Source organism: Schistocerca serialis, chromosome 5, assembly GCF_023864345.2.
Source record: "Schistocerca serialis cubense isolate TAMUIC-IGC-003099 chromosome 5, iqSchSeri2.2, whole genome shotgun sequence".
Classification (NCBI taxonomy): Eukaryota; Metazoa; Arthropoda; class Insecta; order Orthoptera; family Acrididae; genus Schistocerca; species Schistocerca serialis.
Window position 1 is genome coordinate 663,564,172 of NC_064642.1, and position 249,492 is coordinate 663,813,663.

The following is a 249,492-nucleotide window of genomic DNA, read 5'->3' on the forward strand; positions in this document are numbered from 1 at the left end:
TGCGACGGAGGGTGGATGCATGTGAGGACATTTTGAACATTTCCTGTAACAAAGTGTTTGAAGTCACGCTGGTACGTTCTGTTGCTGTGTGTTTGCATTCCATGATTAATGAGATTTGAAGAGAAGTACCAAAATGAGCTCTAACATGGAAAGTAAACGTTTCCCAACACATGTCCACATAACATATTTTCTTTCTTTGTGTATGAGGAATGTTTCCTGAAAGTTTGGCCTTACCTTTTTGAATCACCCTGTATAGTGGCGTATACTTAGTTTTAACCTATATATTTAACCTAACCTGGGAGAGTACCACAATCATGACGTGGATACCTATGGCTACAGGTTAGTATATGTGCTGTTAATACATGGTGCATGCGAATGTCTTTTCTTCTAGAGGTTTTCGCCGATATTTTTTGGAATCCCCTGCATACTGCTGACCATGCAAATGCAGGCTACCTTTTTGCGCGCGATACTACTAAGCACGAAACATGCAACGTATGCGACTGTTCCCCCTTTGTTAGCGGCAGATTGTCTTCCTTCTTTGCGAACATATTTGTTGGTTTTGTTACCTGGAATTCTAAATGCAGGTTCATCATTTTAATTCTGGGATGGCCACTCTGAAACACACAAGACATACAATCATAACACATGATAGACAATGCAAAACAATAAAAATCTCTCTATTATGAAATTACATATTCCGTGAACTTATTTCCGTGCTTGAGCACACAACTTTACCTTCCCACTTTTCGAACCATATTGTTCTTCAGTTGTTTGTTTCCTCCGTGGGCTGTACACGTCCTTTTCCATGATATTCGTTGTTACAAGTAAGGATTTTCTCCAGGTGACCGTCGTATTGTATTTTTTTATTTTATCATATTTTCTATGTTTGTGAACTGAGTACAGGGTGACATGAACACCAGCAGTAAATGGTGTAACTGGAGTGGGATTCGTTATGAATAGGAAGGTAGGGCAGAGAGTATGTTAAGTAAACAGTTCAGTGATAGGGTTGTTCTTATCAGAATCAACAGCAAACCAACACAGGCACCGAAAGTTCCGGTGTGTATGCCGACTTCGGAAGCTGAAGATGAAAAGATAGAGAAAGAGAATAGTGAAGGGACAATACAGTAAGTTAAGGGAGACGAAAATCTAGTAATCATGGGGGACTGTAATGCAGATGCAGGGGAAGGAGCAGAAGAAACGTTTACAGGAGAATATGGGCTTGGGGCAAGGTAAGGAATAACATGAGGAGGAGGTAGACTTCGAAATGGATGGGTGGGGAAGATATCAGGTAGATTACGTCATGGTCAGATAGGGATTCCGACATCAGATACTGGATTTCAGGCTTACCCAGGAGCAGATATAGACTCAGATCACAATGTAGAAGTGATGAAGAGTAGACTGAAGTTTAAGAGACTAGGTATGAAGTGGGATACGGAAGTACTGAGGAATGACCATGTAAGAGGTCCGAGCAGATGTAATACAGATGTAATTTTATGTAAGAGGTCCGAGCAGATGTAATTTCGATGTATTGCTCATGCGCTGCCTGCGATATGCAAGGTATAAGAGAATCGCTGACCAGAGAGCAGTGTTGACTTTACGAACTGTGTAGCAGTAGCAGTAAGTTGTTGCCAGTGTGTGTGTGTGTGTCTGCTCTGGTCTGGTCTGGTGTATCATGTTGGCTGGGCCGTTCGCGGTGCAGCGATGCCGGAGCCTGAGTATTATTGTATAAGGTAAAAAAAGCAGCCTCGCACATATCTAGTAATATTATGTAAACTCCCATGTATATCTTTTAAAAATGTCCTAATAATAACAAGCATTCATTTCAATTTAAAGAATTTAATATTTTTTTTAATGCATGATCATTCCGATTGTTGCAAAAGAAAAATCGTTTGCTTCCTTTCATAAATAACAAATGTATAGGCCAGCATTGCACAGAGCTGTGCCGGAAAAGAGCTATTGTAAGAGCAGATAGTTGCCGTCTTTATCGAGGTGAGAATTTTTGCTTTTTATTCAGAATGATCTTACAGGGCCATGACGGAGCACTGCTGTCGTCCAAATTTTACCAGGTTACTGAATTTATTTTTTATTACGAGGTTTAGGAATTTTTTCTGTTTCGAGCTTATATTAAATGAGAAAAGAATTTTGTGGGTACATTAAATGGGAACCACTTTTGTTCTGAGGTGACACTAAAATTAGAATCATTAACCAAATAATATATAAAATTATATATTTTTGTGGGGAGGTGACAACGAAATACACTTAAAGTCCTCTGAGGGTATAGATACGGCAATAAGGAATAGCTCAGTAGGCAGTTCAGTTGAAGAGGAACAAAAAACTTAGGTACAAAGAAGGTAACAGCAAAAGTACCATGGGTAACAGAAGAAATACTTCAGTTGATCGACGAAACAAGGACGTACAAAAATGTTCAGGGAAATCCAGGAATCACTGAGGAATGAAATAAATACGAAGTACAAGGAAGCTACGGCAAATGCCTGTATGAAAAATTTGATGGAATCGAAAATGAAGTGATAATTGGAAAGATTGACTCAGCATAAAGAAAAGTCAAAACAACCTTCGGAGACGTTAAATGCAAGGATGGTAACATTAAGAGTGCAACGGCAGTTCCACTGTAAAATACAGAGGAGAGAGCGGATAAGCGGAAAGAACACATTGATAGCCTCTATGAGCGGGAAGATTTGTTTGATTTGACAGAAAAAGAAACAGGAGTTGGTTTGGAATGGGTAGGGGAACCAGTATTATAATCAGAATTTGAGGGGGCTTTGGGGAACGTAAGATCAAATAAGGCAAAAGGCATAGATAACATTTCATCAGAAGTTCTAAATTCATTGTGGGGAGTGGCAAAAAACAACTACTCAAGTTGTTGTGTAGAATCTATGAGTCTGGTGATACACCATCTGACTCTGGGGAAAAATATCATCCATACGATTCCAAAGACTGCAAGAGCTGACAAATGCGAGAATTATCACACAGTCAGCTTAATAGCTCACGTATCCAAATTGCTGGTAGGAATAATATACAGAAGAATGGAAAAGAAAATTGAGGTTGTGTTAGATGACAATCTGTTTGGCTTTAGGAAAGGTAAAGGCTCCAGAGGGACTATTCTGACGTTGTGGTTGATAATGGAAGCAAGACTAAACAGAAATCTAGACCCGTTCATACGATTTGGTGACCTGGAAAAAGCGTTCGACAGTCTAGAATGGTGCAGGATGTTCGAAATTCTGGGAAAAACTGGAATAAGACGGGTAATTCTGCAATATGTACAAGAGCCAAGAGGGAATAATAAGAGTGGACGACCAAGAACGAAGTTCTCGGATAGAAAAGGGTGTAAGACAGGGATGCACTCTTTGGACCCTGCTGTTCAATCTGTACATCGAAGAAGCAATGATGGAAATAAAAGAAAGCTTCAGAGTGGAATTAAAATTCAAGATGAAAGGATGTCAGTGATATAATTCGCTGACGATATTGCTTCTCACTGAAAGCGAAGAAGAATTACATGCTTCGCTGAATGGAGAGAACAGTCTAATGAGAACAAAGTATGAATCGACAGTAAATCGAAGAAAGACGAAAGTAATGAAAGTAGCAGAAATGAGAACAGTGAGAAAATTAACATCAGGATTGATGTTCACGAAGTAGATGAAATTAAGGAATTCTGCTACCTAGGTAGCAAAATAACTAATGACAGACGGAGGAAGGAAGACATCGAAAGCAGACTTTCACTGGCTAAAAGGGCATTCCTGGCCAAGAGAAGTCTACTAATATCAAACATAGGCGTTAATTTGAGGAAGAAATTTCTGAGAATGTTCGTTTGGAGCACATCATTATATGGTAGTGAAAGATGGATTGTGGGAAAACCGGAAAAGCAGAGAATCGAAGAATTTGAGATGTGGTGCTTCAGAAGAACGTTGAAACTTAGGTGTACTGATAAGATAAGGAATGAGGAGGTTCTGCTCGAATCGGAGAGGAAATATGTGGAATGTACCGACATGGAGAAGGGCCAGGATGATAGGACATCTGTGAAGACATTAGGGAATGACTTGCATGGTACAAGAGGGTGCTGTAGAGGGCAAAAACTGTAGAGGAAGACAGAGATTAGTATACAACAAATAAATGAGGACGTAGTTCGCAAGTGCTACTCTGAGATGAAGAGGTTGGCACAGGAGAGGAATTCGTGGCGGGCCACATCAGAGTAGCCAGAAGACTGATGACTATTAAAAAAGAAAACTCGAATGTAATGAAGACACAATGGAGGACTTCACTGTGAAGGGGCATGTGTGATGTCTGCTGATGTTTCCCTTTCCTAACAGTAATACGTCTTGCTGTATTGAATCTCAGTGTAGTTACAGGGTAGAAGAGCGGAGCAGAGTCCAGGGTGAGCGTTAACACGAGGTTGGAGGCCAGGTTAGTGTCCGGGGAACAGGTCACCCGGAACCACTGTGTAGACGAGGGCCTGGGGCTGCTTCGCCACGGACCTTCAAGTGGGCCGGTGGTGAGGATTAAGGTTTCCTCGAACTGACGGCGTCTCAGCTGGCGTGTTCTACCCCCCCCCCCCCCCCCCCCCCCCCGCCGCACTTCCGCGTGGCTGAAATGTTTTCTGTAGAGCGCCTCCAGATAGCTATTGACAAAGTGGAGGGGGGGGGGCATTTTCGGGTTAGTAAGTGATAAAAGAATGGGTCTCTGAGTGCCTTGGCAAGATAAGATCACTTCGTAATGTGGGAAGAGCAAAACTTCACCGTTAGGACAAACTTCGAAGCCTACCGACGCCTCGCTGGGTCAGATATTTAAATCACAGTCCACATGGAGTATAGTAGGGAAATTAAAAATGGGTTGCGACTTGTCTGAGTTCACGAATTGTGGGAACGGTGACTTACCCTTCCTTGACGTCCCAAAGAAGGTCAGAGTATTTTGCACTACGAGCGCAGAATTTTTGCGGCGAGATTTGCCACTAGCAGAATTTCAGATGTCCATTTAGATCGGCATATCGGAAATTTTGGCCAGAAAGGTAGAGTGCAAATGTTTCGAGAGAGAAGAGGATAAAGTTGTCTGGAGATGTAAAATTTTCCGTCACTGACCAGCTCGTAAACTATATTACCCTACTTCCAGTGATTACTGACTATTCTCAACTTTTAAATCGAGTAAGATGCCCCATAGTTCATCCTCGCGCGTTTCTTGCCTGTTTGCAGCATCAGAACCGTCGGATTTCCTATGTCCGTCACGCACTTCTTCTGTCTGGATTTTATCATCAGTCTCAGTTCAAGCATTCAAACTCATCTCCGCTTCATGTGGCTCGAACCATTACCTTCCTCTTGTAAATCTAACGTTGCATATTTTATCTTTCCTGCATGGAGGCATACATCAAAATTTTGTTGCACCCTCCCCCAAAATGTTACACCTTAAGTATTGATAATACATCTATTTATCTTCGAAGGCCGAACATCTTCCCATTCGTCATAATCTCTGCAACATCCTTCAGAACATTATGCATTCCCTTCTATCCTTTCATCGCCTCCTTTCCTCAGACCTTCTGACGAAACAGGCCGCTTGCTCTCTTCTTCTTTGCTTAATTCCTCCTCCTCAGTTTCCATTACTGTCTGACCTCGTTTCCTAGTGTTACTCTCCCTACGATACTGAGTAAAACTTCTAACTTTTTAATATTCTTGTCTCGTCTAGAAATATACCAGTACATATGTCTGCTTCAGGTACATCACCACTCTGCAAAGTTTCAAAAAGTTGAGGCCTGCAATTGTCTTCACTTCCAGCTTACGTATAACTAGAAAATTAGCACTGTGTGTGATTGACACGTGATGTCAGCACTGACATGTTCCTTAACTTCCACCCATTTACCATGTAGTACACATTGTACTCTGATTCCATGCGCTCTAAACGCTGGCCACCTCTTTTCTTTGTCGCACGCTTCATATGCTTCTTTGTCAAGTGCTAGACTCAGTTGGTTGAGTCCTGAATACACGACACTGTTCGTCATCCGCGTCACATCACTTGCGGGTAAGTCATGTACTCTATTCGGCTGTCGAACTTGGCCGCATCTTCTACCAGATTCCTTTTCAGTGCATCGAAATTTATGAATAACACTCTGGAAGTTGGATGCCATCAAACACTAAGATCAGATCTTCGGCCACTAGTTAATAATCGCTAGCATTTGTGTCTTTGTCATTGTGTCGCTGATTTCCTCTCACACCTGAAGAGTTCCTGCACCCTGTCTTCATTGGCCATCGCATCCTCTGCGATGCCGTCTGTCATCTGTTCGATTCGATGGCGTCCATGATTCATGAGGATTGTTTGTATGCCACTTATATCCTTTCTTGGAGGGTGGATGCCTTGCTCGCCAGTTTGCGTTAGGTGGTATATGTTGTACCTGCCCGTGGTGGATTTGAACAATGCGTACCAGTTCACTAACTTCTGCTTTACAATCATATCCAAGTTCACCTAATAAATGTAAGAACCCATTGATATCATTTATTTCTCAACCTGAAAGCGTAAAATCCTTCTGTATTCTGTCAGGCAACTTTATATGGTACGCTTACATTAATTCTTTTTGCTGAATTCGTGCATCCAAGAATAGGTTTCGTGTCATCATCTGTTTATGGTACTGAATCGGGTTGCAAAACTGTGATTCAGCATGAGGCTCATTCATTACAGTTCAGAATCTATTCTGCCTAGGCTCTTGTAAAAATGCCTGTTTGAATTCGTCATGACTTCGGTAACGAGCCACAGTTACTCTCATCGTGGCTGCTGCTTCTTCCCAGAAATCAGCATATATGAAATATGTTTTGTACCCTGTAGATCGTGACCTCTGAAGTCTGTCTTGGAACTGTTCGATCCAAATCTTTGGATGCAAACAATTCGACTGGTCTGGGAAAAGTGAGACCTCTGTACAAGATTTTTCCGTATTAAACCCTTCTCGATTTTGTGGTATTCTGTGGCTGTACGTTCGCAGGGAATTGTCCTGTATCGCCATGTATACGGCATAGTCTGTCAGTTACCCTACGTAATCTTTCATCTGAAATGATAATTAAATCAAGATTCTAATCTGTCGACAATGGTTGATATAAATCAACGGGGACAGTTGAATATGTGGGCCTCGACCGGGGCTCGAACCCGGACATGTCCGAAAGAACAGATACCGTCTTCATATAGTTAAGGCTAACCTGACATTGACCTTCTTCTTGTGTGCTGGATGCTCATATGTGCTTTGCCCGAACTGTTACGGGACTCGGTAAGCCTGTCTGCCGCGAGTAATGAGTGTAATGGACAGGGACTCTACGAATGTAGTGTGTGGAAATTAAATTGGGAGTGTGGGTCTCACGGGGAACGTGCAGTGGATAAATCCCTGCAGTCACACTATCCTCTGTGCCCTCGGCGGCTCAGATGGATAGAGCGTCTGCCATGTAAGCAGGAGATCCCGGGTTCGAGTCCCAGTTGAAGCACACATTTCCAACTGTCTCCGCTGATGTATATCAACGCCTGTCGACAGCTTAGGGTGTGCATTTAATTATCATTTCATTCTAAGTGAGCTGCATGTTCACCGATGGTATCTGCTCTTTCGGACATGTACGAAAGAACAGATACCATCTTCATATAATTCTTCATCTTCCTTTCGCTTATGTTCTTCGCTCATAATTATACTATAACCTGAACCAATGCCTCGTTCCCTTTCCTTGAGTAATTTTACTAATGCTTCTTGGTTGCGATAGTTGATGGACACTTGAACTTACCTCAGTAGGAATAACGCCCTTAATTCTTCTTGATCTATCAAGTTCATTGATGTACTATTATCAAAATATATAAAGACAACTGGTCGATATACTTCTTCCCCGGTTAACGTAGCCCAACTATTCCTGCTTCCATGTATATGTCCTTGCGCAATTCATCTACCGTGCTCTTCACCTCTTGATACGAAACGCCTAGCTTATTGTCGTAACTACTCATTTGTTCATGAGTCATCTGAGTCGTTTTGTCCCTAGGCTTTCTGACATCGTCTTTGTTCTTCTTGTCTGTTTATTCAATCTTTTCATCTCATACTTTTACATGATCCACTAGCCGTTCTTCTATCTTCCCGAAAACTTAACTACTTTCTCTGAACAGCTCTTCCGTTTTTTTGTTGCACGCCCCGTTCTTCCCTTCTTGCTTATTGATCAACGTTAATTTTGCGAAATTTTCTTCCGTGTTTTTGAAACGCTCTTCCGTCTTTTTGTACTGCGCTCCCTACCTTATTGTGCTGCCTGGTATGCTGTTTCTTATTTTGCAACGCCATGTCAACCAGAAAGGATAGGAGATCAAAGGGTTGCAGTGATGGAGAATTTGCCGTACGATCCGTAACACACTGTGCAACCTCCTTGTATCCAGCAGCGATTGAGGTCTTCGTAGCCTGTGATACAGTCACTCGTCTTCGGACTGTTCCCTACTAACTGGCATTTTGTTTGATGCACTATTATTACTACTGCTGTTTGCCAATTATTGTTTTTACTTTCTCTAACTTCGGTAAGCCCCGTAGTTCATTCACTATCGGCAGTTAATGATAGGCTTGCTACTTCCCTTCCAGTTTCGCTCATCTTTCTCGAAGAACGTGCACGAGTACGGGTTAACCTCAGCATACCTGAACAGCGACGCCAGTAAAAACCTTCCCCTCTAATACAAAATTCCTAACGTACACACACCACGAAACACAACTGAAACCTACCGATACCACATACACGCAAAATCGTTCCTTCAAAAGTATAACAACGAGATTCTGCCCTCCGATCGAGTTTACTTACCTGCCCTATTGTTGCTGTAATGGGGGGGGGGGGGGGGGGGGGGTTCAAATTAGCGAAGCGCAAGAAGCTTTGAAAATTGTAACTCCTCTATCATGTCGTGAAGACCCGTCGATTGTCGAGCGACTCAGTCATTCAGTGTTGGATGCGGTATGGAGGGCGATGGGATCAGAAAACCATATCGGCAGTCGTTGTAGACGTTTAGACCCTCGAGCCACCACCTTTCAATCATGTAGCTCCCCGGCTGGCATCACGAGGGAGCTTGCACCAAGGTCCAGTCCTCCCACCAAGGAAAAATCCCTGGCCCAATTGGGAATCGAAATGTTGTCCCCTGCATGAGGGTCTGTCACCTGAATTATTCGCATACGCAGGCGAACTTAAGTCTACCTTTTGCTGAAGTTCTTTATTATTGTGGTGTTCACGTACACTTTTCCAGTCAAGAATGTACTGAATGGAGAACTTCCGATGATCGTGGTAAGCCCGGCCCACGCCAAAAAATATTCTGTCTCTAAGTTACTGTGCGAGATGGCGCACTGGCGAGCACACTGGACTCGCATCCAGGAGGACGACGATTCAAAACCCACGTCCGGCCATCCTGATTTAGGTTTTCCGTGATTTCCCTAAATCGCTTGAGGCAAATGCCGAGATGATTCCTTTCAAAAAGCACGGCCGAATTCCTTCCCTGTCCTCCCTTATCCGATGGTACTGTGTTCGGCCCCCTCGTCTCATACTGGGTGTTTAGGAAAGCTGCTTTCTCGGATCGATAGACAACAATTCAAACAAATAGTATTATTAGATTTTTATTACAGTAAGATAAGTGACAATATTTAATTTTGCGTATTCACAAAGGTGTGTCGTAAGCAAATGGCGACCTGCAAATAATCAATGTCCTGCGGTATATATAATTCAAATGCAAGCAATACAATATACACTCCTGGAAATGGAAAAAAGAACACACTGACACCGGTGTGTCAGACCCACCATACTTGCTCCGGACACTGCGAGAGGGCTGTACAAGCAATGATCACACGCACGGCACAGCGGACACACCGGGAACCGCGGTGTTGGCCGTCGAATGGCGCTAGCTGCGCAGCATTTGTGCACCGCCGCCGTCAGTGTCAGCCAGTTTGTCGTGGCATACGGAGCTCCATCGCAGCCTTTAACACTGGTAGCATGCCGCGACAGCGTGGACGTGAACCGTATGTGCAGTTGACGGACTTTGAGCGAGGGCATATAGTGGACATGCGGGAGGCCGGGTGGACGTACCGCCGAATTGCTCAACACGTGGGGCGTGAGGTCTCCACAGCACATCGATGTTGTCGCCAGTGGTCGGCGGAAGGTGCACGTGCCCGTCGACCTGGGACCGGACCGCAGCGACGCACGGATGCACGCCAAGACCGTAGGATCCTACGCAGTGCCGTAGGGGACCGCACCGCCACTTCCCAGCAAATTAGGGACACTGTTGCTCCTGGGGTATCGGCGAGGACCATTCGCAACCGTCTCCATGAAGCTGGGCTACGGTCCCGCACACCGTTAGGCCGTCTTCCGCTCACGCCCCAACATCGTGCAGCCCGCCTCCAGTGGTGTCGCGACAAGCGTGAATGGAGGGACGAATGGAGACGTGTCGACTTCAGCGATGAGAGTCGCTTCTGCCTTGGTGCCAATGATGGTCGTATGCGTGTTTGGCGGCGTGCAGGTGAGCGCCACAATCAGGACTGCATACGACCGAGGCACACAGGGCCAACACCCGGCATCATGGTGTGGGGAGCGATCTGCTACACTGGCCGTACACCACTGGTGATCGTCGAGGGGACACTGAATAGTGCACGGTACATCCAAACCGTCATCGAACCCATCGTTCTACCATTCCTAGACCGGCAAGGGAACTTGCTGTTCCAACAGGACAATGCACGTCCGCATGTATCCCGTGCCACCCAACGTGCTCTAGAAGGTGTAAGTCAACTACCCTGGCCAGCAAGATCTCCGGATCTGTCCCCCATTGAGCATGTTTGGGACTGGATGAAGCGTCGTCTCACGCGGTCTGCACGTCCAGCACGAACGCTGGTCCAACTGAGGCGCCAGGTGGAAATGGCATGGCAAGCCGTTCCACAGGACTACATCCAGCATCTCTACGATGGGAGAATAGCAGCCTGCATTGTTGCGAAAGGTGGATATACACTGTACTAGTGCCGACATTGTGCATGCTCTGTTGCCTGTGTCTATGTGCCTGAGGTTCTGTCAGTGTGATCATGTGATGTATCTGACCCCAGGAATGTGTCAATAAAGTTTCCCCTTCCTGGGACAATGAATTCACGGTGTTCTTATTTCAATTTCCAGGAGTGTACACTACTGGCCATTAAAATTGCTATACCAGGAAAAATGCAGATGATAAACTTGTATTTATTGGGCAAATATATTATACTAGAACCGACATGTGATTACATTTTGACGCAATTTGGGTGAATAGATCCTGAGAAATCAGTACCCAGAACAACCACCTCTGGCCGTAATAACGCCCTTGATACGCCTGGGCATTGAGTCAAACAGAGCTTGGATCGCGTGTACATGTACAGCTGCCCGTGCAGCTTCAACACGATACCCCAGTTCATCAAAAGTACTGACTGGCGTATTGTGACGAGCCAGTTGCTGGGCCACCATTGACCAGACTTTTCAATTGGTGAGAGATGTGGAGGCAGCAGTCGAACGTTTTCTGTAACCATAAAGGCCCGTACAGGACCTGCAACATGCGGTCGTGATTTATGCTGCTGAAATGTAGGGTTTCGTCACTGCGAACAAGAGGTGACAGAGACGTGCAACCAGTGGCACCCCATACGACCACGCCGGGTAATACTCCAGTATGGCGATGACGAATATACGCTTCCAGTGTGCGTTCACCGCGATGTCGCCAAACACGGATGCGACCACCATGATAATGTAAACAGAAACTGGATTGCCATTCGTGCACCCAGGTTTGTCGTTGAGTACACCATCACACGCGCTCCTGTTTGTGATGCGGCGTCAAGGGTAACCGCAGCCATGGTCTCCGAGCTGATACTCCTGCTGTTCCAAACGTCGTCGAACTGCTCGTGCAGATGGTTGTAGTCTTGTAAACGTCCCCATCTGTTGACTCAGGGATCGAGACATGGCTGCACGATCCGTTACAGCCATGCGGATAAGATGCTTGTCATTTCGACTGCTAGCAATACGAGGCCGTTGGGATCCAGTACGGCGTTCCGTATTAGCCTCCTGAATCCACCGATTCCATATTCTGCTAACAGTCGTTCATTGGATCTCGACCAAGGCGAGCAGCAATGTCGCGATACGATAAACCGCAGTCGCGATAGGCTACAATCCGACCTTTATCAAAGTCGGAAACATGATGGTACGCATTTCTCCTCCTTACACGAGGCATAACAACAACGTTTCACCAGGCAACGCCTGTCAACTGCTGTTTGTGTATGAAAAATCAGTTGGAAACTTTCCTCATGTTAGTACGTTGTAGGTGTCGCCACCGGCGCCAACTTTGTGTGAATGCTCTGAAAAGCTAATCATTTGCATTTCAGAGCATCTTCTTCCTGTCGGTTAAATTGCGCGTCTGTAGCATGTCATCTTCGTGGTGTAGCAATTTTAATGGCCAGTTGTGTAGTTCATGTCACTGCTGTAGCGTTCTTAGGACAGCTCGTCTTCAACTCGGGCTGCGGTTACGTGGCGTGACGTTTGTATTCTCTTCGTGTAGAGGCCGTTGTCGTCTTGGTGTCGTCCTAGAGACGTGTCTGTCAGCATCCTAGTGGCTGACGTCGTCTCACAGCCCTCTCTGTTTCTCCGTTCTTGATCGTCGTGCCGGCGCTTGACGCTACGCCAGAACAGATGGGACCGATGAACTCACTGTTTGATCCCATACGCCTGATCAACCAACCGACTAATGTAACTGAATTAAAGTAAGAGTGCGTAATTACAGCAGTAAAATGGTTCAAATGGCTCTGAGCACTGTGGGACTCAACATCTGAGGTCATAAGTTCCCTAGAACTTCGAACTGCTTAAACCTAACTAACCCAAGGACATCACACACATCCATGCCCGAGGCAGGATTCGAACCTGCGACCGTAGCCGTTGCGCGGTCCCAGACTGAAGCGCCTAAAACCTCTCGGCCACAACTTATAGCAGCAGTTGAGTGGCAGTACATCATTTGCAAAACGTCACCCAAGTATTGTTCTTCCAGTTCCTAAGACAATGGGTAATAGTCCTATTTCGATGTGCATAACAGGTTTCCAGGGCACTACTTTTCAACTAATACATTCAGCTGAGACACTTGATTCCCATCTTGCTAACTAAAGTTTGTAGTAGGAAGCTTCCTAACACATAAATGTAACAGGTACAAGAAATTAATAACATAATCATGAAGCAGACGAAAGTAAACGTCTTAGGATGTGAACAAATTGCGGTTCTAGGTTTGCACTACAGTTTCATAAGTGGATATGTAAATCCTACATGAATAGGTGACACTTAATCAGTAGTTTTCTTAAGTTACTGCTCAAGATTCGACATTACACAATATTTCCCAGTTGTAAAATGAAGATCTGGCGCGATCTTAAACGTTTGTGGAGAGTATACACCTAGTGTACAGTTTCGATTTTTTAGAAAATTGTAGAAAGCACACAATCCTTTGGTCGCTTATCAAAATCTCAGACCTACCAGGTAATCCTCAACCTGTATTACCTCATCTGCTGCAATAACAATGTGAAATAAGACGTACTTGTGATAACACATTCGAGACAAATTGTTAATGACCATTACATAAAAAACTGCACTCCTTACGTACCAACTATCTTATGCAAAAGCACAGCACACAACCCCATCAGTCACCATTATGAGAAACTATGGTCCACTAATTCAGCACCGCTCTAAGTGCCTCTGGTAGCAAAACTCACGACAAGTTAATCATTCCCATAAATCTAAGAAGGTAAATTGCGAAAATACGTCTAGAGTTTAAGTCTCATCATACTGCCTTGTATACTTGCACAAGAACAAGTGTTTAGGATAACGCACAGGTTTCAAATTTTTTTAAATAATTTAACAATGTTCTACAAATCAGTTACAATAATTTTTAATGAACTGTCCTCAAAAACGTAAAAGCAGAAAAAATTGAAGTTAAAAACCGTGAACAGCATTTCTTGGTTAATCAGCAGAAAATAAGGACCGCTGGAAACATTATTTCAGTGCTTTTTTGGATGTGGGATTTTCAGATCGTCAGGTGAACCTTCATAAGCCATAAAATAACCATGTCATTTGGAAGCCTCAGTTGTGTAGCATCTCTTACCAAACCAGTCAAAAAAGTCATGAAGGAACAAAATATTAATTTATATGCACAGAGGACACACAGCCAAAACTCTAGAAACCAATACATATTATAAAAATGGAAGTAGGTTTGTGTGTGTGTGTGTGTGTGTGTGTGTGTGTGTGTGTGTGTGTATTTCAAATCTCTTCCTAAGCCACTGCAGCGATTTCAACCGAACAGGGTACACATATCCCATACTGCCAGTCAAAATCGCTGTGGGGTAAGAAAAACGTACCTATCATTTTTAAGAAGATATAACGCCATAAAAAATGAAATTCGCGAAAAAAACTGCTTCATGCATAACGTTTGTATGCATTACTTCTGTGCTACTAACTGTACTCGCAATAAATTTCAGTATGTGCCGCTAAATGCATCTACAAAAATATACATGCTATGACATACAGTTCAGGAGACAAGAGCTCATAAACACAGAGATGCTTGGAAAACTGCCGGGTTACGCACCAAGTTTAAATATATTACTTCTTAGCTATTGATTCTGATCCAATCATTCGGGAGGACGACGGTTCAATCCCGTGTCCGGTCATCTTGATTTAGGTTTTCCGTGATTTCCCTAAATCGCTCCAGGAAAATGCCGGGATATTTCCTTTGAAAGGGCCGGGCCGACTTCTGTCCCCGCCCTACCTTAATCCGATGAGACCGATGACCTCGCTGTCTGGTCTCCTCCCCAAAACAACTCTCTATTCCTATCATATTTCGCTGCCAGTATCCTAATACACCACTGAATGTATCTACACAAATATATTATAGCATGACACATAATTCAAGGTATATGATGTCATAAACACAGAGATACTTGAAAAAATCGCGCATCATGGATGAAGTTCTAATACGTTTATTCTTTACTGCTAAGTCATTCCTACCGAAGGAAATCGTTGAAACTTGGCAGCGCTTTTCACAACTAATTGCGCTCACAGTATCGAAGGTGTCAGGGGCAATGTTACTTATATACCGTATTTATACAACAGTCCGACAGAGAAATATGCAACTTTAAGGGTGTTTCCAAACGCACATGGAAATAAAATTTTTTAAGTATTTCGCCACAAAAACAGTTAACTTTTTGGTTTCGTTTCTAATAAGAAGGGTAAAATTAATATCTGGTCAATACTGGGTTTGTAGGTTAGTGTTAAAGTATAAGTGTTTACAACAATAAAACCACAGAACTTATTCTGATCCTCTTCATAAAATTTCTCTTAAAGAAAGGTAGTGAGTCCTTGATCAGGTTATGCTTACAATGTGTCTCAGTGTGGCAGGAGCCCACACACTGTATGACCGAGCGAAGTGGCACAGCAGTTAGCACGCTGGACTCGAATTCGGTAGGACGACGGTTCCAACCCTCGTCCAGCCATCCTAATTTAGAGTTTTCGTCAACTCCTTCAGTCGCTCCACACAAATTCGGGGATAGTTCCTTCGAAAGGGCACGGCCGATTTTGTTTCTAAATCTTCGCTTGTGCTCTATGTCTTGTGGCCTCGATGTCGACCGGACGTTAAACCCTAATCTCCCTTCCTTCTTCCTTTCACACTGCATGTACACGAAATGTCATACTGGCGGCAAAATACCACGTGGATGGCATGGTGGGGCAGGAGGGAGACACAAAAACATAACGGGCGCTTGTCTTGTTTCTCAAGGAGGGCGCCACTCCCTGCAGCGTGAAGCAAGCACTGCGTGAGGGAAAGAGAACAGAGCCTAACCGCCGCAAGTTGCAAGAGAGAGACAGGAGTGTAGATAAAGGAGGAAAGGGGCAGTGAAACGGTGTTGCTAGAGAAGGGGAGGGACAACAGGCAGGTGAGGCCTAGCGTAGAGGCACGTAGAAGGAAAGGGGGGGAGGCGGCTGGAAAGGTTTCCCAGCGCCGGCAGCGCGCTACCTTGATGGAACGGTTTGTTTTTAAATACACAGCTAATCGCTTGTACTAACTGCATCACGTTGAATCTACGTTTATATTTATACTGTGCAAACTAACGTGATGTGCATGGCCGAGAGTACGTCCCATGTGCGAGTTACTAGCCTTCTTCCGGTCACATTCACGTAAGGGGCACGGTTAGAGTGATTGTCTGAATGCCTCTGTGCAGCCGAATCTTATCCTCACGATCCCTACTTGAACGATACGTAAGGGGTTGTAATATATTCCTAGAGGAATCACTTACGGGCGGTTCTTAATAGCCTTTCACAGCATGGTTTACGTCTATATTCAAGAGTCTTCCAGTTCAGTTCCTTCAGTATCTCTCTGACGCTCTCTCGCAGATTAAACAAACCTGTGACCATTCGTGCTGCCGTTCTCTTTATTTGTTCCATATCCCCTGTTAGTCCTACTTGGTGCGGATTCCACACATTTGAGCAATATTCTAGATCCGGAGTGATTTGTAAGCAGTCTCCTTTCTAGAATGATTGTACTTCCCCAGTATTCTACCAATAAACCTATGACAACCACGTACTTTACCCAAGACTGAACGCAAGCGATCACTCCATTTAATATCCCTACAAAGTGATACATCCAGGTACTTGTCTGAGTTGGCCGATTCCGACAGTGACTCATTGATGTTATAGTCATAGAAAACTGCGTTTTTTCGTTTCGTGAAGTGCAAAATTTTACATTTCTGAACATTTATAGCAAGTTGCCAATGTCTGCAACACCGTCCGGGGTGGCCGTGCAGTTCTAGGCGCTACAGTCTGGAACCGGGCGACCGCTACGGTTGCAGGTTCGAATCCTGCCTCGGGCATGGATGTGTGTGATGTCCTTAGGTTAGTTAGGTTTAATTAGTTCTAAGTTCTAGGCGACTGATGACCTCAGAAGTTGCACAGTGCTCAGAGCCATTTGTCTGCAACACGTTTAAATGTTACCAAGATCTGACTGAATATTCATGCAGCTTCTTTCAGATGGCAGCTACTTAATTATAAATGCTACTTCTTTATAAATGCACCCATTGCAAAAAGTCTGCTTTTACTATCACACCCGACATTACTTCTACATCTGACGACGACTCTCCATCGAAGATAACATGCTGTGTTCTCCCCACCAACAAATCCTCAGTACAGCCACAATTTTCACTTGATACACCATATTAAGCGTAGATTCAGCACTGAGTCAAAAGCTTTTCGTAAATCAAGAAATGTTGCATCTACCTGGTTGACCTATTCCAAAGCTTTCAGTGTGCAATGCGAGAGAAGTGCGAGTTGGGTTTCACATGCTACATGTTTTCGAAATATATGCATTTAGGAGGTCATTTTTTTCAAGGTGTATGTAGGTTTTTATGTTGGTGACGCCACGTAGCGCTCTATATGAAAATCACTGGCTATGCTGTGTGCAGTCTGTAGCTGGTTTGCATTGTTGGAATTTGCTATTGTAGTGTTGGGCAGTTGGCTGTTAACAGCGCGTAGCGTTGCGCAGTTGGAGGTGAGCCACCAGCAATGGTGGATGTGGGGAGAGAAATGGCAGAGTTTTCAGAGCGGATGATCTGGACGTGTGTCCATCAGAGACAGTAAATTTGTAAGACAGGATGCCATGAACTACTATATATATTATGACTTTTGAACACTATTAAGGTAAATACATTGTTGATTCTCTATCAAAATCTTTCCTTTACTAACTATGCCTATCAATGGTTAGTGCCTTTAGTAATTTGAATCTTTTATTTAGCTGACATTAGTGGTGCTCGCTGTATTGCAGTAGTTCGAGTAACGAAGATTTTTGTGAGGTAAGTGATTTGTGAAAGGTATAGGTTAATGTTAGTCAGGGCCATTCATTGTAGGGGTTATTGAAAGTCAGATTGCGTTGCGCTAAAAATATTGTGTGTCAGTTTAGTGTTGATCAGAATAGGTAGAGAGCGAAATGTCTGAGTACGTTCAGTTCTGCTCAGCTGTTTGAAAATCAGATAATGTAAGACGTTTATAAGCACAGTAATTCAATTATTTTTCAAAGGGGACGTTTCAAAGGTACCTCACGATGTTTGAGCTCAGAATATGTTCTAAGATTCTACAACAAATCGATGTCAAGGGTACTGGACTGTAGTTTTGTGGATCACGTCTATTACCCTTCTTGCAGACTGGTGTGGCCTGTGCCTTTTTCCAAGACCTGGGCACCGAAACTAATACTTATTTTGTTCAAATGGAATGAGAATTAAATTGGGCCATATCTCCCAGGTTTTCTTTTGTAAAGGAACATTTGTAAACAGAGTTATTATTTCAGATTTCGCTTTGCTACTCTTAATTTCAGTTTCTGTCTCATTCGCTACGGACTAGACTCTAACTTTGGTGCCACTAACAGCCTTTACATGCGACCAGAATTTCTCTGGGTTCTGTGAAAGATCACTTAACAGTATTCTTCTGCGGTAGCCACTGAAGACTTCACGCATTTCTCTGTTGACAAATTAACGCTTTTCTTTCAGCATCTTTCTACCTATACCCTGCATGGGGGCTTAATTATTATTAATTAAAATACTTTTTAAATTTTTAGTAGCTATCTGTCCGATTACGCAAGTCTCGTAAACGATTGGCCCTGACTAGTATTATTACGCAATCTGACTGCATGGAACAACAACAAAGAATGAAATGAAAATTTCCTGTTAACACAATTAATCCCCAGCAACTATAAAACCTACGAAACCAAAGCACAAGTGTAATTGTTCTGTGTGTGGGAGTGTGACTCAACGTACACATCTGGCACGGTTCTTCTTCAACAAGACAAGAAATTTTAAACATCATTTATACTAAAGTAATTAAAAAATAGAAATACTGTAATTGCGTAAGGAAAGCAGAATTACACTCTAATACAAGAACACAAGCCAGATGCTTTGTTGACTGAACCTGTAATAACGCATTATTCAGGACACTGAAATAATGAGAGAGAAAAGAATTTTTTTTTTTAACCTTCGTTTATATTGATGAAAGGCACTCTAAACATTACAATCTCTCCACACCGACTCGCTACTACCACATCTCAACAAGAACCTTTCAGTATCACATCTCAGCAAGCACTCCCTGCTACGAGTTCTTAACAAGCACTCACTACTACGAGTCCTCGACAGGCACTACCAGTGGAGGCGGCTGAATAATACTCTTTCGTGCAATCTCTGGCGCTGTGGCTCAGTGTAGCCACCTTTCATATGCCCTTCCTCCACGGGCCAGACTTTGATGGTATTTTTCCCAGCATTGGTGGTGAAAATACCACCAAATTCGTCCACAAAAATACAGACAAAAATAAAAGATAATATTAATACCCAAATATCACATAATTAGTTAAAATTTTGGCTTTGCACTGAACTTTCAATAACCTAATATATAAAATACAGTAAGCAATACAACTTCTTTTCATACATGTGACTTTACATAATAGTTTACACAATACACAAAAAATCAGTTTATACAAATGTTCACATAAAATGCTTTCAATGATTAGTTCCAGCAGTAGCACCCAACAGGTGACATCTTTTCAGTAGAAGCAGTCCAACAGTGGCACCCAGCATTGTTGAATAGGTGCAGACACCAACAAGTGACATTATTTCAGTAGAAGCAATCCATCAGTGGCACCCAGTAATGTTGAGTAGGTACACACAGCAACAAGTGACATTATTTCAGTAGAAGCAGTTCATCAGTGGCACCCAGTAATGTTGAGCAGGTACACACAGCAACAAGTCACATTTCTCAGCAGAAGCAGTTCCATTAGTGGCACCCAGCAATGTTGAACAGGTGCAGACACCAACATGTGATTTCATTTCAGTAGAAGCAGTCCATCAGTGACACCCAGTAATGTTGAGTAGGTACAGACAGCAAGAAGTGACATCATTTCAGTAGAAGCAGTTCCATTAGTGGCACCCAGCAATGTTGAACAGGTGCCGACACCAACAAGTGACATTATGTCAGTAGAAGCAGTTCATCAGTGGCACCCAGTAATGTTGAGCAGGTACACACAGCAACAAGTCACATTTCTCAGCAGAAGTAGTTCCATTAGTGGCACCCAGCAATGTTGAACAGGTGCAGACACCAACAAGTGACATCATTTCAGTAGAGGCAGTCCATCAGTGGCACCCAGTAATGTGGAGCAAGTGCAGACACCAACAAGTGACATTATTTCAGTAGAAGCAGTCCGTCAGTGGCACCCAGCATTGTTGAACAGGTGCAGACACCAACAAGTGACTTCATTTCAGTAGAAGCAGTTCCATCAGTTGCACCCAGCAATGTTGAACAGGTGCAGACAGCAACAAGTGACATTATTTCAGTAGAAGCAGTTCATCATTGGCACCCAGCAATGTTGAACAGGTGTAGACACCAACAAGTGACTTCATTTCAGTAGAAGCAGTCCATCAGTTGCACCTAGCAATGATGAGCAGGTCCAGAGAGCAGTCCATGATATTCACTATCACTGATCACACTGTTCATCAGAGTTTATAAGCAGAAATTAAACATGTCCTAGTGGCACCAATCATGTAGAAAAAGTACAAATAACAGTCCATAATATTCGCTATCACTGATCACACTGCTCATCAGAGTTTATAAGCAGAAATTAAACATGTCCTAGTGGCACCAATCATGTAGAAAAAGTACAAGTAACAGTCCATAATATTTGCTATCACTGATCACACAGTTCATCAGCAGAAATTAAACATTTCTAAGTGGCACCCATTATGTTGAAAAGTGCAAGTAACAGTCCATAATATTCACTATCACTAATCACACAGTTCATCAGCAGAAATTAATCATTTCTAAGTGGCACCCATTATGTTGAAAAAGTGCAGGTAACAGTCCATAACATTCACCATCACTAATCAGACAGTTCAGGCATGAACAATAGTTTGAATGCACATACAAATGCTTTTACACACTAAACATATAAATTCTAATAAACACACAAATGATATCAGATAATCGTCATATTAACTATTACAAATACTCAAATATCAGTAAACCTATAATATTTATGAGTGTCAGTGCAAGCCACTACAAACAAATAAAATAATATTTAGGAGATAGGTGGGTAGGATTAGGAAAGGAAAACACACAAAACACACTCACTCATCTTTCATCCACATTAAGTACTACTGTGTAAGTGAATAGTGTTAACTGTGTAAATGCAATTCTGTCAAAATTTGATGTTCATCATGTGTATCAAGTAGTAGTGGCAGCAATGTATAACAGTCAATAATAGTTAAGTCAACGTCAGAGTCATCATGTCAAGACCAATGTTTGCCAAGCCAGATCAAATGTACTGTTGCTGAACAACTGTCAGTGTGCCAAGATATGCAAATACTTCCTCTCTTCAAAAAAAGTATGTACTGCTTATTGATTTAACAAAGTGTGTGAAGACAATCTTCCTTCCACTTTAGTGTTCTAGTCTGCTATCTTCATCCTCCTTGTTCCATATAGACCAACAAAAAAAAAAATGCACTTCACTTACTTTACCTCTTATCCACCAAAACTCCAATAATCATCAGCATCACATAATCTCAATACTTCAATAATACCTCTTATGTCGATACATATAAATCTTATCATCAATATCATTTACCTTACCTCTTGTCCACAAAAACTCCAATAATCATCAACTTCACATAATCTCTATAATACCTCAATAATACCTCTTCAATACGTCGATACATATAAACCATATTACCAATATCATTTCACTTCCATGACAACTCTTTTCTCTAGTCAGTCTCCTCGAACAAGTACAGATAAAATCCTAATGCAAACCTCATCATTCCATACAATCCGAAGACACATTGTCAACACACAACCTCTGTGTAATCCATCTGACCCAAATCTTCTACTCATTATGAATTATAAACAAAAGAAATGCATACATGACCTCTAACAGACTTAGTTCGAATAACTCTCAGTAATTAAGTACGATTACGGAGTGTGAATGATCATAATATTTCACAGTGTGTACACCACTTCAAGAATTATGGCAAACAGAAGCAAACATGTGGAGTATTTCTTGTGTCAAGTGTCACTTCCTATTTCAATTGCTCACGAAAAATGCAGTGTAAAAAGTGTCAATGGTCCAACCCTAGTGTTGGTATGTCATGTCGTTAGCTTCCTTCCTATTAGCATAAATTTCTACAGCTTTCATAAAACCTCCAGCTCATGTGAGTTCTATGAAGTTTCTTGTACTAATGTCGTTTATGTCGAATTATAGCAGTTCATTTTCTTATCTTAAAAATATAAGGTACTGAGCGTAAGCAAAACATGCAATCGCGAGTAAATATACCAGTAGAGAACAGAATGTCAACAAGTGGATGCAGCACAATTCTTACAACGAGGCTCTGCCAAGCGAACAATCTATAATTAATACCATAGTGTGACCTAAACTCTATGTTCGTACACTGTACATCAGCATTTCTATACACCAAATTAAAGAGTAGTTGTGACGACAAACAGAAATGTATAAATATGCAATCCATACGCATAGCAGTAAACATATATCTTATGTAATAAACAGGTCATTAGCATCATATCAGCATAAGCAAATAAATGTTCATTAGTCATCTTAATAAGTAAACATGAAGGCGCAAGCAGATAAATCACAAAGTATAACTTACATACCTAACCACATCAGCACAATTAATCAGGTGACAATTATAATTTAAATAAATAAGCACAGCAGGCACATAATTAAAAAAATATGACATCAGTGAAAAAGCAGTGCAGCCAAGCGATGCATAATATACACAAGTTATAACCCAGTTCATTAATAATCATTGTCAAAATCAGTTAACGTACGCAAGCACGTCGCTTCACAAGTAAATTCAGAAAACATGAAATTAGCACAAAGTATGAATCAGGTAATCGCGAGCAGCAAATTACGTCTAAAGTACGTACCTAAGTGGAAATATGTTACCTGAAAAATGAACTCCATTAATAGTTACCTTTTTTAGTTTATTAGTTTCTTCTTCGAAATTACATTCTTCCTGAAAATTTCTCGATAGCAAGTCGTCTTAACGTCGGACACGCACAGAATTTACCTGAAGTTCTTAAATATTTTATAGAACCGTATCCTGAAAAATACTGAATGTTAATAACATAATTCATCAAGTCACTATAGCTTTCTACTGAATTTAATCGGAGAAATTAAACTGTGTATTTGTTTACCGCTGTCAGTGCATTCGCAATGAGCGCTCGATCAGCTGTAGGCGCGTGACGTAGGAAGTAATTGTTTGCGGTCAACGACTGCCTTGTGCGGCTCGCAGACTTGACTGTTGCTTTGAGTATGTGCCGCCGCCAAAACACAGCGCGGTATCCTTGTACTCTCTGCGTGTTTACATGTAGCTGTTGGTTTCTCGAAAGTATGTCATTCCACAAAAATTTTAACGTTTGATATATGATGTATTCCCTTAGAGCGTCGTGATTTAAGAGTTTCTACTTCAACAGTGTTATCATGTATAATTTTGCGAATTCTATATGGACCGTTATAAAGCAGAAAAAATTTGCGACACAAGCCTTTTCCTTTGTGAGACAAACGATGAGACTTAATTAACACTTTTTGACCAACTGAAAAAGTTTTTAAACGACCAGGACGTTTTGCTGATTTCTCTCTTCTAGCAGCCGCAGATGCAATATTTTGCAGAGCCATGTTCACAACTTCAGAATGCCGCAGTTTCCGTGAAGGCGGAAAAGGAACGATTTCAGATATGCGATTTGTCGGTGCTTTGTTTTTTTAATATCAGTATATGCGGTAAAGAAGTTGAGTCATTAGAAAGTTCATTCAGAATGTTTTGAAAAATATGAAGATACTGATCCCACGTTCTGTGATTCTGATGACAATAAAGACGACACAATTTATTGATTTCCTTCATCCATCTCTCTGAAGCGTTAGATTGAGGGTGAAAAAGTGAAATGAAAACTGGTTTAGTTTTACGACGCCGTAGAGTACGAAGCCAAATTTTAGAACGAAACTGTGATCCATTATCTGATATAACCTTATCAACATGACCAACTTCTTTAAGAAAATGTTTGATGAAAGCGTTAGATACTGAGCGAGCTGTTGCTTTGCATAACGGTGTAAAACACACATATTTTGATGTCAACTCCACTGCTACGAAAATGTACGCAAAACCATTAGTAGAACGAACCACTGGACCGAAAAAATCGACTGCAGCCATCTCCTTTAATTTCGCTGGAATGATAGGAAACAACGGTGCTCTGTGAGAAATTGTTGGCGGCTTAGCCTTTTGACATAATTTGCATTTGGCCAGAACAGATCGAATACGTTTTTCCATATTACTGAAGTAGCAATTTTCCCGTAATTTATGAAAGTATTTTCTGGGACCAAAGTGTGCATAACTGAAATGCGTATGCCAAATCAGCTTATTAACCCACTCATCAGGAATACAAACTAACCAAACAGAGTTGTCGACCGATTTTCGTTTAAAAAGAATGTCATTGCGAACTAAATAATGCTGTCTAATCGCTACGCTTTCCTTTCTCCTCCACTTCTCCCTAATGTCCTTCCAGATTGGATCCTTATTTTGCTCCTTAGCGATGTCCTGGAGCGAAGACGAAATAAAGTTCTCAAACGCAACATCTTGAATATACATCAAACAATAATTGTTTTCCTTGCAGTCCTCTTCAGCACTTTGTTTCAAACCCATAGGTGCACGTGATAAAGCATCAGCAACAATATTTGAAGAACCCTGTATGTAAACAATACTAAAGTCAAATACCTGTAGGTACAACGCCCATCGTGACAATCTGCCATGAGTTAATTTTGTCGACATAAGAAATTCCAGAGCTCGATGATCGATGTAAACCTTAGTATGTCTGCCAAACAAAAATGTGCGAAATTTTGTGAAAGCCCAAACAAGCGCCAAAGCTTCAAGTTCCGTTATCGAATAATTCTTTTCTGATTTAGAGAGAACACGACTTCCAAATGCAATAGTTTTCTGGACTACAACGCCGTCTTCTTCTATCTCTTGAAATAAATGTGCACCTAGGCCTATCTATGATGAGTCCGTCGCCAAACAAAAATCTTTAGATAAATCCGGATGTGAAAGAAGTGGAGCAGCAACTAAGGCATCACGAAGTTTTTCAAATTCTGACTGAGCTTCCTCATCCCAACACCAATTAGAATTCTTTCCAGATAGTTCACATAAACGAGGTGTGGCCAAATTGTCTAATCTAACAAAGCGTCTAAGAAAATTACAGACACCAAGGAAACTACGAACATCACGTTTTGTGGTAGGAACAGCATAATTACGAATAGCGTCTAGTTTTTCTGGATCGGGAAGGATACCTTCTGTAGAAATGATGTGACCGAGAAATTTCACCTGAGAACGACCAAATTCAGATTTTTCCAAGTTCTCTGTAATGCTAACTCTTGCAAAAATACGTAATAATGAATCCAAAATTTTGCTGTGCTCACTCCAACAATGTTTAGCAATAAGAATATCGGCAACATATGAAGTAATATTGTTACGAAGATAAACAGGTAAAATTTCGTTTAAGCTACAAATGAATGCTGCAGAAAATATAGTAAGTCCAAACGGTAAATTCCAAAGTCACTTTTGGGTAAAACAGTCATATCCGGTTATTGTTTACTTACTCACTAGATAGATTGATAGTTGAAGAGTTGTATTGACAGATGCAAAGAATAGTAAAAGAGTAGGCAGCGGTGTAGAAAACTAAAAGGGAAATAGCACCACTACAGCTCAGGGCCCTATGCTCGCTACGGCACATATTCACTTAGAGTAGTGAATCCCCTGAGGACTTTAATAGCCGCACATAATTTCCAGTTTGTGTCTTAGTGGCCAATTCGGTGGGAGTGCGTACATAAATTGATCTAACCATAAACATGGATGTATGTCATTCTTAGAATTGTGGAAGATCTTAAATTTCCGAACAGTCAAAAAGTGTTTATAGTCAAAGTTTTCGCCTCGTGGCGACAAAGACCTACCGCGTCTGTTCCAGTCCGAATGTCCATTATTGTCAAGTTCACGCGTCTGGCGCTGTCTTGTTTCATCTCGTAAATGAAACAAATTATTTTCTTCAAACCCCTCTGCTAAACTAAGACTTGTCAATTTATCTGAGATCTCCTCAACTCTTTCCGATGAGTCACTTAATTGTTCTTTCTGTTTATTTACGTCTTCCGTAAGTGTCGCGACTCGGGTTTCAGTATTGACACATTTGGTAGTTAGCTGTTCATATTGTTGTGTTATGTTATTTAATCTGTCATTTGATACGGACTCCTCGATTCTCTCAAGTATTTCTTCCTTATCGTGTGCACATTGTAAATTGAACTCTGAAAATTTCTGTACTATCACGCGATCTTTTTCTTCCTGTTCCCTGCCCTGATCCTCTTGTCTGATTTCTGTTGAAATTAAGCTATTATTGTGAGCCTTCAAAATTGATTGTACTTCTTCTCTGATAAATGTGATTTGAGACTTTCTCGGCGTATTCCATTCGTGAAATCTTCTCGGGTGATCAGCCGAGTAAAGGCGTCGTCTTCTCGCAACGTTTCGAAGGGTTTCGTACCCATCATCTTCGCTTGAAGATGATGGGTACGAAACCCTTCGAAACGTTGCGAGAAGACGACGCCTTTACTCGGCTGATCACCCGAGAAGATTTCACGAATTCTTCTCTGATTTCTTTCTTTAATTCATCTTTCATATTTTTGAAACATGTCCCTATTCGTGAGTCTAACCGTGTTTCCAAAGTTCCCATCTCTGTTTTAAATTCAGATCGTAAAGTTCCCATCTCTGTTTTAATTGTTCCCATCTCTGTTTTAAATTCAGATCCTAACCGAGTTTCCATTGTTGCCATCCGTGTTTCCATTGTTACCATATCAGTTTTTAATTCAGATAGTAACTGTGATCCCAGTGAGTCTAACCGTGATCCCAAATTTAATATATTTAATATTGCACTCATCAACTGCTCTGTAGCAACTAGTTCAAAATTCCTTTCGCCCCTAACATTTCCCACAAAACCAGCTTCCTTCGTCATAGCTGTAAGGCCATTTGTGTTCGATACTATTACAGAATCTTCTGTCGTTAATCTCGTATTCTGTAAATTTTCTGATTGAGAAAAATTTTGAAATGGTTCCGGACTATTTTCCCGACTTATTAAATTGTTTTTCACTTCATTATTCATAACACTGTTCTTCTGTATTGGCGAGTTCGCCATGTCAACAATTTCGTTATTCTGACTATACATCATTTTTGCCTGTTTCATTGATCGCGTAATCCTTTACAAAACATAATAAATTCGTCACAATACGAAAATTACAGAGAATATAACACGTTATCACCAACAATACCATTCACACGAAATGTTTCCTTCAAACACGATTAACGAAAAATTGAAATAATTGCACTAAATTGTCAAACCTGTAGACAAGACAACAATTTTAAATTTTGAAAAAAATACCATTAGAAGAATGACAATTACCAAATCTACACATGCAATATAGACTACAATTACTAAACTACAAATTACTACAACAATACTACTGTCTACTATTTTTTACAATCAGAAGAATTCCAAGGGACGATCCGAAGCAGCGGTCGCCACGTGCATGGGGGCTTAATTATTATTAATGAAAATACTTTTTAAATTTTTAGTAGCTATCTGTCCGATTACGCAAGTCTCGTAAACGGTTGGCCCTGACTAGTATTATTATGCAATCTGACTGCATGGAACGACAACAAAGAATGAAATGAAAATTTCCTGTTAACACAATTAATCCCCAGCAACTATAAAACCTACGAAACCAAAGCACAAGTGTAATTGTTCTGTGTGTGGGAGTGTGACTCAACGTACACATCTGGCACGGTTCTTCTTCAACAAGACAAGAAATTTTAAACATCATTTATACTAAAGTAATTAAAAAATAGAAATACTGTAATTGCGTAAGGAAAGCAGAATTACACTGTAATACAAGAACACAAGCCAGATGCTTTGTTGACTGAACCTGTAATAACGCATTATTCAGGACACTGAAATAATGAGAGAGAAAAGAATTTTTTTTTTTTAACCTTCGTTTATATTGATGAAAGGCACTCTAAACATTACAATCTCTCCACACCGACTCGCTACTACCACATCTCAACAAGAACCTTTCAGTATCACATCTCAGCAAGCACTCCCTGCTACGAGTTCTTAACAAGCACTCACTACTACGAGTCCTCGACAGGCACTGCCAGTGGAGGCGGCTGAATAATACTCTTTGGCGCAATCTCTGGCGCTGTGGCTCAGTGTAGCCACCTTTCAACCCCTATGCTTTGTTTAAGACCTGTTATGCAGTAATTTCTGTCTCTTTAGAAGGAATGTTCTCCTAGGTATATATCTATCCAGTGAGTGGTCAACTATTCTTTTAAACTTGAACCATGGCTCGTCTACATGCCTCTGCCCTGCGCTGAAAGTTTCAAGTTCCTCATTGAGGCACAATTTTTTATCTAGTTTACTGAACATGTATATCTTCCTGCTTGTATTAGTTGTCCTTTTTGCTTTGGTAATCATTGTAGCCACAACAGCGTCGCTGTCACTGATCCCAGTTTCGATGTGGAAATTGTCAAAAAGGTTAGTGCTTGTTGCCATTAGATCAAAAATATTTCCATCACGAGTGGAGTTCTTAGCTACCTGTTCTAGGTAGTTTTCAGGGTAGGCATTTAGTAACTTTTAACAGGATGTCTTATCATGCCGACCACTAACATAACAGTAATTTCCCCATTTCATTGTTGGGTGATTAAAGCCTGCACCGATTATTGCAGTATGATTGGGGAACTTACGTACAAGTGGACTCAAGTTTCTCTAAGGTTTTCAGTTGTATCAGGAGATGAGTCTGGTGGGCGGTAGAAGGATCCAATAATGATCTCATGCCCACCCCTGATACTGAGTCCCATCCCAAACAATCTCACATGCAGCTTCAGTTTCTACCTTGGTGGATTTGAGTTTATTATCTATTGCGACAAATACACCATCTGCATTTTCCATTTGCCTATTCCTTCGATGTACACTTAAACTTTCCCCTAAAATCTCACTGCTGTCAATTTAAGGTTTCAACCAGCTTTCTATACTTAGTACTATGTGAACATCACTGCTTTCTATGAGCGCTTGGTTGCGAATGCTTCGGCAGCTTACCATTAGGATTTAATACTCTCACGTGTTGGAGGCATTTCTTTCGATCTTACACTGATTCTTCTACGTTTCCTACAGCTATCGTTGTCTGGATTGGATGGTGAATCGCATAACATAAAAAATCATTGTACGCACCCCACAAACAGTCAGGAACCATAGTAGCAGCCTCTGGTGGTTAGTACACATGTGACCTATTTAGGGAAAACCTACAGTTCTCAACTCAATGGCGCAAGTCCAAGAACTCGCAGCTTAGATTATCACAGAACTTTCGAAATCTCTGGTCGAGTCCTTCCACTCGACACACACTCAATGGCCACGGTCAGTTCTGGGAACAGTGCTACAAATTGCGAGCTTCGCTGAAACTCGCGCAAGACTAGTCTTCTCAGCAATCTCTGCCAGTCGCTAGAATGACCCAGTATGACCTCGGAGCCCAGACGACAGGCGTCATTGGTTCCAGCGCGTGCCAAAATCTGCAGTTGGTAGCATCCTGTTCTCTCAACGGCTGCTGGAATAGCCTCTTCAACACACTGAATATACACTGAGTACATCTGGTGTCCTTTCCAGTCCTTGCTGCCATTTTTCTAAGGGACGATCATTCGCCGTATGTTTGAACTGCCGATGATTAATAGACCCCAACCGTTTTCTGTTTGCCTGTTCCTGACTTCGGACGAAACAGGTTTCCCCATAACAGGTGAAGTGAATCCCACTGGCTCATTTTCAGTTTCAGTGAAAGACAGCACCTCAAATGTGTTCGTTAGGGGTCGATACAACAACCTGAGAGCTCCCTGTGCAGGACTCCTAGATCTACCATTGACACGCCACTCGCAGTCAAGTGGACGGGTAACGAAAGATCGTTTACTTTCTGCAGAGGAGACAGGATCCTCAGGAGAGGATAGCCCGTTTAAAGGGAGAATTATGTTGCTATTTAACAGAAAATCACATACCAACGGTTGTAAGACAAGGGCAGAGGATACGAGGTGCGGCTAGAAAAAAACCGGACTGAAGCTGGAAAAAAAAAAAATTTACAGTTATTTACAATTTCATGTTATCTCCTTCAATGTACTCTCCTCTCGGTCTCTACACCGCTCCATACGAATTTTCCACTGTTCATAGCAATGCTGCAGATCATTTTCGGTAAGTCCATACATTACTTCCGTCGCTTTTTCTTTCACTGCTTCAACAGTCTCAAATCTAGTTCCTTTCAAAGCTGACTTGACTTTAGGGAAAAGAAAAAAGTCACAGGGGGCCAAATCAGGTGAGTAGGGTGGATGATCTAAGATGGGAATGTTGTGTTTTGCCAAAAAACGTCTTCACTGACAACGCACTGTGAGCTGGGGAATTGTCTTGGTGAAGGATCCATGACTTTTTTCTCCACAAATCGTTCCGTTTTCTCCGTACTCGCTCACGTAGGGTAGCCAGGATGCTAATGTAGTAATGCTGATTCATTGTTTGTCCCTCTGGTACCCAATCAATGTGCACAATCCCTTTGATGTCAAAAAAAACAATGATCATTGCCTTGAATTTCGATTTTGACATTCGTGCTTTTTTTTGTCGTGGAGAACCAGGAGTTTTCCAATGCATCGATTTTGTAAGAAGGTGGGATCACTTTCAATGTTTTCCAGGATGTCAGAACAAATCATTCTTCGGCGTTCCTTCTGTTCAATTGTGAGACACTTTGGAACCATTTTTGAACACACTTTGTTCATGTTGAAACTTTCATGAAGAATCTGCCTAACACTTTCCTTGTCAACTCCTGTTAACTCAGACGCTGCTCTGATTGTTAAACGGCGATCTTGTCGAACAAGTTTACCGATTTTTTCAATGTTTGCGTCAGTTTTTGCTGACAATGGTCTGCCAGTGCGAGTGTCATCACTGGTGTCTTCGCGGCCATCTTTAAATCGTTTAAACCACTTAAACACTTGTGTTCGCGATAAACAATCATCGCCGTACACTTGTTGTACCATTACAAACGTTTCACTTGCAGATTTTCCTAGTTTGAAACAACATTTGATGTTAACACGCTGCTCTTTCTGTACACTCAACATTTCCCGACGCACAGACAAAACGTCAACTACTTAAAACAGAGGCCACGGGCAGACTGAGTGCAGGAGGCAGATGAAACTCGAGCACTAGGCGGAGCGAGAGTCACGTGACAGGCCACGCGACTTTCAGCCTTATTGCATTCGTTTTATTGTTTCACCAGTACTAGTCCGGTTTTTTTCTAGCCACACCTCGTAGACAGGCACCAATTCTGTGGATGAATTAAAAGAGTGTTAACGGTTATGCAACAAAAGACCGAACACTGACGTCAGCTTGTACATGTGCACTCGGAAACTGGAGTGATGTAGTACAGCAGAATTTCGTCTATGCAATAGTGCAAAGAGTACCGACTCAGACTGATAAACAAAGGCTACACAATTTGAGATTGGAGTGATGTCCTAGAGTGGTTTTGTGTGTAATCTCAGCAAATACTAAATTCAGAAAACGTTGGCAACCGTTTAGGGAATTTATAATTGCTTTCATTGAAACACAGCAGAGACGCTCCAGGATAAGAGATATTTTGATACAAAAAAAAAAAAAAAAAAAAAAGGAAGCGAAAAAAACAGAGGCGTCAAGGAGCTATGCAGCTTAGTTTTTAGTTGACAATTACACTGGTTAAGGCAGATGAGCAGGAAATGAGTGCTCAATATTTTTACCGACAATAGGACAACAGAATATTGTAAAGAGGTGCAGAGGATACACATGCAAAATTTTTTAACTATTATTAACGAGACTTTGGAAGGAAAAACACAGAAAATAGTGCCTCTACACCGGGGGCAAACGTAGCTCCTCGGCAGAGCAGGGCACCGTTTGTTACAAAGAATAAATTACGAAGTGCAGGTATAACGGACCAATAAAAAACAAAAAAGTGAACAGGGTACCGCAAGGAGAGGCTAGAAATTGTTGACTTGGCACCTGCCGGTGTGGCCGAGCGGTTCTAGGCGCTTCAGTCTGGAACCGCGCGACCGCTACGGTCGCAGGATCGAATCCTGCCACGGGCATGGATGTGTGTGATGTCCTTAGGTTAGTTAGGTTTAAGTAGTTCTAAGTTCTAGGGGATTGATGACCTCAGATGTTAAGTCCCATAGTGCTCAGAGCCATTTGAACCATTTTTGTTGACTTGGCAACAAAACAAACCGCTCAACAAAGCAGAACTGTAGAAAGTAGCATTGAAGGCAAAGTTAGGTAGCAAGGTAAACGTGGTGCTTTATTCAAAAGAAACACCAAACTTGTCAAAGAAAAATCCTTGTCAGCAAAAGAGATATGGTACGACATTCCAACCCAAGTCTAAAGCCTCTGGTATCTTGCTTGTGCGTGGTTTGCCGCAAGAAGATAGTTGTAGCATGCTACGTGTTTGCATCATGCTGCCAGCTGTCTACAACAAGCGTTCGAATGTGGCAGAGGATGCATCTTAAAATGATTCCAAACGCACATTCTTGCCTGATCTAGAAACTCACAGCATTCTAAAATAAAACATGCTGGATTGTAGCTTTTGACCTCATGGGGCGGCTGTGCAAATTTGACAACTAACATCAGTCAGCCAGCTTCACATTGTCGGAATCATTAACCGTTATACTAGTGTTTTTACCTCTCTTATAGGTTACATAGTCACTTTTAGCCGTGTTGGTGGAAGCATGTTTCTTAGCTAATGCAGTGATCTATCCAAACATACTTTTCTCCATACGTTCATAGCTGCCTGTTGCTTTGGAAGCTCGGCATTCGACTCTGATGTGGTGCTTGTAGCAGTCACCACAACCTGGCATTTTTACACCACATAGGGAACTCAGACGCGTAGTGCGACCACTTCTACACCAACATATTCTCAGTTTACCTCCTACATCATTCTGTATTGTGTATGGAACCGGAGACCTAGAAACGACAGAGAGGCCTCGTCCCGCCGTTGTTCGCAGTGGTTCACAACCCCACAACAGGTACAGCAGTCCGCCCACCCCACCGCCGCCCCACACCGAACCCAGAGTTATTGTGCGGTTCGGCCCCCGGGAACGACGAGTGTAATCCCAAATGTTTGTGTGGTAGAGTAATTATGGTGTACGCGTACGTGGAGACTATTTGCGCAGCAATCGCCGACACGGTGTAATTGAGGCGGAATAAGGGGAACCAGCCCGCATTCGCCGAGACAGATGGAAAACTGCCTTAAAAACCATCCACAGGCTGGCCGGCACACCGGACCTCGACACTAATCCGCCGGGCGGATTTGTGCCGGGGACCGCACGCCTTCCCGTTCGGGAAGCAGTACTTTAAACCGCGAGGGCTTTCCTACATTATTACTCTTCATAATATTCCGCTTAAGCTTACCTAGCTCTTTCATTATTAACCATCTTCATAATACTCACATAATTTACGGTTAACGTTGACTGAGCTTTGCGGATAAAAGCCACAAGTCTTGAAATCTTTACTCAACAACTTATAAGACGTACAGCAGATCAGTTCTCCTTCGTAATTCAGTGCACTCATATTATGCCACTTAATACACTTCCCAAATGGACTAAACCAACTACCACTGACGAAATGCTAAAGATATGAACAGAGATGGAATGCAAAATGGGGAGAGAGGAAATACAGGGAGACGCAGAAAGAAGGACATGGAGAAGCTGTCCAACGTTTTAGCTTAGCTGCCCCAAATTGGAAGTATTTTTGTACGCCCATAGCATACTTAACATCAACTACAACCGCTGAGGGACTAAAACGATGGTCGGTGGTACTTAGTCCACACATTTAAGTAATACAGAATTCATGATTCTTTATTCTAATAAATGTAGATCGAACTACTTTGGCATATTATAAATGACATCTCACTAATAATTTTATAGGTAAGTAGTTCCAAATTACAGAATTAGTGTGTCATTTGATTTTGAATTTGAAAAACTAATATATTAGTATCACGATCGATTGAAGTGGTGACAATTATCAGCATATAACTGCGTAAGCTTCCGCGGCCAGGGTCAGTCGACATAAAAGTTTTCTGGGTTTGGTACCACGTCATAATGTAAAAACTACTGCTGCTATAGAAAAGCCAACGTTTCGGCCACGATTACAGCGGCATTCTTCTGGGTCTGATTTTCTACAGCAGCCGTAGTTTTTACATTATGACGCGGTACCAAACCAAGAAAACATTTATGTCGAATTATCAGCATGTTCTCAAGGTATATAGTCAGATTTCGGTTCTATTTTTACTGTTTGTGGGCTTTACTCTTGAAAATAGGTGTTCACAAACATATCAACTTTCATATTATGAGATATGTTGCACAGGACTGTGCAGCAAAGAATATTTGTCGCTGGGCGTGCATGGTTTGCAAAACTCAACAAAGCCACATGATCACATTTTTGTTTTTGTTCGAAGCTAGACTGCCACTAAACTCAACAAAGCCACTTGTAAGTAGGCTGTTTATGTTTTCTCTATGTAAGTAGGCTGTTTAGGTTTTTTATTGGTAACGCCACCTCTGTATGACAATCACTGGCTGTGCTGTGTGCAGTCTGTGGCTGCTTTGCATTGTTGTAATACTCGCCATTGTAGTGTTAGGCAGCTGGCTGTGAACAGCGCGTAGCGTTGCGCAGTTGGAGGTGAGCCGCCAGCAGTGGTGGATGTGGGGAGAGAGATGGCGGAGGTTTGCAATTTGTCATGAACTGATATATATATTATGACTTGTGATGATATTAAGGTAAATACATTGTTTGTTCTCTATTAATATCTTTCATTTGCTAACTATCCCTATCAGTAGTTAGTGCCTTCAGTAGTTTGAATCTTTTATTTAGCTGGCAGTAGTGGCGCTTGCTGTATTGCAGTAGCTTGAGCAGCGAAGATTTTTGTGAGGTAAGTGATTTGTGAAAGGTATAGTTTAATGTTAGTGAGGGCCATTCTTTTGTAGAGAATTCTGAAAGTCAGATTGCGTTGCGCTAAAAATATTGTGTGTCAGGTTAAGCACAGTCCTATATAAATTGTTCAAAGGGGACGTTTCATATGTCGACCCTTAGCCTAGGATACCTCACTGGAATCTTCTGATTTTTTCTTGTAGTTTGTGTATTTAGTGTAGCTTTTGTTTATTGCTAGCGCGTAATTGTAGAGAGAATCCCCTTTGTAGTTGTAGCCTTTCATTGTTGTACAGTAAAACAGTTGTGGCATGCATATAGATTTGCACCAAGTATTTCGCAGCTACGCTTGCATTTAACTAGATATTATTTTCAGTGCTATGTTAATGTGTTCTCCTATTTTTGCACTTCAAATTGTGCTTTTCTGTGTTATCGTGTGAAATATTGTGACAATTATGGCGTGTGAAAAACGTAACACTAGGCTCCAAAGTAAATTGAGAAATGATAGTGACGACGAGCGTAGCTTGCCAGCAGCACTGTGTAATGAATTAACAGACGTTCAAAGTAGTAATTTGGTAACCGTGCATAGCGAAATGGAGCGGGCGGTAAATAATGGTGTAGACAGTGAAACACGTAGTGAACAGAGAAGCATTATCGATCGATCGGTCGGCAACAGCTCGCCTCAGGAATCCGAAATGACAGGACACAATTTCGCAAATACTGTAGATTCAGGTTTTGGGTTATCACAGTTTTCTCAAATAAGTCAAGACGCATTTTCTGCTTGTCAAAATGTGAATGTTGCCGGTGCAAATGCACTGCCGAAAAGCGTAGAGAAACAGATTCCAGACACTAATACATTATTATTGCAATTAATGCAACAAATGGAACAAAATCAGAGACAAACACAGCAAAAGCTTCAAAAGTTAGACACAATGGAACAAAATCAGAGACAAACACAGCAAAAGCTTCAAAAGTTAGACACAATGGAACAAAATCTTAAAAAGTTAGACTCATTGGAGCAAACTCTTGAACGAACACGTGAGGATTTAACTGCTGAGTTACATCACATTGAATCGAAATGTCAAAAAGTCTGTAATGACGTAAAAACACAAATTTGTGAGCATTTCCAACCTATTTTTTCGCGTCATGAAAATGCACTACAGAATCATGAAGCAGCCATAAAAGAACTGCAAACTATTGTTCATGAAAATCACAACACCTTGCAAGCTAAAATTGACTCAGTTGCATCTACCGATTCGGTTACGCAACTTGCAAAAACTCAGGATATCTTAAAAGACACAGTAGATTCGATTTCAACACAAATGGACACTCTGAAACTTGGTTCAGAAAAACACACTGAGGAAATGTGTTCATTATCAGCGAAAGTAGTTGAACTTTCGGATCAGCTAAATAATTTATCTACGAAGGTAGATGATAATCTGAATGACGCAAAACCGGTACTCTTTAATGACACAGAACAGAATGAACAAATAAGAAAATTCAAACAAAATCAGAATCAAATTAATACACAACACCAAAGAGAAATCCGGGAAGTACAAGATCAGCTGTCACAGATAATACAAGAATTACGTATTTCAGAGGACACTCGCGCTCCAACACGGGAAGAGGGACTTAGAAACACGGAAAAGCCGCAAAATAATAACACAGGGCATTTCGGAAATTATGAAAGAAATTGGCAATGTGCACCGAATTTTGAGATGGAACGGCCGACACGACCTAACAATGACCGATATGCGACTCGCCGACATGATGATTTTGACTATAAGCTATTCATTACTACACGTAAATTCAAAACATTTAAGAATTCTGGCAACGACATTCATCCACAAGCATGGCTCCATCAATTCTCTCATTGTTTTCCTCCCAACTGGTCATTGGAGCACAGATTAGAATTTATGTGTGGCTACTTAGAGAATGAACCAGCTGTAAGAATGCGATCGGTAATTCACGATTGCCACAGTGAAGGAGAATTTTACCATGCCTTCCTCTCAGCATATTGGTCTCAAGCCACACAAGACCGCGTAAAACATGGCATCATAATGATGAAACATTTCGAACAATCTGAATTCTCCAGTCTTGTGAAATATTTTGAAGACATGTTGCACAAGAATCAGTACCTGTCAAATCCATACAGCCCCTCAGAACTCATCCGCATTTGCTTAATCAAATTACCTGAACATTTACGACATATTATTTTGGCAGGACGTTGCAAAGACGACATTGAAGCTTTTCAGGGTCTGTTACAAGAATTGGAAATTGACACTGACAATCGGGGAACGCGGAAACAGGAGCACAACAATTACAGGTCACATCTGCCACAATTCCACGATGAAAGAAATAATAACTGGACACGACAAGGCTATTCTCACAACACATATCGTGACCAAAACAGACACCACCCGTATGACAACCTTTGGCAGAGTAGTAATAACTACAGGGAAAGATCACCTCTCCGTGGTAATGACTATCACAGAGACAATAAGAGAAGCAGACAATATGGGAACCAAAATAAATACTATCAAGGGAGACAGAATAACTTTAGACGCAACGGACCAGCGCGCAGTTACGATTCAGGGAGAAATTCTCCACCATGTGACCGACAAGAAAGAAACTATGGAATCTACCGACATGACGACAGACGATATGATCGTAACGACAGACCTGAATTGCATCAGAATTGGCGGGATTCAAACAGAGCAGGGCCCTCTCGTCACGGTGAATTTGTAGAAGTTAGGTCTCCAAATCCCAATAACGGCGCGCGCCAACAAAGAGACAGACAATGACTAGCACAGCAGGCAGCTGCGTGCGGCCGCTGGCTCAGGGAAAAATAACAAAGACGCTAGCCTTGAGAAAAGATTTAGCATTCTTTACCGATGTAAACAACATGATAATTGCTTTGAAGTTGAAAGTCTGCGTACTAGGAAGAGTAAAAGATTGTACCACATTTCACATGTAAAACCGATTATTGAAAGATAATCTGCTTTTTAACTTAGTCTTTGTCATAAAATTTTTCGCTTCACATTACTAATATGCTTTGTCAGACTTAGAATCTGTTAACATACAACAATGTTTGAAGTTAAATATCCAATCAAGAACCAAGAGAACTTATTTAAACAGAAATGACGAATGCATTGTTATAGTGAACAGACGTCACAGTGTTATTGTGTGTGTACATTCTTGCTTGTTAGTTGTACGATTACGTAACGACTATAAGGCTCACATACTTAGAACATTTACCAGTACTGCTAATGAGATTTTAATGCAACATTTTGGTTACCTGAAAATACATTCTGTATTTAAAGTGCTTTCTGAGAGATACCAGATGACACAGAGGTTAGTTTATGTGACAGCTACACGATTTTTATCACGACGCTACTAATGAGTGACAAGTTACAATGTTGCTTTTGCGGTGTATCTGTTTTATATCCGCACAGTTTTTCTGAATTCTTCTGGAAAGCAAAACATGTTTTAGTTGTAAGCTACAATGTGAGGGCCTTTTTCTTAGCACAACAATACCTTACAGTATAGTATTTTCTTGATCACACTAATGTACATAATAATTATGATATCTATACACAAAGCATTTCACTTTCGTTTCTGATGGGGTAAGTACATTGACTTCTGCAGAACTTAGCTTTCGGAGGACGATAATTACGACACTTCCACAGAATTATCTTACAGCAAGACGCACATTTAGCGCTACAGGACACGCATTTGAGTGATTAATTTTGTACTTAAAACATTTATTTTTTAAGATATTTGAAGTACAATGATACGAAGTTTTTCCATGATACATTTCATTCCATTGCTGTAATCTGTAACACCTGAGGGTACAATTACATTAATCATCAGGGGGGTACACGCTTACTTTGTGTACCATGTGTGTGGCAACCACAAGGAACCCTAGCTAATATGGTATTTGCTTATACAACTTTACACATCGGTACCATATTTCTCTAACACACAAATTACACAGCTATCTGATCATTTAACTGAGAGATAAACATTTTTTTTTCTACATCAGTGACACATGTTTACGCAATACACAGTTGGGTAACTTCACACTTATGAAACGTCCCCTTTGAACAATTTATATAGGACTGTGCTTAACCTGACACACAATATTTTTAGCGCAACGCAATCTGACTTTCAGAATTCTCTACAAAAGAATGGCCCTCACTAACATTAAACTATACCTTTCACAAATCACTTACCTCACAAAAATCTTCGCTGCTCAAGCTACTGCAATACAGCAAGCGCCACTACTGCCAGCTAAATAAAAGATTCAAACTACTGAAGGCACTAACTACTGATAGGGATAGTTAGCAAATGAAAGATATTAATAGAGAACAAACAATGTATTTACCTTAATATCATCACAAGTCATAATATATATATCAGTTCATGACAAATTGCAAACCTCCGCCATCTCTCTCCCCACATCCACCACTGCTGGCGGCTCACCTCCAACTGCGCAACGCTACGCGCTGTTCACAGCCAGCTGCCTAACACTACAATGGCGAGTATTACAACAATGCAAAGCAGCCACAGACTGCACACAGCACAGCCAGTGATTGTCATACAGAGGTGGCGTTACCAATAAAAAACCTAAACAGCCTACTTACATAGAGAAAACATAAACAGCCTACTTACACACTTGATCACATTTTTGTTTTTGTTCGAAGCTAGACTGCCACTGTATGCAGTCCACCTGAAAAACCTTCTGACAACGTTTCTATATCACTGTTGCACAAATACAAAAAGATTTCATTATTTTTTCGAAATTCCGGGATTTAATTTTCAATTTCTTGCGTCAGATCGCGAAGTACGGCTCCGAATTTCATACCGTCCTTAGGATTATGCTTCAGTTTATAATAAGATTACGTAAACAGAATTTTATGGGTATTTCTTTACTGATCCTGTGATAGATGTTAACATCTTGGGCCGCATTGATGCTTGCTTTTGACCGCAGGTGGCTCGCCAGCCGCAGCTTGGACACTACTGGTCTAATCCTTTCGTTTCACAGTCAGACAGGTGAAACAGCATTCGAGCAGTTTTGGCGTCAGCAGTTGGTAATTGCTAATAGCAACTGAAAGGGCCTCTGCAGGGTTAGAGCTGCATAATCCCATGTGCAGTCTGATGCAAACAACTGCGACTGAAAAACTCTATGATTTGTAGTTTGTCTTTCAAAACCGAGACGTGTAAATTACATCTGTATCTAGCTTTAAGACCAAAGCACACTCTCATCAAGGTTCAAAGAAGTCAGAGCGCCAGTGATTTCAGAAATCTAACATATTCGGTATTGGAGGCACGGGGTGTTACAGAGCCCTTAAAATATTCACGTCCCTGGAGCAAGGTGCAAGAACCTAGTTTCATCAGGCGGCTTATAGGAAAGAAGATATAAAATAGAAAGACTCACGACAGAAAAGCAAAATAGAAGAAGATGGTGTGAACTGCTAGGAATCGCTGTATGTCCCAATCACATTTTGCTGGCTGCAAATTCCTGGAGGTTAACGAAAATCTACTCACAATTCATACAGATATGTGGTAATGCATTCTACAAATGAATTCAAAATATTTCCCTTACATTACAACAAGAACAGAGCATTAGAAGTAGGAGGGGGTCATCTCGCCACTACGTATTAAAAAATATACACCCTTATACGTCTCACATTTTACTGAAGTAAGTGTTGTGTCTAGACAAGACAGCCTAGACACAATGTGAGGAAGCCGAAAGGCACGCGCTAAGCCAAAGCAGGGTGCGTGAGGTCTGAAACAGGATACGTAATGAATGCTATAAAGAAAAGTACGTAGCTTCTGGAATACTTAACTTTAATCCATCCTTTTGGTACATCTGGAGTTTGTGGCGATACAAGTGAGACTCTTTATATACATGCAATGTTACTAATGGCGCCTTGCTAGGTCGTAGCCATTGACTTAGCTGAAGCCTATTCTAACTATTGGCTCGGCTAATGAGTAATGCTTCGTCCATGTAGTCGCTAGCAAAGTCGTCCGTACAACTGGGGCGTGTGCTAGTCAGTATCTCGAAACTTTGCCGTAGGTACGTGAGTAGTGGATTGCGGTGTGAGACTTGTTCGAAGTATTTTCACTGGGGGGAATGCAGTGGGGAAGCCTGTGGGCATTCTGGTGAGATCCTCTCCTGGAACTGCAGGTTATGTAGCAAGAGTAAGTTGATAGAGGAGCAGGAGCGTAAGATCTGTGCCCTTCAGGTGCAGTTGAAAAACGCACAGGAGGAGCTAGATAGGATGAGGAGGGAGAAGGGGGTTGGGGAATGGGAGCTGGCTGTTGGCAAGAGATCTGCTAGGAGAAGGAGATTTTCAGATAGTTTTACTATTGGTGTTTGTAATAGATTTGACCAACTGTCAGAGTCTAGTGGAGAGGAATCTCTAGTAGCTGTAGATGTAGGAAGTATGCAGCAGACCTCAGCAGTTACGGTGGCTAGGACAGTTGCAAAGTCTAAGAGAAAGAAGAAGGTTCTGCTGTTAGGTAGTTCTCATGGTAGAGGTGTAGGCCAGCAGTTGCAGGAAGTTTTGGGGAGTGAGTACCAGGTCACCAGCATTGTGAAGCCTAATGCAGGATTGGCTCAGGTGACTTTGAACATAGGGGTGTTATGTAGGGATTTTACTAAAGAGGATCAGGTAGTGATTGTGGGTGGGGCTGGTAATAGTATTGATAGGGATGGGGAGTATGACATAGATGGTGACCTGGAAAAGATAGCCACTCAGACTGGCAACACGAATGTGCATTTTGTGGAACTGTTTCAGCGTCACGATCGGCCTCATCTTAATACAGCCGTCAGGCGTAATAACATGAGACTTGGGGGTGCGCTGATGACAGAAGGCATGAGTCACATTTCAGTGGTGTCGGTGGAGTCTATCAGTAGGACGGGTTTCACCAGACATGGCCTGCACCTCAACAGGTATGGGAAGGGGAGGTTGGCAAAACTTATAGGTGACAGCATAGGTGGGGGTGGTGGGATCACTCATGGGAAAATTCCGGTAGTTGTGGGTGTTAGAGCTGTACCTTTTTTAGATTGAAGTCAGCTGATAGGTATTCCTGCTTAAGGGAAGTCTCTCTAACAAAGAAACCACTTTCTACAAAGCTTGGGTATCCGATTAATGAGGGAATTAGTATATTTCATCAAAATATACAAGGTATTAGAGATAAAGTTAGTGAACTGCTTATAGATGTTGACTCTGAAATTATTGGTATATCTGAACACTTCTTAAATAAGGAGATAATTCAGAGGCTTCCTTTACCAGGATACAGGTTGGCTGGCAGCTTTTCTAGGAGCTCTTTGCGGTGTGGGGGAGTAGCCATGTATGTGAAAAACGGTATCCCATTTGAGTCAATTGATGTTTCAAAGTACTGCACTGAAAAGGTGTTTGAATGTTGTGCAGGTGTGGTTAAATTTAGTGGAGCTAAACTTCTTACTGTTGTTATTTATAGATCCCCAGACTCCGATTTCACAACATTTTTGCTAAAGCTAGAGGAGGTTCTTGGTTCACTTTATAGGAAATACAAAAAGTTAGTTATATGTGGAGACTTCAATATTAATTGTATAAGTGATTGTGCAAGGAAAAGGATGCTGGTAGACCTCCTTAATTCATATAATCTTATGCAAACCGTATTCTTTCCAACGAGAGTGCAAGGGAACAGTAGAACAACCATAGACAATATTTTTGTTCATTCGTCATTATTAGAACGGCATTCTGTTAGCAAAAAGGTGAATGGCCTTTCAGATCATGATGCACAAATTTTAAGTCTACAAGATTTTTGTGCTGCAACACATGTTAAATATAGTTACCAACTTTTTAGGAAAGCTGATCCAGTTGCTGTACAGACTTTTGTAAACCTTATCAAGGAACAAGAGTGGCAAGATGTTTATAGTGCTGATACAGTAGACGATAAATATAATGCTTTCCTCAAGACTTTTCTCGTGCTCTTTGAAAGTTGCTTTCCGTTAGAACGTTCAAAACAGGGTACTAGCACAAACAGGCAGCCTGGGTGGCTGACTAAAGGGATAAGAATATCTTGTAGAACAAAGTGGCAATTATATCAAAACGTTAGAAACAGTCAAAATCTAAATGCAGCAGCCCATTACAAACAGTATTGTAAGGTGCTTAAAAAAGTTATTAGGAAGGCAAAAAGTATGTGGTATGCAGATAGAATAGCTAAGTCTCAGGATAAAGTTAAAACCATATGGTCAGTCGTAAAGGAAGTGGCTGGTCTGCAGAGACAGGTCGAGAATATAGAATCAGTGCGTAGTGGGGATGTCCGTGTTACTGATAAGTCACATATATGTACAGTATTTAATAATCACTTTCTGAATATAGCAGGTGAACTAAATAGAAACCTAGTCCCAACAGGGAATCATATAGCGCTCTTAGAGAAAAGTGTTCCGAGACTGTTACCTGAAATGCTCCTCCATGATACTGACAAGAGGGAGATTGAGTTAATAATTAAATCACTAAAGACCAAGAACTCTCATGGATATGACGGGGTATCTAGCAGAATACTGAAGTATTGTTCCACGTATGTTAGCTCAGTACTTAGCCATATCTGTAACTTTTCCTTTAGGAGTGGTCGGTTTCCTGACCGAGTAAAGTACTCGGTAGTGAAGCCACTTTATAAAAAGGGAGACAGGGATAATGTTGACAATAATAGACCTATTTCTATGCCATCGGTGTTTGCTAAAGTTATCGAGAGGGTTGTATATACAAGGTTACTGCAGCATTTAAATTCACATAATTTGCTGTCAAATGTACAGTTTGGTTTTAGAAATGGCTTAACAACTGAAAATGCTATAGTCTCTTTTCTCTGTGAGATTTTGGATGGATTAAATAAAAGGTTGCGAACGTTAGGTGTTTTCTTTGATTTAACGAAGGCTTTTGACTGTGTTGACCACAAAATATTACTGCAGAAGTTGGAACATTATGGAGTAAGGGGAGTAGCTTACAATTGGTTCGCCTCCTACTTTAAGAACAGAAAGCAAAAGGTAATCCTCCGCAATATTGAGAGTGGTAATGATGTTCATTCCCAATGGGGCACTGTTAAATGGGGCGTTCCCCAAGGGTCGGTGCTGGGGCCACTGCTGTTTCTTATTTATGTAAATGATATGCCTTCTAGTATTACAGGTGATTCAAAAATATTTCTGTTTGCTGATGACACCACCTTGGTAGTGAAGGATCTTGTGTGTAATATTGAAACATTATCAAATAATGTAGTTCATGATATAAGTTCATGGCTTGTGGAAAATAATCTGATGCTAAATCACAGTAAGACTCAGTTTTTACAGTTTCTAACCCACAATTCAACAAGAACTGACATTTTAATCAGACAGAATGGGCATGTTATAAGCGAGTCGGAACAGTTCAAGTTCCTAGGCGTACGGATAGATAGTAAGCTGTTGTGGAAAGCCCATGTTCAGGATCTTGTTCAGAAACTAAATGCCGCTTTATTTACCATTAGAACAGTATCTGAAATAAGTGACATTTCAACACGAAAAGTAGTATACTTCGCATATTTTCATACGCTTATGTCATATGGTATTATTTTTTGGGGTAATTCTTCTGATTCAAAAAGGGTATTTTTGGCTCAAAAACGGGCTGTTCGAGCTATGTATGGTGTAAGTTCGAAAACCTCTTGTCGACCCCTATTCAATAGTCTGGGAATTTTGACATTGCCCTCACAGTATGTATTTTCTTTAATGTCGTTTGTTGTTAGCAATATTAGCTTATTCCCAAGAGTTAGCAGCTTTCACTCAGTTAATACTAGGCAGAAATCAAATCTGCATGTGGAATGCACTTCCTTGACTCTTGTGCAGAAAGGGGTGCAGTATTCTGCTGCATCCATTTTCAATAAGCTACCACAAGAACTCAAAAATCTTAGCAGTAGCCCAAACACTTTTAAGTCTAAACTGAAGAGTTTCCTCATGGCTCACTCCTTCTATTCTGTCGAGGAGCTCCTGGAAGAGCTAAAAAATTAAGCAAATTCCAGTGTTACATTCTTGATTTTCTTTATTTAAACTAACGACTTGTCGCCTGAATATGTTTCTTATATTTCATTTTATCTGTTTCTACAATCGTGTTATAATTTCATGTATTGACTCGTTCCATGACCATGGAGACTTCTCCTAAATGTGGTCCCACGGAACAATAAATAAATAAATAAAATAAAAAAACCTGCCTTGTGGTGGCGCTCGGTCTGCGATCACACAGTGGTGACACGCGGGTCCGACATGTACTAATGGACCGCGGCCGATTTAAAACTACCACCTAGCAAGTGTGGTGTCTGGCGGTGACACCACAGTAAGAATATCGGAATTCAACTTAAAGGTAGTAGTTCAAAAGCAACAAAGTTGAAAACGGGATACGAAACCTGTTACAGTACATGATACATACAACATTACTCTGAGGGAATGTTATTTTGTAGTTTAACTTACCAAAACTGACTTGCTGTTAACCTCAAAATATTCGCCTACAAGGTCATTTAATAAGTAACACATAGTAAACACGTACCCATTGTAGACTAAAATTATGTGACAGTCTCTATTCATGTTCTCAGTTACTTGCTGGTTCTAGGCGCTTCAGTCTGGAACCGCGCGACCGCTACGGTCCCAGGTTCGAATCCTGCCTCGGGCATGGATGTGTGTGATGTCCTTAGGTTAGTTAGATTTAAATGGTTCTAAGTTCTAGGGGACTGATGACCCCAGATGTTAAGTCCCATAGTGCTCAGAGCCATTTGAACCATTTGAACTTGCTGGATGTGTTCCAATATCTTTCTCTTGGGCTTTTACCCTCTACAGCTCCCTCTATTGCTATAGAAGTTCTTCACTGGTGTCTTAACAGATGTCGTATCATCCTTTCCCGTCTTCATGCCAGTTTTTGTATACGTTCCTTTCCTCGCCGATTATGCAGAGAATCTCCTCATTCCTCACCGTATCAGTTCATCTAATTTTCAACATTCTTCTGTAGCACTACATCTACAAGGGTTCGATTTCTTCTGTTCTGGTTTTCCCGCAGCCCATGTCTCACTATCATACAATGCTGTGCTCCCAATGTACATTATCGGAAATTTCTTCCTCATATTAAAACCCTTGTCTCATACTAGTTGAATTCTCTTTGTTAGCAATGCCCTTTTTGCCACTGCTAGTCTGACGCAGCCGTGATCTAGCGGTAGCGTCCTTGATTACTAGTCAAAAAGTCATCAGTCCCGGGTTCGAATGTAAAATATTGCACAAAAATTATCAGCAATTTCGGCAGAGCATTTCTGTCATAAGAAGTCCAACATTCAGTCAACGGCCTTCTCAGAAGAGGGCGGAGGAGCAGGCAAGGGTTCAGGACAATGTCTTGCTCTTCGGTCAGGAAACTGACCCTAAAGGCGAAAGAATGAGCAATTATCAACGGCATAAGGATAAAGAAGGCAATGGAGAGAACTAAATTAAGGACACATAACGTGTACCCAAAGGACATGTGGCCTTTAAAAAAGTATCATGATGATTTCTCAGTTGGCAGAAGATTCCACAATAACGCCCATTCGGATTTCCAGGAGGGGACCGCCAAAGGAAAGGTGACCATGAGAAAAAGACTGACTGAGCGCCCGAGGATAACGTTCTACCTGTCTGGGCGTGGAATGTCAGAAGTCTGAACGTGGTAGGGGAGCTATAAAATCTGGAAATGGAAGTTCAACGGCTCAGTCTAGATACACTAGGGATCAGTGAAGTGAAATAGAAAGAAGACAATAATTACTGTTCAGATGAGTATAGGTTAATATCGTCTCCAGAAGAAAATAGTTTAACAGGGCTACGATTCCTTATGAATAGAATGGTAGTGGAGAGAGTGTTACAGTCAACAGTTTAGTAATAGGGTTGTTCTTATCAGAATCGACAGCACACCAACACCGACAGCAATAGTTCAGGTATACATGCCGACATCGCAAGCTGAAGACGAAAAAATAAAGTATATTAGGATACTGAAAGGGTAATAAAGTACGTAAAGGGAATCTAATACGGAAATCTAATAGGTATGGGGAAATGGAATTCGGTTGTAGTGGAAGGAGTAGAAGAAAGCGTTAAGGGAGATTGTGGGCTTGGTAGTAGAAACGAGGGAGGATAAATACTAATTGAGTTCTGCAATAAATATCAGTTAGTAGTATTGAATACTCCGTTCAAGAATATTTCGAATCGCCAGGAAGATATGGGAAGATTTCAGTCAGATTACATTATTGTCAGGTAGAGATTCAGAATCAGATATTAGCTTCTACGTCATACGGAGGAGCAGATATAGATTCAGATCACAATATAGTAATGATAAAGATTAGGCTGAAGTTTAAGAGGCTAGTGAGGAAGAATCAGTGCCCAAAGAAGTGGAATACGGAAGTGCTAAGGAACGGAGACACGTTGAAGCTCTCTGAGGCTACAGATACGCAACAATGAATAGCTCAGTAGGCAGTCCAGCTGAAGAGAACTAGGCATATCTGAAGATGGAAATCACAAAACTTGGAACGAAAACCGAAGGTACAAGGAAGACAACTGCAAAGAAACCATAGATCACAGACGAAATACTTCAGCTGATCGATGAAAGAAGGAAGTACTAAAACGGTCAGCGAAATTCAGGAATACAGAAGTACAGGTCACATAGGGACGAAAGAAATAGGAAGTACAGGGAAGCTAAAACGAAACGGTTGCATGAAAAACGTGAAGAATTTGAAAAGAAATTATTGTCGGAAGATCTGACTAAGCATACAGAAATATCAAAATAATCTTCTATGGAATTAAAAGCTAGGGCGGTACTATAAAGAGTTAAAGGGTAATTCCACTGTTAAATGCACAGCAAGGGCAGATAGGCGGAAAGAGCACACTGAAGGTCTCTACGATGGGGAAGATTTGTCTGATGACGTGATAGAAGAAGAAACACGAGTCGACAGGGAAGAAGTAGGGCATCCCGTATTAGAATCTGAATTTAATGGAGCATTGGAAGACTTGAGATCAAATAAGGTAGAAGGCATAGAAGTCATTCCACCAGAATTTCTGAAATCATTAGGGGAAGTGGCAACAAAACCACTATTGACGTTGGAGTGTAGAATGTATGAGTCTGGCGTTATATCTTCAGACTTCCGGGAAAACGTAATCCACACAATTCCGAAGATACCAAGAACCGACAAGTGCGAGAATTACCGTACAATCAGCGTAACAGTTCATGCACTCACATTGCTGACAAGAATAATAAACAGAAGAATACAAAAGAAAATTGAGGATATGTTCGACGACGATCAGTAAGGCTTCAGGAAAGGCGAAAACTGAAGTAAAGGTAGTAAAATAGTAATTAAATCAAGACCCTAAGCTGTCGACAGGCGTTGATATACATCAACGGGGACAGTTGAAAGTGTGTGCCCCGACCGGGACTCGAAACAGGGATCTCCTGCTTACTATATGAAGATGGTATCTGTTCTTTCGGACACCTTCATATGGTTAACGCTAACCGGCCAATGACCTTATTCATCTGTGCTAGATGCCCACGCATAGCCCGAACTCTTACCGAACTCGGTGAGATTGTCTGCCGCGAGTAATGAGTGTAATGGGCAGGGGCACTACGAATGTAGTGTGTGGACATTAAGTTGGGAATGTGGGCCTCACGGGGAGCCTACAAGAGATAAATCCCTGAACTCGCACTATTCTCTGTGCCCCCAGTGACTCAGATGGGTAGAGCGTCTGCCTTGTAAGCAGGAGATCCCGGGTTCGAGTCTCAGTTGGGGCACACATTTTTCAACTGTCCCCATTGATGTATATCAACGCCTGTCGACGGCTTAGGGTCTTGATTTAATTATCATTTAGTTCTAAGAGAGCTACATGGTCACCGATGGTACCATCTTTATATCATGTAATAGAGGTAGTTCTAACGTTGCGCTTGGTAATGGGAGCAAGCCTGAAGAAAAATCAAGACACATTCATAGGATTTGTCGATCTGGAAAAGAGTTCAACAGTGTGAAACAGTGCAAGACGTTCGAATTTCTGAGAAAAATACGGGTAGCTATAGAAAAATGCGGATAATACATAATATGTACACGAATCAAGAGCGAACAGTGAGATGGTAAAAGGAAAAAAAACCTGCTCGTATTAAAATGGGTGTAAGACGGGGGTGTAAACTTTCACCCCCTACCGTTGTACCTAAACATCGAAGAAGCAATGAGGGAAGTAAAAGAAAGATTCAAGAGGGACATTAGAATTAAGGATGAAATATTATCAATACAGGATTTGCCGATGATATCGCTGTCCTCGGTGAAAGTGGAGAAGGATTACTCGATGTGTTGAATGGAATGAACAGTATAATGAGTGAAGAGTGTGGTCTGAGAGTAAATCGAAGAAAGACGAAAATAATGACAAGTAGCAGAAATGAGATCAACGAGAAACTTATCATTACAAAGATTCTTTTTCCTGGGCAGTAAAATAAGTTATGACGGACGGAGTAAGGAGGAGATAAAAAGCAGACTGGCAGTGGTGAAAAAGCCATTTCTGACTAAGAGAAGTCTGCTAGTATTTAACATAGGACTCAAGTTGAGTAAGAAATTTGTAAGAATGTCCGTTTGGAGCTCAGTATTGTATGGTAATGAGACGCAGACTGCTGGAAAATCAGAACAGAAGAGAACCGAAGCCTTTGAGATGTGGTGCTACAGAAGAAAGTAGAAAATTAGGCACACTGAATGAACTGAGGAGGCTCTCCGTAGAATCGGCGTGGAAAGGGCATACGTAATACACTGACAAGAAGAAGGGACGGTAGGTTATCTTGAAAGATATCAGGGGATAACTTTGATTGTATTAGAAGGAGCTGTAGAGGATAAAAACGGTAGAGGAAGAGAGAGATTGGAATACATGCAGCAAATAATTGATGAGGTAGGGTGCAATTGCTACTCTGAATGAAAAGTTTGGGACAAGAGAGGAATTCGTGGCGGGCCGCATCAAACTAGTCAGAATACTGATGACAAAAACAAAATGAGGTCTGCTTTTTATGTCCTCCTTTCTTCGTCTGTCATGGGTTATTTGGTTGCTGCTCTCATTCCTGCTACCGGTACTTTTCATTACTTTCGTCTTTCTTCGATTTACTCTCAGCCCATATTCTCTATTAGACCATGAAATCTTCCCGTCTCCTCTGTATCTCTTTTGTCACGCAATAACTGTCTCCTCTATATCTCTTTTGTTACGCAACTTTCCCTTCTACAAAAACCTTTGAAACCTACCCTTAGGATTTCTATCTCTTGCTTAATAATAACAAATGAATTCTTCCCTTTGAAATTTATTCTCTTTCTCAATCTTCGCATACAAATTTAATTGCTGCTTATTAAAAGTGATTTTCTTATTATTTCGACGAAATATAGAATGTGTCGTCCCCGTGGCCATCAGTCGTTACCTGCAATAACCCAAAACTCTTCCTTACCTTTTTTACTGTTACTGGATCGCCATCTGACTGCTACATGGAACTGCGACATGAATATACTCACTCTGACTTACTATACTCTATTAACTGCTGGTGAGATGTCATGATAAATTGCTGTATTTATTACCAAAGCTGACGTTATTCTTTAATTAATTTGACTGAAATTACGAAATTCATAGTTACACTTTTTCTTGACAACAATAAATTTTTTGCAAAGTCTTAGGTTGATGGTTTTTGGGATGGATTATAATCAGTAATGCAACATTGCTGACCAAAATTAATTACATTCTGTAAACGTTTCTTCAAATATTTACTGCTGGTAATGAAATGATTTTACAAACGTTCAAATTGAACATCCTTTTTACAATAATCTTACAACTAGCAATGCGCAAACATACCTTCACTAGTCTTGAGTTTCGCAAAGAAAATAATTCAATAATATTAGTTCCTCTTATGATAATAGTTAGCTGATGTCTCTGTACATCCACTTATAATCTCTTATAAATCATAGCTGGTGGCTGGCAGACACACTGCTCCGCTCAACCTCTCACTTCAGACCTGCTACGAACTCACTTTACATCTCGCTTACTACTGACTTCCTACGAACGCTAAAGTGCGGTCTCTCCTGCCAACAGTGCTTTCTGGTGCAGAAAATACCTGCTAGCATTACATAATGTATCAGTACGCGGTCCTTCCCACTCTTTTCTTAAAATGTATCCATACGCGGTCTCTCCCGCCCTTTTTAAAATTATATCAATTTGCGGTCTCTCTTGCCTACAATACTTTGGTGCAGACATTCCCTGCTACCACTATTATTTCCAACATGACAAATATCAAGTATTCCTACTTAATCCTATTAATAAAATATAAATACCTTTCATTAATTGTGGCTTGACAATATACAATAGGAATATACACGTCTTACAACCATCCACTCCATTCAAGACCCGTAATGGTTCTTGATGTTCATTAAGGACAGCAATGTAAGCAGCGAATCATACCATTGATATCCTTTCACCCTGAATTTTAATTCCATTCTTGAACTTTTCTTTCATTTCCCACACTGCTTCTTCGACTTACTGACTAAACAGCAAAGACTACACCTGTACTTCCCCAAATTACAACAGAAAGGAAAAATAGGAAATTCTAGTTTAACCGTTTACAATTATTCTCTCTGAATATGGAAGTTCAAGGTATTTAGCTAATCATGATGGTGTATCGTGTAGTTGTGTGGCGCAGCACACGGCTGGTGAAGGTACAGTAGGTGGCGGAATTGCGTGCAGAGAACGGCGGCCAATGTAGGCGGCCAACCACCATACTCACACAATGCCCGCACGGCAGCGGCACGGGCTGTGAGCGCAGCTGATTGCGCTCCATCACCAGGAGAGGGACCTCAGGATTTCAGGCACACATGGAGCTAACAGTTATGCCTACGGGTGGGCGATACGAGCTGTCCAGCGGCTGCTGCACCCTGGTGAGGTGCAGTTTGTCGGCCTCAGGGCTGCAGGTAGTGGCTGGATGAGCGGCCAAAGTGGAGCCCTACCACTGGATAATATAACGGGAGATAGACCGCGGGTGGCAACGCAGGTCGATGACGCCTTTTGGGCGTTAGCAGTAGCAAATGAGCTGTGCCTAACGTGGGCAGCGCATCCGTGAGTTGGGGGAGGCCGTGGGCGTGGCACGAACGCATCTCATGTTGCTGCACGCCTCGTGCGTGCGGATAGTTTTGCAATGGTGCGGCACTCCGCACGGTCACAGTCAACTGCGGCAAGTGCCCCTGTAGGCTGGCGCGCAGTGTGCAAGCGTCGGTGCAGCGCGCTACTCTCTGTGGTGACTTGGACCCATGGCGGTGGAGCCAAAGAGGCGCAGGCAGGTCATCTGTCCGGGACAGTGTTGGAATGTGTCAGTGCAGCTCTCACCTGACAGCAGAGTCGATGCGCTACAGAACCCAGGCTAGGCTTGCAGCAGTGACAAGAGACATCTGACTGGCCCCGCCGTGTATGAACGTGAACCAAAAGAAATTTTGCGGTCACCTCTCAGACTGAACAGTGGGTTGCATCATGCTTATGAGGCCAACAAGCGCAGCATGCTGAGTGGGAATCGTTTTCCCGGATGGCAAGGGCTGTCGAAAAAAATGGGTTTTATCCAGATTGAGAGTATACACAGAGAAGTTGCCCTTTGGGCAAAAGTTAGAAGGTGACTGCCAGTCTAGTACGTGGGCCTAAATACAACAATGGGAACTGGGAGAGGAAGTGGTTCACGTTCATGGCTCGTCCCGATGAGCACAGACAGAGGTGGATGGCTGTAGCTTGTCTGCTCTGCATGACAGCTGGTTTTCAAGAGCGTTTGCTCTGTCCGAAAGCTGGATAAGAATAGAGAGAGGGGCTGTGTTCTGCTCCTCAGAAGCTTCCAGCTGTCACAGATGTGATGCGCTTCTCGTGTTCGCTAGTGGCTGAAGCGATGAAGCAGATTTGCCAGTAAATTCAGAATCGGGCTGAAGGAGTGTCTAGTAAGCAGCTTTAACTGCTTGAAACTGCCTAAGTTTTGAAGGGTAGGCAGCCTGGGTCACATAGGTATTGCTGAATTGCACTGGAAGACTCGATCCTTTGTAATAATTTTTCTACTCCCACCTCCAAATACTCCTTAACTGGCTGGTCACTCTGTACGTCCATACATGATTTGAGACTTTACGTTTCCCTTTAAAGAACCGATAAAATATTCTACTGATACTAAAAAGAGGACAAATTCAATAGTCAACCTATTACCGTATTTGTTGGACTGCGAGCAAAAATACATGTACTCAAGATTGAGTAAGGTAGCATAATGCACGGAGAAAGGGTATAAACTAGTGTTGTGTTAGTTGGTTAACATCGATGATTACAAGCAATGTGTGTTGGGTGTGGAAGTTAAAAAAAAACTGTGTAGGTTGTAACTCAATCACAGCCCCATGTAGTCTCTACTGTTCAACAGAAGCTATATTAATCATAAAGGTGATAAATATTTAGTACTACTGGATGATGTGGATATATTGATGATTTAAATAATTAAAACAGTACCAGGCTTTCTAAAAACAATTATGATGAATGAAATTAACTGAATACATTATCTTCGTGTCACTACTGTTGGAGAAATTATGATGATGTAGTCTGTTGTGAATAATGTAAATATCTGAAGAATGTAAAAAGTGTATATGAGAGAAATGTAAATTTTAACTCGTACTCTGTGGCTGTGTATTGTTATTTGACTGACTTTATTGGGTATGTGTGAGAAAATGTAGAAACATTAAATGTGATATTACTTTGTGAGAATGAATGTATGAAAAAGTGAAAAAAGGAACTTCTAGGGGTCAGTGTGTCACCCTTATAGTGGTGGGAGTCACCTGCATGTGTTCTGCGTATGTGGTGGTGACTGTACTTGCAAGGCACACTGTCATTTTAACGTAAAATAATTACTGGAATAGAATCATAGCCAGCGAGGAGGCCGTACTCTTTTATGTTACCGATCAATTCTCGGTACGATACTCCGAATTGTTGTCCTGTGAGCAAGGCTGGCAATCTCGACTTCTACCAGCTGCATGTAAAAATTGAGACTGGCCTCAGAAACCAAGTGACAGGGGTCATTGGTGTTGACATGAACCACAACTTGAAGTGCATAGAGCTGTACAGAGGATTAACTCCTGCATTCAGCAACCAACATCACATCACTGCTTCAAAAGAGTGTTACACACAGGGAACAGTTTTCCGGAAGAAGGATGGCCTTGCTCAAACTAACCAGCAGGAGCCAATCCAAGTACCACTAGAGGCCACAGCTGGATGTGCCTATTCCCTTGCGCATGACATGAGGTCGAAAGTAGGCCAAGTAATATCCTACCGCCGAGTGGTATTTAGAGCAGCGTTTAGGCCAGGGCAGACCAGATCCTTTCGCTCCAGGTGAGTTTCCTAGGCCAGGCACTGATTCCTCGAGGACGCTATTATCGTGGATCTCACTGAAGAACCGCTTTTACGGTGCCACTGTGGTTCACATCTGACACTGCAAAACCGGAAGCTGCCAGTTGAGGCTGTAGGAATGTTTGTGGCCTCCCAGTCGAAGAAGAGGGAGCTGTATTATCTTGGTAGACTTGTGGACTTATTAAATTATTCCTGTTTAACTTTCAGATGACTGCACGCCAAACACTGAAATGATTCCCCCTACAGGGACTGACCATGTTAAAGCGCGTGTTTAGTGAACTTAGTTACAATCCAACAGGCATTCATCCATTGGGAGTATTATTGTTCTGTTTTAAGACGGTTCTTATTTTATGTTTTGTTTCAAACCACATCAAATCAGATGTACTGTTTAATATTTGATAAAGAAACTTGTTCAGTCATTGTTATTGGGGTATTTTTTGTGGCGCCATTGCTGGATATATCAGACAGCACCCCGCGCCATCGATCCTCCACATCTCAGTTGAAGCTTCCTGGGAGACATTCTGAGTGCACATTTTATTTCTCTGCAGCCCTGGGCGATATTTACCTCAAAGCGCCTTTAAAACAAAGGCGTGTCGTTTTGTGCACTCACAGACTGCTTGGGCGAGGCCAGACAGCCAGTCCCCACACTTAACTCTTCGCCTCGAGTAACGGGATCGTCTTGCAATCCATGTGTGGTTCCCTCACGTCGGGTCCGCGCAACACGGCAGCAGAACTCGTCGGAGCAACGAGTAACACCTGATGCACCCCACGTGATATGCGAATTTTTCCACCGCCGTTACCTCGTGAGGCAGAAGCCACCTGATGATGTCTGACCAAAGCCATTCACATACGAAACGTCGCCTTAGAAAAATTAATGAATTACTGTGCCGATAAACCTCTTACATTATTTGATTTTCAAACAGCTGAGCAAAACAGAACGTACTGAGACATTACTATACTTATTCTGATCAACACTAAACTGACACACAATATTTTTAGCGGAACGTAATCCGACTCAAAAATCCGTACAAAAGAATGACCCTGACTAACATTAACCTATACGTTTCACAAATCACTTACCTCACAAAAATCATCGTTACTCGAACTACTGCAATACAGCGAGCGCCACTACTGCCAGCTAAATAAAAGATTCAAACTACTGAAGGCAATAACTACTGATAGGCATAGTTAGCAAATGAAAGATTTTGATAGAGCAAAACAATGTATTTACCTCAATAATGTTCAAAAGTGATAATATTTATATCAGTCCACGATATCCAATATTACAAATTTACTCTTTCTGATGGACACACGTCCAGATCGTCCGCTCTCAAAATTCCATCTCTCTCCCCACATCCACCACTGCTGGCGGCTCACCTCCACCTGGGCAACGCTACGCGCTGTTAACAGCCAACAGCCCAACACTACAATAGCGAATATTACAACAATGCCACCCAGCCACAGACTGCACACAGTACAGCCAGTGATTTTCATACAGTGCGCTACGTGGCCTTACCAATATAAAAACCTAAACAGCCTACTTACATAGCCCCCATGCTCCTCACAAAATATTTTACAAATTGTTTTGGGCAGTGGCCAATACGGATTTGAAAAAATTTTTCATAAACATAATTACAATAACAAAGAAATCAAATGCTCACACTTATTGATACAATGTTGGTCAAAAGCTAAAATTTTCTCACAGTCCATAAAGACAGTCCAGATCATTCATCATAATAGTAATTACAGTTTTATTTCACAAAGTCTCATTAGTAAAAGAAATTGTACACAGAAGTAGTGGCTTTCCATGCAGTCTCGAAGACGTAGTGTTGTCCTTCCAACGGAAAAACAGTGCTGACTCTTGACATGCAGACAGGTAATAGGCCACAACAGAGCAAATCCACAGCAGAGTCAGTCGAAGTTTTGAAGAATATTGGTAGGTTGGTCATCACAAAGCAGACCCACTGTAGTCCTGGTAGAGATTATGGTATTGGTGGACCACCAGAGGTGCAGAGCCATTGCAGTCCTTGTAGAAATAATGGTATTGGTGGGCCATCAAAGGTGCAGACCCACTTCAGTCCTTGTAGAGACGGCCAGCTGCCATCTGTTGCGACTGTGCAGGTGCACAATCACCATCGAAGAGTCTTGTACTATATAGCAAGTAGACTAACCACCACTTGTACACTCACAAAGTTTTTGGAATTGTCCTTAGAACCAGCAATGCTGTTAACCAGTCCCTTGCTGAATTATCAACACACGTGCAAGCACTAACAGTCCCAACTTCTCACACACTGTGCATATATTATGACAAACAGAAACGTGTGCACTGAAATGAATGCTTACAAGTTACTTAATTTGCTCAACTGGTGTCTATTACAATTTTATAACATGAGAATATAATTACAAAGATACAGAAAACATCATTACAACCATAATAATACAGATAACATTTGTATTAATACAGGCTTTACAAAAGAATAGTAATAAACATATACATCAGTGTTACAGGATTTATGACATAAGTAAATATATAAAATAATGAGAATAGTTTTCGAACCATTAATTTCACATATGAGCATTGAAATAGAACAGAATAAATAATGTCTAAACATCTCTACAAAGTAAATAACGTATTATTAGAAAAACTCTACAACGTGACTCTTATTAGCTAAACACATAAAGACAGGAAAAACACAAATACACAAGGGTACACAAACACATAGAGGGATAACACAAAAGCAAAGGACAGGGTTCGTTTTCAGTGTAACATTTGGTACTGCAGTACTTTGCAAACAAAACTTTTTTTTTTCTTGGAGATCTCCGTTCGTTCATCATTATTCCCAAAAAGTCCTATCTATACCTGCTTTCTGTACTTTTTTCGTATAACTTCTCAATGCATTTCTTCCAATTCATCGCAACTCATTCTCTTATATAGTCTACCCCCTCTTAAGCTAACTGAAATCTACTGAGCTCAGATGCATAAACTAAGGGACGAGGCAATGCAGCAACACATAACATATTAACACAAACATCAATGACAAAAAATTCAAATTGGCAAAGCAAGCAGCAGCACATCTAAATTAGGAAAGCAAATGCAATATTACAACTAATATAAGGCAATGAGCAGCAACAAGAAAAATAAATCAGTAGTAAAACTGGCTAAACAGAGTAATACAAAGTGAAATTTAGTAGCACTATGCCTGGCAAACAGCAGCAGCAAATGCAATAACTTATATATAAACATGACAAAGCTCAAGCAGAAAAAATATTACACTAAAGATGGCCATGACTAATACCTACGTCACATTGTAACACTAGGGTGATGCATCACTATAACTTACTCTAGCACACAAGTTACCAAGTCAGTGACAAAAATTATGTATGCTATTCCTGTGAAGTGGAAATGTCTTTTTGTGCTCCCTCGTTTTCTTGGAAGTAGATCATAAAATTATTATTTACTGGATCTGTAGGCATAAAATATCTATATTAGTACATCTATTAAATTTTACTTTAACCAATGCAGCAGTGTAGCTAGAAACTAGATATTAAATGAAATGAGCAAATATATACAAACAATGTGTGAAACGTCATTCACTAGGCAAATAGCGTCTCCAAAGGCAGTAAAAAATTTCTCAACTAGAAAGACAATAGTTGTAAAAATGTTTCTCATCATTTCATTAGGCAGTTTAGTAAATTTCATAAATTGAGAGCTCCTCAGTGTAATCACGTTTTCAAGTTTGCGCGTGTCGTATTTGCGATGCTTTCTACAAAGAAATGTCAATAGCGAGGAGAATGGCCTCTTTTTTTCTCTACCTGTGCCTCTGAAAGGCACACACCAATGGCTTTTTTCCAGGTGACTGTCGTGCAACTGGGTGCTTACAGTGACCTACCTTCCTTACCGAAATATTTACGACATCAGTTTCCGCTACAGTGACAGTTTGATACAAATAAAACTTCACAGGTCGAAATATTTGCATTACAAATCTGTAGAAACCAAATCCTATAAATATAACAGTGTCCAAAAAATTTTCGCCGGCATTGTGATACATTCACTCATTTACACACATTTCATAACTCTTAAAGTACGATTCTTGGTTTCGAACATCCTCTTTCACAAGTCAGAGCCCCTAACCACTACTTATTTTTCCTCACCTTGTTACATATATACATATTCGTCGACACTTCTTCAATATTTCATCATAATAAATATGTGGCATAGTCAAATTCTTCATATAGCATCAGCTTATTGATCATAAACATACCTCAACAGGATAACACACATTGTCATCGTAATAATAACATCATAAAAACTCAGCCAAATTTCAAAAACGTCGTTGCTTTCTGCAATAATTTCAAACCCTAAAAATATTCTCTGCTCATTTCAATAGTGTCATCTACGTCAAACGTACTTTAAAAATCGTGATCCCATACCAAATATATCATTCAAAGCTCTCATAGTATCACAATGGTTCCGAAAAAAATATGAACAGTTCACAAAGTACAGACGAAATACAATTTCATAAGTGTGAAGTTATCCAACTGTGTAATTGCTTAAACATGTGTCATTGACATAGTAAAATAAATGTTTGCCTCTCTAAGTTAAATGATCAGATAGCTGTGTAATTTATGTGTTAGAGAAATATGGTACCGATGTGTAAAGTTGTATAAGCAAATACCATATTAGCTAGGGCTCCTTGTGCTTGCCAAACACATGGTACACCAAGTAGGCCTGTACCCCCCTGAGGATTAATGTAATTATACCCTCAGGTGTTACAGATTACAGCAATGAAATGAAATGTATCACAGAAAACATTCTTTGTAATTCAAAAATCCTTAAAAATAAATGGTTTAAGTACTAAATTAATCACTCAAATGCGTCTCCTGTAGCGCTAAATGTGCGGCTTGCTGTAAGATAATTGTGTGGAAGTGTCGTAGTTATCGTCCTCTGTAAGCAAAGTTCTGCTGAAGTCAATGTACTTACTTCATCATAAACAAAAGTGAAATGCTTTGTGTATAGATATCGTAGTTATTACGTACCTTACAGTGATCAAGAAAGTACTATAATGTATTGTTGTGCTAGGGAAAAGGCTGTCTCATTGTAGCTATACCACAAAAGTTACTACTAAAACATGTTTTACTTTCCAGAATAATACAGAAAAACTGTGCAGATATAAAACAGATACACCGCAAAAGCAACAATGTAAATTGTGTCACACATTAGTAGTGTCGTGATATAGTCATGTAGTTGTCAAGTAAACTAACCACTGTGTCATCTGGTATCTCTCAGAAAGCACTTTAAATCCATAATGCATTTTCAAGTAAACCAAAATGTTGCAGTAAAATCTCATTAGGAGTACTGTTATATGTACGAAGTATGTAAGCCTGATAGTCGTTACATAATAGTGCAACTAACAAGCAAGAATGTACAAATAATAACACTGTATTGTCTGTTCACTATAACAATGCATTCTTAATTTCTGTTTAAATAAGTTCTCTTGGTTCTTGACTGGATATTTAACTTCAAACATTGTTGCATGTTAACAGTTTCTAAGTATGACAAAGCATACTAGAAATGTGAAGTAAAAAGTTTTATGGCAAAGACAAAGTTAAAAAGCAGATTATCTTTCAATAAACGGTTTTATATGTGAAATGTGGTGTAAACCCTTACTCTTCCTAATACGCAGAGTTTCAACCTCTACGCAATTATCATGTGGTATACGTCAGATTCTGTAAGGTCTATTGTAAACTAGAAAGAATTTGTGACTCAAGTGTTTCTTCTTATGTGACAATGAATGAACTTTAATGAGAACTTTCTGACCAATATATAATTTCTTTGCATTTGCTTTACCGTGTAGTTTTCTCCTTTTGTCTGCTGCAGATTTTATATTTTTCATAGCCAAATCAATTATGTCTTTGCGTCGAAGTTTATGTGTCTTCGGGAAAGGTACAAGCTCTCTGATTCTGTTTGGTGGTTCTTCATTCTTCAGTACAAGAGTAGGTGGTAAAGCAGTGGAGTCATGAGGCATTTCATTCAGCACATTTTGAAATAAGTGTAAATATCTGTCCCAATGCTGATGCTTTCTGTGACAATAAAGTCTGCAAAGCTTATTGATTTCTTTCATAATCCGTTCGGAGGGGTTACAATGTGGTGAGTACAATGAAATAAAAACAGGTTTGATTTTATGATTCCGAAGCATGCGTGACCAAACAGCAGATTTGAATTGCAGTCCGTTATCTGAAATGACTTTAGCAACGTGGCCAACTTCACGTAGGAAATTTTTAACAAAGACGTTGTATACAGACCGTCCAGAAGCTTTACATAACAGAGTGAAAGAAACAAATTTTGAAGTAAGTTCAACAGCGACTAGAACGTACGAAAATCCATTCGATGTTCTGACAAGGGGTCCCAAGAGATCAACAGCAGCAAATTCTTTTAATTTAGAAGGAATGATAGGAAACAATGGAGCACGATGTGCGGTAGTAGATGGTTTCGCCTCTTGACGAAGTTTACAAATAGACAAGACTCTTCAAATACTCTTTTCCATATTGTTAATATAACCAGTCCTTCGGAGAATATGATAACATTTTCGTGGACCAAAATGTGCGTAGCTGAAATGAATGTACCAAATGAGCTTATTAACAAAATCGTCTGGAATGCAAAGTAGCCATAGCTTGTCATCAACAGTGCAGCGTTTGAAGAGTGTGTTGTTCCTAACTAGATAATAATGCCGAATCTGAGTGTGAGTCTTTTCATGTCATTTACTTTTGATGTCTTTCTAAATCGGATATTTATCTTATTCATGAGCAATGTCCTTTAAAGATGTGGTGATGAAGTTTTCAAAGGCGACTTTCTGAATGTAAAGAATACTGAAATTTTTCTCGAGGTTGCCTTCTGTGTTACTTTTCTCAAGCCCAGCCGGTGCTCGTGACAGTGCGTCCGCAACAATGTTCTCCTTTCCGGGAATGTAGACTATTGTGAAATGGAATTCTTGCAGAAACAATGCCCAACGTTTTAACCTGTCATGATTTAATTTTGAAGACATAAGAAATTGTAATGCAAGATGATCACTGTATACTTTTACGTGCTTACCAGAAAGAAGGAAACGGAATTTGTTAAATGCCCAAACGATAGCTAAAGCTTCTAATTCAGTAACGGAATAATTTTTTTCAGATTTTGATAACAGTCGGCTAGAAAAAGCAATGGTTTTCTGAACAGTAGTGTAATTTTCTGTGGCTTCTTGAAATAAGAGCTAGTATCGCCGCGTTAAGTAGCGATTCTTTCAAAGAATTGAATTCCAACTGTGCTTGTTGTCCGTCCCAGTTCCAAATAGTATTTTTTCCAGTGAGAGAACAAAGTTTTGGTGTAACTAGCATTTGCATATTCAGAAAACGACGGTAAATATTTACGAGCCCTAGAAAACTGCGGACTTGTTTTTTTATGGATGGAACTGGAATGGCTCTTATTGCTTCTAACTTTTCAGGATCCGGCTGAATGCATTCAGAAGAAATAATACGTCCAAAAATTCACCTTTGTCCTTAGCGAATTCAGACTTTTCCAAATCAACTGTAATTCCAGATTCTGCAAAAATATGTAACACGCTGTTGAGGATGCGATTATGTTGTTACCATGAGGCTTCTGCTATCAGAATATCGTCCACATATAAGGTGGTGTGACGTTTTAAGAACTCAGGTAGTATGGAATGTAGCCCGCGAATGAATGCTGCCGAAGAAATGTTCAAACCAAAAGGAAGTTTCCGAAATTGATAACAAACGCCGAAACAAAGGAAAGCTGTGTATTTTCTGTATTCTGGATGAAGTTTGAGGCGATAAAAGCTGGATCTGAGATCAATAGAAGACAACACTTTTACACCATTAAAATTTTGAAGAAGTTCTTCCAACGTTTGCAGCCTGTCTGTTTCAGGAATGATGATAGTATTGATTTGTCTCGAATCTAAGACAAGCCTGATCGATCCATTTTTCTTCTCAACAACATGTAATGGATTGTTGTATGAGCTAACTGCATACTCAATAATGCCCTCGTCAAGCATAGATTGTATTTCTGTTCTAACAGGGTCCCTATAATGTTCTGGAATTACATATGGTCTAACACAAAATTTAGTACGCTCACGAACACGAAATTGGTATTGAAATCCCTTGATTGTCTCTGTTTTGTGACTTAAAACTGTGGAATGTGTTTGTAAAATCTCAAAAAGGTCCTGCCTATCAGTGTCATTAGAATTCTCAATTGTCTGAATTTTATTCTGAATTAACTCATTAGTATCAAATGCGCCGTCGATATCATCCCTGTCAGTACTTGCAGGGTGATTGGTAGTGTCAAGTTCCGTCGAAAATTTCGACCTGTTGTCTAACAGGAGGTAAAGCCGATTAATTTCTTCGTCATGGTTTGAAAGCCAATCTTCAAATTTCAAAGCTATTGACTTACCTTCTTTCTCTAAACTTATTTCAGCATCGTGAAAGTTTAAGATTGCTTTGTATTCATTAAAAAAGTCTACTCCCAATATAATTTCCGTCGACAATAATGGAACAGTAAGAATGTTCATAGAGAAGCTGTGGCTTTGACAAAAGAACTCTAAGTTGGTTTGTTGGCGTACATCTACGCTTTTTCCAAAGATTGCACCTTGTAACTTAATCTTACGTAACGGATGTGTGGGGCAATCGTTCGATTTGTTGCATCTGCGAAAGGCTGTTTCACTAATTATGAAATGCGACTGCCAGAGTCAAGTGCTACCATAAATTTTACGTCATTTACTGTAATGAGAATCACAGGATATGCAATGTTGTTATGTTTTACGTCGTGTTCCTGGAGTAAGATGTCCCTAATGTCTTCCATTTTTACGTAATTACTAACTACGGCACCTGCGCTGTCAGTTTCATAAGTACGTTTTGTGGCTGCCAGCGGTATGAGTCATTGCCTTTTGTCTCTTTGTTGGTGCGCGTCGTTATTGGGATTTGGAGGCTTAACTTCTACAAATACAACTTGTCGAGATGGCCCTGCCCTGTCTGAATCCCGCCGGTTCTGATGCAATTCACGTCTGTCGTTACGATCATATCGTCCGTCGTCATGTCGGTAATTTCTGCAATTAATTTCTTGTCGGTCACGTGGTGGAGAACTTCTCCCTGAGTCGTAACTGCGTGGTGGACCGTTGCGTCTGAAGTTATTCTGTCTCCCTTGATAATAATTGTTTTGATTCCCATATTGACTGTTTCTGTGGTTATCTCTGTCATATTCATTACTACGGAAATGCGATCGTTCTCTGTAACTATTTTTACTCTAGCAGTGGTTGTCATATGGGTGGTGTCTGTTTTGGTCACGATTTACGTTGTAAGAAAAGCCTTGTCGTGTCCAGTTATTATTTCTGTCATCGCGGAATTGTGACGGATGTGGCCTGTAATTGTTGTGCTCCTGTTTTCGAGTTCCGCGATTGTCAGTGTCAATTGCCAATTTTTGTAACAGTCCCTGAAAAGCTTCAATGTCGTCTTTGCAACGTCTTGCCAAAACAATATGTCGTAAATGTTCAGGTAATTTGATTAAGCAAATGCGGATGTGTTCTGAGGGGCTGTATGGGTTTCACAGGTACTGATTCTTGAGCAACATGTCTTCAAAATATTTCACAAGACTGGAAAATTAAGATGGTTGGAATGTTTCATCATTATGATGCTATGTTTTACTCGGTCTTGTGTAGCTTGAGACCAATATGCTGAGAGGAAGGCATGAGAAAATCCTCCTTCACTGTGGCAATCGTGAATGACCGATCGCATTCTTACAGCTGGTTCATTCTGTAAATAGCCACACATAAATTCTAATCTGTGCCCTAATGACCAGTTGGGAGGAAAACCATGAGAGAATTGATGAAGCCACGCTTGTGGATGAATGTCGTTTCCGGAATTCTTAAATGTTTTGAATTTACGTGTAGTAATAAACAGCTTATAGTCAAGATCATCATGTCGGCGATTCGCATATCGGTCATTGTTACTTCGTTTCGGCGGATCCATGTCAAATTTCGGTGTATCTTGCCGATTTCTTTCATAATTTCCGAAGTGTCCCGTGTTATTATTTTGTGGCTGTTCCGTGTTTCTATGTCCCTCTTTCCGTATTGGAGCACGAGTGTACTCTGAAATACGTAATTCTTGTATTACCTGTGTCAACTGATCTTGTACTTCCCGGATCTCTCTTTGTTGTTGCGTATTAATTTGATGCTAATTTTGTTTGAATTTCCTAATTTGTTCGCACTCTTCTGTGTCATTTAAGACTACCAGTTTTGTGTCATTCAGATTATTATCTACCTCCGTAGATAAATTATTTAAGTGATCTGAAAGTTCGAGTACTTTCTCTGATAATGAACTAATTTACTCCATGTGTTTTTCTGAACCAATTTTCAGAGTATCTACTGGGTCCTTTAAGTTTTCCTGAGATTTTGCAAGTTGCGTTACCGAATCGGTAGATGCAACTGAGTCAATTTTAACCCGCAAGGTCTCATGATTTTCATGAGAAGTAGTTTGCAGTTCTTTTAATGGCTGCTTCGTGATTCTGTAATGCATTTTCATGCCACGAAAATATAGGTTGAAAATGCTCACAAATTTGTGATTTTACGTCATTACAGACTTTTTTACATTTCGATTCAATGTTATGTAACTCAGGAGCTAAATCTTCACGTGTTTGTTCAAGCGTGGTGTCTAACTTTTGAAGATTTTGTTCCACTGTGTCTAACTTTTGAAGCTTTTGCTGTGTTTGTCTCTGATTTTGTTCCATTGTGTCTAACTTTTGAAGCTTTTGATGTGTTTGTCTCTGAATTTGTTCCATTGTGTCTAACTTTTGAAGATTATGTCCCATTTGTTTCTGATTTTGTTCAAGCGTTGTGTCAAACTTTTGAGCCTTTGTCCCATTTGTTGCATTAACTGTAATAACAATGCACTGGTGTCCGAAACATGTTGCTCAGTGCTATTGGACAGTGCATTTGAACCGGCAGTATTCGCATTCTGAAAAGCAGAAAATGTGTCTTGACTTATTTGAGAAAACGGTGAAACGCAAAACCTGAATCTACAGTATTTGCGAGGTTGTGTCTTGTCACTTGGGATTCCTGAGGCGAGCTGTTGCCGACCGATCGATCGACAATGCTTCCCTGTTCACTGATTGTTTCACTGTCTACACCATTATTTGCAGCCCACTCCATTTCCCTATGCACAGTTGCCAAATTACTACTTTGAACATTAGTTAATTCATTACATGGTCGCGCTGACGCACTGCTTTCATCTTCACTGTCATTTCTCAGTTAACTTCGGACCCTACTATTACGTTTTTCACACGCCATTATTGTCACAATATTTCACACGATAACACAGAAAAGCACAATTTGAAGAGCAAAATAAGAAAACACATTAATATAGGAACACTGCAAGCGCAGCTGCGAAATACTTGGTGCAAATCTACATGCATGCCACAACTGTTTTACTGTACAACAATGAAAAACTACAACTACAAAGCAAATTCTCTATATAACTACGCGATAGCAATAAACAATAGCTACACTAATTACACAAACTACAAGAAAAAATCAGAAGATTAGAGTGAGGTATCCTCGGCTAAGGGTCGACATATGAAACGTCCCCTGTGCTTAAACTGACACACAGTACTTTTAGCATACGCAATCTGACTTTCAATAATCCCTACAAAAGAATGGCCCTTACTAACATTAACGTATACGTTTCACAAATCACTTACCTCACAAAAATCTTCGTTACTCAAACTACTTCAATACAGCGAGCGCCACTACTGCCAGCTAAATAAAAGATTCAAACTACTGAAGGCACTAACTACTGATAGGCACAGTTAGCAAATGAATGATTTTGATAGAGAACAAACAATGTATTTACCTCAATAGTGTTCAAAAGTGATTGTATATATATCAGTCCATGGAACCTAATATTACAAATTTACTTTTTCTGATGGACACACGTCCAGATCGTCCGCTCTCAAAATTCCATCTCTCTCACCACATCCACCACTGCTGGCGGCTCACCTCCAACTGCGCAACGCTACGCGCTGTTAACAGCCAACAGCCCAACACTACAACAGCGAATAATACGACAATGCCACCGAGCCACAGACTGCACACAGCACAGCCAGTGATTTTCATACAGTGCGCTACGTGGCGTTACCAATATAAAAACCTGAACAGCCTACTTACACATATTGCAGTCTCATTTCACGTGAGCGAGACCTCGACACCTGGTCACACTTGTGAAATGTGGGTGCGAATATATCTGACGCTCATTAGTTAATTAATTGTTCATCCCAGCTTCTGGCATCTTTCTGACTGTATCCAGGCCTCCATGACTGCTATTTAAACTGGGGGCACCTGAATTGGGTGCAGCCACGGTAGCCTGATAGCAGAAGACCACATTGCCACCTCTCTATCAGTGATCGGACTGCATATTTCGCTGATATTTCCAAAGCTGCATAGGTGATTTCTGCCCACCTTAGTTTATGGTCTCTCTTTACGACCTTATCATTATAAAAGGGCAAACCTCAACCTTCCTTGTTTCTCCCGAAAGAAAGGGTAAAGGCTGTGCAGTCTAGTCAGGGGCTTCTTTATGGCCCCATAGTGACTCAGACAAGGTTTGCAGTCAGTCATATGAAACCATGTGAAACGATTGCCCTCATGTGCAATCTGTAATCCTTGAGTTACTAGTAGAGCTATTCCCATCCCCATCCCACCATCAACACGGAAGAAAAACTGTGCGGATCGTGGATAGAAAAAACAATGAACACACCCCTATTCGACTGTATAGTTGTATTCAATTACGACCCAATTTCAATTAAAGTGAAGGCCGAAACCTGCGTCGTAATTAAATAAATAAAAATACACCAAACGGTGGTGTGTTCCTTTAAAAATTATTGTCTGACTGTTGTCCAGCAACATCAAAAACTGTTTGATGACTTCTTTGTCTTCATGGTGGGCAAAACATATCTGGTTAGAGGTAGACAACCCAGATTTTCGGGCCTGTTTTATTTTGACTATCCCGTAAATGCTAAATATACACTTTGGTGGTTAAATGTCGTCAGATTTATGCTTATATGATTCCAGTTTCATACCTCGTCATAACAAAAAGACGTTCTCAGCACAGTAGTTCACAAACCTCGGGAATATCTGACCAAGCGAGCTTCGGAGTGAAGCACTTGCACACAGTTTTGCGGGAAAACGGTTACGACCACCGTCATGATAAGCACGCCATAAAATCGAGCGGGGCTAGGCCATGACTTTCGGAGGCAGACGGGAAACCTGTGGCAAAACCCGTAACACACCCGCGAAAATTGGTGGAATATCTCTTGTCTAGTTAAGGAGGGACATTGATGAAAAACACACACTATTTCAAAAATGCACCAAATCCACAGTTTTGGAGATACGGCAATGAAATTTTGTACCACGCTTTACATGAAAGTAACACATGTACATATAAAATCCTTTGATTATATATATTCAACTTTTTTTAATGAAATTTGAAGTTTTATTTCCAAAACATTATGTATGTTCCCTTTTCTCAGAAAGTATTCAAGAGATTTCTACAAAACTTTGCTTCATCGCTTTATATGTTGTAAGCTTCTCTCATGAGATTTTTGGAATAGGTCAAATAGGAGAATTTTCATAGTTTTTTATTTATAATTCCCCAAGTACAATGTTAAATTCATGCAAAATTCCAAGCACTATCCCCATATCTCAGCTTGCAATCAGAATTTCAAAATTTCCTCTTGAAAAAACGTTTATTGGGTTTACAGAAATCTGTGTACAAAATTTCATAATTCTAACATTCAAAGAATCTGAGGAAAAGGTACATAAACTTTCAAAAATAAACTTTTTAGGAAATGCTATTTGAAGTGCAACCTAACTTTTCCCTTATGTCACTTCATCAGAAGGCACCACATTTGTACTCTGGGTCGTCTTTTCCTTCACGGCTTCTCCTCTGGTTTCTTGTTGTCTGTCTTCTTTCCTTTACCAGGTCTTCAAATGACTTTTCAGCTACAGAGACGCGCTGTAAATCTATTTTTGTCAGGATCTCTTGAGTAAAATTTCGTATCTTGAAGTCCTTTCTTTCTAATACCTTCATCCTCCCGACGTTTCCATCATTAAATACAATAACTGCATCATAAGTTACAATTCTGACAACTGTAGCAGATGCAAATGTGCATTTAGGGCATCGTTTCCATATGAGTGAATTTAGAGATTCATTTGGATATTGGGTTTTGCCATGAACACTTTTTGAGAAGTGCAGGATCGCCCAAAGATGATCTATAAAACCAAAGAATATGTATCACCGCCTTTTAGATGCATCCCGCATACGTTTGATTGAAAATAATACACAGAGCTGGTATTGAAGTGCTGCTTCAAAAGGAGTGCGTGGCAGGGAGGCCACGTCACACTTTTAATTAACTTTCAGACACTTCGAACGCGATTTCAACATTGAAACTTTGAGAAATTATTGTCCATGAGTTGTACTAAAAAATAAATCCAAAATTGATATTTTTGGTCAATTTCATCAACGTCCCCCCTAGCAATACCTGTAACACACCCGCGAAAATTGGTGGAATGCCTCTTGCCTAAGACGAAAATGTAGCTGCTAACAGTTAAGGATCATCAGATGTCTACCGCATCGCGTACTGGTTCGGAAAAATGCACCTATGTCAGCCAAATGGACGATAAGAGGAAGATACATGGAACATATGCGTCACACAGATGAATAATGACCTAGTTCAACTGTGGCGGAACACTGTCTCTCAAATGGACATAGCGTGATTTAAATTCATCAGTTTATTTGAAACAGGTCAAAATATTGTGGGACTGTGTTTTAAAAGAATCCATAGAGATCGGCTACATGATGAATTGGTAACTGAAAGCTTCCAGCTATGTGATGGCTAAGGTCCCACCTTGAGAGTGCTCAAAACACTACCACAATCAGTGGGGAGATCCAACAGAACAGCTTAGATGTGCCTCCTTAGCATCAATGGATTCCCGACCTTTACGGTGGCAGCAATCACGGTATTCTGACCGTTACTGCTTTCTTCCGGAAACCTCACAGACACGTGGCGCTGCCACAAGCCACAAACAAAATGCCGCGAATTCGTACAAAAATTAAATATAAGCATTGTAACCCGATTTCTACTATCTTTATGAATGTTTGCTATCATCGACCTATTTCAGATCTACGTATTCTCCGTAGTTACTAGGCCACCGCATTAATGGCGCGAACCGCTGGTCAAGAGCCCATTACAAAGGAAGCTGCTTTAAAATTTAGCATCATAATACAAAATGATGCTTGCAAAGAAATATCTTCATTGGCCTACGTAAATACCACCATTTAAAACTCGAAAGCAGGTCCTCTGAGGTACAAGGCTGGTTGTCAGCACTAATACAAAGGCGGTTGCAGCTACCAATAATCATTATTTTGTTCCGCCAAAATAATAGTAATTACATAGATATCTGACACTTCACTAGCCAGATCAACCCTAAATAATACATCGCGAGTACTATCCACAATGATGTAACTCCTTTGCAACTTGTCACACATACCAGCCATATCTCAGTTACAGCACATTTCTTCAGCTCGATCCGGCTATTAGTAATGCCGGAACATGGCTGCTTTCCGGAGACAACGGTCCCTCATTCAAACCGCTGGTCTCCCATTGGCTGAAAGCCAACCTACGTTCTTTACTCTCGTCCGACTCAATCTTTGTACAGGCCCCTGAGAAAAACTCTGTGTTTAGCTTTCTCATGCTGTGCCTTGGCAAGTCTACTGCTTTCTAACTACCTTAGGGTTATTTCTTCACCAACCTAGATCCCGTTATATTCTCGTACCACGCCCTCATACGCTCTGGGTTAGGCCTAGAAAGTGTGACAGACACAGGTACTTATCGAAATAAAGCACAGTGGTGAGATTTCCATGTCCATTAGCGACGTTTATGATTGCCGGAGGAAAAACAGTTTTTTCGTGTCATAGATTATGGTAAAAGCAATCTAATTTGCCTTCTAATACCAACTGCGTATCGAAAAGAGTCGTGTAGAGTACTCTAATTTGCTTTCTGATATCATTTGAACCTCAGCAATAGTTGTGAAGCGTACTAGCAGTACCGCTTCAAATGTCCTTGACATGCATTTGTTGTAAAAAGGTGGAACATACTCGGAGCTCAAACGCGGTGTATCTTGAACAGAATGACCACACTTACTCCCACCAGTATTGATTCCGAAAATATCGATTATGAGAAATTCAATTTCCACTTTTCTCATATGATGTACTGAAAGCCGTGGATTAGTAGATGCTGTATTTCTCGATTTTCGAACACCATTTCACTCAATACCGTATCAATGCTTATAATCAAAAGTATGATCATAAGGAGTGTCAAATGAAATTTGTGACTGACTGGATTAAGGACTTTTCGGTAGGTAAGACGAAACAAGATGACGACTCACCGCTAGATATAGAAGAAACTTCAAGTGTGCCCCAGGGAAGTGTGCTGGGAACCTTGCTGTTCATGTTGTATATTATCGCCCCCTGCAGACTATTTTGCGTATGATGCCGATGTCTATAAAGTAGTACTGTCTTGGAAAAAACCTGAATATGTATAGAGCCACGGTCAGATTTCTGAGTGCTGCAAAGATTGTCAAATTGCTTTAAATGATCAGAAATATAAAATAGTGCACTTTAGAAAACGAAAAAAACGTGGTATACTATGGCTGTAACACAAGGAATCACGGCTGGAATTTGTAGCTCTTTCTAGGGATATGAACTGGAACGATCAAATAGGCCCAGTTGTGGATGAAGCGTATGAACAGATTGTGGTACAGTGGTAGAATTCTGCTTAATTCAATCGGTCTACAAACGAGACAGCGTAAAACAAACTGTACGAGCTATTCCAGAATACTGTTCAAGTCTGTCGGATACGTGCAAAATGAGATTAACAGGGGACGTTGAACGAATACTAACTAGGGCAGCACGATCGGTCTCATGTTTAAAAGAAGGTGCCATTTCTCACTTTTGATCTAATAATGTTATTAGTTCACAACTAGTTTCAGCTTTCTGGGCGCTGTCGTTTCAATACGTATGGCATAGTTTTTTATTTCAGAATCACAAAACCGCTTCAGAATGCCCTAGATGACTGCCTCTAATTGTGAAATTATAAAACTACTACAGCAAACGTGGGAAATGACACCTTTTATCATAAAGCGATTGCTGAACGAAGAAAAAGATAGTTCACCTGTTCGTTTGATACATAGGAAATCGTCATAAAAACGCTAAAGAAGTGAAATGATAGACGCTTGATTATAGAAGTAAACTGCCCCGTGAATTGTACTTAGAAAGTTTCTAAACACATTTTAAGTGATGGATGTACAACTGCACAATAAGCCCGCACGTATCGGTCCCTTAGGAACACTAATTAAAGCGCACGCTGAAACATTTAAACAATCTGACTTCCCGCGTTCCATATATGAAACAGACGGGAAAATCCTTAATAAAGGGCACAGGAGACATATCCACTGCAATGCACTTCACAGCTGTTTGCAGAGTATCAATGTAGATGTAGATGTAAAGATTGTCAAAAGCTCTGGGCTGGTCAAATATGGATTTTAGCTGTCGAAAATGACAAATGATGATCTGTAGTGATCGGTGAATGTATCATGTCCTCTGTCTGACAACTACATTAGTAACTGATCTGAGACCATCGACTTTTAAAAACGCATTTAGTTTCTTTCACCACTCATGAATGTACTGCAACAAGTAAATAAGCCACGTTTTAGGTTTTGAGTACGATCTACACCTAGCCAATACATACTTTACCTGCCGCCTGTTCATCATGTACAGCCATTTACTAAACAGCTAACGTGCAGCTGAAAACACAAAATCTCTGTGGAAACATGAAGAATGACATCGTTACCGATTCGACGCAGTGTATGACAGAATTTGGTTTTAACTGACCCGCTGACACAGACTTTCCTGTAATCCCTTTTCAGCGAAGTTCGTTACCGAGGTTTTGTTAAGCACAGGCACAGAATATAAATGAACTGCTCTGAAAGTAAAATGAGGGAATTTGACGTGCAAAAATTCCTAAGGCAAGCGGCGGAGTGATTGCTGGTGCTTCCCGCTGCATCCATCGCTCAATTTCGTTCGGCGGAACACTGGCGCAGTTGCAATAGCGATAGCCTGCGACAACTTATAAATTGTTAATGAAGTGTAGCATTAATGAAAAAAATTCTATACAACTGCAATTCGTGACAAGTTAGATGATATATGTGTAAAAAATACATGTGTAAGTAAATCGACATCAAATTAAATTGGTTTGACATACGTATTTTCAAATGTTTCTTTGTTCCATTCAGTTACTGTTATATTCTTAATCAATGGTATTTTAGTGGCAGAAAATGACGCGAGTGTACTTCCGGTAGTACAATAAGACAGACACATCACGGAAATGTAATTTAATCAGGAACAGTACGCTACTGACACTATAAAGGAAACACGGTTTCATAACCGACTAGTGAATCCGGGAATTTTTGGCAATTGCTAAATATGTATGGGAATTCTATGAACGTCGCAATCTACTCCCCCCCCCCCCCCCCGTCTCTCTCTGTCCGTCTCCCCCACCCGCTCCGTTTGTCCATCTCCTCCTCTTCCCCCTTCTCACACCCCTCCTTGTTCATCTCCTCCTCCTCTCCTCTCAGTGCCCACTTCCTCTCCACCAACCTCTTTCAATCTCCTTCTCACACCTCTCCATCTCCTTCTTTCAAGGATTTTTAAAGATTTTTGCTAATAATGGTTCTCGTTTATGTATTACATATATACCAAACATATTTTGAAAAAATTCATATCCTGCGTCTTTCCGGACCTTTGTTAGAGTAACGTACAAGAATCTGAAGTTAATCTCTCAAGAACTTTTCGAGATTCTTGGTAAGAACGTTAATCTACAACTTGTCTTTAAATAGCAGTATACGTGGGTTGCGTAAACAGTAGTTCTACTTCATGCTAGAACTCACTGACAGACGTTCTCCGTATTACATGCCCTCAATATAATCGCTCGGGATCTCGATCAGCTTCACTCACACAGACGGAAGGCGTCATATACCGTCAGCGCGTCCATCTCTGTCGATGTCAAGCAAGGATCGTCCTATCGCAAAGATGATGTCTCCTCTTGTGTTTTAGCACCTGCCACGAAGGAGTTTCTCAATTTTGGCGAAAAGGTTGTAATCGAACCGACTCGTCCCGGGTGAATACAGTGAATGTTCGTGTATTTCTTACACCCAAGCACACAGGAGTTCCTTTACGGGGCTCGACACGTGGCTTGGTGCATTGTCAGGAAGGATGATGCGATGCAGTGCCAGAAGCTGTCGTCACTTTCCTCTCAGTGAGGGAAAAAGCTGATGTCCCAATTAATTACAGTAATGAGCTACAGTATCCGTCTGTCCCTACGCAAGAAAGCACTCCAGGATTAACCCTAGGATATCGTAAGCCAGGGTAACCATCACTGTACTACTAATTGGTACACGGCGTTCTGTGGGCGAGGAATGCCACGGAGTTTCCGTTCGTTGGATTTCCGCTTTAATCGTGGTACATGCAATCGAGCACAGTTTTTCATTCGTCTATAGTGACGATCCTAGCAAGGAAGTCTTTCTCCTTCCAGTGGTAGCAACAGATAAATTTCTCTGCAAGTGCATAAGCTGCCACTGTTGTACCTCGGTCACTCCATGTGGTACCCAACGTGCTGCAATTTTGAGGACCAAATGATATTGTGCAAAATGTCGAGCACCTTCCTGAGGCACACGTGCAAAGGTTCTGTTTAATACAGAGAATTGTAATTCTGGTATATTTTGGATTAATGTTTTGGAAGTCACGCAGAAAAGTAAGGCCTCAATAGCATCTGGGTATTAGAGGCCAAAATCCCACTCGAAGAGGTTAACTGCGAGGAGGAATCGAGTTGTATCTTGTGATGGAGTAAGATGTGTTTAGCCCGTGTTATGTGTCGGCAATAATTTTCTTATATTATTTGTCATTTATGAAGAGATATTTTGTAAATTCATTCAGAAGACTTCAAAAGTTTAACATACATTTCAATAATACATTGAATTTAGTTTTTCATATGCAGCACTATAGTACAAAATCAATAGATAAGAGTGATGTACAAGGATATAAAAATGAATAATTGCCACTACCTTCGTGCACCATAAACAAGAAAGGATTACCAGCTGGCAGGTTTTTGACTACGTTGATGATGAGTTACAGTGCATTTTAGCCCATTTTATGCTGATGTATAATGAAAACAGTCTAAAAGATTCTTTATTTTCAGGTAATAAACTGAACTAGGGTGATGACACTACATGTTTATTTGCAGTTGGTCACAATATTTTTCTTTGTTCCAGGTATTCGGAACATAAGAGATAAATGAATGATTGAAGAGGTTTTTGAGACGATAATGTGTCTTATAATGATAATGCTATGAATATTCTGATGTGATTATTGAGGTTATGGCAATTATACCATGGGGTTGAAATCATTATGTTTATGAAGATATTATGAATTATTTTGGAGGAGTTTTGAGTAAGTGAATGTAATGGTAGGGATTTTGTACGGACTTGTGATTCTTACCCGAGGCAGAATTCGAACCTACGACCGTAGCGGTCGCTGAGTTCCAGACTGAAGAACCTAGAACCACTCGGCAACAGCGGCCGGCCCGTTTTATTTTACCCAAGAGGATATCATCATCATTTGCCATACAGTAGAGCTGCATGTCCTCGGGAAATGTGGCTGTAGTTTCCCCTTGATTTCAGCTGTTCAGAGTGAGGGCACGGAAATACCATTTTGGTTGATGTCACAAAGCCAGATCAGTCAGTCATCGAGACTCTCACCCCTGCAACTGCTAAAATGTTTTCTACCGTCGTTCAGGTAGTACAGGATTGTCTGACCATTCAACAGATATGCCTGCATTGTTATTGGACTTATGGCACCGCTGAAACACGGAAGTCACCAAACAAATGGCAAGGTCCAAAATTCATGAGGATCATTGGAGCTCACTGTTGTATGGTTGTATGTTTATTATAGCGTTGCTGATTTATTCTGTATAGTCATTTTACTATTAAGTAAAATTTATTGTGTTTCTTGATGTTTGACTACCGACACATGTGCCTTTACTCCACATTCTTGTATTTACTCCCGCAGAATACACAGCCACTGGAGCACTCCGAACTCTTCCTTGGACCACAAACACTTAAGGTAATATTATCCCAAGGTATCCCGTATAACGGTCACTGAATGAATGTTTCCGATTCTTCAGGACGTGTCAGCATTGTACACAACAATTCCCACTATGGAATATATTTACACGGGAGGCAGACCTGGAATTCCGAGACAACTGAAAAACAGGCTGCACAAAGTTAGTTAACTGACACTGCAGAACAGACAGAGCATTAAGGGCATTGCCGCGGTCGCCAGCGTAAGCAGTGTAGTGTAGAAGTTAGTGTCCTAGGCTTCCAAACTGTAGGTCGCCAGTTCAAACTCAATGACCAGCTATTTTTTATTATTTAGTACTTATCATTTCTGGGAGGTTATTGAAATATCTTACATTTGTGATTTATCTGCACTATGGAATATTCGATGTTTTTATAAATACTAGCATTCTGCTATAGTTAATCTCTGTATAAATTGCTGCACTCTCCTTCCAGGATATCAGCTATGTTCTGGCTGCACGTTGGAAAGCGTTCCAAGTGCAGGATGTTTCACAAGAAGTGACCTCTCGATTATGCCCCGTAAATTAGGGCTTATTTCAATAGTGGTACAAGTCCATTACCTCCACTTTTCTGCCTATAATGCTTATGAAATTAATGAGCCAAACAAACAGAAAGTGAGGTTCATCTCTATCAAGAAGCCATATGCTTGAGTATTTCTGGTGCCTCAACAGCAGATTTTTCAGCGCTCATTTAACTTTAGGACTCTGTATCTCAAAATGAACAAAAATGGACTTGTGTCTCTATTGAAATAGGACCTTCAAATGTGCGATGGGATTAATGACGGATGATCTTCGTGGCCAAATCATTTGCTCGAAATGTCCAAACTTGTCTTCAAACCGGTAGCGAACAATTGTTGGCCCGATCCCATTGAATTATTGTTTGGGAATATAAAGTCCGTGAACGGCTCCATTGGTCTCCAAGTAGACGAATATTTTCGTTTACAGTCAATGATCTGTTCACTTGGTCAGAGGGCCCAGTCCATTCCGTGTAACCACAATCCACATCATGGTGGAGCCAAAACCAGACTACAAAGTGCTTTGTTGCCAAACTGGGTCCCTTAGCTTCATGGGGTCTGCACCATCAGGTCTTACCAACTGAAGTTGGGACTCATCTGACAAGGCCACCGTTATTCAGTCGTTTTGTATCCAACCGATATGGTTAAGGGCCCAGAGGAAGCTCTGCAGGCGATGTCGTGCTGTTCACAAAACATTCGCTCCGGACATCTGCTGCCTTAACCCAGTAATGTCAAATTTTTCCCCACTCAACCAACAGATACGTTCTTCGTACATTCCACATTGATTTCTGAGGTTATTTCGCGATGTGTTTTTTGTCTGCCAGCATTGACTACTCTACACAAACGCCGCTGTTTCCGGTCGTTAAATGAAGGCTGTAGCCACTGCATTGTCGAGGCCATAAATGTGGTATTCTCGACACATTCTTGACGTTGTGGAGCTCGGATTATTGAATTTCCTAACACCTTCCTAAATGGAACGTCTCATGCGTCTAGCTCCAACTATCCTTCAGCGTTCAAAGTCTGTTAATTCCCATTGTACGACAAATAATCACCAAAAAACTTTTCTCATGATTCTACTGGGTGCAAATGACAGCTCCGCAAATGCACCGCCCTTATATACTTGATGTATGCGATACTACCGCCATCTGTGCATGTGGATATCACTATCCCATGGCTTCTCACCTCAACATATTACATTCAAAAATAATGGAACTGAGATAACTCCTCCATAGCGCCAGAGGCGTTATATCATTCATGTAATAAAGGTAGCAGCATTCAGTATCTGCTCAAGGTCTTTAATGGGATACTTCCAAGAGAGATGCTCTTTCTCCCCTAGTCCTAATAATGGAAAATAGTCGACTTCATGGACTGTTTACTCACCTTGAGCCACAACAAATTATTCATTTACAATAGTTATGTGTCAGAAATGAATGCGTTACGTTTAGTTATCTTTGGTGGTTACTCTGTTCTCTGAAAGCAACCTGCTGATCTTACTGACTGGCTTATTGGCAGTAGGAATTGTATTACATTCCTCGTCTTTTGCAAGATCGTTTGTGTCATGAGCATATACAAAATATTTAATGTCATTTGTCATGGTGAGCGACTGACCATTGATACCTGTCAAGAAAAAGTAACGGACCTAGAGCAGAACCCTGTGGTACCCTCAGTCTAAATGCCCCTCAGTCAGATTAAAAACCTTTCCCTGTTTGATGCGACTGAGGACAACCTTCTTCTGCCTGCTTTCTAGATACAGAGTGGTCCATTTTGGGTTTTTTCTAAATGTTTACATAATGTTGTAACTTATGCAGAGGCATTACAAGAGCCACAGAGTCAAGTGTCTGAGTTAAATCGTAGTAAATACCTACTATCGTCAACTTATCGCTTGGCTATTACAGTGCTACACAAACAAAAGAATATACTGAGGTGACAAAAGCCATGGGCTACCTCCTAATTTCGTGTCGGATCTCCGTTTGCCTGGCATAGTGAAGAAACTCAGAGTGGCACGGACTCAACAAGTCGTTGGAAGTCCCCTGCAGAAATACTGAGCCATGCTGCCTCTATAGTTGTGCAAAACTGCGGAAGTGTTGTAGTGCAGCATTTCGTGCACGAAGTGACTTATCGATAACGTACCACTAATGTTCGATGGGATTCATGTAAGGCGATCTAGATCGCCGAATCATTCTCTCAAATTTTCCTGAACGTTCTTCAAAGAAACCGCGAACGCCTGTGTCATCCTTAAAAATTCCATCTATGAATGGCAGCAAATGGTCTCCTGGTAGTCGAACATAACAGTTTCCAGTCAATGTTGTGTTCACTTGGACAAGCGGACCAGTCCATTCCGTGTGAACACAGTGCACACCATTATGAAACCACCACCAACTTGCGCAGTGCCTTGTTGATAACCTGGGGGGCTGCGCCACACTAGAACCCCACCATCAGCCCTTAACAAATGAATTAGTATTCATCTGATGAGGCCGTGGTTTTCCATTCGTCTAAGGTCCAACCGACATGGTCACGAGCCCAGGAGATGCAGTGCAGGCGATATCGTGCTAATAGCAAAGGCACTCGAGTCGATCTTCTGCAGCCATAACCCATTAACGCCAGATTTCGCCGCACTATCCTAACGTATACGTCCGGCGTTCGTCCCAAATTGATTTCTGTGGTTTTTTCACGCAGTGTTGCTTGTCTGTTAGCACTGACTACTCTACGCAAACGCTCCTGCTGTCGATCGTTTTGTGATGGCCGTCACCCACTGCGATGATATCCGTGTTGAGAGGTAATGCCAGAAATGTGTTAATCTCGGCACTGTCTTGACACTCGCGTATCAAATTATCTAACGAATAATTCCTATTGTGCGTCCGCAATCGCGCCGGAAACCATTTTACATGAATCACCTGACTACTACGACAACTCCGGGAATGCACTACCCTTTAATACTTTGTGTATGCGATACTAACGCTATCTGTATATGCGCACATTGCTATCCCGCGACTTTTGTCAACCCAGTATAATATAGGGTACAGGAATAATAGAACAGTGTAAGAGAATCAAACAATCCTTCGGATGTCAGAGTCAGAAACAGTATATTTGATTGATGCAGCGAAGATTGCAGCATTCAGCTTCTGCACAAGGTCTTGAAAGGCATACTTCCGTCAAAGATTCCCATTTTCTCTTAGGGTTATGAATTTAAAATAGCAGACTTTATGGACTGTTTAACGTCTTTGGAACGGAAAAAAGCTGTTTTCCAATAGTTCTCTGTCAGAAATGTATACATTACATTTTGTTATTCTTGATAGTTGATCTGTTCTCCAAAAGCAACGTACTGATCTTACTGACTGGCTCACTAGTTTCAGAAGCTGCATTACGTAGCAGGTCATTTGAAGAACAGTTGAGTTATGCGCAAACAGAAAACATTTAATGCCATTTGCCTTGTTTACTCGCCGGCCTGTGTGGCCGAGCGGTTCTAGGCGCTTCAGTCTGGAACCGCGCGACCGCTACGGTCGCAGGTTCGAATCCTGCCTCGGGCATCGATGTGTGTGATGTCCTTAGGTTAGTTAGGTTGAAGTAGTTCTAAGTTCTAGGGGACTGATAGGGATAACCTCGGATGTTAAGTCCCATAGTGCTCAGAGTCATTTGAAGCATTTTTTTCTTGTTTAATCGCAGATCATTAATACCTGTCAAGAAAGGTACCCGACAGAGAACAGAACTCTGTGGTACCCTCACCTTCAAACCTTTCCTTCTTTGTTAACACTGGAGGATGACTTTCTTCTTCCTATTTTCTACGCGTATATACAGAGTGAACCATTTTGAGCTTTTCCCAAAACATCACATGGTACACATGATGAAACGCTTTAGTATCATTACAGAAAATACCCGCAGTCGTCAGCTTATTGCTGAGTCCTGATATCATGATAGAGAATCACAAACAAAAGAATAAATAGCATTTATTGGCGAACATAGAAAAGGATATTCAGCTCTAAAATATTATGAGTGAAAAGTTACTGAAAGGCGTGCCTCGTTAGCGCCGGGTTTCTTTTTACGCTTGCTGATTATTCTACAGAACCTTCTACTAATTTCCGCAGTTTTCGTGCCTGATCCGGTGCATTGTGTGGCCCGCAGCCATGTCCCCATTAGCACTAGTTGGCTGCGTCTCCTGGCGGCTGGCTTACACACACAGGCCGTGGGAGCCGGCGTCATTGTCGCGCGACTATCCGCCCACACGGCACGGCGGGGGGGAGGGGGAGGCGGGAAACGCTGCCAGCCAAGCCACCAGCCACTCGGTGACAACAAGCCATTAGCGGCGCCTTTTGACGCTCGCGGCAGCCACTCGAAGGCTACGGCCACCGAGGGCGGCGGACCATTGCTTTCAGTCTGCGCGTTATTGTGGCCGCCATGGGGGGTTACGGGTCTTGAAATCGCTGTCGGTAGGTGAAGTCACTGCAAGACTCAAAACGGTCATGCACCTGATATCTGATACGAAATGAGTCACAGTTTTTAATGATAGTGAAGTAAGTAACAGTTACAATATACACCGTGATTCACGAAGATATAAAAATATTTTAATATGTTATTCTACAAGTAAAACTTAAGAAAAAGGTTCATATAGACATAGGTCCGCAAATGTGCAGTTACGGAGTTACGGTTAATAAAAGATTTTCCCTGAAATTTAGCTACTTCGGTAATATGAAGTCATCCTAAGACTATACGAGGTTGAAGTGAAGCAGGATTTCCATTTTTTCCGTTGTTATTGATTTGGTAAATCTAATAAAACATGTCGTGGACGTGTATCTGCAGGAGTTTTCCAGAATATCCAGAGAAGCAAAAAAGTAATTTTGTATACTGTTTATTTATTTTTATTATACTGTGCTTTTCCTCATTACAGAGGCTTATCTCCAACATAATAATTTACTCGGAAATTACTTCACAAAGAATCAACGTTCTTAGACTATATTTTCAAAATATTCCTCCAGGTGTTTCGATCTTGTGTGTCTTCTTCCTCTGCGCCCATTCTCCTCACTGTGTGCTGTACATTTTGGAGCCAGGTGGTCATAGGTCGTCCTCTTCTTCTTCTCCCCTCCGGTTCCCATTCCAGTATCAACTTTGGTATTCTGGCTTCCTCTATTCGTCGTACATGCCCGTACCACTGTAATTTCTTCCTATCCATTAAGTTATGTATTCTTTCTTTTATTTCCATTCTCCTTATTATTTCGGTGTTCCTTATCTTCTCTTTCCTGGAGGGTCTTGCCGATCTTCTCCAGAAGTCCATCTCGAGAGCTTGTAATTTTTTAATGTGCTTCAGATTAATTGTCCAGGTCTCCGTTCCATACAGAACCCACTCCCTAATGTAGATTTGTATATTAATTTTTTAGTTATGCTCATTGCATTCCTGCTCCATAAGACTGAGTTAAGCATCCCAGTGACATTCCGTCCGTTACTAAATCTTTTATTGATTTCTGACTCTGCTTTTCCCTCGATTTCCAAAATGGATCCCAAATGACAGAAAGTGTTTATCATTTTGATTTTCTTTCCTTCGCTGTATAGCTCTTCTGAATTAGTCAAGTATTCAGTTTTTTGGCAATTAATCTTCAAACCCCTAATTTTGTATGCTACTGCTAGTTGATTGCACATATAGTTAGCATTCTCCCCATCTTGTAATACGACTACTTGATCATCAGCGAACAATAAATGATGTAGATAAACTCCTTCTCTTATTTCTAATCCCATAGTATTACATTTACGAGACCATGTTCTGAGGCTAATATCTATATAGGTTTTAAATAATGATGATGACATGGGACAGCCTAGTAAAAGGCCTTTGCTTGTTCTAAATTTCTGTGAAAGTTTATTACCAACTTTCACTTGGCGAATGTTATCTTTATACATCTGTTGTATTATTTTAATCAAGGAAGGGTTTATGTTTGCCTTATGTAGTGCTCTCCAAAGTAATTTTCTTGGAACAGTATGATACACTTTTTCTAGATCTATGAAAATAAATCCTTTATTTTTTGATTTTTCCCAGTGTTTCTCCAAAATCTGTTATAATGTGAAAATATGGTCTATGCATGATCTCCCAGCCGTGAAACCACATGGTTCTTCTTGGGTTCTAAAATTTTTTTCCAGTTTTTTTTTTAATTACTTTCACAAAAATTCTCAGTAATATGTTTGTAACACAAATTCGCCGCTAGTCTGAACAAATTTTGCAATCCCCTTTCTTAAATATGGCAATCAAAAATTTTACGAAATTATTTCTTTGCTTCTCTGGATGTTCTGGAAAGCTACTGCAGATATACGTCTGGGATACGTTTTATTAGATTTACCAGATCAATAACAACAAAAGAAACGGAAATCCTGCTTTACTTTAACGTCGTACTGTTTTGTGACGGCTTCATATTAGCGAAGTTGCTAAATTTCAGGCAAAATCTTTTATTATCCGTAACTCCTTAACTAAACATTTGTGGACCTATGTTTACATTAAATTTTTTCTGTAGTTTTACTTGTAGAATAACATATTAAAATATTTGCATAGCTTCGTGACTCAACCTGCATGAAGAACAGACAACACACATGTATGCAATTAAGGCGAGACGGCCAGTGATCTCTTCACAGTAGACCCACGCCAGGCGCGAACTCTTACGGGCCTGGGATAAATGCTGCGAGTAATGAGGATAATATGCATTACATTAGTAGTTGGCTAGACGGTTGGTTTGGGGATGGGGACCAAATAGCAAGGTCGTCGGTCCCATCGGATTGGGGAAGGGGACCAAATTGCGAGGTCATCGGTCGCATCGGATTAGGGAAGGATGGGGAAGGAAACAAGCAGTGCCGTTTCAAAGGAACGTCCTCCCGAATGCGAGTCCAGTGTGTCGACCACTTCTCCACCGCGCTCAGTACATTACTAGTGTTTGGATAAGATGAGCATATGGTTCTGACAGGAGGCGTTACAGGGTAGTTCCTGCAGTTGCAGCGACCACTGTGTCCAGATAGCTTAGTCGTCAGCCGGCACGGTAGCTCAGTGTGTTCGTTCAGGGGGCTGCTCACCCTCTGTAATAAAAATACTGAGTAAAGGAATCAACGATCAACTTCAACGGATGTCTTATGACGTCCGCCCAGACCAAACGCAACTAACAATGCCGAACAAAACGAAAAGAAAAGTGGTCAGAGCGTCTGCCTACTAAGCAGGTGAATGAAATTCGAATCCTGGTCCGGTATAAATTTTCAACTTTCTCCATTGACTTAAATCAATACCAGCTTGCAGCCAGTGTTTGTGATTCCTTTGTGTCTTAACTGCTATTACCTAGATGTTATGCAGAAATGTAAACTATTACTAACAAGGAGAGGCCGCCAATTGTGAAATTCAGATTCGAATCAACCTGCGCATAATAAAAACTCATGGCCAGAGGTGTAATGTGGCAAAGCACCAAGATGCACTTCTGAGCCGTTGTCGAGAAAATCGACAGTTAAAAGAAACCGTTGCTGTGAAATACTCTCTACGATTAATGATTCTCTACAGCGTCGTGGCGCAGCGGCAAGCGCTCGGGTTCGTAATCCGATGGTCGCCGGATCGAATCTCGGGCCACGTAACTTTTTTACTATTTTTTTTTTTTTTTGTAATTCAGATGTATACACACACACACAGATATATATATATATATATATATATATATATGAAGTCGTTGACGGTCTTGTCTCACAGTGGGACAAATGTATTAACAGTTACGGCGATTACATTGGAAATAATGAACAGCTTACTTACTTATCCCCACCTGTCTCGTTTTCATCTAACATTTGTAAATAGATACTCGAAATTATAATCAGTTTATTTTCCGACTTTTGTAGGCGATTGTCGTACGTCAGTACGTGTGTAAGTGAATGGCAGTCGCAGTCATTGTCTACTATTATGCTGCGGAGGTAAGGGCTAGCTGCAGGATTTGTTTGCAGGGGTCTAACTGACGCGAAAATTGTGCCTGCGTTGTTTCTTTTGTTGTTATGCTTTTCAAGAAAAGACTCGTTTAATGGAACTCTGCGTGCTATTCTAACCTGTGCTACGTCTCTACACCTCTGAATAACTCGGGAGGACGACGGTTCAATCCCGCGTCCGGCCATCCTGATTTAGGTTTTCCGTGATTTCCCTAAATCATTCCAGGCAAATGCCGGGATGGTTCCTCTGAAAGGGCACGGCCGACTTCCTTCACTATCCTTCCCTAATCCGATGAGACCGATGACCACGCTGTCTGGTCTCCTTCCCCAAGCAACCAACCAACCAACCTCTGAATAACTACTGCAACGCTGCCGAACTTGCTTACCATACTCATTCCCAGTTCTCCCTCTACGGTTTTTACCCTCGACACTTCCCTCTGTTAAAATCAACTGATCCCTTCTTTTAGTTTCCTTGTATCATAAATGTTGCCATTTCGATTTAGTACCTCCTTGATAGTTACTAGATCTACCTGTCTAATCTTCAGCATAGTTATTTACTACCACACATCAAAAGCTTCTGTTCCCTTCTTGTCTGAACCACTTATCGTCAACGCTTCATTTCCGTACAGGCTACATTCCACACAAATTCATTATAGAAGACTTCCTGCCACTTAACTTCATATTAGATGTTAATTCATGTTTAATAGAAATTCTTTTCTTAGTGTTTTCACTCTGCTTTCTATGTCCTATCTATTTCGGCCTTAGTCAGTATTTTAATACCCAAATAGGAAAATTAATCAACAGTTTTTACTATCTTAATACCTAATGTAATTACCCAATTATAACGTCATTTAATTTGACTCAATTTCATTACCCTTGCTTCACTTTTCTTGTTGTTCATCTCATAACCTTTTAACACACTGTCAATTCCACTGAGGTGTTCTTCCAATGTCTTTGCCGTCGCTGTCAGATACAAAGTGTCATTGACTAACCAATTTTTTGTTTCTTCTTTCTGAAGTATAATTCATTTTCAAATTTATCCTAGGTTTCCTTTACTGTCTGCTAAATGTACAGATTGAATAATATCGGGAATGGGCTATAATCCAGTTTCACTCCCTTCTCAACTACTCCTTGCCTGTTATACCATTAGACTAATTTAAACGCAGTTTAGTTCCTGTGTATGTTGCCTTTTATCGCTGCTACCTTCGAAATGTGAAAGATAGTAATCACGTCAACATTCTCTAACGCTGTTCTAAGTCTACAAGTGCATCATTTGTTTAAGCTATATTCAGAGAGAAGTTCTGTGATCAGTATTGTCTCCCATGTTTTTACATTTCTCTGGACACAAAATGCTCTTAACTGAGCTTGATTTCTACCATTTTCCTCATTCTTCAGTAAATAATTCGTGTTAGTATTTTACAACCATGACTTATAAATCCGCTAGTTCAGAAATATTCATACACGGAGGTACCTGTTCTCTGTGTCGATAGAATTGTTATATTCTTATTGATGTGTCGGGGTGTTCAGCTTGTCTCTAATATCTTGCACAGGAGGTGGAACATTTGTTTAAAAGAAAAGTATCCCAAGGACATCAGCAATTCAGCGCGAAATTAGTCTACTAAAGGGGCCTGTCAAATTCTCCTCGCAGAAGCATTTCTCCCAACCCTCATTAATCTACTTTATCTTCCATTTGGATAATATCCGATAACAATGTGTGTGTGTGTGTGTGTGTGTGTGTGTGTGTGTGTGTGTGTACAGAGAGCTGACAAAAGGCATGGGATAGCTACAAGCGCATAAACAGATGGCGGCAGTATCGCGTACACAAGGTATAAAAGGACAGTGCATTCACAGAGCTACCATTTGTACTCAGGGGAATCATGTAAATAAGTTTCCGACGAGATTATGACCCATGACGGGAACTAAGAGACTTTGAACGCGGAATGATTGCCTGAGCTAGACGCATGGGACATTCGATTTCGGCAATCGTTGAAGAATTCAATATTCAGAGATCCAAAGTGTCAACAATGTGCTGAGAATACCAAATGTCACGCATTACCACTCATCACGGACAACGCAGTGGCCTAGGGCCTTCACTTAAAGACCGATAACAGCGCCGTTTGCATAGAGTTGTTACTGTTAACATACAAGCAACATTATTTGAAATAACTGTAGAAATCAATGTAGGACATACGACGTACGTATTCATTTGTATAATGCAACGACTTATGTCGTCAATGAGCTATGGCAGCGGACAATCGACGTAAGTGTCTTTGCTAACAGTACGACATAGAGAGCCTGTATAGGGAGAGAGTGGCCAACCGGACGATACGGCGGCCACTTTTCTGCCAAACTGCGGGCGGGACTTTAGAATGGCCAGTAGTGGAGTAGTGGAGCACACACTCACCGAATCAAAAGCACAAGACAATATGGCGAAATCATTCGTCAAATGCCTTTCTTTACAGCTATAATATACTCATAGTAGCCTACTGCGTACAGCATAGGAAAATTTGATACAGTGATTGTAAAAATTATTCGTTACTTGCATTTATCTCCTTTAAAGTTCGTTTACTAGACATATTGCAATGAAAGTGATGTAAATAAAAAAATATATAGTGTATAGCATTTGTTTTGTATCGGAAGTGCATAAAGCTAAAGATTTAACGTACCTGTATTACGTCAGATGAATGAAAGTCGTAAGCAGTTGTTTACTTGTGACACGCAAAAAGTGTGAGACGTATTAGTACATCTTGTCACGTCTTCAAACTTTTTGCATGTCACAAGTAAACAACTGCTTACGACTTTCTTTCATAAATACACTCCTGGAAATTGAAATAAGAAAACCGTGAATTCATTGTCCCAGGAAGGGGAAACTTTATTGACACATTCCTGGGGTCAGATACATCACATGATCACACTGACAGAACCACAGGCACATAGACACAGGCAACAGAGCATGCACAATGTCGGCACTAGTACAGTGTATATCCACCTTTCGCACCAATGCAGGCTGCTATTCTCCCATGGAGACGATCGTAGAGATGCTGGATGTAGTCCTGTGGAACGGCTTGCCATGCCATTTCCACCTGGCGCCTCAGTTGGACCAGCGTTCGTGCTGGACGTGCAGACCGCGTGAGACGACGCTTCATCCAGTCCCAAGCATGCTCAATGGGGGACAGATACGGAGATCTTGCTGGCCAGGGTAGTTGACTTACACCTTCTAGAGCACGTTGGGTGGCACGGGATACATGCGGACGTGCATTGTCCTGTTGGAACAGCAAGTTCCCTTGCCGGTCTAGGAATGGTAGAACGATGGGTTCGATGACGGTTTGGATGTACCGTGCACTATTCAGTGTCCCCTCGAAGATCACCAGTGGTGTACGGCCAGTGTAGGAGATCGCTCCCCACACCATGATGCCGGGTGTTGGCCCTGTGTGCCTCGGTCGTATGCAGTCCTGATTGTGGCGCTCACCTGCACGGCGCCAAACACGCATACGACCATCATTGGCACCTAGGCAGAAGCGACTCTCATCGCTGAAGACGACACGTCTCCATTCGTCCCTCCATTCACGCCTGTCGCGACACCACTGGAGGCGGGCTGCACGATGTTGGGGCGTGAGCGGAAGACGGCCTAACGGTGTGCGGGACCGTAGCCCAGCTTCATGGAGACGGTTGCGAATGGTCCTCGCCGATACCCCAGGAGCAACAGTGTCCCTAATTTGCTGGGAAGTGGCGGTGCGGTCCCCTACGGCACTGCGTAGGATCCTACGGTCTTGGCGTGCATCCGTGCGTCGCTGCGGTCCGGTCCCAGGTCGACGGGCACGTGCACCTTCCGCCGACCACTGGCGGAAACATCGATGTACTGTGGAGACCTCACGCCCCACGTGTTGAGCAATTCGGCGGTACGTCCACCCGGCCTCCCGCATGCCCACTATACGCCCTCGCTCAAAGTCCGTCAACTGCACATACGGTTCACGTCCACGCTGTCGCGGCATGCTACCAGTGTTAAAGACTGCGATGGAGCTCCGTATGCCACGGCAAACTGGCTGACACTGACGGCGGCGGTGCACAAATGCTGCGCAGCTAGCGCCATTCGACGGCCAACACCGCGGTTCCTGGTGTGTCCGCTGTGCCGTGCGTGTGATCATTGCTTGTACAGCCCTCTCGCAGTGTCCGGAGCAAGTATGGTCGGTCTGACACACCGGTGTCAATGTGTTCTTTTTTCCATTTCCAGGCGTGTATATAATACCCCTCGTAGATAACAAACGAAAAAGATTACAAAAATCAGGTAATGTTAAATGCAGACTAGTGTAATAACGACCAAATATAACAAGAAAACTACCGTATCCCTTCTACCCTACAGTAAGAAGGCCTATTAAACACTGTCTTCAAGAATACCTACAATTATTTACTACGAATAATGTTTCAGCAACCACGACAACTGCGGAAAACGTGCATACAACTAGCCTGCGTCAACAGTCAGGCAATAATACTGAAACCAAAATAATGCCTAGTGTTCTGATTCGGAACGAAATAAAGTTTGACGCTATAAAGTCGAATGAGCATGACACAAAAATTACAGGAACTTTCCGTTTCCAGCGAGGACTGTCAGATATTGGCTTCAGAAAAGCTTGTGATGCTACCAGTACGCACTAACTGTTAAAGAAATTAGAGCTTAAAAATGCAGTAAATTGTAACAGGCCTACCTGTTTTGCGTGACTAAAAATATTTTAAAAAACTGACACCTTAAAATCAGAGTTCTCTGAGCAAAGTGGAGAACCAAACATTTTTATAGGCGTAACAAAAGAAATATTTCCGATAATTTATATCATTAAGAAAGTTGTACCTGGACTTTATTACAGGAGTTACTCACTCCTTCCTGATTGGGCATTTCGAACTGCAACAAGAAGTTCCATTATTTCAATTCGTATTTAAGATCGCAAACGCCAATTAAGTAGTAAAAACGACATACGACTAAATCGAACATGCATGCACAACGCATAACAAGTCTCTCAATAATTCAAATACCTTTTAATCGTTTCCAAAAGTCCTCTGAACTTCAACTCAAAAGCACGGCGATCATAGGAAGCGCGAGAGACGTTTGGCGGAAAAATGGTGCCCAAGCTAATCAGCCAATCACTGGCAACTTCACCTATGGCCACTCTCTCTGTATACAAGCTTCCTAGTACGACAAAGCCTGCAGCGCCTCTCTGGGCGCGTGACTATATTGGTTAGACTCAGTACGACTGGAAAACCGTGGACTGGTGAAATGAGTCCCTACCTCAGTTGGCGAGAATGGACAGGTACGATCTGATGGTAGCCTCCGAGTGTGCCAAGGAACCAAGTTGTCGAAGAGTCATTGTGCAAGCCGGTGGTGGCTCTATAATGGTGAGAGCTGTGTTGACATGGAATGGAATGGGTCCTTTGGTCCAAATGAACGATCATTGACGGGAAATGGTTATGTTGGCTACTTGGAAACCATTTACAGTCATCAGTAACTTCACATTCCGAAACAGCGATGGAATTTTTAGGGGTGACAATGCGCCTTGTCATATAGCCGCAATTTTTCGCGATTTGTTTGAAGACCTTTGTGGACAACTCGAGAGAATTATTTGGCCACCCAGATCGTTCATATGAATCCCATCGAAGGTCTATGGGATAAAATCGAGAGGCCAGTTAGAGGACAAAATTTTGAACTGGCAACGCATTCGCACTTATGGCCGACTATAGAGGCAACCTGGCTCAATATTTCTGTAGGGGACTTGTTGAGTCCATGCCACGTCGAGTTGCTGTACTAAGCCTGGCTAAGGGAGGTCCGACACCATATTGCGAGGTATCCCATTACTTTTCTTTTGCCTTACTGTATTTGCTACTACTCATAATTGATCTAGAGCAAGGCTCCTGAAGACACTGAGCATCGTGAAGTTTGTTAATCACAGGTATTGCGGAGCTGACAGGGCGCTTCTGGTCCATTTCTACAAGACCTACTAAGTTCAAGATAAGTGATGATATCCACCATGAGGGGATTACGCTGGACACATTTGTCTGTTGGTCGAGCGTCATCTACAGCTGCTTTGGTAAGCCAAGACAACAGCTATACGGCTACAGCTCCTATTAGTGACTCAGGATTACCGTATCGATACTGTTCCAAACCGCAGGCAAACCACGCCGTATATCGTTTTGCCAATTTTCAGAAATCGTGCAAACGATGACGTTGAGGCAGTTGGCGTGAAACAAATACCAACACTGACGTAAGGTTAGAACCGTCTGCCACCTTCCCTTAAGAGGCCCAGCCAGAGACGTTATTAGTGAGCATGTCTTTAATTAAAGACACTTTAAATCACTGCATTTACAAAAATGTCTAAGCGGGTCCCTCTTGATTGCTCTGTGATTCTGCCTCATCGTTTCCTCAATATTCATTCACCAAACGAATTTACTCCCTGTGATACAGAATTGCATGCAATTTTGAAGTCACTTGAGCGGGCAGAACGTAACCTTGCTGACAAGTTCTTAGTATGTTAAGAATTCCTATGTGTCCTTGAAACTATGCATCAAATGTATTCACAGACAAATTTGTTCAGAATATGCAGCATTTCTTTCCCCACACGCAAAGGCTGGGGAAGATGGTAACATGACTTCTGGTAGTGACGGTCACGAGAACGTGCGGTTGCAAGAAGAATGGGCTCTGGGCATCCACTTGGCACTACCGAGGGGGAAGATTATCGCGTTCGGTGCTTCGCTGTGCTGCATCGTCCCGCAACTGCATCAGAATTTTGGAAGCAGTTGGCACCACAGTGACACAACTGACAGTTACAAATCTCGGTTACTTGAAGCATAGCTCTGAGACAGATGATTTATTGCCTTGCATTCCAGTGACTCCAGATCATAGCCATTTGCGTCTTCAGTAGTCTCAAGCGAGATTTCTTTGGAGGGCAGGGTGTTTTTTCTGACGAAAGCTGATTCTCGGTGCCAGCTATGGCCGTGTGTTGGGTAGAGGAAGGCTAGCGGACGGCCTCCAACCAACCTCTTTGACTGCTATACACACTGGACCTGCACCTAGACTCATGGTATAGGGAGCGATTTCGTAAGACAGCGGGAGCGATCTCGTGGTTGTCTCACACACTCTGACAACAAATTGGTACGTCAGTCGGATGATTCAACGTATTGCGTTCCCATTCATAAACAGCATTACAGAATGCGTTTCCCAAACGATCATCCTCGCCCTCATGCTGCTGTTGTAACCCAACATGCTCTATAGACTGTCGACATGCTGTCTTGGCCTGCTCGATCACCACTTCTGTCTCCAATCGAGCACATATGGGACATCCGTGGACGCCACGCCCAGCATTATCAGCAACCATCATTAACCGCCGCTGTATTTCTTTTTTTAATTTGCGCAAAGATCCTCTGTGACCAAACGGCTGAGGCCATCGGTTCCTAGGCTTACACACCACTTAATCTGACTTAAACTACCTTACGCTAAGGACAACACACACACCCATGCCCCGAGGGAAGCCTCGAACCTCTGAGGGGGCAGCCGCACGAACCGCGGCTAAGCGGCCAAGACCGCTCGGTTACCCCGCGCGGCCCGCCCCTGTATCGAACGACCAAGTCCAACTGGCATGGAACACCTCCTCGAAAACTGACATCCGGTACCTGCATGGCGCAATGAATGCTCACATTAACCTGTGATCTTGCAACATTAATCACTTGTTTAGACAAATGTATTCCGTAGTTTCGCTATTCTAAATACAAATTTTAATTTGCGGTTTTTTTCTCTCAGTCGATGTTTCCGTTCGTATTTCAATAAAATACTTTATCACTGACAAAGTAAAATATTTTACAGTCTTATCCATTGCGTATGAAACGGTAGCTGAATGTCAATGAAAATGGGAGTGAATGATTATAGAGTGATTGTTACATTGAGTGATAACGTATTTCAGGCTTTTGTAATTTTAACTCTTTCAAACACATTGCTTTCCGACTGTTTCTGACAGGTCGCTAGTTTAGCGCAATAATTCCACGAACATGCACACGTAAGACTTTAAGCCTGAAGTGTTTAACTGTATCTACATTTCCCAAACAAACAGTATGTCATTGACATATTGTGGTGTCACCGCCAGACACCACACTTGCTAGGTGGTAGCCTTTAAATCGGCCGCGGTCCATTAGTATACGTCGGACCCGCGTGTCTCCACTATCAGTGATTGCAGACCGAGCGCCGCCACACGGCAGATCTAGAGAGACTTCCTAGCACTCACCCCAGTTGTACAACCGACTTTGCTAGCGATGGTTCACTGACAAAATACGCTCTCATTTGCCGAGACGATAGCTAGAATGGCCTTCAGCTACGTAATTTGCTACGACCTAGCAAGGCGCCATGTTCAGTTACTATTGATATTGTGAATAATGTACAGTCAAGAGCGACGCTCATCATTTGTGGATTAAAGTTAAGTATTCCACCAGCTACGTCCGTTTTTCTAAATTCTAATTTCCTTGACCTGTTCCAGACCTCACGCCAGCCTACGTGAGCTAAAACGCGTGCCTTTCGGCTTCCTCTAATAACACGGTGTTGGCTTTCCTGCCAACCCACAACACATATTATTTCCTAGCTGTAGAGCTCAATTAGAACAATGGTTTCTGAAACTCAGTGACCTTGAATAGTCGGGTATGTCACCGATTCCTGCGACTACTAGTGTGAAACGTTGTAGTAACTGTCAGTGACTTCCTCAACTGTAAGATCGTCCCATCTTACTTAAATCAGGAGCTGTGGAACTGACGACTATTATGTAATACAATTGCTGTACGTTCGAAGTAGTTACAATTTACTATCTATCTGCAAAAACATCGGTTCTGTTGCTGCCTCCCCCCCCCCCCCCCCAACCATGAACCATGGCAGCTGATACCATGTTAGACAAGTACGAGAGGAGAGACCGGACTAACATGTGCTTTCTGAAGACGAGCAGGACTCGTTTCAATAATTTAAGTTAGTTAATCACGCTCTGTGAGATTAACCACAATGGAAATGCTACTGATAATTCTAGAAAGAACAGCAACCGTTATATACCACGTGGACATCAACCCTACATAATCATTCAATGTCGATAACATGTCGATGTATATAACACAGAGAAGCTGAAATAATCCATATATAAGTCTATAGAAACGTTCAGGGACGATCACACCCCTTGAATAAAAATGCTTGAGCTGAAAACAGCCCGAAATATGAATATACGATAAGGAATACTCTGGAAGATATCGTAAGATAAGAGAACAAAATACATTAGTATTCTACGGTTCGGATTATGGAGTGTTAGATGTCATAATCGTGTTAATATGTCATATACTCTAAAATAAAAATTGCGTACGTCAGTGGTAAATTGACTGGGAACCAGTGAAGTGTGGTTGCAGTAAGGAGTTTTGTGGTCGGGTAAGCGTAGGATTACCAATATAATCCCGGAGCAAGAAACTATGAATGCGACTGGATTACTAGTAGCAGCATAATAAATTGATCACAATGTACAAATTGGAAATAACTCTACTATGTGCCAAATTATCAGAAGTATGTCCACTAGATCTGAAACAAACAGAAATAGTGGCTTTTCACTGTAAGGGACAACAAAATTTAACTGTGACAGGGCGTTTGAATAGAAGGAAAGAAAAAGAGGGGAAATATTATAAGAAAGTGGCCTGATACAAAGAATTTTCCACAGAGCATAAATTAAACATTTTAAACTCTTCAAATAACAATCATGATACCAGAAAATTTCAGAAAGGTTATATAATGGCACCGCAGATATTCAGAAACGAGGAGGTAAGCGAAAATTTACAGAACCAAATATCAACTCCAAAATTTATTAGTCACCAAATACAGGGAACAGCTTAATAAATTGCAGGAAAGTAGGTAATAATTGGGTGAGACCGAGACCTGTTGAAACAAACTGAGTTTTCAGAGAGTTTCGAAGGGAGCATTAGTCATGACTGCCTGAAATAAGAGAAAGACATACAACTGTAGACGAACGGCATCAAAAGAACAACAAGGGAATTATACAGCCCATTAGTTATTTTTGCTTACACTTGAAATATTAAATGTAGTGGTTTATAGGGGAAAATAAACAAATCCACCAAATCAAACAAGTAAAAGTAATCATAGACGTCTAAAGTCAGATGAATGAAGAACGTAATATGGCAAATCAAGAAAAACTAGGGGAGAAACAGAAAGCTCTTGCAGCAAGCACGGCTCTAGGACATCGCCTGTAGGAAAATTAAAAAAAATGTCTGGAGGCAGGGGAAACAGCCGTATGACCAACGACAGCTGAGATGGCAAAACAGCAGGGGAAACAGCCGTACGACCAGCGAGAGCTGAGATGGTAAAAAAGTACAAGTAATGAAGAAAAAGCTCAAGGGTGAAAGGAATATAAGAACAACATAAGGAATATGAAATTTAATGACGTTGTTATGAGTAGCGAGGAGGACTTGAATAAAAATAACATTGGGCACCTGAACTGAATGAAGGAATTAACAGAATTATTCTTGGGAGAAGAAACAATTACAATACTGTCAATCTAAGTTGTATTGCATATGAGGCAGGCGAAATACTCTCAGACTTAGAGGAGAATAATCCCAACACCATGTAACCATATGCTGCCGGTATACGGATTGATTAGTTTAAGGAGACATGCTTTCAAAAAACTGACGCATATTATACAAAGAAGAATGAAGCGACCTGGAGAAGTTATGAGAATAGGATCAGTATAGGTTTTGGAGAAATGTAGCGACGTAGGACATAAAAGTGCCCCTACAGTTTATTTTAGAAGATTTGTCGAAGAAAGACAAACCTGCGTTTATGACATTCGTAGATTCAGATAAAGCTTACAAAAACATAGAGTGGGATACACTCTTTGAATTTGCTAAGATATGAAATAAATGGTGCAAAACATTAACTAGAATCTGTAGATAATTAATTGCAGTAACAAAAAAAAAATGTTCAAATGTGTGTGAAATCTTATGGGACTTAACTGCTAAGGTCATCATTCCCTAAGCTTACACACTACTTAACCTAAATTATCCTAAGGACAAACACACACAGCCATGCTCGAGGGACGACTCGAGCCTCCGCCGGGACGAGCCGCACAGTCCATGACTGCACCGCCTCAGACCGCTCGGCTAATCCCGCGCGGCAATTGCAGTAACAAAAGCCAAAGACTAGAAACGGCGGTAGATATTTAGAATCCTATACCCTTCATTAGTCAGTCTATAAATAGAGTAAGCAACAGTGGGGAACAAGTAATTTTGTCAAGAAGTTAAACCAGAAGAAAATAAACTAAATTTTGTTGACTTCCTTATAATGTTATCCGAATGGAAATTGCGTGGAATATATCATTAGATAAACCAAAAAAATGATATAATAAGGAGTATGTGGTGTAGTTGAATTAAGTGATTTAGTGCTTAGGGAATTGCGTAAGAAAATTACAAGCCTAAAGTGACAGATAAGTTTTGCAATTTGTGTAGCCAAACGACTATCGATGACATAAGTAGAAAAGATATAAGATGCTGACGGCAAACAACAAGAAAAATTAATTACGAAAATTAGACATGTTACCATCGATAATAAAATAATGTATTACGAAATGATTTCTTAAAGTATTTGTCTTCGGGGTACATTTATATGGAGGTGCGACGTGAACATGCGTGAAGAGAAATGACTCTTTTGAAATGTCATGCTGAAGCACAGTATCGAAGAATACATATAGCTGATGAAGATGGACTGGAGTTAACTAAGGTAAAAAGTGATTACAAAAAAATGCTAGATGAAATAGGACACATGCTTAGGCATCAGAGATAAGTTAATTTAGTAATTGGGAGAAGTGTGCTTTAAAATAGTTTTGAGCAGGTGGAAGAGAATGTATATTGTAATAGTTAGGCAGCGAAGGCTTGTACGGGGTGGATTAGAGTGGACAGCTGTGTGAAACACACTTCAGACTAAACCACAATAACAAAAAGTTAGGAATACCGTGTGTGTCGGAAGCGTACGCATTACCATCATCTTTCAGCTGCATTAAATATGTTCATGAAGTGATTTATGGTTTCCGTGTGCTAATTATACACAAGCCCGTATAATTGAGGTAAATTAGATTAATCTACTATGTCAACAATAGTCCTGTCATCATCAGTAATGGCTGTTGTCAAACAGAAATGATACACTTGAACATTATCCGAGTTCATGAAATACTGCAGCGTGGAATAACTCTCCCACCTCATCACAAACCGCTACCAATTTTTAGTTAATAATCGAGTCAGTTGTCGATTATTCTCATTCTCGTCAGTTTTAATTCACATCAGCAAACACTGTTTTTGGATTCACCATGGTTGCAACATAAACTCCAATGTTCCTATTGTATCAATTCCCTTTATCGTTCTTTCTTTTCCTTTATTACCCACTGTAAGTCACTGCGGCTACGCAATAATTTAGCGGACCTACTCCTTCTCCGCCCGTGCGTAAGTTCACGGTTCAACGGAAACTTGGCGTCGTCATATTCTCTTGCGGTATCATTTTAACTACATACTTAATTTCACTGCAAACCTCATTAATCAAATTTGTTCTCACTGCTGATACCCAACGTGTTGGCGGCGTCAGTAGAGCTTTACTCCCCTCATTAACTTCCCTCATCAGATGGAGTACGACTCCGCTGAAGGGTACCCTGTATGATCACATGTCACAGAGCACAGAAAATTTCCCTATTCTCGAACCCCATCAACAGTGCCTTTTAATGAGCGGGTGAACACGTCTGAGCCCGATTAATGCTGCTACCCTTTGTTCAGCTGCATCTACTCGGTGTCCGTAACTAAAATTCCAGTTCCAAAACGCTACATGACGAGAACCCTTACTCAAAATGTCGTGAAATTGGCAGTGCATATTATTAACATAGGGGTAAACGTCATGGAAAAAATTTACGAAAATTTGTCCAGTAGATGATGGTGTAAGCGTCAGAATATGCGCCACCAACAGACTCGCTGTTAACGCCTGTTCCTCAGTATGTGTCTGAGACGTCCAACATGACTAATTTTCTCATAATGTGTCTAATATTGTATTTTAAATACGACAGTATGCCATGTTAGGCACTGTATAACATTAAAACACTAGATAATGGCACTTTAAAGCCGAAATCATGATCGTGTGGATGTAATACTGCAAATAAAGAAACGTCTAATGGCGGTACTGACTTTAAAGTCGAACATGACTGTCTGCATCGAGAACGGTGGGCTGCTGGTAATTCTCTTTTGCAAGAACGGTGACTGTGCGCCAGTAGTCCTGCAGACGTTTCTGACACTCGAGGGTACGAAAAAAGGCACTGGCCCGATGTCTGCTGCGAGTCTGGAGAAAAATATTAGAAAATTCGAGAAGACAGGTGCTTTTGAATTGTAGTTTGAGAGAGGAAGGAAAGCAGTTCATCCAACGTCTGTCGAGGATTTGTCCGCAGCATTTCAGCAGGGGTCGAACGGTTTTGTGCAGACTTGCAGTGTATAGGGACCGACCGACCGTTGGACATGCCCCGCGAGCACGGTGCATACAATCCTACGAAACATCCTGCATTGCTATCCATACAAAATCACCCATGTTCAGGAGATGCTTCTTGTTGACATGCCAGCAAGACAAATGTTCTTCCTCGCGTGGAAGTGGACAATGAATGCTGTGGAACATCCTGTGAACAGGCAAAGTTCATTTCCATCTCCACTTCAGTACGCCGAAATACAGAATAAGGACAATAGAAAATCCGCACGCACATAAACTGGTACCGCTTCGTTCTGCAAAGGTGAAGTGTGGTGCGGGTTGACGGCAACGTTTATCGGGGGGCCGTATTTTTTCAAGGAGATGAGCCCAGCGGGTCATGTTACCTGTACCGTCACTGGTAAGCTCTATGGCAGACTTTTGGACACCAACGTCATTCCAGCCCTTCAACAGCGTGGATGTGTGGGTAGGATCATTTTTGTTCAAGATGGTGCCCCTCCGCACAGCACACAGTTAGTTAGTATCATGGCTGCTGCAGAGCCTTTTCGGAAATGCTAGAATTATCATCCGTCATTTCCATACAGCCTGACCATCTAGATCTCCTGATCTTAGTCCGTGTCGCTTCTTGCTATGGAGTTATGTGAAACATCTGTTCAGTGTTCCAGTTACGAACGCAGCTGAACTGAAGGCACACACTGCGCGACGCATTCTAAACGTGACTCCCCAAACACTCTGATCTGTTGTGGAACAAGCTGTTCCTTGATTTCCACCTCAGGCAGAAAACGCTGCACAGCATATTGACCATGTCTTGTTCCAGTCTTACGACAGTTGGAAATCGATGTAATTTCGGTTTTTATGCAGTTTTGCCCTCAGTAAAATTAAAAATCGAATTTCCCCATTCGATGAGGTATGACGCTGCCGTGGTCGATGATCTTGCCTAGCTAACAGTGTCATAACTGTGCAGTCGTGTACACTGAACAGCAATGTGCAACTCAAACCATAGCAGTCGTATTGCGATCCATCTATCGGTTTTAGCCGACCCCACTTAGGCTACATTAAGACGCTTACAGCGCCATCTACTGGTAAAGTTTTCGTTATACTTTTTTGTTCCATGACGTTTCCCTGTGTGTCAGTAATACGTTGTTCAAATTTGGCGTCATTCTGAGCAGTCGTTACCTATCTATAGTGTTTTGAAACTGGAACTTTTATTATGCCCTGTATTACCAACCGAAGTGGATTACAAGCGAAAAGACTACTCGCAACCACGCAAAAGATATTCACAAAGCTTACTATAGCCCTACTCTAACAGGTATTTCTATTGATTCACAACAGGACGTGGCCCCAGGAAGGGTTCTGACGGTGATGTAAAATGTCGTCCACGATATCAGGCTTTGTTACTAAAAACTGGAAGCACTGAACGAAAATACATTGCCGAGCGCCGAAGTATTATGGACTGTTCATGTACAGAACAGCTGTCCAATCCAAGCAAGAAGACCATTCGATTTGTACGGAAAGTGATGGAGGGAAGATTAGTGTTTAACTTACTGTCAGCGACGAAGTCTTTATTCCCAGTGCAAGTAAGATCCAACAGGATAAAGAGAGAAACATGTCGTTTCCTCAACAATGTTCACGTTTTATTGCCTATTGAGCTCCGTGGCTGTTGATGATGTTATTTTAATAACTACAGCAACCAGCCAATTCCTTTTTGACATTTTATTTAGGCTAGTGTGCCTTACGGGCTTTCGCCTACCTTCAGAAACCGTAATTAAAGTGAGTCCACAGTCCCAAATCGACAGAAAATTGGATGCTGTAGCTGCCCTCTGCGAAATAACAATTTTATTTATCTACTACACTTCGCGACTTTTATATTGCAGATATATTGCTTTATAGTGAACGTATTTTCTGCTCGTCCGCAGCACGTGGTCTCGCGGTAGCGTTCTCGCTTCCCGAAAACGGTGTCCCGTGTTCGAATCCCTGCGGGGTCAGGGAATTTCACCCGCCTCGAGATGACTGTGTCTTGTTGTATCGTCTTCATCATAATCATTCATCCCCCATTATGGTTGGAAGAAGGCAATGGCAAACTACCTCCACTGGGACCTTGCCTAGCAGGGCGGTGCGGGTCTCCCGCATCGTCCCCTACGCTCTGTTGCGGAGTGTGGGACCTCATTATCATTAATTTCTGCTCTGTTTGTCGATGTTGTAAGTATGTGCTGACAGAAAACTCAAATATCTAGTACGCTTGCCAGAGATGGGTGAAAGCCCGAAACGCGTATTAGTTTAAATTTGAGTACATAACGAAGTGACTGGTTGCTGGTCGTTTGCCTTTCTAAATAATCGTGCATCCGTAATTTTCTGTAGCCCTGCAAGTGCCTATGGGTATAATTTGTGTGGTGAAAGACACCAGAACCTAAGTGATCCTGAAAAAGTCTTTCAAAAGCCAATATCGCACGAAGTATATTTTTATTCAAGACGACCGGTTTCAAATGTCTTAGCTGTCATTTTCAGGTTTTAAACACTTTTTTTGGTTGTAAAACACTTCCGTTTTCCAGTGACCTCATACACAAAATGTCAAGTGGATAAAACTCAAAACATAATAAATGTCTGTCATCGCTAAAATATTTATATTTGGTGAGTTTAATCTACCTGACATCTTGTGCATGAGCTCAGCGTAAAATGAACATGTTTTACTATAAAAAAGTTTGAAGACCTGAAGATGACAGCTAAGACTGGTGAAATCGACCATCTTGGATAAAAAATATTTTGTGTGATCTTGGATTTTTAATGATTTTAACAGATAAATAGATCGCCCTTCAGTATTCTCCTAATGGGAAAATTCAATCTGTATGATACTGTTCACATTTCATGCTCTCTTGCGAAAGGCCATTCCTTGCAAGGTAATATCCCAAACCATTGAAATATGTGGTGATTAATCAGTAAACATAATGATGAAACCACACTGTAGTAAGTACATCTTGTAAGATCTAGTCACATTTTTCTCTCTCATGCTGGTTCTGAGTCCACTGGTTCAGATACATACTCGTGTCCAAAATATCGTGACCACCGTCCAACGTGACACTGGATACCGTCTGGCAGCGTATTGTTCACCTGACGTGATAAGTAAAATTTGGAAGCGGGGTAGAGACGGATGAGGAATAATTCTATTGGCGATGTGGGCAGTACGTGAGGAAACTCACTGAGGTAAGCAACTTTAACAAGAGGAAGATAGTTATGCCCGCCTCTGGAAGCGATCATCTCGGAAACAGAGTGGCGGGTCTTTGTGTGCTACTGTTGCGGGCATCTGCGTTTGAAGAACGGCGGGACTACGAGCAGACGACAAGGTTTTCGACGTCCGTACCTCATTACAGAACGTGTAGTTCAGAGACTTGCCTGCCATGTAAACGGCGGAAGTCGGAAATCTGTTGCAGATCTGACGACACAGTGCAAGCCTGTATGGCACAGCGTTCAACGCACCTTGCCGAAGATGGAGCTCCGCAACAGACGTGTTCCTCTGCTGACATAACGACATCAACAATTACGATTAGTACTGGGTACTGATTCATCGAAATTGGACTATGGAACAATGAAAACCTGTCTAACGGTCTAATGAATTATACATCTGGTTAACCGCGTCTTCTGCGATGGCGAGACATCTTCCAGCTGAAAACTATCTGTGTCACAAGGACGGAGTCACACTACTCTGTTTCGAGATGCGTGATAGTGAACGCACGTTGACGTTCTGTCCGAAACGTCCGTTTCATATAAACCCGGTGAAACACATTTGGAAAGCTATATAGCGCCACTTCGGCGCTCAAAGGCCATCGCCTCCTAATTTACTGGATTTGCTTGACCTGTGGATTTATATCGCGTTATACATGCCTCCAGAAACCTACCAAGGACTTTTCGGATCTATACCCCGTCGAATTGCTGTTGTATCGCATTTCAACGACGACCCACTATTACTAAGCCGGTGGTCGCAATGTTTTGGCTCGTCAGTGTGTGTGTGTGTGTGTGTGTGTGTGTGTGTGTGTGTGTGGGCGCGCGCGCGCGTGCGTGTATATGTGAACATTTTCTCGATTCATCTATTTGTAATTTTTGAGACTGTCGGGTAACACAAGAAAAAAGTCATTTCGTAACAAAAGGCTCTTAGCATTATTTATTTATTTATTTTGGATTGTAACAGCTGCAATAGACGTGAAATGTAAGGAAAAGCTGTGGAGAGTAATAAGTGCGATGCTGAAACAATGTGAACCAAAATAGGAAATATCACTTTCCTTAACACTCATTTGAAAACAAGGTCATTTTTGGACGTGATTATAAGTTCAAACATCAATATAATTTTACCAACGCATGCGGTCAGTAACTCCTGTTCATACCTAAATGATAATGACTTTCCCTCTAGCACATAAGGAGAAACAAATCCACTGTGGGAGCTCAGTATGTATGGGGAGTAAGCATGGCGGGTTGGACACATGCCCCAGTGTTGTCACCGATCAGGTAAAATAAATGAAACTCCGTCGAATGAACTCAGCCACAGAAGAAGGACTCGTACCAAACACTCAGAAGTTGGAGCGGCGAGTGTAATTAAGACAGACATCCATCAGTGAAACGAGAATAATATGTCACTGTCATACGTCTTACATAGTAAAACACTGCTATATTTGCTGTGCGAACACTTCCGCAAGTTCCGTGCTATAAAGCCGGTATGGCGAGATGCTGATGGAGCCTGTGCAGTGGTAAGAGAGTTTCCAACATGTAGACTGTCATGCATTAAAGCCGACTTACAGCGAGGGCGTGAAACGCTCAGAGCCCCCTCGTCACGAACGCGTGTTTACGCTCAGGAGGACTTAATTCACGCCATGTGACGCAGCTCCTTTGCGCATCATAACGCACTGCACGGGCAAAATTAAATTTACCCGGAAATTTCCCACACCCCGGTCCCCCTACCCACTACATACAACCCTACACCGCTTTTCCCCTTAGAGTCTTGAAGTAATCTCGACACAGTTCTGTCACGAATGTAAAAGACGGTCAAGAGGAGTAACGTTGGGAAATTCTAAATTAAAAACTAATTACAACTTATATGTTAAGCAATTCACCGCTTTCATAGATGTACCAGTTTTCCTAGTGATTTCTACAAAGAAAGTTATGCTACACTGAACCTTCTCACCAAGAACAAATGATATTTCAATTTATGCGTCTTTCATGAGGCCGTTTGGCTTCTTTCACTAATGCAAGAGTCGGTTCCTCGTCCGAATTGTTTCATTATACGTTTTCGGGCAGCAGCCAAGCAGAGTAACTTACGTCTCAGTCCTAGTGTCTGTGTACATAATTCTTCTTCTTGATTTTCTATAAATGTTTCTGCAGCACCAGCAATCAATTTGTCTCATTTCGTCTCTGCTCATTCGCCCTCACCGCAGTCTCCCCCCCCCCCCCCTCCACCCCTACTCCGCTAATTGAATCTTTACTCACCGCATTGCAATAGAGGATGTTTCCGTGATAATGGATGATGATAATTGTAGGGAAGATGAAGAAGAGCTGGAGCATAAGTTTCGGATAAGCGATCTTCATACGGAAACGATAATTAGGTAACTACCAAACCAAATTTCTTGAGGTACATTCCGGCGGTGGAACGAGAAAATACGAACTGTTCTTTGTACTTCATAATAAAATTATTTATGACACACGTACTTCTTAACTCTCCCCGATATCTGCACACGTTAGCATACTCATTCTGGTATTCAGGGATACTCGCCTGCCCAGGGATCAAGTCAGTGGATCGTATCTTTGATATCCTGTCACCCTGAATTTTAATGCCACTCCTGAACCTTTCTTTTATTTCCATCATCGCTTCTTCGATGAACAAACTGAGCTTGTACATTACATATATTGCCCGTCTCCTAGTACAGCTTACTCATATTTTTCTCAGCATTTCCAACCTCTTGCTCCATTTTACATTGTCGAACGCTTTTTCCAGGTTGACAAATTCTAAGAATGTCTATTCATTTTTCTTCAATGTTGCTCTCATTATCAACCGCAACATCAGAACTTCCCCCCTGGTGCCTTTACCTTTCCTAAAGCCAAACACATTGTCATCTAACACATCCTTAACTTTCTTTTTGCAAGGCCGTTGGCAGAATGAGGATGGCTCCTTATGCAGGAAGTCTTCGGCCGCCAACGCTTATTATTAATAAAAAATATAAGCAGTGGCACGTTTAGAAATGGGGCCTGAAGACGTTAACCCTAGACCACTTGTGCGAACTTCACAGAAACAAAGGCCTTCGAAGTACTCTTTCCACCTGCCCGATCTCTTATCTGGAACTTCCATTTCACTGTTACTGTTACAAGGCCGGAGTGGCCGAGCGGTTCTAGGCGCTTCATTCTGGAACCGCGTGACCGCTACGGTCGCAGGTTCGAATCCTGTCTCGGGCATGGATGTGTATCATGTCCTTAGGTTAGTTAGGTTTAAGTAGTTCAAAGTTCTAGGGGTCTGATGACCTGAGAAGTTAAGTCCCATAGTGCTCAGAGCCACGTTTTTTGTTAGTGTTACCACCCTTGCTTTTAATTTCACCGAAGACTGTTTTGACCTTCCTGTATGCTCAGTCAGTCCTTCCAACCATAAATTCTTTTTCGATTTCTTTCACATCTTTCATGCAGCCATTTCGTCTTAATTTGCTTGCACTTCTTATTTATTTTATTCCTCAGCTACTTGTACTTTTGTATTTCTGAATTTCCCTGAACTTTTTATACTTCCTTCCTTCATTGATCAACTGAGGTATTTCTTCTGTTAGCACGGTTTCTTCGCAGTTTCCTTCTTTGTACCTATGTTTTTCTTTACAACTTCCGTGACTGTCCTTTTTTGAGATGTCCATTCCTCTTCACTGTACTGCCTACTTACTGCTGCATCTATAGCCTTAGATAACGTCAAGCGTATCTCGTCATTCCTCAGTACTTCCGTATTGATTCTTCCTGACTAATCTCTTAAACTTCAGCCTACGCGTCATCAGCGCTATATTGTGATCGAGTCTATGTCTGATCCTGGGGACGCCTTACAGTCCAGTATCTGATTTCGGAATCTCTGTCTGACCATGATGTAATCTAATTGAAATCTTCCAGTATCACTCGGCTTTTTCCAAGTATACCTCCTCCTCTACCAATTCTTGTATTTGCATTTCCTAGTTGAAATTTATTACAGAACACAGTCTTTCTCCTCTCGCATGTCTTGTTCCAAGCCCATCTTCTCTTGTATGCTACATCTGTATTCCATTTCCCCATGACTATTAGATTTTCATCTCTTTTTACTTACTATGTCACCATTTTAATATCCTCATATACTTCCTTTATTTCTTCATCTTCAGCTTGCGACGTTGGCACGAATACCTGAACTATCGTTGTCAGTATTGTTTTGCTGTCGGTTCTTATAAGAACAACCCTATCACTGAACTGTTCCCGGTAACACACTCTCTGCCCTACCTTTCTACTGATAACGAATTCTACCCTTGCCATACAACTTTCTGCTGCTCTTGACGTTACCATATACTCATCTGACCAGAAATCCATGCCAGAAATCTATATCCACAAATATCTACATCTACATGGATTCTCTGCAAATCAGAAATAAGTGCCTGGCAGAGGATTAATCGAACCATCTTCACAACAATCTCTATTCTTTCAGTCTCGTACAGCGCCCGGAGGAAGCGAACAGCTACATGTTTTGGTGCGAACACTGATTTTACTTATTTTATATTGTCGGTCGTTTCTCCCTATGTAGGTCGGTGTCAACAAAATATTTTTGCGTACGGAGGAGAAAGTTGGTGATCGAGATTTCGTGAGAAGTTTCGGCCGCAAAGGAAAATGCCTTTTTTTAAAATTATGTCCACCCCAAACATGTAACATTTCAATAAAACTCTCTCCCCTCATTCGCGATAATACAAAAATGCTGCCCTTCTTCGAACTTTGTCGATGTACCGTCTCGTAAGGATCCCACACCGCGCAGCAGTATTCTGAAAGAGTAGAGATAAGCGTAGTGTAGACAGTCTCTTCAGTAGATCTGTTACATTGTCTAAATGTCCTTCCAAAAAACGCAGTGTCGGTTAGCCTTCCCCACAACATTTTCTATATGCTCCTTACAATTTGAGCTCTTCGTAATTGTAATTACGTGGTCTAGGGGTAGCGTCTTTGGTTCATAGTAATAGCGAATACCCTGTTCAAGAATCACAAGAGGAGGAGCTATACTTGGAAAAGGCCGGGAGATACGGGAAGATTTCAATTAGATTACATCATGGTCAGACAGAGATTCCGAAATCAGATACTGGATTGTAAGGCGTACCCAGGAGGAGATATAGACTCAGATCACAATATAGTAGTAATGAAGAGTAGGCTGAAGTTCAAGACATTAGTCAGGAAGAATCAATATGCAAAGAAGTGGGATACAGAAGTACTAAGGAATGACGAGATACGTTTGAACTTCTCTAACGCTATAGATACAGCAATAAGGAATAGCGCAGTAGGCAGTACAGTTGAAGAGGAATGGGCATCTCTAAAAAGGGCCGTCACAGAAGTTGGGAAGGAAAACATAGGTACAAAGAAGGTAGCTGCGATAAAACCATGGGTAACAGAAGAAATACCTCAGTTGATCGATGAAAGGAGGAAGTACAAACATGTTCCGGGAAAATCAGGAATACAGAAATACAAGTCGCTGAGGAATGAAATAAATAGGAAGTGCAGGGAAGCTAAGACGAAATGGCTGCAGAAAAAATGTGAAGACATCGAAAAAGATATGATTGTCGGAAGGACAGACTCAGCATACAGGAAAGTCAAAACAACCTTTGGTGACGTTAAAAACATCGGTGGTAACATTAAGAGTGCAACGGGAATTCCACTGTTAAATGCAGAGGAGAGAGCAGATAGGTGGAAAGAATACATTGAAAGCCACTATGAGGGTGAAGATTTGTCTGATGTGATAGAAGAAGAAACAGGAGTCGATTTAGAAGAGATAGGGGATCCAGTATTAGAAACGGAATTTAAAAGAGCTTAGGAGGACTTACGGTCAAATAAGGCAGAAAGGATAGATAACAATCCATCAGAATTTCTAAAATCATTGGTGGAAGTGGCAACAAAACGACTATTCACGTTGGTGTGTAGAATTTATGAGTCTGGCGACATACCATCTGACTTTCGGAAAAGCATCATCCACACAATTCCGAAGACGGCAAGAGCTGACAAGTGCGAGAATTATCGCACAATCAGCTCAACCGCTCATACATCGAAGCTGCTTACAAGAATAATATACAGAAGAATGGAAAAGAAAATTGAGAATGCGCTAGGTGGCGATCAGTTTGGCTTTAGGAAAAGTAAAGGGACGAGAGAGGCAATTCTGACGTTACGGCTAATAATGGAAGCAAGGCTAAAGAAAAATCAAGACACTTTCATAGGATTTGTCGACCTGGAAAAAGCGTTCGACAATATAAAATGGTGCAAGCTGTTAGAGATTCTGAAAAAAGTGGGGGTAAGCTATAGGAAGAGACGGGTCATATACAATATGTACAACAACCAAGAGGGAATAATAAGAGTGGACGATCAAGAACGAAGTGCTCGTATTAAGAATGGTGTAAGACAAGGCTGTAGCCTTTCGCCCCTACTCTTCCATCTGTACATCGAGGAAGCAATGATAGAAATAAGAGAAAGGTTCAGGAGTGGAATTAAATTACAAGGTGAATGGATATCAATGATACGATTCGCTGATGACATTGCTATCCTGAGTGAAAGTGAAGAAGAAGTAAATGATCTGCTGAACGGAATGAACAGTCTAATGAGTACACAGTATGGTTTGAGAGTAAATCGGAGAAAGACGAAGGTAATGAGAAGAAGTAGAAATGAGAGCAGCGAGAATCTTAACGTCAGGATTGATGGTCACGAAGTCAATGAAGTTAAGGAATTCTGCTACCTAAGCAGTAAAATAACCAATGACGGACGGAGCAAGGAGGACATCAAAAGCAGACTCGCTAAGGCAAAAGAGGCATTTCTGGCCAAGAGAAGTCTGCTAATATCAAATATCGGCCTTAATTTGAGGAGGGAATTTCTGAGGAAATACGTCTGGAGTACAGCATTGTGTGGTAGTGAAACATGGACTGTGGGAAAACCGGAACAGAAGAGAATCAAAGCATTTGAGATGTGGTGCTATAGACGAATGTTGAAAATTAGGTGGACTGATAAGGTAAGGAATGAGGAGGTTCTACGCAGAATCGTAGAGGAAAGGAATATGTGGAAAACACTGATAAGGAGAAGGGACAGGATGACAGGACATCTGCTAAGACATGAGGGAACGACTTCCATGGTACTAGAGGGAGCTGTAGAGGGCAAAAACTGTAGAGGAAGACAGAGATTGGAATACGTCATGCAAATAATTGAGGACGTAGGTTGCAAGTGCTACTCTGAGATGAAGAGGTTAGCACAGGAAAGGAATTCGTGGCGGGCCGCATCAAACCAGTCAGTAGACTGATGACCAAAAAAAGTTGTAATTCCTAAGTATTTAGTTGAATTTTTGGTCTCTATATTTGACTGACTTACCACGTAACCAAAGTTTACCGGATTCCATTTAGCACTCATCTGGATGGCCTCAGACTTTTCGTTGTATAGAGTAAATTATCAATTTTCGCGTCGTATGGTTTTGCAATTTCTTTTTAACTTTTGATGACTTTACTTGTCGATAAACGACGGACAGAAAGCGATAAACAGCAAACAACCTAAGACAGCGGCTCAGATTGTCTCCTATATCGTTTATGTCGATGAGGAACAGCAAAGGGCCTATAATACTATCTTGGTGAACAGCTGTTTTACTCGATGAATTTCCGTCAATTACTACGAACGACCTATCTGACAGGAAATCACCAATCAGGTCACGTAACTGAGACGATATTCCATAAGCCGCTTGTGTGGTAAGTGTCAAACGCCTTCTGGAAATCCAGAAATACGGAATCAGTTTGAAATCCCTTGTCAATAGCACTCAACTCTTCGTGTGAGTGAAGAGCTAGTTGTGTTTCAGAAGAACGATGATTTCTATATCCGTGTTCACTGTGTGTCAATAGAGCGTTTACTTCGAGATTATAAAGTTAGAACAAAATATATGTTCCAAAATCCTGCTACATATCGACGTTCATGACGTGGGCCTGTAATTTAATGGACTACTCCTACTACCTTTTTTGAATAATGGTGTGACCTGTGCAACTTTCCAGTCTTTGGGTACGGATCTTTCATCGAGCGAACGGTTGCATACAATCGTTAAGTATATAGCTATTGTAGCATGATACTCCGAAAGGAACCTAACTGATATACAGTCTGGTCCAGAAGACTTGCTTTCATTAAGTGCTATAAGTTGCTTCACTACTCCGAGGAAATCTACTTCAGCGTTACTCATGTTGGCAGCTGTTCTTGATTCGAATTCTGAAATGTTTACTTCGTCTTTTTTGCTGCAGGAATTTCGAAAGACTGTGTTTAGTAACTTAGCTTTGACAGCGCTATCGTCGATACTGTTTCCATTGTTATCGCGCACAGAAGGCATTCATCGTGACTTGCCGCTAGCATTCTTCACATACGACCAGAATCTCCTAGGATTTTCTGCCAGGCTTCGAAAAAAAAACTGTTGTGGAAACTATTATAAGCATCTCGCATTGAAGTCCGCGCTTAATTTCGAGTTTCTGTAAATGATCGCCTATCTTGGTGATTTTGCATCTGTTCAAATTTGGCCTGTTTCTTTCGTTGTTTCTGCAACAGAATTCTGACCCTTTTTGTGTACCAAGGAGGGTCAGCCCCATCGTTTGTTAACTTATTTGCTATGAATCTCTCAATTGCTGCCGATACTATTTCTTTGAATTTAAGCCTCATCTGCTTTACACTTACAATATTAATTTGGAAGGAGGGGAGATTGTCTCTGTGAAAGGCGTAAAGCGAATTTTTATCTGCTTTTTTGAATGGGTGTATTTTTCGTTTATTTTTGGAGGATTTGAGGGTTACAACATTCAATCTCGCTACGATAGTCCTTGTCTTCTTTCCATTTCACTTCATTGACCCCTACTACATCTCGACTTAGACTTTGCATTTCCCTTTTGAAATTTATAGCTTCCATACCACGCTCAAGCCTTAGAAATTCCACGCTCTGACTAGTAGAACGTTATTCTTTGGTTGGTTATTCGATGTTTTTCTCATGGTCACCTCTTCTTGGGCAGTCCCCTCCCGGAGATCCGAATGGGGGACTATCCCGGAATCTTTTGCGAATGGAGAGATCAACATGACACCGTCTCAATTAAAGGCCACATGCCCTGTGGATAAACATTATGTGTCTTTAATGCAGTGGCCGGCCTGTGTGGCCGAGCAGTTCTAGGCGCTTCAGTCTGGAGCCGCGCCACCGCTACGGTCGCAGGTTCGAATCCTGCCTCGGGCATGGATGTGTGTGATGTTCTTAGGTTAGTTAGGTTTAAGTAGTTCTACGTCTAGGGGACTGATGACCTCAGATGTTAAGTCCCATAGTGCTCAGAACCTAAGGGAAAGACGCTTTCCCCTTTTTTTAAAATTTTTATCTATTTTTTATTTGGTTTTGTGTTTCGGTTTGTTAGGGCCACACTCAGCTACGGGTAGGAGGAGACGAGATGGGCAACGGTCGAACTCCGTGGCCTGGCCCTTTCCCGTGCCGTGCTGCATCCTCAATCTACGCGTATTAGTTTTACTTATTTACTTATCATGTTTTTTTCTGCACATAGATACAGAGGTGAACGAGTTACAAACTAGTTCACCCAACCGGAACACTGGAAATCCCGCAAGGTGATACGGGATGGCAGGCAGGGCGAATCCAAGGTGAAGCGCGTCATGTTTCATTCCGAATGGGAGGACACCTGTCACGCCGGGAACACGCCAACTTGGTGGAGGCGTGGTAAGAACGCTATTAAGATAATAGGCAAATTATGAGCAATAACGTAAACTGCGCGCAACCACTACATGTGCAGTCTGCAAATGTTGCCACAAAACAAGGCGCGAGTGATGAGCACCTTCAAATAGATATGTCGAAGTCCAGCCCCTTATACAGAGAACCACCCTCCGACTTTGTTGTAGGAAATTTCTCCACAGCTGGATAAAGAAAGGACTCGGGTTCAGTAACATGCGACGGCAACCGTAGAAAACACGTGACTATTTGTCGGCCCAACAACCAGACATCCGCAGCGGCTACGCAGTTGGAAAGGTAATGCTCATCGTCGAGATTACGACAGATGGCTCAGAGACGATAATCCGTCAGTCCTATAACACGGAGCCGCTAATTAGTTGGATACTTCCAAGTCGATCTGAAATGCTCCGGAAAGATGCTATGATGAATATGCCGCCAAATCGCAATCCACCGCAACAATGGGAACTTCTGTTCTACTACGCTACAGGCGACACCACGCAAGAAAAGAACGCCCATAGACCTCCTTCGCCCGCAGCAGGCGCTGTCGTGGAAGTTCGGCACCAGGATACACTATTTGATCAAAAGTATCCGGTCACCCCCAAAAATCACCCCCAAAAACACACGTTCTTCGTATTAAGTGCATTGTGCTACGACCTACTGCCAGGTACTCCATATGAGCGACCTCAGAGTCATTAGACATCGTGAGAGAGCAGGGTGCGGCGCTCCGCGGAACTCACTGACTTCGAACGTGGTCGGTGATTGCGTGTCACTTGTGTCATACGATCATACGACTGTATGCGAGATTTCCGCACTCCTAACATTTCCTAGGTCCATTATTTCTGAGGTGATAGTGAAGTGGAAAAGTGAAGGGACACGTACAGCACACAAGAGTACAGGTCGATCCCGTCTGTTGACGGACAAAAAAAATGATTCAAATTGCTCTGAGCACTATGGAACTTAGCATCTGAGGTCACCAGTCCCCTACAACTTAGAACTACTTAAACCTAACTAACCTAAGGACATCACACACATCCATGCCTGAGGCAGGATTCGAACCTGCGACCGTAGCAGCCGCGCGGTTCCAGACTGCAGCGCCTAGAACCGCACGGCCACACCGGCCGGCTGTTGACTGTCAGAGGCCGCCGACAGTTAAAGAGGGTCGTAATGTGTAATAGGCAGACATCTATCATCACCTGGAATTCCAAACTGCATCAGGATCCACTGCAAATACTATGACAGTTAGGCAGGAGGTGAGAAAAATTGGATTTCATGGTCGAGCGGCTGCTCATAAGCCACACATCACGCCTGGAGATGCTAAACGACGCCTCGTTTGCCGTAAGGAGCGCAAACATTGGACGATTGAACAGTGGAAAAACATTTGGAGTGACGAATCAAGGTACACAATGTGGCGATCTGATGGCTGGGTGTGGGTATGACGAATGCTAGGTAAACGTCATCTGCCAGCGAGTGTAGTGCCAGCAGTAAAATTCAGGGGCCGGCCGTTGGTGGCCGAGCGGTTCTAGGCGCTTCAGTTTGGAACCGCGTGACCGCTACGGTCGCAGGTTCGAATCCTGCCTCAGGCATGAATGTGTGTGATGCCCTTAGGTTAGTTAGGTTTAAGTAGTTCTAAGTTCTAGGAGACTGATGACCTCAGATGTTAAGTCCCATAGTGCTCAGAGCCATTTGAACCATTTTTTCTTTTTTTTTTTTTTTGTTTTTTGAAAATTCTGAGGTGGTGGTGTTTTGGTGTGGTCGTGATTTCATGGAGGGAGCTTACACTCATTGTTGTTTTGCGTGGCAGTACGACAGCACAGGGCTACACTGATGTTTTAAGCACCTTCTTGCTTCCCACTGTTGAAGAACAATCCTGGGATGGCGATTGCTTCTTTCAACGCATTCGAATACCTGTTCATAATGCACGTCCTGTGGCGCAGTGGTTACTCGGCAGCCAGCCGGAGTGGCCGTGCGGTTCTATGCGCTACAGTCTGGAACCGAGCGACCGCTACGTCGCAGGTTCGAATCCTGCCTCGGACATGGATGTGTGTGATGTCCTTAGGTTAGTTAGGTTTAATTTGTTCAAAGTTCTAGGCGACTGATGACCTCAGAAGTTAAGTCGCATAGTGCTCAGAGCCACTTGAACCAATTTTTTGCTACTCGGCAATAACATTGCTGTAATGGACTGGCCTGCAGAGAGTCCTGATCTGAATCCTATAGAACACCTTTGAGATGTTTTGGAACGCCAACTTCGTGCCAGGCCTCACCGACCAACAATGATACCTCTCCTTAGTACAGCAATACGTGAAGAATGGGCTGCCATTCCGCAGGAAACCTTCCAGCACCTGACTGAACGTATCTCTGCGAGGGTGGAAGCTTTCATCAAGGCTAAGGATGAGCCAACACGATATTGAATTCCACCATTACCGATGGAGGGTGCCACAAAGTTGTAAGTCATTTTCAGCCGTGTGTCCGAATACTTTTCTTCACATAATGTAATTTAGTTCCACAATGAAGACCGCGACGTCTGCAAACGCGAGCCTAGTGCCACCAACCGGGACCGGAGCAGAGAGGGACAATGTCACAAGCACGGAACGTAAATTACGCGCAACAGAGGCGTCGACACTGCGTCACTGTTTGCGCTTCGTAGTCTTGTAAAATGCTGCAGCACGATAGCGGACGTTTGTAAGACCAAGCCCTCTTGCACGCGGCGGGCCGGTGATTGTGTCACAGCGTACTTTGACGATGGACACAGTCGTCAGAAAATATTTGAATGCCGCTTGTATACAACGTCCTATCGTTATCGGCAGCGGTAGAATATGTTCAATAAGAACAATTCTGGATGCTAGATAGGCATTCACGTAGGCAACTCGCTGCAAAAAATAGAGGCGGCTCAGGGAACTGTGACTCGTCATTATGCGGTGTAATTCTCAAAACATGACGAAAGCTGACCGCCGTTGTACGGCCCACTGACGACGTAATGGTGATCCCAAGATAGCAGGGATATTGCATACAGGGCAAGGGCGATAGATCTTCCGGGGGGGAGATGGGGGTTAGCCCGCGAGGGATAGACAACGAACATTCATCACATTTTCAACCGCTCTCCAGTAAGCACCTCAAATGGCAGTTGGAACACGCGAATAGTTCTAACGTCTAATACACATGACCACGCCGACGTAACCGTTAGCGTGTCGGAAAAGGAGCCGCTGTTCACTCGCTTTCGAAACGCGCTCACACGCAGCGTCATTGACCATTTTAAAGTAAACGGTGTTGCTGAGTATCGAGAGATGGGTACCTTGAAGTTCCGATGGCGGAATACTCGCATCCTCACGGAGGAAACCTACATCATCTGAGGCTTCTGATCGTGTAAATTCCGGGCAAAAGTTGAAACGTCCAGTTCCTGAACGTATTTGCCATGATCTCAGTGCGATAAGCCCGCTCGCAGGCTAACTGACAGTGTAATGAAACACGAGCTCTCACGCTCCGCAGGCAGAGGTACGCCACGTCCACTCCCGTTGGCCTCTAAAGCCAGACTGCTCCTAGCCACACTGCACCTGTTCCTTATTGGTTCTTTTACATATTATTAATTAGCCGTCTTCGCCTGTAGCTCCACATCTGAAACGCTTCTATTCTTTTCCAGTTTTCTCACAGTGCATGTTTCACTACCATACAGTGCAGTGCTCGAGAAGTATATTCTCAGAAACTTCTTCCTCAAATTTAGGTCCATGTTTGATTCTAATTGACTTCTCTTGTCCTCCTCGCTCCCTCCGTCACGGGTTATTTTGCTGCCTTGTTGCCTTAACTCTATCTACTTCGTAATCACCAATACTGAAGTTAAGTTTCTCACTGTTCACATTTCTGCTACTTCTCATTACTTTCGTCTTTCGTTGATTTACTCTCAGTCTGTACTCTGTGCTGATTAGTTTCTACATTTCATTCAGCAGATCCTGTAATTATTCACCACTTTCGCTGAAGATAACAATGTCATAAGCGAATCTTATCATTTTTATCTTTTGACCTTGAATTTCAATTCCACTCTTGAATCTTTCCTCTACTTTCATCATTGTCCTTCGATGTATACACTAAATAGCCGGGACGAAAGACTATATCCTTATGTTCCACCCTTTTTAATCCGAGCGATTCCTTCTTGGCCCTCCACTCTTTTTGTTCCATCATAGCTCTTGTACATATTGCGTAATATCCGTCTTTGCCTATTGCTTACACCTGTTTCTCTCAGAATTTCAAGTATCTTGCACCATTTTACATTGTCGAATGCTTTTTCCACATCGACACACCCTATGGACGTGTTCTGATTTTTCTTCAGTCTTCCTTCCATTATCAAGCGTAACTTCTGAACTGTCTCTCTGGTGCTTTTACCTGTCCTGAAGTCAATCTGATCATTATCTGACAAATCCTCAATTTTCTTTTGCTCACGCACTAACAAGTGCCAAAACCAGAATAACACGCCGACCCAGTGATGGCACAGGATAAGCTCTGGAAAAAAGAAGGATATGTTCGTATATGTTGTCATTGCAGGTTGGGTGTTTTGTACACTGCACACTCACATTGTCCATTCTAAAGTTTGTAAGACCTCAAAAGTTGTAGGGTAGAGTCGAACAGTCATTGTGAAATAATGTAGAAAACCGTCACAGGTTCAGCAGACATGATTTTCGTATACAGGCAAGCAGATGTAAATTCTAGGGAAGCTGATGGGATGTATCCGGCCAAGTAATCACCTAGCAGACATCCGACGCTCACCATGTTTTCAGCCTTTTATAGGTTAAGAGAAAAAGGGAACCTTGTACTACCACATAAGAACAGAGGAGCACTATGAATTACACACACCCGCACCTACTTCCGTTTTCGAAGGAGCAGGTCTGTCGCTATACGTATCTTTAGTCATAAAACGTTTTGTCTCTGAAGAATCCCAAGCCTTGTCAGTTGAAACAAGCCATTACGATTAATAAGATTTTCCGTGAAACGTATCTACACCGATTACTTAATAATTGAATTCCACAAGCATCGCCGGCCGATGTGGCCGAGCGGTTCTAGGTGCTTCAGTCTGGAACACCACGGCCGCTACGGTCGCAGGTAAGAATCCTGTCTCGGGAATGGACGTGTGAGATGTCCTTAGGTTAGTTAAGTTTAAGTAACTCTAAGTTCTAGGGGACTGATGACCTCAGATGTTAAGTCTCATAGCACTCAGGGCCATTTCAACCATTTGAACCAGAAGGATCCTATCGAGGCCACGGTTACCGTGGCAGAATAATCCGTGTGTTCGAGTATGGATAACTTACTGGGCTGCGAAACACGAGTGTGGTGATCACGTTCAACGCATCTTTCACGAGCTGTGCGGTTGTCTGACTGAGGTACGCTCTGCTACACTGACAGGGTGTCCTGCATATTCCAGTCCTCCGAAAGCCCAGATCGTCCTTTGCCGAAACGAGAAGAGCACAAGTCTTTGTAGGCGGGCGGAAGATTACGTTGACATAATGTTTCCTTAAGATTCTGCCCAATTTCGACGAAATATTGGCGTCGTACGAGAGGAGCCTCCGGGACATAAACCACTCATTGTCCTCTTGATCTTGTTGATGGTCACGTTTCTTCTACCTTAAAACTGTGCAGATCTGCCGTGGAGAACATCCATTATCTTTGAACCCATATTGTAAGCGTTCATGCTTCTTTGCAAGCCAGTCTTCCTCAGACATAACATGTTCCCGGTGCACCAACTTCAGGGAACAATATGACTGGAAGACCAAGAACGAAGTGCTCGGATTATAAAAGGAATGTAGTCTTTCGTCTTTCCTGTTCAAGCTATACATCGAACAAGCAATGACGGAAATAAAAGAAATTTCAAAGTGGGATTAAAATTGAAGTTGAAAGGATATCAATAATACGGTATGCTGGTCACATTGATACCCTCAGTGAAACTGAAGAAGAATTATAGGATCTGTTGAATGGAGCGAAGAGTCTCATGATTACGGAATGGACTGAGAGTAAACTAGAGAAAGACAAAGGAATAAGCCGTAGCAGAAATAAGAATAGTAAGAAAGTTAAAGTCAAAATTCTTGATCACTAATTTGATAAAGTGAACGAGTTCTGCTACCTTGGAAGTAATATTATCCACGGCGGACGAAGCAAGGAGGACATAAAAAGTAGACTAGCACAGGCAAGAGAAATCTGGTGGTATCAAATATATTCCTTAAACTGCGAAAGAAATTTTTGAAAATGTATATATGGATGATAGCACTGTCTAGTAGTGAATCGCCGGCCGTTGTGGCCAAGCGGTTCTAGGCACGTCAGTCCGGAACCGCGCTGTTGCTACGGTCGCAGGTTCGAATTCTGCCTCGGGCGTGGATGTGTGTGCTGTCCATAGGTTAGTTAGGTTTAATTAGTTCTAAATCTAGGGGACTGATGGCCTCAGATGTTAAGTCCCATAGTGCTCAGAGCCATTTAAACCATTTTTTAGTAGTGGATCATGCACAATAGGAAAACCAGAACATAAGAGAGCCGACGAAGAATGGTGAAGATTGGGTAGACTGATAAAACAAAGGATCGGGAGGTTCTCCCAGAATCAGCAATGAAAGAAACATATGGAAACCAATTACAAGGAGAAATGATTGGACAAGTGTTACATCAGGGAATATCCTCCATGATACCAGGAGGAGCGGTAGAGGATATAACTGTAGAGGAAGACATGGATTGGAATATGTGCAGCAAACAACTGACGATGTAAGTTGCAAGAGCTGCTCTGAGATGAAACGTTTGTTACAGGAAATGATTTCGTGGCCGTCCGCATCAAACAAGTCGTAAGACTGACGAGTAAATATATATAAGTGCAAGCTAATACCGCAGCCAAGCTACCCCACTTTGACATGCTTCCTCCACTGACAAGGCGTCGGGTTGCAGGTAGAACTTCAGGGTGAAACCAAAGTATTTATGGTCAAAGATAAGCGTAAGTATTTATACGAATCCACACGTCTCTGCTGTATTAATTTTCTTGTAATGTTATTAGTCTCTTTTCCAAACATTTACTTGTCTGGTGATGAAAATTTAGCTGCGAAACGGATGGAGATGTCTTTAATAAATTCCAAGGAAATGGTCTGTGAAAATAGTCAATGAAAGTAGTTTTCCAAAATATTTACATTATACATATCACACATGAACTCAAAGTGTTTAATGGAGACATGCTTGCATATGTGCATATAGGGGACGACAGACGTTGGGTGTACTGAATTTAAACAAACTTCTGCAAAAAAGGAATCAAGAGCTCAGATGGTATTCGGACTGCATTCAAAATAATGAGGAGGAAGAATTTCTTGTATAGAAGAGCTATACACGGAAACTAACTTGATGACAGTATTACGTACACAGATGAGGAAGTAGCTGAGCATGAGCCGACCTCGGGGAAGATCTATTTGGGTTTCAAATAAATGGTAGAAAAACTGACTGGTTTTGGAAAATAAAAAGAAGAGTCGAATTTACGGTTTTGGCACTTCTAGCTTTCAAGAAAGTGTGACGGGAACACATTATATGAAATTATAGAGATAGCAGGGATACAACACAGGGAGCGAAAAGTTATCTACAGCTTGTACAAAAAGGAGTCAAATGGGAAAGAGTATTTGAGAGGGGAGTTATTGTGTATCCATATGTACAATAAGGAAGCAGTAAACTAGAAACAGTAGAATTTTTGAAAGGGAACTGAGGGAGAGCGACGGAAAAAAGTGAGTCTCCCCGATCACAGTCTAAGTCTGTCAGAGTCGGTAAAGACTTGGAAGGTAAGCTGAGCGGAATTAATAGGGTGTTGAGAAGAGTTTGTAACATGAATACCAGCAGAAGTAAAACGGGAGGAACAGGGTGTAGTCGAATTACCTGAAGCGATTATGAGGGAGGTAAATTAGGAAATTACACTAAAAATAGTAGGTTAGCTTTGCTGTTGTCAACTGAAGTACATTACGAATGCCGATGCAGAGACGGTCAAAATGTAGACTGGCAAGAGGCAAAAAATCAATTTCAGAATGTGAGATATTTGTTAACAACGAATAAATATTTAAGATTTAGGGAATGTTTCTTGAAGGTATTTGTCTTGTTTGAAGCATTGTACAGACGTTAAACGTCGACTATAAATGCGTTAGACAGGAATAGCTTTGGAAACACAGTTCTAGACAATGATGCTGAAGATTAGATGGGTACATCGAACAGTTACTGACCAGACACTCAATCGATTCAAGGTGTAAGGAAATTGTGTGGCACAACTTGGCTAAAAAATGCGATTCATCGGATGTTCACATGTTTGAAGTATCGAAGTATCTTCAGTCTGGCAATGGAGGGAAATGCAGGGAGTAAACGATATGAAGGAAAACCAAGGCTGGACAACAGGAGGAAGGTACAAACGGATACACTTGTATGTGCTGTCGTTGTACGAAGATGAAGACGGTTGTACATGATAGACTAGCGTGGACACTCGTCAAACCTGTCTTCGAACTGAGAACCACAGTAACAAAATAGTGAAAGAAACATGAAAACAGGTCGAGCGGGAAGTTGATAATAGTCGTGAGCGTAACGTACTACGCTGTTTCACTGATTATTAACTATTTCGACATTTCCGGATCGTCACTGCAAAATACCGCTTGTAGCTTTTACTTTGGCCGTATTGATACTATATGTCAGATTACTCTGTTACTGTTTAAAGAGAAACCGTCATGCTCCCAATAAAACATAATTTGTTATTTTGTTCTTATTCCACGACATGTTGTGAAATATCTGCAAGAATTCGCTGCCAGCCACCAGTAATTTGCTTTATGTACGTTTCCAAAAGGGGTGTCACTCAGATAATCTGTTTTAAATCAAAAATAACATTTTTACCTGGTAACCGTTGTCGTCTGATCGTCATGAGTATTAAGGGCTATGTTTTTCTTGATAATGTTATGTCGCTTCCCACAGCAGACCCATGTATAATTTTCCTTATATTTTTCTTATTAAAAGCACACATGCGTTAGTACTTCGGTATAAAAGAAGAAATACGTCACCTACTCAACGACCCACGTCAAAACAGCAATGATGCGCCATTCTTCAAGCAAGCGGCAGCTTAACGCATGCGCAGTTGGCACGATTGCTGACAATTGCTCTAATCGTCCAGCCTGCAGACCACTGCAGCGGAGCGGCCCAGTCTCAGTCGCGAGGAACCCAGCGATAGGTCGCTGAGAATGACCTCCGTCTAATACTGAGAAATTATGCGAGCAGCAGCATCACACGTCGTAAGAAGCATATAATTCACACATTTGTCAATATGTTCAATATGAGGTGTTCGTCAAAGTTTCTTCCCAATTACTTCTTTCTTCACTGTCGAAACTACTGGCATCTGTAACTATTTTTGTAGCTCAAAGTTATCAACGAAGTAATAAGTAATAAAACCTTTTTCGATCTTTACAGGTTGCAGTCTGAAATGATGGCAGTTATCCGTAATAAGATGGTACGGCGGGCAGCAGCAACAACTCGGCACATCCCGGTGATCTTGGTGATTATGATTTCCCTACAGAATGCCGCTGCACAGGGTGAGCTAACGATTAAACTTTTCACAGAACTAGAGGATATTAGTATACTGTCACATACCATAGATCCTTCATCCTATCAGCAGCGATTTTTGACCTAGGGCTAGGTGCTAAGTGTTCCGGACAAAACTGTCTCTTCGCATACTTAACACCAGTTTTTGCTGAAAATCTGACTGTATGAAGATGACTGAATTTCAAATGCTTCAGCTACAGCCGTTAAGAGCTTTCAAGGAAAAGCTCTTCTACACGAGATAATTTATTACATATTTTTATTGGTTATGTTCATAATATCGAGAGACCACCTGTATTCCATTGAATTTTCAGAGCAATAACAGTGGATTCATTTCATTCCAATTGAGAGTTGTATCTGTGCGAAGTATGTTTACTGTAGTGCCATTTAAAATTCTGAATCAAAGCTGGTTTTCAATTTACTGCATTACCGTGAATTCCAAATGTGATGTGACAGTCCTTAGTTACGGCCTTCCATCGTTATTTAATCTATCGGATACCTATAATAATATGTGCTTCAGGCCATCAGCCAAAGCGTGTATAGAAACCTGATCGATAGAGGCGCATAAGCAGAGGATATAGTATGCAGAATCTAGCATCTGACGGCAACAAACTGAAATCTCTTACATATTTATAATTGATTGATTTGCAAGAAGTACACCTTCAATACGAATGTTGAAGAAAGTCGAAATTTTTAAAAAGTAGAAGGCACATGTTCAGATCTTCCATTAAAAGCGCTAACAGGAACCCCGAAAATGGAATTACATTTCTTAGTTTTGCCATTTAAATTGCCTATTATGTAGTTGGGAAAAATGCGTTGATTCACCGTTACAACTACGCTTGAATCGTTTTGTTATCTGTCTTTCAAGGGACGATGGAAAACAAAGCGACTACACATGTGCATCTATGGATGAATGGTTCAATACCGTCTTCCCCAAACGCTGTTTATATATTCCGGTAGTCAATTTGTTAGAAAGGAAATCGTTGACGATATTAACCCCATAGAAGCTTGACCTCTTGTGCAACTTTTTCTGAAGCTACCTCATCAGACAAAAGATAGAACTTAAGACATTCCGTGCCTGCAGCTCAGTTAATAATGCTCCCTTTGTGTTGGGACTTATCTCTGAAACAGAGTACAATATCAAAAGTAGAAGTTAGTAATACATTAGAATGTTCAAATGATAAACTGATACTGTTCCATGAACCTACATATATATACTGTGTTTAATGAGCACCACAAACCTGTCGATATCGTTTCGCAAAATCCACCAGCAAACAAATATATTGTTACCTACTGTCCCAACAGGTACAGTCTTCGAGCTGAAGAGATACTAGTAATTAGAACCCAATCGTTCTTCATAGGAACTATGATGAAGGAAGTAGTTTCGGTACTACTCTGAGGTACCGTGGCAGGTCTAATACGGTTCACGACAGCATTTTTCGCGTTGAGTCAAAAGAAATTTTTCGCTGAAATCACACAATCATATTTTAATATTTTCCTTGATCTAAAGTGGGGAAAGCTGCAGTTAAGACATGTGAAGTGTAAATCTTCAGTTATCTGCAGGCTACCTCGTGCCATCATGCAGACAAAGGGCTGATTGCTAGTATGTGTTACGTAGTATAAGGATTTGCTAACGAAGGAAGGAAGTGAATTTCTTACCCGTAGAAGGGGTGTTTACCTGACATGGTTTTCCTATTAGAAATTATGTGAAGTCCTCTCTTATAATCATAATAAAGTCATCGTTAAATGTGTATGGAGAATTACGCCCTTCCCGTCTCCTGTGTCCAGGATGTATACATTTCGACACGTAGTGTAACTAGCATTGGAGTTTCACCTCTCTCGTTGTCAGCAATAATCTAACTCCTAAAGTTCACCCGATTTTATGAGCTTATTCATTTAATATTATTTTCTTGACAGCACAGATAGACAATCTTACTGGAGTATTATTAACGAACTGCTGCTACAGTATTTCCCCGTAGGCGATTGATAAAATTCCCGAACTATGGGGTATGAACATCCACAACATTCGGTTCAGTCACTTGTCCACTGAGCCACTAAGTAACTTGTGTAGTTAAAACGGACTCTCACCACGATCGTAAAATGTCAGTATTAATCAGGTGCTGTAATGACTGTTTCGCTTATTAATGCGCTCAACATCAAGTTATCAGTTCCCTCGCAAATTCTTCATACATCTGGTTAACATATACTGCCGGGAAAAAAATTGTACAACTGGAGAGAGGACATTGATTTTGATCTGATGACGGCATATGCCACCACAGGATAGTAGTTGTACCGGTAATGGTTTCAACATCGTCCGCCAGTAGCATACTTGTTTAGCTACCAGAGCGCCATCCATCCCGGTACGTCCCGAAAGCTGAGTGATGCCGGCACGGTAGCTCAACGTGTTCGGTGAGAGGGCTGCGTGCTCTTTGTAATAAAAAAACTGAGTCAAGGAATCAACGATCAGCTTGAACGGATGTCTTGTGACGTCCGCCCAGACCAAACGCAACGAACTATATCGAAAAAACAACGTGGTCAGCGTGAGGGATTGATATCCTTGGGCCCCGGGTTCGATTCCCGGCTGGGTCGGCTATTTTCTCCGCTCAGGCTCTAAGTGATGTGTTGTCTTCATCGTCATTTCATCCTCATCTGGCGCGCAGGTCGCTCATGTGGCGTCGAATGCAATAAGACTTGCACCAAGGCGGCCGGACCTGCCCGGCAAGGGGCCTCTAGGCCAACGACACCAAACGCACATTTCCATTTTCCATCTATCCCTTAATAGAGAATGCTCACACTACGGTGCAAACGCGTGAAGCAAGGAGGCAGCCATGCCAGGGAGACACTTTAGTGCTTCCTACAGTCATATGCGCGAGTTTGTAAGGGCTCAAATTGTACCCTTCCGAGTGGGGGGCCACTCAAGCTGAACGTGCTGCATCAGCTGTGCAACGATGCTGGTATCACTGGTTACGTGAGCATTGTAACACCGTAGAGGAGGTTCTAGACGTCCACACAGCACAGACGCCCAAGAGCATCGTCTTATTGTAAGGCCAGCAGTAGCACATCGTACAGCTACCGCAGCACAGATAAGCGAGCTTGTCAAGCCAGACGTGTCAACACGGTTGCTGCGGGCACTCACACCTCTAGTCCAGCTTCTACTCACGCCACAGGATCGACGTACACAGCTGAACTGGTGCCGTGAGAGGATACATTGGGAGATGGAATGCCGCGATGCACTCTTCAGCAAAGAAAGCAGATTCTGCCTCCATGCCAGTGATGGTCGTTTGCGAGTACGACGTACACACGGTGGGCGCTGTCTCGTAGACTGCATTCGTCAAAGACACACTGGCCGCACCCCACGCCTCAATGATCTTGGGTGCAATAAGCTGCAACAACGCTATAACAATGTTTCACCATTGGTATTTCTAGTATGTATCGGCATTGTTAGACCCGTGCATTTGCTGTCCTTGCGGCAGTAAGGTGATTTATTGTTCCAAAAGGGTATTAGGCACCCACACACTGCCCATGAAACTCAACTTGCTCTACAAGAGGTGCATCAGCTTCCCAGGCAAGAACCATCTCCGGTTTTGTCACCAATCGAACATCTTTGGCGTATGATGGGATGAGAAGTGATTCGTACGACTTTACTAACAAGTCTTACAGAACAACATGAACAGTTCGAGCAGGCGTGGATTAACGTACACCGGGGCAGTATTCGCCATCTGTATGATTGACCGGATGCCGGAGTCAGCAACAGCATGGCCGTCCATGGAGGCTACACCACACATGCTAATATGGAAATTTCAGTACAGGTCGATATCTGGCACCTCCGAACCACTAGTGTAATTGAACTGTACAAGTAACCATTTCATACACTCAAGATTCATTGTTGCAGCCATAAATCTTGACATGATTGGAAATCCTTAAGATGTGTACAAATTTTATTTCCGTTAGTGTATATGAAATTCAGAGACATTGAAGCTGAATAAGATCACATTTGGTTTCTCCCGCTCATTCTGATATTAGCACACAGTGTCCATCCGAAGTCCACAAAACTGTAATTTATTGACGTAGCTTGTTTCTTAGGGCGTACTGCCAGACTGGAAAAGACACGAATCAGCAAATTCGGAAATCTTCTTTTAGCTGGTCTTTTACTAATTGGATGTACCAAACATCATCTGTATACGCTGATGTTTTCTGCCTGACAGTCTAGGAAGAAATATGACACAACACAAAATGTTAAAACACGTGCTACATTCATCTCAAGGCAACGTAAAATTAAAGGAAGATCTTCTAACACACTGTATTCGCCTCCTTCATCATTATATAAAATACAGACAGTTATATTGAGGTGAACTGTAATCGAAACGTTGCTAACACAAAAACCTGCATTGATCCATAACTGAGGGAGAAGACGTGCGTCAGTGTACTCTATTCCCAAAACTCATGTAACGGGCTGGAACGGCGTTCGCCGTGACCTTACGCCCTCCTTGATGATCGCAGTTTGTTATCCATCACGCCCTGCAAGGCATCGCTCCGTAATCGCATTTCGGATAGCAGCTTGGATCCCAGTCGTTAGGGTACGTTACCACTTATCAGGGGTACTGAACACCTGTCCGGGGATACAGCAGAAAATCAGAGCTTTCCCTTATCTCTATGGCTAAACGAGGGCGTCCTTGACATTCTGGACTGCAAGACGCTGAGTAAATTGTCACACGTCAGGATCTCAGCCATTATTTACGTCTCATCTCCCTAGGACTCAGAATCGCACAGATTTCAGCATGAAATACATTAAGCTGACTGGAGAGACGGGTCCTGAAAATAACGTCAGGCAACATGGTGGCAAAGCCAACAGTGGTCCCTGGTTTGGATTCATCTGTAAATACTACGTTAAAATATAGGTGATCAATTAAGTTTTGAATATGTTTATTATAAAAAATAATGTTGAGTGAACAGTTTATAGCATACTGTCAAGTATAAAATTATCCTAGTTTTCATGAAGAGAACGAGTAATACTTGGCTCCAACCTTGACACTTTATAAACACAAGGTGCACCTATATACCCAAAATTCTCTTTTGTTTGTATATCGGTTTTGTCGCTCATGAGCCATTGTGTAAAGTCGGTCAAAGACGTTAACTGGTTATGTTGGTGGCCGAGCGGTTCTAGGCCATACAGTCTGGAGCCGCGCGACCGCTACGGCTGCAGGTTCGAATCCTGCTTCGGGCATGGATGTGTGTGATTTCCTTAGGTTAGTTAGGTTTAAGTAGTTCTAAGTTCTAGGGGACTGATGACCTCAGAAGTTAGGTCCCATAGTGCTCAGAGCCACTTGGTTTTGTTGCCTGAATGTTTGTTTGACCACAAGGAGCGTTCTTGGATCAACCAATAGCTGTTCAGCTACCAATGCGCATACTTCTTGATGTCAAATACTTCAAGATCTGTTATTTTTAATCTCCAAACATGTGGCTTCCAAGAGAATTTCTTGTAAGTTAAGAGACCCAGACACCTCATTGAGTCCTTAAAATGTACAACAACACATTTTCAGAAGACAGATGAATTAAAACGGGAGTATTCGTTATTAAAAACAATGAGGTCAAATTTTCCAAGGGCGAAATTAAAATCTGTTCCTGCTTACCATCCCTTATCTTCGTAAGTGTCAGTTGTAATTGGGGAGAGTATGACGTGGGACTAGATGGAAATGTAGAAGTCGTTAACAAATAAGAAGGAGTGCACAGGTCACCTCATCTCGGGAATATAATATTGATAGCAGTTGTAAATAAAGCAGTATCCTGTAAGATACCGCTAACTTCAATAAATTTATCTGGAAGAGTATTTGAAGCCTGTATTGACAGAATGTTCAGCAAGAACATGTGTAACTATCAGATGATACTTTTTCTCCACGTAGTATCGTATTTAGGGTCAGTATGGAAAAATATGAATCTCACTTGCAGATGCACAGTGTAAGAACATCTCAAGTATGACCACCTCCAGTAAGGTTACGTTATCAAAAGTGAAATTTTAGGCTCTGAACCAAGACAATTGACGCATGGTGATATTTCTAAACCACTCTAGCGTCTTTCCTACGCAGCTGCAAAGAGCAGCATTTATCGTAGCGAGCCGTAACTATAGCCCAGAAGCGGTGTATGAACAGTAGCTAACTCTATGTTCAGTTCCCACGTTCTGGATGATGGATTACAGTCCTTGTCGTTACTCGAACTGACATTAGTTCTGCCTAGCTCTCTGTCTTCTCGACTGGCCTAGTCTCGCTATCCGAACAGCTTCTAGAGTATTTGCATTTGCTCTACGCTGCAATCTTCGCAGCGCTGTGCGTACTTCCGTTGTTAAGCAACGACTCTTACCGTTCTAGCAAGGGACAGGCCATATCCTATGATGGTCTGAAGACATTGGTGTAGACGTACAAGCGGCAGAGCTTCTCTAGGAGGCCATCGTAGCAATCGACAAACAGGTTATATATGTTTAAGTTTTCCTTGCTGAGCACCTGTTTGGAAGGTTTACTTCATGACTCTGTTCTGTCTACGAGGCTGACAGAAAGTGAGGTGTGGTCATTCGAGTAGTGCTCGTCTACCCTTAGCCATAGAGCAGAGTCTGTGAGAGTAGAAGGACGGTCTGTTGCGATCAGTGCCTGTTGCGGTACAAAAATATTTCTCCATCGAGTTGTGGCTCCACAAGTTTCCCAAACTGATTAATTTCAATCACTCAAACGTCGGTCGGATTAATATATAGCTACATAACGTATTATGAGCGCTGAAAGCTTCTGAAGAATGAAGGGTGAGGGAAATCGGTTCAGATGCTTGAAGTCCCCTCCTGTCAAGTGGTTGCTGTTTCGTGAAATAAATGAACACATTGTAACTTGAATATCCCGTCGAGTGGACACTACTTTCTCAAAACTGAATAATTATTGGAACAGGTATCCCACGCTGTCGGAGATATGAAACCGTCTTTTTCAAAAGTCACTGTGTAGACCAAAAACGTACCGTTTCAGAGTCTCTCTCTTTCAGTGCGATATCACATTTTAATACCAGTCCACTGGCGTTTTACAGATGGTAATGGAAAGGCAAGCTTCTGTTAGACGCCGATAGCGCTCGCAAGATATATGGCAGAAACAATGATGAGCACTCACTGTGCCACATCTCCAGCAGCTGTGGACTACGTGTGGCCGAGCGGTTCTAGGCGCTTCAGTCCGGAACCGCGCTGCTGTTACGGTCGCAGGTTCGAAACCTGCCTCGGACATGGATATGTGTGATGTCCTTAGGTTGGTTAGGTTTAAGTAGTTCTAAGTTTTAGGGGACTGATGACCTCAGATGTTAAGTCTCATAGTGCTTAGAGCCATTTGAACCATTTTGTGGACTATGAGCGCTCTCTGCTGCCGCAATATAGGACGGCCGGCGACAGCGCTTGGAGCCACTTCACTGTGGGACGCTATATCCTTGATGCTACCGTATAAGCTGGGCTCTGTTTCTTCTGCGTTATTTGTAACATGTCTTCGTGTAAGTGGACAAATATAAGTTACGTAAATCTTCTGTCTACAGCGTTAACATGTTCAGTTACCATTCTGCTCCTGTCCATGTTTTCTACGACGATAGTTGCCCACCTTTCCTTTTCATTTTGTACTATGTTGTACTCAACATGCAGTACGGTCTAACTTTTTGTATATAGAATGGAGATACCGCGTAAATGAGGTCGTAGCCCCTTTCAACAATCAGGAAAGCGTTTGACATCACTGTGGCCATTTAGTCTAACAATTCCTTACATTTTTAGGATCACATTTAGGAAGGCTGCCGTGATGCATGCTGTTGTTCGGCTGGGTATTTACATGCTATCCTTTGGCACACTCCGTCCACTAAGAGAGTATTCTTAAAAGGTAATTAGCTTCTTTCGCCTTACATGAGTACCAGTGCCACAAGAGTTCACCCAGTCCCTGATTACAGGCCGAGCCTTGTACAAACTGAGATGCTGCTGGCTTCCCATTAATAGTTACACAGGCATTCACACCATGAGGCACGATGCACACCATGAGATTCAGTGATTTTTTTGTGGGGTGGGGGGGGGGGGGGGTTTGTGCCATCAACGAGATACGGGCTGAAGCATGTCTAGAGCTAACAGTTGCAGAGGTCTGTCGGCTCTCACCAGATCCAGCTCGGGGACCGTAGTTTCACCAAAGCGGTAACCAGTCAACAAAGACGGAACTTTCTGAGGTGGTCTCCATCTGGCACGACGTAGGAGGGACGTGCGGCTTGTCGAATGCAATGGACGCGGCCATCATTAGGCGATCATGTTGAAATATATGCTAGTGAAATGAAGATGAATGTACAGGTACATCCTTCAGTGGGGACCAGAATGCTTTTGATCATCTGTTGCTTAGTGTTTTACCTTTTTAAAGATTTTTTAAAGGGATTATCCATTACTGGATACGGCATTATCTAAATGGGCATCTATGAACATGCCTGTCCTGTATTTCATAATTTATTGGTCCATTTTGAATCAACATGGTTTATTTATTACGATATTTGGCATCCATATGATTTAGTATCTAGTAGTTCAGTATTTTTTTTTAATGTGAATTTTCTCGTCCTTCGTCAACACAGCTGTCACACGGATGATGTGACATAGTCCTGTAAGCAAATTCGTAGCGTATCATATGTCTATATCTATACGTCACAAATCCCCTTATGGTGCGTGGTGGAGAGTACTTCTGGTAGCACTACGCTCTGCTACCTTCCGTGTTGGAATCACAATTGGTGAGAAACAAGATCGACTGCATGAGCTACAGTTCTTTTGTCTTTCCTGTCAAGGTCAGTTGGTGGGGTGAAAGTAGTATGTTGTCACGTATGGTCTCAGATTTTCAATAATAAATCGCTACATGATACACAACGCAACACCAACAGCCAACTGAATGCTGTCTGCAAGGAAGACCTGAAAGCAGGCGTGAATTTCTCGGATACTCAGCAAACTCGAGTTTAATTCATGAAACGACGGCAGAAAATTGCATCGAATCCTTTTCGAAAGTGAAACATGATATCAACTTTGGACGTATTGTCTACTGCGCTTCGAAGTTCATGGAGCAACAGAGCGAAATGAGTTTTACAAAACTCAGTTTACAGAACTAATTACAGTTGAATTCCGTACATTCGTTACATATTCTGTGTCTGTGTAGAATGGACACAGTAACGGTACATTTAAATTTCAGATAATTGTCATATGCGTGATTCCAACTCTAATTTGAGAAATGTTGCTCTAACGAGGCCGCAGAGTCCAGAAAAGGGAATTTTCTCGTGTTACAGTATTTTATGATAACGCTCACAAAGTTTTACAGCTCAGTCTGCTTACAGATATCTACAGAACCATCTGCATTCCATCAGAAAGGAACACATTTCAGAGACGGTTCTCATAATAATGGCCGTTGTTTAATACTGGAGAGAGGGTCAAGTTAAATAATTTTTGGTGACGCGTTTGTGTAAGGATTCGTTTGGAATATCATTCAGTGGGACAGAGAAAGTTATCGTTTACTACTTATTTCAACCTTGGAGATCATAGAAAGACATAATATGTAGTATTAAATGAATATAACAACAGGTATATGCACTTGGCTCCGATGATTCCTTCTTTGTTTGAATCAGAAATATTTAAGCCGCAAATGAAATATAAGTGAAACATCTGTCGTAAAGAGGCAGCAGTTAAATCAAATTTAAGCACTATTCTCCAGTGAATCAGTTTATCTAGATATTGTCTACAGGAAAACATTCTAATATGAATTAAAAAACGAACACCTTCCAGTAAACGTAAGGTTTGCCATCTTTATATAGTTTGAAACAACTATATGATACGGTACGTTCAAAAGTGGTCTATCGTGTACCTTAATCTAATAAGTAAATATCTATTGAATATACACTCTAAGACAAACAAAAAAGACGCAAACAAAAGAATTATCCGACTAGGACGGCAATCGGTAAATATGATGTTCATGTACACACAAACAAATTTTTACAATTTCAGAAAAATTAGATTATTTATTCAAGGCAAGGAGCTTCACTAACTGAGCATGACAATAACGCGTTTCTCCAGCTATGGCGCTTAAGCAAGCCGTTATTGGGCTTGGCACTGACTTACAGAGTTTTTGCATATGCTCCTGAGGGATATCGTGTAAATTCTGTCCAACTGTTGCGTTAGATCGTAAAAATCCCGAGTTACTTCGGAGGGTCTTGTCCGTAATGCTCAAAAGGTCTCATTTCTGGAGGTATCGGGGAACCTTGCTTGCCAAGTTAGGGCTTGGCATGCACGATGACAAGCAGTAGAAACTGTCGTAATGTAAAGCCGAACACCGTCTTGCTGAAATGTAAGTCTAGGATGGCTTTCCATGGAGAGTAAACTGTCGTGGACGTACCGCTGTCCTGTGAGGCAGCCGCCGTTGACAATTAAAGTGGTTCTACTATGAAAGCAAATGATACCCCAAACCATCATTCCTAGGTGTCGGGCCACATGCTGTGCGACAGGCAGGTTGGTATGCAGATACGTCTTTGGCGTAGATTCTCAATGCCTGTAGTGAATTTGTCTTCACTGATCAGTCCCGCCTCGAGGTGAGCCCGAAGGCCAGCGACGACGAGTCTGGAGCCGCCCCAGATAGCGACGGTATACCAACCTGGATATTGCCTGCCATGTGGCCCGACAACCAGGGGTAATGGATAGTTTCGACATTTCTTTTCACATCAGGACCACGTTGTTTATCATCCGCTGTAGCACAGTGGTACAGCAACGATGTTCTGAGCTCTGTTTTGTTGCCCTATGTGGCATATGTCATCGGCTTAGATTTGAGAGAGCTAATGTCTGTCCCCACATGACTTGAGTTCCTTTTGCTTGTCTTCCTGCTTAGTAAATCCTGCTTAGGACAGTAAAGTCGCCGAGTTTCTTCCCAACTGAGAACGTTTGGAGCTTAATGGGCTGGGCCTTCCAACCAGCTTGGGATTTTAACGGTCTGTTGCACCAACTGCACATATTTTGGTGCGATATCCCTCAGAATGACATCCAAGAATTCCATCGATAAATGCCAAGCCAAATAAGTGCTTGCATATGGACCAGAGGTGGACCAACTTGCTACTGACTTACTCAATTTGTGAAGTTCCTTTTCTTAAAGAAATCATTCAAGTTTTCTGAAATTATAATCATTTGTGTGTCTGAACATATACGTCACATCAACCGACTGCGTTCCATTCCTATAATTCCTTCGTGGTGCATCGCTTTCATATTCTCTTTTTCTTTTTTTTCGTAGAGCAAATTATAGTTGTTAATAACATACGTTAAACTTGAAATGTACGTTTTCCTACTAGCTCTGAATCTGGGAGTCTTCATCTGCTGAGAGCAGATGGTATTTCTGTTTTATATTCTATCTCTCCGGATGTGGAACTAATACATTTTACAGTCCAATATATTTTCTAGTTCATATTTATCGAGAATTCTCCGCCCAGGGAATCGACGCACTTATCTATAAGAGAGCACAATTCTCCCCTTTGGTAGTTTGCAGGAGTCTAGAGCAAATTATATAGTCGAATGTTGTGGGAGCTCATAGGAAGACAGAAACTCTGACCAAAGTACCAGCATGGGCCAGGAGAAATCACTCGGATGAAATTGAACATGCCTCATTCACACTCGAAGCCTTCTATATAATTTGATGGACGTGAAAACGACAAACTCTGTTCCCTTAAATTTTGGAAAGTTGATCGAAATTGTAAAGCACTAATCATCTTGAGGTTGAAGCTCTTTTGTCTGAGTTTGCTATAACAATAACATATGTTTTCTGGTGGAGCCCGCCTTTAGCAAAAGACAATATTGTTTTTTGCTCCAGACATGTTCCACTGCAGTTGCAGCATCATCAGTGAGTTTTTTATTTTATTGCTGCTAACATAAGGAATGTTCTTTACTGTTTATATACATGAAAATATTAGTTCGCAAATCGTAGTTACAGACTTTTGAAGAGCACACAAAATTGTGTATTCACACCTTCTCGCCACATGGTGTGGTTTTCCTGCAGTATTACGTTTCTATAGTGTCTGTTTTCTTTACAGTTTGTCATCTGCAACTGCATACAACATAATGTAGACAAAATATTTATCCTTTTGCCTACATTAAGTTGGATATAGTTGCAGGTGATACCAATACTTCTTCCTATTTTGGTCATTCTGTTATTGATGGTTCTACATAACTGGTCGGCAGTTGATAACCGACCAACTCGTCCGCCTTCTCAGGGCCAGGCTGTAAAATTTGGGTGGTGCCGTTGTTGACCTCATGACCCCGTAAGCATTTCTGCATCTTTTATGGTCAAAATTTAATTATCCACTACAAATAATTTTAATTGTCCTGTACTACATTCATTTATTGTTCTTTTTGCTCTGACTGCGGGCTCTGATTCACGTATGTCAGCGTTTGATACAAATTTTTGGAATTGCGGTGAAAATGTTAGACGAAGATAAAGGTGCCGATGCAAGTGATGAAAGTGAGTCTTCTTATATTAGTGAAGATGAAACTGCTCTGTGTTGCCGTGCCAGCAAGAGAAAGACAAACCCATACTGTACCTACTGCAGTAGTCCAGTCTGCCAAACTTGTCTTTCACAGATGTGTGAAGCGTGTGGAGAGAAGAACTTGGTTGAATATTAAGCACTGGCGGAAAACTGTGTAACAGTGCATATGTTACGTTCATTGTATTCCATCCATTTTTCACACACTGTGTTCCTCTTGTAGCAATATAAATTTTTGTAGCAGGGTAAATTTTTATCTTTCATTTCACATCACTGTTATAAGGGTCACATAAATTTTTTTTTACTGTTGCAACTTATTTTGAGTTACTTTCCGACTAAAATGATGTTTCGCTTTCTAATATATGCAAAAATGATGTCCATGAATAAATATTTGTGATGTAAGTAAGATAAATTAACTGTCTTAAATAAAGCGAGGACGCGTCCCTTTTGATCCCCCAACACTGCTTATGATACGGGGGAATCACCGCTCCGTTTGAGAGTCATTTCGAGAACGGTACATAATAGCACAATAGAGAGTAGGGTATTCCCCGAGAAATATTGCCTGTCAGGGTCAATTTTGTGCGGTGTTGCAGACGGGTCGAAGCCAGCCAGCATCCTGATTAACATCGAGCAGCCACTGACCGCAGGCCTCGGCTACGAGATCACGTGCCGCGCTGTGGACGGGGAGACACCGCCAGACATCTTCTGGTGGCTCGGTGATCGGAAGCTGCACAACAGTATAGAGCGCACACTGGTACGTGCTGCTTTGTTTTCCATAGTAACGCAACCCGCACAAAATAACTGTCGCACCCTCTAATGCCGTATGTTGCCAAGTCGTACGACATGCGGGATACGCCATAACTGTCGCTAAGTATCTGAGAAGTCACATCTAACACAAGTAATGTTTTGGAGCTGGAGCTAGTAACAGTTTATTATCATACACTAATTTCTACCACTACAAGCGACGTCATCCTGTTGGTGTGCGAGATCCACTGTCCGTTACAATATCTACCACGTCAGATATCGAAGATTGCCTCGGTGGTTTATTGGGTGCCATACCACAAGACTGAAACTTCGGGTGTCAGTCATCAACCAGTCGATGGATTTTTCCTTGACGTATACACTGACGGGACGAAAGTCATTGGGATATTTCTAAATATCGTGTCGGACCTACTTTTGCCCGCACTTAACAAGTCCTTGAAAATCCACTGTAGGAATAATGATATACGCTGCATCTACAGTCATCCAATATTGTGCACGAACTAAACTTTAGATTATGCCGCATATATGGTCGACTGGATTCATGTTGGGTGCTCTGAGTTGCTGAATCATTCGTCCGGATTGGCCAGATCGTCCTTCAAACCTATCACGAGCAAATTTGTCCGGTGACGTGGTAATCTGTCATCCATATCAACTCCTCCGTAGTTTTTTTATTTATTTACACGTCAGGTTCCGTAGAACCAAATTGAGGAGCAAGGCCATGGAACATGTCAGTACACGTAATTACAACTTACAAGTAATAACAGACAAAAATAAAATGTTTATGAACCCGAAAAATGTCAATCCATAAATAAATTTTTCAAGAAATTTTTCAAGAAACTCTTCGACAGAATATTAGTTACCCATGAGGAAACTCTTCAGTTTCGATTTGAAAGGGCGTCGATTACTGCTAAAATTTGAATTCGAGCGGTAGCTTATTGAAAATGGATGCAGCAGTATACTGCACACCTTTCTGCACCAGAGTTAAGCAGGTCTGATATCTGCCGGGTATTAACTGATTGAGAGCTGCTTATTCTTGGGAATAGGCTAATATTTTAACAACAAATGACAGTAAGGAATATATATACATCGGGAGGCCAATGTCAAAATACCCAGACTCGTGGACAGGGATCGACAATAGGTTCGTGAACTTACACCACTTAATGCCCGAACAGCCAATTTCTGAATCAAAAATATCCTTTTAGAATGGGAAGAGTTACCCCAAAATGTAGTACCATACGACATAAGCGAATGAAAATAAGCAAAGTAGAAAATTTTTCCTGTCACTCACTTCAGATACCATTCGAATAGTAAAAAATGGCAGCATCTAAGTCTTTGAACAAGATCCTGAACGTGGGCTTTTCATGACAGTTTACTATCTATCTGAGCACCCAGAAATTCGAACTGTTCAATTTCACTAATCACATGGCCATTCTGTGAAATTAAAACGTCAGGTTTTGTTGAACTGTCAGTCAGAAACTGTAAAAACTTATTCTTGCTGTGATTTAGCGTTGGTTTGGTTTCTACAAGCCATTAACTTAAGTCATGATTTCAAATGGCTCTGAGCACTATGGGAATTAACATCTGTGGTCATCAGCCCCCTATAAGCTAGAACTACTTAAACCTAACTAACCTAAGGACATCACACACATCCATGCCCGAGGCAGGATTCGAACCTGCGACCATAGCGGTCACGCGGTTCGAAACTGAAGCGCCTAGAACCGCATGGCCACACCGGCCTTAGGTCATGTACTACACTATTTGCAACCATGCCATTATTGAACACATTATCCTTTAGTACCAAGCTAGAGTCATCAGCAAACGTGAGAGTTACCTGTAATACTAGAGGGTATATCATTTATATAAATAAGGAACAAGAGTGGCCCTAACACTGATCCCTGGGGCACTCCTCACTTGACTGTACCCCACTCAGGCCCGACATCACAGCAATTCTCAACAATGTGAATAATGACCTTGTGAGTTACTCCCCATATTCCATAATGGTCCAGCTTCTGGAGCAATATTTTGTGATCAACACAATCAAAAGCCTTATTTAAATCAAAATATATGCCATGTGTTTGAAACCTTTTGTTTAACCCATCCAGTACCTCACAGAGGAAACAGAAAATAGCATTTTCAGTCGTTAAACGACTTCTAAAGCCGAACTGTACATTTGACAGCAAATCGTGTGATACAAAATGATCAATTAACCTTATATACACATTCTTTTCAATAAGTTTAGCAAACACTGATGGCACAGAAACAGGTCTAAAATTGTCTACATTATCCTTTTCTCCCTTTTCATAAAGCGGTCTTACTACTGAGTAGTTTAATCGTTCAGGAAACTGACCATTCCTAAAGGAAAAATTACAAATATGGCTAAGTACGGGACAAACATGTGTAGCACAGTACTTAACTATTCTGCTGGGCACTCCATCATATCCATGAGAGTCCTTAGTCTTCAGTGATTCAATTACTGACCTAATCTCCCCCTTGTCTGTATCACAGAGGAGTATTTCAGACATCAATCTTGGAAAGGCATTTGCCAAGAAAGTTGTACAATTCCCTATAGAAACTATATTTTTATTTAATTCACCAGCAACGTTCAGAAAATAATTGTTAAATACTGTACATATATCTGATTTATTAGTAACAGAAATATTTTTACCGTGAACTGACTTTATACCGTCTACTTTGTGCTGCTGATCAGACACTTCCTTCTCAACTGACCATATAGGTTTAATTTTATCCTGTGAATTAGCTGTTTTATTTGCATACCACATACTCTTTGTCTTCCTAATAACATTTTTAAGCACCTTACAGTACGGTTTGTCATGGGCTGCTGTAGCTTGATTGTGACTACTTCTAACATTTTCATATAATTCCCACTTTGTTCTACAAGATATCCTTATCCCACTAGTCAGCCACTCAGGCTGCCAACAAATGGTAGTACCCCGTTTCGAACGTTCTAATGCAAAGCAACTCGCAAAGAGCATGAGAAACATGTTAATTAAGCAATATATTTATCATCTATGTTATCGAAACTATAAAAATCCTGCCATTCTTGTTCCTTTGCAAGGTTTAAAAAAGTCTCTTTTGCTGTGGGATTAATTTTCCCACATAGTTTGTAATTATATGTGACATTTGTTTGACTACAAAAGCATTTTAGTGTTGAAATTTGTGCCGCAGGTTCTGAAAGGCCTTTCACCCTTTTACTAACAGAATGCCCATCTAGCAATGAAGAATGAATAAAAATATTTTCTCTGGCTGTGCTACGGTTCCCTTGCACCCTAGTTGGAAAAAACACTGTCTGCATCAGATCATATGAATTTATATGGTCTACCAACATCCCTTTTCTTGCTCCATCACATACAAAATTTATATTGAAGTCACCACATATAACTAATTTCTGGTACTTCCTACAAAGTGAATCAAGAATCCTCTCTAGCTTGATCAGATATGCTATGAAGTCAAAGTAAGAGGACCTATAACCAACAGCAATTAGAAGTTTAGTTTCACCCTAATTCAACTGCCCCTGCACAACATTCAAATATCCGCTCAGTGCAGTGCCATGATGCGTCTATGGACTCAAATGGAATACCATTTTTTTAAGTAGATAGCCACACCCCACCCCGCAAGGAACTCCTTGAAAAACAGCCAGCTAATATGTATCCTGGTTAAGGAAGCCTCTGAATTTTCAAATTATTTGAGTGGTGCTCCGATATACCAATAACTTCAGAGTCAACATCTATAAGCAGTTCACTAACTTCATCTCTAATACCTCTTATATTTTGATGAAATAAGCTAATTCTTTCACTACTTGGAAACATGACGTCCTCTGAAGGTGAGCCCTTAGTTAGAGGGACTTCCTTTAAGCAGGTATATCTATCAGCAGACTTCAATCTAAAGAATCTAACACCAACTACTACAGGAGATTTTCCATGAGTAATCCCACCACCACCCACTACACTGTCACCTATAGGCTTTGCCAGCCTCCCCTTCCCATACTTACTGCAGTGCAGGCCATGCCTGGTAAAACTCGATCTACTGATAGACCGAACTGGCACCACTGAAATGTGACACATGGCCTCTGCCATCAGCGCCCTCTCCAGTCCACGCTTTGGTCTCGAATAACCGAACATAGCCGTTTCCAGTCAATGATCGGTTCAGTTGGACCAGAGGACCATTCCGTGCAAGCACAGCCCAGACCATTATGGAGCTAGTACAGTGCCTTTTTGAGAACTTTTGGCTTCGTGGGTAGGTCAGCTACACACTCGAACCCTACCATCTGCTCTTACCAACTGAAATCGGGATTCATCTGACGAGACCAAGGATTAATAGTCGTGTATGGTCCAACCGATATGGTCACGAGGCCAGGACAGGAGCTGCACGTGATGTCGTGGTGCTAGCGAAGGCACTCGCATCGGACGTCTGCTGCAATAGACCCTTAACGCAAAATTTTCCCGGACTGTCCTAACGGATACAACAAGGGCTTCAACACAATAAATAAATGACGCTTACGTCTGTTGGGCCACATTTTAATGCTCCGACAATCTCTGTTTTCAGTTTAACAACCCTATTTCGCTGCCATACCGTCCAGAGCTGTAGACGTTTGCTACTCGACTCAGGATGTCTTTCTCAATTCCATGAGTCTGATACCGATTAGCTTATTTTTTTGTCACATTTTTTTCTTTTTTACGTTTTACATGCATCATTAAATTCAACCAGTACAGCTACAATGTTTCCACCAAAAATTTTGAAGCGTGTCCGTGTTTCCCCTTCTGATGCTCTTAAGCACAATTACATTTTCCTGAAGCTGACCTCTTTACTAAATAGGCACCCCTATCGATTGAACTGTGCAGGGGTTTCTTCACATTTTCCCGTGAGTGCTATATTATCTATGAGCTCTGTCATCGATACTTCATCTACTCTCAAATTCCATTCACTTCCCTCGCTCCATCTTCGACATAACCGGTAACCAGGTAAAAGCTACAGCTCGATCATTCACTGATCCTACAATTGTAGCGGGGCTATGTCGTGTTTACTAATCTCACTTGGTTCATAGAGGGACTGTTGGTAAATAATATGTCTCCCTTCGTACTTGTTGGGGGTTTGTAAGAGTCTAAAGGGTTCAATACTTTTTTACTATTTTCACTTCCGTTACGAAGAGCTATGCTTGTACATAACTTTTACTTTATACGAATCAGACATGATCTGCGATTTTCATCCAAAAATGCAATAAAAGATTTTTTTCCCCGCATCCTGGACGTCTCCTACTACTCAGAAACAATTTGGGACTATTATTTTTCCTCACTTTTACTTTGAATTAAAGCTTTCCCTAGAAATGGACAACATACTTAACGAGGCCATTACAATATGTATGCGTTTGCACTATGGATGGGAAAAACCGATCACTTAAGAACGATACCAGTATATTAGTGCTGAGTACTTTTCGGTATTTTTTGGTCGTGATTGTAACAAGTGGTTTCATTTTTTACTAATGACCAAGTAACAAAACTGAAATATTCGTCAGCCATAGCCGCAGTGATAAAATTTTTCGTTTCTAAATAAACCTTTTTTAAAAAAGGAATAACTTTTATTCCCGAAACTTGCATTGGTTTAAAATATTGCTTTATTACAGAAAATCGGAAAAACAATCAGTGCTATTTTAATAACATTGCCGACAGTAATGAACAACAAACACATGGCATTGCTGAGACAATAATGTGCGTGTTACGATATGGCCTGGCTTAAGTTACGCGAGTACATTTTTCCGAAGTGACGCACCAATGAAGTACAATGCTTCAGTTACTTTAAAATATTAGAAATTTGTATGCCTCTACTATGAAATAACAAAAGAGGGAGAAAATTACGGTAACAGTTATAAATTAAAAATTTAATAACAGTTCATTTACAGCATACAATAAAAATATAACGTAGCTGATTTGCTGCCTGTGTCTACGTAACATGCCTTTCTTTGCCTGTAGCCCCTGAAAGGCGACAAATTAACACAAAGAAAAAGCATTTTTAAACATCAGTTTTCACCCTTTAGCACTGACTATTCGTAATGCCTAAATCATGGTATGATCCATGATTACAACATGTTTTTGAACAGAGTTTTAAAAAATTTGAGTTCGTAGAGAATACTGGCGATTTTTTTTAGTATTCAATCACTTATCAAGAAAAGCAGCGGTGGACGGACCAAGTTTTCTTTTATTACCCTGTTTAATTGAGTATTTTGATTCTTTGTATCTTTAAATGAGAGAGTCAAAATTTTTCAGTCTTTGTTCGATTTCTACGTTTATTACAGGAAGTAACAGGAATAAAAAACTGAAAATCGGTTATTTCAGTAGCCGTTATAATGAGCGGTTTAAATAGTAAAGTTTAACTGACGTTCAAATAAAACGGTGTAACCAGAAACTGGTTGATTGAGCGATAAACGCTGTAACTACTTTGCACCAGGTGTTGTTGTTTTAGGCCAGGTAAACACAAATATTACTTCTTCCTAAGCAGTGAACTTTCCTTTTTTTCCCTTTTTTTTAACAGGGCGTCATGCCACTAATAAGTGACCAAGTGACTATGTACGCGATAATTTTTGATTAGCAGTTTCTTGGTTCGTAGAATCATCTCCTATTCGCAGAGAGCACAAGAAAATGTAGTTCATTCGGGATTTTTGTACTGTATTTTCTTCTTGTTGTGGTTTTCAGCTAGAAGACGTCCTGGATGTAGCATTTCATGCTGTCATACCCTGTGAAAGTCTATTAATCTTTGTAAAATATCCTACTTACACCAGTCTTACTGTAAATAATCCAATTTCCAATCTCGAAATATAATTAATGATCCTTTTCACCATGTTATTGACGTAGAAGCACATCAATTCGCCAAGCGAACTACACACAGTGCAATGTGTGTCCAGATATGGCAGTGGCGGTCCTCGTAGCGGCGTGGAGAAATACAGTTCACCATGTGTTGTAGGCTTGTCCGCGGACCTGGCGTCTCCCTATCACTCAGGTGTGCTGTCGATCTGGAGCCTTTATCATGAATAAAAGAGACGAGCAGAGCGTAGAACTGGAATTTGTATTTACAAGCAATGGACAAGATATTGATCATTCTGTTCATGAATCCGAATGATACCTAGACAACATTGATGTAATTCTTCATTCGCTTCATTCTTAAATGTTTTCCCACATTTTTATGTACGGATCAGTGCAGAAATAAATGTCTTTTAAATAGAACTCGATTCAAACTTATGTTAATCCAAAACAAAACCAATCTGATATGCATATATCGAAATTTAACCCTAGAGCAAAGGCAAGGAATAGATATCTCCTGGAGCGTCTGCAACAAGTTCTTACCTCCGCTCAGTAAATATCTTTACACTAATTCTGAATTACTATGAATGTTCTTTTTACACTAATATTTATAATAGTACAGCAACCCCCCATGAACCACGGACCTTGCCGTTGGTGGGGCGACTCGCCTGCCTCAGGGGATACAGATAGCCGTACCGCAGGTGAAACCAAAACGGAGAGGTATTTGTTGAGAGGCCAAACAAACGTGTGGTTCCTGTAGAGGGGCAGTAGCCTTTTCAGTAGTAGCACGGGCAACAGTCTGGACGATGGACCGATCTGGCCTTGTAACACTAACCAAAATGGCCTAGCTGTGCTGATACTCAAACGGCTGAAATCCAAGGGAAACTACAGCTGTAATTTTTCACAAGGGCATGCAGCTTTACTGTACGGTTAAATGATGATCGCGTCCTCTTGGGTAAAATATTCCAGAGGTAAAATGGTGCCCCATTCGGATCTCCGGGCGGGGACTACTCAGGAGGACGTCGTTATGAAGAGAAATGAAACTGGGTTTCTACGTATCGGAGCGTGGAATGTCAGATCCCTTAAAGGGCAGGTAGGATAGAAAACTTGAAAAGGGAAATGGATAGATTAAAGTTAGATACAGTGGGAATTAGTGAAGTTAGGTGGCAGGACGAACAAGGCTTCTAGTCAGGTGAATACAGGGTTGTAAATATTAAATCAAATAGGGGTAATGCAGGAATAGGTCTAATAACGAATAAAAAATAGGAGTTTGGGTAAGCCACTGCAAACAGCATAGTGAACGCATTATTTTGGCCAAGATCGACACGAAGCCCACGTCTATCACAGTAGTACAAGTTTATATGCCAACTAGCAACTAGCTCCGCAGATGACGAAGAGATTGATGAAATGTATGATGAGGTAAAAGAAATTATTCAGATAGTGAAGGGAGACGAAAATTTAATAGTCGTCGGTGACTGGAATTCGATAGTAGGAAAAGGAAGAGAAGGAAACATAGTAAGTGAATATCGAATGGGGGTAAGAAATGAAAGAGGAAGTGGACTGGTAGAATTTTGCACAGAGCATAACTTCATCTAGCTAACATTTGGTTCAAGAATCACGAAAGAGGGTTGTATACATGGAAGATGCCTGGAGAAACTGGAAGGTTTCAGATAGATTATACAATGGTAAGAGAGAGATTTAGGAACGGTTTTAAACTGTAAGACATTTCCAGGAGTAGATGTGCACTCTGACTACAATTTATTGGTTATGAACTGTAGATTAAAACTGAACAAAACTGCAAAAAGGTGGGGAATTAAGGAGATGGGACCTGGATAAACTGACAGAACCAGAGGTTGTAGAGAGTTTCAGGGACAGCATTATGGATCGATTGACAGGAATGGGGCAATGAAATACAGTAGAAGAAGAATGGGTACCTTTGAGAGATGAAAGGGTGAATGCATCAGAGGATCAAGTAGCTAAAAAGACGAGAGCTGGTAGAAATCCTTGGGTAACAGAAGATATATTAAATTTAATTGATGAAAGGAGAAAATATAAAAATGCAGTAAACGAAGTAGGCAAAAAGAGAAACAGATGTCTAAAAAATGAAATGAACAGGAAATGCCAAATGGCTAAGCGGGGATGGCTAGAGAACAAACGTAAGGATTTAGAGGCATATCTCACTAGCGGTAAGATAGGTACTGGCTACAGGAAAAGTAAAGAGGCCTTTGGAGAAAAAAGAACCTCTTGTATGAAAATCTAGAGCTCAGATGGAAACCCAATTCTAAGCAAAGAATGGAAAGCAGATAGGTGGAAGGAGTATATAGAGGGTATATACAAGGGCAATGTACATGAGGACAATATTATGGGACTGGAAGAAGATGTAGATGAAGATAAAATGAGAGATATGATACTGAGTGAGGAGTTTGACAGAGCACTCGAAGACCTAAGTCGAATCAAGGCCCCTGGAGTGGACAACATTCCGATAGAACTACTGACAGCCTTGGGAGAGCAATCCGTGACAAAAATCTACCATTTGGTGAGCAAGATATATGAGACAGGTGAAATACCCTCACGCTTCGAGAAGAATATAGTAACTAAAATCCTAAAGAAAGTATGTGTTGATAGATGTGAAAATTACAGAACTATCAGTTTAATAAGTCCCGGCTGCGTAATAGTAACGCGAATTCATTACAGACGAATGGAAAACCTGGTTGAAGCTCACCTCGAGGAAGATCAGTTTGGATTCCGTGGTAATGTTGGAACACGGGAGGCAATACTGACCCTACGAATTATCTGGGAAGACAGATTAAGGAAGGGCAAACCTAGGTTTCTAGCATTTGTAGACTAAGAGAAAGCTTTTGATAATGTTGACTGGAATACTCTCTTTCAAATTCTGAAGGTGGCAGGGGTAAAATACAGCGAGCGAAAGGCTATTTACAATTTTTACAGAAACCAGATGGCATTATAAGAGTCGAGGGGCGTGAGAGGGAAGCAGTGATTCGAAAGGGAGTGAGACAGGGTTGTAGCCTATCCCTGATGTTATTCAATCTGTATATTGAGCAAGCAGTAAAGGAAACAAAAGAAAAATTTTGAGTAGGAATTAAAATCCATGAAGAAGAAGTATAAACTTTGAGGTTCATCGATGACATTGCAATTCTCTCAGCGACAGCAAGCAGCAAGGGACTTGGAAGAGCAGTTGAACGGAATGGACATTGTCTTGAATGGAGGATATACGAAGAAAATCAATAAAAGCGAAACGAATATCATGGAATGTAGTTGAATTAAATCATGTGATGCTGAGGGAATTAGATTAGGGAATGAGACACTTAAAGTAGTAAATGAGTTTTGCTATTTGGGGAGCAAAATAACTGATGATGGTCGAAGTAGAGAGGATATAAAACGTAGACTAGCAATGGCAAGGGAAGCGTTTCTGAAGAACAAAAATTTGTTAAGATCCAGTATAGATATAAGTGTCAGGATGTCTTTTCTCAAAGTATTTGTATGTAGTGTATCCATGTTGTTGTTGTGTTCTTCAGCCCAGAGGCTGGTTTGATGCGGCTCTCTATGCTACTCTATCCTGTGCAAGATTCTTCATCTCCCAGTACCTACTGCAACCTACATCCTTCTGAATTTGTTTAGTGTATTCATATCTTGGTCTCCCCCTACTATTTTTACCCTCCACGCTGCCCTCCAATACTAAATTGCCCTACCAACCGATCCCTTCTTCTAGTCAAGTTGTGCAACAAATTTCTCTTCTCTCCAATTCTGTTCAATACTTCCTTGTTAGTTATATGATCTACCCATCTAATCTTCAGCATTATTCTGTAGCACCACGTTTAAAAAACTTCTATTCTCTTCTTGTCTAAACTATTAATCGTCCACGTTTCACTTCCATACATGGCTACACTCCACACAAATCCTTTCAGAAACTACTTCCCGACACTTAAATCTGTACTTGATCTTAACAAATGTCTCTTCTTCAGAAATGCTTACCTTGCCATTGCCAGTCTACATTTTATATCCTCTCTACTTCGACCATCATCAGTTATTTTGTTCCCCAAAAGGCAAAACTCATTTACTACTTTAAGCGTCTCATTTCCCAATCTAATTCCTGCAGCATTACCCCATTTAATTAGACTACATTCCATTATTCTCGTTTTGCTTTTGTTGATGTTTATGTTATAGCCTCCTTTCAGGACAATGTCCATTCCGTTCAGCTGCTCTTCCAAGTTCTTTTCTGTCTCTGACAGAATTACAATGTCATCGGCGAACCTCAAAGTTTTGATTTCTTTCCCATGGATTTTAATTCCTGCTCCAAATTTTTCTTTTGTTTCCTTTATTGCTTGCTCAATATACAGATTGAATAACATCGGGGAGAGGCTACAACTCTGTCTCACTCCCTTCCCAACCACTGCTTCCTTTTCATGTCCCTCGACTCTTATAACTGCCATCAGGTTTCTGTACAAATTGTAAATAGCCTTTCACTCCCTGTATTTTACCCCTGCCACCTTCAGAATTTGAAAGAGATTATTCCAGTCAACATTGTCAAAAGCTTTCTCTAAGTCTACAAATGCTAGGAACGTAGGTTTGCCTTTCCTTAATCTTTTTTCTAAGATAAGTCGTAGGGTCAGTATTGCTTCCCGTGTTCCAACATTTCTACGGAATCCAAACTGATCTTTCGCGAGGTCGGCTTCGACCAGTTTTTCCATTCGTCTGTAAAGAATTCGTGCTAGTATTTTGCAGAAGTGGCTTATTAAACTGATAGTTAGGTAATTTTCACATCTATCAACACCTGCTTTCTTTGGGATTTGAATTATTATATTCTTCTTGAAGTCCGAGGGTATTTCACCTGTCTCATACATTTTGCTCACCAGATGGTAGAGTTTTGTTAGACCTGGCTCTCCCAAGGCTGTCAGTAGTTGTAATGGAATGTTGTCTACTCCCGGGCCCTTGTTTCGACTTTCGACTTTCAGTAGCATCATACCTCCTATTTCATCTTCATCTACATTCTCTTCCATTTCTATAATATTGTCCTCAAGAACATCGCACTTGTATAGACCCAATATATACTCCTGCTATCTTTCTGCTTTCCCTTCTTTGCTTAGAATTGGGTTTCCATGTGAGCTCTTGATATTCATGCAAGTGGTTCTCTTTTCTCCGAACGTCTCTTTAATTTTCCTGTAGGCAGTATCTATCTTACCCCTAGTGATATGTGCCTCTACATCCTTACATGTATGGATGTCAAATATGGACTATAAATAGTTTGGACAAGAAGAGAATAGAAGCTCTCGAAATGTGGTGCTGCAGAAGATTGCTGAAGATTTGGTGGGTAGATGTCATGACTAATGACGAGGCAGTAAATAGAATTGGGGAGAGGAGAGATTTGTGACACAGCTTGTCTAGACCAAGAGATGAATACGCTAAGCAGATTCAGAAGTATGTAGGCTGCAGTAGGTACTGGGAGATGAAGAAGCTTGCACAGGATAGAATAGCACGAAGAGCTGCATCGAACCAGTCTCGGGACTGAAGACCACAAGAACAACAACATCAACAATTGTACAGCTTGGCGTCAAAAGTGGATAATAAAGGGGATAATATATTTGATTTCTACTGCTTTATACTTTTAGGGGATTCCTTTTACTGATGTTAAATACTGACCTCTCTCTAGAACTTTTCTCTCGCACACTTCAACCCACTATATAGCTAATTATTTCTTGATGTTTCGGGACGTATCTTATTAACCCATACCTTCATTTAGCCAAGTTGGTCAATAAATTCCATTTACTGCCAATTAGAAGCAGTAAATCTATATTAATTACTTGACCTACCTATTTAAACTTTAGTTCATTTTCTGTAGAATCACAGTTGAAAAGCTAATATTATCTCTCACTAGGCACCGCTGACCACTTCCATGTAATGCTATACTCTAGTTACTTTCAGAATGAAACTATTGCTGACGATAAAATTTATAGTACATATTAACCAGGTTCTCTTTTCCAGAGTCATTTTCTTTACTTGTTTAGGTCAGTCACGTGTTTTGTTGAATAAATCGATACCCTCACCTGCTGTATCACATGCGTAAGTTATTGACATCCGTGCCTATGTAAAACAGCACAGAGCTCTTGTATAATCTCATCTGAATGTGATTATGAGCGTCAAAATCGCCACGCTATAAGAATTTTGTGTCATTAACATCGACCTTTCTTCCATAAATGGATTCAGAAAAACATGATTACCCTATACAATTACATTTCACGTCAGCATCATTCCCGTATCTCCTTCTCCCGTTGGGCAGAATTGCTGATTTATGTTCCTGTGCACAGACGGAGGCGATGAGCGAGCGCAGGCGAATAACGGTTAGAATGTTTTGCGTAATTACAATCTGTAGTAAACAGTTACTCCTATATGCTCATAAGTCTAAATTTAAAGAAGCAACTAAAATATTTCTAAACATACAAATTTTAGTTGCGATTGTGTGCTCCCTTACAGACATTAAGTTTACAACTTTATAACTTATTGCCTTAATGACAGTGTAATTTTAATCTGATTTAGATGATTTTGCCAGAGAGCTTGAAGAGAGATTATTCTATGTCAGGGCGTGTTAGGGGGTGCAAAACGAAACATTAATATAAACAGTAAAGTGAAAATGTAATCCGTATACAGTGAGCTTATTATCTCACTATATTTCGTGATTGCTGTGCGTACTGCCATAAGGCTACAATAAAAAGAATTAAAAAAAAATGTTCATTCAAAACTCTCAAACTGGTCAACGACTTTTGTTTGTTTTTAATTCTTTGAATTTAAGCAGAACCGGCTAATGTAACCTGAAAATGACTTAGCTCAAATTTAGGAACCTAAGACAAAGATTTTTTTATCTTCAATATTTCCTAAAAAATTGCATTTGGTGGTTTCTGTTTCAACAAACCTTTTTTCTGCCGAAGGTAACTGAAGATGGGAACGAGACTGTATCAATACTGTTGCTGACGCCGTCACCGGATGACAATGGGCAAACCCTCAAGTGTCAAGCCAAGGGCGCACGTGGTGTGCAGGAGAAATCAGTGGAACTTCTTGTCCATTGTAAGTAACACATCCACCGTTTCCAATTTTTCTATCACTGACATTACTTTTATATTAAAAAACTAGCATCAGGCACGCTTATACGGTTTTCGTCATGAAATCGTGTTTGCCCCTGTTGAGGTGCCCGTACCGTCTAAGGCGTGTTTTACGTTACGTGTTCCTGATATCTTTCACTTTCATAGCTTCTCTTACTTGTTCATTTCCATAATAACCAGCCTTACAATCAAAAGGATATCGTTTGGCAAACGGACTCCATTAGGAAGAATTTTTAAGAAACACCGTTCATAGTACAATAGGAACAAAATAAAACAAAAATGGATGGGCTAGAAATACGATCGGGCACCACAGTTGTAATGCGTGAACGCTTCAATCACTAGTGTAGCAAATTATTATACTTTTACGTGACATTATTGGGATTTAACAGCGATTTTTCAGTTAAGTAAACACCGGCCGGAGTGGGCGTGCGGTCCTGGGCGCTACAGTCTGGAGCCGAGTGACCGCTACGGTCGCAGGTTCGAATCCTACCTCGGGCATTGATGTGTGTGATGTCCTTAGGTTAGTTAGATTTAATTACTTCTACGTTCTAGGCGACTGATGGCTTCAGAAGTTAAGGCGCAGAGTGCTCAGAACCATTTGAGCCAAGTTATGTAATGTTAGTAACAAACATTTCTTTAAAAATGGGTTTATGATCAAGACTGTTTCAATAATTTTATGAAAGTATTGTCCCAAAACCGCAAGAGAAAACAAATGAACTTTGTGCATGTAAGTTCGTCAACTTCCACGGACGTGCCAATTTGAATAAAACCAGTTTGCGTATTGGGATGTGTCATTATAAAACAACAAGACAAATAAAACGCCGAAGTTTCGATCGCCTTTGGAGCGGTCGTCTTCAGGTGAACCAACTTCTGGATTCGATGTAGGTTTCCCCTATATACTGTTTATTACAGTTGTCAGGTAGTTACTTACGCTATATTCTGAGATGCCATTGGAGAGTTTGAGGTAAACATTGCTACGGAGGGTTGGCTGTATGGTAAGCTATTGCTTGTGCTATCCGTAGCTGGTAACGAGAGGAAGTGTTTTCCTGCAACGAGACATCGTTGATGCAAGACATTTCTCTTCACTCCGTGCGGGGTCAGTGTTGTAGGTGTATGGTGACAGAGCTACGGTTACTAAAGATGATCAGGTAGTGAGTATGGAAAGGGCTGGTTACAGCCTTGGGAGGTGCTGAGACTAGATTTATTCTCAGACCACTAAGTTGAGAAGGATTTCATGACTACCGGGAAGATACAAATTTCGGTTTTTCGAGGTTTTTTCTTTTCCTTTTTTTTTTTAATGCGGCCCCAACGAATTCCTATTCTGTGCCAACCTCTTCGTCTCAGAGAAGCACTTGCAACCTAAGTCCTCAATTATTTGCTGAATGTATTCCAGCGTCTTTGTGTCTCTGCAGTGTACAGTTTTTGCCCTCTACAGCTCCCTCTAGTACCATGGAAGTTATTCCGCGATGTCTTAACAGATGTCCTACCATTCTATCGTTTCATCTTGTCAGTGTTTTCCATATTGTCCTTTCCTCGTCGATTCTTCGGAGATCCTCCTCATTCCTTAGCTTATCAGACAATTTAATTTTCAACATTCCTCTGTAACACCACGTCTCACAATCTTTTATTCTCTTCTTTTCCCTTTTTCCCGTACTCCATGTTTACTACTATATTTCGTTATGCTCGTACATTCCCAGAAAATTCTTCCTCAAATTAAGGGCTAAGTTTGATAGAAGTAGAGCTTTATTGGTCAGGAATGCCCTTTTTTCCAGTGCTAGCTGGGTTAGTTTGGAGCTCCAACGTTAGGCGCGTTATGGGGTCCCTTAGCGACATGGCTGAGAAGAAGGGTAAGAAATCCAGTGTGCACTCCGTGTGCATACCGGCTGGAGTCATTCCAGATGTGGAAAGGGTCCTCCTGGATGCCATGAAGAGCACAGGGTGCAGGCAGTTGCAGGTGGTTGCTCACGTCGGTACCAATGATGTGTGTCACTTTGGATCAGAAGAGATTCTCTCTGGATTCAAGCGGCTAACAGAAGTGGTAAAGGCTGCCTGTCTTGCTTGCAAGATGAAGGCAGAGATGACCATTTGCACCATAGTCGACAGGACCGATTGCGGAACTCTGGTAGAGAACCGAGTGGAGGGTCTGAATCAGAGGCTCAGAAGGTTCTGCGACCGTGTAGGCTGCAGATTCCTCGACTTGCGCCAAAGGGTGGTTGGGTTTCGGGTTCCGCTGAATACGTCAGGTGTACACTATACGCAGGAGGTGGCTACACGGGTAAAAGTAGCTGTGTTTCTTGGACGAGGCGGTTTTTTAGGTTAGAGGGTCTCGGGAAAACACAAGAAGATCTTCAGCCACAAAGGGTACAAGCTGAATACAGGAAGAACGTAGATAGGGGAACCATCGGTATAACAGTTGAAAACTGTCGTAGCTGTGTTGGGAAAGTACCAGAGCTCCTAGTGCTAATAGAAAGCAGTGATGTTCTAATCGTTATAAGCACTAAAAGCTGGCTAAAGCTGGATATAAGCTCAGCCGAAATTTTTGCGAAGAACCTAACGGTGTTCCGAAAGGATAGGTTAAACACGGTTGGCGGTGGCGTGTTTGTTGCTGTTAGAAGTAGTTTAACTTGTCACGAAATTGAAGTAGATACTTCCTGTGACTTAGTATGGGCAGCCATCATTGTTGGCAACCGGAATAAAATAATAATTGGAACCTTTTACCGACCTCCAAATTCAGATGATAAAGTTGCGGAAAGATTCAAAGAAAACTTGAGTTTGATTTAAAACACGTACCCGACTCATACAATAATAATTGGTGGTGACTTTAATTTACCCTCGATGTGTTGGTGAAAATACATGTTTAATTTCGGAGGTACGCATATAATATCATCCGAAATTGTGCTAAACGCATTCTCTGATAATTATTTCGAGCAGTTAGTTCATGAGCCCACGCGAATAGTAAACTGTTGTGAAAACACACTTGACCTCTTCGCAACAAATAATCCTGAGTAAATAACGAGCAACAAAACCGATTCAGGAATTAGTGAACACAGCGTTGTCGTAGCGAGACTGAATATTGTAATCCCCAAATCCTCGAAAAATGAGCGAGAAATATACCTATTCAAAAAAATACCTATTGTAAAATTTCACTTGACTGCTTCCTAATAGACAATCTCCACTCATTCCAAATTAATAATATAAGTGTAGACCAGATGTGGCTTGGATTCAAAGAAATAGTATCGGCAGCAATTGAGTGATTTGTACCAAATAAGTTAACAAACGGCGGAGCTGGTCCTCCATGGTACACAAAACGGGTTAGAACACTGTTGCAGAAACAAACATGCCATATTTAAAAAGACTCAAAATCCCAAAGATTGGCGATCTTTTACAGAAGCTCGAAATTTAGCACGGACTTCAATGCGAGATGCCTAAAACAGTTTCCACAATGAAACTTTGTCTCGAAACCTGGCAGAAAATCGAAAGAGGTTCTGGTCGTATGTGAAGTACGTTAGCGGCAATAAACAATCAATGCCTTCTTTCCGCGTTAGCAATTTAGGTAATATCAAAGACAGTGCTGCCAAAGCAGAGTTACTAAACACAGCCTTCCGAAATGTCTTCACAAAAAAAGACGAAGTAAATATTCCTGAGAACAGCTGCCATTGTGAGTAAGTAGAGGTAAATTTCCTCGGAGTACTGAAGCAACTTAAATCACTTAATAACAGCACATTTATTCACATGAAGTGTTGAGTGCTATTGACAAGGGATATCAGATCGATTCCGTATTTCTGGATTTCCGTAAGGCTTTTGGTACTGTACCACACAAGCGGCCCGTAGTGAACTTACGTGCTTATGGAATATCGTCTCAGTTATGTGACTCGATTTGTGATTTCCTGTCAGAGATGTCACAGTCCGTAGTAATTGACGGAAAGTCATCGTGTACAACAGAAGTGATTTCTGGCGTTCCCCAAGGTAGTGTTATATGCCCTATATAAACGATTTTGGAGACAATCTCAGCAGCCGTCTTCGGTTGTTTGCAGATTACGCTGTCGTTTATCGACTAATAAAGTCATCAGAAGATCAAAACAAACTGCAAAACGGTTTAGAGAATAGTGCGAAAAGTGGCAATTGACCCTAAAGAATGAAACGTTTGAGATCATCCTCATGAGTGCTAAAAGGAACTCGTTAAACTTCGGTTACACGATAAATCAGTCTAATCTAAAAGCCGTAAATTCAACTAAATACCTAGGTATTAGAATTACGAACAACTTAAATGGGAAGGAACACATAGAAAATGTTGTGGGGAAGACAAACCAAAGACTGCGTTTTATTGGCAGGACACTTAGAAAATGTAATAGACCTACTAAGGAGACTTCCTACACTACGCTTGTCCGTCCTCTTTTAGAACACTGCTGCGCGGTATGGGATCCTTATCAGATAGGATTGACGGAGTACATCGAAAGAGTTCAAAGAAGGTTGTATTATCGCGAAATATGGCAGAGAGTGTCAGAGATATGATACAGGATTTGAGCTAGAAATCATTAAAAGAAAGGCGTTTTCGTTGCTATGGAATCTTCTCACGAAATTCCAATCACCAACTTTCTCCTCCGAATGTGAAAATATTTTGTTGACACGGACCTACATATTGAGGAACGATTACCACGATAAAAGAAGGGAAATCAGAGCTCGTTCGGAAAGATATAGGTGTTCATTCTTTCCGCGAACTATACGAGATTGGAATAATAGAGAATTGTGAAGTTGGTTCGATGAACCCTCTGCCAGGCACTTGAATGTGATTTCCAGAGTATCCATGTAGTAGTAGTAGTAGATTTCACTGCCCAGGTATCGGAATTCCTTAACTTCATCTACTTCATTACACCAATTCTGATTTTAAGTTGCGCGCTATTCTCATTTAATCTTCTTCTCGTTACTTTAGTCTTTCTTCGATTTACTCTCAATCTACATTCTATATTTATTAGACATTCGGCAGATACTGTAATTCCTCTTCACTTTCTCTGAGAACAGGACGTCATCAGTGAATCTTATCATTTATATCCTTTCACCATGGACTTTAATCCTGTACGTGGACCTTTCTTTTATTTCCTTTATTGGTTCTTAGATGTATAGTTTGAACAGTGGGGATGAAAGACTACATCCCTGTATTACACGCGTTTAAATCCGAGCACTTCGTTCCTCGTCCTCCACTCTTATTGTTCCCTTCGGCTCCAGTACATATTGTATATTACCGGTCTTTCCCTAAGTTTACCCCTATTTTGTCAGTATTTCGAATATCTTGCGCCAGTTGTTGCTGTCGAACGCTTTTTTCTGGTCGAAAAATCCAGTAAACGTATTCTGGTTGTTCTTCAGTCTTCCGCCCATTATCAACCGTACCGTCAGAACTGCCTCTATGATGCCTTTACTTTTCCTCAAGTCAGACTGATGATTCTCAGTTTCTTTTCCATTCTTCTGTCTGTTATTCTTGTCAGTAACTTGGATGCATGAGCAGCTAAACTAATTGTGCAATAATTCTCGCACTTGTCGGCCCTTGCAGTCTTCGGAATTGTGTGGTTGATGTATTTCCAAAATGGAGATGGTGTATCGCGAGACTCATACATTCTACACACCAACGTGAATAGTTGTCTTGTTGCCACTTCCACCCAGTGATTATAGTACTCTCAATTGAAATTTGATAGGGGACGTTATTAAAGATGAGAAGTGGCTGTACGGTGCGTAGATTTGGGCTTACTGAAATGCTACGTAGTGTTGTGAGGTGCAGAAGAAATATGCCTTGAGGATGCAGTCAGTTAGGGAGTCTCCCTGCTTGAGGAAAACTCCGCCAATGTTGGTGCAGATCAGAATGCAAAGTAAGTATTTTCCTTAAAAGCTTGTAAGGAAGTAAATAAACGGTTACTGGACCTTGCCTCTGACATTATTTCTTTGTCACAGCATTGTTTATTTGTCGAAGAACTACGACGATTTTCTTTGGTTTCTTGTAGATGGGAGATGTGGTAGTTTATGCAAGTGTAATGTTCCGCACAAAAGAGCTGGCTTATGAATACACTGTTAAGAGTAAATGTTCGTAATTCTGTCCAGACTTGATGCTGTGCTAGGCACGGTTCTTAAAAAAGGCGAGAAGTTAACTTTAATTGAAGTTTTCAGTAGCTAAAAGATCGTTGGTTACACTTAGAAAGAGGTGTACAGAACGAATATAAAATAAAGACAGAGGATAGAGACACAGAAGAGCGGTGCTTAGCAGACAAACAACCAACATTGCAAGAAAGAAGAAGTTTTCAATAAAAACTTTCTAATGAAGAAAAAGGGGAGTGTTAATGGAAATGTGTCAGTATTTCAACCTGAAATAGACAGTGTATTTCCTACTGTATTTGACGGGACCAGCAGCACAGTCACAAACGTTTTCGACAGAATATTCTCTAGTTGATAGGCACAGTATAAGATAGATTTTTAATGACGTTTTGGATCTCTATCCGCGAACAGAAATACTGAAAGGAAAGAAGACAGGTCATGTGAGTTGGAATTTTCTCCTGGTGTAATAATTCTTGGTAGTCTCCTCGGGTCTGCTCCCGGATCGTAAAATCACAATGACTCAATAACTGTCAATAGATCTGAAGTGATGAGTGTTTCCTTCCGAGTACCAAGATTAGGGCACTACTCTGAGTCGCCAAAGAAGATTTGAGGCTTAAGAAACTTGGAGTTCATAAAATTCGGTGTGAATGTGACAAAGCTTACATCAGCCGGTAGATTCGCACAGTTCAAGGCAGGAGGGCAGAACGTCACCATCACACGAGTGAAGAATCGGCGACTGCGGAGTACCTTACGGTTTTGGAACGGTGTTCACAGAAAGGTGATTGAAATTAGATTGGAAGACGATCAGAACAATGGAGACATGAGTTTATCTTATAATAGGACCAAGAACTCGGTACTATCGCGCCTTCAAAATAACGTTCTTTGGTGCAACCTGCGTTAGTGTTTGAGAATGATCTTTGAGTGACGCATATCGTTGGCGCCAGTGCAGCGTCAGAAACCCACTCTTGGGGAGAGCACCAGATGTTGGTGGAGCATGCACTCTGTGCGAAATGGGTACTTATGTAAGACGACATTTCGCTACCTTGTAACACTGTGGACAAAGACAGTCCTACCACACTGTCTTGGGGTACTCTGGAAGTTACATTTAGATACGTCGATTTGGTTCCAGTAAGAGCGACGTGTTCAGTTCTGTCTGCAAGGAAATCTCCAGTCCAGTCGACAATCTGGTCCGATACTCGGTATGCTCGAAATGTTTTCATTAAACGGCAGCGCGGGACGGTATAAACTGTCTTCCTGGCGTCAAGGAACACGGCACCATGCTGAGATCCGTTGCCTACGTCGCTACGGATCGCAAGGAAGAACAGAGCGAGCTCAACTTCGCAAAATCTCTGTTTGTGGAATACATGTTGATATTTGCAGGAGAGATTTTTCATCCTCCTAAAACGACTAAGTTCTTGAGTACAAAACAAGTTCCATAATTTTACAACAGATAGGCGTGAACCATATAGGTCTGCCATTATGTGCCCCTGTCCTACAACTCTTCTTTGTAACGAGAATGACCTGCGCTTTCTTGCAGTCGCTAGCTACCCTTTGTTGCTCCAGCGATCTACGAGAAACTGCTGATAGGAGGGGGAGTTCATTCACGTAAACTTTGTAGATTCTTGTAATTCTTCATGCTTTCCTGGCGATCTGTTGACATCTTGGATATTCAAGATGTTGTAGAATCTTATCTCATCTGGTCTTGATGGCTTTTCACTACTAAGTGATTGCAGTTGCTTTTCTGTTCCACCGAGCGAGGTGGCGCAGTGGTCAGCACGCTGGACTCGCATTCGGGAGGACGACGGTTCAATCCCGCCTCCGGCCATCCTGATTTAGGTTTTCCGTGATTTCCCTAAATCGCTTCACGCAAATGCCGGGATGGTTACTTTGAAAGGGCACGGCCGATTTCCTTCCTCATCCTTCCCTCACCAGAGCTTGCGCTCCGTCTGTAATGACTTCGTTGTCGATGGGACGTTAAAGACTAATCTCCTCCTCCTTTTCTGTTCCACGATCAGTTATCGCAATATATACCATTTCAACGGCCATACGGTTACGAAAAGGAGGGAACCAGTTATGATTTTCCACGGTGGAATGAGGTATTTCGGCTTTCTCTGTGTTACTTTCCGATTCGGTGTCAGTGTGGTCAAAGTGAATGAAAAGTGGATTTTGAACTGCTTACTGATTTTATGTACGTCCAAAACCTCTTAGGGGTATCAGTCATGTCGGTGGACTAAATTTTAGTACAAAAGTCATTGAACGCTGCTCTTACCCCACTTTACGCTTCGTTCAGCTTTGTCAGCTGAGTTTGTCTGCACTTCAGTGTGTGATGAAACTCTATTGGTTTGCTTATCATTATTCTGAGACGGGGTCTGTCCCATTCATTAAAACCTTGTTCGGAACATATTTGTCTAACCATACTGAATGACGCTACTCATTTTTTTTAAATTTATGCTCAACATCCTTATCCTCAGCACTGAGTTCTTGATGCTGATTACCTAGATATCAGGCAATTCGCATCCCTTCACTGTTCCTAAGCAAAAATAATTTCTTATCTTTTTAACGTTACTTGTAATACCTGTAGTTATAGCTGCTATCACAGCCTTATAATCACTGATACTTCCCCTTTGTTAACTATTAAGCTCATGCCTTCCTGTTGCTAGGAGATCTAGGACGTTACCTTCTAGAAATGTTTCTCTAATTATCTGCTCGAAGTAATTTTCGGAAATGCCATCCAGAATAATGTGAGACGAATCCCAGTCTCTTGCACCAGTTCTGATTGCATGATTCTCCCATTCTATACCAGGCAAGTTGAAGACTGCCTATATCGATCAGGAAAATTACCAACGATATTCTGCACGTTCTCTCTGAAGTACTCTACCACTACAGCTCCAGACCTTGGCGGTCTATAAAAAGCTTCCTATTGCCATTTTGATCGACCTTTGATGCTTATCTTCACCCATAATAATTCAAATTCTGGATCCGAGATAACCCCGCTGGATATTATCGCGTTCTTTACTACATTAAATAAGCCGTCATAACTGACGATAAACACATCTGCACGATGTTCTGAACTTAGGATTTCTTTGCTGTCCATTTCCGGTTTCTATAACTTTCTCTTCTATAAATTTCTCTTCCTGATACTACCTGGACATTGTGACCTACAATAATCGATGCTAATTCTTGTACCTTTCCTGTTGCCAACCTGCTAGGACAAGCATTCGATGAGAACACCGTGGTTGACGTAACTACCATTTCGGCCGGGGGTTTCTGTATGATGGGTTCCTGTAGCTTAAAAGACCAACATGCATACGCCACATGGAGTCCAGTAAACTAGTAGCTGCTTCCTGCACGTGGTGAACACCTGATCCACTAAGGGAAACGATTCAAATCTTCACCCTACACCTGAAGGTGATAAATTCGCAGTCGATATCGTCAAAGAGTAGTCTCAGCCTCTTCTTTAGAGGTCCTGGTTTAGACCTTCTACTCTGCCCGAAACAAGAAGACAGCGATCGACCGTACAAATAGTTAACTTAGCCTGCACTCCACCTGTGGTGCGAGTTGCCATCACCAGATCCGGCATTCGCCGAAAGGAGCCGAGAACGGCCACAGAACTCAAGCAGCAGGCGTCAGTAATTCCGACGTGTGTCACTATCCCCAGTCAGCTGTACGCACTGCTCTCGACAGCCGCCAGCGGAGTTCATTCACTTCATGGAAGAGACTCTTGCGAACATATCGAGTGCACACAGGCATTCTCCCCAACCCAGCGTGCTATATCCATGACGTGCCCCATCACCCACCTAATACTGCAGCTCCAAATGACTGCACATGTCCGGTCTGAGCATGAAAGTCAGACGCCAGACCCACAGAAGAGGCATCCTGTGATGGCTGAGAAATGTTATGAACGCAGGATAACACCTCGTACCTGTTACTAAGGCCTAAGGAGCCAGCAGTGCAATCTGTTCCCTCTTTCGCCTTCCACCCTGTGACACGCAAACCCACCTCTGTCTACCATTCACTGTTGAGTGAGCACGGAATGGTCAGATATTGTGTATCGGAAGACAAAGCGACAACCAAGTCACCAGGGGATACCATCGCACCAAAGGTGTTGCAGATCTCGTCGCTGGTACCCCGAAGCCGCTTCAGCTTTGATCAGCATCCAGAAACCTGTTGACTATGGCCAATACAGCTTTCAGCTGTTTACAGACATCAGCCAATTCCCCTCGTGAACGCCGGAACAAGCACCGTCTCAAACTTTATTGTACTGTGTAAAAAAACTGAATAACATGTCAGAAGAATGCAAGAAGCATATGTCCCCAGAATATCTAAATATGACTTATGTACTTTCTCAAGTACTTTCTGTTTCCAGATCCCCCGATTGTCGCTCTGTATATGGATCGTCCTCCGCGTCCCGACGGCATACGCGAATGGGACAACATCACTTTGAAGTGTTATACACAGTCAAATCCGCCCACGTGGAGTGTGAAATGGATGTTACAGGTCAGTATGCAACTGAAACATTTTGATTTATTCATGACATTCAGTAGTTCTGGACTATGCTAACCAGGAACGTATGCCATATCTATATCTTTAACAAATTTGTACAGAAACCAGATGGCAGTTATAAGAGTCGGGGGACATGAAAGGGAAGTATCAGCTTTTGTTGATGATCATCTTATATCCTCCTTTCTAGACAATGTCCATTCCGTTCAACTGCTCTTCCAAGTCCTGCGCTGTTTCTGACAGAATTACAATGTCATCGGCGAACCTCAAAGTTTTTATTTCTTCTCCATGGATTTTAATACCCACTCATTGCCACCTTCAGAATTTGAAAGAGAGTATTCCAGTCAACATTGTAAAAAGCTTTCTCTAAGTCTACAAATGCTAGAAACGTAGGTTTGCCTTTTCTTACTCTAGTTTCTAAGATAAGTCGTAGTGTCAGTATTGCCTCACGTGTTCCAATATTTCTACGGAGTCCAAACTGATCTTTCCCGAGGTCGGCTTCTACCAGTTTTTACATTCGTCTGTAAAGAATCCGCCTTAGTATTTTGCAGCTGTGACTTATTAAACTGATAGTTCGGTAATTTTCACATCTGTCAACACCTGCTTTCTTTGGGATTGGAATTATTATATTCTTCTTGAAGTCCGAGGGTATTTCGCCTGTCTCATACATTTTGCTCACCAGATGGTAGAGTTATGTCAAGACTGGCTCTCCCAAGGCCGTCAGTAGCTATTTGGGGAGCAAAATAACTGATGATGGTCGAAGTAGAGAGGATATAAAATGTAGACTGGCAATGACAAGGAAGGCGTTTCTGAAGAAGAGAAAATTGTTAACATCGAGTATAGATTTAAGTGTCAGGAAGTCATTTCTGAAAGTATTCGTATGGAGTGGAGCCCTGTATGGAAGTGAAACGTGGACGATATACAGTTTAGCCCAGAAGATAATAGAGGGTTTCGAAATTTGGTGCTACAGAAGAATGCTGAAGATTAATGGGTAGATCACATAACTAATGAGAACGTATTGAATATAATTGGGGAGAAGAGGAGTTTGTGGCACAACTTGACTAGAAGAAGGGATCGGTTGGTAGGACATGTTCTGAGGCATCAAGGGATCACCAATTTAGTGTTGGAGGGTAGCGTGGAGGGTAAAAATCGTAGAGGGAGACCAAGAGATGAATACACTAAGCAGATTCAGAAGGCTGTAGGTTGCAGTAGGTACTGGGAGATGAAGAAGCTTGCACAGGATAGAGTAGCATGGAGAGCTGCATCAAACCAGTCTCAGGACTGAAGACCACAACAACAACAAATAAAAACGCAACTAACGATACATACATGACTTCGACGCTTGTGTACATCACAGAAAAAAATGATTACAAGTAGTAAAACGACTCCAAAGAGTTCATTCTTATATGCGTTTTGATTATTTTAAGATTGTGGCTATTTGTATTGTATTGTCATTTACTCGCCAGTTGTGGTGGTCATGTGCAACATACTCATGTCAGACAGATAACAATTTACGGTTCGATGCGCAGAGTATATTTACATAGAGAGAGAAACATTAAAGAAGATATAAATGGGGGGTGGAACATCACACATTAAACGAATCCATCTTTACTAGTGTTCATAGTACCATTGTAGACAAAACGCCTCATAATATGAACCATTTGATAAAAGCAGCCAAAAGTCAATCCGTGACTGGACTTGAGAGGGAGGAAACAAACTGTTGATATCCGATTCTCGCTCTGTAACTGCCTGTGCCACTTGTACCGGGCTTGCTTATTGGCTGTCAGTGGGCTTGCTGCCAACTTAAAATCTGAACTGATCTCAACGGCATGACTGCGAAATTTAATGTTAATTTTTTTGTATCACTCCCAGTTGTAATACTAAAAACTACGAGGGTTGCCCATAAAGTAATGCACCGCATTATTTCTTCAACGATTCTTCATTGAACATAACAAAAGTTACACAGGTGTAAGAATGGTGTTTTATCTACAAATCGTATATTTCAACGTGATCTCCATCCCCTTCTTCGGACAGCGCGAAAGAAGGGCGTATATGAATTGTCGTGAAATACACTACTAGCCATTAAAATTGCTACACCACGAAGATGATGTGTTACAGACACGAACTTTAACCGACAGGAAGAAGATGCTGTGATATGCAAATGATTAGCTTTACAGAGGATTCACCCAAGGTTGGCGCCGGTGCCGACACCTACAGCGTGCTGACATTTCTCATACACAAAGAGCAGTTGACCGGCGTTGCCTGGTGAAACGTTGTTGTGATGCCTAGTGTAAGGAGGAGAAATGCGTACCATCACGTTTCCGACTTTGATAAAGGTCGGATTGCAGTCTATCGCGATTGCGGTTTATCTTATCGCGAAATTGTTGCTCGCGTTGGTCGAGATACAACGACTGTTAGCAGAATATGGAATCGGTGGCTTCAGGAGGGTAATATGTAACGCCGTGCTGGATCCCAACGGCATCGTATCACTAGCAGTCGAGCCGACAGGCATCTTATCCGTATGGCTGTAACGGGTCGTGCCGCCACGTCTCGATCCCTGAGTCAACAGACGGGGACGTTTGCAAGACAACAACCATCTACACGAACAGTTCGACGACGTTTGCAACAGCGTTGACTATCACCTCGGAGACCAGGGTTGCGGTTGCCCTTGACGCTGCATCACAGACAGGAGCACCTGCGATGGTGTACTCAACGACGATCCTGGGATCACGAATGGCAAAATGTCATTTTTTCAGATGAATCCAGGTTCTGTTTACAGCATCATGATGGTCACATCCGTGTTTAGCGACATCGCGGTGAACGCACATTGGAAGTGTGTATTCGTCATCGCCATACTTGCTTATCACCCGGCGTGATGGTATGGGGTGCCATTGGTTACACGTCTCGGTCACCTCTTGCTCGCATTGACGGCACTTTCAACAGTGGACGTTACATTTCAGATGTGTAACGACCCGTGGCTCTACCCTTCATTCGATCCCTGCGAAACCCTACATTCAGCAGGATAATGCACGACCACATGTTGCAGGTCCTGTACGGGCCTTTCTGCATAGAGAAAATGTTCTACTGCTGCCCTGGCCAGCACATTCTCCAGATCTCTCACCAATTGAAAACGTCTGGTCAATGGTGGCTGAGCAACTGGCTCGTCACAATACGCTAGGCACTACTCTTGATGAACTGTGGTATCGAGTTGCAGTTGCATGGGCAACTGTACCTGTACACGCCATTCAAGCTCTGTTTGACTCAATGCCCAGGAGTATCAAGGCCGTTATTACAGCCAGAGTTTGTTGTTCTGTGTACTGATTTCTCATTATCTATGCACCCGAACTGTGTGAAAATGTAATCACAAGTCAGTTATAGTATAGTACATTTGTCCAATGAATACACGTTTGACATCTGCATTTCTTCTTGGTGTAGCAATTTTAATGGCCAGTAGTGTAGCTTCTCATTGTCGTCGAAATGTGTTCTACGTATGCCATCGTTTAATACCCCAAACAAGTGGAAGTCCGAGGGGGTCTAGGTCAGGGCTGTAGGATGGATGGGGTAACACTGTCCAAATCTGTTTTGTGATGTGTTCAGCAGTCGTCAGTTGCAACAAAACATCTCCTGGGTTGCTGTGGCGCCGAAGTCAACGGAAGTGCGTCTTTAGTTTTCTTAATGTGTTGACATATGCTTCTGAATTAATGGTACCACCTCTTGGCATCACATAAATGATGATCGCGCCTTCACAGTCCCAGAAAGCGTTGATCATGATCTTACCGGCGGAAGCAGTTGCTTTGAATTATTTCTTCTGTGATGAGTGGGAATGGCGTCATTCCATTGACTGTCGTTTTGTTTCGGGGTCAAAATGGTGAACTCAGGTTTCATGACCTGTCACAATCCGGGACAAGAAAGCCTTCGAAACGTTGCAACAAATCAAGACAAATGTTTTTTCTTTGCGATTTTTGATCCATCGTTAGACACTGTGGGACCGGTCTTGCACACCCTTTAGAATATCCCATAGTGTGAATAATTGCATCCACATTTTCTTTGCTGATTGACAGAAGAAGCACGAACTCCTGAGTTGTAATGCGTCTGGTCTCACGAATGACATCAGCTCACTGGAACTTGTCAAGTATGACAGCCGTGGATGGTCTCCCCGAACGCTGCAAATCGTGGACCTCCGTCGAACCGCCTTCTGGCGACCTCACCCACCGTGCCAATCGACTAACTATACCTCTGTCGACAGCAGATGCTCTGTGCAAGCGTTTATAAATATTCTCCATTGTTTCTTTCTCTTCAGTGAGAAAGTCAATGACGGCACGTTGCTTGTAACGTACATCACCTACAGACGCCATTTTGAAACCGTCCTGCAGCTACGCTATCTGTCGGAAGTGACGGAAACTTGGCGCGTCTGACACAGGAGGCTTCAAAGAATACATACGTAACGTTTCGCATTCGTAGCATTGTTTTCGGCCGAGAAAAAAATGCTGTGCATTACTTTCTGGGCAACCTTCATATATACGCGAACATAATAAGTAACTACACTGCGTAACGCAATTACAGGATCACTTTTCCGGAATCCTATAATTGTCTCCTATTACGCCGCAGAAGTTTGAAATTTGGCTTGTAGGTGCCTACAAAGTCCCTATGTAATGGTGCAAAGGCCGTCATCCTCGGGCACGCGACACTTCAGACTGCAAGGTGTCGACACATGCAAATACAAGACAGGTCACTGATGTTCGTACGGCGTCTAAGGTCGCATTTGATCGAAATTTCATCACAATTCTGCCCATGGACGTGCCACATACGGGAATACCGTCGCACGCCGTCGTTCGCGCGTTTTGCTCCTGCTCCTGACGCCTTTGCGACTGAGGCCAGATCAATGGCACCCAGCGTTGAAATCACATGGTTCTCTCATGGGTGGCTGAGGAAATCATTTCAGATACACCAGCGCTCAAATTGACACTAGAGCGAGAATTCATAATGCGATGATTAACTGGATAACGTTCTTAAGTACTTTTCATGCTTATTTATTTGTAATTTCTGCTACTAGTCACTTTTTTTATTTTTTGTTTTATGTTTAACTTAACATAATACAGCGCGTTTCGAACATGTTCTGTTCATCTTCAGGCGTTTATACATATATACATACAGAGAAATATAATGGATCTGTATTTACGAAATACGTTTACCACTTGGCTGCTTGAATCATGATTTTTGATGCTGCTTACATCCTCGGCCGATTCAACCACTGTCTAAGAACATTGTACGTCTGAAATGTCGCTATAGACCGTGAAACATGTGGGAATTAAAGCCCAAAGGAAAGAGATTGTTTCACGGACCCCTTTTAATGTCGATTCTGAGCGGTGGTGCATCCCCAAAGTTTTCCTCGTCCACCCATCAGAAAACCACATGATTTCAACGCTGAGCTTAACGGTTCTGACCTCAACTGCTGAGGGATAAAACGTGTGTATGAGGTCGTGCGACGACATTCCAGTTATACGATACGACCTCGGTGGCGCTGGACGGACACTTGGAGTTAATATGACCTTAGGCCTCACATCGCACATGAACATATGAAATCTGGCCTAGTTTTCGCTACATCTTGGAGCTTGAAGCGTCATAGAGCCCGAGTGTGACATCTCAGGGTGCCATGCTTTTGCAGAGGAGGAAGGTGCCGAATTCAAAAGTTCCGCTGCTTAATGGAAGAAGATTACTTGGTTTCGACAAGTGATCCTTTAATTACGTTGCGTAGTGGACTTTATTTACACCTGCTAACAAACGTTGTTCAAGTAGTACCTGTTACGTAATAATTTTCAGTTGGTACCTTTAGTTTCAGTTTCATGGATGGTGGCGAATGCTTTGGAAACCCAATCTCAGTTGGAGGCTGTTTAATGTCTTTGAAAGGCAAAAAAATTTGGTTTTCAGTATTTCGTACAGTAACTGATCGTATTAAAAAAAAAAAAGAAGTTATCTACTCATTCACAAGTATAACTCAAGTTAAAGATTTAACACAATAAATCAAGCATTAAAATTACGTCCTATGTACCTACCTGGAAGTAGCGTAGGTCACGTCATGTAAATTACCCTGAACGTATTCATACAGTATTGTGAATAGAGCACTTAGCCACTTCCAACTGTTTTATAGATAATTTAAAATCTTTTAGTAATTATTTATGACTGACCTCCCTCCCCAGCCCAAAAAATAGGACGAAAAATGCTTATCGTTCACTACTGTTTAGCTGTTCATTCAGTAAAACTTCAGCCTCAAGCATTATATTTTTTGGTGGTACTTGTCCACTACTAAGACCTTTTGCAGACTCCATGCACATATACTTTTGAATGTACCTGCAGAACTTACAGCAGTTTACGTTACTTAGTACAGATTATGTCACGTTATAAAGGTTGGGATGCGTGAAAAAGTGCAATGTCTCCGAAGATAAAATTTTACATGCTTAACGTCTAATATTTAACGCAGTAATTCATTTGTAATGTAATCTGATGTCGCCCGCCCGGTTAGCCGTGTGGTCTAACGCACGGCTTTCCGTATTGGGAAGGAGCGCCTGGTCCCCGGTACGAATCCGCCCGGCGGACTTCTGTCGAGGTCCGGTGAGCCAGTTGGTCTGTGGATGGCTTTCAGGCGGTTTTCCATGTACCTCGGCGAATGCGGGCTGATTCCCCTTATTCCGCCTCAGCTATACTATGTCGGCGATTTCTGCGCAAAGAACTTTTGCACGTACGCGTACACCACCATTACCACGCAAACATAGGCGTTGTACTCGTCTGGTGTGAGACGTTCCCTGGAGGAGTCCACCGGAGGCCGAACCGCACAATAACCCTGAAAGAGTGGTTCGGTGTAGGGCGGCGGAGGGATGAAGTGGACTGCGGTAGTCATCGTGTGTGAAGTGCTGTAATTACCTTGTGTACCTATGTTAATTGCTACATTTACATGAAAGACGCCACTATGATATGTACATATAGAAAATATTTACATTTGTACAACACAAAAATTATGGTAAACAAAAACTGATAGGCGCATCTGCTTACATATTTAAGTGCTATCACTTTAACTGGTCTTCTTTCTTCAATAAGAGTGAAAAAAAACTTATTACAAGCACAGGTAAATATTAATTTTCTTGCCTTTTTAAGTTACAGTTTATGTAAGCCTAGGCAGTATGGATGCTACAAAATATCTACGCCTGGTATTCATTCGATTGTTAGTCAGTCGAAGAAAAGGAACGAATGCTCACACTTCGTTTCCCCTAACACGATCTGCAGCCAGCAAATGGGCTTAGGTCTAGGGCTAAATGCAACAAGAATCATGAGTTCGCTTACCTTAAGCGTCAGGACTTGTTCACGCTCATTAACTCTGAGAAACAGTCTGGCCGATAAGGCACTGGTATGGTAACCATTAAATCACTGAGTCTCATTTTCAGTAATGCCGATCCCATTACTAAAACAGACGTAAACTGTATTCCAAGGGCCTACAGAACGAGCCTGTGGGGTTCCCGTCGGTCTCGTTTAGTTTCTTGATTGTGTATGAATGTCTGCAGGGTGAACCTTACCGAAAGTCCTTTCACACTCACAGCTACATTAGCAATTTTCTCACCTGCCAGAATGGAGACTGTGCTACTGTTGGTTTGGCCGTCAAAAATGACGACTGGAATCATGCCCATCCGGTCTTCATGGTTTCCGTTTCTCGTGTGACGTTACGGGCCTGTGACTACACCACCTTCACCTGTAATCAGTTCTACGCTGGTCAAGCATGCTGGGACAGTTTCCGGTAAGTGGAAATGTCGTTTGCTGGCATCGCGTGATCGCCCATTGTTATCTGAATATTGAAGCTGTGCACTAAGTGCTGACTTCTCATCACAATGTACCAAATTAATGTTATCTTCAGAAAAGAACGAATACAGAATTCTCATCCAGTGCATTTAATTGTTTTTCTCGCGTCGTGACAGGTAACTTGGATTTTAAAATTCGCAACACGTCGGAAACAGTTACCATCTCACTCTAGTATTTCGTTTTATTTACATATTTTTCTATGTACCAGGGGACACTTCCTGGCCATTCATTGAAAGGTTATTGGTTAAATACTTCCTTCTGCAAGCTTTCTTTAACACCCTACGATTAATAATAGGAAGAAAAGAGCATTCAAAATCTTCACAGGTTTTACATGTTTCTGTAGCCTCTGTGGCCGAGAGTGCTGTGCCATTTTGCATAACCCCACTCACGAACTTTATTTTGTGAATATCACTCTATAAGCGCAGCAATATGTAAATAAGTTATTGAATGAATAAAACGGTTTGGGTTGACTTCTTTGCTGGAAAAAACACTTTCAAATGCTAATGTCAGATCATGGTTTTCTCCAGCATTCCATATGTAATGAGTGGAGTGGCTCCTAAACCAAACACTACATTAGGTATAGCAACGTTATGACGCTGGTCTGTTTTCGGCCCAGCACTCGGCACAGAAGTACAGACGGGTGCAGAAATATCGTTAAAAATGAGTCTTTCTTCTCAATTATTTAATTTACTTCCTCTATGACTCTTTTAACTGTACTAACTTCTTTCACTACAGTTCCTCGCCACTGTTTTATTTCATTGGTGACGAATTCCATGACACTGATCATCTGGGCAGATGTTTGTATTAATTTCTCAGGAATTATGTTACGGACATACATGTTGGTTTTCTTTGTAAATAACTGGAATGCATGTTCATTCCGTATTTGGCACTACTGTTCCCATTGGTAAATCTTATTCTCGATTGTTTGGTCAAACTATCGTTCCTTGTCTTTTAATCAATTGGTTCTTTCCTTTTTCGTCTTTTCTTGATGTCGATTGAACTGCTCTGTTATGAGCTTCTCTTGCCCAATAGATAGGTTTTGTCATTTGTCCAGCAGTCCAATTTGCACTTTGATCTCGTGAATTTGTTGTAACTTACTAAATAAGAGAAATTACGTTGATTTGTATAATTAAGTTGGCTTTCACCACTGACCGCGTGTCCCACTTCATTAATATTTTTTTGTTACCTTTATTGTAGGGTTGACGATCCATCCTGAATGCGCGTGATTTATTGCTGAGAAAGAGAAATTTCGTTAATGTGGGTAGATAAATTCGCTCACGACGCCATTAATTCTTGTTTAGTCGGTTGTTACGTTTATAGAAAGGTACTCATTGTTAATGTCAGTGTTACCAGTTTATTTAACTGCTCATCAATATGACTAATGGGAGATATAATTGTTCAGAACTAGACTCCATTTTATATGACAGTTACAAATCTAAAAATTCACCAAACGTTACACAAAATAACAATATGAATTAATAACACATTGATTAGTGTAGGTAAATCAAGCCTATGTAGCGTTCACGAATCAAAGAAAACAGATATGACATGGGTTAATAGAAATAATATTCATATACTTTCTGTTATTTATATGAAAATCGTGAGAGAGTTTCCTTGGCTCTTGGGTGTCCAGCCGGATGCGATCGATGAAGTACCACGATATTTCGGCGAATAACTTTTCCGCCATCATCAGGTGGTTCCGATGGAATAATCTGTCTGCTCATTGTCGGTATTATTTAAGTCTGTCAGTCGGGCTTTTATTCCCTGCACTGACGGTCCGATTGCGTCGCAGGAAGACGAAGTCTTTTGGACTCCCTCTACGATTTTTACCCTCCACGCTGCCCTCCAGTACTAAACTGGTGATCCCTTGGTGCTTCAGAACATGTCCTGCCCAGCGATCCCTTCTTCTAGTCAAGTTGTGCCACAAATTCCTCTTCTCCCCAGTTTTGTTCAGCAGCTCCTCATTAGTTACGTGATCTACCCATCTAATCATCAGCATTCTTCTGTAGCACCACATTTCGAAAGCTTCTATTCTTGTCTAAACTATTTATGGTCCCTGTCTCACATCCATACGTGACTACACTCCATGCTAAAACTTTGGGAAAACATTTCCTGACGCTTAAATCTATACTCGATGTTAACAAATTTCTCTTCTTCAAAAACGCTTTTCTTGCCATTGCCACTACTTCGACAATCATCAGTTATTTTGCACCCGAAATAGCACTTTAAGTGTCTCATTTCCTGATCTAATTCCCTCAGCATCACCTGATTTCATTAGGCTACATTTCATTATCCTCGTTTTACTTTTGTTGATGTTCATCTTACATCCTACTATCAAGAGACTGCCCATTCCACTCAACTGCTCCTCCAGGTCCTTTGCTGTCTCTGAGAGAATTACTGTGCCATCGGCAAACTTCAAAGATTTTATTTCTTATCCATGAATTTTAAATCCTACTCCAAATTTTTCTTTTGTTTCCTTTACTTCTTGCTCAATGTACAGATTGAATAACATCAGGGATAGGACACAACGCTGTCTTATTCCCTTCTCAGCCACTGCTTCTGTTTCATGCCCCTCGACTCTTATAACTGCCATCTGGTTTCTGTACAAATTGTAAATAGCCTTTCGCTCCCTGTATTTCACCCCTGCCACCTTCAGAATTTGAAAGAGAGTACTCCAGTCAATATTGTCAAAAGCTTTCTCTAAGTCTACAACTGCTAGAAACCGAGGTTGCCTTTCCTTAATCTAAGTCGTATGGTCAGTATTGCCTCACGTGTTCCCACATTTCTGCGGAATCCTAACTGATCTTCCCCAAGGTCGGCTTCTACTAGTTCGGTAATTTTCACACCTGTCAACACCTGCTTTCTTTGGGATTGGCATTATTATATTGCTTCTTGAAGTCTAAGGGTATTCTACCTTTGTCGTACATCTTGCTCACCGGATGGTAGAGTTTTGTCAGGGATGGCTCTTCTAAGGCTATCAGTAATTCTAATGGAGTCTTGTCTACTCCCGGGGCCTTGATTCAACGCAGGTCTTTCAGTGCTGTGTTAAATTCTTTACGCACTATCATATCTATCATATCTCCCATTTCATCTTCACCTACGTCCTCTTCCATTACCATAACGTTGCTCTCAAGTACATCGCCCTTGTAGAGACCCTCTACATCCTCCTTCCGCCTTTCTACCTTCCCCTCCTTCCGCAAAACTGGTTTTTCATCTGAGCCCTCGATATTCATGCAAGTGGTTCTCTTTTCTCCAAAGGTCCCTTTAATTTTCCTATAGGCAGTATCTATCTTACCACTACTGATATATAACTCTACATCCTTTATTTGTCCTCCAGCTATCTCTACTTACCCATTTTGACTTCCTGTCGATCTCATTTCGAGACGTTTGTATCCCTTTTTGCCTACTTCATTTACTGCGTTTGTCCGTTAGTATGAGGAATAAAGAAAGCTGGAACAATATTTAATTCCGTCAGCGACTTTACCACTTCCCCGGAGTAATACCATAAAATAGAATACTAATATACTTCACTCCAGCATCCTGTGCAGTCAGTTTGCTGCCTAAAAGTCCATTATTCCTACTCTTTTTTTGCGAATCGTTTGCCGATGTCTTCCATGTTCTTGGTAGGACACCAGTTAGCGTGAGCTAAATATTTTATTACGTCCCATTCGTTATTAAAGTCATCCTTATTACGTGAGACTTCGTGTAACCTATGAACTATAGATCTAAAGACAGTGAATACATGCACTCTAGGTTGCATGGAGGTACTATGTATCATTGTATCCTTGGTGGTTGGTTTTCGGTAAATGTTACACCCAGTCACCTCATTATACAAAGTTAGTAATAAATCCAAACATAGTACAGAACGATCTCGTGAGAACTCCAAAAGAAATTTGATAGTAAGTATTTGGTTATTCAGGGCCTTATGTTAATCTAAACGCTGACTCCTGTTCCCATCATAAATGACAATAACATCATCAGTACTCCTTCTGTTTATCACTTGCATTGCGGGTGTTTATTAAAACATTTTTCCTCCAGGTGTGACATATAACCGTTAGTTTATGTGATGGCCAATGGAGATCCCATTGCCAAACCGGCATTCTGCTGCCATACTTCCTCCCCAAACTTGAAGTAGGAGTTACATTTTACCAGCAGAGTGAGCCACTTCATAAATTCTTTAATATACTCTTCCTCTAAATTACTAGAAGTACGTAAGTAATCTCAATTAAGACCACAACATCATGTATAGGGATATTAGTATACATACTCAGACATCGAAAGAAGCTCCCTGAGGAACCACAGATGTTTGCAAGAGTTAAACAATTTCTTTCCCATTCTTAACCATATAATGCTGAGAATAACAGTAACGCTAGTTGAGGTGCTATTAAAAATCTTGCTAATTTATGGCCTCGGCTTCCTACAGAATTACGAGGTGCATTCAAGTTCTAAGGCCTCCGATTTATTTTCTAATTAACTACTCACCCAAAATCAATGAAACTGGCATTACTTCTCGACGTAGTCGCCCTGCAGACGTACACATTTTTCACAACGCTGACGCCATGATTCCATGGCAGCGGCGAAGGCTTCTTTAGGAGTCTGTTTTGACCACTGGAAAATCGCTAAGGCAATAGCAGCACGGCTGGGGAATGTGCGGCCACGGAGAGTGTCTTTCATTGTTGGAAAAAGCCAAAAGTCACTAGGAGCCAGGTCAGGTGAATAGGGAGCATGAGGAATCACTTCAAAGTTGTTATCACGAAGAAACTGTTGCGTAACATTAGCTCGATGTGCGGGTGCGTTGTCTTGGTGAAACAGCACACGCGCAGCCCTTCCCAGACGTTTTTGTTGCAGTGCAGGAAGGAATTTGTTCTTCAAAACATTTTCGTAGGATGCACCTGTTACCGTAGTGTCCTTTGAAACGCAATGGGTAAGGATTTCGCCCTCGCTGTCCCAGAACATGGACACCATCATTTTTTCAGCACTGGCGGTTACCCGAAATTTTTTTGGTGGCGGTGAATCTGTGTGCTTCCATTGAGCTGACTGGCGCTTTGTTTCTGGATTGAAAAATGGCATCCACGTCTCATCCATTGTCACAACCGACGAAAAGAAAGTCCCATTCATGCTGTCGTTGCACGTCAACATTGCATGGCAACATGCCACACAGGCAGCCATGTGGTCGTCCGTCAGCATTTGTGGCACCCACCTGGATGACACTTTTCGCATTTTCAGGTCGTCATGCAGGATTGTGTGCACAGAACCCACAGAAATGCCAACTCTGGAGGCGATCTGTTCAATAGTCATTCGGCGATTCCCCAAAACAATTCTCTCCACTTTCTCGATCATGTCGTCAGACCGGCTTGTGCGAGCCCGAGGTTGTTTCGGTTTGTTGTCACACGATGTTCTGCCTTCATTAAACTGTCGCCCCCACGAACGCACTTTCGACACATCCATAACTCCATTACCACATGTCTGCTTCAACTGTCGATGGATTTCAATTGGTTTCACACCACGCAAATTCAGAAAACGAATGATTGCACGCTGTTCAAGTAAGGAAAACGTCGCCATTTTAAGTATTTAAAACAGTTGTCATTCTCGCCGCTGGCGGTAAAATTCCATCTTCCGTACGGTGCTGCCATCTCTGGGACGTGTTGACAATGAACACGGCCTCATTTTAAAACAATGCGCATGTTTCTAACTCTTTCCAGTCCGGAGAAAAAAAATCGGAGGCCTTAGAACTTGAATGCTCCTCGTAATAACTGGCCGCAGAGTGGCGGAATGCTTATGAATTTTCAGCGTCCCTCTAAGTGTAAGGGCTCTTGTTCATTCTTTTAAAAGTCCTATTCAAGCATTAAATTAATACCGTTAAAAGCCGTCTTGACTTCTGCTAAAAATTTATCGGTTTGATGAAACCTAGCTCGTGTGGTATTGTTACTCACGATAAATTCCTTAACTTTTTCCTCGTTTTTAGCTTGAAATAGAACAACGGAGAGTTTCCCCTTATCGTCCCGTCCATGCCGTGTTATGTGCCACCCTTCGCGGTGTTTACCACGAATACGGTCCGCAAGCATTACAGATCACTCCAGTTACGGTAGCCGCACATCTCGCACGAGTTCGATGTATCAGCGTCTGTATAAAGTCTCCAATGTGGCCGACGTACTGCCACATCACAATCACACTTTAACCAATTCAGAATATGATTACCCAGTATAGTCATTTCGCAGGGGTTGCTGGTGATAGTAGATTCTTAAAGGTGTAGCGTCCTTTGTCCGACAGAAAACAGTTCCCTCCTCTGCACTGCCACCATTGGATAAGAGAATTTGACATCTCATCACTTATTCTCGTACATGCAGATTCGGCGACCTGCATAAACTCGCAGGCGACATCTTATCCAGTTGCGCAGACGTGAAGATAGTGATAACTGCTGCTTGTGCCTGTGCCCTGTCACACCACGGTTTCAGCTGTCAGATTGTATAAAATACGCGAAATGAGTAGGAAAAACATTAGGTTCTCTATAAAGCTCGTAACAAAGAGCGAAATAGTTCTGAATTAAAATATGTTACTTTCATACTTTGATCCTAATAAACTCAATTTACATCATCCAACATTCCCTGCTTCTTACCTTGTCACAGGTATTGTTCGTTAATAGAGAAAAGTAGCTTAACGCTAGGGTAACCAAACTCGAGGTCAACAGGAGAACGCCCTCCAACACAGTAGCGTGGTGTTACCAGGTATTTTTCTTTCAAGAAGATGACTGAGAAGTCGGTATTATATAGGTTTTTGGCAGGGTTGAAACTGGAACATTTTTATGGGTCCTTACAAGTCGCCAACCATCTTCCATGATATTAAAAATGCGCTATATCTCATGTCTATGAACCCCTCTACAAACTGTCGTATGGGCGTCCTTGACCTAGTGCTGTAATCACAGCATGTGAAAACTGTACCGTGACGAACAACATTACTATTCCCTCGGTGCCAAAGACCATGGTGAGTGTTGTGGTGCAATTGTTCCACCAGAAGGCAGACGAGTCAGAAGTTTCAGGGCCGTTTGTACCGCCACCAACGAGATGGAGGTGATGACGGTCGGTGGCAGAGTGCGTCTTGGAGTAACACAAAGAACACAATTTAGGGTGGAGCCAAGAAAAAGGGTCGCAAGAAGTTGGTGTGTGGTAGGTTACCAGAGGAGATAACGGTGAGCACTGGTGGGGCTGCCCTACAAAAATAACGTGGTAGATCGGATGCTGTCTTTCACTGGCGGATGCAACTCTAGTCAAGGGAAAGAAACAGGTTCAGCATAAGCTACGGAGCGTTGCATGTCTGCGTTCACAACTAATGGTGGCATCCTGATGGCGTTGTGATTGAGGCGCTGCAGTAATTACAATAGCCAAAAAATTTTACTTTTTCCTGTAAATGGCATGAAAACAGCTAATCTTTATATTTTGGGGTGATCTGATATAGAAAGTGTTACTTAAAACGCAAGATTAAATCTCGTTTAGAATTTATGATAACCTTACGTTATTGCCTATGTAAGCATATACACGTATTTAACTTGGTGTTATCCGTCGGAGGAAGGTCACTGAAGGCGCAACCACTTTGGCTGGTTTTTGTAGTTTCTTGCTGGTGATTCGCTGATTAGTGTCCAGCAGTAATTGCCTTCACACATGCACTCCACTTTACTTGGTATCTCATTTCCATGACTGAAATTTTTTGGCAGAAGCGTTCTCCGTGCCCGTCAGTTACAATACCACTGTTGTCAGGAAAGAAGTCGACGTGAGAATCCAGGAAAAGTTACTATAGGGACATGTTGCACCCCAGTGTACTGTGGCAGTGCAGATGATCTCCCAGTTTTCTCCCTCTCTTCGGACAGAAAGTTTGTTAACATTTGGACAGAGACATCTCAAGCTAACTTTGCATCACTTGTCAGGATCTTTGTCCATTTTTCGTATCTGGAGACCAACGGAGACTAAGACGAGGAAATTTCTCACCCAAAGAGAGAAATGCTTCTACTGTTTTGTCCTTGGTCCTAATGAAGTTTTCCATTAGGCCCAATTTTATATGAAGAGCAGGGATAATTATGTTGTTAATTTCGACAAGTTCTTCGTTCATAATATTGTGATATCGTGGTTCAAGTGATCGATACTTAGGCGAATTTTTCTTTTTGTAGCGAATTGCTTTCCCAGAGGCACAGGAAGCAACAGAATTTTGTGTAACCGTGTTGTATCCCAAGTAATATGACTATGTCTTTCATATCCCCGGAGATCTGCAATTAAACTTGACATAGTTCAATCGCAATAACCCCATGTTTATGTTGTTACATATTTCATTCATGTAAGATTCATACCCAGTCGGAACCTTTGATAACGTGTTGCTATTACGCAGTATCACACGCTTGAGACTTACTTTGAAGGAGTCGACGAACAACCTTCATTGACCACTTTCACAGACAATGCCCATAGCTGCTATTAGCCCTTGTAAATCACTATGAAATACCAGTTTCTGTCCACATTCGAAAACTGGAAGGAATGACGTATGGCGGTACCAGAACGCAGCACATTTACCGTCTTATAAAGACAATTCCATTGTAGTAGATTTGATACTAACAGTTCAGCTTTACCTTTCGCCAGCTCCTGATCCCTCACTTTGTCATTAAGTTCACACTGTGTTATTTTATGTATCTCTGTACACTCATCGTTACACAAAAAATCGGATCTTTCGAAGAATGGGGCATTGAAGATGATGGTGCATCACTATTTTCACTGCCGTCCTCGTCACTATCACAAACACGTGGGACAGGAACAGGCTGTCTGTCTCCGTGAGGCAATGGCCACATGGCCGACGGTATGTTAGCATATGTCGGAAATGCCATATCTTAATGGAGTTTTCATACAAAAGTAACAATCATGCACATCGTTTGAATGTTCTCCCCAGATGAAGCATATAGCAGAGCCCATGGAAGATATACAATTCAACCGCGAATAAAGATTTGAGACAGAAGATATGCAACATGTATCAGGAGCCCACGGCTTTTCGTTTCACAGCCAAACAACAGTCTCTACGCCTTCCTAAGATATGGCGTTATTGGCTACCTTTGTGGTTTCAATGTAGCCTGTCCGCAAATGTACCAAAATTGTCAGCGCTCTTTACGTTTTTGCGAGGTGTATTCAATCACAGCAATTACAATGACCTCACACACTAACTACACATCAGTAACACGTTCTACCAGCTCACAAACAGAATACAGATTGTTAACAGACTGAAACACAGCTTAAATCAAACGTGCTGTGCTTCTCCCTTCCTCTTTCTCTTCCTGTTGTTGCTACGAACACGGGATAGAAACAGGGAGAAAATATACACAGCCACTGTTGCCAAAAAAATGGCTCTGAGCACTATGGGACTTAACATCTCTGGTCATCAGTCCCCTAGAACTTAGAACGACTTAAACCTAACTAACCTAAGGACATCACACACATCCATGCCCGAGGCAGGATTCGAACCTGCGACCGTAGCAGTCGCGCGGTTCCGGACTGAGCGCTTAGAACCGCTAGACCACCGCAATTGTTGCCTGAAAATCCATCTCTGTGTCTACTATCAGCGGCGTTTCAAAGCCTATACGGGAAGGCATTGACAATGAACGCTAATAAATTACAATTACAATTAAATCCACCCACTTTAACTCGGAAACGAGAGTTAATCCGAGCTTTTCATTGTCGTTTTCATTATCGGCGTGGTCGATATTGTTAATAAACGTTTATTTCATCCCAGTTACATTTTCACTGTTGGCTAATGTTACGTGCAAACAAATCAGTGAGTGCAGTCCCATGTAAATAACTTTATACGTGGAAGTCTGTGGATGTTATGTAACTACTGGTTGGCTATTTGTGGCACGCAGGGCGCGCAATGGTGGATGCTGTCAGGCAGAGTAGGCATAACTGCGTCATTCCACGCTGTAGGCGTGATATAGCGTGTTTAGCATAATATGTCTGTTTGCCACTGTGAACACGAATCGATTGGTTACCTCCAGTGGTTGTAAGACATTACTATGTTATTGATTCTATGTACTGAGCCAGTTGCTCTCATTTGTTGTATTAAGATCTTTTTGCCGTTATGTGAATGAGCTGTTACGTATTTTATTGTATAAGAAGTTATTCGGACATAGGCATCGGCTGTTTATTGGCGTAGAGGATGGGTGCTGTTTTACCAGTGCGTTGACAGTAGTACTAGTAGATACACTTGTAATTAGAGGTTATATTTACTGGTCCCAGATAAGATTAAGTATTCCTGGGCATCCTAAAATTGACAGTTATTAATTACATGGGGTGGGGAGGGGGCGGTAAACTGCGTTTGTAGAATTCACGTTGTGGCGGCACTGTTGTTCGAATAGAGGGGCTGTGGACGTAGTTTATAGGGACCTGTGGGAGGTTTGTATTCAACTGTTGTTCAGTTCCGATAATGCAGTAGACACGTGAGGAACGCCCATTTTGTGTTGAAGTGTGTTTCTAGAATTTCCACTCGATCAGCGTCCTTTGCGATTTGCAGTACCCCCACGCGGACGTGTTCCTGGACGGCAATCAATTTTAGAATGGGTAAATGCATTCAGAACAACAGGTGATGCGTCACGCGAACTAAGAGGGCTTGAGAGATGGGATACATTACAAAATGTTGAAATAGTTAGAGCAGCAATACTGGATGCTCCGAAACGCTCAGCTGGGAAAAACGCACTTGCTCTTGGCACTTCAAGACGTTCTCTCCACCGGATTCTTAATAATGAACTAAATTTTCAACCATGTAAAATGTGCGTGGTCCAGCAATTGTCACTACGGGTTTATGTGATACGAAGAACATCTTGTGAAGACATGCTTGCAACCATATCTAATGACGAAAATGTGTTCTTTTCTGATGAGGCACATTTTCACCTCGGTGGGTGTGTAAACAAACAGAATATGTGGTACTGGAGCGACACGAACCCCAGGCAAATTCACCGGAGACCCCTATACTCAGACCGTATCACTGTGTGGTGCGCCGTATCAGGAGAGGCATGCTTGTCCCTTATATTTTTCCAGGAAAATCTTTGTGCTGTAACTGTGAATTCGGATCGCTACTTAACTGTGCTGCAAGAGTTTTTCCAGACGGCTTTCGAGGCAATGCAGTTGCAGGATACCTGGTTTCGACAAGACAGTGCCACTGCACACAAAGCGGGCTTTGCCATGAATTTTTTGAGGCAAACGTTTCCTGAAAGACGTATCTCTCGGATGAAGGATCTCAACTGACCGGCATGATCAACGGACTTAGCCTCATGCGATGTTTTTCTTTAGGATTACCTGAAGTCAAAGACGTTTTGCAACCGTCCCAACATCCTGGAAGACCTACAGAACAGTGCTGAGGCTGAAATTGCAATAATACCAGAAGACATGCTTCAAAGAGTGCATGGAAATTTCAGAAAGCGACTGCGGCAGGTGTGGATTGTGAAGGTAGACAGACATTGGCAGGCATACCGTTTAAACCATGTAATTAGAAGCTTCCATTATTGTCTAATATGAGAACAATAAGAATGTTAGTTTCTAAGTGTTCATTATTTTTTATCTCATTCCTAAATCAACAATTTACCGCGCACCACCCTGTAGTTGTGGTCGGATGACAGATACTATAAAATGTTATGTTAAAAAAAGGTCCCGAGTTCGAGTCTCGGTCCCGCACACAGTTTTAATATGCCAAGAAGTTTCATATCGGCGCACACTCCGCTGCAGGGTGAAAATCTTATTCTGGAAATGTTACGTTCTTACCCGCCTGTCCATCATAGGGCAAGTTTGAATTTGCTGGCCGGCCGGTGTGGCTGATCGGTTCTAGGCGCTTCAGTCTGGAACCGCGAGACCGCTACGGTCGCAGGTTCGAATCCTGCCTCGGGCATGGATGTGTGTGATGTCCTTAGGTTAGTTAGGTTTAAGCAGTTCTATGTTCTAGGGGACTGATGACCTCAGATGTTAAGTCTCATAGTGCTCAGAGCCATTTGAACCATTTTTGAATTTGCTGCTTGAGAAGTCCTCAGGCTGTACGTTTTGTTTTATTTTAATAGGTTTACTATTTTGTTAACTGAGATTTAGATGTCTAACAAAATAATCTTTAATTAGTGCCCCAAGTCCACACAATCCCCAGCTAAAAACACACTCCATATAATTCCCACGCTACCAGAGCAACAGAGGAGGAATTAAACTCACGGTCGACAGTGTTTCACCGAGTTCTGATATATCTAAATTAATTGTACTGCTTCTGTCAGCTATGAGTAATCATCAGGAACAGAGTTTTAACACGAGGACAGCATCATCTCTTGACCAACTCTCACATGAAACATTATATCCTCAAATTATATACAGGTGAAAACCTCCACGTTGTTTCGAATTGACGCCCACTGTGGCCGAGCGGTTCAAGGCACTTCAGTCCGGAACCGCGCTACTGCTACGGTCGCAGGTTCGAATCCTGCCTAGTGCTTGGATGTGTGTGATGTCCTTAGGTTAGTTAGGTTTAAGTAGTTCTAAGTCTAGGGGACTGATGACCTCAGATGTTAAGTCCCATAGTGCTTAGAGCCATTTGAACGACTTGTTCCGAATTTTAATACGGTCTTTCTCTATTTTTTTCTATTAAGCTGTGTGTTGTGTGTGTGTGTGTGTGTGTGTGTGTGTGTGTGTGTGTGTGTGTGTGTGTGTGTGTGCTGAAGAAGCTGGGTCGTTCCCTGCGAATGCCGGGATGCTATTACTGCTGCTGTTCTGCTCAACATCTCCTGCACCTGCATGTAGGTGACTGGAGAGTGTGACTTCGTATTTATACAGAACAATTTAAAAAGCTTGTAAGGGTGTTGCAGGGTATGCTGTGCAGGGACAAAGTAGTTAGGGGAAAAAATTGATACAAGCGCTGTTTCAGAGTTCATTGGTATTGAAATTAGACAATGAGGCCGTCGCGAGCACAAATTCATGTGGCCGCCAGAAGCAATTAGAGTCTGTTGTTGTCATAAGATAGATGACAGCGCTCGAGATTACTCAGCCTTAGTTTCGGATTCGAGCCTTACTAGCGTTCCACCGAGCGAGGTGGCGCAGTGGTTAGCACACTGGAGTTGCATTCAGGAGGACGAGACTGTTGAATCCCGCGTCCAGCCATCCTGATTTAGGTTTTCCGTGATCTCCCTAAATCGCTCCAGGCAAATGCCGGGATGGTTACTTTGAAAAGGTACGGCCGATTTCCTTCCCCGTCCTTCCTTAATCCGATGAGATCGACGACCTCGCAGTTTGGTCTCCTCACCCAAACAACCGAACCCAACCCCAGTTCCCTTACAACCGTTCCAATTTTTGTATCGTTCTATTGTTCAACACAACGATTTTTTTTCTTAAGATTATTTGTCGGTACTATCTACCCTGCAGTACCCTTACAAGCGTTTCACTCTGTTTCTGAGCATCCTGTATATACGAGGGTTCGAACTTAAAAAGTGGCAACTATTTATTCACAACCGATACAGAAGAGTTACATGTTTAGACCTGCTACTGTCCTTCAAAGTAGTCACCAGCGTTGTGTAGAGCTCCTTGCCAGCGATGTGGAAGGCGTAGTATACCATTAACAGAGTCTGTTCTGTTGATGGAGCGAATGGTGCGGTCGAATCTCTGGAATAGTTCTGAAGCGGAAGCCACAAAATGGTTCCTTCATCTTCGGATTAAAATCAAAGTCACAAGGACTTAAGTCGTATTACTGTTCGTTTCTGGAGCAATACCTGCGACGAGCTTTGCAAAAGAAGGGGCGACACTTTCGGCTCAACCCACCCATCATTTTTCATGATAATGCGCGGGCGCATACGGCGCAACTGTGGCCGCTTTGTTCGGTCGATGGGACCATCCACCATACTCCCCGGACTTAAGTCCTTGTGACTTTGATTTGATTCCGAAGATGAAGGAAATAAACAAGGATGAAGGAAATTAGCAAACGTTTTAGGACTCAAGTAGGAAAAAGTGTCTAAAGATAGGCGGTACTCTTCTCTTTCGGGACAGTTTAGGGCTTTAGCCTTTGTCATTAGTAACAGTTGTAAGCTAGAACTTGTTTTAAGTTCTGTGAAGACGCGAGGAAACTTCAAATAGTGCTGCACTAGGCAAGTACTACTGTCGGAAATTAATGGATTCATGCTGGTTGTAAATGATGATTGCATGCATAGGTGCTGGACAGACTTCCATTGTGGCTAGAAAAAAACCGGACTAGTACTGGTGAAACAATAAAACGAATGCAATAAGGCTGAAAGTCGCGTGACCTGTCACGTGACTCTCGCTCCGCCTACTGCTCGAGTTTCATCTGCCTCCTGCACTCAGTCTGCCCGTGGCGTCTGTTTTAAGTAGTTGACGTTTTGTCTGTGCGTCGGAAAATGTTGAGTGTACAGAAAGAACAGCGTGTTAACATCAAATTTTGTTTCAAACTAGGAAAATCTGCAAGTGAAACGTTTGTAATGTTACAACAAGTGTACGGCGATGATTGTTTATCGCGAACACAAGTGTTTGAGTGGTTTAAACGATTTAAAGATGGCCGCGAAGACACCAGTGACGTCACTCGCACTGGCAGACCATTGTCAGCAAAAACTGATGCAAACATTGACAATCAGAGCAGTGTCTGAGTTAACAGGAGTTGACGAGAAAAGTGTTAGGCAGATTCTTCATGAAAGTTTCAACATGAACGAAGTGTGTTCAAAAATGGTTCCAAAGTGTCTCACAATTGAACAGAAGGAACGCCGAAGAATGATTTGTTCTGACATCCTGGAAAACATTGAAAGTGATCCCACCTTCTTACAAAATGTTATTACTTGCGATGAATCGTGGTTTTTTACTTACGATCCCGAAACTAAACGCCAGTCGATGCATTGGAAAACTCCTGGTTCTCCACGACAAAAAAAAGCACGAATGTCAAAATCGAAATTCAAGGCAATGATGATTGTTTTTTTTTTTTTGACCTCAAAGGGATTGTGCACATTGATTGGGTACCAGAGGGACAAACAGTGAATCAGCATTACTACATTAGCGTCCTGGCTACCCTACGTGAGCGAGTACGGAGAAAACGGAACGATTTGTGGAGAAAAAAGTCATGGATCCTTCACGAAGACAATGCCCCAGCTCACAGTGCGTTGTCAGTGAAGACGTTTTTGGCAAAACACAACATTCCCATCTTAGATCATCCACCCTACTCACCTGATTTGGCCCCCTGTGACTTTTTTATTTTCCCTAAAGTCAAGTCAGCTTTGAAAGGAACTAGATTTGAGACTGTTGAAGCAGTAAAAGAAAAAGCGACGGAAGTAATGCATGGACTTACCGAAAATGATCTGCAGCATTGCTATGAACAGTGGAAAATTCGTATGGAGCGGTGTAGAGACCGAGGAGGAGAGTACATTGAAGGAGATAACATGAAATTGTAAATAAATGTTTTTTTCCAGCATCAGTCCGGTTTTTTTCTAGCCGCACCTCGTATGTTAGAGCAAACCAAGTGGTTGATAGTATTTGCGTGCATTATTCTCGGCCTGTGCTTCGCAAATACAGGCAGTACCCTATTTCCACTATCGTCAGATGCTGGTTGTGGTTTACTTCCGTAACATTCAGTACAGAAATATGTGAAGTCCACGTATGTCACCGATTTTTTTTTTTTTTTTTTTTTTTTTTTTTTTTTTTTTTTTTTTTTTTTTTTTTTACCACGAACCTACAGATCTAAATAGAACGAAGACATCGAGATGGCTGCAGGGAGCAGCTGGCTTAACGCCAAGGACTTAATTCCGAGGCATGTGGATTCTCCTAGATAGCGAGTAAGTCATTTGTCCAAGCACCACACATCAAGTAGATTCCCTGATTAATACACCGAGCGAAATACATTCTTAAAGTGACCCATTATGAACCACAAACCCAGTGGTAATGTCATAGTGTGATTAAATGACCACAAAATACGGAAGCATATGCAGAGAGTTGAATATTGTTTGATCCCTCATTATGCGTTAATATTTATGGTCTTCACTGTAATGTCAACTTAACATATAGAGCCTTTCCCAAATTCCGGGCTCTTTTGAGCTTGTTGAGTACTGCTAAGCTATTAGGATTAAAACTGAACGCGTGGAGGTGGAGAGAAGAGCGTTATTAATTAACATAATTGATACTTTCGAGCTATAATAACAGCTGACGTCTATAAAATGCATTGTGTTGTACAAATAACCGATAGTACATTAATCCGAAGTTGAAGGTGTTGCTGTTCATTTCATTTTACAGGGCCACCCGTTGAAGGAGATCACTTCCAGTGGGCCACTCAACCACGAGTATAGTCTGAGACTGAACGACATCAACCGCACACAGGCTGGCAATTACACCTGCATCGTTTCCAATGCAATAGGGGACACTGAGAGCTCTCCGTTGCGGGTGACCGTTAAGTGTAAGTTACATCTCGATTGGGCACCGTAGTTTGTCTATAAATTATTGTCACTAAATTCAAGTTTTTAACTGAAAGTATGTAGTAACCATACTCATAACACTTGTCCATCCGTTATAGAGATAAATGGTGCGATGTCTAATTAACAAAGTACTGCTGGGAACTTAATTTTGATTGGGTTCATGTGTAACTGTAGTTGCGGTGAGAGTACGTGCACGCTTGTCACATTTGGCAGCTGCTGCAACAGAACACGATGCCATAACGCAAGTTATTGGTCAAAGCAGTTATCTTGATAGAAGATCTTAACCGGTAGCTCATCAACCAAAAATAAATTCTGATAACAAATAAATTCCAGAAATGAATTTTATTTTTCTTCATCCGTATCGTAATCTACTTGCCGACTACTTAAGTAACACAGACGACGAATTTCCCGCGAATTTAACAGCTACAGTGCAATTTGATCCGAAGAGTGCACGTTGGAGTCCTGTCACAGTCGCCATGTTTGTAACGTTGCTGCTAACATATGTAGTAATTTTCCCTTACGTTACGATGTATAAAGCCTTATTTGTTGCCATCTTTTGCATTCAGGATCGTGTCACCAGTAACACCACCAGATTATTCGTAAATATGGCATTTCTGCTTTCTCTTTCTAATTCGTATAATCATAATGTTTATATTTCAGGTAAAATGTACCTTGAAACAGATCCCTTCTAACACGTATTAAAAAAACAAGATTTCGTGTAAATTTAAAGCTTATGACTCCAAATGCTCTTATTAGCTAAAAGAAATCACTGCCAAACTTATCAAAATCAGCACATGCGATTACCTTTGGAGAGATACTGATTCTTCGAACTCCTTACTTAATATTAATACACTTGAAATACTTCCTTGTCAAGTAAAATCTCTGAGCAGAGATATCTTTTGCTCACTTATTATTCGCCACATTTATTCAATTTATTGTAATTTAAATATTTCCTTATGTTTTCGTAGATACTGCAAATTAATTATTTTAATATGGATTTGTTTCGCTAGTGGTTAGTGTATAAACCAACATCAAAAAGTTCTTATTCACTTATAACTTTATTTGCGCCTGTATAACTACCTTAACGTACAATTCCTTAGTAGCATCAGCATATTGATTCAAAATTGATTCGATGCAGATATGATTAGCATTTGACAAGATTCATGCAGATCTCCCTAAGAACTGCTACGTCTTTTTACAAAACTAAAAAGTAATTTCAGTACAATAATGTCCAATGGTAATCTTGAGAATGTCTCCCTGCCGTCGACTTATTCGCTGATAACTGTGCAGTCACGATCATGCACTCGACATGTACAAAACAAAAAAAAAAGACTTATTAAACTATATTTATAAAATCTGAATAATATTTGTCAAATAAATAATTGTTACATCCTAATAACACAAGAAAGGTAACAGCTGTCTCCAAAAGCCTCGACTACGTGAACAAGCCAGGCACGTGTTAAGACAGAACTGTACATCGTATTCCTTTCTACTGGTTCTTCATCTGCATCAATTTGCACTTCTGCTTTCACTTACCGCTTTCTGCAACGGTTGTCACAAATCACGACCGCCATACGCCTTATGTGCCTTTAAATCCTTCTACAGGAACATTAAAATCGATGCATACATTTTGCAGACACCACGAACAACCTAACTGCGCGTTGTAAACCAGGAATGTAAACCACTGTGTTCCTAAACGCGAGTCCGTTTTCTCACTACTGTTCTACCATGTGATGCTACCGTAGCGCTTCTGTGATAGCATTTGGTGTCAATCATCTCTTTGTATCAATCTCTCACCTCTTAGAATGAATTTCTTAAACGGCTATAGAGATCTTATCTACGTGTATAAAGCATTGTCCCTGTCACGGAAATATATTCTGTTGATGTGAACACCATGTATATTTGTTTGAAAACTTCATTTACATTCTCGCAGTTTTGATTCTGGATTCTATTATTTTTATCGATTTCCTTTCAATTTTCGCTCAAAAATGTAGGTTATGAAAATTCTTCTGTCCTGAGAAACCATCGGGTTCTTCTTATCGACTGATATGTCTTTCGGTGAACTTGCACGATCGTCAAAGTGGTCATTTTATTTTCTGTAGAATGACAAGTAAGTATAATAAGTGATAATATACGCTACTGTTCTAAAGTATTGAACGTCCCCATAGGATTTTGAGGATTTTGATACAAAACTTCTAAAAGCGCATTTACTTTTGAAATTTCAAATATTTTTTAAATAAGGATAGTCTATAAGTAAGAAGGAACATTGTAATGAAGGACGAGATGGTTTCTAATATTTTAATTTAATCTTTCCACATATCAACGGAACGTACATATCTGTACAATGACATGTCATATCATTGACTACATCGACGAAAAACTTTAAATACTGGAAGAGCAGCTGAACGGAATGGACAGTGTCTTGAAAGGAGGATATAAGATGAACGTCAACAAAAGCAAAACGAGGATAATGGAATGTAGTCGAATTAAATCGGGTGATGATGCGGGAATTAGGTTAGGAAATGAGACGCTTAAAGTAGTAAATGAGCTTTGCTATTTGGGTAGCTAAAATGATGGTCGAAGTAGCGAGGATATAAAATGTAGACTGGCAATGGCAAGGAAAGCGTTTCTGAAGAAGATAAATTTGTTAACATTGAGTATAAATTGAAGTGTCAGGAAGTCGTTTCTGAAAGTATTTGTATGTAGTGTAGACATGTATGGAAGTGAAACATGGATGATAAATAGTTTAGACAAGATGAGAATAGAATCCTTCGAAATGTGGAGCTAATGAAGAATACTGAAGATTAGATGGGTAGATCACATGACAAATGATGAGGTATTGAACAGAATTGGGGAGAAGAGAAATTTGGGGCACAATTTGACTACAAGAAGGGATCGGTTGGTAGGAAATATTCTGAGGCAACAAGGGACCACCAATTTAGTATTGGAGGGCAGCGTGGAGGGTAAAATTCGTAGAGGGAGACCAAGAGATGAATACACTAAACAGATTCGGAAGGATGTAGGCTGCAGTACGTACTGGAAGATGAAGCAGCTTGCAGAGTTTAGAGTAGCATGGAGAACTGCACCAAACCAGTCTCTGGACCGAAGACCACAACAACAACAACTTTCATGAAATATCCATTTAATTTGGTCACAGTGTAGAATATTGTCAATCACAAGTGCATTATTCACTAGTCGTACTTTAAATCATTATAGTATTTTATTGACCCTCTTTGCCCTTAAAACTGGCACGCGGGGAGTACGATAGTGTGCTGTGAGGCAGAATAGGCGTAGTGTATTTAGCAGAAAGTGTTTGTTTGCCACCGTGAAGACAAATCGATTGGCTACTCCAGCGGTCTTAAGACATTATTGTTTTATTGCTTTTGTGTGATTGAGCCTGTTTCTCTGACCTGCTGTTCTTTTTCGTAAGTCTCCCAACTGTTTTGATGAATGCTCCACGTATTCCTCTCCTGTGCCAACCTTTCCATATCAGAGTAGCACTTGAAACATATGTCCTCAATTACTTGCCGCATTTATTCCAATCGGTGCCTACCCCAGCAGTTTTTACCCTCTACAGCTCCCTCTAGTACCATGGAAGTTATTCCCTGATCTCTTACCGTATGTCCTGTCATCCTCTTCCTTCTTTTTTTCAGTTTCCATATATTGCTTTCTTGTCCGGCTCTATGGAGAACCTCCTTATTCCTTACCTTATCAGTCCACCTACTTTTCAACATTTTTCTGTAAAACCATATGTCAGATGATCATATTCTCTTCTCTTTCGGCTTTTCCACGGTCCATGTTTCACTACCCTACAGTGCTGCGCTCCAAAGGAACGTTTCCAACAAATTTTTCATCAAATTAAGGCCTTTATTTGTTACTGGCGGACTTCTCTTGGCCAGGAATGGCCTTTTTGCAGTGCTGCTCTGCTTTTTACATCCTCCCTGCTCCGTCTGCCAAGTGTTATTTTGCTGCCTTGGTAGCAGAACTCCTTAACCAAGTCTACGTGGTGATCAACAATCATGATATTAAGTTTCTCGCTGGTCTCATGTCTGCTGATTATAATTATAATCGACTTTCTTCGATTTACTCTGTACTTATTAGATTGTTCATTCCATTCAACGCGTTCTGTAATCCTTCTTCACTTTTACTGGGGATAGAAGTGTTACCAGCGAACTTTAAAACTGATATACTTTTACCTTGAATTGTAATTCCACTCTTGAATCTTTCATTATTTTCTGTCATTGCTTCTTAGAGTCATAGATTGAACACTAGGGAAGGAAGGCTGCATCCCCGTCTCACACCCTTTCTAATACGAGTACTTCGTTCTTGGTCTTCCAGGCTTATTGTTCCCTTTTGGTTCTTGTACATATTGTATATTACCCGTATTTCCTTTTTCTTAGAATTTCGATCATCTTGTATCATTTGACACTGTCGCACTGTCGAATGCTTTTTCAGGTTCGACAGATCCTATAAACTTGTCATTTTCCTTTAATCTTGCTTCCCTTATCAACCGAAACGTTAGAATTGCCTCTCTGGTGCGTTTAATTTTCCTAAAGCCAAACTCATCGTTATCTAACAAATCTTCAAATTTCTTTTCCATTCTTCTGTATTTTATTCTTGTTAGCAACTCGGATGTCTGAGCTGATGGTGCGATAATTCTCCTCGCACTTACCTGCTCTTTACAATCTTGGGAATTGTGTGGTGACGTTTTTCCGAAAGTCTACATCTACATCTACATCTACATTGATACTCCGCAAGCCACCCAACGGTGTGTGGCGGAGGGCACTTTACGTGCCACTGTCATTACCTCCCTTTCCTATTCCAGTCGCGTATGGTTCGCGGGAAGAACGACTGTCTGAAAGCCTCCGTGCGCGCTCTAATCTCTCTAATTTTACATTCGTGATCTCCTCGGGAGGTATAAGTAGGGGGAAGCAATATATTCGATACCTCATCCAGAAACGCACCCTCTCGAAACCTGGCGAGCAAGCTACACCGCGATGCAGAGCGCCTCTGTTGCAGAGTCTGCCACTTGAGTTTATTAAACATCTCCGTAACGCTATCACGGTTACCAAATAACCCTGTGACGAAACGCGCCGCTCTTCTTTGGATCTTCTCTATCTCCTCCGTCAGACCGATCTGGTACGGATCCCACACTGATGAGCAATACTCAAGTATAGGTCGAACGAGTGTTTCGTAAGCCACCTCCTTTGTTGATGGACTACATTTTCTAAGCACTCTCCCAATGAATGTCAACCTAGTACCCGCCTTACCAACAATTAATTTTATATGATCATTCCACTTCAAATCGTTCCGCACGCATACTCCCAGATATTTTACAGAAGTAACTGCTACCAGTGTTTGTTCCGCTATCATATAATCATACAATAAAGGATCCTTCTTTCTATGTATTCGCAAATGGTATATCGCCAGACTCATACATTCTACAGACCTATATGAATAGTCGTTTTGCTGCTGCCTCCTGCAATATTTTTTAGACATTCTGATGGGATGATATCTATCCCTATTATCTTATTCCATCTTAAGTCTTCCAAAGCTTTTCTAAATCCTGTTTCTAATACTGGATCCCCTTTATCATCTACATTGACTAACGCTTCTTCTTCTATCACGTCATAGACAAGTCTCTACCCTCATAGAGGCCTTCGATGTACTCTTTCCACCTCTCAGTGGAATACCCTTTACATTCTTGATGTCATCACTCTAACAGTACTGATGTCAATTTGATTGTGCCACAATTTCACATTCCAAAAAAGAATATTAGGACTGAAAATGAAAATATTCGTGACTGTTAATGTTGTATTATCTTAATAGAAAAGCTGCTAGCACGGCACTTTGCTAAGCCCCACTTCTGTTGGAGGTGGTAAGCCATTTGATTCCTCCGACCAGCCTACTGTAAGGTGGATTACAGTTTAACGTCGACCCAGAATCACGAAGCAGTTCGGTAGTTTCCATAGTAGCCATAACTTCCAGAAATGAAAAAAGTGATAACTGACAGTTTAAAGTCCTGGAAGGGAATGAGGACCGATCTACGTACTTTCGGATTTGTAGTCTGGCACTTTACCACACTGCAAGTGCATATCTTACTGCCTTTATTTTATACGTTATTTTCTGCTGTCACCAGTGCTTTGTTAAATGCCAACCAACGTCTGTACGCTAGAATGATATATTTGTTTGCGAAGTGTGACACTTAAGTAGGTGCAGTAACGTACTACCACATTAGCAGATGAGTCGCTGTTCGGCACGCTCAGTATCTGTCGCGGTCCACCGATTTTAACCACTCGCTGTGCTGCTTTTTCCATGAAATAGCACTTCCGAACTGGGAAGGAGTTCTGGCTGTTTTTTGAGGAGTGGTTCAAAATGGGACTTAACATCTTAAGTCATCAGTCCCCTACAGCTTAGAACTACTTAAACCTAACTAACCTAAGGACATCACACACATCCATGCCCAAGGTAGGATTCGAAACTGCGACCGCAGCGGTCGCGCGGTTCCAGTCTGAAGCGCCTACAACCGCTCGGCCACTTCGACCGGCTTTTGAGGAGTGGACAGCGGTGCGCTGGCTGTGGGGAGAGAGAGTGTTTGTGGCCTGAACAGCAGTAGTTTGGCGGTGGACTGTGCTCTTGCTTTGGCAGAGAAACCAACCACGATGTTGTAGACGAATGGACCGTGGTTTGGGTCTCCTTGTGGAAGGGCGTGCGAAGTCCATACCAGTGGTTCCTCGCCCGAACAGCGCTTTCGACCCTTCAAACCTTCGCTACTTGAGAAGGCATCCGTGAAAACCGAGTCGTCGCAGGGCAAGGAAACATTGTGGAAACATTCATAAGCACATTCGGGAGAGAATAACGTTTTGTTGATTGCTTGTTATTATACGTTCCAGGTTGCAAACGTTACTCAATGCGACGACCCTCTGCATCCACGACAGCCGAAAACCGCATTTCACTTTTGTTCACAGCACTTTCAGAGTGGTGAACCATGGAAAATTCAACTGTCGTAACACTGATCATGCTCTGCTTTAAGATCGCACAGTGCATTCAGCATTCTCAGGCATGGAAACTGTATCGGCTTCTACAACTTGTAGCGCAGATGGCGGCCGGTTTCTCTTAGGAGCAATCACCAAATAGTCAGTTCGTTCTTCCGTATACCTTTCTTCATCTCCGGTGTGGAAAGACGATCACTCCATGTTCCGTTAATCCGTCGGCATTCGTCGATAGCAGCACTAGTGGTGTTATTTTGATAAAACAGCTTTACAGTAAAACCATGCTCAGCTTCTCCCGATCCTTGTTGTCTGTCTGCACTTGTAATGCACACTGACGCTTGTGTTTCAATCCTACGTCGCACTTGCTCCTAACGGCAAGTCATTACACTAACACTACTAACAACGAAAAACGTGCTGTACACAGTCCGAAAAGCAGTCCTATATATCGGGGTAACCATACGGTAAATTGTTTCCCATCTACTGTGGCTCAAGCCACGGTATGCACACATCAAAAAAAGTTTTACATCACCTCGATTCCGAGAGATCCGGAACCTGTACAGATCAACATAAACATAATTTCCGCCCTTTTTATTCCTCATGAAAACCACACATTGCATGTTGTGCTACCATACAGCGAGACCTTCAGAGGTAGTGGTCCAGATTGCTGTACACACCGGTACCTCTAAAACCCTGTAGCAAGTCCTCGTGCGTTGATGCATGCCTGCATTCGTCGTGGCATGCTATCCACAAGTTCGAGAGTGAAGTTGCGCATCATGCGGCCTATTGCATACAGTTTGGGTCGGAACATGACGTCCTGTGGCTGCACGAAAAGCATTATTGAACATGGTGGCGTTGCTGTCAGTGTTCTGCCGAGACACAATCCGTAGGTAGCAGTCATCCACTGCAGTAGTAGCCCTTGCGCGACCTGAGCGAGGAATGTCATCGATATTCCTCTCTGTATTTCCTCCATGTCAGAACAACATCACTTAGTTCACTCCGAGACGCAAGGATTCTTCCCTTGTTTAGAGCTCTTCCTGGCACAAACTAACAATGCGGACGCGATCGAACCGCTTCTAGGCATGGTTGAACTGCAGACAACAGGACCCGTGTACCTTCTTCCTGGTGGAATGGCTGGAACTAATCGGCTATCGGATCCCCTCCGTCTAATGCATGCATGGTTGTGGATTTAAAGCATGCGTTGAAAATTTGCATTTGAAGACAAAGATTCGCACAGGTTAGAACCGCGCGAGCAGCATTTCCTAATTTCACAAACTCGTTCCTTATTGACGTCGCGGCATCGAAAATCCTTTGTATCAGTTTTTCTCGTGTTTACACCTTAACTTCGTACACGATGTCTTTCATCCACCCCCAGATGCAGTAATCTAGGAGTGTTAAATCTGGGGATCTGGCAGGCCAGTTGATAGGGCCCCCGCGACCTGTCCATCGATGTTGGAATTGCCGATTAAAATAAGCTGTTACCAAATGGTGGATGTGTGTAGCTGCTCCGTCATGTTGGACGTACGTGTGGTGTCTTGTTTCCAGAGAAATATCTTCAAGAAGCTGCGGTAGGTCTTATCGTAAAAAGTTACATCTGACCATTTAAATATCCCGGCAGAAGAAACGGCCCCAGTAAGTGGTCACTCACAATACCATACCAGACATTGACACTGGATCTGCATTGAAATTGAGATACTACCGTGGCATGGGGATGTTTGTCTGCCCAGGCATGCATGTTAGGCATGTTGTTGATGCCATCCCTTGTAAAGGTTGCCTCATCACAGTACGTTATGAAGCAATAGAGATGCCGCTTTCCATTTAACCAGTTACAAAAGTGCAAACCGTTGGTACAATCATGTGGCTCTAAATGATGAACTTTCTGTACATGGATAGGATACAGTCCATTCTCATGAAGAATCCAACATACCTTAGATCGTGAAACGTTCAGTCGGGTAGCTAGGCGTCTTGTACTTGAACGAGGACTGCGCTGTACTGAATTAAGAATGTTTTCCTCTTCTTGAACGTCACGATGTCCACCGGAGGGAATACGAATACTGGGAAGAGTACCAGTTCCTAGCAATGTTTGATATGTTCCACTAAATGTTTTGGCACTCGGAATGCTACGATCAGGATACCGACAGTGATATTCGGTAACAGCAGCTTTCGCATTACCATCACATAAGCTCAACATGTACACCACCTCTCGATACTCTTGCGACGAAAACTTGTACGGCATCGCAAAGTGTACTGAACACAGGAGACAATAACAGTAAACAGTGACTGCAGTATCAACAACGTGGTTGTTCTGCAAACGTACCACTCGCTGCAGTTGTCTACCTAAGACTGATCGTGTGTCCTGTGAACACAAGTGTAGCGCTCCATACACCGTGGCATGTCTCGGAACACTGCTGAAGCTTCTTAATTATGGATCTGATAACATTACCGTATTTACATATTTTGTTCCAAATAACGTAAGCAGTAGCCTCCAGCAACCGGAGGAAAACCTCGTGACTCACCCTGAATATATACTGCCAGGAAAAATTACAACACTCTCAAGGACAAAGCCATTTTATTGTATCGCAGGTAGTCAACCAGTGTAGCAGTTTATGATTAAAAAGTCAACACTAATGAAAGACACGGATCACAATAAAGAGTGCCTATGCAGTCGGATCAACATAGTGAGTACCTTTCTCAGGCAGAAACACAAGCGTGTGTTCCTGCAAGCAAACGATCATGAAACTACCAAATGGCATCCAACGACAGATTATCCTAGGCGTCAGCCACCTTCTGTTACGAATTTCACTAGTTCTTGTAGGCTCTGGAGAACGTGTAAGTACCCTGTTCAGCATACGAGCTTAGTTGGCGACAGATTTCGTTGTTTTGCTGGCCAAGGTAATCGTTAGGCATCACGAAAAGTACGTTATGTCGCTTCAGCCGCATATGAACGTGCATAAAGACATCACCGCCCTGTATATGAAGTGGTAGTATCATGGGAACAACGACCTAAGAAACTTACCGGTCACTGGTTACTTCACCTTGCTGAAATACTATGTCACCACGAGTTGCAACTAGTGATAGCTCCCCCTTCCTCAACAGCTTGATGGCTGGTGAGAGACATGTGAGGCAGGCCACACAGCACGTCTTCACCGTACACGTGTACGTCCACCACTCGGATGCAGTTAGGACCTACTATAATCACTGAAGATAACGGAACGTCATCACACTTGTAAAGAAACTGGTCCTCTACTTCTAAAAAAAAACTCTTTTAAATAATAAAACATGACCTATACAAGGAATCTGATTACCCCTGTTTGTCATGGACGAAAAAAAAATTGGCATAGTCCTTGTCAGAACGTGCAGAATCTTATGTGAGACCAAGAAGACGTCAATTTTAATCTACATATGGTATGACAATGTCTACGCAATAAAAAATAAGTTAGGTAATTCCGTACAATTATTATAAAGAATTGCGATAAATCACTTTAACGGGGGCCAAATGAACAATTAAGGTCAATATAATTCCAGTAATACTGCAAAAGTAAAAACAAATTATTGTAGGGGCCTACATAGACATCGCGCATCTGCTCGATGCTCGCGAAATACGTAATTTTGTTTTGAAGTTGACAGCCAATGAGAAAATAGGTGTAGTTTTCAAGCAGTAATAGCGAACAGCATCGACTGGTAATATACGTAATTTTATTGTAGCTAATTTTATTATACAAAAAATAAAATATGTACTTCCTCCAAAAGAAGTTACAAATAAATATTGAAATAAAATTATAATGAGTAGCAAAATGTCTGAAAAGAATTTTGAAAGAAAGTTATTAATTGAACTTTAATTTGGCGGGTTTTCAACACTGTCAACAAGACGAAATAATGGAAAGAATAATTATTGGAACTAAACAAATTTGAGATATTGTGACAGTATTTTTAAAAAAGATAATTGAACTGCAATTTTCTTTAATTTTGGAATGAGAGAGAGCGTAATTTTCTTTTAATGTCTTAACTGTCGCTGCAGGCAGTGCGATGACGTCAGCGGTGGTCCGCGCGGACGATGTGTGAAGTAAATCCTGGTTCGTGGCGTGAAGATAATGATGGATCCTCCTGTTTCATTAATATTCCGTTGTAGCTGGCAGCACCGGCGCGATAATAATAGTTCCAGTGTGTGCGTTGTCGTTACGCGCGCGACGTTTTATAATTAAAAGTTTATTAATCATGCGGTGCAATGTCTTTAGTATTTGCAATATATATCCAGTTAATGCCAATACTTCGCACAGTTCTTTCAACGTGTTACCACAGGAAAACAGTCACATGTGTTTATCACTATAATAGTCAGTTAAACATCAGTTCAATTTACTTCGTGGTTTTTAAGACAGTTTGGACGAGACAATAAACATTTCTTGATCGAATCACAGCACTGTTCTTTTACTTAACATTTTTTATTTGTTCTACTTTCACGCAATTCTAACAGTTAGTGTCTTCAATGGTTCCAGAATGAGGTTTTCAGTCTGCAGTGGAGTGTGCGCAGGAGAGCTTCTGTAAAGTTTGGAAGGTAGGAGACGAGGTACTCGCAGAAGTAAAGCTGTGAGTACCGGGCGTGAGTCGTGCTTCGGTAGCTCAGTTGGTAGAGCACTTGCCCGCGAAAGGCAAAGGTCCCGAGTTCGAGTCTCGGTCGGGCACACAGTTTTAATCTGCCAGGAAGCTTCTTCAATGGTGTCTGATTCATGGCTAATTGTCACAAGTTCACACAGTTTGTAAAATCGTCACCACAAACACTCGATACACTTTTCAGGTTTTACTGTTCACTTAATATTGCACGACCTCCTATTAACACAGCGGACGCACTGTAATTCATTGTTCCTCCGCGTATCACCGTCTTTCACGCCGAACTTTTCCACATTTTTCCACCCGCGAAACGGCCATGTACAACAACAACTCGCACGCTCTCTATCGATAGTCGTTCGCTCTCTCTCTCTGACACAGTACTTCTCCTAGCCTAACCAAGGATTTGCAAAGCATATAAAACCAGAACATTCATATTCGTACGATATAAAATACAAAACGGTAGCAAAATTAATGAAGAAACAATGTGACGTATTAACAAATAAAGGATAGTTGAAATAAATGATACATACGTACCATGACAAGGAAATGCACAAAAGAAAAAAAATATTATCGACTTTCGGGGAAAGCAATGTCATTACACACTCTCCAGTCGAGCCTTTCACGGCTTCAGAGTAGCGTGTTTGGTGGTGTCATGATGTCAGTGGTAGCGTGGACAGAAGTACAGGTAGTCCTACTTCTAGTGCCAGCAGACGGTTCCAAATGACTTTTGGTGACGCAGTAGGTACAAGACGTGCCCGGATATCTCCCTGGATGCTGTTCGGTCGGCCATCGCTGCTCGCACAACGCGTCGTCTTGACATGCGTTTTAACTAAGTGGAGTTCAAGAGCTTGAGAGTGTGAGAACGTTGTACAGACCACTGAAGAAAGCAGCGGAACACCATCGATACATTATACCCAACAGATGCAGTAGTAATCCATCGATACACACAAAGTATGTTCAGGTGGAGCCTAAGCCTCAGTAACTTACAAAATAATTGGTGACAGATATAATGACAATGGGGAACGATTGACTGCAGTTTGTGAACAATTTGATCTAAAAATTACCAACACATTTTTCAAACATAAGGACATTCATAAATATACTTGGCAACAGAACACCAAAGAATTTCTTTCTGTAATAGATTATATTATTATTAGGCAAATAAGTAGTTTCAAAGCAGTAGACGTCAGATCTTATAGAGGAGCCCGGTGTGGATCAGACCACTATCTAGTTAAAATGAAGTCTTTCTGGCCATGGAAGAATGCAAGGAGTGATACAAGTAACATAAATAAAACGAACCATACAGAGAAAGATGAAAATTTACCTTTTAATATTGACAGCCTACAAGACGAAAGTATCAGAACACTCTTTGCGGCCAGGATGGAAAGGAAACTGGTTGAATCATTTGAAGGAAGTACAGAGGAAACATATGACTATATAAAAGCTAATGTGAAAATCATAGCAACAGAGGTGTTGGGTAAAAAAGATAGCAAACACAACCGTGAAGCAGAGTGGTGGTCAGAGGAACTAGAGGTCCTCGTTAGAGAAAAACGAAATGCGTTCCTTCAGTGGTTGAATGATAAATCAGAAGAAACAAGATCAATATACAAGGAAAAGAAGAATGAAGTGATGAAAAAAATAAGAATGGCAAAAAATGAAGCATGGGAAAGAACATGTGCCAAGGTGAATAGCAAATTAGGATTTGGGAGAGCAAAAGAAGCGTGGTCAGTATTGAAAGGGCTTCAACAGGATACAAAAAGCAAAACTAATCTCCAACTGATAACACAAAAGGAATGGGAAGAGTATTTACAGAAATTATTAAATGAGGACAGAGAAGAATATCTAGAAGAAGGAACAGGGGAAGATAAAGGACATGAAGATGATGAGTTCCAGATTTTAGAAAGTGCAGTACTTCAGGCGTTGATACAGGAAAGAATGGTAAATCACCGGGACCAGACAATATCAATCTGGAGTGTCTGAAATATGGTGGTGACAAAATTGTGAAACTGATAACACAGCTCTTCAACAAAATGATACATGGAGATTCAATACCCAACGAGATGGAGCTAGGTTACATTAATACAATATTTAAGAAAGGAGATCTCAAAATTTGTTCAAACTATCGAGGAATTTGTGTTACAAACACATTAATGAGAATTTTTGCGAAAGTAATTAAAAACAAACTGGAAAAAAATTTTAGACCCCAAGAAGAACAATGTGGAATCACGGCTGGGAGATCATGTGTAGACCATATTTTCACATTAGAAACATAGGGAAAAATCAAAAAATATAGGATTAATTTTCATAGATCTAGAAAAAGCGAATGATACTGTTCCAAGAAAATTACTTTGGAGAGCACTACATATGGCAAACATAAACCCTTCCTTGATTAAAATAATACAACAGATGTATAAAGATAACATTTGCCAAGTGAAAGTCGGTAATAAACTTTCACAGAAATTTAGAACAAGCAAAGGCCTTTTACAGGGCTGTCCCATGTCACCATCATTATTTAAAATCTATATAGATATTAGCCTTAGAACATGGTCTCGTAAATGTAATGGTATGGGATTAGAAATAAGAGATGGAGTTTACCTACATCATTTATTATTTGCTGATGATCAAGTAGTCGTAGCACAAGATGGGGATGATGCTAACTATATGTGCAATCAACTAGCAGCAGCATACAAAACTTGGGGTTTGAAGATTAATTACCAAAAAGCAGAATACTTGACTAATGATTCAGATGAGCTATACATTGAAGGAAAGAAAATCAAAAAGATAAACACTTTCTGTTATTTGGGATCCATTTTAGAAATCGAGGGAAAATCAGAGTCAGAAATCAATAAAAGAATTAGTAGCGGACGGAGGGTCATTGGGATGCTTAACTCAGTCTTATGGAGCAGGAATGTAATGAGCAGAACTAAGAAATTAACATACAAATCCATATTAGAGAGTGTGGTTCTGTATGGAACGGAGACCTGGACAATTAACATGAAGCACATTAAAAAATTACAAGCTCTAGAGATGGACTTTTGGAGAAGATCGGCAAGAATCTCCAGGAAAGAAAAGATAAGGAACACCGAAGTAATAAGGAGAATGGAAAGAAAAGAAAGAATATATGACGTAATGGACAGAAAGAAATTACAGTGGTACGGGCATGTACGACGAATGGAGAAAACCAGAATACCAAAATTGATACTGGAGTGGGAACCGGAGGGGAGAAGAAGAAGAGGACGACCTATGACCACCTGGCTCCAAAATGTACAGCATACAATGAGGAGAATGGGCGCAGAGGAAGAAGACACACAAAATGGAAACACCTGGAGAAATATTTTGAGAATTTAGTTTAAGAACGTTTATTGTTTGTATTGTAATTTCCAAGTAAATTATTATGTTGGAGATAAGCCTCTGTAATGAGGAAAAGCTCAAAATAATAATAAATAAAAATATATTTATAGATATAGATCCACGTAATACACATTAAATTTTCTTCGGGGCTATGAACATCGTTTACTGAATTGTTTCCAAGAGAGCTGCAGCAACGAAATACGGTTTTTTAAAAATAGCATCAGTTTCTTCTGTTGTATCCTATCTAGTTGTCCAAGATAGGGTGTCTAGGAAACCTGCTTCTTGGATCTCTAGACATCAGTTCAAGCAAATCGTATTAATGAGTTTTTATTAGAGAAAATAAATAATTTTATAATTAACTTTGAGAAATGCAGATGTGTCGCAAGCAAAGGGTGACATGCAAAATAATGAATGTCCTCCAGTATAACGATTCCAGTGCAGGTGAAGTAGTACACTGGATGCTTCTATCCAGGTCGATGGTCTTGACGCTTCTGTGGAACAGGGCTAGTCTCCAACTGTGCAGCAGCGACCAGTCGTTAGCAGCTCTTGTGTTCTCTTCGCCGCTGCTGTCGCGTTGTCGTCCTAGAGAGGCGTCGGTCAGCTTACTAATGGCTGACGTGTTCTTCACAGCCCTCTCTGCTCTAATGTCCCCGACTGGCGATGCCGGCATTTTCTGTCATGTAGCTGATGTATTTAAACCGACTGTATACAAATCAGCTTACTTCACAGTCTATAAAGTGCAGGTAGAGTATCACGTAAGACGTATCGACCTTTTATCGTCGACAGATTACGTACCCTACTTGAAAATGTCCTTGTATACACTACCGCCCATTAGAATTGCTACACCAAGAAGAAATGCAGATGATAAACGGGTATTCATTGGACAAATATGTTATACTAGAACTGACATGCGATTACGTTTTCACGCAGTTTGGGTGCATAGATCCTGAGAAATCAGTACCCAGAATAACCACCTCTGGCCGTAATAACGGCCTTTATACGTCTGGGCATTGAGTCAAACAGGGCTTGCATGGCATGTACAGCTGCACATGCAGCTTCAACACGATACCACAGATCATCAAGAGTAGTGACTGGCGTATTGTGACGAGCCAGTTGCTCGGCCACCATTGACCTGAAGTTTTCAGTTGGTGAGAGATCTGGAGAATGTGCTGGCCAGGGCAGCAGTCGAACATTTTCTGTATCCAGAAAGGCCCGTAAAGGACCTGCAGCATAGGTCGTGCATTATCCTGCTGAAATGTAGGGTTTCACAGAGATCGAATGGAGGGTAGACCCACGGGTCGTAACACATCTGAAATGTAACGTCCACTGTTCAAAGTGCCGTCAATGCGAACAAGAGGTGACCGAGAAGTGTGACCAATGGCACCCCATACCACCACGCCGGGTGATACGCCAGTATGGCGATGACGAATACACGCTTCCAATGTGCGTTCACCGCGATGTCGCCAATCATGGATGCGACAATCATGATGCTGTAAACAGAAGCTGATTCATCCGAAAAAATGACGTTTTGCCATTCGTGCACCCAGGTTCTTCGTTGAGTACTCCATCGCTAGCACTCCTATCTGTGATGCAGCGTCAGGGGTAACCGCAGCAATGGTCTCTGAGCTGATAGTCCATGCTGCTGCAAATGTCGTCGAACTGTTCCTGCAGATGGTTCTTGTCTTGCAAACATCCCCATCTCTTGAGTCAGGGATCGAGACGTGGCTGCAGGATCCGTTACAGCCATGTGGAAAAGATGCCTGTCCTCTCGACTGCTAGTGATACGAGGCCTTTGGGATCGAGTACGGCGTTTCGTATTAGCCTCCTGAACCCACCAATTCCATATTCTGGATCTCGACCAAAGCAAGCAGCAATGTAGCGATACGATAAACCGCAATCGCGATAGTCTACAATCCGACCTTTATCAAAGTCGGAAACGTGATGGTACGCAATTCTCCTCCTTACAAGAGACATCACAACAACGTTTCAACAGGCAACGCCGGTCAACTGCTGTTTGTGTATGAGAAATCTGTTGAAAACTTTCCTCATGTCAGCACGTTGTAGGTGTCGCCACCGGTGCCAACCTTGTTTGAATGCTCTGAAAAGCTGATCATTTGCATATCACAGCATCTTGTTCCTGTCGGTTAAATTTCGCGTATGTAGCACGTAATCTGCGTGGTGTAGCAATTTTAATGGCTAGTAGTGTACATTGGAGTGCTTATATGGATGCAGGACGACGGTCAGCCAGCCCATTCTGCGCTTAATGTTGTACAAGAACTGAGAAACAGATTACTTAGAAGATGGACTGCGGTGCCGTTGTCCTCAGAAATGACCCGCACGATTTAACACCTTTGGAGATACGTAAGGAATCGTGTTTATTTCACTGGACGCACAACCCCAAGGGTGCATCGAGGAAGATTGTAGCTCCGTGACACTGACGACATTACATCTAGTCCGCAGCTCGTTTAGAAGGTACGTTGCGTAGTCCATTCAGAAACTTGGGTACACATTTGAACACCTCTACTACACCAACATACCACCACCAGAACATCAATCTGCTCATAGGCAAGTGTTGTGTACAGTACGTTGCCTCCAATCCTAAAAGTTTTTAGGTTTCTAGCTCCCAGAGTAAACGTGACAGAAATGAGATTTAAACTGAGTTGTACACTGCTAGTTCAAACACATAAGGCACACAGTAGAAACGCTAATGTTCTATTTAAAGAAACTGTATCTGGAAAATTACTCAATAAAGTATATCTACAGCCGTGCAGAAAGTGTAACATTTCTTATGTGGACCTAGCTCAATAAATATTCCCGTCGCCTATTATTTTGTAAGTTACGAAAGCATACACTTCATCTGACACTCCCTATGCTCACCGGCCCACATTGCGACATCGATCAAAAGATGAAATTGTTCAACAGGACTACATACTCGCCGGTGGGTCATGGTTGTTTCTCTAAAATGAATGCTGCAATCACTGCCTATCTTTGTGCCACTGAACACAGTCCTTGAGTGCGTTGAAAATTTCCAGTAGGATATATAGGGCCTTTAGAAACAGTCTGACAAACTTGTAAGACTGTTGCAGGGCAGGTTTAGCTGCGAAATATATCTTCATAAAAAAATAGGTATTTTGCGCATTTTCTGCTTTAGCCAGTCACATCGTTGTGCGCGCAAATTGAAGTGGCCCGCTAGAGACAGTGTCGCCAACGTATGCTTAATTTGGATTCATAAACTCGAGCCGGAGACCGATCCAAAAACTGAACATGCGACGGTAGTAAGGTTCGAGCCAAAGCCCCAGGTAGAACAGTCTCGTCTGCTGTCATCCACACACTGAGGGCAACTGACACTAAGTGTATCAGGCGGACCGCCTGAGTTTGCGCGTGCACCGGCCTGATTGTGTAGCTTCAATGTTAATTAACTTTGAAACGGCGCAACGTATCGAATTTTTTTCTGACAGTTATTTCTCAGCAGAACGTAACCTACAACACCCTTACAAGCTTTTCAGACTGTCCACCCTGTATATATAGTATACTTCAAAGGTCCTTTCAGCTACCAGTTAATCTTATCGCCAATCCAAGTAGCGCTAATTTTAAAATTTGGCGGGAATTACTGACAACTATCTACTCCAATTTGGTTCTAGTTCGATTCATAAATTTTTTATGAAGTCAGTTTTAAACTGTTTGTGTTTCCAATTCGTTAACGTTCTGGTATAGTTGTTTGTCTTGAAAATAAACTTGTCTAACGTGTCACCAAATGTGCTTGGTTACAACCTAACATAACCTACGAACCTACACTCACCATTCTACATAGTTGACCTGCTGGGTACTGGTAAATATATTTGGTAACTCTAAAAGTTCAGTTTATGCGGGGGAATTTCGTTCACTATAAGTAAAGTACTTGAGGAACATTTTTAATAGTTGCCAATTTGTTCAAACACATTAGCTGAACTACAGACCCTACAAAAATACTAGTTAATGCTCTGAAGGTATAAATTTTATTAATGTGTTAAGCACATAACCTGGAAATATAGTACACTACCACGCAAATTTTACGATTATTCGACAGAATCTAAAATAAAACAGCTTAAAATGGTGAAATATCGGCGAATCAAGTATGGATGAATAGGAATAAAACCATGTTTGCTCAAAGTAGAACCATTTTCAAAACGTTTCAGTCTCAAGATGAATATTGGCGACTTTTTTAGTTGTTTCCGTAGGTGATTGGTATAAGTATAATGCTGTGTGTGTGTGTGTGTGTGTGTGTGTTTGAAAGAGGGAGAGTGAGAAAGAGAGAGAGAGAGTGAGAAAGAGAGAGAGAGACAGAGAGAGAGAGAGAGATTAATAGAATTATGAAAATACAGGGTTCCACGGAAGTAATTGCATAATCTCTGAAGCATACATGTATCTAATTTACTATGAAAGTACTAAATTCATATAAGACAAAAACAATCGTGACGGAATTACAAACATCCATTCATAACACGAGTAACAAAACAAGGCGTTTGATTATCCTGAATGGAAATTGGTATAAAGGCACTCACTGCGCTGTTGTGTGATTGCATTGTTAGCACTCCGTTCTTCCCATTGACCTCAAGAATTCTCTTCAACATCGGCTTTGTTAGAGTTGTAGTTCTTTCACTAAAATTGTCGCACATTCCTCTCGTATCGAACTCTTCATCTCAAATGCGGTCTTAAGTTGCCTTCCATTGCGATAAACAAGCCTTGCAAGAATTCCACAAAACTTCTGCACGAAGTTCTAATACGGGCTTCGTGCAGGCAACAGAAGACATCGTTACCTTTAACTCGCTTTTTGGTTCTAGCTGAACCACACACTGAAGCATTACATTGTTGAAACATTAGACTTCCGTCCCCTGCGTCTTCATACATTCAAATCAGTTCTATTCTTAGTACAGTGTACATGTTAAAGTTCACGCAAGTGTTCAGCCAAGCAATGTATCTCTAGCGCAGAAGGTTGGCTAAATCACAACACTTCCACCAAAAAAAATTCTCCTCATTCTTATCTGCTGCTCTGTTCAAATGGTTCGTTCAAATGGCTCTGAGCACTATGGGATTTAATATATGAAGTCATTAGTCCCCTAGAACTCAGAACTACTTAAACCTAACTAACTAAGGACATCCCACACATCCATGCCCAAGGGAGGATTCGAACCTGTGACCATAGCAGTCTCTCGGTTCCGGACTGAAGCGGCTAGAACCGCATGGCCAGTGCTGCTCTGTTCTCATATCACTGAAATCCATCCTGCCCATCTAAATTAAACTTCTTTTCAGCAGTGAAGATCACGTTATTCCATTTTGAAGTCCTCGACAAACGGTTTTCAGCAGACTCCAATCCAGTCTGTTAATGTTTGGGTGTTAATATGAATTTCTGCAGTCGTTTCTTGAATGCAAATGTTAGTCATGTGACAAGATTTGTTACCACGTCTGGCAGTTACTGACGAAAGTAAATCTGCAGCAAGTTGAGAAGAATAACTCTTTGTGGTCACTGCTTCACCAAAAGGGAACCTTTTTATGTCTCAAATAATTTTCTGCCTTACCCATATTTTCTGCTGTGTCCACATCTTGCCCCCCAGGATCAACGTACTGGCGATTTCACGATAGGGAGTCTCATTTCCTTCTATGTGTGGATTTTCGCTTTTTCAACACATGAGAACTTTTGTACGGCGTGGAACTTTTTTTTTTTTTTTTTTTTTTTTACTTTATTGTTATTTTAAAACCTGTACAACTCAGGTAGGCTGGCAGCGGCACACTACGCCACTCTTCAGCCATAGCGTTTTACAAGAGTATAAAACACGGTGAATGACAAAGAACAAAGTGACGGGCAAAAGAGAGAGGTCACAGAGACATAAAAAACACGGAGTCGTTCACATGTGACGATAACAACACGGAAAACACGTCGGCACGGCGCACAAAACACTAATGAGTCCGACGGCACAAGTGAACGTAGGAGTGGGACGGCGGACACCAAAAACACTATACGACGTCACACACACGAGACACAGAAGGCGACGATCTCCGGCGCGCGAATGTTCACTATACGTGTGCGAGTCCGGGGACCTGCCAAGAGAGGAGGAGGAGGAAGGGGAGTGGGAGAGCGAGAGGGGAGAGCAGAGATGCCACGGGCAGGGGAGATAGGGGGGAGGGAGGAAGGGGGAGAGGAAGCCCGGGGGAAGAGGGGGAAGGGAGGGGACAGGGAGACGGAAAAAGAAGGGAAGGCGTGGAACTGTCACAGTCGTGGTTTATGTGCATAACACCCACTGACACTAATGGTGTCTGTTTTCTATCTGTAGTAAAGGATTGTACTCACACACTAATACCGCCCAGAGCCGAGTGCCTTTATACCGGGTTCCTCCCTCTACCACTCGAATGTTTTGTTACACGAGGGGCACCCAAAAGAAACCGGATTCGGAGGGCGCTGCCACCCGTAGACGTAGTGCAGGGTTCTCACGCTAGATGGTGTTAGTAGAGACTTTAGTGAAACAGCTGTGCAGACGGCGTCAGTGCAGAGCTGAACGTGCAAGTGTGGTATTGTGTTTCTCTGACTGTTGGCGGGCTACCTCTGAGAAGTCGTTATGGCAACTTTAAAAGAACAAAGAGAGTGTGTGAAATTTTGTTTCCTGTTTAAAAAACTGCAACGGAGACACACCAAATGCTTCAGGAAGCTTTCCAGGAGGACGCTATGAGCCGCACACAGGTTTTCGAGTGGTTTGGGCGCTTTAAACGTGGTGAGATGTGTGTTGAAGACCAAGCTCGTACTGAACGCCCTTCAACATCGCGAAATCTCTAAACGATCAACCAAATTTCAACAGAGACAAGTATCAGTTGGAGCTCGTGTCAGCGGATTTTGAGTGAGGATTTGCACATGAGACGTGTTGCTGCTAAATTTGTTCCACGCCTTCTCACACAGAAGCAAAAAACCATCGGCATGAATGTGTGTCAGGACTTGAAAACACAGATTGTACGTGATCCAAAGTTCTTCAACAAAGTCATTACAGGGGATGAGAGTTGGTGTTACGGGTATGACCCAAAACCCAAGCAAGCGTCAAGCCAGTGGAGGACTCCCAACTCTCACAGACCAAAAAAAAGCAAGGCAAGTGAGGTCAAATGTGTCTTTTTTGATGTTCTTGGAATTGTGCATGGGGAGCTCGTACCCCCTGGCCAGACTGTTAACCAGCACTTTTACATGGATGTTTTAAGGCGTTTGCGAGGGGATGTGAGGAGGATGCGCCCGGAACTTTGGCGATCAGGTGGCTGGTTTCTGCATCACGACAACGCCCCAGCACACACGGCCTTACGAGCGACCCACTATTTGGCATCTCAGAGATGGTCTGTCGTTCCCCACGCTCCGTATTCGCCGGACTAAGCCCCGTACGACTTTTTCCTATTTCCAAGAATGAAAAAAACGCTAAAAGGGGAGCGTTATGACGATGTGGAGGCAGTAAAAACAGCTTCGCAAAGGGCACTGGACAATATCAAACTTGAAAAGTTCCAAACATCCAACAGTGGGAAAAGAGACTTGACAAGTGAATCGCATGTAATGGAGCGTATTTTGAAGGTGACTGAAGTAATTTTGTAAAAAGGTTCATCAATAAATTTTTTATGTCAACAATCCGGTTTCTTTTGGGTCCCCCCTCGTACATTGTACTACTGACATCAAATGCGGTATTAATAGACTGAATTTTTTCGGTATACTGGATTTCATTCTGCTGCGTATACTTAGTGCACATCTATTCAAACTGACAATTATAATTTTCCCGCAAATTTCCATGCCTTCATGCCGATTTCTACTACTGTACAGTGGTGGAAGGAAAAGGATGGCATGAGTTTTTTCGCATACATGAATTTCCTTTTTTTTTTTTTTTTTTTTTTTTTTTTTTTTTTTTTTTTTTAAGTCACGCAACATGCAATTGCCGAGGCTACTGCGGCCAGAGACACTTGACATGTAAGTTTTCTAAATATGGTACCGTGTCACACGCCCAAATAGTTTTGCCTCGCGGGGTAGCCGCGCGATCTTAGGCGTCTTGTCACGGTCCGCGCAGCTCCCCCCGTCGGAAGTTGAGTCCTCCTTCGGGCATGGGAGTGTTTGTTGTCCTTAACCTAAGTTAAAATTATTTTAATTAGTGTGTAAGACTAGGGACCGATGACCTCAGCCGTTTGGTCCCATAGAAACTTACCACAAATTTTGAAATATCCGAAAACTTTGTCTGAAGAAATCATTGTTTCAGCCACGACTACAGTGGGCTTCTTATTCCCTCAAGAAATCCTGTGTAACTAAGGCGGAAATGTAAATTTTATCAGTGATAGTTTCTTACAATAAGGCACTGTACCGTACTCAGAATTCTTTCATGTTTAGCCACTCGGTATAGTTTCAGGCAAACCCTGTTGCCTTTCTCCCAGAGTTCTGCGTTTAAGTTCCTAAGAATTTCTCTTACAGTTTGTTATGGAAGACATCGACCCGTTACAATGCTGGCCACACGCACTGAATTCGTTCAGTGTGCATTGTCACATATATTTCATAAGATCTGGACACAGAGTATTCTGTAATTGGTCACACCAGCGTCTTGTAACGCCATTTCTTTACAAATGGCTCTGAGCACTATGGGACTTAGCTACTGAGGTCATCAGTCCCCTAGAACTTAGAACCACTTAAACCTAACTAACCTAAGGACATCACACACATCCATGCCCGAGGCAAGATTCGAACATGCGACCGTAGCGGTCGCGCGGTCCCAGACTGTAGCGCCCAGAACCGCTCGGCCACTCCGGACGGCATTTCTTTACAGGTGCACTGCAGTTTCCAGAACTACACTCCTGGAAATGGAAAAAAGAACACATTGACACCGGTGTGTCAGACCCACCATACTTGCTCCGGACACTGCGAGAGGGCTGTACAAGCAATGATCACACGCACGGCACAGCGGACACACCAGGAACCGCGGTGTTGGCCGTCGAATGGCGCTAGCTGCGCAGCATTTGTGCACCGCCGCCGTCAGTGTCAGCCAGTTTGCCGTGGCATACGGAGCTCCATCGCAGTCTTTAACACTGGTAGCATGCCGCGACAGCGTGGACGTGAACCGTATGTGCAGTTGACGGACTTTGAGCGAGGGCGTATAGTGGGCATGCGGGAGGCCGGGTGGACGTACCGCCGAATTGCTCAACACGTGGGGCGTGAGGTCTCCACAGTACATCGATGTTGTCGCCAGTGGTCGGCGGAAGGTGCACGTGCCCGTCGACCTGGGACCGGACCGCAGCGACGCACGGATGCACGCCAAGACCGTAGGATCCTACGCAGTGCCGTAGGGGACCGCACCGCCACTTCCCAGCAAATTAGGGACACTGTTGCTCCTGGGGTATCGGCGAGGACCATTCGCAACCGTCTCCATGAAGCTGGGCTACGGTCCCGCACACCGTTAGGCCGTCTTCCGCTCAAGCCCCAACATCGTGCAGCCCGCCTCCAGTGGTGTCGCGACAGGCGTGAATGGAGGGACGAATGGAGACGTGTCGTCTTCAGCGATGAGAGTCGCTTCTGCCTTGGTGCCAATGATGGTCGTATGCGTGTTTGGCGCCGTGCAGGTGAGCGCCACAATCAGGACTGCATACGACCGAGGCACACAGGGCCAACACCCGGCATCATGGTGTGGGGAGCGATCTCCTACACTGGCCGTACACCACTGGTGATCGTCGAGGGGACACTGAATAGTGCACGGTACATCCAAACCGTCATCGAACCCATCGTTCTACCATTTCTAGACCGGCAAGGGAACTTGCTGTTCCAACAGGACAATGCACGTCCGCATGTATCCCGTGCCACCCAACGTGCTCTAGAAGGTGTAAGTCAACTACCCTGGCCAGCAAGATCTCCGGATCTGTCCCCCATTGAGCATGTTTGGGACTGGATGAAGCGTCGTCTCACGCGGTCTGCACGTTCAGCACGAACGCTGGTCCAACTGAGGCGCCAGGTGGAAATGGCATGGCAAGCCGTTCCACAGGACTACATCCAGCATCTCTACGATCGTCTCCATGGGAGAATAGCAGCCTGCATTGCTGCGAAAGGTGGATATACACTGTACTAGTGCCGACATTGTGCATGCTCTGTTGCCTGTGTCTATGTGCCTGTGGTTCTGTCAGTGTGATCATGTGATGTATCTGACCCCAGGAATGTGTCAATAAAGTTTCCCCTTCCTGGGACAATGAATTCACGGTGTTCTTATTTCAATTTCCAGGAGTGTATTTATGTCTTCTATTCACCGTCCACATTCGTAATTGTACTCGTTCGTCCCACTGAATATCACTTCTTAGCATTACCCCAAAATACGTACAGGATTGACGAACCCCAGAATTTCATTCACTCCCAAATTTTTAATCGGACACTCCTGCGCCCTTTTCGTTTCCTTTTTGCATTAACTTGCGTTTGTCCTACAACATAAATTTTTCAGTGTTTTGGTGAGCAGCATACACAGGATACACACCAGCTACTGGTGTACGTTAGGGATATGCTGTTAGTTATGAGAGTTCCAACTCATGAGACATCTCTCTTATCGTACAGACAGACCAGTTTGCCGGTTGCAGCATCCTATGGTTTACGCCGTAGCCCTTGGTGATGATGTAGAGTTGGACTGCGCAGCGGACGCCGTCCCACCAGCGACCAGCTACCACTGGATGTTCAGCCAATCGATGATGGATGCGGGGCCCTACATATGGCACCTGAGGGGTCCCAGCGGGGAGATGATATCATATGTAGAGTGGGCGAGTGGGGTGTCGTGGCGAAACCACCAGCCTACGAAGGACACGGAATACGGCACCTTCTTCTGCACGGCAAAAAACACCATTGGAGAGCAGCTGGACCCGTGTGTCTTTCATGTGGTTCCACCAGGTAAGTGTTACTCTGGAAACACATACAGTAGTTTATAAGTTTCCTCGTCCCCATCTCTCAGACCTCATTTATTGTATTTACAAATGGAGTAGTGCAAGGGGTATGAGAGAGACCTATCCAGTTACTGGATCTGTGAGGATAGGAGCTTTAATGACAGTATTTCGCATGGTTTTATTCTACGACAAGGTAGAATTACTAAATTAGCCACAAGCACAACTTTCAGGTTCTCTGTTAAAAATGACTGTGAAATGGAAAGCACAACCGCTCATTTTCACAGCACAGCTTAGCATATTATTTCTGTCATCTGCTTTAACGCAAAGTCTTTATTACTCAATTACTACTCTATTTGTCTCAACCCTGTCGACACCCTTCGTCAATCTCGTTGACTCGATGATCGGTAGTTGACCTGCAATATTCGTACTCCGACCGATATTTCAACGCCTCACTGGTGGCATTTTTTTTTTCAAAGAAATAAACAACGAGCTGAAGTAAATTGAACGTCTGCAAAACACAAGATTACCAAAACTGACATCAATTCAGTTTTTGCAGCACACCAAAGATACCATCGCCACCGATAACACACAGAAATAACGCTCTCAGTTCTATTCTGTTCCTTAAAATATCAATATTCCTTGCGGAATCCGTCGTTCTGGTGCAAACATGCGGCAGCAGAACTGTCAAACTGATCTTTTTTTTGTGTGGAAACATATGACAATAGAACAGTCAAACCAATAGTCATACTTCTTTCATTGAGATCTCCATACGAAAATATCATCCAGATTTCTGACTTTCCGGTGAATTTTACAAAAATTTTCTTTCATGGAAACCTTGTGTTGACAATTAGGAACACAACCAAAAAAAAAGTCTGCCAAATCGGTCGAGCCGTTCTCGAGTGATGACCCTTCATAGAAGCAGCAACTGGTTTTTGTTTGGATGGATAACTGTAACAATGGAAAGAACTCTACTAGTGGAATTTTTTTTTTATTCATGAATGGAACCGTAGGCGCATTAAGCCGTAGGCGCATTCCACTCTGTTTCATAATACGCTGTTACTGTACATTCGATTCAGCTGATATATTGCTAGCATTTAGTTCGAAATTATTAAGTTTCATCTTCAGACCAGGTACCAGCTCTGTACAGAACATAAACAGTGCTCCGACATAAATACCGCCATCACAGATACGTGTAGCCAAAATATTTACAAAATACACCGTAATGGTAGTAGTAGGAGTGGTAGGAATTATTATTTACTACCTCCATAACACCTTAATTTACAAAAGCTCGCTAAAGTTATTTTAATTTTGCATCAGTCACGTGATCAGCCAAAATAGCAACAATAATTTATTGACAAGATGACGCTATTCAGTAGAATTCCCATACAACAGGTAACAGCAAATATTTAAAATGAGGGTGATTGCGTAACGCCAAAGAGCGAAAGCCCTAATAATCAAAAATGTTAAAATCTGATAATGAGTTTACACTGTTAAAGAAAGAATAAGGCCTAAGACGTCTGATAATCATCGATGCGTTAATCGACTCAAACACATACATGCGTCCTCGAAGACTAGCGCGGATCAGTTCCCCATTCCACAGGGCCCAAATATCGAACATTCCCTTAGTGGAAGTTATCGAACCAAAACGCATACACCCGTCTACGCGAACCAGCATGATTCTCTCCCACACCGTTCCACTTTCATCACAGGCTAAATGTATCGAAGATTCCATCAGTGAGGATTAACGAACAAAACGTGTACACACGTTCATGGAAATCGGCACGAAGCGTTTCCCCTCCTGTCATCGTAAAATGGGCCAATGTGTCTACAATCTACACTCATACATTAACTATATATATTTCTGTACAGGCAATACATTTTAGGTCGCTTGCCCGGTGTTGGCAGATAAATCCAAGGTCGAGACGATAAAAAACGAGAATACATACATTTGAATCACGTCGCGACATTGGTGACGTTGTTCTAAAAAACAGTATCGCACTTTACTGAAAAGTTGAACAATCGGCAATGGGAAAAACGATTTGCGGATAGGAAAGCGTGTTCTGTACAGTTGAAGGCTGTAGGCAGAAAAATATAGGGGTGCTTTTGGTAGGTAATACGTAGGTGCTCCGGTGGATAGTACGAAGACAGAGACTAGAATACACCCAGCAAGTAACTGAGGACACGTACGTTGCAATTGCTGAAGATGGAACGGCTGCCACAGAAGAGGATAAAATATTTGGAACACAAGTCAGTAGTAATCTGGGAGGTGAGCAGGCCTGTGGTATGACGGGAAGAAGGGATGGGGAGCAATGGACCGGAAAGAGAGAGCCCTGTTGCGGATGGGATAAATGGGTAAGAGCTACAGTTAATAAGACGGATAAATATCGGGACAGATTTCATTTCAGGGGGAGGGAGTCGGTTGAAGTAGCGATGTGTCTGTAAATCCTACCGGCATCTGTCATTAGAGGGGAAACAACTAGGCTATATAAATGTAGTTCCTGATACTGTAGAAAATGCGGAATGACGTGTCTGATGGATGATGGGAATTCTTAGGTGGATTAGAAGGATCGGTGTAGGGGAGGGGGTTGGGGTGGATATGGAAAGCAAGTCAGAGTGCTTGATGAGTACTTGATGGTCTCCGGTTTGGGAGAACTGATACAACTTAGTTGGAGCAGCTGTGCGTTCAGTATTTGTTTAGAACGAGATGGATCGGATCAAGGTTTTGTAGGTGTGGAGGATAGCGCTGATGTGCAATATCCAATTTAGTCTTGTTTGGGCATTTGCTGGTTAGCTAGAAAATGAGATTTCCATGTTATATGCCGGTCGAGGGTAAGTCCAAGATACTTTAGTGTCTTAGTTAGCTGGATAGGATGGTTGTAAATGGTGAGATAGAAGTCATGGAGGCGGAAGCTGCACGTGGTCCGTCCTATATTTATTAGGTTTTGGCGGCCATTCGTTCTACCACACTGTGACGTTCTACATGATAAAAATTTTATGATATGCATACGAAGGTCACTCAGAAAGGAATATCTCATATATTTTTCCGTTTTTTATGTGCAAGGAATTTCAAGTTCAACTACATTGGTTGAAAACAACAACAGTGACGATTAATAATGACTTTTTAGCGTAATCTCCGACCATTTGCTGCTTCTCAAGACTTTGACGCACGGACGTTTGCACGAACTCCTTACCTTCGAAGTGAATCCCACGACCATCTTCTTTTAGTGGCCAGCACAGAAGCTAGTCTCATGATGCCAGGTCAGCGCTGTATGGAGTATTAGGCTATACCTCCCATCCAGTTTTGTAATGTCTTCAATGGTGTGACGATTGATGTGTGGTCCTGCGCTGCCATTTAAAAGAAGTTCATCCATCAAAGTTTTTGTTGGGCGAGCCAGCTGAAGACACGTGTTAAGCTGTTTGAGTGTTCTGACTTATTGGAAAGAATCTATAATGCGCCCCTGCTCCAAAAAAGCAACCATAATCACATACTCTGCACCCCAGAATACCGTATCCATAACATTCCCTGCCAATCGTTTAGTTTCGAACTTTTTCATCTTCGGTGAATATCTGTGATGTCATACCACTGACTGCCTCTTGGTGCTGGTTCAAACCAGTGTTTCGTCTCCAATCACACTTTGTTTTCCAGAAACTCCTCTCCCTTCCAACGGGACGGCAACAAGGGGTGGGAGGCAACTGTTTACCTTTTCACTTTATTCTCGTCGGTTAAAATTCTTGGTACTCAATGTGCAAAAGCTTTTGAATATCCCAGTTGCTCAATAATTGTCATAACACTGCCTTTACTGATGGAGGTAATCTGACACAAAATACCTACAGTCACCCAGTGGTCACCAGGAGTGATGTCACCTTCTCGTTGAAAGTTGAATGCATTCAGCGACGTGCACCTCCGCTTTTCGTCAGCCAGTGGAGTTCGCCCATCAGCTTCGTTACAGTGACGAACTCGTCGTGTAACACTACTGATATACATTGCTGCTTCACGTTACACATTTTTCAGTCTTTCTTCTGCATTCAAAAATTCTGTCACAGAACGCTGTCTAAGACGAAAATCGACGTCGGCTACTGTGAGAGCGATTGCAGTGCTGGTATCCCTTGACGCAGAAAGTTGCTCCTCTTGTGGATTGAAGGCTAAGCTTTGGCAAATTCAGATTTTTCATGAAACAAATCTTGTTTAACGATGGGAAAAATAGGAGGCATTATTTTTTTACTCACATGTTATTTGAAGAACTTGAATGTGGCATTTCTGTTTCTTCTTTACATGCTATCATTTTCTGTATAGATACAATTGCACGCACATGATTTTTATCACGTTTTAGACTGCTCCGATCTTGTTCTTACACTATGAAAGTCGCAATCTACATAATTTTAGTAAATATTACAATTTTGATTATGATTATGAATGATATTTCCAGACATTACTATTCACAAAAATCTACATCGTTTTGGGCTCTTCAAATTTAATTCCTGGCTACTGTATTAGTACTGGATATTTTTAATATTACACTTCATAAATTAAATTCTGAAGGTATGTCCTGTTTGACACGTTATCTTTACTTTCTAATGACACTGTATTATAACTAGCACACAAAATAAAACTTCTATGGTGGTTTAGTTAAGATGTTCACAGAAAATATATCGAGAATCGTTTGAGATGTCCTATTTCAGTTTTTACTCAGATAACTTGTGAAAGTCCTCATCAAACAATGTACAGTCTCTTTCCATAGCTACATTATTTAAAGAGACGTTGGGATTAATATTGCTTTCTTAGAAACACCTATAGTAAAGTCTGCTGCTACTTCTAAAGAGTGTGATTTCATTTTTTTAGACTAGAAGTCCTTTAGGGGGGCTGCGACCAACAAATTACCCTTGTCTAGGTCACCAATACATTTATGTTTCACACTGTATGACGTGTATCGGTATCCCCATCATCATATCTGTGGTACTAAAACAAAATATGTGACAAGGTGGAGAACAAATGTCTTTACAATGACGCAATCATCTGAGTTACACACCTTGATCCAAAACAGTATCTAGTCAGTTGTAAGTATTCCTCCTTCATATAAATGCACCAACTGGCTCATGCCATAGAGCTTGTTATGAAGTGAAGATCCTTTGTCACAAGATGGCGTTGTAGGTATCATCACCAGAAAAAGGTATCTGTGACATGTGATGCTTATCTATAATAATATGGAAGCCGGCATTACGTATGCTGCAGTATTTACATAATGCATTACGTTTTATAAGAAGTTTATAGACAGATACATACGAATCTAGACAACTTGTATAGATACTAATGACATGAGGTATTTGAAAATACGGTGCTGTAACAAGCTTTCAAGACACACTTGGATATCAAATTTTATCAAAACAGGGTGGCAACAGGAGCCTTCATTACGAAACCCTATAGCGGACATCATATATGTCATCATGAGTGAATGTACAACTGCTGGGATGCCGCTCACAGATTATAAAAGATTGTGTCGCAAATATATCAAATATCCCTCAAATATATATATATATATATATATATATATATATATATATATATATATATATATATATATATATACTTTTGTATGGTTTGGATTAAACAATTACACTAGCCCCTCTCCTTACGTTCCACAGACCGAACGTGAGGAGAAGGGCTAGTGTAATTGTTTAATCCAAAACATACAAAAGTGCACGGAAGTATGTTTTTTAACACAAACCTACGTTTTTTTAAATGGAACCACGTTAGTTTTGTTAGCACATCTGAACATATAAACAAATACGTAATCAGTGCCGTTTGTTGCATTGTAAAATGTTATATACATCTGGAGATATTGTAACCTAAAGTTGACGCTTGAAACCTCCGACGTTCAGTTGCGTGTTGTAACAAACACGGGCCACGGTAGGCGAGCAGCATCTGCAGGGACATGTTTACGATGACGACCGTGTTTACGAGTGTGGCTGTAGTGCACTGTTGTGGTTTGGTCTAGCTGTCGCAGTGTCCGCATGTAGCGCTTGCTGCTATTGTTATTCTGCATTCGTCTCCGCACGCAGACCAACTGTAGTACACCGTGTTACCAGACGTCTGTGATGGTGTAGTGTTGTAGGAAATGTGACCATGGTGTATTCGAACTCTGAAAAGGCGGAGATGATACTCATCTATGGCGAGTGTCGACGAAATGCAGCTGAAGCCTGCAGCGTGTATGCAGAACGGTACCCGGACAGAGAGCATCCAACGTACCGCACATTGCAAAACATCTACCGCCAACTGTATGCAACAGGTATGGTCGCAGCACGCAAACGGGTCCGTAACAGGCCCGTCACAGGAGAAGCGGGTGCAGTTGGTGTGTTAGCTGCTTTTGCCATGAACCCACACATGAGTACACGGGATATTGCGAGAGCCGGTGGACTGAGTCAAAGTAGTGTCATGCGCATACTGCATCGTCACCGCTTTCACCCGTTGCATGTGTCGCTACATCAGCAATTACATGGTGATGACTTTAATCATCGAGTGCAATTCTGTCAATGGGCATTAACAGAGAATGCATTGCAGTTCTACCTGTTTACCGATGAAGCGGGTTTCACAAACCACGGGGCAGTGAATCTACGGAACATGCATTACTGGTCCGTGGACAATTCTCGCTGGCTCAGACAGGTAGAGCGTCAGCGACCGTGGACTGTAAATGTATGGTGCGGAATCATTGGCGACCACCTCATTGGTCCTCACTTCATTGCAGGGGCCCAAACAGCTGCAACATACATCGCGTTTCTACAGAATGGTCTGCCAACGTTGCTCGAAAATGTCCCAGTGGAAACGCGTCGACGTATGTGGTATCAGCATGATGGTGCACCTGCACATTCCGCAATTAACACTAGGCTGACCCTTGACAAGATGTTCGACGGGCGTTTCATAGGACGTGGAGGACGTATAAATTGGCCAGCCCGTTCTCGTGATCTTACACCTCTGGACTTCTTTCTGTGGGGTACTTTAAAGGAGAATGTGTATCGTGATGTGCCTACAACCCCAGAGGATATGAAACAACGTATTGTGGCAGCCTGCGGCGACATTACACCAGATGTACTGCGGCGCGTACGACATTCATTACGCCAGAGATTGCAATTGTGTGCAGCAAATGATGGCCACCACATTGAACATCTATTGGCCTGACATGTCGGGACACTATTCCACTCCGTAATTGAAAACGGAAACCACGTGTGTACGTGTACCTCACCCCTCATGGTAATGTACATGTGCGTCAGTGAAAAAGACCAATAAAAAGGTGTTAGCATGTGGACGTAATGTGCTGTTCCAGTCTCTTCTGTACCTAAGGTCCATCACCGTTCCCTTTGGATCCCTACGTAATTCGGTGCTCTCCGATACACACGATCGAACAGCGGAGGAGTGGTACTCAAGCGTCAACTTTAGGTCACAATATCTCCGGATGTAATTAACATTTTACAATGCAACAAACGGCACTGATTACGTATTTGTTTATATGTTCAGATGTGCTAACAAAACTAACGGGGTTCCATTTAAAAAAACGTAGGTTTGTGTTAAAAACCATACTTCCGTACATTTTTTATGGTTTGTATTAACCATTTACACTAACCCCTCTCCTCACGTTCGGTTTGTAGAATCGATTCGTCAGTATTTGATACGGTTTACGAAATATATCCAGCGGTAATGTTAGATGACTCACACTATATATATGTATATATATATATATATAACACTTATGTTTTATTTTATAGACTTTCCATACCAAAGTCAACCATGAACGGAGCTCCTATTAGAAATTGATTATGCAGCTATTTACACACTATAAGGTAATTTTTACAGTTTATTCGATATTGAATTAGTATAAAATTTAATGTGGGCACCAAAGTGGTGGCTGTGACTGTTGCACTTCAACTTAACGAAAGGAATATAAACAAAGCACATTTGAATAACATGTGCAGTAAAATAATATAAAACCATGATAATTAATAGCCATAGAAAACGCAATTAAATAACAACTCTGTGCCTCTTCCTCTACACAACAAAATGCTCCCGAAGTAATCCCACGAAAATTTATGTTCAATAACAACAATGGTACAGTCAGAGAATAAAAATCGTGATGTGTATGTTACATATGAGAGTATTATGAAGAACACACAAAACATTGGTTCATCATGCATGAAGTACTAAGTGCAAGGCACGTGACACGACACGCCCCCGAGGCATCAATCATTCTTACCAATGTCACGGTGCATATTAGGTATCATGTACATTCAAAAGTCCAACTAAAAATGGCAATTAATTGACGAACTATCCTACAGCAAAACAAAACAAAAATTACTGGTTCTCACAATGACATCGACACGATGCACTTCACTTCCATTGAACTGCACAAGACCAGAGGAGCATGACACAGCATAATGCACACCATTAAGTGTACGAGCATTTGAAATGATAAGGCAAAGACAGTCACAGAATTTGGATAGAAAAACATAAGTACAAAGAAGGTAACTGCGAAGATAACACAAGAAATAATTAAGTTGATCGATGAAAGGAGGACATACAAAAATGTTCAGGGAAATTCAGGCATAGAGAAATACAAGTCACTGAGGAATGAAATAAATACGAAGGTAGGGAAGAGGAGGCGAAATGGCTGCATCAAAAATGTGAAGAAATCGGAAAAGAAATGATTGTCGGAAGGACTGACTCAGCATATAGGAAAGTCAAAACAATCTTCTGTGAAATTAAAAACAAGAATGGTAACATTAATAGTTGAACTGGATTCCCACTGTTAAATGCAGAGGATAAGCGGATAGGTGGAAGGAGTACATTCAAAGCCTGTGTGAGGGAGAAGATTTGTCTAACGTGATAGAAGAAGTAACTGTAGTCGATTTGGAAGAGATAGGGGATCCAGTATTAGAACGAGAATTTAAATGAGCTTTGGAAGAATAAGGAGGAAGGGATAGATAACATTCCTTCCGGATTTCTAAACTCATTGGGGCAAGTGGGAACAAAACGACTATTGACGTTGGTGCGTAGTATATATGAGTCTGGCGACAAACCATCTGACTTTCGTAAAAATATAATCACACAGTTTCGAAAACTGCGAGAGCTGAAAAGTGCGAGAATTATCTCACAATCATCTTTACAGCTCACGCATCCAACTTGCTGACAAGGATAATAAACAGAAGAATGGAAAAGAAAGTTGAGGAAGTGTTGGCTTTAGGAAAGGCAAAGACACCAGAGAAGCAATTCTGACGTCGCGGTTGGTAATGGAAGCAATACTGAAGAAAAATCGGGACACGTTCGTAGCATTTGTAGACGTAGAAACAGCTTCGACAATTAAAGTGGTAAAAGATGTTCGAAATTCTGCGAAAAATAGGGGTAAGCTGTAGGGAGAGTCGTGTAATACACAAAGTGTACAAGAGCCAAGACGAAATAGTAAGAGTGGACGACCAAGAACGAATGCTCGGATTAAAAAGAGTGAAAGAGACCAATCTGTACATGAAAGAAGCAATGCTGGAAATAAAAGAAAGGTTCAGGAGTGGAATTAAAATTCATGGTGAAAGGACATCAATTGTACGATTCGCTGATGATATTGCTATTATGAGTGAAAGTGAAGACGAATTACATGATCTGCTGAACAGAATGAGCAGTCGAATGAGTGCACGAAATGGACTGAGAGTAAATCGAAGAAAGACGAAGGTAATGAGAAGTAGCAGATATGAGAACAGCGAGAAACGTACCGTTAGGATTGTTGGTCACGAAGTGGATGATGTTAAGGAATTCTGCTACCTAGGCAGCAAAATAACCCATGAGAGACAGAGCAAGGAGGACATCAAAAGCAGAGCAGCACTGGCAAAGAGGGCATACCGGGCCAAGAGAAGTCTACTAGTATCGTAGGCCTTAATTTGAGGAAAAAATTTCTGAGAATGTACGTTTGGAGCACAGCATATTATGTTAGTGAAACATGAACTGTGGGAAAAACGGAACAGGGAGAATTTTGAGATATGGTGCTACAGACGAATGTTGAAAATCAGGTGGACTGATAAGGTGGGGAATGAGGAACACCTACATAGAATGAGAGAGGTAAGGAATATGTGGAAAACACTGACAGGGAGACGGAGCAGGAATATAGTATATCTGTTAAGACATGAGGGAATGCCTTCCATGGTACTAGAGGGAGCTGTTGGGGGCGAAAACTGTAGAGGAAGACAGAGATTGGAATACATTCAGCGAGTAACTGAGTACGTTCGTTGCAAGTGCTACTCTGAGATGAAGGAGTTGGCAGAGGAAAGGAATTAGTAGTGGGCCGCAACTAAGCAGTCAGAAGACTGATGACTCAAAACAAAACAAAAATCTTGTCAATACTTGTGTGAATCCCACAGGGAAGTGAAGCTCATTTGTTACCACGGCTTTTCCAGTGCCATTGGGCGCACTAACAACCTCCTGCATCCGTGAATATTCAGGCACCGAATTAAATATTTTAATGGTACTCGCATGAAGATTTTCATTGAGCAAATTCAAAACAGAACAATAAATAAAACAATTCCGGTTCACAGGGATCGCTAAATGTGTAAGATCATGTTCACCATTTAACTTATCTCGAATGAATTTAAAGGCAATTGGAAAGTCATTTCCTGATCTACCAAACGATGATTCTGTCCACAAAGCACAATATAAAGTCGTAGTGCTCAAATAATGCTCTGTTAAATTTAATAAATTTGGTCCTACCAGTACCAACGTATTTTCCATAACGTGTACTAGCAATGGGCAGGACGTACTTTATGCCAATCACAAAAGACGTAAGAAGAAAAAATTCGTTAGGTTTGTTTAATTTTAATAACACCATTGATGGGTTGATGTGTAAATATATTTTACAACCTGGAAATACCAGTCTTAGCTATATCAACGTATCTTCTGTAACCAAGACGCGGTCCTTTATGATCGCCATAATAAAATTTAAAATGCAGATTTCAGTAATTGTCTTTAATTCGCAACAACATTTTAAAGATCTTTTGATGTTTAAAAATGATGTAAATTTGGTAATACGAATACGACATTTTTTTGTGAAAAGTCACCTGCACAGCTAAGTTAAAATTTTTTGGTTATGTTTAACCAATAATTTAAAGCGATTACGGAGTCTGCTATAATAAATCATATTTTCAAAATTTGGAGTACCTGACTACATAACTACACTCCTGGAAATGGAAAAAAGAACACATGGACACCGGTGTGTCAGACCCACCATACTTGCTTCGGACACTGCGAGAGGGCTGTACAAGCAATGATCACACGCACGGCACAGCGGACACACCAGGAACCGCGCTGTTGGCCGTCGAATGGCGCTAGCTGCGCAGCATTTGTGCACCGCCGCCGTCAGTGTCAGCCAGTTTGCCGTGGCATACGGAGCTCCATCGCAGTCTTTAACACTGGTAGCATGCCGCGACAGCGTGGACGTGAACCGTATGTGCAGTTGACGGACTTTGAGCGAGGGCGTATAGTGGGCATGCGGGAGGCCGGGTGGACGTACCGCCGAATTGCTCAACACGTGGGGCGTGAGGTCTCCACAGTACATCGATGTTGTCGCCAGTGGTCGGCGGAAGGTGCACGTGCCCGTCGACCTGGGACCGGACCGCAGCGACGCACGGATGCACGCCAAGACCGTAGGATCCTACGCAGTGCCGTAGGGGACCGCACCGCCACTTCCCAGCAAATTAGGGACACTGTTGCTCCTGGGGTATCGGCGAGGACCATTCGCAACCGTCTCCATTAAGCTGGGCTACGGTCCCGCACACCGTTAGGCCGTCTTCCGCTCACGCCCCAACATCGTGCAGCCCGCCTCCAGTGGTGTCGCGACAGGCGTGAATGGAGGGACGAATGGAGACGTGTCGTCTTCAGCGATGAGATTCGCTTCTGCCTTGATGCCAATGATGGTCGTATGCGTGTTTGGCGCCGTGCAGGTGAGCGCCACAATCAGGACTGCATACGACCGAGGCACACAGGGCCAACACCCGGCATCATGGTGTGGGGAGCGATCTCCTACACTGGTCGTACACCACTGGTGATCGTCGAGGGGACACTGAATAGTGCACGGTACATCCAAACCGTCATCGAACCCATCGTTCTACCATTCCTAGACCGGCAAGGGAACTTGCTGTTCCAACAGGACAATGCAAGTCCGCATGTATCCCGTGCCACCCAACGTGCTCTAGAAGGTGTAAGTCAACTACCCTGGCCAGCAAGATCTCCGGATCTGTCCCCCATTGAGCATGTTTGGGACTGGATGAAGCGTCGTCTCACGCGATCTGCACGTCCAGCAGGAACGCTGGTCCAACTGAGGCGCCAGGTGGAATAGTGCACGGTACATCCAAACCGTCATCGAACCCATCGTTCTACCATTCCTAGACCGGCAAGGGAACTTGCTGTTCCAACAGGACAATGCACGTCCGCATGTATCCCGTGCCACCCAACGTGCTCTAGAAGGTGTAAGTCAACTACCCTGGCCAGCAAGATCTCCGGATCTGTCCCCCATTGAGCATGTTTGGGACTGGATGAAGCGTCGTCTCACGCGATCTGCACGTCCAGCAGGAACGCTGGTCCAACTGAGGCGCCAGGTGGAAATGGCATGGCAAGCCGTTCCACAGGACTACATCCAGCATCTCTACGATCGTCTCCATGGGAGAATAGCAGCCTGCATTGCTGCGAAAGGTGGATATACACTGTACTAGTGCCGACATTGTGCATGCTCTGTTGCCTGTGTCTACGTGCCTGTGGTTCTGTCAGTGTGATCATGTGATGTATCTGACCCCAGGAATGTGTCAATAAAGTTACCCCTTCCTGGGACAATGAATTCACGGTGTTCTTATTTCAATTTCCAGGAGTGTATATTTTCAGAAGGTGAGCACGAAACACTTCTCTCCCCCCCCCCCCCCCCCCCCCCCCCACCCCACCCCCACCTCCTTGGTAATATGAGGATTAATTTTTATTTGTAATAAAATTTACTAATGTCTGTTCTTGGACATGAGGTTACATTTCACAAGTCAAAACAAATCACAACCGACTTTCGTTTCCTGTGTTCATCTCTGAGTACCTTCTCTGACTCTCCTCTTTCTTTCCTTTTCATTAACACATTTACAGCAATTCTTTTTTCAAATTTTCAGGGATTGTGCAACACAACAACACAGAAATTAATTTGATAACTTTGAGTTGAGAAACAGAACTGCTTTCAAAAGTTGAATTTTCTATATTGATTGCTGATCTCCCAATGATTCAGCTATGTAATCCATATTAGCACCCACTGTTATTTACGAGTACAATGAACACTACACAAACTGTGCACGATAATGATTCATCAATAACAGAAACATTGTCGAGTTGCTAAAACTATGGCTCTAAAATCTCTCAATAGCGAGTGTTCCAATTGAGCACTTGGAACTCTGTCAGTCATAACTAAAATTCGTATGTAGAAACACACAGTTTCATCTGTCACATAGAACCTTTTCGACCCAACGAATCAAACAAAATGGTATCAGTTGGATCTGTGGAGATTTTGTAGCCCGGCTATTTCTCCACAGGTTGCCGCATGAATATTTTGTACTTTTAGCAGACGTCAAATAAAACCTTGTCCAATGGTGGCGCATGAAAAATTTTACAAACGTGTTACAATGTGGTGCCCTATAATCTTTTTTGAATTTCAAGGGTGGTAATCACAAATAAACTGAATATATTAATTTTAGTTACATAAACTGAGTTGTTTAAATATATTTAAATTTTATAATTAGGTTTATAACTCTGCAAGGAATAAAATAAATTGAAAAAGAATGTTGGTAGCAGCAGGGTTCGAACCAGAGCCAATGAATAGCCAGTTGTACATTTAACCACTCACCCATGAGGCCATTTCTGCGATAGAACCTCCAAAACACCTAATCACCTTGTACCCTACGCTTGCGCAGTACGTTACACTCAATTTCAAATAAAAATATTGACTGGTGCTGTGAGCAACGTAACAACCGTAGTGCCAGAAGGGATGACGTCACTTCAGAGAGTATGCAATAGAAAAGAGAGAGAGAGAGAGAGAGAGAGAGAGAGAGAGAGAGAGAGAGAGAGAGAGAGAGAGCTGCGTCCATTCTCTCAGTTGAAACGTTTTATATGAGAGTATTAATAGCAACACACATAGGTTGAAACATGAACTACTTTTCTCTATTATGATGGTACATATGAGGTGGAATTACGCCTTATGTGCGTTCTAACACAGAAGTGGTAATGAGCGGTCAGCGTACATCTTACTGTATCATCTTATTGTATCTAAAAAATTTTGCTCTTCTTATGGTGCTGGTATTCTACGTTTCACTACTACAGCCTCCGCATGGATATGATATCAATGGCCTTGAACACTTCAGAATCCAATTACTAATTTTATAGTGGTTATAATGTTTAGAACTTAGGGATTATCTATTATGAACATGAAGCCTTACGCAGTCATATGTGGAAGTTTGTGATTTTGTGCGCAAAACAGGTACAATGACACGTCGGATAAAGAGGAAACAGAGTGTTGCACAGCCATGATACTAGTATAAAAGGGACACCGAGGAGATGTAGTTTCCATTCTGTCTGTGCAGTATATATGTGCAGAGTACTGGCTAATTTAAAAAAATCCACAGACAGAGACAAAAGAAGTTATATTTCTTTATGAAGAATACAGAAGGAAATCGAAGAGAAAAGCCCGGATGTACGCCAAAAGATATCTCGACAGACAGTGTTCAGTTTGAATGACAATTCAACGGATGTGCAGAACATTGTTGCGGGTACTTTCAATTATATTCGAAGTATGTCTCACCTTTGTGCATGCTCCTATGTTGTGGGAATGCTAACATAACACATGTTTCTCAAAACCCCATGCAGCATTTTTACACTTCACAAAATGTAATGTTCATATTGCTGTTCCGTGTCTAGTTGCTGTTGAAGTTTCCTTGTTTACGTATGATTTTGGCGCCCAATTTGAATTTTGTTTACTTTTAATCTCCCACTGATGCATGTGGGTGTTGCCTTTATCAAGTAGATAGAAATACAGGCATACACAATAATGATTCATCAGTTAACTACGGCGACAGTTCTTTTCTCGATTCTGCCTAGGCCTTTTGAGGATGGGGCACACCAAAAATCGAATGGACTTTTACGGCATAGAACTGGGCTGTATAGATTATTGAATAATAATAAACTCGCATCATGGGTTTGATTCCAAAACAGCAACTTACGTAATATGAGTAAATTAGTAACTGCAACAAAAAGGAGATCACAAAAGAACGTGGTCATGAAGATTTCCTTACAATTCCCTTTATATAAAGTGTTCCAAATGCTCAACGTCTACTGCAATGTACGTTTTCAGCCGCTGGTCCATGTATTTATGGATAGATCTACTATATCGCTGCACACACTGCAACAGTACTATTTTGAACATGTTTTGGATCGTCGGGCATTTTTCATACACTTTACTTATGACTTAATACCGAGAAAAATCCAGTATAGTGGAATCAGGGTAGAGAGCAGGGCAACCGTTTATGTAACGCAACAAAACACGTTTGTATTTGTGTATAATTTCGTTAGATTAATTAATACCTGAACTATATCTCCATTCCACAAAACTGATTGCTCATAGCCGTTAATGACGCCACAATAATAAGTAGACCGGAAATACCATACTTGTCACAGACGTTTTTGTCTGTCTGAACTTTATTCTCAATTTTCTAGGATTTGTAAACGTCTTACAAAGTCGAAACATTCAACTTGTTGCTGATAATCGTTCAGTATGTGTTCAGTCCTTCGATCCGTTCGTCTGCATATCAATTTCTTTTTGGTCATCAGTCTTCTTTGATGCGGCCAGCCACGAATTCCTCTCCTGTTCTAACCTCCTCATCTCAGAGTAGCACTTGTAACTTACGTCCTCAGTTATTTGCTGGATGTATTCCAATGTCTTCCTCTGCAGTTTTTGCCCACTGCAGCTCCCTCTAGTACCATGGAAGTCATTCCCTGCTGCCTTAAAAGATGTCCTATCATCTTGTCCCTTCTCCTTGTCAGTGTTTTCCATATGTTCCTTAAATCTCCAATTCTGCACAGGACCTCCTCATTCCTTGCCTAATTTTCAACATTCGTCTGTAGCACCACGTTTCAAATGCTTCGATTCTCTACTGTTCCGCTTTTCGCAGCCCATATTTCTCTACCATAGAATTCTGTACTCCAGACGTACATTCTCAGAAATTTCTTCTTCAAATTAAGGCAGATATTTTATATCAGTAGACTTCTCTTTGCCAGGAATGCCCCTTTTGCCATTGTTATTCTGCTTTTGATGTCCGCCTTATTCCGTCCGTCATTCGTTATTTTACTGCCTAGGTAGCAGAATTCCTTAACTTCATCTACTGCGTGACCATCGATCCTGATATTAAATTTCTCGCTGATCATTACGTTCAGCAGTTGACAGTGGTGCATTATATAAATGATTTGTCCACTCGTTTGAAAATTTGTCCTCATGTGCCGTTTTTAGTGACATAATGGTAATGCTATTCAGTAAAAATGTTGGCAAGTCAAATGATGACAAGTCAAACGGCAGATATAATTGTGGCACTAACTTAAATAACGCTTTTCTTCCTATACGTTGCACATGTTTCAGTAATTCCAAAGGGACACCATCGACTCCTGCTGACTTGATGGAGTTCAGCTCATTCAGTGCTCTGTCGCACTCAGACCGTTTAAATGAATAACAATTACACCTTGTATCATTACCAATCTCGCTCAGGACTAACGTTACTAGCAAACTCTCCCCCCTATCAATGCTCTGGGAATGATTACCTCAGTATCAATCTTGTTCATGATTTACGTTACTAACAATCTCTCCATCCCTACCACTATTATGGGCATGATTTCCAATGTAGGGACTGTACTCATTACATGTCCTGAATCGTTCTCGTTTTGTGTTCATGTGGATGACTATAACCATACAAATATAATGCGGTCACAAACCCAGAAAAAATTAATTGACTATATCTTAATAATTATTTGCTCTCTCCATAATTCTAGATATTAGCAAATTTTTATTTATTTGATAATTACAGAACTATGTGTTCCACTGCAACTAACTAGCAAAATTCTTTTGCCGTTAAAAGGTAGACAGGGGCATAACACCATCAATGGGATCTTGTCTAACTAAGCACTGTGGCCTTCGCAGAAACTTCCCTCGCACATTCATTATTTACAAACTAATTCGCCTGTAGTAGTAAGATCTGTCCGTAAATAAATCTATTCATTGTCAATTCATCTTTAGTAGGATACTGTACCTATAGCATTGAATTCAACACGTTCCGTCATAACAATTCCATTTACTTTCTACCTCATATTTCTGTTGTACTTATTAAAATAATCGATGTGTACCCACCTACAGGTTCGGCATTTAAGTGACAATCCAAGAGACTGCCAAAAATTCTGTCGGACTTGTAGGTCTAGACCCACTTATTATCAGAAAATTATAGTTGCAATTGGGGTGTAGTAACCGCTCAAGACTCTAGTGGGTTACACTTTGAAAGCTCTCCACATTGTCAGAGTTTGGTGTGACCACTTTGACATATTCGACGGGAGTCTTTCCTACAGATTCACTGTCTTCCTGTAGGCTTTTTCCTACTTCACTTAGAACTTTATCTTTGGAACGTTGAGGAGTGTGACTTGTCTGCAAAATATAGTGATTTAAGTTGAGATATTTTTACGTGAGACCCACTGATAAGTTACTTCTGTTTCACTGTACAGCAATCGATTTCGCGAGAAGTTCTCCATACGGCACAATTTATCAGGCGGACTGAATACACACGTATAGACTTAATGGACTCTTGTTTAGTAACTGGATGATTCCAATATTCCTCATTAGTACTTTACAATCTGATAATTGTTAATCCATTACACGAAACTGATATTGTATTCGTGTCCCCATGCAGTAAAATAGAGCCCTTAAGCTCTGGAAGCGATGCAATGTAAGTCTGATAACAGTTCACATGGCTGAGTGGAAAATGTAAGGAAAAGGGAGGTATTATGTAAGAATATTACCACATACAATATCATCCATGACTAAGTTCTGATGTGACATTCCCACTGTCTTCTATTACCATGGAAGCCACAGGAAGTAGTAACGAAGTATGGTAAGACGGCTATAATGAGGTTTTTTGTTTTATCTTATGTAATCTGGAGTAAATAGCGTCGTTGATATTGTGTTAAATCACTTTTTTCTCACAGGATTGCCAGACGCTCCATCCAACTGCTCCGTTTTGAACGAGACGACTGACTCTTTCGCGGTACAGTGCTCCAACTCAACTGACCTGGGATTCCGCCAGAGCTACCAGCTAGAAGTCTTCGATGTCAAATCAGGCAACTTAATGTTCAATAAAACGCAGAAGTCGCCAGTCTTCCTAGTGGACGACATCGAACCTAACCAAGACATCACGATGCGCATCGCAGCTATCAGCCCCAGGGGTCGCAGCGGATGGACCAGGATGAACATCTTTAGAGTCCCGGTGAGTGACCGAAACGTCCAGATTCCTGCTCTAAGCTCTAAATGCTAAGGCCCCTACGTACGATATACACTGCTGGCCATTATAATTGCTACACCAAGAGGAAATGCAGTTGATAAACGGGTATTCACTGGACAAATATATTATACTAGAACTGACATGTGATTATATTTTCACGTAATTTGGGTGCATAGATCCTAAGAAATCGGTACCCAGAAAAGGCACCTCTGGCCGTAATAACGGCCTTGATACGCCTGCGCCTTGAGTCAAACAATGTAAGTCAGATAACAGTTCACATGGCTGAGTGGAAAATGTAAGGAAAAGAGAGGTATTATGTAAGAATATTACCACATACAATATCATCCATGACTAAGTTTTGATGTGACATTCCCACTGTCTTCTGTTACCATGGAAGCCACAGGAAGTAGTAACGAAGTAAAGACGGCTATAATGAGGTTTTTTGTTTTATCTTATGTAATCTGGTGTAAATAGCGTCGTTGATATTGTGTTAAATCACTTTTTTCTCACAGGATTGCCAGACGCTCCATACAACTGCTCCGTTTTGAACGAGACGACTGACTCTTTCGCGGTACAGTACAGGTACAGCTGCCCATGCAGCTTCATCACGATACCGCAGTTGAACAATTGTAGTGACTGGCGTATTGTGACGAGCCAGTTGCTCGCTCACCATTGACCAGACATTTTCAATTGGTGAGAGATCTGGAGAATGTGCTGGCCAGTGCCAGAAAGGCCCGTACAGGACCTGCAAATTGCGGTCGTGCATTACCCTGCTGAAATATAGGGTTCGCAGGGATCGAAATAAGGGTAGAGCCACGGGTCGTATCACATCTGAAATTTAACGTCCACTGTTCAAACTGCCATCAATGCGAACAAGAGGTGACCAAGACGTGTAACCAATGATGAATACACGCTTCCAATGTGCGTTCACTGCGATGTTTCCGAACACGGATGGGACTATCATTTTGCTGTAAACAGAACCTGGATTCATCCGAAAAATGATGTTTTGCCATTCGTGCATCCAGCTTCGTCGTTGAGTACACCATCGCAGGCGCTCCTGTCTGCTATGCAGCGTCAGGGGTAACAGTAACCATGGTCTCCAAGCTGATAGTTCATGCTGCTGCAAACGTCTTCGAACCGTTCGTGGAGATGGTTGTTGCCTTGCAAATTTCCCCATCTATTGACTCTGGGATCCAGACGTGGCTGCTCGATCCGTTACAGCCATGCAGATATGATGCCCGTCATCTCGACTGCTAGTGATACGAGGCCGTTGGGATCCAGCACGGCGTTCCGTATTACCCTCCTGAACCCACCGATTCCATATTCTGCTAACAGTCATTGGATCTCGACCAATGTGAGCGGCAATGTCGCGATACTATAAACCTCAATTGCGATAGGCTTCAATCCGACCTTTATCAAAGTCGGAAACGTGATGGTACGCATTTCTCCCCCATACCCGAGGCATCACAACAACGTTTCACCAGGCAACGCCGATCAAATGCTGTTTGCGTTTGAGATATCGGTTGGAAACTTTCCTCATGTCAGCGCCCGTTGTAGGTGCCGTCACTGGCGCCAACCTTGTGTGGATGCTCTAAAAAGCTAATCATTTGCATATCACAGCATATTCTTCCTGTCGGTTAAATTTCAAGTCTGTAGCACGTCATCTTCGTGGTGTTGCAATTTTAATGGCCAGTAGCGCAGTTTTTTGGCTTTGGTATTGAACGTCCAACAGTTTACTCGTTTATGTTTCACTGTAGGCATGTCATTTCATCGAGTGAATGCAACAGGCTGGCGGAACCCAAAGATTTCTTGTTGCCGTGTTGATGATGATGCAACACCATCGCAATCCTTATTTACACTGCGCCAGATAATGAAGAAATTTAACACACTTCCTTATGGTTGTTTTTGTTTGGAGGTGAACTAATAACATGGTCTTTTGCTAGTTTGTATTTCGGTAGGCAAATACCCTAGAGTAAGTTGCTGTCACGTCAATGCAGGTTGAGGCAGGAAGACAAACCACATAAATGTACTATCGAGTCGCAATAATGTGACCACCGTCTATGTTCGACTTCATCTTCTAATCGCCACTCACAGACGACAGGTGGCAGCACCAGCAGTCGAGGGTATATAAAACATGTCATTTGGGAGTCGGTAAAGAGTGCAGTAGCTGCCACAATGCGAAAACGAAGCGATTTATCTGACGCACAAAGGGCATTATCATTGGCTTTCAGGCAAAGGTTGCAAATATTTCTGAAAGGCTAAGTCTGGAAACTGATAGCATGCACTGTAGTTAAAGTGCCCTGTTCATGGGAAAAAGGCGTTATCGAAAACAGGGGCCGAGGCTGATGTGGTGCAGGATAGGTCATGTACAGGGTGGTCCATTGATCGTGACCGGGCCAAATTTCTCACGAAATAAGCGTCAAACGTAAAATCTACAAAGAACGAAACTTGTCTAGCTTGAAGGGGGAAACCAGACGGCGCTATGGTTGGCTCTCTAGATGGCACTGCCATAGGTCAAAATATCAACTGCGTTTTTTCTTAAATAGGAACCTCCATTTCTTATTACATATTCGTGTAGTACGTAAAGAAATGTGAGTTTTTCAGTTGGACCACTTTATTCGCTTTGTGATAGATAGCGCTGCAATAGTCACAAACACATGGCTCACAATTTTAGACGAACAATTGGTAAAAGGTAGATTTTTTTAATTAAAGTACAGAACGTAGGTACGGTTGAACATTTTATTTCGGTTGTTGCAACGTGATACATGTACCTTTGTGAACTTATCATTCCAGAGAACGAATGCTGATACACCGTGAGTAAGTGTAAATACCACATTAAAGCAATAAATGTTCAAAATGGTGTCCGTCAACCTCAATGCATTTGGCAATACGTGTAACGACATTCCTCTCAACAGCGAGTAGTTAGCCTTCCGTGATGTTCGCTCATGCATTGACAATGCGCAGACGCATGTTGTCAGGCGTTGTCGGTGGATCACGATAGCAAATATCCTTTACTTTCCCCACAGAAAGAAAACCGGGGACGTCATATCCGGTGAACGTGCGGGTCATGGTATGGTGCTTCGACGACTAATCCACCTGTCATGAAATATGCTATTCAATACCGCTTCAACCGCACGCGAGCTATGTGCCGGACATCCATCGTGTTGGAAGTACATAGCCATTCTATCATGCAGTTAAACATCTTGTAGTAACATCGGTAGAACATTACGTAGGAAATCAGCACATACTGCACCATTTAGTTTGCCATCGATGAAATGGGGACCGGTTATCCTTCCACCCATAATGTCACACCATACATTAACCCACCGAGGTCGCTGATGTTCCACTTGTCGTAGCCATCGTGGATACTCAATAGTGCATATTATGTCGGTTTACGTTACCGCTCTTGGTGAATAACGCTTCGTCACTATATATAACCCGTGTGAAAAATCTGTCATCCTCCCGTAATTTCTCTTGTGCCCAGTAGCAGTACTGTACACGACGTTCAAAGTCGTCGCCATGCAATTCATGATGCATAGAAATATGGTACTGGTGCAATCGATGTTGATGTTGCATTCTCAACACCGACGTTTTTGAGATTCCCGATTGTCGCGCCATTTGTCTGCTACTGATGTGTGGATTAGTTGCGACAGCAGCTAAAACACCTACTTGGGCATCATTTGTTGCAGGTCGTGGTTGACGTTTCACATGTGGCTGAACACTTCCTGTTTCCTTATATAACGTAACTACGCGGCGAACGGTCCAGACACTTGGATGATGTCGTCCAGGATACATACATAGCACACCCCCGTTGGGCATTTTGATCACAATAGCCATACATCAACACGATATCGACCTTTTCCGCAGTTGGTAAACGGTCAATTTTAACACGGGTAATGTATCACGAAGCAAATACCGTCCGCACTGGCGGAATGTTACGCGATACCACGTACTTATACGTTTGTGACTATTACAGCGCCCTCTGCCACAAGGCGAAAAAAGTGGTCCAACTAAAACATTCATATTACTTTACGTACTACACGAATATGTAATAAAAATGTGGGTTCCTATTTAAAAAAACGCAGTTGATATCCATTTTACCTATGGATAGCGCCATCTAGCGAGCCAACCATAGCGCCATCTGGTTTCCCCCTTCAAGCTAGACTAGTTTCGTTCTTTGTAGTTTTTTCGTTTGATGCTTATTTCGCGAGATATTTTGCCCGATAACTATAAATAGGTCACCCTGTATAACAGGGAGAAAAATGGCCGTGGGGATATGTACGGGTGAACAGACATGCAACTAACCGCCCACGTAAACCAAGGGCTTACCAACAATGTCTCCTCAATGATTGTTGAGCGAACGTTGCTGCGGATGGGTCTCTGCAGCATCCGCCTGGTCGATGTACCCATGCTGACTCATGTTCATCGGCGACCAAGACTGGGTATTGCACGCCTCTACCGCAGTTTGACGTCTCCTGACTGGCGGCAGGTGGCCTTTTCAGATGAATCACATTTAATGCTGTGTCGGACAGATTTCCTTTGGCCTGTGCGGCCATGCAACAATCTTTGGAAGCGTCTAGGTCGGAGGAGAAAGCAGTACGGTCTGGGGAATGCTTGAGTGGCTTTCCATGGATGAGCTCGTTATCCCGGAAGGCACAATAGATCAAGTATCGATCTATCCTTGGGGACCATTTCAACGCCAACCCGCCCTATTTTCTCCTCGACACGATGCCATCTACCAGTAGGATAAGGCAACGTGTCACACAGCTCGCACTGTACGTACGTGGTTCTGTGAGCAGCAGGATGAGTTTACCGATCTCCCCTCTTTTCTTCTTGAGCTGTCTACTACCATGGAAGATATTTTCTGATGTCTTAACAAAACTCCTGTCATAGTATCTATTCTTATTGTCATTGTTTCCCATATGTTCCCTACTTCGCCAGTTGAGCGGAGAAGCTCCACATTCCTTACCTTACCAGTAAACCTAATTTTTCGACGTTCTGCTATAACACCAAAACTCAGACGCTTCGATTCTCTTCTGTTCCGGTTTTCTCAAAGTCCCTGATTCACTACCGTACAATGCTGTGCTCCAAAGGTAAATCGTAGAAGTTTATTCCTCAAATTAAGGTCTGTGTCTTGCTTCTTTTTTGGCAGGAATGCCCTCTTTATCTGTGCACGTTTGCTTTTTGCGTCTGCTATGCTTCGTGCGTCATGGGTTAGTTTTATTCCAAGGAAGCGGCATCCGTTAACTTGGTCTACTTTGTGATCGCCAATTATGATATTATCCTTCTCGTCATTGTCACACCTGTTACTTCTCATTACTTTCGTCTTTCTTCGGTTAACTCTCAATCCATGTTCTGTACTCTTTAGATTAACCATTCCGTTCAACAGACACTGTGACTCTTCTCCACTTTCAGTGACGAAGGCCATACAGCAACGAACTGATTTTCTTTCAGACTGAATTTTAATCCCACTTTTGAACTTCTCTTTTATTGCAGTCATTGCTTCTTCTATGGATCTGTACAGTAGTACACTACATCCTTATCTTACATCCTTTTTAAACCGAAAATTTTTTCTTGGTTTTCGGCTCTGATTGTTCTCTCTTGGAAAATGTACATATTGAATATTCGAATACCATGCACCATTTTACATAGTAGAACGCTTTTACCAATTCTTGAAATCATATGAAAGTGTCTTGATTATTCTCCAGTCTTGCTTCGATTATCAACCGTAACATCAGGCCTGCGTCTCTAGTGCATTTATCTTTCCTAAATGCAAAGTGACCTTCATGTAACATATTTTCTTTTCCATTCTTCCGTGTATTATTCTACTCAGTGACTGGATGCTCGAGCTGTTAAGCTGATGGTACGGTAGTTCTAGCAGGTAAAATCTCGTACTATCATCGAAATGATGTGGACCAGATTTTTCCGAAAGCCTGATAGTAAGTAGCCAGTCTCACAGATTCCACACACCAACTCGAATAGCCACTTAGTTGTCACTTCTCTCCCCAGTTACTGTAGACATTCCAGTAGGATGTTATGTATCCCGTCTGCCTTATTTGATCTGAAGTACTTCGTACTCTTTTCAATTCTGACGCTAATAATGGACCTTCCATATCTACGCCAATTTCTTCTCCTGTCATATCACACAACTCCACCCCCTCAGAAAGGCTTCCATTGTCCTCCTTCCAAATATCCGCTATGTATCCTTCGATTAACAATTGAACCTGCGTTGCATTCTTAATGAAGCTGTCATGTTGTTAAATTTCACCAGATATTGTTTTGACTTTACTGTATACTAAGCCAATCACTCCGACGATCATTTCTTTTCCGATTACCTGGCGTTTTTCCTGTAGCCTTTTCACCCAGGCTCCCCTCCAGTTACTGTTTGTTTATTCTTAAGTGATTTATAATGCTGTAATATTGTCTTTCATTCAACATTATTGTGCTTCGTTTTTTCGACGATCTATTCATGCATTTCTCACGTCACCCAGACTTCTTCGCAGTTACTTTTCTTCCACCTGCGATTGTCCGTCCAACATCTGTGGCTGCTCTTTTTGGAGATGTTCACTCTTCTTCTAACGAACTGCATGCTACACTTTAGCATAGTATCGACATCTGTAGCGAGCGCCAAACGTGTCTCATAATTCCCCGGGCGCTTCTGCATCCCACTTAGTTCCACTCTGATTCTCCCGCGACGATTCTCGCAAACCTCAGTCTACCCTTCGTCATTGCTAAATTCTGATCTGAGTCTGCATCTGCAGTCCAATGTCGGATTCCCGAATCTACGTCCGATCATGATGTAATCTAGATGGAATCTTTCCACATCTTACGGCCTTTCCAGGTATACCTCCTCCCGCTGTGATTTGTAAACAAATTTTGCACCGTTAGCAGCTGAAAATTATTGCGGAACTCCATTAGTATTTCTCCCCTCTCATTGCTACTATCAGACCCATTTTCTCCCTTCTACTCATTCCTCTAGAATAGAATTACAATCCTCCATAATTATTAGACTTTCGTCTCCCTTAACGTAGTTAATTACCTGTTCGTTATCTTCACACACATCTTGCATCTCTGTATCATCTCTTGAGACGTCGGTATATATATCTGTACTATTGCTGTCAGTGTTAGAATGCTGTTGAATCTGGTGAGAACAAACCTATCTCTTAACTGTTCACAGTAACTCACTCTCTCCCCTACCCTCCTATATTCACCTTTATTCGTCTTAACAGAAATCCTTATCTTCCTTCCATTTCACTTCACTAGCCTGACCATTTATAGCGTCAGCCTTAGCATTTCCACTTCAAATTTCCTAGCTTTCCTACCACATGAAAACTTCTGAAATTACGCTCCCCGACTTGTAGAACTTTACCATTTCGTTGGTTATTCTATTTTTTTTTCTCATGGTCACCTACCCCTTGGCTGACTGCTCCCGGAGACCCAAGAGGGGGGACTAAACAGGAATGTGAGACCTGAGTTTCTCCCAGTGTATACAATTTTCAAATAACTGGCGGGAATGCAACCAGGTTACAGCGTCGACAACCACCGATATTTCAGCAGAAGCACATTCTATCATTTTCAGGGCAAAATAGCCCCATTACAAACCGAAGATGACTGACGTTGGAAGTTATAGAGAGTGAAATTAATAATCAACGGATGAGGTAGCATAAAATCTGTCCGTTTTTTGGAAAGGGGGAGAGCAGAATTGGATTCCATGCTTAATTTAAACAAAAAACATCATCTCTATTTATAAGTTTACTTGCTAATTTAATTCTTACAGCTTCTTTAATAACACAACCCAACAGCTGGAAGCGCACGCCGAAATCTCCGTGTTGTTATATTGCGTAGGATGACCGTTACCAAGACAATTTTGTAGAATGGCAGATTTACTCGGCTGTACGCAAGCGTGTGTGCCGCTTATGCTCAGTACACCCGTCCTCCACAATCCTGATATTCTGACCCATATATGGCATGCCGCAACTGCAAGGAATCGGGTAGACACCCAGCTTACTTAAATCAAGACCATTCTTTATGTAACCTAAATGATCCCTGATCATAGATGTTGGTGGAAAAAGCCATTTCACATCATACTTTCGCAAAACACGACCGATCCTGTTCGAAAAGCTCCCTTTGTAAAGGCAAAACATTGTAGTTTTTGGCATCACCTCGGTATTACGTATCATCACTCACCTGGTACACACTTGGTTCATAGCACAACGCACGTACGATCTGTCTGACTAAAGGTAACTTCGAGGAGGGCTAACTTAGCTGACAAAATCTCAGGGTATGAGATGACATGGGCTCTGTGAACCAAGGTAGCAAGCACTCCTTCATGTTGAGCTGGATGCTGATAGCTATCGCTCTGCAGATACACGTCAGTGTGAGTAGGCTTCCTATAAACTGCGTGTGCCAACGTACCCCCCAACTTCCTCTCGACAAGTACAGCAAGGAAGGAAAGACAGCCATTCGTTTGTACGTCCACCATGAAACAACGACTGTTTCAATCCACCCAAATATTTGTGGTGTCTGTTTGCTAACAGAAAATGGAGAAAACGAAAAAATTGCTACTGCAATCGACAATAAGAGTTGAAAAATTACGATAGTTAAATCGGAAAACGTAATCTACAAATGAAAAGAAATATGATGGCTTATAACAGATCCAAATTTGATTCTGAATGAAATCTAACATCTGTCTCCTGACATCGCTCCCAGTACGTTCGTCTTGACAAAGCGTTGTCTCTTAATATGGTTCCCAGATGCACAATCTGTAATTATGCACCACACATTTTCCCTTCTATATAATAATCACTTTCTAAGATTGAGTTGTAGTGTTAAGAACCACACAGTGCAGTCACATTAATGTGACTTCCGCCTATGTTCGACGTCAACATGCCACTCACAGACGGCTGGTGGCATAACTAGCAGTGGATGGTATATTATAATGGTCCACTGAATTCTTCCGGGGTTATCAGCCGAGCGGTGGCGTTGTCTTGTCACAACGTTTCGATGAGTTTCGTACATATCATCTTCTGGCCAAGTGTCGGGATGCTGTGCTCTGCATACCCATACAGCCGCTTGGCCATCGTCCGCTACTATAGGCCGACCAATCGCGTTCCTGCGGAAGGGGGTACCGCGACGGTGGGGGGGGGGGGGGGGGGGGGAAGGGAAGAGGGCGACACGGCCCGGCGTCGAGACCCGGTGGCTATCCAATCTGTCTGCGGACGCTTTTGCTTTCAGATCGGAGCGTTCCTGACGAATTTTGTTAATTGTGGGATCCCATGCTGCACTGAGCTGAAAACCGCTATACCTGTTTACTAAGTGGTTGTGCAGACGTATCTCCACTGTCTATCAAGATCGAGTCCCAGAAACCGCAGACACCTACAGTCTTCAATAGAGCGCCGGGCGGAATGCAGTGGTAAGGTCCTAATTACACTACAAAGCGCCAAGAAAACATTATTGTCAATAACACATTTATTAAGAAGAAATACAGGATTACCTTCGATAGTGCTGTACCACAACTGTGCCACAGCACTAGCGCTTCGTCAGCAGCAGATTACCACTGTGTGATCGACTCGCAGTAACGCCAGGAGCGTCAGGTGCCAAGGTGCCAGCCGTGTCATCATTGGGTGGGAGAGGGAGGGCGGGGGGGAGGTCATGGTCTGGCGTCCTCCAGCTCTGCGTATAGATTTCCAAACAGCTCGTGTGGACGTTAAAGATTTACACTCAGGAGTTACGCTCCAGGCCCACTGAAGTGTTCACTGGATCATAGAGGGCGGCTCCCCGTTTAGGAAACAGGAACCAGCAGCATCGCCGTCAGCCTCACGATTCTCGAAGGCAGACAACGGACAGCGTCCAGGTCATGCAAGTCAAGCCTCCAGGAGACGTGTACAGTGATGGCGACTTCTGCACCCCATCAGTGTCGCCCCGGAAGTAGGCAGTGCAGCTGCCAGCAGCAGCACCCTTCCAGCTTAACTCGTTTCTTCATAGACGATCGAAAACGCCTAGGCGTGCTAGGGGTCGAACTCATAGCCTTGCCTCTCACTGGATAGCTGCAACTGACCCAGGGACTGAGACTACGCATTGGGCATTCGGCAATCAGCAATCACCACTAAGAAATCAGCAACGGAATTCGTTTAGAATGGGTTTATTTATGACGACACTTCCTGCTCGCTCCTGCGCCGGTGGGGATGGCTATGACGTGATGTTTCCTGGTTTCCTCTCGCTGTCAGCTCTGCTAGTGACTTCAGACTTTCGCAACTTCACCCTTCTGACGCTCTGGTCTGCTCTCTCTGCACCAGAATACTTACAGTTGCGTTGTATCTAGCCTTTCTTACAGTTGCGTTGTATCTAGCCTTTATTATGTAACTCTGCTTTATTACTAGTATGTTAGTATCTCTCAGCTTCCTTGATGAATTAATGCTTTGCTCGGGTACTTAAGGGAAGACCTGATGGTACCCGCCCAATCGGAAGACGCAGAAAGCGATAGTAGGATGAGCTACAGAAAGACCTTTGCCAGCTAGGAGTCCCTGACAAATGGACCCAAAGTGCACAACATTGCCATCTATGGAGGAGCATAGAGAGGTCGACTCATGATCTACAGGGCCCTCGATCGCTGATTTCATGATGATAAGTGATCGTGTCTCTCTGCTGGTCATTTCATACAGGCGGTTCGGCCTCAGGGAGCAGCCAAGCTAGAACTTGCACGAAGTTTTAGTGCCTGCGGGGGATACTATCATGGCTCATAATAAAGCTACTTCCTTCAGAAAATTCGTCTTGAAGTTTTAGTTTGGAGTACCCGTAATAGGCCTAAACTAATCCTACATATTTTGCACCAGCAGTTACACATTATACAACTTTAACTAATCTTCCATTACCATACAGCTAATTTACATCACATTCAACGTAGGACTTCACAGAAGTCGTACATTACACACTAAAACTATTATTCATATTCTTATAAGTTCATCAATTGGTTTACACATAATTTCTTTACTGTGTCTGAGCTCTATATACAAACCAACTAACGTGTATTTGATGCATAAGTAAACTTGAGCGGTGCACTGACTTTCGTTTAAAGTAGAAGCAGATTACACAAATCCCAATTAGATCCACTACAGTGCTAGAGACGTCACGCTTGCAGTCGTTTTACTACAATGTTGTCTATCGCAGTATTCCTGCATGTGCTGGAACATTTGTTCGGCTGTAATTCTCCCTTTCTGCATTGCTACTAGTTCGTCTAGTGAGCGTAGAGTGTTTTTATTCCAGGATTATTTAGGAAGGTAAGTTTCAGGAGCTTCAACTCGCTGCTGTTGACCTCACGTTGGAGCTACCATAGACAGTAGGGTGCTGTTGTTCTAGTTGTGTGGGTATGGCACCAGACATATATGACTCTGCCACTGACAATCAGTTGCTCACATCTGTTGTAGGATCCAGTTCCAGATTCCTACAGTCGTCTGGAAAGAGCCGGGCGGGATGCTATGGTGAGGTCCTAATTATGCTCGAGAGCGCTAAGGAAACACTGTTGTCAATAATACATTTACTAGGCAGAAATACAGCATTGACATGAAGGTATTCTGGGTATGGTGCCGTGCCATAATGTGTCAAACTACTACTGCTGGAGAAAAACCAACATTTCGGCCACAGTTGCAGCGGCCTTCATCTGAGACCCAGAAGATGGCCGCTGCAACAGTGGTCGAAACGTTGGTTTTTCTCCAACAGCAGTAGTTTTATACATTATGACGCAGTACCATACCCAGAAAACTTTTATGTCGACTGACTCCGGCCGCAGAAGGCTACGCAATTATAAAAATACAGGATTGTCTTTCAAAGTACGAGGCCGATACCCAGTGGTCGGACTTGCGCCTCTTCAGCGGCAGAATGCTGGAGTACCGTCAACTGGCAGTACTGCCAGTAGAGATACGCGTCAAGTGGCAAGTGGTTCGTCATAGGCGGCCGTCGACCACGGAATCTGGCTGCTTCCAGCTATGTATATCGATCTACAAAGTGCTGTCGTGGATGTCGAAGATCTGCACCCAGGAGCTACGCTCGAGGTCCACCTGAACTATTCACTGCTTCAAAGGTGGTGGCTCTCATGCCCTGTTTAAGAAACAGGAGCCAGCGGCATGGCTGTCGCCTCAGGAATCGGATAAGCAACAGAAATGCTCCCTCACTCTCGAACGCCTTTGACGGACAGCGTCCAGGTAACACAGTTCAAGCCCCCGGCAGGTCTTCAGAGTGATGGTGGCTTCTGTGGTCCATCAGTGTCGCGCTGGAAGTGGGATTGCAGCTGGCAGCAGCAGCAGCCCTCCAGCCAGTTCCACACACGACAAAGGCAGCTAGGTGTGCCAAGGGTCGACCTCCATAGTCTCCCCCGACTCTCGATTGCTGAAACTGACAAAAGTGCTGAGAATACGGACTGGACAGATGGCAATGAGCAGTTAGCAACGACATTTCTTAAGAAGGGTGAGGCAATTATTTAGGCCCTTCCCATGCTCTCTGTGACAGTGGGGATGGTTGTGGCATCATGTATCCTGGTTTTTCCTCGCTTTCATCTATGCTAGTAACTTCAGACTTTGGCAACTTCACCTTTCAGAGGCTTATCACCTGAGTAGTTAAGGCTCCGTTATACCTACCCTTTCTTTTGAAACTCTGCTTTGCCACTTGCATGACGGTATCCCTCAGCCTCCATGAGGATATTACTTTTCGTTCGTAGATTTGGATGGTTGGTAATTCTCCCATTGTGTGAAAGATTCCATGTTTCAACTCGCTCAGCGTTTGCTCGTAGACGGCTGTCTACTGGTCGTTAACAGAGGTGGTCCGCCTTCTGCGAGCTGCCAACTTAGAACTTGAACCAATTTTTTATATCCGCCTGGGACGGTATCCTTATGTGTAATAATATAAAGTGTATCGAGGGGACGGGGGAAACAGTGCAGTCTCGTTGCCGAACAGAGGAAACGAAGTAATTTACGTGACTGCCAAAAGGTTATCGTCTATGGCTTCTTGGGCCAACAGTAGAAGCATTTCCTAAAAGGCTAAGTCTGTAAACAGTATTAGTGCCGCCGCACTGTCCAAAACTAGAGTCGGGACAAAGGTGGTCCATCATGGGCCAGGAATGACACGTGTGAACGACTTCTGCGGAGATGTGTGCAGTCGAACAGACGTGCAATGGCCCTAATAAACCAAGGAACTACCAGCTGTGTCTCCTCAAAGATCATTTAGCAAAACGGTGCTGTGTATGGGCTTCTGCATCGGACGCCTCGACCATACACTCATGCTGATTGCTGTTCATTGGCAGAAAAGGCTGCAGTTTACACTTCAGTACCGCAGCTGGACGTCCGCTGAGTGGTGATAATTGGCTTCTTCCGATGAATAACGTTTTACGCTCCATCGGACAGATGGGGCACCTTGCAACAATCGTCAGAAGTGTCCAGGGCGGAGGAGGAAACTTTATAGCCCGAGGAATGCTTCCTTGGCATTCCATGAGTGATATCGCTACTCTGGAAGGCACAATGAATCAAGACAATCATGCATCTATCCTTGGGGACCATAAAGATCCATACATGAAGTTCGGTTTTCCTGTGCAGGAAGGCATCAACAGCAGGACAATCCGATGCGTTACACAGCTCGAAAAATACATGCGTGGTACTAAGACCACCAGGATGAGTTTACAGTATTCCCTTCGCCAGCAAACTCTTGGATTTGGATGCAGTCGAGAATCTATGGAACCATTTAGATCGCGCTCTTCGCACCACGATTCCTCCACCGAGAAACCTAGCGCTTCTGGCCACAGCACTGGAGTCGGCATAGATCCTCATCCCTGTCGGAGGCTCCAGCACGTCTCGCAGTGGTCCGCGGTGCAAAGGTGGCCGTATTAATGCGACTGGGCAATGTGTATCGCAGTGCTTGCTTTGCCAATTTTGTAAGCCATCACGTCTCAGAATCAGTTCTTTCGTAGAGTACATGAAGAAGTGCTATCATGGGGTTCTGTCTTTCCTGCATCTCTCGCAGATTTCTTACAGAATGTAATATGTGTCCCCTGATTCCTTCTTATACCCAAACTCGTAGGGAACGGCGACCTCGAGTGATCCATAATGAGTTCTCCATTTACCTGCATCAATACACACTGCTAATATCGTGCCACATTTTATAAATTTATAAATTGCTGTATTTAACATGTTACTTACAACTTATTGGACCATAAGATCGGTGCACTGTCCGATGAAGGTACATGTTCCCAATTTACTGCAGACGCAGCTCTGATGCGGTGCGGCTAAGAGGTACATCACAGTGTTTAATTGAAGTGGAGCAATAGCTGAAGACAAAAAACTGTAATACGGAGGACAGTGCGACGCTTATGGGTAGAATATCTAAACTGCACACTGAATCACTGTCAGATACTGGCGTTACATAATGCAAATGCAGTTTCACATAAAGCTGCAGTGAAATAATGCCAACAGGTGACTGAAGTGAATTCAAGATCAAGGAACACGTGATTTACATCTTCCCACCAAGCTGAAAGATCATTTCGGAAAAGAGATTTTCCTATGGTGAGGACATTGACGAAATGGTTCTCCAGTAGCTCCGTGACCAAGAAGCGTATGTTTTCTCACCAAGGAACAAAACTATTGATAGAATATTATAACCGCTGTCTGTCGGGACTTGGGGTGTTGGTTAAAGATAGTGTCGTACATCTGTGGCACTTGTCATATGTAGCCCGGCATTCAGTGATAGTCACTTGGCTTGCTACAATAATGTCTGATGTTGTCCCAATCTCGTCACACGTTGCAAAGGCTGGAACATTTTGTTCTATTTTTGACCTGAACATAGCTGCTCTAAAATCGGATTATTACTTTTTGGCAATGTAATTTTACGGTTTATCAAAATTTCATTCTGATAAAGACCTGATAGCAGGTGTTGAAATCTGGGTCAATGTACCAAACAGTAATTTGCAACAAGTCGGCTCTGTAATCCTGTGTTGAAACTAGTACACGGTTGCTGAGTAACATCCACGTTTGAAACTGGAATAATGTCTAATGTCTAACTAATTTTAGATGTACTCTCGTGTACTGACTTCATATCCATATTACTGATGGAAATATTTTTACGTACATTGTGCACCTTAATGCGTATATTTTATATAAAACACAGAATGAAAATAGAGGAATTGTAAGAAGAATGTTATTTTTTGTTTCACTTAAATAGTATGTTTAACGCTTAAACAGCATGTTTCATTTTGTTCTTGTGTATTGTTATTTACAAGGAAATATCCAAGTGTCTCTAGATAATCTTGATGAAACTTGGTAGGCGTCATAAGGGGGCAAAGTAGTGCAATAGGTATCCTTTACTGTTTGTGCTCAATTTCACTTTTAAGGGATACAACACACCATTACACGTTTAAGGGGTAAAACACATCCCAAAAGGTAATTTTTCATTTTAGGTTTAGAGGGAATGTCTTCGCAACGATGATACAAAAGAAATGTTATTCATATAAAAGTTCATGCGTAATTAACTTTTTTGAAAACTGTACAATCCACTTTTGTAAAAATTTGTAATTTTGCGAAATACACCACCAACATTAATTACTTTTCCAAAAACGGTATTTCAGAAACCAGCTTCTTATTCAGGGACACATGTGGCTAGAAAACTTGTTATAATTATGTTGTAACAAAGTTTTTCATTTCTAAACCTAAAATGCCAAATTACCATTTGGGGTGCGTTTTATCCCTTACAGGTGAAACTGCAATATAACAGAAAATAAATATTGCACTATTTTCTCTCTTCTATACAGAAACACACACACGAATACATCAGTTATAATAATTTCGTGTAGACAGTTACGAAAACGCACACGATATACAGAGTGTGTGTTTTTGTAGCTGTCTACGTGAAATTATTATAACCGAGAAAATATATTCCACCAAATAACATGTGTATTGATTTCTATTTCTAGAATGTCTCATCACAATTTGTTGTTTGTCCAGTGACACAAGAGATGTGGAAGTGAGGATAACCTGGAGAGAAAGAAGCAGACATCTTAGGACATGGAGTCGTACTCACATCGGGCACCTGTTGTGTCTTGCACCTTCCTAGGCGCCACCATCGCGAATACACAACAACATTTATCGCTGCACTACCTCTGGTACCAGTGTAACTTCCAATACTTGATTCCTATACGTCAAAAGGACGCCATGTTGGTTGAAGCATTATTATATTTCAATGCTAGTTATACACTTACTGAGTAAGATATAAATACCACTTTTTGTAAAAAATCCTAAAAACAGTTCCAATAATTAGAAATATGAAATATCAAGCATATTAATGTTAATTAAATAGTTATAGCTTCAATAAAGGAGAACATAAAGAAGAAATGTGGAGTACAGTTTAATAGAACTGATGAATATAGTTATAGCAGGATATAGCATAATTACATGCAATGAAGCAGCAGATTATATAATTGTAATGCAAATTTTAATTGTTACTCTACAAATGTTGGAGCATAAGTAGTGTCAATTTTTTCTGTTGCGAAATGAAAGCAGTTAAACAATGAATAGAAAATGTATGAAAACGTATGTTTTATCCATAATAATTTCAGTAAATAAAACTGTCACCTATCACGAAAGAAATTATTTACCATATTTCGAGCACTGCCATCTAGAACGGCTAATTTCAAACCAACGTTTATCGGGAAGACTCAGTGTAACCGTATGAAATAAGACTATAATAATACCTACAAATATTTACCTAGCCATTCCTACATTACTAGTATTGTAATTCTGCTTCTTTTGATCATCTGATGGCTTTACAAGACCGTAAATGACAGCATCATCTGCAAACAGGGATTGTTGCTTCGTTTTCTCACTTGATAAGGGTACATGACACTTTTCTTCATATAGAATTTTACGCATTTCATTTTCACCAGTTGACTCCGTCGCAATTTTTTATGTTTTCAAAATACTAATACTGTATGTTACAGGAGGGAAAATAGCTTTTAGCTCTTATAATAAATTTAAATAATTATCTAAATTTTTTTCTTCCCATGCTACAACGATTTTCTCACCTATTATAATTATTGCAAATGTCGTCTAATTCTCCCAGTCTTTTATGTATCACAGTATTCTCTAAGCACAACGTTGAGAATTTCGAGATAAACGCCAATTCAGCCGAAGTAACGCCCACCTGGACAGCGTCTCCATGGGCGAAGCATAATCTCCATACATCTTTGGACGCCAATAGTCACTATGCAACGTCGCCTACGCAACACCGTCCTACAGCATTGTCTTTGACAACGTCCCCACGGGAAAAGCGTACTGTACAAACTTCTTAGGACTCCAATAGGCACGATAAAATGTCGCCTAAACAACATCGTGCCACATCGTGATCTTTGACAAGCAACGGCCAACACATCGCTATTCCCATGGAAACGGTGTCGCAGTGAGGAACCAACAAGCACCACCAGCTACTGTTCAACGTTACAAACTTAAGCTTTCTATGTCCCCCTTCTGGGTTAACACACGCTGTTTCTTGCGGTCTAACGTTACCTACACATTTATACGTCTTGATCTTAAGTCTCTATTCTTACATCTCTTTGCTTATTGGAGGGACTGCAGCTGGTTGTCGGGTCGTTCCGTTGCTGATAAGGTCGAGCACCAAAACGCCTAACGATCTTCTCAGTATCCACATACGCCAGTCCACTAAGTCGGACTGCAATGAATTTAAATTGAATTAATGCTTCTCTCAAAGAAGGACAGCTTATTTTGTCGAGGACTCAGTGCAAAAACATTTATATCATTGTAGTGGTTTCTTTGTGAAGAGTATGCAACTCAGAGCCAGTTGCCAACAAATATATTATAAAATACCATAGTAATGTGAAAACGTATCATTTATTGGCCAAACGTTTTTGAAATATTTGCGTAAATCCAGTCGGGATGAGGTAACATGCGGCTGTAGTAAAAATACGTCCGTACATTGCAGAAATCTTATAATGTGGGAGAGTCTGTCTAAATATGCCCATGAATTTCTGATTCAGCATGAGACACAGCAAGCAGCCATTGTCACAATTGAGTAAATACTTAGGATAGAATAAAAGCTAAAATTTGTGTATTTTACCACATGGCATTACAAACAAATATCTATGTAAGTTTCCGAAAGAGAAAGAGTTTCTGCTCCCATTCACGACCAGTCCACAAGACACAGCTAATGTTGATCAATCAAAATTAAGACTGCATGTTAATAGATATACGAATGTCTTTACATCAGTGTTACACAGTATTGTAGGTAAGAAAACATGATGAAAACGTTTTACGCAAAGATGACATGAACTGAGAGTAAAAATTATACTATTTTCGTGCAAATATCTGTCAAAATACAGCTAAAAAAGTAAAAGCTTCCTTAACTACTGTCTAAAATAATCATAAAACATAATATTATTTCCTACAAATATTTCCAGGTCGGGCAGCTATTCGAAAGAAAAGTGAATGGAGGAAGGAAATAAAGGTTTGTACTCAAAATTACTGCTGTACCTTTCAAAAGAAATTAATTACATTATAGCGTCAGTGGTCAGTCCATCAAAATGGATAATGAGAGTGAAAATGAGGACACAGATGCGTATTCTATACGCTTACCACACAATCATTACCATCTAAAACAAATGTTTAGTATACACCAAATACAAGAAGGTCGAAGTGGTATCATGAAATGCCTTAGAGTTCTACACAAATAAGCTAATGAATATTTGTGCTAAATGGTTACCTGATCTAAAAAATTACAAAATGTTATTAGGCTGTTAAACGAGAAAGAAACGTTGTTAGGCTCCGAGCACTATGGGACTCAACATCTGAAGCTGTCGCTGAGCTGTGCTATGTTCGTTCCAGTGCTGGAAAGGTCGTTTCATACCTCCATCATTCTCAAATCCTCTTTCTTTCTAATCCTCTTCCTTTTCTTTTTTATCTTTTAGACGTCCGTTGCCTAGTTTTCGTTGTTAGCAAGCAGGAGATCGTTTTGTCTCATGCCTATAGCCTATCACATGACAATGGGATCCATTTAAGTGCTCACATGTGTCTACTAACTGCGCAGTGCCCAACCATAACTGTTCCTGTCGAGATCATGTAGGGCGGCTTCCCGATGGAGTACACAAACGAGGACACTTCGATACGCTTTTCGTGCTGAGTGCATCCGATAACCAAGCTGACGCTGACGTTCGTGCGTATACTGGACGGTACCTCCAATGGCGCCGTCCAGATAAGAATGTTTAGCGTCTGCTGGAGCAACGCCTGCGCGGAAACCGTTAATCTTCGTCCACAAGCAATTAACAGAGGTCGTCCAGCGACCAGACGTACTCCACCATGAGAGGACGCAATTCTTGAAACAATTCATCAAAGATGGTAGTGAAACATAGGTGATATTGCAAGGCGTTTCCCGTTATTTCAAAGAGTATTCGTTGATGTTTTTCACGATGAAGAACTCCATCCATATCACTATACATTAATTCAGCATCAGCGGCCAGAAGATCGAATTCGACGAGTAAATATTTGTAAATGGCTCTTGCACCAAGTGGACGATAACAATCATTTTGTAAATTACGTGATATGGACTGGCAACTCGAGCACCCCCCTACAACAGCCATACTGTAGGTCAGAATACCAGCCACTTGTCACCTGTGAAGGTGGCTTTATGCCACATTTTGACATAAACCTAAGGGCTCGAGTCGTGGGAGGAGTGCTTTTTGGCACTTACCTATTGCGAGCCAAATTGAATTTATCATAGGTTCCTTTGCAGTACTTTCATTTATCCATTACAAATTGTTCAAAAAATGGTATCGTTGCAGTAACACATTTATGACTCTTTAGGAATAATTCATCACTCTGATAAGTCCCTCACCTCTCTTCCTACCTCTCTTGGAAATCCCCAGTCCCCTTCCGTGGATATCTCCAACTCTTCCCACCTGAATTCCTCTCCCCTTTGCACCGGTCCTTCCAACCCCTTCCTATCTGGAAATTGGAGGGAAATGCTGAGAGTGTGTTGAGCTGTTGCTGTGGAAGAATTTCATGACAAGAAATTCAAATCAATATCAACTACACTGCAGATGATATACAGTTTATATATAAAATTCAGTTTTCATGTTCTTTATTTTATGAGTCTGTGAGAGGCAAGGCTCCTCCTCTCCACCAGTTGTGAGTTGGGAGGAAGAAGACTCGGCCTGTGCTCAGCTGCCGCAGAGGGAGAATGTATTGGATTGTCCTAAGACTGTCTCCCCTCTTCTGCTTGTTCATTGGTGGGGAGATGGCTAGAGAAGAAGGTGCTACCTTTATTTTTGGCAGGAAATATGCTCCATTGACGAGATGTTGCTAATGGACAGAGAGAAGTTTAATATGTATAATTCTTGTAAGCAAACATCTGAGGACTTCGTCCATAGCCTCTTACATAAGGAATGGAAGAGATAATGGCTGAGCATAGGGTCAATATTTCTCAGGAAATAATGGTGATGCAGAGGAATGGGTTGAGGACGCATTTAATGACTCATAGAGACTACTGCACGTGATGGAGCTGTTTGTGTTTTTTGAAATGGCTGGTCAACCAAAGTGCAGGAGACAACTTTGTCCTGTTCCACCACCCCAGACTAGCTGTCAACTGTAGTGCCAGTTCTGCCATTGTAGTCGTAACTGTCGTCTGCTTCACATCTCCTGTGCAGCAAGCTAAGTAAATTTAAGGATTAACTGTGTTTCTCTTACTTTTCACTTCTTTTTCCTTGTGTTTTTGCTTTTAAGAAGCTTTAATTTTCGAGTACTAGTAATAGTGTTCCATTGATTTCGTGTTTGTTTGAATACAGTCCAGAGAGAGTTAGTGCTTATTTTCATTGTTTCCAACAAGAAGTGTCTAGTAACAACAGTTTAATGAGCTGCAAGCCGCCTTTAGTCAATTAGCAGTCTAGTTACAAGTTGATTACTTGACTCTCTAGAGTAATTTGTTGATTTCTTAGGATGGATAGGATGTGTGACTGCTGTGTACGGACGCAGGAGGAGCTGGCCACTGTTCGCTAACAGCTGAACATGCTGATGGTCACGGTCAGCCGTCTTCAGGCAGCTGACTCGGAATGTAGCGGCAGTGTGGAGTCTGGTGCGTCGCATGGTACGCCCCAGGTGTTACATGCTTCACCCACGCTCCCTGTTGTCGAGACATCTTCGCGGGTACCGGGCGCGGTTGGGCCACCCTCTCCCCAAGGGGAGTGGCGCGTTCAACGACGTTCGATTCGCACCAGGCGGAGGGTCAGTGTGGAGGCTGGCCATGTGGCATCGCCCGTTCTGCCTGTCAGTGGACATGTGGCCGCTCCTTTTGCAAGGTCCGAGCAGGCACACGGAGGGAGGGGTTTATTAGTGATTGGGAGCTCCAATGTTAGGCGAGTGATGGAGCCCGTTAGGGAAATAGCGGAAAGGTCAGGGAAGAAGGTCACTCATTCTGCTTGCTGTGGGGTCTCATCCTAGATGTGGAGGAGGGCCTGACGGCGGCAATAGAGAGCAATGGGGGCACCCGACTGCAAATTGTTGCTCACGTCGGCACCAATGACTCCTGCCGTCTGGTTTCAGAGGTCATCCTCAGTTCATACAGGCGGTTGGCGGAGTTGATGAATGCGGAAAATCCTCGCTCTAGGGGTGGAATCTGAGCTAACTATTTGTAGTGTCGTTCCCAGAAGCAATCGGGATCCTCTGGTTTGGCGCCGAGTGTAAGACTTCAACTAGAGGATCAGACGATTCTGCGGAGATCTGGGGTGCACATTTCTCGACCTCCACTATCGGGTGTAGAAATGTATGCTCCCCCTGAACGGGTCAGTCGTGCACTACACGCAGGAAGCGGCTACAAGGGTAGCGGAGTACGTGTGGAGTGCACATGTGGGTTTTTTAGGTTAGAGAATTCCCCAGACCGACAAGACGCCTCCTGAGACGCGACAAGGTAGCAGCAAGCAAAACACAACATGGAATGACGATATTTATGTGGTAATACTAAACTGCAGGAGTGTCTATAGAAAGGTCCCAGAACTTTTCTCATTAATAAACGGTCACAATTCCCACATTGTACTAGCGACGGAAAGTTGGCGAAACCAGATGTAAACAGTAATGAAATTCTAAACTCAGATTGGAATGTATACCGCAGACATTCTGGACAGTGAAGGTAACTGGATGTCTCTATAGGCCCCCCTGGGTCAGCAGCTGTTGTGGCAGAACAAAGGAAGGAAAATCTGGAAAATATTTCGAGTAGATTTAGTGACCATGTTATAGTTTTTGGCGGAGATTTTAATTTACCTGATATACACTGGCAGACTCAAACATTTATAGCGGGTGGCAGGGGCAAAGAATCCAGTGAAATTTTTTAAGTGCATTATCTGAAAACTACCTTGAGCAGTTAAACAGAGAGAACCCACTCGTGGCGATAACATATTAGACCTTCTGGTGACAAACAGACCTGAACTATTTGAAACAGTTAACGCAGAACAGGGAATCGGCGATCATAAAGTGGTTACAGCATCGGTGATGTCAGCCGTACATAGAAATATTAAAAAAAAGGTAGGAAGATTTTTCTGTTTAGTAAAATTGACAGAAATCAGATTTCAGAGTACTTGACGGCTCAACACAAAAATTTTATCTCAAGTACAGATAGTGTTAAGGATCAGTGGAAAAAGTTCAAAACCATCGTACAATATGCATTAGATGAGTATGTGCCGCGCAAGATCGTAAGAGAAGAAAAGAGTCACCGTGGTGCCACAACTGAGTTAGAAAACTGCTTCGGAAGCAAATGGAACTTCACAGCAAACATAAACATAGCCAAAGCCTTGCAGACAAACAA

The 249,492-nt window shown here is 41.9% G+C and overlaps 1 protein-coding gene across 1 annotated transcript; it reads left to right on the top strand.

Annotated features, from left to right (window-relative positions):
* Positions 1-119,925: 119,925 nt before the first annotated feature.
* Positions 119,926-242,968, top strand: LOC126481503 (nephrin-like). Its single transcript, XM_050105297.1, has 9 exons — positions 119,926-119,945; positions 120,075-120,196; positions 133,319-133,479; positions 147,238-147,373; positions 157,853-157,983; positions 182,088-182,247; positions 207,776-208,102; positions 226,370-226,647; positions 242,640-242,968. The coding sequence occupies exons 1-9, from the start codon at positions 119,932-119,934 to the stop codon at positions 242,640-242,642; spliced, it is 1,332 nt and encodes a 443-aa protein (XP_049961254.1). The 5' UTR covers positions 119,926-119,931; the 3' UTR covers positions 242,643-242,968.
* Positions 242,969-249,492: the final 6,524 nt, after the last annotated feature.

Coding starts and splice junctions, on each gene's coding strand:
- LOC126481503 (XM_050105297.1), top strand. Junction 147,374..157,852: donor AGTGGAACTTCTTGTCCATT/GTAAGTAACACA, acceptor TTCTGTTTCCAG/ATCCCCCGATTGTCGCTCTG. Junction 208,103..226,369: donor CTTTCATGTGGTTCCACCAG/GTAAGTGTTACT, acceptor TTTTTCTCACAG/GATTGCCAGACGCTCCATCC.